The 286107-nt window shown below is 50.2% G+C and overlaps 5 protein-coding genes across 7 annotated transcripts; 1 reads left to right on the top strand and 4 right to left on the bottom strand.

Moving 5' to 3' along the window:
- Positions 1 to 11766: 11766 nt before the first annotated feature.
- On the bottom strand, positions 11767 to 57979 carry GATAD2B (GATA zinc finger domain containing 2B). 3 transcript variants are annotated; one of them, XM_056853908.1, is made up of 11 exons: positions 57729 to 57979; positions 37766 to 38095; positions 27062 to 27191; positions 25992 to 26123; positions 24629 to 24760; positions 21317 to 21487; positions 19409 to 19724; positions 18149 to 18351; positions 16508 to 16618; positions 14144 to 14261; positions 11767 to 12295 (listed from the first exon to the last, which is right to left on the bottom strand). In XM_056853908.1, the coding sequence occupies exons 2-11, from the start codon at positions 38092 to 38094 to the stop codon at positions 12162 to 12164; spliced, it is 1776 nt and encodes a 591-aa protein (XP_056709886.1). In that variant the 5' UTR covers position 38095; positions 57729 to 57979; the 3' UTR covers positions 11767 to 12161. The 3 variants fall into 3 exon arrangements, with proteins under 3 accessions (XP_056709886.1, XP_056709884.1, XP_056709887.1); XM_056853906.1 differs by having other exon boundaries at positions 27062 to 27194; positions 57729 to 57977; XM_056853909.1 differs by having other exon boundaries at positions 19409 to 19721; positions 27062 to 27194; positions 57729 to 57977.
- Positions 57980 to 111556: 53577 nt separating this feature from the next.
- Positions 111557 to 158790, bottom strand: DENND4B (DENN domain containing 4B). The gene is made up of 27 exons (XM_056853038.1): positions 158492 to 158790; positions 157548 to 157800; positions 156812 to 156881; positions 152459 to 152628; positions 149470 to 149711; positions 148330 to 148396; positions 146788 to 146846; positions 146498 to 146642; positions 144193 to 144368; positions 141572 to 141672; positions 140633 to 140848; positions 139401 to 139546; positions 137659 to 137798; positions 135493 to 135616; positions 133930 to 134136; positions 132425 to 132553; positions 130162 to 130315; positions 128419 to 128583; positions 123792 to 124222; positions 122327 to 122431; positions 121594 to 121769; positions 119117 to 119306; positions 116622 to 116867; positions 115650 to 115755; positions 114677 to 114842; positions 112409 to 112473; positions 111557 to 111707 (listed from the first exon to the last, which is right to left on the bottom strand). Exons 1-27 carry the CDS (start codon positions 158788 to 158790, stop codon positions 111562 to 111564), a joined length of 4494 nt encoding a protein of 1497 aa, XP_056709016.1. The 3' UTR covers positions 111557 to 111561.
- A 23744-nt stretch (positions 158791 to 182534) lies between these two features.
- CRTC2 (CREB regulated transcription coactivator 2) lies at positions 182535 to 234340 on the bottom strand. Its single transcript, XM_056853511.1, has 14 exons — positions 234128 to 234340; positions 214815 to 214916; positions 212651 to 212767; positions 212377 to 212438; positions 209027 to 209095; positions 205491 to 205594; positions 204086 to 204115; positions 203381 to 203463; positions 199920 to 199969; positions 198145 to 198389; positions 193558 to 194015; positions 188511 to 188777; positions 186346 to 186568; positions 182535 to 182740 (listed from the first exon to the last, which is right to left on the bottom strand). The coding sequence occupies exons 1-14, from the start codon at positions 234338 to 234340 to the stop codon at positions 182538 to 182540; spliced, it is 2226 nt and encodes a 741-aa protein (XP_056709489.1). The 3' UTR covers positions 182535 to 182537.
- A 10054-nt stretch (positions 234341 to 244394) lies between these two features.
- On the bottom strand, positions 244395 to 249783 carry SLC39A1 (solute carrier family 39 member 1). Its single transcript, XM_056853510.1, has 3 exons — positions 249309 to 249783; positions 247493 to 247623; positions 244395 to 245099 (listed from the first exon to the last, which is right to left on the bottom strand). Exons 1-3 carry the CDS (start codon positions 249781 to 249783, stop codon positions 244395 to 244397), a joined length of 1311 nt encoding a protein of 436 aa, XP_056709488.1.
- Positions 249784 to 269620: 19837 nt separating this feature from the next.
- Positions 269621 to 281463, top strand: CREB3L4 (cAMP responsive element binding protein 3 like 4). Its single transcript, XM_056853235.1, has 10 exons — positions 269621 to 269794; positions 270713 to 270965; positions 271579 to 271696; positions 272716 to 272732; positions 273356 to 273474; positions 274149 to 274255; positions 275050 to 275118; positions 277669 to 277753; positions 279805 to 279901; positions 281162 to 281463. The coding sequence occupies exons 1-10, from the start codon at positions 269621 to 269623 to the stop codon at positions 281461 to 281463; spliced, it is 1341 nt and encodes a 446-aa protein (XP_056709213.1).
- The last annotated feature ends 4644 nt before the right edge of the window (positions 281464 to 286107 follow it).

Genomic DNA, 286107 nt, shown 5'->3' with positions numbered 1-286107 from the left:
ATGCGAATGAAAGAATACTTGGTGGTCAATATGCACCCAGCAATTTCTGTTCCTAAATGCACATTTTGAAAATAAAACAGAGCTGTTGAGTATACTGGATTCCCATAAATAATGACATTCTACAAAAGAAATTTGCACAAATCAGCCTCCAAATTTACTTAACTTACACACATATATATCCTTCTCCAGAGACGGGTTTCGTGAGAGCCTTTTTTTTCTCTTTTCATCACAACTACATTTTTTTAAATCCAAAAATTCCTGCAATGAAACACACCTTTCCTGTGATGCAATCCGTTTTTCATGCACCTTTCCCATTTGCTGCATTTCTTCTTCTTGTTGTTTTTTGCCATCAAGTTGCAGCCGATTCATGGCGACCCCGTAGGGTATTTAAGGCAAGAGTCGCTCAGAGGTGGTTTGCGCCATCGTCTGTCTCTGCATAGCAACCCTGGACTTTCTTGGTGATCTCCCATCCAAATACTGACCCTGCTTAGCTTCCGAGAGCTGGCGAGATCAGGCTAGCCCAGGTCAGAGCTCTTAAAAACATTTCCGCTCCTGCTTTCAAAAACACTTTATTGCAGCTTTCCAAACAACTCACTGATTGAAAGAGTGGATCTGGTTCATTTTATTCCCCATGGTGCTGAAAACATCTTTCCCTCTTTCCTGTAGGATCTGGGGAACCACAGCAGAACAACACGTAATATATACCTATTTTATTTTACCTAGCACCGACCTAATAAAATAAGACCCATAAAAAACTAGCAGCTAGGGCAGTGGTTCTCAAACTTTTCGGGCCACTGTCCCCCTTGGTTCCACGAACTCAACCCCAGTGCCCCCTACCCTATCTGATAAAAAGCATTATTCAAAATAGGGGTTTGCATGACGCACTAAAGAAGATAATGACAATAAAATTTCAAAACAATAACAATTAATTGCACATCTATTCAAAATCAAATTAAAACTTTTTAGTTGAAATTTATTCAACAAAACTGATGAACTTGATCCAGTGGTACAAGCTCGTCAAAGTCTGGGGGAAAACTCTGAGAGTTTCCACACACACCCAGGTAATCCCACTGCCCCCCAGGGGGTGGCACTGCCCACTTTGGGAACCACTGAGCTAGGGTTTCCTGGCAACCTTTGGCCAGGAGGATCCAAAGAGTGTTTGGATAGGCTACGGCTTGAACACTTAATGTATCTCTAGCACACAGAGACACCCCCCCAGGCAAGATGTCTTCTGTTGGCTCCAACCCAGTAAAAAGCCCCACTGCTTTGATCGCCTCGTCCCCCTCCACAGTGTTCAGATACAGGGTGAAAGCAGGTGGCACTGACGAATGCTGCTTGGTGTCACTGCTGCCGTCCAGCAAGACGGTGGTGGAGGAAAGAAGCCGGCTAGTTCCAGCCAACTTATGGCGACACCGTAGGGTGTTCAAGGCAAGAGACGAACAGAGGTGGTTTGCCATTGCCTGCCTGCCTCCTGCTCGTAAACGAAGAGCTGTGTAATTAAATGGAGCCACAGAGTATATCCCCCCAGTTTTTGCTTCACTCCGGCCAATGAAGCCCCCTCCCAGTTGACTAAGCCAGCTGCACACACACCAGAGATTTCTATCCTAAAACAAGGGGAGCTGGTTCCCTGCTTGCCAGTCTTCTGCTGGGCAAGTACCTTTTCCTCCAAACCTGCTTTATTTAGATCAGCTGCCCAAGACACAAAAGTGATTTCTTGTCCCCTACCTGATTGTCTCTCTTATAAATTCTCTCCAAACCAGGGGTGTTAAACATAGGGCCCGGGGGCTGGATCCAGCCCCTTGAGATCTCTTATCCGGCCCGCGGGCCAGCCGAGGCAGCCACCCCCTCCCCAGTCACGACCTGGGCTGGAGAGGTATGGCCTGGCCTACTGACATTTACGTCATATCCGGCCCTCGTAGCAAATGAGTTCGACAACCTTGCTCCAAATTGTGAGAAGCTGGAATTAAGATGGCAGTATCTTTCAATCCCCACTTGTTGCTGTAGACCCCGATGCCTGCCAAGGGCACGCTCGAACCCCCGTGGCTGCAGTCCAGTCATCCCTGACCTTGAACAACTGAACATGCCCTTAGACCCTCTCTCTGTCTGCAACCACCAGTGCATCCAGCGCCGCCCCTGGGTCGTCTGCCCAACGTCCATTTTTCAAACCCTGGCCTCCGCTCCCGGCGAACCACTGTGAATAGCGCTATCGGTTGAGAAAAAGGCTAGAACCAATGAGACAAGGAAATGCTTTCGAACCGAAATTTGTTTTAAAACTGTGTTTTTGTGTAACGAAGCGACCGAAACAAAGCTTTAAGATGCCGCGGCCAGGGTCCTTCCAGAAGATTAATTATTGGAGAGCGGAGGACCCTGCTGGGAAAAGCTAACCTCCTATTCAAGAGAGACAGTACTGCCTAAGGGTGATGGAAAAGAGGGGCTGGGGCCCAGTGGGAAATGGGGAACCCGTAGGAACAAACATTTGGGGGGGAGTTGCAGTAGGAGGAATTAGCCCCCAACCAAGACCCTGGGGGACCCTTCCAACTCTGTGATTCTAAGAATGGGCATCAAACTTCTCCATCACTCTTTACTGTACTGACTGGCGCAAAACAATGGAAAATCACTCATGGTTTTGAAACTCTACAATGGCTGCATTTTCCCCCAAGAAAAGGGTAGTGGAGGAATTAAATGGCTGATCCGAACAGATCAGCGGAAGGAAACCATAGTCGACGAGGCAAATTTTAAAGGGGGGGGGGGAGTTTTCACCGGCATCTCAGGTAGTTCAACCAATTTCAGAGCATGCGCTCTGCAGCTGAAATAGTTTCTGGTATTTTGTGTTTGTTTTGTTCTTATGTTCCAGTTATGGATCCAAATAGACTTATTTTAGGGAGGAAATGGTTTTAAAAAATTGAATTAGACGAAGTGGAACTTTTCACAATTGCCTTAAAATTCCTCAGTACTCTAAAGGTAAACTGCGAGGAGGTTTTGCCCTTCCAAATTACACATTTACGTGGATTTCGTTGCAGCTTTGTGCTATTAAAAGGACCCATGAAAGTCAGATTCTTCCCTCACTTCTCCCCAAGACACCCCTGTCTGTTCTTCGTCACACACACCCTCCAAAGCAGCCGCTTGTAAGTTCCACAACCGTGAGGGTGCCATGTGATGTCCAGGAATCTTTCTTGTCTGTGTTAAAAATTAAAAACAAAATGGAAAATGCTTCTTGGTTGTGTCCCTTTCTTGGGGGTGGGGTGGAGGTTGGAAAGCGGGAGGGAACTGAAATCTGTCACCATTAACAAGATGGGAAGGCATGGCTGAGAGCTGCATCTCCTACGGACATGCCGCCCCTAAGCTTGGCCCTTGACGGGGACCGACAGACCGCAGCACCAAATCCAACCGTTGCTCCTCATTTATCCGGCTCTCAGCACAAACCAGTTTCCAGAGCGTTTCTCTACCATTCCTCCCAACCATTTCCCAGTCGACCTTCTCCTCTTGAAAGTTTGGGGGGTATGACTTCCAAATACATCCTGGAGCTCAGAGCAGGGTGTATGGTTCTCCCTCCGCCCCCATTTATATTTGTGATGTAGGACTAGGATGAGCATTTGGAAGAGGAGAGTGGACACGTTAATGGAGGAGAGGGCTATCCATGGCTGCTAGTCAAAATGGACACTAGTCATGATGCATCCCTATTCTCTCCAGGATCAGAGGAGCAGGCCTATTATACTAGGCACTGTGGAGCACAGGCAGGATAAACGCTGCAGTCTGGCTTGTGGGCTTCCTAGAGGCACGTGGTTGGCCACTGTGTGAACCGACGGCTGGACTTGATGGGCCTTGGCCTGACCCAGCATGGCTTTTATGTTCTTATGTTAGGAGCCTAGAAACGCTCTGCATGCCATGTATGGCATGGAAGAATCCAGGGCAGTACGTATCTAGTACAGTTTTAGCCTACCTGTCGTCCAATATGCAGTATACACCATGCCCCAGAAGGGCGGACTAGAACCAACGGGTTGAAATTAAATCAAAAGGGTTTTCAGCTAAACATTAGGAAGAACTGCCTGCCGGAGCAGTTCCTCAGTGGGACAGGCTTACTCGGGAGGTGGAGGGCTCTCCTTATTTTTTTTAAGCAGAGGTTAGACCGCCAACTGACAGCAGTGCTGATTCTGTGAATTTAGGCAGATCGTGAGAGAGGGAGGGCAGGAAGGGATGAGCCAGTTATCAGCTCTTGAGTCCCTTTCTTAAATGGCCAGCACAATGCTGATCGCCACGTTGGGGTCAGGAAGGAATTTTCCTCCAGGCCAGATTGGCCCAGGGAACTTGAAGGGTTTTTGGCTTCCTCTGGGCATAGAGGAGGAGGAGGAGGAGAAGAGTTGGTTTTTATATGCTGACTTTCTCTACCACTTAAGGGAGAATCAAACCGGCTTACAATCACCTTCTTCCCCTCCCCACAACAGACACCCCGTGAGGTAGGTGGGGCTGAGAGAGCTCTAAGAGAGCTGTGACTATGCCAGAGTCATCCAGCTGGCCTTATGCATAGGAGTGGGGGAAACCAACCTGGTTCACCAGATTAGCCTCTGCCGCTCATGTGGAGGAGTGGCGAATCAAACCCAGTTCTCCAGATTAGAGTCCACCGCTCTACCACTCTACCACTGAGCTACGGCCCCTCCCCATACATGAACACATGAAGCTGCCTTATACTGAACCAGACCCTTGGTCCATCAAAGTCAGTATTGTCTACTCAGACTGGCAGCGGCTCTCCAGGGTCTCAGGCGGAGGTCTTTCACATCACCTACCTGCCTGGTCCTTTTAACTGGAGATGCCAGGGATTGAACCTGGGACCTTCTGCATGCCAAGCAGATGCTCTACCACTGAGCCACAGCCCCTCCCCAAGTCACCCAGCAAGGTGGGGATTTGAACACGGCCTTCCAGATAAAACTCTGAACTAGTGCTCAATAGATCCATTTTGTTGTACTGCTGCCTACATAAGGTTGCCAACCAGCAGGTGGGGAAAGGGGCCGGCCTGTTTCTGTTACTTTAACAACAAATACTTATGCAGGAATTACCCTCTGAAATGATCCTTACGCCAGATACAGCACTGATACCGAGATGAATGTCATTTTACCTGGAAACTGCTGAAGATCAGCAAGGCTGAAAGTCTCAGCTCAAGGGGCGCTGGCAACACTCACATGAAATTAGTTGTCAGTAACAAATGAAATGAAGTCAAAAAGGGCAAGAGTCCAGTAGCACCTTAAAGACTAACAAAAATATTTTCTGGCAGGGTATGAGCTTTCGTGAGCCACAGCTCACTTCTTCAGATACAGCTAGAATGTGAATCCATCGGTCACATTCTAGCTGTATCTGAAGAAGTGAGCTGTGGCTCACGAAAGCTCATACCCTGCCAGAAAATATTTTTGTTAGTCTTTAAGGTGCTACTGGACTCTTGCCCTTTTTGACTATTGCAAACAGACTAACACGGCTACCCACTGTAAATGAAATGAAAAGAGCCCCGTGGTGCAGAGTGGTAAGCTGCAGTACTGCAATCAGAAGCTCTGCTCACGATCTGAGTTCGATCCCGGCAGAAGTCGGTTTCAGGCAGCCGGCTCGAGGTTGACTCAGCCTTCCATCCTTCCGAGGTAGGTAAAATGAGCACCCAGCTTGCTGGGGGTAAAGTGTAGATGACTGGGGAGGGCAAAGGCAAACCACATAGTCTGCCTAGCAAACGTCAGGATGTGACGTCGCCCCATGAGTCAGAAATGACCCAGTGCTTGCACAGCGGACTACCTTTACCTTTACCTAACAAATGAAATAGAACCAAAAATGCCTTTGAGAATAGATTTAGCACCCTATCCTTTCCAGTGCGGAACCACAATCAGGCTCCCAAACCACTGAAATTTGGGAAAGAAGCTTATTGTCGGAAGAACTGGACATGAAGGAGGACAGAACTCCCCCCTCCACTTGTCATTTTGTTAATGTAAGTGTAATGTTTATGATCTCTTGCATACACCAAAACACACCGTCCCAGTCGCAAGAGCAAAATACAATGCACCAGCCACATCAAAAGTTATAAACCATTCCTTTCTTTATTAAACATAGCTTGCAAGTGATAAATATTACAAAGTTTTTTTTAATCCTTTCTCCAAAAATTAGCTTATTATTTTTTTTTAATCAGGTCACTGCATAATCAATTGGCAATATTTAAACAGCTTTCCCCTCCCCTCCTTTTAAACCATGTTCAAAAACACAATGCAAAAAAGAAAAGAAAAAAGCCCCCTTAAAATTGTGCAAAAGGACTGGTTTCCCGCCTGGGCCTCTCCTTCTTTTCCGATACTTCCCGCTACAAAACCAGCTTCCCTCCCTCCCCTCACCCTGCTGCGGACTGCAAATTGGGATTTAATTTGACAGATTTCGGTTAGAACACACACACATCCCTTTTCGACAACAAAAAAAGAGACCTTAATGCTTTCAGCTGCTCGGCAATATTAAAGACTGGCAGAGGATGCAGCAGAATTGACGGGAGAGGAACCGAGGACTCGCTGAGCGCGGTCTGTCATATCCACAGATAAGGTCACCATGGTACCTCTAAAGGGCTGGGGGGGGGGGAAACAACATCACTGACCCTTGAGGAAGGTTCACCCTACCCCTATAACGTAAGGTCACCGCACTGTCCTGAGAAGTCCCCCGTTCTCTCTCTCAAACCAACATCAAGATCACCGCATTCCCTTATGAGTTTCCATAACTTACTTGTCAAGAATTTCAGCCACAATGGCATTGATCCTTAGATGGGTCAAGGGTAGGCGGGGTTAATTTGACTGAAACCCTCGAGATTTTGTTGTTGTAGGGTTTAAAAACTTGAGAGGCTACACAACTCCTGCCACAACAGAGGGAGGGGTAGAGAACCAGGAAAAGAGGGTTACCTTCACCTTGTTAAATGCCTTGGGTTTGGAAAGCACGCCCCCCCCCCCACAGTAGCATAGGTCACTTGTGAAGACTGATGTCCGTGCAAACATCCTGGGTGCCGGAAAAGCTTTGGGATGGGGAGGAGGGAACTTTAGGAAGTGTCTCAGGACGGCAATGCGAAAACCAAAGATGGTATCTGCGAGCGTGTTATGGCTTTTGTTGACTTTGTCTCATGTTAGTCAGGGCAAACATGCAAGCCTCAGAACCCACCGCTGGCTGACTTATAAACCGAGGTTCTTCCCCTGATGTTCCAAGCCATAACAATGCATTCTTCAAATCAAGACATTTGGTATGCTTATGTGTTTATTTTTCTCCTAACCTCAATACTGGAAGGTTGGGGGAAGGGCTGAAGGTCATGCCAACTGGGTAGGGGGGAGAAAGATACAATATGTGAAGGGAAAGTTGGAATACATGAGAAACACACTAATAACTATGCAGGTCAATAAAAAACCTCCGCACCTGAAGCACCTGGAGCCCTTTTGCATCGATAAACATCATGAAGACTAGAAACCTGGCTTCTGTTATTAAAGAAAGTATTAGGAAACAAAAAAAAAACTTCAAAAGATGCACTGAAGAAAACAACCATGGAAGAAAGCAGAAAGGAAAGGAAGGCAGAGACCCTTGGGGGAAGAAATACACCACAAAAACAACCCTCAGAAAGAATAGACACCCCAAATTTTCTCGGACAGAAAATTCGGGATATCATGCAAGTAACGATTTAAGAGGCTGCCTGAAGCAGAACCAGCAACCTTGGCTTAGAATCGCCAACTCCCCGTCATGCTACTAACACATGATGGTGGTTTTCATTCAAAATGAAACCTGCGGCCTCCTGCCGTACTGTTGGGCTCTGAGCCTGTTTTATTTATTGCTGGCATCTTCCTGTGAAGTACAGAGTATCCCATATTCCCAAATCTAACGAGAAAGGACACAGTAACGGAGGCTGGCGAAGAGGATCTCCTGTGCAAAAGGTAATCCACATGAATGTTGGGTTCTTCTGCACGTGCTTCTTGTAAATTTAGTCATAATGTTTTAGGTTCTGAAAGCTGAGGTTGTTAGGAACCAAAATCTCGAGAAATCAGGATACCCGAGAAATCTCGAGATATCAGGAGCAAATCAAAGCAAAACCAGCTCCTAGCTGGGGCCTTTGGGCTGTTTCCAGTTGTCACAGGAAGTACGTAAACCTCTGCACCAGAAGCGGACGTTTGAGTCAGGAAGCGAGGGAGGAAGAAGAGTGCGAGAGAAGGAGGGAAGCTTCAGCTGAGGCACCGGCAATGGAAAGGGGCAGGCGGGTTTTCCATTGACAGAAGGGATCAGCAAAAGCAGGTGGGGATTGCCCCTTCCTGAAAATCCCCCATCCTGCCCCTCAAAACTCCCAGGGTAAAAAAAAAACCCTTTATCTGGGAAGTCTTGTGCCACATGCAGATCAAAACGTAAGCTGTCCAGAAGTTAAAGCGATTGTTAAAAACAGTGCAAATTCATTGGCAGTTTATTAAAGAATAATCATATCACGACAAAAATTAATACTTGCCTCGCTTTCCTGCTTGCCAAAAAAAAAAAGGAAAAGGAAACGCAAGGAGAATTACCTCCATCAGATTCCGGCGAGGGGATAAGGAGGCGAGGAAGAGAAGGAACCTTTGGCCTCCCTCCGCCAGGGCTGTGTGTGTGCTGGTAGTACATAGGACTCCTTGCTTCTGACACAAGAGGAGGAAAGGCACCGTTTGGGGAACACAGCGGCTACCACCAAGTCTGCTCCAGCTTTTGGAGACGGGGCAGGGGGTGCGGTGTGTGGTGTGAGCTGCACAGGCCCCCCTGAAAAAAAAAGCATGGCCCCCTCTCCCCCAATTTCCAGGAAACCGCCTTTTGCACATTTTAATATACACAAAAAAGTTCACACTACAAAAGGACGTTAACAACTTTCACAATATTCATGGCTAAGCTGTCTCTTTTTTGTTGTTTTGTTTTCTACACAATGTACAATTTCCATTTTTTTCTGGTTTTATTTTTAAATGTGTCAAGAAATAGCTTATATACAACAAACGAGTCCTTGTTATAACATTTCGGCAGCAAATATCGTTAAGCTAAGAAGATCTGGTCGGGGTAAAAAGAACAAAGGAGAAAAAAGGGGGGAGAACAGAGGCCAAGGGGGGTGGGGCAAGTTATGCCTTATTTTTTTTTCTGAGGAAACACAGAGTGGAAAAAACCCCAATAAAGCATCAACCACAAAGCGTCTACAATTAAGCCGAAAAAGGAACGCGAATGGAAGCCAGGAAAAGGTAAGCCATATGTACCTTAAAGAAAATAAGGATGATTCTCTACACCACATCCAAAAAATAAGCAGAGAGAGCGAGAGAGAGAGAGAGATAATTTATCCCTTGGGGGTCTGGGGAAAACTGGGAGGGAGGCGTCTGTTGAGAAAGGTAAAATAAAAGGACAAAGGTCCAAAGCTTGTATCCCCCACGTGGGGTGAAGGGAGAAGGGGAACACCAACGGCAGGCCCACCTCCCCCTACCCCGTCTCTTCTAAGAAGTCCCACTGACCTCGGCCCACTGGGCCCCAGGACAGCATGTTCCTAGGTGAGGCAGCAGCGCGGGAATAGCAAAACCGCCCCAATCCCCCGGACTACCAAACTATTGTTCGAATCTGCTCTTTTCCACCCGCCCCATTAAAAAAAAGGGTGGGGCAAGGGAATAGAAGAAGTTCTGACTGCTTCCTGGGTCAGCCCCACCCCACCCCTCAGTATCGACATGTCCACTTCCAAGGCAGAAACCCATCCAGTCCCGGATACTTCGGTCAGAACCTCGCTTTTGACGAGGACCATCTCAAGAACATGAGGAACTTTGATGTTGGGGTGGAGGACCTAATCTGGCAACCTGCAGCGCTTTGCCAATTCTTTTTTTGGCCAGCTGCTCAATTCCTTGGAAGGCAAGACGGTTCAGGGGGCAGGAGGCAAGAGAGTGTCCTCGCCTCTTGAGCTAAAACAGCAGGAACCACACTGACTGATCCCAAAAAATTCCTTCTGGGGACTCCTTCCCTACTACCAAAACTACACACCAGTCAGAAGGGAAGGGGAGGGCTGTGCCTGGCCTATCCCCTCCCCGAAAACTGTCTGGTTTGCTACCATTCAATATTCACTGTCAAAGCCCCTGTCCGAGGCTCTGGGGAAGAGGCCAAAAAAAGGGGAGGGGTCAGTATTGCACATTTCTTATGTCGTCACCATAATGTTTAAAACAAAAACACACTACATCCCACCCAATACAGGTGGGTTGTGTCGGAACTCTTGGCGATGCCTGATTTTAAGGGACCAGGGTGGGGAAAGGGGGTGGGGAGACAACGGCACTTGGGTTTTCAGTGACCACGAATCACATCCAAGTGAGGGCGTCAAGGTGTCCGAGAGAGGAAGGTGGGCACGGGGCAGGGGGAAGAGGATTTTGCAGAGAAAATCGTAAAGGAAAAGGAAGCCACCACAATTATCAGCACAGTTGCAGGGGGTGGGGGAGTTGGAAACCCCGAGTGGGGAATAAAGTCTATCTCAACACGGACCTCTGAACGTGTGCATGTATTATAACTAACCTTCTGCTAGCTTGTATAGAGTATCCTGGACCTTGAGGGAAGGGGACACCCCCCCAGCCCCCCACACAAGCAGGCCTCAACCCAACTCCTTTTTTTTTTAAGTAAGTGCTCAGAGATTGGAGAGGGAAGAGAACGTGCAGGTGTGGAGGGCCCCCTGGGGAACAGCACAAGTTCAGTAGGGAACCCAAGCTCAGGTCTGCTGGGGGGCTTCTGAGGCCACCGTGGTGTCTGGAAGAGGAGGGTCAGAGGGGAAAAAAAGGGAACGGGGGAAGTAACCCTGGAAGACCCCCCCTTCCCACCAGGGAAAGTCTCCTGTGGCTGATGGGCCAAGGAAGGAGCACAGAAAACCAAAGTGGGAAAAGAAAGGGGAACCTGGAAAACTAAACATCGCCCAGCCTGGAACTCAGTGGAACGATGCCCTCTCGGTTGGCGGATTCCGTTGCCCAGAAACGGCCTACAGTCCCCGCCTTAAGATGCTCCTTCTCCTTTCCCACAGCAGGCCTAAGAACACAGATTGGTCTCGCCCCCTTCTCCGCCTAGCCTCTCAAGCTTCCCCCCGCCTCGCTTTACTCACAGCCAGCTGGCGGGCGACATCACCCGGTTTGCATTCCGGAAGGCTGAGGCAGGGCGAGGACCAGCGGAGCTTGGAGCTGTTCTGGCAGACGGCAGCACCCTCTGCTGGCACGGAAGGGAGAGCGAAGAGAAACGTATGCCCCCCTTGGGTAGGTTTCAGTCCGGTGACGGTGAAACGCTTTGGGGGCACTGGTACAATACTGCATGGCTTCTTTGGACAACGGGACGGAGACCGAGGCAGGGGTGTGTGGGGGAAATCACAGCTGCAGAGAGGCAAAGGGAGGGAAGGACATTCCAAAGAGGCAGTTCATCTTCCACTGGGTTGGTTCCACGGCATGGCCAGCAACCCTCTCGGGGGTACCCCCACACACTCGACTACAAAACCACCCTATCCTTTTCTCAAACCTCCCTGGTTCCGGCTCACTCTACCTATTCCCATCAGGAAAACGCTGGAGGAGGGGTCAACCTTCTGGGGCACCATCTGCAGTAGGGGGCCATCGCCTTGAAAAGCTCAGCCACACCCATGGGGGTGGCTTCCTCCCTGCCCCCGGAGTGCCTCTAACACCCTGCCCAAGCGAGGAGAAGTTCGAAGTGGGGGCGCCTTTTGCAGTCTCTAAAAAGATCTCTTTTTTTTCTTACGACAACAACAAAAAAAGTTTTTCTTAAAAACCGTCCGTTTAAGCAAAAGGGGAGAAAAAAAGTTATTAAAAATAAGAACACAACCATTAAAAATTCTATGCATTGTCATTACAAAAAGAAAAAAAAAAGGAAAGAAAAGAAAAAGGAGCATAAAACAAGCATTAATTAACACATGTATAGTGCAGGATCCAAGCAGTCACGGTTCTGACCTCGGGCAGGGGAACGGGGCCTCTCCCCGCGAACAAAATGCAAAGGCGAGGAGAGACGAGGGAAGGTCTCTGAAGACTGGAAATGTTCTCTTCTCTTTTTTTTGTCTTTTTTTTCCGTTTTCCTCCACGTTTAATAGGCACCAATACAGGCACTGCATGCGACGGACGAGGGGGAGGGCGAGGGGGAGGGCCACGGGGCGGGGCAGGGGAAGCGGGCAGCTGGTGTTATTTCTGCCCACTGATGGACTGCGATATAGAACGCGGTGGGATCATATCTAAAAGGTATTCCCTCTGCCGGTCCGCCAGGCTCGATGCTTTGTGGCCCCCGATCCCGGCGTTCAGGTAGGCGATGTTGACACCTGGGAAGAACACAAGGAGGTCAGAACTGAGCCCGGACGGATCAAACCAAAGGCCCCACATCTGGGGTCGGATCCTGCCGATCCGTTCCGAAAAGGGTGGTGTGAGGATCCTTCCCGTCATGGGAGAGGCTCTTTACCTGAAGCCAGTGCCACCAATTGTGGGCATCTGCCCAGCCCAACCATCTGTTACCAACCATTCAGAAGAAGAAGAAGTCGGTTTTTATATGCCGATTTTCTTTACCTTTCACGGAGATTCAAACCGGTTTACAATCACCTTCCCTTCCCCTCCCCACAACAGACACCTTGTGAGGCAGGTGGGGGGCTGAGAGAGCTTTAAGAGAACTGTGACTAGCCCAAGGCCACCCAGCTGGCTTCATGTGGAGGAGTGGGGAAACGAACCCAGTTCTCTAGATTAGAGTCCACCGCTCATGTGAAGGAGTGGGGAATCAAGCCCGGTTCTCCAGATTAGAGTCTGCCGCTCATTTGGAGGAGTGGGGAAATGAACCTGGTTCACCAGATTAGAGTCCGCTGCTGACGCGAAGGAGTGGGGAATCAAACCTGGTTCTCAAGAAGTCCACCGCTCTTAACACTACACCATGATGGCTCTCTGCGTCTGGGAGCCTGGGGTGGGGCCATGCAGAGGAAACGGCAGGGCCATGCAGTGGGTGATGAGCTCCATTCTCAGAAACTCAACCCTTTGAGTTCTACAGGACCAAAAATGAGACCCACTGGATTCTCTCCTGCCCCCGGGACCATACAAAGGTCACCGGGAGGCCAGGCCAAAATATTGTCTTGAGGTCCTCCTCCTATGCGGTCCCCAGTGCCACCACTGGATAACATGTCATATTTATATGCGCGAGGCAGAGATATAAATGTATTACAGAGTCCAGCGTGCAAGATTTAATAATGACATCTGTTCATAAACCACACATGCCGGTTCGCGAGACAGGCCGACAGGCTTCCTAGTTGACTCTGTCAGCTGCCTCCCCGACAGTCGAGCATCAGATGGCCACAACCCCGTCTGTCCACTATCCTTCGGCAATATCAACCAATACATTGTGAGCATTCACGGCCCTGTAGGACTGCTTGTCCCCCCAGAACCCCACCTGCTTATCTCTGCCACGTGGCTTGTCCTTAATACTCTTATTGGTTCTCCCCTGCCCCCCACGCTGTGTTGCGTTTGTGCGTCTATATGCTTTTATTATATTGTGAAATATTTTACATATACAATTCAAATGTGGTTTTAACGTTTTAAGTGTTCTAATTCCTTGACGTTTGATGCCTCGGGGGACCCTATTTGGTCGGAAAGGCCGTGCACGAAACTTTTAAATAAATAAAATAAAGGCCTCGCCCATGTTGCCCAAACGTCGGTCAAACGACAAAGAACTGCAACTGAGATGTTCTCAGTGTGTCAAGGCTAAACCATACGAAGATGTGCAAGATCTACTTGGGAACAGGCCCAAAGGTGGCTCTCACTTCAGCAAAATGAGAAGACGAAGAAGAAGAGGAGGAGAAGAGTTGGTTTTTATATGCCGACTTTCTCTACCACTTTAGGAAGCATCAAACCAGCTTTCAATCACCTTCCTTTCCCCTCCCCACAACAGACACCCTGCGAGGTGGGTGGGGCTGAGAGAATGTGACTTGCCCAAGGTCACCCAGCCGGCTTCGTGTAGAGGAGTGGGGAAACCAACCTGGTTCACGAGATTAGAATCCGCTGATTATGTGGAGGAGTGGGGGAATCAAATCCGGTTCTCCAGATTAGAGTCCACCGCTCCAAACCACCTCTCTTAACCAGTACACCACGCTGGCACTTCCGGGAGCGCCACCCCCCCAAACCTGGCACATTACCTGGCATGCCGAGGAGGCCACCTGCGACGGAGAGCTGCGGGGCCTGGGCAAAGTTGGACAGCATGGACCGGGCCGAGGTGGGGATTCCGCGCTGCATAGTGCTCTGGGGTTGCGGCGCCTGTGGGAGGAAGCAGACAGGGGAGCAGAGAATTGAGCGGCGAGCGGGCACTGCATATTTCTTGCGGTGGCAAAGACCACCGCTGATTGCTGTTCAAGGGTCCGGAGCCCTGATTCTCTGCCAGCAGGAGCCTCTGGAGAGGATCCCTGGCCTTCCATGGCCAATGTCTGTCCTAGAATACCCATCTCCCTAGCCCACATTTTTTTAGCATGTTCACAAAATAATACTGCACGAAATAAATATATCACTCCCTGGATGAATCAGCGACAGGCACTTTCTGAGAAGCGGATACTGCGTTATCTGCTGTCAAGTAGATTGGTCCATTGAATGAGAGATGCGGCAACTTTTCCCTTTGTAGTGTCAAGGAAAAATTATATTTCATTTCCCCCTTTTTGAAAGCAATAAATGGTTGATGGATAGCCAATGGCTATTAAATCTAGGCAAAGGAATCCCCTTCCACACACCCACTGGGAGCTCCGTCCCCAAGTGGCATGGTGCAGAGAACCGCTTGCAACTCAAATCCAGAGAGAAGAGGCTCTCCAGACCTAGTGGCAAACCGTAACGGCTAAAGAAGTTCACCCAAACTTCCTGCTTTTTTTGTTTGTTTGCAGTCAAGTCGCAGCCTATTCATTCATTCATTCATTCATTCATTCATTCATTCATTCATAGATTTCTAGCCCGCCCTCCCTGGCAAAGCCCAGGCTCGGGGCGGGTTACAACACTTAAAAATTTACACCAATAATATTAAAACTTAAATGGTAAAACCCAATTAAAATTCAGCAAAGTCCCAAGATGGCACTTTTAATATTATATCACATCGGCCAAGCAAAACAGGCAGGCACCACCCCCCAGATAGAACCGGCAAAACACATAAGGTGGGGGGGTAGGGAGGCCAACAATTATAATATCTGCGGCTGCCCTCAACGATAGGCCTGGCGGAAAAGCTCTGTCTTGCAGGCCCTGCGAAACTCCTTAAGGTCGCACGAACACATGAAGCTGCCTTCTACTGGTTCAGACCCTTGGTCCATCAAAGTCAGTATTGTCTACTCAGACCGGCAGCGGCTCTCCAGGGTCTCAGGCAGGGGTCTTTCACATTACCTGCTTGCCTAGACCAGTTAACTGGAGATGCCAGGGATTGAGCCTGGGACCTTCTGCGTGCCAAGCAGATGCTCTACCACCGAGCCACAGCCCCTCCCTGCAGGGCCCTGATGTTATCAGGCAGAGCATTCCACCGGGCCAAAGATGAGCAGAGGCGGTTTGCCGTTGCCCGCCTCTGCACAGCGACCCTGGACTTCCTTGGTGGTCTCCCATCCAAGTGCTAACTAGGGCTAACCCTGCTTCCGAGATCTGATAAGACTGGGCTAGCCCGGGGCATGGAGTTGAGTACAATAGTCATGTATTTAGACTAAGGAGATTTATCACCTTGGATCAGAGATGAGCTGTATTATTGTAATGGTGATATCCAATAATTTTAATATGGCTGGAACGACGTCAACTGTTGCTGGTCTTTGACCGTAAATAAACCTGATTTGATTTGAGAAAAGCCCTGCTGGATCAGACCCAGGCCCATCAAGTCCAGCAGTCTGTCCACACAGTGGCCAACCAGGTAAATTGGGCTCCAGCTGACATAGCTGCATTTTCACAGAAGGACGGAACGTGGCCTCGGGCACAAATGTCCACTGACTTTTCTAACAGAGCGGTTCCTCAGTGGAGCAGGCTTCCTCGGGAGGTGGTAAGTGCTCCTTCCCTGGAGGTTTTTAAGCAGAGGCTAGATGGCAATTCTGATTCTATGACCGTAGCCAGTTCATGAGAGGGAGGGCATCTTGGCCATCTAGGCAGGGACCCCTGCAGGGGGTTGGACTAGATGACTCTGGTGGTCCCTTCCAATTCTATGATTCTATGACTGAGAGCCACCAGGTTTCTAGACCTTGTGGCCAGGGAGATGCAGAAGCATGCAGAAAAAGTCAAAAGGCTGGCCGAGTAAGATTGCCCACTGACTGTCAGACGGCTCGGTGCCACGCACATCTCTCAGCCTCTGCCCAGGACTAGCAAAACCATCATTATACCAACTACTAAAAAGTATGGAGTATGCAAATACCCTCAAATGTACATAATATGCAAAATTCCGATTGCCCGGGTGCAGAATTTTGGCCTCGCTGGGCGTGAGGCTGTAGGAGGGGGTCGGGGCCAAGCGCGGGCAGCCGAGAGGGGTGGTGGTGCACAGTTTTTTGGGGGGGGCTGCCTACCTGGCGGAGCGTGTGGTGTCGCATGATACTCTCCTGTTTGCTGACGCTGGACACGGTAGGAGCAGCGGAGGGCGACAGGGCCGCCTGCTGCTGTAACCGCTGCTCTATCTCCTGTAAAAGGAAAAGGAAAAATCAAACCGGCTTACAATCACCTTCCCTTCCCCTCCCCACCACAGACACCCTGTGAGATTGGTGGGGCTGAGAGAGCTCTGAGAGAGCCGTGACTAGCCCAAGATCACCCAGTTGGCTTCACGTGGAGGAGTGGGGAAACCAACCTGGTTCACCAGATTAGCATCCGCTGCCATGTGGAGGAGTGGGGAATCAACCCTGGTTTTCCAGATTAGAGTCCACTGCTCCAAACCACCGCTCTTACCCACTGCACCAGCGGGTCCCGAGTTAGACGGCACAGCCGCACAGGCCCGCACACAAAACAAGCACCTGGCAGAGTCCGCCCGCCCACAGCTCTAAAGGCTCTTTTACCACCTCGCGGCCAGCCCTGAACCGTCGCCCGCAAAGCCTGGCTGTTTTTGCCCCGTTTCCTCCTCAGCTGGTGGTCTGAAGGCTGTCGACAATGAATTCTCTAGCCGACCCCCACAAAACTACAACTTCCAGGGTTCTTTGTTGGGAAGGGAAGGAAGCACTGTGGAAGGTCCACAACTGGTTCAGCGCAGATGCATCACAGGAAACAGAAGAGGGACCTGGGTGTAGGACTTCGGGGAGGTGGGACTTCCCTGTCCAAGCTCAGTTCAACCACCCGCCTCCCTCCCTAGGGTTGCCAGGTGCCTGCTGGAAGTGGGGGCTCCTCCCTCCCCCAGTAAGCCCCTTCCTTCCACCACTCTGCTGGGTGGTGGGAGAAAAATAAAGGGAGCAACACGCCACCTCCCGATGTGCGAATGACTGGATATGACCTCAGTGTGCCACTGGGGATGCTCTACCATTCAGGCAAAACTCTATGGTTAAACCCGGCAACGTGCTGACATCATAAGAACATAAGAAAGGCCATGCTGGATCAGACTAAGGCCCATCAAGTCCAGCAGTCTGTTCACACACCAGCCAACCAGGTGCCTCTAGGAAGCCCACAAACAAGACGACTGCAGCAGCATTGTCCTGCCTGTGTTCCACAGCACCTAATATATTAGGCCTGCTCCTCTTATACTAGAATAGGTACGCATCATGATTAGTATCCATTTGTACTAGTAGCCATGGATAGCCCTCTCCTCCATGAACATGCCCACTCCCCTCTTAAAGCCTCCCAAGTTGGCAGCCATCACCACATCCTGGGGCAGGGAGTTCCACAATTTAACTATGTGTCGTGTGAAGAAATACTTCTTTGTATCTGTTTTGAATCTCCCACCCTTCAGCTTCAGCAGTTGACCCTGCGTTCTGGTATTGAGAGGGGGAAAAGCTTCTCCCTGTCCACTTCTCTCCCCACCAAGCATAATTTTATAGACCTCTATCATGTCTCCCCTTCGCCACCTTCTTTCCAAGCTAAACAGCCCTAAACATCATTTCCAGTCGCTCCGGAAGTGACATCAGCGTATCGCTGGCGAGTTCCTGCCCCCTCTTCAGTTTCCCACCCATTGCCAGTTTCGTGCCAGCAACCCTACTCCCTCCGCCTCCAGCCCCAGGCGGGAAACTCGCCTGCTCCTGCTGCAGCGCTTTGACGAAGGCGTTCTTCAGCCGGTTGGTGTGCTCGGCCTTGAGCGCCTTCTTCTGATTGGAGGTCATGCACTGTTCGCATAGGATCTTGCCGTTCTTCTCCTGCTTCCAGTGCGGGGTGAAGTCCGTGCGGCACTGGGCGCAGACAAAGGGCTCCACTCGCAGGAGGGAGGCGCAGCCTTTGCCTGGAGGGGGCGTCCCAGAAAAAGAGCAGGGAAGGAGGGGAGGGAAAGAGAGTCATCAGAAAGGTCGTCTCGCAGTCGTCTTGGAGGAGTGGGAATGAGATACTTGGTAGATGGGGGGAGGAACTCCATTGCGCTGTCCCCTTTCCATGGTTAGATTAGACAGCTTTAAGGGACCTGCAGGGTCATCTAGTCCAACCCCCCTGCACAATGCAGGAAGTTAACAACTGCCTCCCTGCCACACCCTCAGTGACCCCCTGCTCCCTGCCCAGAAGATGGTAAAATATCCCTCCGGGATCCCTGGTCAATCTGGCCTGGAGGGAAATGGCTTCCTGACCCCAAAGTGGAGATAGGCATTTCCCTGGGCATGTAAGGAAGGGACACGAGAGCCAACCCTGACACAGTTGTAAGAATCAGAGAAAGAAGAATCGAATCAGAAGAATCAGAAGAATAAGAGATGGTTTTTATATGCTGACTTTTTCTAACACTTAAGGAAGAATCAAACCGTTTTACAATCACCTTCCCTTCCCCTCCCAACAGTCACCTTGTGAGGCAAGTGGGACTGAGAGAGCTCTAAGAGAGCTGTGACTAGCCCAAGGTCACCCAGCTGGCTTCATGTGGAGGAGTGGAGAAACCATCCCAGTTCACCAGATTAAGTGTCCGTCGCTCATGTGGAGGAGGGGGGAATCAAACCCAGTTCACCAGATTAGCCTCCGCCACTCATGTGGAGGAGTGGGGAATCAAACCCAGTTCTCCAGATCAGAGTCCACCGCTCCAAACCACCGCTCTTAACCACTACATCTAGAAATGGGACATGAAATTTGTCATAATGACTTGAGAATTTAATGCTACTGGACATGATTCGTCCAGTAAATAAAATTAATAATTTCTTTGGATTCTGCAAACAGAATGAATATATCATCAATATAATGTTTATAGAATGAAACCTTTGTGACCCCCCCCGACTCTCCTGCTCCCCCCATTTCTCGCTCGCTTGCCTCCGCCCCGCCCAGCCCAACCGCGCCGCCTGCGCCCAGCTGCCCACGGGGGGGAGCTTCACCTTGGCTGTCGATGACGCTCTGCACCACCTCCTCCAGCCCCACCATGTAGATGAACTCGCTGTTGGCCGCGCTGGGCAGGAAGTGGAGCAGAGGGGCGGGCGGCTTCGGGGGCGGGATCTCCAGGAGGGTCTTCTCCAGCTGCTTGCGCAGGGCGAGCTTGGCGGCGGCCTGGGAGTTGGCGGCATCGTTGAGGGCGCTGGGGCTGGGCAGAGGCGACGAGACCCGGTTCACTGTGCCTGGCTGGATGTGGGAGGCGAGGTTCATGTAGATGGCCGAGGATGTGGTGCGCTGGCAGGGGACGGCCGAGCTGGACTGCTGAGGGGGGAGATGGGGCGAAAATCGAGGGTGAGTTACGGGGTGTCCTGATCAAGGTGGCTTCTCCCACACCGCTCCCAACACGGAATAGCACCTGCTACCCAAAGGCTCTGTGTATACCTTACCCAGGGCGCCTTACCCTGCCCGTCCTTCTGTGTGTGGGGGGGGGAAGCTGGCTCAGTGGTAGAGCATCTGCCTGGCAGGCAGAAGGTCCCAGGTTCAATCCCCGGCATCTCCAGTTAAAGGGACTAGGCAAGTAGGTGATATGAAAGACCCTGCCTGAGAGCCATGGAGAGGGGCTGTGACTCAGTGGTAGATAATCTGCTTGGCAGGCAGAAGGTCCCAGGTTCAATCCCCGGCATCTCCAGTTAAACGGACTAGGCAGCTAGGTGATGTGAAAGACCTCTGCCTGAGACCCTGGAGAGCCGCTGGGTAGACAATACTGACTTTGATGGACCAAGGGTCTGATACTGTAGAAGGCAGCTTCATGTGTTCACAAGCAAAGGTGGCCCCCAGCCAAAGATACTACAGGTCAGATCTTGCACGCCATGTCTGGGGAGCCGGGAACAAGCTGCTCCTTCCGCTGGGAAGAGGGCAAGGATGGTTCTTTCTGAGCCCAGTCCATGGGGTGAGGAGTGGAGTCGCACAGCAGCGAGCGGGGGTGTGGGGGTGTGTGCGCTGGGGGCTGGGCCAGCCATCAGCTGGGTAGTTCCCAGATGACCGTCGGGTTCCAACAACCTCCAGGGCAGCACCGAGTCTGATGCAGTGGTGCTGACCCAGAAGAGTTCCTCAAGCCCCACCCCACCACCCACAGAAGGATCTCCTGACGGGGCCACGCTTCGGCTTAGAACCTCGCACTTTTTTGGCCCTCTGATAGAAGAAGGGTTGGTTTTTATATGCTGACTTTCGCTAGCTTTTAAGGAGAATCAAACTGGCCTACAATCTTCTTCCCTTCCCCTCCCCGCAACAGACACCCTGTGAGGTAGGTGAGGCTGAGAGAGTTCGGAGAGAACTGCGTCTAGCCCAAGGTCACGCAGTTGGCTTCATGTGTAGGAGTGGGGAAACCAACCCGGTTCACCAGATTAGCCTCCGCCGCTCATGTAGAAGAGTGGGGAATCAAACCTGGTTCTCCAGATTAGCGTCCACCCCTCATGCTGAGGAGTGGGGAATCAAACCCGGTTCTCCAGATTATTAGCCACCCCTCATGCGGAGGGGTAGGGAATCAAACCCGGTTCGCCAGATGAGAGTCCACCGCTCCAATCCACCACTCTTAACCACCACACTACGCTGGAGAACGATGTCAGCCGCTTTGGTTCCCCAACAGGCAGAAAGGTATGTTGTAAATGAAGCAAATGAAATGAAATGAAGTTTCGATAACTTCTTCGATCTGGCACCGGGTGGAGCTTTGTCAGGAGCTGCCTTCCCTCTCTCCCCCACCCCCACTGGACAAAGACCACCCAACGTCTTGTCACAAAACGAAAGCTCCAAGAGCCACCTGTGTAAGGACGAGGAGGGTCATCATTCCGCTCCCAGAGGGGCCGAGCCACTCCTTGCCGCCCAACGCGCAACCTTCCCCGGGTCCCGCCACTCACCGGCTGGTAGCTGATGGCTGGACTCATGCTCGGAGTGGTGGTGCGGATAAGGCCTGGTTTCGGGGGGACACGCTGCCCTTGGAGCTGGGCGGGGTTCGGAGCAATGACACGCTGAGACATAAGCATGTGGGGGAGGGCCGTGTTGGCGGCCGACCGGATGACGCTGTGACCCTGCCCGAGGAGAGAGAGAAGGGGGAAAGGGGATGCGCGTTTTAGGTGGGAGCATTCAGCTAAGGAACGTGAACCCTCCCCACCTTCAAAGCGTAACAACAAATTAGACAAAGACACAATCAGCCCTGACCTGGATGGCTAGCCTGATCTCATCACGGTCATTTATGCATGGATATTTGGACTCACGTTCACCCCGTCTGACTCAGTTGATCCTTGGAGTTCTGCACGAGTTTTCCATCCATTAGAGATGACCTCGCTGCCAGCCCTCGCAAAGTCCAGGTCTTCCCGTTCCTCTGTTAATCTGACTCTCCCCCTTCCCTGAGCTCAACCTGGCTGAAATCTCCGGGCAGAACGCAAAGCAGGGAAAACAGAAGCTGGCTTTCTCTCACAGCCAATCACAAAGCAGCGTGTAAAGAGGAGGGGATTCAAATGCTTCATGCCCTTAATGCCCTGCTTGTGGGCTTCCTGGTAGTATCTGGCTGGCCGCTGTGGGAAACAGGAAGCTGGACTAGATGGACCTCTGGTCTGGTCCAGACGGCCTCTTCTGACACTATTCCAAAAGCCAAACACAGGTAGAACATTAGACCGTGAAACAAAATGGTGTGACTGAGAAGACTGAGAGGTGATACGATAACCATCTTCAAGTATTTGAAGAGCTGTCATATAGAGGAGGGTGCCAAGTTGTTTTCTGTTGCCCCAGAAAGTTGGACCAGAACCAATGGGTTGAAATTAAATCAAAAGAGTTTCTGTCTGGACATTAGGAAGAATTTTCTAACAGTTAGAGTGGTTCCTCAGTGGAACAGGCTTCCTCGGGAGGTGGTGAGCTCTCCTTCCAGGGAGGTTTTTAAGCAGAGGCTAGATGGCCATCTGTCAGCAATGCTGATTCTATGATCTTAGGCAGATGATGAGAGGGAGGGCATCTTGGCCATCTTCTGGGCATGGAGTAGGGGGTCACTAGGGGTGTGGGGGGGAGGTAGTTGTGAATTTCCTGCATTGTGCAGGGAACTGGACTAGATGACCCTGGTGGTCCCTTCCAACTCTATGATTCTATGACTGTGTTAGAGCTGCCCTGAACTGCTTCAGGCCACACCCTGCCAGTGGTCCACCCGCCTGCCAAACCCCCGAGTTACGCCAAGTCCATGCGCAAAATCCATAACGGCCTTCCCAAAAGGAAGTTATCCTGGGCTCTCGTTTCCCAGCTTCTGGATCCTGCCTCGCAATGGCAGCCGAGCCTGCCGAACAGCCAGCCATGCAAACCTGAAGGCGTGTCTTCGTCATAAGGACTGAGGCTCCCATCAAAGGCTCTCGGCTGCCAAGATGTCTCCTGGCACGGATCCAGACCCGGGGTAGCCGCACCCTCCCATCCCCCGACAGGGAGCCTGCGCGTCGTAAAAAAGGTCAATGCGATGCTAATGCATTTTCTGGGAACCGGTGCGACGATGCTGAGAAAAAGGAGGGGGGGGGTTCTTGGAAAGAGCTGGCCAGCCCTATGAGGGGAAAACGCACCCGCCCATTCTCGAGCACAACGGAAAGGTCTCCGTGTGGCAGGAACAGAAGAGGGCTTCCTCCATTCGTTCGAAGTTATTTCCCGCGACAGACCACGCACTGAAGAGGACCAGGGAGACGCAAAGGGTCTCCAGATGCTGCCCCTTCCAGCATCGGCAAGATGCCGACACAGGGGCCATGCGGGGCTCTAGCCTACTATACTGTCTACTAAAGAATGTAATCTTAACTGCTTCTGTTTTCCTGGCTTATCGCTGCCAACTTAAATGAAAATAAAGAAACCCATAATTAGTCGCAGACAAGTCCGAACAGGCTTGCTATGGAGACAACCCTGGAATGATTTATTTTTGAATGGCTCTCCTGTCCTTTGTGAGTGTGCGCATGCTGGCCACGCACAGAGTGAACCCTGCCTTGTCCGCAAAGTGAAAGCGAAGAACCAATCGATGCAAGGGAAATAATATAATAAGTTCTGTAAACCTAACGCGTTTTGCGTAAGCTTCTTCAGGGTGATCTTTTTCTACTTCTGCTTGCATGGGATGCTGAAATAGAAAAAGGTCCCCCTGAAGGGGCTGTTTAGCCTGGAAAGAAGGCGGTTAAGGGGAGACATGACAGAGGTCTATAAAATTATGCATGGTGTGGAGAGAGTGGACAGGGAAAAGCTTTTCTCCCTCTCTCGTAATACTAGAACGCGGGGTTATCTGCTGAAGCTGGAGGGTGAGAGATTCAAAACAGATAAAAGGAAGTATTTCTTCACACAACACATAGTTAAATTGTGGAACTCCCTGCTCCAGGATGTGGGGATGGCTGCCAACTTGGAAGGCTTTCAGAGGGGAGTGGACATGTTCCTGGAGGAGAGGGCTATTTGTGGCTACTAGTACAAATGGATACCAGTCATGATGCATACCAATTCTCGCTAGTATCAGAGGAGCATGCCTAATATATTAGGTGCTGTAGAACACAGGCAGGACAATGCTGCTGCAGTCATCTTGCTTGTGGGCTTCCTAGAGGCCCCTGGTTGGCCACTGTGTGAACAGACTGCTGGACTTGATGGGCCTTGGTCTGACCCAGCAGGGCTGTTCTTATGTTCTTATCCCCCTGAAGAAGCTTACGCGAAATGCGTTGGGGGTTACAGAACTTATTAAAACGTCATTTCCCTTGCACCAATTGGTTCTTCGCTTTCGTTTTGTTTTTGTTTGCTTCCTTGTCTGCAAAGGACACATATGCACACAAGGAGAAAGTAAGTGAAAGTCAAATTAATGAAGGGCACCACAGCATAATTCTGTTTTAAGGCAGGCCAATTACGTTTTGGTGGGAGAATATGAAACCCAGACAAGACGAAAGCGAGATAATCCAATTCCTTCAGCCACATGAGATGAGGCAAATATGACCCTGGGCAAAATTTTAGAACCTTGCAAAAAGATCGTCTGCTTCTGGAACACGCAGAAGGTGACCTTGCGAGACACCAAACGTTCAACTCAGAAAGAGGAATGGCAGATTTGAACTCCTGTGACCGGGGACTCAGCACTGCTACAGTTAAGCGGCAGACATCTCCCAAGAGACTCCCGATCATCATACTACAGATCCCAGAAAGGAACAGTTCAGGAAGCGAAGCAAAGAACCAACCGTAGTATTCCTTACCTGTAATGTGCGGAGGTTTTGGGGCTCAACCCCCTGAGCTCCAGGCCGGGAGGGAAGTTTGGACAGAGCCTGCTGTCCGACATGGGCAGGAGATGGCTGGACGATAGACGCTGCATTTTGAACGACCGGAGTCTAGCAGAGAACACAGACAGCGAGAAGAGAGAGCAAAGCTGGCGTCATTTTTAATGGGGAGCTTCAGCTTCCCGCACTTTCGATACCGGCGGTACCATTTCTCCCTGGGTCAAAATTGGAGATAAGCGCCCCGTGGCGCAGAGGGGTAAGCTGCAGTACTGCAGTCAAAAATTCTGCTCATGATCTGAGTTCGATCCCGACGGAAGTCGGCTTCAGGCAGCCGGCTCAAGGTTGACTCAGCCTTCCGTCCTTCCGAGTTCGGTCAAATGGGTACCCGGCTTGCTGGGGGTAAAGAGTAGATGACTGGGGAAGGCAAAGGCAAACCACCCCGTAAACATCGTCTGCCTGGTAAATGTTGGGATATGACGTCACCCGATGGATCAGGAATGACCCGGTGCTTTATCTTTACCAAAATTGGAGACTGGCTTCCCTCTGCATTCAAAATGACACACGGGTTCTTTCTCAATGGACCCCCAGAATAACACGAAAGTTACTATACTTAGCAAATGTGGAACAGCCCAGCTAAAATTGGCTCGGTTCAGATGTGGCACCAAGCAGTGGTTGAGAAGAAGAAGAAGAGTTGGTTTTTATATGCCGACTTTCTCTACCACTTAAGGAAGAATCAAACTGGCTCACAATCATCTTCCCTTCCTCTCCCGAAAAAAAGACACCCTGTAAGGTAGGTGGGGCTGAGAGAGTTCTCAGATAACTGTGACTAGCCCAAGGTCACCCAGCCGGCTTCACGTGTAGGAGTGGGGAACAAACCCGGTTCACCAGATTAGTGTCCGCCGCTCATGTGGAGGAGTGGGGAATCGAACCCAGTTCTCCAGATCAGAGTCCACCGCTCCAAACCACCACTCTTAACCACTACACCATGCTGGCACCACGCTGGTTGGGGTGGCGCCAGAATGAAGTTACTGCATCCTGGTGTTCTGCCCTGGCTTAAGTCCGGGCTCAGGGAGGGGGCCGTGTTTGGTGACTGGTGGTGACCTTTTGTGTAGATGGGGACAAATCAGGGAATCCTAGCGGACCCTCCAGGGGGTGATGCCGCAGCTGAGATGTGGGAAGGGGAGATGCGGGTAGGGGAACCAGTGCCGCATGGGGTCTCCCTGTTCCAACACATCTGACAGGAGGGCTCAGATTTGCAGCGCCTCTCATGGCGTAGTCTGGGGATTGTCGAGAGTCGGGAGACCGGCCCACCACTCCGAGGGACCCCTGCGCAACACCTCACCTTCTGTACCACATTCTCCTTCTGCAGCTGGCTCTGCCGCAGCTTCTTGAGCAGCACCAGCCGGGCCTCCTCCAGCCGCAACTCGTCCCGGAGCTGCTTGATCAGCTGCTGCCTCTCCTCGACACCTTTGCCCTGGGAAGAGGAGGATGCAGGTTGAGGCGAGAGGCGCCCGTCAGCCGCGGGAGCAGAAGGATGGTGGGCATGGGCAGGATCTCCTGTCTTCTCTGGTCCCTGGCCAGAATGGCCTAGGATGCCAAAACGGCTCAGGGTGCAAGCCGCGACCGCATTTTGCAAAACCATTAATAAGCTTTGGCGCTCCTGTCGGGATCTCACGTGTTATCCGAGTGGCACAGTTTCCACTTTCCCACAGCTGCATGCCCCGGGGAAACATCCAAAGGGCAAAGCTACCCTGTAATCAGTGTTCTAGAGGCACCTGGTTGGCCACTGTGTGAACAGATTGCTGGACTTGATGGGCCTCGGTCTGATCCAGCAGGGCTTTTCTTATGTTCTTATGTCCTTATGTCTAGCAAGCAAGGAATTAGGGGCCTCGATAAAAGCATGTTAAATAGCACCCATCCCCCAAGAATTACAAGTTCCAAGACTCCTTAGAGAAGCCACAACCCTGCGGGCTGCATGTCCAAGTGGAAGAAGAAGAGTTGGCTTTTATATGCCGACTTTCTCTACCACTTAAGGAAGAATCAAACCGGCTTACAATCACCTTCCCTTCCCCTCCCCACAACAGACACCCTGTGAGGTAGGTGGGGCTGAGAGAGCTCTAACAGAGCTGTGACTAGCCCAAGGTCACCCAGCCGGCTTCATGCGGAGGAGTCGGGAAACCAACCCGGTTCACCGGATTAGCATCCGCCGCTCATATGGAGGAGTGGGGAATCGAACCCGGTTCTCCAGATCTGAGTCCACTGCTCCAAACCACCGCTCTTAACCACTAAGCCACGCTGGAGAAACAACTACCTTGCATTCCACCAGAAGAAGCACGCACTTTGAGCTTGCGACGTGCTCTTGCTGCTTGATGGTTCTACGTTCTCAGGCACCAGGGCAGAGAAGCCACTCACCTTGAACATTTCCAGGTTGGCGGCCTTGAGCCTCTCCTCCATCCGGGAACTGGAGCGGGGACTGGAAGCCTCATTATCGGAAAGGACAATGATATCCGGTGAGGGGGTTAGCCGCCCCCTGTCCTGGTCACTGCTGGGGAGGGGGGACAGGGGGGAGGGAGATGGGGAGACAGAAGAAGAAGAGTTGGTTTTTATATTCCGACTTTCTCTACCACTTAAGAGAGAATCAAACCAGCTTACAATCACCTTCCCTTCCCCTCCCCGCAACACACACTCTGCGAGGTAGGTGAGGCTGAGAGTATGACTAGCCCAAGGTCACCCAGCTGGCTTTGCATGTAGAAGTGGCGAAACCAACCCAGTTCACCAGATAAGCCTCCGCTGCTCATGTGGAGGAGCGGGGAATCGAACCCGGATTTTCCAGATCAGAGTCCACCACTCCAAACCACCGTTCTTAACCACTGGCTCCCAAGCAGAGTTTGGCAGCTCTCGTGCACCAAAAAGCGGAGAGAGGCGAAAACACCCCTGTGTGGAAATCCAAGCGAGGCTCAACCTCACCCTAAGCCAGGGTGGTGTTAAGAGTATCAAACTAGGAGCTGGGAGACCTGGGTTCACATTCTCACTCTGCCACGAGGCTTGCTGGACCAGTTACCGTCTCTGAGCCGAATCTACCTCACAGGGTTGTTGTACAGATAAAAGGAAGGAAGGTGGCATACATGAATACATGAAGCTTCCTTATACTGAATCAGACCCTCGGTCCATCAAAGTCAGTATTGTCTACTCAGACCGGCAGCGGCTCTCCGGGGTCTCAGGCAGGGGTCTTTCACATCACCTACTTGCCTGGTCCCTTTAACTGGAGTTGCCGGGGATTGAACCTGAGACCTTCTGCATGCCAAGCAGATGCTCTAGCTCTGAGCCACAGCCCCTCCCCTTAAACAACGTATACTACCCATAGGAAGGGTGGGATAAAAACAGTGTGATTGATAGATAGAAACTATGGACCCCAGGGCTTCCCATGTGAACTCGCCGGTCCAGATCTTCACTGGAGACCCTGTTCTGACTGCCCTCTCCCCACTATCCATAGTTAAGTGGGTAGTGATTGAGAGCAGGGCCTTTTCGGTGGAAGCCCCTCTCTGGAGAGATCTGCCCGTTATCCTGCTGATGTAATGTAAGGGCACAATCCGAGGGCCAGGTGGAGATGAAAACAACAGTGAGCCGGCGAGCCCTGCCCCTGAGTCTCAGCCTCTCTCCTATGAGCCACATCGAACAAAAAAACCCCAGGCAAGCGAACAGCAGAACGACCAAAAGCAGCCCCAATTTCAGCTGAGCCCTCGGGTTCTCAGTGTTGGAAAGAAAGCAAAGCGCGGAAACAACGGCTGGCTTGGTCACCCTGGGTGAGGAAGCGTCACCTCCAGGTGACCGGGCTTCACAAAGGCAGAGCCTTCAATTTAGGTCACAAATGACTAGCCAGTACCAGTGGGCTAGTAATACAGTTGTGTGGGCTACTGACTTTGATAGGTTTGTTTGCCAGGCTGGGAAAGCAACGCTAAGGATCTGATTTACAAAGAACCATGCAGAAACCGTCCTGATCTGGGTGGCCCAGGCTAGCTCAATCTCGACAGATTTTGGAAGCCAAGCAGGGTTGGCCCTGGTTGGCGCTTGGATGGGAGACCATTGAGGAAGTCCAGGGTTGCTATGCAGAGGCAGGCGATGGCAAACTGCCTCTGAACGTCTCTTGCTTTGGCCTGGATGGCCCAGGCTAGCCTGATTTCGACATATCTTGGAAGCTAAGCAGGGTCAGCCCTGGTTAGTAGTTGGATGGAAGAACTCCGAGGAAGTCCAGGGTTGCTACACAGAGGCAGGCAATGGCAAACCACCTCTGAATGTCTCTTGCCTTGAAAACCCTAGGGAGGGTTGCCATAAGTTGGCTGCAGGTTGAGGGCATTTTACACTAACACATGCAGAATTTGCACCAAAGTCTCAGAGGAAAACTCTGCAAGTTTCCTTGAGAACTGAGCTCTCTCTAACCAGTAGTCACAGAAGGCAAAGGCACTTTGAGTTCACGTGGCATCTCTTAAAGTTGGGATGCCTGTCTAAATATGAGTGCGAAGTCCCTCGGGAGAGTGCTCTTGCCTCACCAGGATCATGTTTAAAACCAGGCCTCAGTTTCACTTGGAAATACACATTTTGCATTATTATGGAATGCAAACTAGAAGGAAAAGGCACTTTTTAGAAATTCTGTTTTATCAAATTTGGTACAGAGAAGGAGGAGGAGGAAAGAGGAAGAAGGAAGAGGAAGAAGGAAGAGGAAGAAGAAGAAGAGGAAGTAGTAGAGGAAGGAAGGAAGGAAGGAAGGAAGGAAGGAAGGAAGGAAGGAAGGAAGGAAGGAAGGAAGGAAGGAAGGAAGGAAGGAAGGAAGGAAGGAAGGAAGGAAGGAAGGAAGGAAGGAAGGAAGGAAGGAAGGAAGGAAGGAGAGTTGGTTTTTATATGCCGAATTCTCTACCACTTAAGGGAGAATCAAACTGGCTTACAATCACCTTCCCTTCCCCTCCCCACAACAGACACCCTGGGAGGTAGGTGGGGCTGAGAGAGCTCTAAGAGAGCTGTGACTAGCCCAAGGTCACCCAGCTGGCTTCATGTGGAGGAGTGGGGAAACAGACCTGGTTCTCCAGATCAGAAATTCACCACTACACCCCCCACACTCCTAGTGACCTCTGCTCCACACCCAGAAGATGGCCAAAAAACAAAACAAAAAAACCCTCCAGGATTCCTGGCCAATCTGGAGGAAAATTGCTTTCTGACCCCAAAGTGGCGATCGGCATTTCCCTGGGCATTCGGTTGACAGATTTTGTTCAAACTCCGAGCCCTAGGAATTAAATAGACAGACTAACCAGGCACCTAGGGATAATTCCAGGCCCTGCTTAAGGAGCAGTGGCATCCATTGCACATGGAGAAACAAAGGCCACCGCTAAGGAATGTGGCAAAAGGTTTCTCACGAGGCAAGGGATGGCAGAAAGCTCATCAAATCGGAGACCAAAGAGATGTTTTTTTAAAGACAAAATTTTGAGGCAGGCGGGCGGGTACCTGAAGTACACACTCATTGCAACCTCAGGAAGCGTCTCCACTAGAGTACGAGGGAGCTCGAGCACGGACTGAACCACCCAGGAGCGACCTGGAAGTGATCCCTGGACGCCAGAAGCGGCCGCCGCTTCCTGTCACTCGGAGACGGGTGACGTCACCCCCCAGCGGTCTCCGAGCACCACTGCGGGCACTGTGACGTCACACAGAGGGAGGTGGCGACGCAACCAGGGCTTCTTGTGGCAACCGCCCCCGAAACGGCCAAACTCAGCGGTGGCAGGAGAAGAGCTGCGGCCCTCGGATTACAGTCAGCCCATCGAGGGCCAAGCCACATGCAAAGATGAAGTTCTTTGATGGGAACTCCCAACGTACCTTTGGGCCCTGAAATGCAACTGGAGGCGTGGCTTAGGGGAGGGGCCTGGGGCTCAGTGGTAGAGCATCTCCTTGGCCTGCAGAAGGTGCCCGGTTCAATCCCCGGCATCTCCAGTCGAAAGGACCAGGCTGTAGGTGACGTGAAAGACCTCCGCCTGAGACCCTGGAGAGCTGCTGCCCGCCTGAGTAGACAATTCCCCCTCCATCTGAACCCCCAATATGCTCTGATGGTTATCATTTTTTTTAGACATCACTTTCCAACTACACAGGGTCTCAAGGAGAAGAACAACAAAACAAATTAGGAGGGCTAGTCCAAACAACACTTAAGGAATTTGAAACTGCCCACGTGAAAAGTCCACACAGAGGACTACACTTACTTCAGAGGACAGTGATCCTGGAGGGGATTTTTTTGTGTGTGTGTGTGGCCATCATCAGGGCATGGAGTAGGGGTCACTGGGGGTTTGGGGGGGGAAGTAGCTGTGAATTTCTTGCATTGTGCAGGGGGTTGGACTAGATGACCCTGGTGGTCCCTTCAGACTCTATGATTCTATGACAGGAGGATGGTATCACTTTACTCTGTTCTGGTTAGACCTCACCTAGAGTAATGTGTTCAGTTTCGAGCACCGTAGTTTAAGAAGGATGTAGACAAGATGGAACGTGTCCAGAGGAGGGCAGCAAAGATGGTGGGGGGTCTGGAGACCAAGTCCTATGAGGAAAGGTTGAAGGAGCTGGGTATGTTTAGCCTGGAGAGGAGAAGACTGAGAGGGGATATGATCACCATCTTCAAGTACTTGAAGGGCTGTCATATAGAGGATGGCCCTTTCTTGCAGGTCCAGATTGGCCAGGGATCCTGGAGGGTTTTTATTTTTTGCCATCTTCTGGGCGTGGGTCACTGGGTGTGTGTGGGGGAGAGGTAGTTGTGAATTTCCTGCATTGCGCATTGGGTTGGACTAGATGACCCTGGTGGTCCCTTCCAACTCTATGATTCTATGACAGGAGGACGACGTGCAAAAAAACGAGGGATTGTGTTTGTGCGTAATCCTCTTTCTCTGTTCCCTTTCTGCCACAAAGCACTTCAGCATTTCCTAAAACTCTGGCCTGGCTCCCCCACCCCCTGACTTCAGCCATCTTTTCTGCCTAAGCTTACAAGTCCGCCTGATCATGACAGAGCATCCAGAGACGCTTCTAGCAGCCGACGGAGGAACAGCCCCCATAAAACGAGGCTGACTCTTCCTCCTATGCGCTCTCCTTTGACAAGGAGCACAGATTTGTCAGGGTGTGCCTGCATGCGGCTGTCATCTGCTCTCCTCGCCGCAGATGGCTTTTGTTAGTTTGGGGTCCAGGAGGGGGAGGTTTAATGCTAAGCTCGATCACCTTGGAAGGAAATATCATTCCGAAAGGAGCTCCAAAAACGCGGCACTCGTTTGCAGAATCCCTTCGTTCTTTGCCCTCTTTAAACCCCTTGCCCTCCACGTCAGATCAGCCCTACTGGATCAGATCAGCTGTCCATCTAGTCCAGCATCCCATCTCACACACTGGCCAACCAGTTACACTGGAGGTGCAACAACAGGGCACAGAGGCCGAGGCCTTCCAAAGAACATTAAAAAGCCCTGCTGGATCAGACCAGTGGTCCACCTTGTCCAACAACCTGTCTCATGCAGTGGCCAACCAGTTCCTCTGGAGGTCCAACAACAGGGATATAGAGGACGAGGCCTTCATAAGAGGAGCCCTGCTGGATCAGACCAGTGGTCCATCTCATCCAGCATTCTGTCTCACACAGCGGCCAACCAGTTCCTCTGGAGGTCCAACAACAGGGCACAAAGGCCGAAGCCTTCATAAGAACATCAGAAGAGCCCTGCTGGATCAGACCAGTGCTCCATCTAGTTCAGCGTCCTGTCTCACACAGTGTCCAGCCAGTTACGCTGGAGGTCCAGCAACAGGATGCAGAGGCCAAGGCCTTCATTAGAACATTAGAAGAGCCCTGCTGGATTAGACCAGCATCCTATCTAGTCCAGCGTCCTGTCTGACACAGCGGTCAACCAGTTCCTTTGGAGGTCCCAGAAAGTCCCAGGTTCAATCCCCGGCATATCCAGCTAAAAGGATAAAAGGTTATGGGTGATGTGAAAGACCCCTACATGAGACCCCGCAGAGCTGCTACCAGTCTGAGCAGGGGTTATGGCAGAGCGGCAGAGCATCCACTTGGCATGCAGAAGGTCCCAGGTTCAATCCTCGCCATCTCTAGTTAAAAGGATCAGGTTGTAAGTGATGTGAAAGACCTCAGCCTGAGACCCTGGACAGCCGCTGCCAGCGTGAGTTGACAATACTGTCACAGAATCATAGAATCGTAGAGTTGGAAGGGGCCACCAGGGTCATCTAGTCCAACCCCCTACACAATGCAGGAAATTCACAACTACCTCCCCACCCCACATACCGAGTGACACCTATTCCATGCCCAGGAGATGGCAAAAAACAAAACAAAACCCTCCAGGATCCCTGACCAATCTGGCCTGGAGGAAAATTGCTTCCTGGCCCTAAAGTGGTGATCGGCATTACTCTGGGAATGTAAGAAAGGGCCACGAGAGCCGAACACTGACTACCTCCCTTCCTGCCCTCCCTGTCATAATCTGCCTAAGGTCATAGAATCACCACTGTTGACAGATGCCGTAGAGCCTCTGCTTAAAGGCATCCAAAAAAGGTCCACCACCTCCAGAGTAAGCCTGTTCCATTGAGGAACCGCTCCAATTGTCAGAAACTTCTTCCTAATGTTTAGCCGGAAACTCTTTCGATTTAACTTCAACCCGTTGGTTCTGGTCCGACCTTCTGGGGCAACAGAACACACTGGACCAGCATGATGGGATGGACCAGCGCTCTGAGTCGGCGTAAGGCAGCTTAGCATATGTGAGCCACGTTAAGAGGTCAGCCATTTTGCTTGGGGTATGACCAGTTACTGGGCTGCAAAGTGATCCTGCCCACCGACGCTGGCCCTTTGTTCCCTCTGACCAGGAAGAATGACAAGGGCTTTGCTTGGGGAATGGGAGCATTCACTGCGCATGACCCCTGCAAGGTTCCCGAGCGTTGCTTGCTGGTTCTGACACATCAATGTGACTCCCACCATCCAAAGAATGAACGGTAAAGCTGCCTTATACTGACTCAGACCCTTGGTCCATCAAAGTCGGTATTGTCTACTCAGACAGGCAGCGGCTCTCCAGGGTCTCAGGCAGAGGTTTTTCACATCACCTACTTGCCTAGTCCCTTTCACTGGAGATGCCGGGGATTGAACCAGGGACCTTCTGCATGCCAAGCAGAGGCTCTACCACTCAGCCACGGCCCCTCCCCATGGCTCTCCAGGGTCTCAGGCAGGGGTCTTTCACATCACCTACTTGCCTAGTCCCTTTAACTGGCGATGCGAGGGACTGAACCTGGGATCTTCCGCATGCCAAGCAGATGCTCTACCACTGAGCCACAGCCCCTCCCCATGGCTCTCCAGGGTCTCAGGCAGGGGTCTTTCACATCACCTCCTTGCCTAGTCCCTTTAACTGGAGATGCCGGGGACTGAACCTGGGATCTTCTGCATGCCAAGTAGATGCTCTACCACCAAGCCACAGCCACTGTAAGATTCTTCTGTTCCAGCAGGAGGGAACGGAGGCTGACCGGAGGCGGCGGGGCAGATGGCCCCACCAGCCAAAGGGAGTGCCGGCCAAGACGGTTCTGCATTAGAGAGGCTGCTCTCCCGCCCACGGTCGGCATCTTGTCTCCCTGCCACCCATGACTGCACCAGTGAGTCAGGGTTTTGCCGCTCGAGCCAGCACCCGCGTCGACTGCTGGGCGCTGGTTGACACCCGCTTGTGCCTACGCACTGCCAACACGCCACCTGAACAATAGGGCTGCACATACTCCCTGGCCCCACGGTGGTCTTCCAGTGCCAACTGGCAAAGGGCTGAGAACACAAAGAGCCCTTCCCCACCTCTACGCCCAACCATCAGCTGAGCCAACAAGACTATTTATTCTACGGCTGAACCGTATCTTCAACCTTTTGGGTTTTCCAGGACAAAAAAATCACGAAATCACACAAGGTTGGAAGAGATCACAAGGGCCATCCAGTCAAACCCCCTGCCATGCAGGATCCCACAATCAAAGCGCTCCTGACAGTTGGACATCCAACCTCTGCTTAAAGACCTCCAAAGATGGGGACTCCACACACACACCCAAGGCAGTGCATTCCACCATCGAACCGCCCTCACCGTCAGAAAGTCCTTCCTAATGTTTAGGTGGAATCGCTTTTCTCTTAGTTTAAATCCATTACTCCGTGTCCTAGTTTCTGGAGCAACATAGAACAAGCTAGTTCCCTCATCAACAAGACATCCCTTCAAATATTTAAACATGGCTATCATGTCACCCCTTAACCTTCTCTTCTCCAGACTAAACAAACACAACTCCTTAAGTCTCTCCTCATAGGGCATGGATTCCAGACCTTTGACCATTCTGGTCACTCTCCTCTGGACACGCTCCAACTTGTCAACATCCTTCTTAAATTGTGGAGCCCAAAACTGGACACAGTATTCCAAGTGAGGTCTGACCAAATGTAGAGCTTTTAGAAGAAGAGGGAGGGGTTGTGGCACAGTGGTAGAGCATCTGCTTGGCATGCAGAAGGTCCAGGTTGAAGAAGACTTTCTTTACCACTTAAGGAAGAATCGAACCAGCTTAAAATCACCTTCCTTTCTCCTCCCCACAACAGATACCCTGTGAGGTAGATGGGGCTGAGAGAGCTGTGACTAGCCCAAGGTCACCCAGCTGGCTTCATGTGGAGGAGTGGGGAAACCAACCAGGTTCACCAGAATTATCATCCGCCGCTCATTTGGAGGAGTGGGGAATTGAACCCGGTTCTCGAGATTAGAGTCTGTCGCTCTTAACCACTACACCATGCTGGCTCTCAATCCCCGGTATCTCCAGTTAAAGGAACTAGGCAAGCAGGTGATGTGAAACACCTCTGCCTGAGACCCTGGAGAGCTGCTGCCAGTTTGAGTAGACAATACTGACTTTGATGGACCAAGGGTCTGATTCAGTATAAGGCAGCTTCATGTGTTCATGTGTTCAAGAGATGGTTGTTATACCCCACTTTTCTCTACCATAAAGAGTCTTTGGTATACATGTAATTTTACCATTTACTGTTGCCAAATTTTTCGCAACCCCCACATTTGGTTTAAGAAGCTTTGCTTTAAAGTACCGTATGCCGCTGAGAACGCTGCAAATGCACTGCGGAATACCCCCTGGAAAGGAACACACATAGGAGGGCCTATACACTGGCTAGATGTGCAGCCCTACCATCTGCCATATTATAAGGGAGACTTAAGAAGATCTCCAGGGTGGAGAGACTTTGCCCGTGTGACACAGGGGAGCAGGAAACCATTGTGCATGTATTTTTTAGATGTCCCCTCTACGAGCCAGCCTGCTACAATATTATTGACCCTTTGATTAGGGAAATGGGCTCTGGTGATGAGGGTGAATGGACCAAAAGGTTTCTGCTGGGAGACAGCTCACCAATCACCAGCCAGGTCGCAAAATACTGTGCAGTAGCAATGAAGCTACGTCGCCTTAATGTACTCCCTTGATCTGTGGAAACGTAAAATTGGGCGATTCCAAATTTTGTTGGCCTTAGTTGTAAACATCTACTCTGTATGGTCAGTTTCTGTTTTACCTGTTTTATCTGGAATACTGGCTGCAAATAAAATTTATTTATTTGCACCACGAAAGCATTTCAAACAGACAAATAAAAATTGTACCCCGAAAATTTTGTCGGTCTCCAAGTTGCTAACTGGACTCAAACCTGGTTGTTCCGCCGCAGACCGACATGGCTACCCTCTGAGACGATGAAACTGTTATGCGGCTGTGTTTGATCTTCCACGATCGACCACTACTGAGTCTCCTCTGGGGGAAGGGACCCCCGCCTACACCTCAGGAGCAGAAATGTACGGTTTGTGACACCTGTCCAGCACTGCAGTCCCGCCAAAGTCTACACCCGAGCAGCTTTTGGAAACACATGCGCACTTGTCTGGTCACGGCCCAAGGGTTAAACTGGGGAAAAGCCTAGAACGGGTGTCATAAGGCCCGCAGACTGGATCCGGCCCCTTGAGAGCTCTTATTCGGCCCGCAAGGCAGCCGAGGCAGCCACCCACCCCCCACACACCCTATATCTGGGCTGGCAAGGCATGGCCCGGCCCAACTAAGTGAGATTTATATCATATCCCGCCCTCGTAACAATTGAGTTTGACACCCCTGGCCTAGCACTTTAGGTTAATCTGATGATGTACTGTGTGTAAAGTGCCTTCGCAGCCGACTTATGGCGACCCCTTTTGGGGTTTTACTCTCTTGTTATCTGACGAAGGGAACTCTGACTATTGAAAGTTCATACCCCACAAAATCTTGTTGGTCTCTAAGATGCTACCAAGAAGAAGAAGAAGAGTTGGTTTTTATATGCAAACTTTCTCTGCCACTTAAGGAAGAACCAAACCGGCTTCCCTTCCCCTCTCCACAACAGACACCCTGTGAGGTAGGTGGAACTGAGAGAGCTCTATGAGAGCTGTGACTAGCCCAAGGTCACCCAGCAGGCTTCGAAAGGAGGAGTGGGGAGACCAACCCGGTTCACCAGATCAGCCTCTGCCGCTCATGTGGAGGAGTGGGAAATCAAACCCGGTTTTCAAGATCAGAGTCCACTGCTCCAAACCACCGCTCTTAACCACTACACCACACTAGTTCTTCAAAGTCCCTTTTTCCCAACCCCCAGGTCTGTTATTATATCATAATCCTGGTTCTACAACTCTTCTGGGGAGGGGAGAAATGACAGGGCATGGACATGAAGATTCTGTAACAGGATTCTGTAAGATTTTGTAATAGGATAGCTGCCTATGATGGGGGGGCAAGGACTCTGGGAGCCCCATCATGGGATGTTAGAAGAAGAGGAGTTGGTTTTTATATGCCAACTTTCTCTACCAATTAGGGAAGAATCAAACCGGCTTACAATCACCTTCCCTTCTCCTCCCCACAACAGACACCCTGAGAAGTAGGGGGGGCTGAGAGAGCTGTGACTAGCCCAAGGTCATTCAGTTGGCTTCGTGGGGAAACCAACCACCGCTCTGAACCACTACACCAAGCAAGGCAGGGATTTGTTTTGAATTCAGTCATCAGGACAGGGAGGTCAGCTCCGCCCCAAGATGGACACCTTTCCTTCCCAAGTTAAAAAGGAAAAGGGAGGCCCCTTACCTCCTCTTTGCACTCATGTCCACCGGTTCGTCGTTGATGTTCTCCTTCCCCGGCCGGCCCGAAGTCCGGCTGTCCGCATGGGGCCGCAGGTTCCCGTTCACCTTCTCCTCGTAGACCTTCAGGCCGTCCTGCTTCACGGGCAGCTCGTGAGGCACCTCGATGCCCGCCAGGTCCTTCCTCTTGAGGAGCGCCAGCATCTTGAGGCGCTCCATGGCCTCGTGTCCTTCCATCTTCAGCCGCTTGGCCAGGACGTCATCCCGCTCGTCGGCTTGGTCCAGGCTCCTCTTCAAGAGGTTCAGGCGCAGGGCGTCCTCGGTCATTCGGTCCATCCTGCAGGGGAAAAAGGGAAGGCAAGGAGAGCAGGGTGAATGCAAGGAAGGATGAGGCCCGTGGCAAGGAGCCCTCTCTTTCACAGGAGCATCGGGGGGGGGGAAGAGTCATTCTGCAACTTATTGGAAGGAGAGGGCAGGAAAAGAAAGCCTCCTCAGGCCAGGGGGCTAGAGAAACTGTCCTATGAGGAGCGGTGAAAACGCTTAGGGCTGTTTAATGTAGAAAGAAGGTGGATAGAAGTGATAGAGGGGCATAAAATTATGCATGGAATGGAGAGAGTGGACAGGGAGAAGCTTTTCTCCCTCTCTCATGATACTAGAATGCGGGGTCATCTGCTGAAGCTGGAGGGTGAGAGATTCAAAACTGATAAAAGGAAGTATTTCTTCACGCAACGCAGAGTTAAATTGTGGAAGTCCCTGCCCCAGGATGTGGTGACGGCAGCCAACTTGGAAGGCTTTAAGAGGGGAGTGGACATGTGCATGGAGGAGAGGGGCGTCCATGGCTACTAGTCAGAATAGATACTAGTCATGATGCATTCCTATTCTCTCCAGGATCAGAAGAGCATGCCTATTATATGAAGGGCTGTGGGACACAGGCAGGATAATGCTGCTGCAGTTGTCTTGTTTGTGGGCTTCCTAGAGGCACCTGGTTGGCCACTGTGTGAACAGACTGCTGGACTTATAGAATCACAGAGTTGGAAGGGACCACCAGGGTCATCTAGTCCAACCCCATGAACAATGCAGGAAATTCCGATCTACTTCCCCCCCCCACACCCCCATTGACCCCTACTTCATGCCCAGAAGATGGCCACGGTGCCCTCCCTCTCATAATCTGCCTAAGGTCATAGACGTAATGGGCCTTGGTCTGATCCAGCAGGGCTTTTCTTGTGTTCTTATGACCAATTTGTATTTTCTCTTTCTTTCGCTAGGTGTCTTCGAGTTTTTGTGTTTAAAAAAGGAGAAGGAGAGAGAAATGTAACAAATAAGGCAGCTCCACTCCTCACCATATCTTGTCAAAGTCAGTTCCCACGTACACAGTGTATGAAGAAGAGTTGGTTTTTATACCCCACTTTTTTGCTAGCTTTAAAGAACATAAGAACATAAGAAAAGCCCTGCTGGATCAGACCAAGGCCCATCAAGTCCAGCAGTCTGCTCACACAGTGGCCAACCAGGTGCCTCTAGGAAGCCCAAAACAAGATGACTGCAGCAGCACTGTCCTGCCTGTGTTCCAAAGCACCTAAGATAATAGGCACGCTCCTCTGATACTGGAGAGAATAGGGATGCATCATGACTAGTATCCATTTTGACTAGTAGCCATGGATAGCCCTCTCCTCCGTGAACATGTCCACCCCCCTCTTCAAGCCCTCCAAGTTGGCAGCCATCACCACATTTTGGGGCAGGGAGTTCCACAATTTAACTATGCGTTGTGTGAAAAAATACTTCCTTTTATCGGTTTTGAATCTCTCCTCCTCCAGCTTCAGCAGATGACTCCACGTACTAGTATTATGGGAGAGGGAGAAAAACAGTTTAAGAAGTCTCAAACTGGTTTACTATTGCCTTCCCTTCCCCTCTCCACAACTGACACCCTGTGAGGTAGGTGGGGCTGAGAGAGCTGTGACTAGCCCAAGATCACCCAGCAGGCTTCATGTGGAGGAGTGGGGAATCAAACCTGGTTCTCCAGATTGGAGTCCGCTGCTCTTAACCGCTACACCACACTGGTTCTCTGAACATATGAAGCTGCCTTATACTGAATGAGACCATCAAGGTCAGTACTGTAAGCCACTCTGAGACTCCTTAAACATACAGAAAAGTGGGGTGATTAAAAACCAACTCTTCTTCTTTAAAACAAGTAATACGGGCAGTGGGGAGGGAAGCCAGTGCAGTTAAAGTGTTGGCCTAGGACCTGGAAGACGACCTAGGTTCTAATCCCCACTCGGCTGTGAAAACAGCTAAATGACTTCGGGCCAGTCGCACGCTCTCAACCTAACCTACTTCACAGGGTTGTTGAGAGGATAAACGGGAGGAGGCAGACGCTCTAGGTATGCCGTCTGCCTGCTCAGACCAGCAGCGGCTCTCCAGGGTCTCAGGCGGAGATCTCTCACATCGCCTACTTGCCTAGTCCTTTTAACTGGAGGTGCCGGGGATTGAACCTGGGACCTTCTGCCTGCCAAGCAGATGCTCTGCCACTAAGCCACGGCCCCTCAAGGCCCAGCAGTTCTGCATCAGTAAAGTCTCTCTTCCAGTGATCTCCACTGACTCATTTACACATTTGTTAGCTGCCCTGCGCTTTTCTCAAGGCCAGATATTAAACATAATAAAATTTTAAAATCTGTCTGTGCCCATTGATTTCCTAGCCATTTCCTCGTAGATCGAGGGAGTTCACAAATATATTTGAAGCGGCCTTGAAAACGTCCTCTAAAGTTACTAGTCTTCATGACTGCTTGCCCGCACACGTTTAATGCTTGGCACTTGTTATTTTGAAGGGAACATGTATGTTTGGGGGGGGGGAGAAGTTTTGCTTAACCATCTCTGCCTGATCACCCGGGGGGAATTCTTACACAAACAGTAGGGTGACTGGTTCTTGTAGGTTATCCGGGCTGTGTAACCGTGGTCTTGGAATTTTCTTTCCTGACGTTTCGCCAGCAACTGTGGCAGGCATCTTCAGAGTAGTAACACTGAAGGACAGTGTCTCTCAGTGTCAAGGGTGTAGAAAGAGTAATATATAGTCAGAAAGGGGTTGGGTTTGAGCTGAGTATTGTCCTGCAAAAGTATTGTCCTGTAAGTATCAAGATAATGTGCTAATGAGGATATGGTATGTTAATATGGAACCATTGTATCCTGAAGTGATCTGTTAATGTGTGTAATCCAAAACTAATCTGTATGGCTATTGTTGAATGTTGTCTTTGTCTGGAGGTTTTTCAGGGCAGGAAGCCAAGCCTTATTCATTCTTAAACTCTCCTCTTTTCTGTTAAAGTTGTGCTGATGTTTGTGAATTTCAATGGCTTCTCTGTGCAATCTGACAAAATAGTTGGTAGAACTGTCCAGTCTTTCAGTGTCTTGGAATAAGACCCTGTGTCCTGTTTGTGTCAGTCCATGTTCAGCCACTGCTGATTTCTCAGGTTGGCCAAGTCTGCAGTATCTTTCATGTTCTTTTATCCTTGTTTGTATGCTGCGTTTTGTGGTCCCGATGTAAACTTCTCCACAGCTGCAAGGTATACGATATACTCCTGCAGAGGTGAGGGGGTCTCTTTTGTCTTTTGCTGATCGTAGCATTTGTTGTATTTTCTTGGTGGGTTTAAACACTGTTTGTAGGTTATGTTTTTTCAAAAGTTTCTCCATCCTATCAGTGACTCCTTTAATAAATGGCAAGAATACCTTTCCTATGGGAGACTGTTTTTCTTGAGTTTTCTGATTTTTGTTTGGTTCAATGGCCCTTCTGATTTCATTCTTGGAGTAGCCGTTTGCTAGCAGTGCGTGATTTAGATGGTTAGTTTCTTCCTTGAGAAACTGTGGTTCACAGATCCGTCTTGCACGGTCCATTAATGTTTTGATTATTCCTCTTTTCTGTCGGGGGTGGTGGTTGGAGTTTTTGTGTAAGTAGCGATCTGTGTGAGTTGGTTTCCGGTAGACCTTGTGACCTAACTGAAGGTTTGATTTACGGATGACAAGGGTATCAAGAAATGGGAGTTTACCCTCAATTTCCTTTTCCATGGTAAACTGAATGTTTGGATGGATACGGCTACTCCAAGAATGAAATCAGAAGGGCCATTGAACCAAACAAAAATCAGAAAACTCAAGAAAAACAGTCTCCCATAGGAAAGGTATTCTTGCCATTTATTAAAGGAGTCACTGATAGGATGGAGAAACTTTTGAAAAAACATAACCTACAAACAGTGTTTAAACCCACCAAGAAAATACAACAAATGCTACGATCAGCAAAAGACAAAAGAGACCCCCTCACCTCTGCAGGAGTATATCGTATACCTTGCAGCTGTGGAGAAGTTTACATCGGGACCACAAAACGCAGCATACAAACAAGGATAAAAGAACATGAAAGATACTGCAGACTTGGCCAACCTGAGAAATCAGCAGTGGCTGAACATGGACTGACACAAACAGGACACAGGGTCTTATTCCAAGACACTGAAAGACTGGACAGTTCTACCAACTATTTTGTCAGATTGCACAGAGAAGCCATTGAAATTCACAAACATCAGCACAACTTTAACAGAAAAGAGGAGAGTTTAAGAATGAATAAGGCTTGGCTTCCTGCCCTGAAAAACCTCCAGACAAAGACAACATTCAACAATAGCCATACAGATTAGTTTTGGATTACACACATTAACAGATCACTTCAGGATACAATGGTTCCATATTAACATACCATATCCTCATTAGCACATTATCTTGATACTTACAGGACAATACTTTTGCAGGACAATACTCAGCTCAAACCCAACCCCTTTCTGACTATATATTACTCTTTCTACACCCTTGACACTGAGAGACACTGTCCTTCAGTGTTACTACTCTGAAGATGCCTGCCACAGTTGCTGGCGAAACGTCAGGAAAGAAAATTCCAAGACCACGGTTACACAGCCCGGATAACCTACAAGAACCAATGAACTCTGACCGTGAAAGCCTTCGACAGTAGGGTGACTGTCAATTAACAAGCCTGCATTTAAAGCCTTGAAATGAAGCAAACACTAGAATTAAATGACAAACCTGAATAATATCTAAAAATTGAACAATATCTAAAACTAAGCTGCTTTTTTTGTGGCTGCCATTTTATATTATAGGGCAGCACATTTATTTAAAAAAGAAAAAGATGTTATTTGAATTTTGCGAGACTAAGCCATAGATGAAAAATCACAAAAAAACAGCATCAACAAACTGACCTGGCAAAAGGATATTTAGAAGTATGCTATATAAATCGCCCTAAAAAGAGAGACACGACAATCCATTACTCTCCAGGAAAGTTACTCCAGAGCCGTGGGGTTAGAGCAAAAAGACCTTGCTCCATGGGGAAGGGCTGTGGCTCAGTGGTAGAGCATCTGCTTGGCATGCCAAAGGTCCCAGGTTCAATCCCCAGCTTCTCCAGTTAAAGGGACTAGGCAAGTAGGTGATATGAAAGACTGCGACCTGAGACCCTGGAGAGCTGCTGCCGGTCTGAGTAGACAATACTGACTTTGATGGACCAAGGGTCTGATTCCGTATAAGGCAGCGTCATGTGTTCATGTGTCCCAAAATTTTCCCAGGAGAGAATAAGGAAAGCCCTGCTGATCCGACCAAGATTCCATCAAAAATGGCTTCCCCTTACCCACAGCCGCCAACCCCACTACTCTACAGCAACTTGTATTCCAAGGTACACTGTGACTGTGCACGGAAGCTCTATCTCCCCGGCACAGCTAACAGCCCTTGACAGACCATTCCTCTTCCAGGAACGTGCCTGGTCCTCTTTTAAAGCCATCTCAGCCCATACCCATCAACTTCTCTTGTGGCAGTCAGTTCTGTAAGTTAACATGAACATAAGAAAGGCCCAAGGCTCATCAAGTCCAGCAGTCTGTTCACACAGTTGCCAACCAGGTGCCTCAAGGAAGCCCACAAGCAAGACGACTGCAGCAGCATTATCCTGCCTGTGCTCCACAGCGCCTAAATATAAGAGGCATGCTCCTCTGATCCCGGAGAGAATAGGTGTGCATCGTAACTAGTACCCATTTTTACTAGTAGCCATGAATAGCCCTCTCCTCCATGAACATGTCCACCCCCCTCTTGAACACATGAACACATGAAGCTGCCTTCTACTGAATCAGACCCTTGGTCCATCAAAGTCAGTATTGTCTACTCAGACTAGCAGCAGCTCTCCAGGATCTCAGGCAGAGGTCTTTCCCATCACCTACTCGCCCAGTCCCTTTAACTGGAGATGCCGAGGATTGAACCTGGGACCTTCTGCATGCCAAGCAGATGCTCTACCACTGAGCCATGGCCCCTCTTAAAGCCTTCCAAGTTGCATGATGGTGTGTTTTGTCTGTTCTGATTTGGGAGAAGCTGGGGCAACATGGTAGAGCCTCTGCTTAGCATGCAGAAGGTCCCAGGTTCAATCCCCGCTGCCTCTAGTTAAGGATCAGGTCATAGGTGATGTGAAAGACCCCTGCCTGAGATCCTGGAAAAACCATGTGAGTAGACAATACTGACCTTGATGGACCAAGGGTCTGATTCAGTATAAGGTAGCTTCATGTGTACTGCCCCTCAACTTGAGAGCCCCCTATTCCTACACCCAAGCAAAGCTCCAAAGTACGTGCCCCCTCACTCATTCCTGCAGGCCCCAGAACATAGCTTCATAAATTACTGCTGCTTCAGCTTGTCATGGGAGGGGTACAAAAATACATGCAAACACACATCCACGGTCTTCTCCGTCTATGTTCACGTCCTCCCTCCCTCTGCCCAGAGCCAAAAATAGTTAGGCAAGTAGAGGCATGCTTCAAGGGGTGGCAAGGGGGGGAAGAGGTGCGCAAACCATGCATTCGAAGCACGCACATCTCAAAAAAACAGGACGATCCGGGGGCTGTCGGCTGGCAATTATCCACCTCCGTTCTAACCGATCCGTTGATCTATTCAATAAAATTGTGCCCTTTCCGGAGACAGCTATGGAAGTGACACGTTAACTTGCGAGTCAATAATTAAGTTGTTGCCCCCCCTTCAATTTCAGAATGAACAGCTACCTCTCTTTTTGTTCCCTTACCCCAGAACAAAAACAACCTCGAAATCTGACGTGTGAGTCACAGCCCTAAGCATTAACGTTTCTCCTCCATCAAACTCCGCTTTTGCTGGCAACAAAGAGGAGAAGGAGAAGGAGGAGAAGAGGAGGAGGAGAAGAAGAAGAAGAAGAGTTGGTTTTTATATGCCGACTTTCTCTACAATTTAAGGGAGACTCAAACCTGCTTACAATCACCTTCCCTTCCCCTCCTCACAACAGACACCCTGGGAGGTAGGTGGGGCTGAGAGAGCTGTGACTAGTCCAAGGTCACCCAGCTGGCTTCATGTGGAGGAGCGGGAAAACAAATCCAGATTAGTGTCTGCCGCTCACGTGGAGAAGTGGGAAATCAAACCCAGTTCTTCAGATCAGAGTCCACCACTCCAAACCACTACACCACTGCTGGCTCTCTACACCACGCTGGCTCTCCTTAAAGCACGCAACCGACCTACAAGTGTAAAGTGATATGTTGTGTGAAGGCGGCATGGGGGTGTCGGGGTTTCCTGGACACTGAACAGCAATCCTGTGTCTGCCAACGAGTAACGTCAAAAGCTGCCTTCGGTTTCTACTTCGAGAAGAATTCTCAGATCAAAGTCTTGCCTATTCTGTTCAAATCAAGGTGCGACATTTGGTCTCTCGGCAGTGGCAATAATAATTATTCATAATTTTTAGGGATTTTATTACACTAACAACAGGTCTGGTGTGTAGACCTGTAGTGCAGAAATATGTCAACTCCCAACGTTTCCTTTCTTTGGATCATGATCAGGGGACTGGAGACCAAGGCCTACGAGGAAAGGCTGAGGGACCTGGGAATGTTCACTCTGGAGAAGACGAGGTTGAGGGGGGACAGGATTGCTCCCTTTATGTATTTGAAGGGCTGTCACTTAGAGGAGGGCAGGGAGCTGTTCCTGTTGGCAGCAGAGGATAGGACTCGCAATAATGGGTTTAAATTGCAGGCGGAAAGGGACTGGCTGGATATTAGGGGATTTTTTTTTTTTACAGTAAGAGTTGTTCGACAATGGAATCGGCTACCTAGGGAGGTGGTGAGCTCCCCTTCATTGGTGTTCTTTAAGCAGAGGCTGGACAAGCACTTGTCAGGGATACTCTAGGCCCGTGTTGGCGAACCTATGGCACGCGTGCCAAGTCCGGCACGCCGAGCCCTCTCTGTGGGTACGCGCAGGGGCGGTGGGGGCTTTGAAGGGAGCACGGAGCTGTTCAAAGGCCCCCCCCTTCCCTGGACTCCATGCCGCCCAGGCTTTGAAGAGCTCCACGCTGCCTAGCCCTTCAAAGCCCCCCCCCTCCCTGGACTCCCTGCAGCCCCTTGCCAAGCTGGGAGGAAACCTCAGTATTCAGGTTAAATTGCCATGTTGGCACTTTGCGATAAATAAGTGGGTTTTGGGTTGCAGTTTGGGCACTCGGTCACTAAAAGGTTCGCCATCACTGCTCTAGGCTGATCCTGCATTGAGCAGGGGGTTGGACTAGATGGCCTCTATCGCCCCTACCAACTCTACGGTTCTATGAGAGGGAGGGCAGGAAGAGATGAGCCAGAGCTCGACTCTCGTGGCCCTTTCTTACATGCCCAGGTTAATGCCGATTGCCACTTTGGGGTCAGGAAGGAATTTTCCTGCAGGCCAGATTGGCTAGGCATCCCAGAGCGGTTTTTTTGGGGCCATCTTCTGAGCATGGGGTGGGGGTCACTGGGGTTGTGGGAGGAGGTATTTGTGAATTTCCTGCATTTTGCAGGGGGTGCCGCTCTGGGTGCCCTTTGGGGAGAAAAGTGGGGTGCAAATAAAGCAAATAAAATAAATAAATATTACATTTGCTACCATCTTCCAACCTAAGTTACCTGTCTAGCACATTTTTATCCTCTCCTTCCTGAGGAGTTCAGGGATTTCCTTTCCTCCATCTTACACTCACAACAACACTGTGAGGCTGGCCTGAGGCCTGCTAGTGAGCTTCCTGAGGATTTGAACCTGGGTCTCCTTGTTCCTAGTTTGACACTCTGACCACTACACTGCACTGTCTTGTTCCACTTCCTCTCTTGCGCCTCTTTTTCTTCGTGCTTCCCCAAATCGTCCTCCTTAGCCCTTTTTCATCCCAGAAATTATTGTATGCCCCCCACAGGGCATCTCCTGCCCACTGAAAGGTTTCTCTGGAGCACCCTGCCTCGATAGCCCCTTCCCTCTTGTAATACCAGAACGTGGGGTCATCTGCTGAAGCTGGAGGGTGAAAGATTCAAAACAGATAAAAGGAAGTATTTCTTCACACAAGGCATAGTTAAATGGTGGAACTCCCTGCCCCAGGATGTGGTGATGGCTGCCAACTTGGAAGGCTTTGAGAGGGGAGGGGACATGTTCATGGAGGAGAGGGCTATCCATGGCTACTAGTCAAAATAGATACTAGCCATGATGCATCCCTATTCTCTCCAGGATCAGAGGAGCGTGTCTGTTATATGAGGTGCTGTGGAGCACAAGCAGGAGAATGCTGCTGCAGTCGTCTTGCTTGTGGGCTTCCCAGAGGCACCTGTTTGGCCACTGTGTGAACAGACTGCTGGACTTGATGGACCTTCGTCTGATCCAGCATGACCTTTCTTATGTTCTTGTGTTCTTAATACACACACACACACACACACACACAAACACAAAGGTGCCTTCTTCAGAGTCAAAACATTTTTCTATCATGGTCGTGACTGTCCTATTCTAACAATGGCTCTCCAGGGTCTCAGGCAGAGGTCTTTCACATCACCCTTTTAGGTGGAGATGCTGGGGATGGAACCCGTGACCTTCTGCATGCAAGGCGAATGCTGTGTCACTGAGCCATGCGCCGCTACCCCCGCGCACACAAGAGGCCTCTGGGAGCTACGATCAGAGAGATCGCCCAAGTCAAATCTTGCCTGTGATACAAACTCACTAGGTGGCCTCGGGCTAGTCCCCCATCTAAAGTACGGGGGTTAGAGTGTCAGACGAGGATCTGGGAGACCCAGGTTCGAATCCCTGCTCTGCCATGGAGGCTCCCTGGGTGACCGTGGGCCAGTCACATACTCTCAGGCTCACCTACCTCACAGGGTTCATTGTGAGGATAAAATGGAGAAGGGAACAATGTGAGCCGCTTTGGGTCCCCGATTGGCAGAAAAGCGGAGCGTACGTGAACAAAAAACAAACAAGCAATTGGTGCCTGCCTCATGTGGAGGAGTGGGGGAATCGAACCTTATTCTCCAGATTAGAGTCTGCCACTTTTAACCACTACATTCTCCTGGAAGGCAGGTATCTCCGTACTCCCTTTCATCAACGACTATGCTCGTGCAAAACAGAGAAAGTGGAAACAATAGAACATGTTCTGCTGCAACGTCCCTTCTACAACGACATAAGATCGCAGTACATTCTCACCGTATTGTCATCCTTTCCTGGGAGATCAGAAGAAGCCAGTTTCCCTTCACTTAGCAGACTTCTCTAGGGAGATAACCACTCAGGTAGCCAAATTCTGCCTCCAGTCTAGTGGGATTCGTAAACGACTGATTGAAAACCTTTCCCCATAGATCTTTCCTCCTCTTCTTCAAATCATCCCTCCCAGAACCATCAACATTTATTATTTTAACCTAGCTTTGATTTTTATCCGGAGCTGACATTGTATCTAAATAAAGTTTGATTGATTGAACCACTACACCACGCTGTCATCTACCTGCCTTCAGCCTCTGTGAAAAAAGATGTGTAAATAAAGTAGATTTTTAAGAATCGACAAAAATAGATGCACAAGGCCTGCTTGAAAAGTGACCATTTTCCCACAAAGGCAGCACACGCAAAGCACACGCAGGCCGTCAAATGTTAGGTTGCAAAATTTGTCTATTTTGCTGCATGTACCCAGGGGTGGGTGACCAGCGCATGTGACCCTCTACTTCCTACATGGATAGGTCTGCCAAACTCCAGGCGGGGCCTGAGTATCTCCTGGAATTACAGCTGATCTCCAGACCACAGAGATCAGTTCCCCTGGAGAAAACAGACGCTTGGGGGGGGGGGACTCTATGACATCACATCCCTGCTGAGTTTCCTCCCCAACCCCTCCCTGCCTTAGTCCCAGATCTCCGGGAAATTCCCAACCCGGGGGGGGGGGCAACCCTATACGTGGAAGTGCTGTCCATGTTGAGAGTTGGTCAAATGAAGAAGATTGTGGAACTTCTGCCTCCGTGCTTCTCTGGTACGTCTCTTCGGGGGCATTTATAGATTCATAGAGTTGGAAGGGACCACCAGGGTCATCTAGTCCAACCCCCTGCACAATGCAGGAAATTCAGGTCCCAGGTTCAATCCCCGGCATTTCCAGGTAAGGGACTAGGCAAGCAGGTGATGCGAAAGACCTCTGCCTGAGACCCTGGAGAGCCACTGCCGGTCTGAGTAGACAATACGGATTTTGATGGACCAAGGGTCTGATTCAGTATAAGGCAGCTTTATGTGTTCATGAGTTCACAACTACCTCCCCCCCACACCCCCAGTGACCCCTACACCATGACCAGAAGATGGCCAAGATGCCCTCCCTCTCATAATCTGCCTAAGGTCATAGAATCAGCATTGCTGACAGATGGCCATCTAGCCTCTGCTTAAAAACCTCCAGGGAAGGAGAGCTCACTATCTCCCGAGGAAGCCTGTTCCACTGAGGAACCACTCTATCAGAGCATTCCTGAGCTTGAACGGCAAAAGCCCTTAGGAGGCCAGGAAGGTGCTGCGCAGGGAGTCGGGGCCCCCATTCCAGCATTTGGGCAACTTATGCCGGCATTTGAAGCCCCAACACCGGCGGGAAGGCCCGGACGCCAGTCGCCCATCAAGTCTAGCAGTTCACACAGTGGCCAACCAGGTGCCTCCACGAAGCCCACAAACAAGATGACTGCAGCAGCACCATCCTGCCTGTGTTCCACAGCACCTGATATGATAGGCATGCTCCTCTGATCCTGGAGAGAATAGGGGTGCATTGTTAGTTTCCATTTTGACTAGTAGCCATGGATAGCCCTCTCCTCCATGAACATGTCCACTCCTCTTCCAAATTGGCAGCCGTCACATCCTGGGGCAGGGAGTTCCACAATTTAAATATACCTTGTGTGAAGAAATACTTCCTTTGATCTGTTTTGAATCTCTCACCCTCCAGCTTCAGCAGATGACCCCGCGTTCTGGTATTATGAGAGAGGGAGAAAAGCTTCTCCCTGTCCACTCTCTCCATACCACGTGTAATTTTACAGACCTCTTTCATGTCTCCCCTTAACAGCCTTCTGTCCAATCTAAACAGCTCTAAGCGTTTTAACTGCTCCTCAATAGGGCCGTTGCTCTGTTCCCCTGATCATTTTGGTTGCTCTTTTCTGCTCTTTTCCCAGTTGAAGGGAGCCAACCGCCCCTCCCCAAAAAGCCATATCCCACGTGGATCCAGGGCCGCGACAATCGAGTCGGATTTATCAGTACAGATTTGCGGAGTGGAAGTCCCTGGGGACCACGGAAGAGCCTGTTCGGCTGACGCGGGTGAGGCTGTCCCTCGTCTGACTCAGAAGGTCTTAGACGGGACCTTCGCGGGAAAACACACACACGGCCATGCTTTGCGCTAGCAGTTCATCAGAAGTGCATCAGCCCCTGCCTGTCTGGGTCAGGCCGAAAGGTCAATCTAGTCCAGCCTCCCGTTTCCGAGCGAGGCCAGCCGGATGCTTCTGGGACGCCCCAGAGGAGCGGTCTGAGCCTTCAAATGCTCCACAGTCTGGGGGTACCGAAACGCCTCTTCTGAGAAGAGTTCGAAACACAAGGTGTTGCAGCTCCGCTGTACACCCCGTTGGTCAGGCCGCAGCTGGAGTACTGTATGCAGTTCTGGAGGCCTCACTTCAAAACGGATGCGGACAGAATGGAGCGGGGGCCAAGGAGAGCGATGAGGATGATCAGGGGGCCTGGAGACCAAGCCCTGCGAGGAAAGGCAGAGGGAGTTGGGAATATTTCGTCTGGAGAGGAGGTTGAGGGGGGACATGAACACATGAAGCTGCCTTATACTGAATCAGACCCCTGGTCCCTCAAAGTCAGTACTGTCTACTCAGACCGGCAGTGGCATTCCAGGGTCTTAGGCAGGGGTCTTTCACATCACCTACTTGCCTAGTCCCCTTTAACTGGAGATGCCGGGGATTGAACCTGGGAATTTCTGCATGCCAAGCAGATGCTCTGCCACTGAGCTACGGCCTTTTCCCTAATTGCTCTCTTGAAGTATTTGAAGGGCTGTTGCTTGGAGGAGGGCAGGGAGCTGTTCCTGTTGGCAGCAGAGGATAGGACTCACAGTAATGGGTTTAAATTAGGGAAGGTACCGGCTGGATATTAGGGGGGAAAGTTTTACGGTAAGAGTTGTTCAGCAGTGGAATCAGCTACCTGGGGAGGTGGTGAGCTCCCCCTCACTGGCAGTCTTCAAGCAGAGGCTGGACAAGCACTTGTCAGGGATGCTCTAGACTGATTCTGCATTAAACAGGGGGTTGGACTAGATGGCCTCTATGGCACCTTCCAACTCTATGATTCTATGAGTGAAGATGGTCTCCGAGAACTAATGGCAACAGCCACAAACCAGAGCGCCTGACTGCGATGTCCTTGCTTGCTAGACGGTGTCAACGTTACTGACTCTTGCAAGAGTGATGGATGCAAAAGACGCTTCTGTGCCAGGGACCGCCATCTGAATACCAAGACAGGGGAACCTTGGGAAATGGCAAAGGTCAGATAAGCACCAGGTCAGTTCTGCAGGAGACCCAGCTCTCATGAGGGAGGGCAGCAAAGTTACAACTGTGACCCCAACGGTTCACAGCCGCAACCCCCTTTGCATCCACACTTTCCACCCACCCTAAAGCCAGATTTAGAAGAAGAGTTTGTTTTTATATGCCGACTTTCTCTACCACTTAAGGGAGAATCAAATCGGATTTCAATAGCCTTCCCCTCCCCTCCCCACAACAGACACCCTGTGAGGTAGGTGAGGCTGAGAGAATGTGACTTGCCCAAGGTCACCCAGCTGGCTTCACGTGGAGGAGTGGGAAAACAAATCCGGTTCACCAGATTATCCTCCACCGCTCATGTGGAGGAGTTTGGAATCAAACCCGGTTCTCCAGATCAGAGTCCACCACTCCAAACTACCGCTCTTAACCACTACACCATGCTCCAAACCACCACTCTTTACCACTACACCATGCTGGCTCTCAATAAATTAGAGCTAGCCCTGGTTTTCATCACAACAAAAAGCTAACCGCAATCCTTCACCCAAATAAGCTTCCTACTTCCACTGGGAATCACCGAGAGGCACTTACAAGAAATGACATGAAAATACTAGGTACAACAATGAAATTTCTAGGCACCATGGTACCTTGGGAGCCTGGGATTTGTCAAGCCCATGCCTGAGCGATTGACGCATTCTGTATAGTCCAATGTCTCTGGGGAATTCTGTCCAATTCCTAAGTCATCTCTGCACTAGCCAACCAGCAATGTAAAGATTTATTCTTGTAATCTGCCTTGAGCTCCTTATTTTGCAGGAAGTACTAAAAGTATGCATAATTATAGGATGGAGGAAGACTTGTCTTAGCAGTAGTGTGTGCGAAAAGGATCCAGGGGTCTTAGTAGACCACACACTGAACATGAGTCAGCAGTGTGATGCGGTTGCTAAAAAGGCAAATGCGATCTTGGGGCCGTATCAACAGAAGTATAGTGTCCAGATCACGCAAAGTGATGGTATCGCTTTACTCTGCTCTGGTTAGACCTCACCTGGAGCACTTTGTTCAGTTTTGGGCACCAAAATTTAGGAAGGATGTAGATAAGCTGGAACGTGTCCAGAGGAGGGTGAGGGGTCTGGAGACCAAGTCCTATGAGGAAAGGTTGAAGGAGCTGGGTATGTTTAGCCTGGAGAGGAGATGACTGAGAGGGGATATGATAAACCATCTTCAAGTACTTGAAGGGCTGTCATAAAGAGGATGGCCCTTTCTTGCATGCCCAGGGTACTGCCGATCGCCACTTTGGGTTCCATAAGCAATTTTACTCCAGACCAGATTGGCTGGGGATCCTGGAGGATTCCCCCCCCCCATCTTCTGGAGAAGGGGTCACTGGGGGTGTGGGTGGTAGGTAGTTGTGAGTTTCCTGCATTGTGCAGGGGATTGGACTAGATGACCCTGGTGGTCCCTTCCAACTCTATGATTCTATTGTAATAAATAAAACTAAGAGGTAGATTTTAAGTTCCAATGCAGCATCCACACAACAGTAAATAATTGTGAAGCCTGAGTATCGAGTCCGCTATCCTGACCCTGGCTGGGCCCAGCAGACACCTCTGGAAGCTCCCAGTCAGGTAATAAACTGATGGGACAGATGTTGTGGATATGTTCCACCAGCATAGATACTTTCCTCTTGCGGAAGGAAGACTTCGTTCGTCGGCAGAAAGCAGCTCCGCTAGCAGAAATTACCCACAAGCTCCAATCCAAGCCAGTGTGGTGTAGTGGTTAAGAGCAGTAGTTTGGAACGGTGGAGTCTGATCTGGAAACTGGGTTTGATTCCCCACTCCTCCACATGAAGCCAGCTGGGTGACCTTGGGCTAGTCACAGCCCTCTTAGAGCTCTCTCAGCCCCACCTACCTCACAGGGTGTCTGTTGTGGGGAGGGGAAGGGAAGGGAATTGTAAGCCGGTTTGAGTCTCCCTTAAGTGGTAGAGAAAGTTGGCATATAAATACCAACAACTCCTCCTTCTTCATCATCAATACAAGGGTATTTATTCCACAGTATATCCACAGCAGCTGGCATTTCACTATATGCTGCTTCTGTACATGGAGGCTCATTTTGCTATCCTAGCTGGCAGTTGTCCACCATTACTGAACTGGCCTCCATCCCGCTTGTCTTCAGCTTGCCCTGCTTGTTCTGCCTCTAACAGTTTTTGGCATATCTGAACGCCAAGATCCTTGCTTTACATTTCCCCCCAAAAATAAAAAATCTGCCCCAGGCACAAGCTAAAACCTTGGCAGGGCGATTCCTCCAAGCCCACCCTGCAAGGTTAACCCTTTGGCTCACTATCAGTACTGCCAGCCACCCTGCCGCTGGCCGTGAGACCTCAGCTCCTCCGCCTGTGGCAAACGCAAAGCAACGTTGCCGTCACACAGATGCATTTCAAGACAGAACGCACAAAATGGCTGGCTCCCAAGACAAACCGTTCTCCACACAATGCTATCAAAAGGACAAACGCCTAAAAAGGAAATTGGGACTACGACGGCCAGGCAGACCAGAGAGGGGGAGAAAAGAGGGAGACGGATGCAAGCAGATCCGCACCGGTACTGCCACCGCTGCCAACGCACCCCTCTGCCACCCTGCCTTGAACCCCGACACTTCCTTCAGACCATAAGGGGTCACAAGACATTCGCTCACATTCTCGTTCCACGAGCATCTCGCCAAGAGACGTACTACACCACAGCTGCGCCTGTGTTTGGGGGAGGGGATCGCGACACCCAGGGAATGAAGGAAGAGAAAGCTGGCTTACAAGCAAAACGGGTCTTCCGTCCAAGGGGCACGGGGTCCAATTTCCATCTCGATCCATTGCGCACACACACACAGAAAGGATCTCAACGATCTGCGCATGAATCCTCAAGGCATCGTGGAGAAGAAGCGACAGAAAACAGCTCCGGACAGAACGGGCTCTGTTCCCAAAGGCACCAGAGAGCTGTCGCGAGCGGCTGCCGACACTGTCTCCTCGCGAGCCATTTTGGCGTCAGCTCGCCGAGATGGCTCCGCTTCTCTCTCTCCCTTGCGGCTCGTCCAAAGTGAACGGAACCGAGCAGACGGGGAAGGAGAGGAAGCGCTGGCATCGTAACTGCTCTAGACAGAAAAGCAGTCTCCTTTCTCCAGCATAAAGTCAGGGGCGGAGGAGAGGAGGCGGAGGAGAGTGGAGAGCTTCGGCTCCGGGAAGAGGAAAATGCAGAACTGGAACGCCCGTGGTCGATTCCTGCCAGCAAAGATAAGAACTCTGGGCAGTCGGCTAAAGGCAACGGCATTCAACGCTGTTGCAAGCAGATCCAGCGACCACGATTCCCAAAGGCCTGCAGTTCAGGCGACGGCCATGCCGACAGACTTAATAGTAATCCTTAGCATTTCAACCTGTCAGACCAGTGACCCGTCTGGCCCAGTTATCATCACTTTCGACCGGCTGTGGCTCTGCGGGATCTCAGTCAGACAACGTCTTTTGAAACACCTGATGACTTTGAACTAGAGTGTCTGGGGTCCGAGCCAGGACCGAACCAGGGACCGTCAGCACGCAAAGCTGGTGCTCTGCCTTCCTCTGCATTCATAAAGTGCTTGTACACTACCTAATTTCTGCGACAGCCCAGCAAGGTTGGCCAGAATGATTAGATCCTGTCTTGCAGATGATGATGATGAAGAAGAATTGGTTTTTATATGCCGACTTTCTCTACCACTTAAGGAAGAAACAAGCTGGCTTACAATCACCTTCCCTTCCCCTCCCCACAACACACACCCTGTGAGGTAGGTGGGGCTGGGAGAGCTCTAAGAGAGCTGTGACGAGCCCAAGGTCACCCGGCTGGCTTCATGTGTAGGAGTGGGGAAACCAACCTGGTTCACCAATTAGCCTCCACCACTCATGTGAAGGAGTAGGGAATCAAACCCAGTTCTCCAGTTCAGAGTCCACTGCTCCAAACCACCGCTCTTAACCACTACACCATGCAGACTGGAAGGACAGCAGCTTGCTTAAAGTAAGCCAGAAGCAAGATCTGAACTAGGAACAGCTCACTTTCCCAGCTCCTACACCACACCAACTCTGACATCAGCTCCCGTTGGATGACTAGGAGTCAAGCAAAAAACTTCAGGATGACTCTCGGTTATAACCATCACCCCTCATTGACGCATGCGACAGAGTGGGGCAGAAAGGGGGTGGCAATAGGGACCCAAACTGCAAGTCCGGAGTGCCATTTCGAATGATCCCATGCACTGAAAAGCTTCCTCCAAATCGAGAACTTAAGACATCCACTGGAAAGATTTTAGCTCAGTCCACTTCTTGCTATGTAACTTTCTCTACGTGGACCTCAGCAAAACGCTCCACCTCACAGCCTGAAGCCCCTTGATTCTTTTTCCCTCCTCAATATTACCACCGCGTTCTAACGCGCACAAAGACCTGGCTTCTGGGTCACACCAGGTAAGAGGCAGAAGAGAAGATAGTAGAGGAAATAGATACACGCCTGGACCCAATTGCTTCCCAAAGAATTCGTATTTTCAATGGGGGGAGGTCCCCCAGGAAGGATCATGGCACTGACGGAAAGCTCTGCCACCAGCAGAACAGATTCCTAGGATCCAACGTACCCTCAGGAAAAGCAATGCATTGCAAGGGCATTTACGCTTTCCCTGAATGTCCCGCCACTTTTTCATTTGAACGTCCCGACAGCCTGCAAAAAGTCCCAGGCCCACAGGAGTATCCAACCACCCCACATTAGAGACCTGTGACTGGGGCCAAATCTGCCTCGACCCCTACTCGAGGCAGGTGGCCCTCAGCGAATCACTCTCACGCTCTTCGCTCCCTCTGGGGGGGGCTAGGCCTCTGTTTCGGCCGAGGCTCGCTGAGGTTTCGCCTCCGAACATTCGTCTCTGAACTTTCGCACTGGAGCCGAACCCCTTGGGACGACTGAAGGCATAAGAGCTTCACACTGGGCACGTATGGAATGCCCTTCTCCCACTACCAATGAACCAGAGCTTGGTGTCACGGGTCTGCATTATCAGACTTCCAGAGCAGAGGATGATGGAAATCGGGAAAAGGGATTGTTGTGAGGGCAACCAAGGCTATGAGGCATGTGAACAGAAGCGTTCTCCTTTTCTTTAAAGCATTTTCACCAAATTTTTGCTCAGTCACAATAAAATGAAACCTCTTACAGAAGGAATCGTTGATTAGGGGCGGGGGGGGGGGGAGACCCTCATGGATTCCAGGACCCGAGAAAGGTTTCGACATGTCATTTCTTTAACGCTTGGAGATGAGTGAGGGGGAGGTGGTCCTCCACCCAACACCAACAGCTAACCCCATTCCTTAACCGCATGGCTTTCTTTGGGGGGTGGCAGGAGGGAGACGTTGGGAGAACTAAGGACGCTGGCATCAGCTCAACGATTCGCCAGGCCATTTTAATACAATAAAAGGGAGGGGAAGCAGAGTGTGGCTTCAAGACCTGTCTCTTCCCCTTCCTCTCCTCCCTCCGCTGCCCCCCCATCCACCCTGGTGACGCAGACTCCCTTATATAATAGCCTGCGATTTCCTAGACTGCAAGGAAGGCCTCCGCCGCCTCCTCCCGCCCCCCCTCCCGTCGCTTTGTGCTCAGCATACACTCCACACACGCGCAAAAGCGTCTCCAGCCCTTGGCACGGTGCCAGGCTTCTCCCCGTCAGCTGGCTGCCTCCATTCACAGAGCAGGGTTGTAGCTGACATGAAAAGAAGAGAGGCGGGGTGGAGGACGAAAGGGGGGGAGGGAGGGAGAAAGAGAGAGAGGGAGAGAGAGAGAGAGAGAGAAGGTTCGGGGTATTCTATCAAACTATCAGCACGCCAGAGAGACAATAGAATTTCTTTGCCATATTCCCCAAATAATCCCCCTTTCCCCCTCCCTCCTCTCCTCCGTCCCCGATCCTCTTCCTCAGCAGCTTTAAGACCAGCAGCCGCATGAATGGGGTGGGAGGGCAATTTAAAAAAATTATACTGCCCAGATTTCCCCCCTCCCAAATGTTGAAAAAAAAAAACCAAACATTCGAGAGCTTGTGGCTATAAAAGAAACCTTTAAAAAAAATCTTGGCTATTCCCTGAAGACCCTTTTTGTTAAATATTTATATATACATATATCGATATTTTTTTTAAAAAAAAATAAGACGGTCCGATAGACTACTTACAGGTAGCGTGTTCTCCCTCGCTCCTCTACTTGTCAAGAGGAGGGGAGAGACAGACAGACGGAGGGGAAGACAGATTGCGAGCACGCGAGGGCAGGGGGGAGAGCCAGGGTTTTTTTCACGAGAAGCCCCCTCGTTGGAACATGGGCGGCCGCGGCGTGCCATCCCCCTCCAGGGACCTGCCGGAGCCCAGTTGCGGAACGGGCACGTCCCTGCCAATCATCTGTGGTGCCGTTATATTAAACAAAAGAAAAGGGGGGATGCTTACTTTTACCCATGATGCCTAGCGGGGGCAGGGGAGGAAAAAAAATAAAACCAGTTGCAGCCGGTTTGTAACCTCAGGACATGGAATTATCGCTTAATTTTTTTTTTAAGTTGGTCGTGGCATAACAGCCAGTTAACTGCTTCGCGCCCCCCCTTCCCCACGACTTCCATCATCGGCTGTGCCGCGCTGCCTCTCTTGCCCCCACTCCTTAAAGCATATGCTGGCACCTTGCCAAACTTTGCCTTTCATTCATGAGTGTGGGCTTCTCCTCCAAGGGTCTTTTAACCGCTTAGCTGCCGAAAATACAGAATATCATCGTTGGGTGTTGATGGGTTTGTTTTTTTTAAGCGCAATTCAAATCGAGTAACATCTTCGGCAGCGGGCAGGGGGGAGCGTCCCTGCAGGGAAACCGAAAATTAAGCCAAAGGACTGTAACCTCTCGCTCGGCCCGCTTCGAGAGGCATGTGGCCGAGTTGCGAACGATGCGAAATGGTGATCGGGAAGAGCCCTAAATCTTCCCACCCAATACGACAGAGATAGAAATGTTAGCCCCCACTGGGGCTAATAGAATCATAGAGTTGGAAGGAACCACCAGGGTCATCTAGTCCAACCCCCTGCACAATGCAGGAAATTCCCAACTACCTCCCCCACACTCCCCAGTGACCCCTACTCCATGCCCAGAAAATGGCCAAGATGCCCTCCCTCTTATGAACTGCCTAAGGTCATAGAATCAGCATTGCTGACAGATGGCCATCTAGCCTCTGCTTAAAAACCGCCAGGGAAGGAGAGCTCACCACCTCCCGAGAAAGCCTGTTCCACTGAGGAACAGCTCTAACCGTTAGAAAAGCAGTCTTAATGCCTAGATGGAAACTCTTTTGATTTAATTTCAACCTGAAATTAAATCAGCTATGTTGCAAGTACTTGGTTGGGCCTTTCCAGTCCAAAAGGCACCTCTGGTCTCAGAACCCCACCTTCGCAAAGTAGACTTACCCATTGTGAACCATCTCCCCATCCAAGGAAGACTTCACCATAGAAACCCAAATCCTAAGGGTTTGGGACAGTTTGTAAAGCTGCCTTCATACAGAAGTCAGGGCCTGGGTCCACCTACGTCCATCTGCGAGGCTCCAAGGCAGTCCTATCCACTACCAATATTGTTAGAACTATGGTTTAACACAAGAGGGACTGTGGCTCAGTGGTAGAGCATCTGCTTGGCATGCAGAAGGTCCCAGGTTCAATCCCCAGCATCTCCAGTTAAAGGGAGACCCTGGAGAGCCACTGCCGGTCTGAGAAGACAATACTGACTTTGATGGATCAAGGGTCTGGTTCAGTATTGGGCAGCTTCAGGTGTTCATGTGTTCAAGTGAAAAGCCATGCTGGATCAGACCAAGGCCCATCAAGACAGCAGTCTGTTCACACAGTGGGCAACCAGGTGTCTCTATAAAGCCCACAAGCAAAACAACTGCAGCAGCATTCTCCTGCCTGTGTTCCACAGCACCTAATATAATAGGCATGCTCCTCTGATCCTAAAGGAAATAGGTATGCATCATGACTAGTATCCATTTTGACTAGTAGCCATGGATAGCCCTCTCCTCCAGGAACATGTCCACTGCCCTCTTAAAGCCTTCCAAGTTGGTGGCCATCATCACATCTTGGAGCAGGGAGTTCCACAATTTAACTATATGTTGTGTGAAGAAATGGTTCCTTTTGCCTGTTTTGAATCTCTCGCCCTCCAGCTTCAGCAGATGACCCTGCGTTCTGGTATGATGAGAGAGGAAGAAAAGCTTCTCCCTGTCCACTCTCTCCATACCACGGATAATTTTATAGAACTCTATCTCCCCTTCTTTCTAAACTAAACAGCCCTAAGCGTTTCAACGCCATGCTTTTTGCGCATCCACAAGCAGTTGCGGCTGACGACGGCTTTCCGAAACGACCAAGAGTTCAAGGTGCGAGTCACTCTAGTTGCCTCCGTACCTCTATGTATGGGAGAGCAAGTCCACGGTTACGTCTTTCAAGGGTCAATGCTAAATACGTCTCACCTAAGCCACATTCCAAGGCAGCGCATCTGCAAGTCCCCGACTCCCATCCTTGAATTTCAAATTTGGCAAATGAAACGCCTGGCAATTTTAGTTATTTTATGACTGAAAGGCCCATCGAGATGGGCAAGGACGGATTAAGTCAGATTTTTTAACAGAGTGGTTCCTCGGTGGAACAGGCTTCCTCGGGAGGTGGTGAGCTCTCCTTCCCTGGAGGTTTTTAAGACGAGGCTAGATGGCCATCTGTCAGCAGTGCTGATTCTATGAACTTAGGCAGTTCATGAGAGGGAGGGCATCTTGACCATCTTCTGGGCACTGGGTATGTGTGGGGGAGGTGGTTGTGAGTTTCCTGCATTGTGCAGGGGGTTGGACTAGATGGCCCTGGTGGTCCCTTCCAACTCTTATGATTCTATGATTCTATTCTAAGAGAGGAGCTTTATAGTGGAAACCGGGAGGATATGAAGTGTCCCTTAGGCTGCTCTGCCCCATGGAGAATCTAACACCTGAGTCCCTTCCCTCACAAACAGAAACAGCATAACAGCTAGATTAGAGTCCAGCAGCCTCTTAAAGATCAACAGGATTTCCAGGGTACCAGCTTTCAAAAGTCAAATTTCCCTCTGTCAAACAGAAACAGCATGAATGAAGAATGATTGCTTGTTTCTGCTAGGGCGGCTTTCCTCAAGCCGGAAACGATCATCTATCCCAAGGATAGCTAATGCTATCTTGGGGTGCATCAACAGAGGCATGACATCCAAATCACAAAATGTCAAGAGTTCCGCTACACACCGCATTGGTCAGGCCGCACCTGGAGTATCGTGTGCCATTCTGGAGGCCTCACTTCAAAAAGGATGTGGACAGAATCAAGCAGGCACAGAGGAGAGCGACTAGGATGATCAGGGACCTGGAGACCAAGCCCTACAAGGAAAGATGGAGGGACTTAGGAATGTTTAGTCTGGAGAAAAGGAAATTGAGGGGGACAGGATTGCTCTCTTGAAGTATTTGAAGGGCTGTCACTTAGAGGAGGGCAGGGAGCTGTTCCTGTTGGCAGCAGAGGATAGGACTCGCAATAATGGGTTCAAATTGCAGGCGGAAAGGGACTTGCTGGATATTAGGGGGGGGGAAATTACAGTAAGAGTTGTTCGACAGTGGAATCAGCTGTCTAGGGAGGTGGTGAGCTCCCCTTCACTGGCATTCTTAAAGCAGAGGCTGGACAAGCACTTGTCAGGGATGCTCTTGTCTGTCCCTGCATTGAGCAGGGGGTTGGACTAGATGGCCTCTATGGACTCTTCCGATTCTATGATAAAGCTGTTGCGATGGCTAAGGGAGAACTGGACGGTTGTGACCCCACCCCCCACAAAGTCGTCCCCCACTGCAGGATTTACTCATCCCCACCACAATAGACGGCAGCCATAACCCTACAGGGGACGCAGAAACAAGGGTACTTGGGGACACCAACGGAACGGAAAGTTGTATTCGCCCGCCGGCAGCCGCAAAATCCAGGACAACTTCCCCACGACCAACTAAATGGAGAAAATGGAGGAACAGGCAGAACAACGCAAGATGTTTTGGGTCCCCAAATAAATGAAGGGAATATTTTTTTTAAAATGCAATCAGCAGCCTATTAAGCAGCAGCAGCAGTTGGTTTTTATATGTCGACTTCCTCTACCACTTAAGGGAGACACAAACCGGCTTACAATCGCCTTCCCTTCCCCTCCCCACAACAGGCACCCTGTGAGGTAGGTGGGGCTGAGAGAGCTGTGACTAGCCCATGGTCACCCAGCTCACTTAATGTGGAGGAGTGGAGAAACAAATCCAGTTCACCAGATTAGCCTCTGCCGCTCACGTGGAGGAGTGGGGGAATCAAACCCGGTTCTCCAGATCAGAGTCCACCGCTCCAAACCACCGCTCTTAACCACTACGCCACGCTCAGTGGGAGTTACTGAGAACTGCGCCGGATCCTACCCACACAGCCCCCCCTTCCAATCTGTGCAGCCTGACGCAGAGCTCCTTTCCTCGGTCATGCTACGGCATGACAGACCTGTTAGTTGGTTTAGACAGATAGATAGTGAGCTTGAGTGACAGCCTTTGGAATCGAGTAGGAAAGCCGCACGGGGAAGGAGATGAGCGCAGTGCAAACGGGGGCAGGAGAGAACGTGACCGAGGTGCAGGCGGCTCCGTCTTTCCAAGACAGGGGTCCAGCTCAGATTGTGGAACAAGGTGGAAAAAGGCTGAGCCGGCCTAACTGTGCTCTGACAGGCTTGCATGGGGGTGGGGTTAAGTAATGCAAGGGAGAGAAGCAGAGGCAGAGAGAGAGTGAGAATATATACCGGGATGGAGGCCGTGAATCAAGCAGAAAGCATTCTAGGAGGCAGATCCTTCTCTGTCTTCCCTTAGGTGAAGCCCCCTAAGATCACTGGAAAAAACAGTGATCTGGGGGTGAGGCGGAGGGCCTGCTGGTTAAAATGGCACGAGGCAGGGGAGAGGCAGTGAGGTCAGATCGTCCCAAGTCCTTCTTCCACCAATGGAAAGCTTGCTTAGCCAACACAGGGAGCTGGGAGGGCTCTGAGAGCCAGCGCGGTATAGCGGTTAAGAACGGTGGACTGTAATCGGGAGAACTGGGTTTGATTCCCCACTCCTCCACGAGTGGTGGACTCTAATCGGAAAAACCGGGTTTGATTCCCCACTCCTCCACATGAGCGGTGGACTCTAATCTGGTGAGCCGGGTTGGTTTCCCCACTCCTCCACATGAAGCCAGCTGGGTGACCTTGGGCTAGTCACAACTCTCTCAGAACTCTCTCAGTCCCACCTACAGCACAGGGTGTCTGTTGTGCGGTGAGGAAGGGAAGGAGATTGTAAGCCGGTTTGATTGTCCTCAAAAGATAGAGAAAAGTGGGGTATAAAAACCAACTCTTCTTCTTCTTCTTGATGTTGCCCGATTTCCCCTCCTCACTGTGGCATCCTGTGCTTCATGGCATTTTGTCCATGATACCCCCCCCAATCCCCCCCAGCACCAGCTTTCTGGAGGTCTCAGGGAGATGCTGGAGAAAAACCGACGTCCGAGAGCACTTTGCATTTGAACAGTTAGAGTCAAGTCCAGTGACCTACAAGTAGGTCATTGGTGACCTACAAGAGTTTCAGGCTATGAGCTTTTGAGTGTTAAAGCCCCCTTCGTCAGACATGTCTCTTTGGCTCTTGGAAGCTCATACCCAGATCTTGTTGGTCTCTAAGATGCTACTGGTAAAAGGTAAAGGTCCCCTGTGCAAGCACCGGGTCATTCCTGACCCATGGGGTGACATCACATCCCGAAGTTTACTAGGCAGACTTTGTTTTTACAGGGTGGTTTGTCAGTGCCTTCCCCAGTCATCTTCCCTTTACCTCCAGCAAGCTTGGTACTCATTTTACCGACCTCGGAAGGATGGAAGGCTGAGTCAACCTCGAGCCGGCTACCTGAAACCGACTTCCGTTGGGATCGAAGGTTGTGAGCACAGCTTGGGCTGCAGTAACCCTCTGAAACCACCGTCCATTTGTGGTTCATGGGAGCCAACCCGCCGTCAAGAGCACAGAGGCGGTGAGTTTTATATCCTGGTTGGCCCTCCACCAACTGGGCGAGCCGGGGGAGGGACAGCCTCCAGCCTTCCTGGACCTGGGGACAACTGCCTCCTCTTGGTCCCTACAGCAAGTATTTATTTTTATTCATTTTCACAATTTATATCCCGCCTTTCTGCCCTCGTGAGGGCACCGAAAGGCAGCTAACAAATTTTAAAATACACAATTTAAAAAATCACATTTTAAAACCGTTAGCCACCAAACATTACCCCATCAGCAAAACAAAATCACTGAATCAATTTCTCTGCCGACTCAGCAAGGTGCACTGTCTACTTCGGAGCCGGCTGCCTGAACAACCCCATGGGGGAAGAAGAAGAGGATTTGGTTTTTATATGCCAACTTTCTCTACCACTTAAGGAAGAATCAAACCGGCTTACAATCCCTTCCCCACAACAGACACCTTGTGAGGTAGGTGAGGCTGAGAGAGTTCAGAGAGAACTGTGACTAGCCCAAGGTCACCCAACTGGCTTTGTGTGGAGGAGTGGGGAATTGAACCCGGTTCTCCAGATTAGAGTCCACCACTCATGTGGGGGAGTGGGGAATCAAACCCGGTTCTCCATTTCAACATGTAGCTCAACGTGTAGTTTAGGGTTGCCAGGTCCTTCTTTGCTACCAGCGGGAGGTTTTAGGGGTGGAGCCTGAGGGCGGGGTTTGGGGAGGGGAGGGACTTCAATGCCATAGAGTCCAACTGCCAAAGTGGCCATTTTCTCCAGGTGAACTGATCTCTATGGGCTGGAGATCAGTTGTAATAGCAGTAGATCTCCAGCTACTACGTGGAAGTTGGCAACCCTAGTGTAGCTCCTCCCCTCTGGGACTGGAAGTGGCACAGCCCAAGAAAAGCGACTCCCCCCTAATTCCCCATAATGTAGCGACTGGCCCCATTCGCCACTCAAAACCTCGCATGCCCGTCGCGCACTAATTCAGATTTGTGTGTGTGTGTGTGTGTGTGTGTCCCCCCCCGGCCAGAGAACTTTTCCAGACCGGGCCCGCTTAGCTTCAGCAAGAAGCCGCCTTATCTTGCTCGCAATTTGTTCAGTATTTATTGTAAGCCGCTCAGAGAGCCATGTTGCTCAGCAGCCTCTGTAAACCTAATTAATTAGAGCAGCTCGACTCAAGTCCAGCAGCACCCTTAGAGGACAACAGGGTTTTCGGGGATGAGCTTTCGAGAGAAAGCTCGAAAGGCGTCTGGCGAAGGGCACTGTGACTCACGAAAGCTCACACCCCGAAAACCCTTCCCCTCCCCACAACAGACCCCCTGTGAGGCAGGTGGGGCTGAGAGAGCTGTGACTAGCCCAAGGTCACCCAGCCGGCTTCGTGTGTAGGAGTGGGGAAACAAATCCAGCCCACCAGATTAGACTCCGCCGCTCATGTGGCCGAGTGGGGAATCCAACCCGGTTCTCCAGATCAGACTCCAACGCTCCTAACCACAGCTCTTAACCACTACACCATGCTGGCTCTCGGGTTCACTGGGAAAAGTGACACCAATCCATAATTATGAAGATCCCCCACTGCATTCTGGAGATGCTAGGGACATGTTTTCAAACCAAAAGGTACTTTCCTGAGTTAAAATACCGGGGTGGGCCCCGTGGATCCGTGCTACTAACGGCAGCACCTTCCTTCAGCGCAAGAAGACCTTCCCATTGGGGAAGACTCCTCTCGTTGGTGGGACGTGTTGGCATTAGCAAAATGGATCCCTTAATGGGCATTCGCTAATGCGTGGCCTGCTGTCATGTCCTCGTGTAACCTATGCAAACCAGGGCGGGCAGTCACAGAAAGGTTCATCAAATAATCATATAAGCTTTCATCAATTAATCAGTTCTATTAACTGATTAAATCTGCATACATCAGAATATCAATAAACCCCACAGCTCTGAAAAGAAGACAGCTTTCTTTGGGAGTTTAGATTAGAAGAAGAAAGAGTTGGTTTTTATGTGCCGATTTTCTCTCCCTGTTAAGGGGAATCAAACCGGCTTACAATCTCCTTCCCTTCCTCTCCCCGCAACAGACACCTTGTGAGGTAGGTGGGGCTGAGAGAGTTCAGAGAGAGTTGTGACTAGCCCAAGGTCACCTGGCTGGCTTCATGTGGAGGAGTGGGGAAACCAACCCCGTTCTACAGATTAGAGTCCGACGCTCATGTGAAGGAGTGGGGAATCAAACCCAGTTCTCCAGAGCAGAGTCCACCACTCCTAACCACTACACCACACTCTCTCTTTCCCTCCAGTGGCAGTGGGGATCACTTTAGAAGAAATATTCCCTCCTGTGTGTCAGGAAAGAAGAGGGAACACATCTGCTAGGACTGGAAGCCATTCCGTCTGTGTGAGGAAAAGCGGGAATGCTTCTTCTTAGAAGATCTTCACCTCTCCAATTTTTGTAAAGGCTTGTAGTAACAGTAATAATTCAGCTTTAAAAAAAAAAATCTGCTGCTACACTAATTGGGGCAGTTTCCAGTCGAGAGGTTTGCCGTGCGATGCTAGGAACATCTCCCTGGGAATAAGGCCCGTTGAACAGACCCACGTAGGATTCCGAGTAGATCTGCTTAAGTTTGCTCTCTCAATCAATCCCACCAAACTAATTCATCAGCCACCCATCACGGCACAAATTCAAAATTATAATTATCCCAGAATTTCCAGGCGGGCTTCAAGTGAGTTTAACGCATTAAGAAACGGGGCACAATCTGACCCTAGATGGGAGTGAGAAAGGGTAATTAATATGGAATTATATACCGGGAGGGTGGGGGGCAGGGCATGCTGCAAACATAATCCAAATTCTCTATTCAAAATCATGCAAAGCAAGGCAATTATATTTAATTCATGTAATTTTCTGTGCTTTCAAAGTTTTAGGTTTATGAAGGAACGTGGCTTTGCTGGAGATCAGCAGGCGAAGAGAAAGGGGATGGACAACGGGACAAGTGTGGAAACAGGAGACAAAAGGGAAAAGAGGATTGCCTTCGAACTTGCTAAGGGAATGACCTGTTCTTAGACTAGGGGCCAGGGACCCCGGGGGTCTGCAAGGGGACTCTGAGGCAAGTCCACCCTCAAGCCCACCTGGAACGTGTGAAAACGGAGCCCACTTCGTTTTCCAGGAATGGCAGCAGGGTCTCTCCACCGGACAGGAAGGGGATGGCTTCGGCTTAGAATCATAGAATCATAGAGCTGGAAGGGGCCATTCAGGCCATCCAACCCCCTACTCAATGCAGGATCACCCTAGAGCATCCCTGACAAGTGCTTCTTGGCAGTGTGCTGTAGTGGTTAAGAGCGGTGGTAAGAAGAAGAAGAAGATTGCCAGGGATCTGGCTGTATGGGAATCACAACAGGAGCCAGTCTCCAGCACCAAAAAGGTTATTAGAAAACTATTAGGCCTTAGGTAGAAATGCGCCCTCATCAATCTCCCAGTTCACTTAACCCAGGCTTGCAAATGCCCCAGTTATTTGCTCAGCTATGATGAGCAATCATGGCCTCCAGGAGAGCAAGCAGGGAATGATTTAAAACCAGTCCTTTCCTCTTACAGGCTACAAACACTTCAAGGGCTTGAAGGGCTGTCATAGAGAGGAGGGTGCCGAGTTGTTTCCTGTTGCCCCAGAAGGTCAGACCAGAACCAACGGGTGGAAATTAAATCAAAAAAGCTTCCGTCTAGACATTAGGAAGAATTTTCCAACAGAGCAGTTTCTCAGTGGAACAGGCTTCCTTGGGAGGTGGTAAGTGCTCCTTCCCTGGAGGTTTTAAGCAAGAGGCTAGATGGCCATCTGTCAGCAATGTTGATTCTATTACCTTAGGCAGATCATGAGAGGGAGGGCATCTTGGCCATCTTCTGGGCATGGAATAGGGGTCACTGTGTGTGGGGGGGGGGAGGTAGTTGTGAATGTCCTGCATTGTGCAGGGGGTTGGAATAGATGACCCCAGTGGTCCCTTCCAACTCTACGATTCTATGATTCTATGAAATAGGCTACAAATAGGTGTCAAGAGATGGAAATCATTTGTAAGCTCCCCTTCTTCTTTGTAAAGGAGGGAGGGTCACCCAATGAAGCTGACAGGAAACAGATGCAGAACAGATTAAAAAATACACACACGCATATATATAATGCATGATTAAGGCATGGAACTTAGTAACACAAAATGTAGCAACGGCTAGGGGCTTAAATGTGTTTAGAAATGGATTAGAAAAATTCCTGGAGGCTGGTAAGTCTATCAATGGAAACTCCAGGTCCAGGTGCAGTGTACCCCAGAATACTAGTTGCTAGGGGTCAAATAATAGGGGAGAGCTGCTGCCCTCCAGGCCCGCTTCTGAGCTTCCTGAAGGTGCACTGGCCTGGTCACCGTTGAAAAGAAAATAACGGCATCAAATGGAGCCTTCCTCTGCCCCGGGAAGCTCTTACTACACTCTTCCTGAAAAGGGTTTCCAGACCGGTGCTCAAAGGAAGTTTCTGAGATGACATCAGTGTAGCCCACAAAATATCAAGCGCATGTTTATAACCACAAGAAGAAGAGTTGGTCTTTATATGCCGACTTTCTCTACCGCTTAAGGAAGAATCAAACCGTCTGACAATCGCCTTCCCTTCCCCTCCCCACAAGACACCCTGTGAGGTAGGTAAGGCAAAGAGAGTGTGACTAGCCCAAGGTCACCCAGCTGGCTTCATATGTAGGAGTGGGGGAACAAATCCAGTTCATCAGATTATTTATTTATTTGGTTTGATTTATACCCCGCCCTTTCCCGGCAAAGCCAGGCTCAGGGCCACTAACAACATATAATGCACACACATATAATACAAAGTTAAAATATACAAATAAAAACGTATAGTGTAAAGTTAAAATAATAAAAGATTCGTGTCCGTCGCTCATGTGGAGGAGTGGGGAATCAAACCCGGTTCTCCAGATCAGAGTCCACCGCTCCAAACCACCGCTCTTAACCGCTACACCACGCTTGCTACAACCTCCCCTTCCCTCCCCCCCAAAAAAACCCAATAACATTCTATGGCAGGGGTGTCAAACTCAATTGTTACGAAGGCCGGATATGACATAAATGTCACTTGGTCAGGCTGGGCTATGCCTTGCCAGCCCAGATCAAGAGTGGGGGGGGGGCTGCCTCGTGGGCCAGATAAGAGCTCTCAAGGGGCCGGATCTGGCCTGCGGGCCTTATGTTTGACACTCCTGTTCTATGGCTTTTCTACGTTCCCCTAGGACTGAGAGGTACCTACAGCCTTGCCACTCTGGCGACTATTTTAATATCGTGGGTTTGGGAGGTGGAGCGTGGAGGGGGGGGAGAGATACCAGGTGTCTAAGAATCTGAGTCCAATGCTTAGTAATGTGCATTATTCCTCCCCCCACCCCCGATTCTGCTAAGCGCCCATTTGAATGTCCAGAATCCCCCACGCTGCTCGTTTGCCCACAATGGCTGAGAAAACCCAAACAATGCGCTATTGAAACATCAAGGCGATAAAGAATTTTATGCCATCAAGGCCGCGACACCTCCCCCCGCCCCAGATTAAATTAGGAGACTCAAATGAGTTAGGGAATGATTCACCGGGCAGGGGGAGACCCAACCGATCCGGCCTTGTTCAGCAGCCGAGGGGGCCATTCCTAGGCAACCATTTTTAACACCCGCATCCGGCAAACGGATTTCCTTCGGAGAACAAAAAAAAATAAAAAAATAAAATTGGGAGAGCAACTCTCTCCGTCTCGCTCCAAAGGCACACCCAGCGTTTGCTTGCAGCAAATCCATCCAGAACCTTCCCAAAGTCTTTGTTTTTAGCAAAGAGACGTGGCAGTTTTCCAAAGATGCAAGCAGGAGCCATCTTTTTACCTGCATCTCACGTAAATACAGTCGGAATAATGTTTAATGAATGGTACTGGCCACCTCGCAATCTCTCCATAGCGAAACCAGGTAATTTCGAGCCCAGTGGGGCCTCAGAGACCAACAAAAGTTTCAGGGCAAAAGCTTTCGAGAGTCAAAGCTATCAGACGCAAAGGGAGCTTTGACTCTTTAAAGCTTATATCAGAGAGCCAGTGTGGTGTAGTGCTTAAGAGCGGTGGTTTGGAGCAGCGGACTCTAATTCGGAGAACCAGGTTCAATTCCCCACACCTCCACATGGCAGGGGACGCTAATCTGGGGAACCGGGTTGGTTTCCCCACTACAACACATGAAGCCTGCTGGGTGACCTTGGGCTAGTCACAGCTCTCTTAGAGCTCTCTCAGCCTTGCCTACCTCACAGGGTGTCTGCTGTGGGGAGGGGAAGGTGATTATAAGCCGGTTTGATTCTCCCTTAAGTGGTAGATAAAGTCGGCATATAAAACCAACTCTTCTTCTTATACCTTGAAACTCCTTTTTTAAATACTATTTTATAATTTTTTTACATAAAATCAAATTGCACACATTCTCATACATACGGCATATTCAAACTTCCAAGGGCATCGGTGTATATAATGCCTTCTAATACAATCTATTTGTGTTTTACAAAAGAATTATTTAATTAATAAGCTATTCTAAGTCACAATCATAGAATCATAGAGTTAGAAGGGACCACCAGGGTTATCTAGTCCAAGCCCCTGCACAATGCAGGAAATTCACAACTGCCTCCCCCCACACAACCCCAGTGACCCCCTACTCCATGCCCAGAAGATGGCCAAGATGCCCTCCCTCTCATCATCTGCCCAAATCCATTGCTAATATTTCCCCTGTAGACTGACAGAACCAAATTTATATTTACCATTACCTCAATTTGTGAAAAACAATCACTACATTTTATTGTCTATACTTATCTTTCAGGTTATCTATAGTTTATTCTATATCTCCTCTAACTATTCCAAACTAGTCTGCTTATTATATTCATTTAATCCTGAAACTCTTGTTGGCCTCTAAAGGTGCGACTGGACTCGAATCTACCTGGTTTTACTGGAGACCAACACGGCTCCTCCCTGAAACTATCTCCACAGGAAAAGTCAGCCATGTGCACATGTGCAATTTTTCAGAGCCTTCTGAATCACCAAGCTTTGGTGCACAAATCGTCACACGAACACATGAAGCTGCCTCATACTGAATCAGACCATCGATCCATCAAAGGCAGCAGCTCTTCAGGGTCTCAGGCTGAGGTCTTTCCCATCACCTACTGCCTGATCCTTTGAACTGGAGACGCCGGGGATTGAACCTGAGACCTTCTGCATGCAAAGTGCATGCTCTAACACTGAGCCAGAGCCCCCTTTCATGGTTTCAAATGGTGGTCTTTCACATCACCTACTGCCTGGTCCTTTGAACTGGAGATGCTGGGGACTGAACCTGAGACGTTCTGCATGCAAAGCGCATGCTCTAACACTGAGCCACAGCCCCTCCCCTCACCATACCCAGTTTCCTAACCATGGTTAGCAGAGCGGGAATGCCCATGGGCTTGCACACGCCTCCCATTCCCTCTCTCCTCGAGCACAAATTCTTTTCCCTTCCCTTTTCAGAGCTAACCTGCTTCCATCTTAACGCTAACCAGAGTCTGCAACGGCGATTTTCTAAGCGTGGCTGCAAATTCTTGGTTTGTGTCTTACCATGGTTGATTTTGAAAAGGAAAGAGAGAGGAGAGGGAAGAAGCAGGCAAGCTTTTGGGGACTGCTCCCTAACTCCTAACCATGGTTAGGAAATGGGGCAACCGTGTCCATACCAGTCCCAAACTGGGTTAACATTGCTAGTTACACAAACAACTTGTTACCTAGAAGACTGCAGCACCCAGCCTCCCCAGAAGTTTAAACAGTTCCATGCCAGATCACACCTCCTTCCCTGGAGGTTTGTAAACAGAGGCTAGATGGCCATCTGTCAGCAATACTGATTCTAGGACCTTAAGCAGATGATGAGAGGGAGGGCATCCTGGCCATCTTCTGGGCGTGGAGTAGGGGTCACTAGGAGGGTGGGGGGGTAGTTGTGAACAGGGAGGGGAGAAGGAGGAAGCTTTCCAAAGAGACTAGATGACCCTGGTGGTCCCTTCCAGCTCTATGATTCTATGTGTGTTGTGTATTTTGTTATGTGTAGTGTTGAAAATAAAAAGAATAAGACCCACACACTCCAAAAAAAGAAACACATATAATAAAGTGTTCTGAGGGAAGTAGTAAGGTATGGGGCCAGGCACATATACACTGCGTTATACTGAATCAGACCCTTGATCCATCAAACACATGAAGCTGCGTTATACTGAATCAGACCCTTGATCCATCAAAGTCAGTACCGTGTCTACTCAGACCGGCAATGGCTCTCCAGGGTCTCAGGCAGAGGTCTTTCACATCACCAACTTGCCTGGTCCCTTTAACTGGAGATTCCGGGGATTGAACCTGGGACCTTCTGCATGCCAAGCAGAGGCTCTACCAATGAGCCACAAGCAGGATGAAGTGTCACCTGGCTGCTTCCTCTTCTTTCCCTCTGGCCTCGGGAACGGGACTAGGAGTGCCCCGCCAGGTGGAATTTAATCAAGTGGTGCTCGTGGGGGACCTCGGTAAAAATGGCCACGGGATAGTGACCTTCGCAGGGTTAATTTGCAAGGTCAACTGGCCGACGCCTGATTGACCACTGTTTGAGAGTCCTAGCAGTCAAGCCATTACTGCCCTGTTGGGCCCATAAGCCACTCACGCTGGCACAGTGGCCTCTGCCAGGGCTCCTTAGAAGGCCCCGCCCCTCTGGCAATGGCATCACCCACTCTTACACCATGACCTCAGCGCTGGGCAGTCTGCCCCAGCCCAGCCACTCCAAGGCTCGCGACCCCGGCTTCCAGTGTGATGTAGTGGTTAAGAATGGTGGTTTGGAGCGGTGGACTCTGATCTGGAGAACCACATTTGATTCCCCACTCCTCCACATGAAGCCAGCTGGGTGACCTGAGGCTAGTCACAGCTCTCTTTGAGCTCTCTCAGCCTCACCTACCTTACAGGGTGTCTGTTGTGGGGAGGGGAAGGTGATTGTAAGACCGTTTGATTCTGCCTTAAGTGGTAGAGAAAGTTGGCATATAAAAACCAACTCTTTTTCTTCTTCTTATGCCATGCGCTGGGTAGTCTGCCCCAGCCGGGACACTCCAAGGCTCGCGACCCCGGCTTCCTTAGCCAATCAGGAGGCCAGGTTTCTCCAAATCTGACCAAGGCCCCGCCCTGGTTCCCCTCCTCCTTCTCCCCAGGGGTGTCCTCTAATCCAGGTTCCAGCGAGCCACTGTGTCTCGCACACCCACGAACCAACGGGGAAGCCGCAACCTTGGGAACAAGTCGAGTGAGATCTAAGTTAATTTTATTCTACTCCGACAGTAAATCTGCAGCGGCAGGAGTGGGGAGTGGGGGGAAAAATGAAGACCCACTGCAGCGAAACAAGTTTTATAATTCATTAAAGTGAATTATCTTGTTCCTCACACAAACAAGTATCAGGCAGTCAAGGGAAAGGGGGGGAGAGAATCCGACAAGCAACCCGTTGAAAGCTAAAGCCAGTCAGCAGTAAAACTCTTGTCTCCCGAACCATTTCCCAGTTATCCATCTCACTTAATGTCGCCTGCGCTCCTCAGAAGCTGGATGCAATACCACCGCCGACATATTTGCAGGCTAAGCCGCCCCAAGTACTGGGTTGATGGGTGGCAGGGAGCAACGTAATGAGGCTAACAAAGGAACAGACGGGGCAGGGAAGGCAGGGGAGAAATGCCCTGCTCTGTGTAGTCATTCATAGAATCATAGAGTTGGAAGGGACCACTAGGGTCATCTAGTCCAACCCCTTGCACAATGCAGGGAATTCACAACTACCTCGCCCACTACACACACCCAGTGACCCCTACTCCATGCCCAGAAGATGGCCAAGATGCCCCCCCTCTCATCATCTGCCCAAGGTAATAGAATCAGCATTGATGACAGATGGCCATCTGTGTGTGTAAAGTGCCGTCAAGTCGCAGCCGACTTATGGCGACCCCTTTTTGGGGTTTTCATGGCAAGAGACTATCAGAGGTGGTTTGCCAGTGCCTTCCTCTGCACAGCAACCCTGGTATTCATTGGTGGTCTCCCATCCAAATACTAACCAGGGCTGACCCTGCTTAGCTTCTGAGATCTGACGAGATCAGGCTAGCCTGGGCCATCCAGGTCAGGGCGATGGCCATCTAGCCTCTACTTAAAAACCTCCAGGGAAGGAGAGCTTACCATCTCCCGAGGAAGCCTGTTCCACTGAGGAACCGCTCTAACTGTTAGAAAGTTCTTCCTAATGTCTAGACGGAAACTCTTTTGATTTAATTTCAACCCGTTGGTTCTAGTCCGGCCTTTTTGATTTAATTTCAACCCGTTGGTTCTAGTCCGGCCTTATGGGGCTACAGAAAACAACTCGGCGCCATCCTCTATATCAGGGGTGGGGAACATCAGGCCCAGGGGCCATTTAAGGCCTGCGAAATCATTTGGTCTGGCCCTTTGTGCATCCTGGCAGATCTCTAGCTCAGAAGGATCTAAGACTGGCGATCTGCCCCCTCCTGCAGACAGGAATAGCCTCAATTCAAGGTGGATGTGAGTTTGTTTTGCTGAGAAAAGGAAAAAAAACCCTTGCAGAAGAGTCATTAGCTATGGAGCTGCTAGGACCGCCCAAGAAACTGGGGCCGGGTCCTGGAGAAATGTACTCCCTCTGTACTACAAGAGGGCTCGGGCGGAAGTGGCGACAATAGAGGCATTAAAGGGGGCAGGGCCAGAATCCGTGGGAGGGTGAGTTCTTAGCCAGTGTGTCCTCATTTCATCCCTGCTGGCGGAGGTAGCAGGAGCCGGCTGTAGAATCTGGCCCCAACCATGCAGAGCAGGAGCAACTCCAGGGTCGCTAGACGGCTACGCCCAGCTGGTGCAACAGACCATCCTGTGCCACCAGGTAGACAAGTACACCACTGGTTGGATGCCTACCTGCTTGCCCGTGCCGGGGGGGGAGGGTCATATGGGACAGCTGCCTGCTTGGGGCTTGGTTGGCTAATTTTTAAGTTGATAATTTTGTATGGCCCACGAATGATGTTATAAATTTCCAAATGGCCCTTGGCAGAAAAAAGGTCCCCCATCCCTGCTCTATATGACAGCCCTTCAAGTACTTGGTTATCATTTCACCACTCGGCCTTCTCCTCAGGCTAAACATACCCTTAATTCCCAAACTCTGGGCCAGGGATCACTCCAAGAGACAAGAAAAATAAATTAATTAAATAGCTTTCTAAGAACGTCAAGCATTCCCAATGGAGGAGGCTGCCCACCCGTGCCTCTGTATGAGACACTGTTCTGCCCCTGCCTCTTCCTAGCCAGCCTTTTTGCTGGGGGCAGGGGCAATTCTTTCTCATCTATGCATCAGGTCTGACTGGTTCACTCAGTCACTCCTGGTTCAGATGCAGCAGAACTATTTGCCTTCTGAGTAGGCTGACTACACATACCACTATTCTTCTGTTCGACTTTTGCTGAAGATGGATGATTCTACCGGGCCCCTGCATCAGATGCAGATGGTTTACTCCACCTCTTCTTCTTTTATTTTAAACTCACAACATCAGTGTGTGTGTGTGTGTGTTTGTGTGTGTGTGTGTGTAAAGTGCCGTCAAGTCACAGCAGACTTATGGCGACCCCTTTTGAGGGTTTTCACGGCAAGAGACTAACAGGTGGTTTGCCAGTGCCTTCCTCTTACATCATCAATACAAACATCAAAACAAACACAATACGTACAATACACAAAATACACACGCCACACAAAATCACTTATACTCGACCTAACACATCAAGCGTTACGCTACCATTCACATGCCTTACTCTGGTCTGGGTATAACATATATTATTTCTACCATCTATCCCGCAATTATATTCTAATTAAACAATTCAGATAGCCCATATTCTGTTTATATTTCTCTAGAACACCATAATCTTAATTTCCCAATCATTCTTCTATCTAGCTTCTAGTAGACTTTATAATATGTCATTCTTAACTGTCATAAACATCATTATACTTCTATTACTCACTTTCCCCTTAAAAATGTTTTTTTTTCCAAATCAAATCAAATTTCATTTCAATACAATATCAGTTCTGAATAAAAATCAAAGTTAGGTTGAAATAATAAAATTATAAAAGTTGACGGTTCTGTGAGGGATGATTTGAAGAAGAGGACCTTAAAATTATTAAACTTATATCGTAACTTGTTATAGCTATATTTTAAGAAAAACAAAGCATATTAAACGTATTTGTGCTCTCTTTAGAATATTACACATGATTTACTCAAAGCATAATCCTAACCTCTTTATCAACTCAATCGCTTCTTGACGCAGGTGCAGCAGAACTGGTAGCCATCACAGGAGGCTGCCTGATGAGGCCCTGCATGAGTCTTACCTCCATCTCATCAGAAGGGACGCTCCAAATCAGTAATTCACACAGAAACAACGTGGGCAGGCTTCTCTACAGGCGGGTGCTTCTTCCCCTTACACACTCTCTAAAACAGGGGCGGTCGAACTCATTTGTTGCGAGGGCCGGATAGGACATAAACGTCACTTGGTTGGGCCGGGCCATGCCCCGCCAGCCCAGATTGAGAGTGTGTGGTGGGGGAGGGGCTGCCTTGGCAGCAGGCTCGCCAACCCAGACTGGGGCTGGGGGAGGGAGCCCACATAGAGAGTGGGAAGGTGGCTAGGGCTCGCCAGCCCAGATTGAGACGGGGAGGAGCGTGGCTTGCTGGTGAGGCTGCAGCAGGCTCATCAGCCCAAATCGGGACTGGGGGTGGTAGCTGCCTTGCGGGCGGGATTAGAGCTCTCAAGGGGCCAGATCCGGCCCCCGAGCCTTATGTCTGACACCCCTGCTCTAAAAAAAAGCCATCTTGGTTATAAGAGAGATGTATTTATTTATTTATTTATTTTGCGACTGGTAGCCCTCCCACCCCGGCCAAAGCGAGGCTCTGAGCAGGTAACATGATTTCCTGAAGATACGTCCCAGGCCGTGTAAGGCTATAAAGGTCAAAACCAGCACCTATACTATAACATGAATATCAAATTATGAAAATTTATCAAGTGGTAAAGGGGATATACGAAGTAAGCAAAGACATGTAATTGAATTGAAATAACGTATGAGACATGTCTAACAGTAGCTTCTTGTTATAGTTAGGTATAAATACAGATGCTGAAAGGCACAATTGTTTAAAAAAATAACAACATGATATTGTATCTAAAGTTTAAACTAATACAGTAACTGGTACAAAATGGTGGAATTTATATTTTTGTTTAGTAGTAAAAATAGCAGGGATTCCAATAATAATGCTTCAGGAGGTTGTTTCACCTTGCTTATGTTCATGATTTTTTCTTTTCGCTCTTCCCTCCCAATATCCTTTAATTTTTGTATCCCACATTTTTAAAAATCAATAAAAAAAATTATTTTAAAAAAACCAACAACCAGCACCTTGAACCTGATCTGATACTCCAGCTGGAGCCAGTGCAGCTGGCCGAGCGCTGGCTTTATATGCTCTCGGGGCGAGACTCCTGCGAGGAGTCTCGCTGCCTCGTTCTGAACCGGCTGGAGCCGCCGGATCAAGGGCAGCCCTACCGCCAAATTTAATGCTCAGGGGGGTTCGGAAGAAACGTGCGTGCGAGAACGCTGGCCCGACCTCTAAATCTACAGGAACGATGATCTGCGGTCATGACTCACCTAGAGTATTGTGTTTGGGCACCGCAATTTAAGAAGGATGTAGACAAGCTGGAACGTATCCAGAGGAGGGCAACAAAGAGGGTGAGGGGTCTGGAGACCAAGTCCTATGAGGAAAGGTTGAAGGAGCTGGGTATGTTCAGCCTGGAGAGGAGAAGACTGAGAGGGGATATGAGAACCACCTTCAAGTACTTGAAGGGCTGTCATAGAGAGGAGGGTGCCGAATTGTTTTCTGTTGCCCCAGAAGGTTGGACCAGAACCAACGGGTTGAAATTAAATCAAAAGAGTTTCCGTCTAGACATTAGGAAGAATTTTCTAACAGTTAGAGTGGCTCCTCAGTGGAACAGGCTTCCTCGGGAGGTGGCGAGCTCTCCTTCCCTGGAGGTTTTTAAGCAGAGGCTAGATGGCCATCTGAGAGCAATGCTGATTCTAAGACCTTAAGTCAGATCATGTGAGGGAGGGCATCTTGGCCATCTTCTGGGCATGGAGTGGGGGTCACTGGGGGTGCGGGGGGGAGGTACTTTGGAATTTCCTGCATTGTGCAGGGGGTTGGACTAGATGACGATTCAAAATAAAAGCCAAGCCAAGGGGAGGAGCATCAACCCATCCTTTTGTAACTAGCAAAACACCCACAGTTCAGGTAGACGGGATGGGCGTTTGAGGAACAGACGGACAGACGCATGCCAATGCACGCACCTTGACAGTGGAGGCCCAATGAGTTTTGCCTCAAATGCTACAGCCTCTCCAAGAGCCCCTGAATTTCTTCAGTTCATATGAGTGAAGAAAAAGGCCCTCCTCCGCAACGCCACTGAGGTAGGAATAAAGCCAGCTCCCCCACCCCTCAGCCGAGGGGTTTGGAAATCATGTTCCATAAGGAAAGGCTGGAGGGAATCTCTGCGCGGAAGAAGAGTTGGTTTTTATACCCCGCTTTTCTCTACCATTAAGGAGTCTCAAAGCAGCTTACAATCACCTCCCTTCCCCTGCCCACAAAAGACACACTTGTGAGGTAGGTGAAGCTGAGAGAGCTCTAAGAGAACTGTGACTAGCCCAGGGTCACCCAGCAGGCTTTATGTGGAGGAGTGGGGAGTCAAACCCGGTTCTCCAGATCAGAGTCTGCTGCTCCTGTGGAGGAGCAGGTAATCAAACCTGGTTGTCCAGATTAGAGTCTGCCGCTCTTAACCACTACCCCATGCTGGTTTGCGAGGGTTGCCATGTGAAGGATGGGGCGGGTATGATCGCAGATGCATCAGTTGACAGGACTTGGAGGGGCTGTGGCTCAGTGGTAGAGCATCTGCTTGGCATGAAGAAGGTCCCAGGTTCAATCCCCGGCATCTCCAGTTAAAGGTACTAGGCAAGTAGGTGAAGTGAAAGACCTCTGCCTGGGACCCTGGAGAGCCGCTGCCGATCTGAGCAGACAATACTGACTTTGATGGACCAAGGGGCTGATTCAGTAGAAGGCAGCTTCATGTGTTCATGTGACTAATGGGATATAAACTTACAGCAAAGGCGGTTTCGATTAAACGTGAGGAATAGTTTCCTGACAGTGACGCATGTTCAACGCTGGAACAGCCTCCTTCGTGAGGTGGTAGATTCTTCATCACTGGAGGTTTTCAACTATCAACTGGATACCTATTTGTCAGGATTATTATAGTTGTTGTTCCTGTAGGCTCTCCTTCTTTGGAGGTTTTTAAGCAGAGGCTAGATGGCCACCCTACAGCAAGGCTGACTTTGTGAACTTAGGCAGATCGTGAGAGGGAGGGCAGGAAGGGGTGAGCCAGTGGGCTGTGGCTCAGTCTGTACAGCATCTGCTTGGCATGCAGAAGGACCCCGGTTCAATCCCCGGCATCTCCAGTTAAAGGGACTAGGCAAGGAGGTGATGCGAAGGACCTCTGCCTGAGACCCTGGAGAGCCGCTGCTGGTCTGAGTAGACAATACTGACTTTGATGGACCAAGAGGCTGATTCAGTATAAAGCAGCTTCATGTGTTCAGTGCTTGGCTCTCATGGCCCTTTCTTACATGCCCAGGGTAATGCCGATCGGAGTCCAGAAGGAATTTCCCTCCAAGCTAGACTGGCCAAGATCTTGGAGGTTTTGTATCTTCCTCTGGGCATAGAGTTGGGGCCACTGGGGTGGGGGAGGTAGTTGTGAATTTCCTGCACTGTGCAGCGGGTTGGACTGGATGACCCTTGAGGCCCCTTCCAGCTCTGAGACTGAACAAATAAACTGTATCCAGTGCGTGCCCCGACCTGGGTGGCCCAGGCTATCCCAATCTTGTCAAAACTCAGAAGCTAAGCAAGGTCGGGCCTGGTTAGTACTGGGATGAGAGACTACCAAGAAAGTCCAGGGTCACTAAACAAAGGCAGACAATGGCAAACCACCTCTGAAAGTCTCTTCTTTAAACACCCTGGGGGGGGGGGGATTGCCGTAAGTTGCCTCCGACTTGACAGCATTTTCCTCCACCATCACCCAAAGCACAGCTTCACACACTCTGCCTCAGAGAGCAACTGGCTGATAGAGCCACCGTCACTGGGCAGAACAGGGCATGTTGCCACCCTACCGGTAGGTCACGGTGGGAATCTGCAAAAAAATTAGGCGGAGGTTGGGGGGAAAAGAATGCTGAGTTGGGGGTATCCTGACTGCACCAGGAACTGCCCGGCTCTCTCCCTGGAGGTCCGCCCACCCCCAATCTACAGTCAAGCTTTTCTGAATTTTGGATTGGCTCACCGTTGCGTCACATGGGAGAGGAACCTGAAAGGCCGGCTGCAGAGCATTTGGGCCTCCTGGCCATATCTCCACGCTCGGTGCTTTCCCGCCTCGGGCGATTCCACACGGAGGCGGCCGACGCCCTCCCGGTGCCAAGTAAACCAGTTCAAGGCACCTTCCCGGTGAGGCAAGAGCTTAAATTGCGGCGGGAGCTCGCAGTGGCGGCCAGAGGCAAACATGCAGGGAAACTGAGGCAACAGGCTCTTGCCCCACACCTCTGCCATCTGCATTCCCACTGCTTAGAAGTGTGTGGGGGGGGGGTCAAAAAAGCTGCTGCTGGAATAAAACCGTGTTCATATTTCAAGGGCCCGCAATACTCCTGGTTCTATTTCCTGCTGCAGAAAAACATGGCTTCCCCTTTTAAGTTTTGGTTGTATCGACCCTCTATGTTTAGACTGACATAGCGTTCCCTCCCCAGAAGAGTGGTGGGAACCGCAGTTTTAGGGGAAAACAGCTGGGGATCTCTGAAAGAACTTTTTTTTAAATTGTACCACACTACAGTTCCTAAGATCCTTTGGCAGGAAAAGCCGCAGCCAGTTAAAGTGGCAGTGAAATCCACGCAAATTCGCAAGGCAGAGGATTGTGACAATTGGATGGTCCAACTGGGAGGAGCGAAGACCTGCAAAGCAGGAAAAGTTGTAAACTATTATACAGCTGTTATTACATTTTTTTAGTCTACAGTAAAAGGGAAGATGACTAAGCGCCATAGAGAGACCCTCCTGGAAAGCCAGAGTGGTGTAGTGGTTAAGAGCGGTGGTTTGGGGTGGTGGACTCTAATCTGTTGAACTGGATTGGTTTCCCCACTCCTACACATGAAGCCAGCTGGGTGACCTTGGGCTAGTCACAGCTCTCTTGGCCTCACCTACCTCACAGGGTGTCTGATCCTCAGTGGAACAGGCTTCCTCGGGAGGGGGTAAGTGCTCCATCCCTGGAGGTTTTTAAGCAGAGACTAGATGGCCATCTGTCAGCAATGCTGATTCTATGAACTTAGGCAGTTCATGAGAGGGAGGGCATCTTGGCCATCTTCTAGGCATGGAGTAGGGGTCACTGGGTGTGTGTGGGGGAGGTAGTTATGAAATTCCTGCATTGTGCAGGGGGTTGGACTAGATGACCCTGGTGGCCCCTTCCAACTCTATGATTCTATGTTGTGAGGAAGGGAAGGGAAGGTGACTGTAAGCTGGTTTGATTGTCCCTTAAATGGTAGAGAAAGTCGGCATGTAAAAACCAATTCTTCTTCCTTCCTAGGGGTTACCAGGGGCTTCCTGTGTTAACCCAGCATGGTGTAGTGGATAGGAGGAGTGGACTCTAATCTGGATAACCGGGTTTGATTCCCCACTCCTCCACATGAAGCCTGCTGGCTAACCTTAGGCTAGTCACAGTTCTCTTCGAACTCAGCCCCACCTACCTCAAAAGGTGTAGGGAGAGGAAGGGAAGGAGATTGTAAGCCGCTTTGAGACTCCTTAAAGGCAGAGAAAAGAGGGATATAAAAACCAACTCTTCTTCTTCTAAAGGGAATGAAATGGCTCTGCAAGCTGGTTTGCTTCATTTATACCTTGTCTTTCTCCCCTGTAGGGCCACAAGGTGATTCACATCGTTCTCCACTCCTCTATTTTATCCTCACAACAACCCCATGTGATAGATGAGGCTGAGTGTCCCATGGTTACTCCATGGGGGATTTGAACCTCGGTGTCCTGAAACCTAGTCGGGCACTCTAACAACTACACCATAAGAACATAAGAAAAGACCTGCTGGATCAGACCAAGGCGCGTCAAGTCCAGCAGTCTGTTCATACAGTGGCCAACCAGGGGCCTCTAGGAAGCCTACAAACAAGACGACTGCAGCAGCATTTATCCTGCCTGTGTTCCACAGCACCTAATATAATAGGCATGCTCCTCTGATCCTGGAGAGAATAGGTGTGCATCATGACTAGTATCCATTTTGACTAGTAGCCATGGATAGCCCTCTCCTCCATGAGTCAATCAGGACCTCCTGCAGAATTATTCTGTGGCCTTGTACCAAAGACTCTCTCCCAGTTTTTCAGCTCAGGCAGGTGGCTGCTCGATTTCTTTCACCTCCTGGATCCTCCCACTCAACACCAAGTCTCTGCAGGGACCCTCCCAGGATGCTCCCGAGTTTCCCAACGCCTCAGATAAAAAGCTGAGCTCACTGGGAGAGAAGTCAGTGGATGGGAGCGCGGAGGCGCGTGGGCAGCAGCACGGTGGTAGAGCATCTGCTCGGCATGCAGAAAGCAGGTCCCCCCTCGGTCCAACCCCGGCACCTCCGGCGAAAAGGACCGGGCAGCAGATGATGTGAAAGAGCTCCTGGAGCGCAACTGCCAGTCAGAGCAGGCAATGCCATACACTGACAGCACGGCTTGGTATGAGGCAGCTGAACATGCGCTTTTGTCCAAATATCCAGCGGCGAGAGTCCCGGCTTCTAAAACTCTGCCCACGAGAGAATAAAAGCTGCTGCTGTTTCCAGGGAATTTCCACAAGTGCCGTCACGAGCAGCTACTGCGTGGAGCTGTGGAAAGCGGCTGCCAAACCCAGCAGAGGACGCTGGGTTATATGGACCGTAGTCTGAACTTGCCCTGACCTGGACGGCCCAGGCTAGCCTGACCTTGACTCAGAAGCTATGCAGGGTCAGCCTTCGTTAAGTACTAGGATGGGAGACAGCCAAGGAAACCCGGGGTCGCTACGTAGAGGTAGGCAACGGCAAACCACCTCTGATCATGTCTTGCCTTGGAAACCCCACAAAGCGTCGCCAAGAGTCAGGTGCGGCTTGACAGCGCTTTCCACCGCCTCCAGTCCGAACTCAAAATAAGGGGCGCCTTTTTTAATGTTCTGAGCTCCCCAAACGGGGTGAGGAAGACGGAGCAGTGGGAACTGATCGATCCGCAAAGCTAATGAGATTAGCGAGGGCTCTTTCTATTCAAACTACCCCATTTTTGACTGGAAATAGGGGGGAAGAGTTCTAGAATCATAGAGTTGGAAGGGACCACCAGGGTCATCTAGTCCAACCCCCTGCACAAGGCAGGAAATTCACAACTACCTCCCCCCAACACACACACACAGTGACCCCCACTCCATGCCCATAAGATGGCCAAGATGCCCTCCCTCTCATCATCTGCCTAAGGTCATCGAATCAGCATTGCTGACAGATGGCCATCTAGCCTCTGCTTAAAAACCTCCAGGGAAGGAGAGCTCACCACAACCCGAGGAAGTCTGTTCCACCGAGGAATCGCTCTGTTAGAAAATTCTTCCTAACATCTAGATGGAAACTCTTTTGATTTAATTTCAATCCGTTGGTTCTGGTTCAATCTTCTGGGGCAACAGAAAACAACTTGGCACCCTCCTCTATATGACAGCCCTTCAAGTACTTGAAGATGGTTATCATATCCCCTCTCCGTCTTCTCCTCTTCAGGCTAAGCATACCCAGCTCCTTCAACCTTTCCTGATAGGACTTGGTCTCCAGACCCCCTCACCCTCTTTGTTGCCCTCCTCTGGACATGTTCCAGCTTGTCTACATCCTTCTTAAACTACGGTGCTCAAAACTAAACACAGTACTCTAGGTGAGGTCTAACCAGAGCAAAGTTCTACACTGTGTATACACACAAATATCCCTCCTGCTCCTCTATGAGAGACTGTGACAATACCAAGCAGCAGGCATTTCCCTAAGGCCTAATTCTTAATGGCCCACTCAGGATGGAGAGGAAGTGTTTTGAACTCACAGCCCCCCCCCCCCGTCAGACAAACATAGACCACCAAAGGCCCCTGACAACAGCACAACGATGGGGGGGGGGGTGCTAACCAGCCACATGGAAGGAGTGACAGCTCCCAGAGATTTTCTGAAAGCAGGTTTCTAAACCGAGTGACTCCAAAGCAACTCCACTTCGTACAATGGCCTAGATCGTGCGACAGGGGACTGTAAACTTTTATGGGCTTTCCCAGTTTACACCTCCAATGGGGAACTTCCCTCCCTCCCTCCTCCGTGTGGGACCTTCCCACAAGGGCTGGGGGCCAAGGAGTGCCAGAGCCCAATGCGCAGGGACCCACCTCTGTGCCCGACAGGGCAGCTGAGAAATTGGGCAACTTGGCGCTCTCCTCGTTCTCCCTGTGGGCTAGGGTGGGGCTCTGGCATGCCAGCTTAAAAACCGCCAACGTTCGCTGAAGCCAAGCTTCTGGTCTGGGCAGTCGAATCCCCATCCCCCACCCCATGCATCCGAGAGGGATTTGTTTGGATGAAGGATTCTTCCAGGGGAGGCAGATCTGTCACCACCACCACCCAGCATGCAGAAAGCAAGATGCTCCCCCTTCCAAAACGATTCTGTTTCCTTCTGTCCCCCCTGCTGAAGAATGATTGTGTTTCGCAAATGGTTGCTTGTAAGAACAGTGCCCCCTTCCCCTCCCTGCCTGCCACCGATGCCAGAAGAGGCCCCCTCCGCCCTGGTGCCCAATCAAACACCACCACCTGCCCCCCCTCCAGCTTTGCCCAGCTCGCTCCTATCAGGCCCAGGAGCTCTCTGGAGGAGGGCACCGCGATGACAGTCAGGTGGAGGCGATCGATACTGCCAGCATCCATGCGCCGCCTCCCCGCCCTCCCGCCCCCACGTCGATTTCCACCATCTCTGGTCTCTCAGCCTCCGAAAGCATCCACCCTCTGCTCCGGCAGAGCAACAGAAAGCCACACTTCCAAATAAAATGTCCTCTCGGAGAGGGAGGAGGGGACAAGGAGCCCGAAGTACCACCCCCTCTCCTTCTCCTCGACGCTTGCCGGCATGTGCCTGGGATTAGAAGCCTTCTCCAGGCACACCACGGCTCCCTTCCCCCCCCCCCGGCTGGTTAGGAAGGATGTGCCCAGGGCGAGAGAACAGTGCGTCGTCCTCCAGCCTCACCCCCCCCAAAAAACCTTATAAAAAAACCCCAGAAAGCAGTAACAAGCCTATTCTTGCCACCCACATGGGAGGTGGCGGCAGTGCCGAGGTGGCGGCGGGGTGGGTGGAGAGAGCACAGTCATGAAACAGTTCACTCCAGGCTCTGAGAAGCACCAGCGGTGAAGGCTGGCATGGGAAGAGGGGTGCCCATGCCTGCCAGGGCCCTTGCCTTCTCTCCCCACCCCTCTTCAATTTCTGAAGCTAACAGCTTGCGAAAGGCAAAAAAGCAGCCAATTTGGGGAGGGGGGAGACAATGTGAAGCCGAGGTGAAGCAACGCTGTCACCCCCTCCCAAGGAGTTATCCCTTTAACCCCCCCAGGGAATCCACCCTACCCCCCCCTCCTCATGCACGCACCTCCCATAGGGTGAAGCAGATGCCCAGAGAGGCTGCGCCCCCAGCTTGCAGGAACGGCTCGCCTTCACCCACGTGTCCCCGCCTGGAGAAGGAAGAACACCGAGCGTGGAAAATCCAGGGGGTGCCAGGGTCAATCCCCCGCCCCAATGCACCCCTAATATGATCTGGGTCGAGATCCAGTTTCCTTACATGTGTGTGTGTGTGGGGTGTGTGGACAGCTCCCCCTCCTTCTAAAGGCAGCCTCTGATGATTCCTGCACCTCGATGAATGCATTCCCCAGGATAGCTACCGGCCTCTACTCCCTCTCTGGCCTTTTGCTTCCATAGCGCTGGCTCCCACCCCCCACCCCACCCCTGGCAGGGCAAATTCATTTGACCCTGGGGTTTTTTTTGCGTCCCCCCCCCCAATTTGTATTTTCAAACACCGGCACCCCAAAACCTGGCTCCAGCATCTCAACATGCTCCAATCAAGAAACTGCCAAGCAGGCCGGCCCTACCCATGGCAAAGGGGCATGCCCCTCATCCGATGCCCTTAGTTTTCTGGCATCAGCCAGGCCAGTCACACACACCCTTCCTGACACCCCATTCAGCAGAGAACACCCCAAGTGCCTTTCTGCTATTCCTTCCCCCCACTAAAATAGCCCCTAAAGATTCACCTGCCCACTGGATTCTTATCATCCTCATCAACAGGGGCCCCAATAAAACCCGCAAAGGTTCATCGAACCATTTAAATTGCCCCCCACAAAATCTCCTTTGTGCTAATCATGCCCCTCCCCAAGTTCCCTTTCCCAAGCTTTAACAACTTTGCATTTAGAAAATATTCTGTCCCCAAATCTCCAATGACGCAGAACCCCCCACCCTAAAATCAGAGCCCCTTCCCTCTTTTGACCCACACCTACCCCTGCACAAAATCTGCTAGAACACCCCCCAAGTTTCCATTTCAGCCAGACAACCCCATATATTCCCCTACTTCTGAACCCCAATATTCGGGATCATCCCTGCATACACCCATACGTTGGTTTATTTAAATTTAAAGTATATCGAAGCACAACTATCGCCTGTCACAGCTGAGACCCAAGAATTTTTGCAAGCCCCCCCCGACCCACCCCAAAGCGCCCCAGCTTCACAGCCACTTGGAGTGTACCCCCACAACTTACAACCAGCATGCCCTATACATTCCCACCGTGGCAAGACGCTCAGCGTTCAGGATGCGCCCTCCCCAGGCTAGACGCACCCCTCATCCGACCCACACACAGCTGCCCCCACTGGACGCTCCCATCACTATAAATGCGCCCCAGAGATGGCGATCAAAAAGGAACGAAAGGCTTTTGAACCCTAACATCCTAATCCCTCTATGGGGGGGGGGAATCTACATCCACCCTTCATTTGATTTCCCCCTCCCCGCCCCACGCAAGCCAATCTCACAACATCCTCTAAAATGGCACCTTCCCATAGCGTGCCCTGCCCCACAGGCTTCCCTTTCTGCACCCCAACACTTGGCACGCCCTTTTTTTAAAAAAAGGCTGTCCCCCGCCCCACACTTATCCCCAACCTCCAAGACCCTTAAAATGCCCCCCATGGCAATGCACAGTCCCCCATAAGCATGACCTGATATACAGGAAGCTATACCCCCCCCAAAAAAAATAGGTGCCCCCCCCTCTGAATGACCCTCGTTTAAGACCCCCTCCCCAAAAAAAACCCTCTGGCTGCCCCCATGCAATACCCACCCCGCACCCCCAACCTTCAAAGGAGTACCCCAAAACGTGGCTGCCCCTCCCTTCGAGAAACTCTCAGACCCCCCCCCTCCCCAATCCCACGGAATGCCCCCATGCAATCAACAGGCCCCATAAGTGCCCCCCCACACTTTCTGGAACCCCCAAATTGAGAGCAAACCCCCCCCAAAATTAACTGCCCCCCATCATCTCAGCCCTATAAAGTTCCCCTCGAAAGCCCCCACCCCCAAATATACATGACCTATAGACGCCCCCGCTGAACCCCAATACCCAAAACGGAGCCTAACCCCCCCCACGGACTCTAGGCGGCACCCCCCCATCTGACCCACACACCCCTCCCCCCCTTAGGCCCCACCCACACAGTTCCCATCCTGGCCCCCCCGCAGGACCCCCCATTGGGCACGCCCCCGTCAATCACCGCCTCGGGCCCGCCCCCTCCTCGGCCCCCACCCTTTTTACCTGGCGGGGGGGTGCAGCCGGGGGTCCCTCGGGCCGGGCGGGGGGGGGGAGGCGGCGGACAGCAGACGCGGCGCCACCGACACCAGCAGCCGCCGCCGGAGCCGGCACCCACCACAAACAATGATCCTGATTGGGCAGCGGGCCCGCCGGGCATGCTCCGCCTCCCGACGCCAGTTTACGACGCCCATTGGGCCGCCGGGCGGAGCGACTTGGGCGCGCACCAACAGGCGGCGGGAGAAGGCGCGGGGGCGCCCGCCCCGCGGCTCCTATTGGGCGGCGCGGGGCTTTGAGTGACGTCGAGCGAGGCCAACCAGCGGCGGCGGAGTTCCCCGCGGGGCGCCTTTTTAATGGGTCCCCTTTAGCCGCCACATCCGGGTAACCGGTGGCCTCATGGATGTGTCGGCGGGCTAAAAGAAAAGCGGGGGGGGGGGAGGAGGAGCGGAATTGCCCACTGGTTTCCCTGCGGCCCCTACGGGCCACCGTAGTAGCCCTTGTTGTTCCCCCCTCCCGTCTCATAAAGTGTGCCATTTAAACATAAGTTTATTCCCCCCCCCTCCAATAAAAGTCTCAAGAAACACAGTAGTGATTGGGCCTCTGGCCTGGCCGTGGGGACGTGCTAAACCCAATGGCTGGATTGCCCATTAGAAACAATGGGAGAGGCTGGACAGCCCATTGAAGAGAATGGGAGCCAGGACTGCCCATTGACTTGCATGGGCTCCATTGGAATGGCATTAAAGCACCAAAAGAGCGGCAAAGAAGATGTGGGATGGGTTTTCCGTCAAGGTCTCTGGGCCCGGAGAGGTTACTCTGGGACTGGAGTGACAGCCCCCAGAGCGGAAGGACAGCCCCCGGAAATAGAATATGTTATCTGGGTCTGGAATGACACCCCCCCCCCCAGTATGGAATGACAGCCCCTGAGACTAGTGGAAGTGTTCTGGGACAGGAGTGACAGCCCCCAGAGTGGAATGGCGGCCTCTGGGACTAGCAGAAGTGCTCTGGGACTGGAATGACAGCCCCCAGAGCGGAAGGACAGCCCCCGGAAATAGAATATGTTACCTGGGTCTGGAATGACACCCCCCCAGTGTGGAATGACAGCCCCTAGAGTGGAATGACAGCCCCTGGGACTAGTGGAAGTGTTCTGGGACAGGAGTGACAGGCCCCAGAGTGGAATGACAGCCTCTGGGACTAGCAGAAGTGTTCTCAAACTGGAATGACAGCCCCTAGAGTGGAATGACAGCCCCTGGGACTAGTGGAAGTGTTCTGGGACAGGAGTGACAGCCCCCAGAGTGGAATGGCGGCCTCTGGGACTAGCAGAAGTGCTCTGGGACTGGAATGACAGCCCCCAGAGCGGAAGGACAGCCCCCGGAAATAGAATATGTTACCTGGGTCTGGAATGACACCCCCCCAGTGTGGAATGACAGCCCCTAGAGTGGAATGACAGCCCCTGGGACTAGTGGAAGTGTTCTGGGACAGGAGTGACAGGCCCCAGAGTGGAATGACAGCCTCTGGGACTAGCAGAAGTGTTCTCAAACTGGAATGACAGCCCCTAGAGTGGAATGACAGCCCCTGGGACTAGTGGAAGTGTTCTGGGACAGGAGTGACAGGCCCCAGAGTGGAATGACAGCCTCTGGGACTAGCAGAAGTGTTCTCAAACTGGAATGACAGCCCCTAGAGTGGAATGACAGCCCCTGGGACTAGCAGAAGTGCTCTGGGACTGGAATGACAGCCCCCAGAGCGGAAGGACAGCCCCTGGAAATAGAATATGTTATCTGGGTCTGGAATGACACCCCCCAGTGTGGAATGACAGCCCCTGAGACTAGAAGTGTTCTGGGACAGGAGTGACAGCCCCCAGAGTGGAATGACGGCCTCTGGGACTAGCAGAAGTGTTCTCAAACTGGAATGACAGCCCCTAGAGTGGAATGACATCCCCTGGGACTAGCAGAAGTGTTCTGGGACTGGAATGACAACCCCCAGAGCGGAAGGACAGCCTCTGGAAATAGAATATGTTATCTGGGTCTGGAATGACACCCCCCAGTGTGGAATGACAGCCCCTGAGACTAGTGGAAGTGTTCTCAAACTGGAGTGACAGCCCCTAGAGTGGAATGACAGCCCCTGGGACTAGCAGAAGTGTTCTGGGACTGGAATGACAACCCCCAGAGCGGAAGGACAGCCTCTGGAAATAGAATATGTTATCTGGGTCTGGAATGACACCCCCCAGTGTGGAATGACAGCCCCTGAGACTAGTGGAAGTGTTCTCAAACTGGAATGACAGCCCCTAGAGTGGAATGACAGCCCCTGAGACTAGTGGAAGTGTTCTCAAACTGGAATGACAGCCCCTAGAGTGGAATGACAGCCCCTGGGACTAGCAGAAGTGTTCTGGAACAGAAGGGACAGCCCCCAGAGTGGAATGACAGCCCCTGAGACTAGTGGAAGTGTTCTCAAACTGGAATGACTGCCCCTAGAGTGGAATGACAGCCCCTGGGACTAGCAGAAGTGTTCTGGAACAGGAGGGACAGCCCCCAGAGTGGAATGACAGCCCCTGGGACTAGCAGAAGTGTTCTCAAACTGGAATGACAGCGCCTAGAGTGAAATGACAGCCCCTGGGACTAGCGGAAGTGTTCTGGGACTGGAATGACAGCCCCAAGAGTGGAATGAGGGCCCTTGGGATTAGCAGAAGTGTTTTGAGACTGGAATGACAGACCCTGGGATTAGCAGAGGGGTTGTGGGAGTGGAATGACAGCCCCTGGGGGTGGAATAACAGCCCCTGGGACTAGCAGAAGTGCTCTGGGACTGGAATGACAGCCTGACCTGGTCATCTGCCTGAACTAGGCCAAAACCCCTTTGGCGTGAGTCAGGCTGGCAGCAGTGGCAGAGAGAGGAGCCAAAGGCACTCCCGCCAACCAGACTAAAGTCAGGGAGGCTTCGACCTAGTCGAGGAAATTAAATAATTAAGTGGCGAAAATGAACTGTGAATACGCTGATGTACATGTAGACATACGGTGGTAGTGGATAGCTCAATGAAGATGTCAACCCAGTGTGCGGCTGAGGTAAAAAAGGCAAATTCCATGCTGGCCATAATTAGACGAGGAATAGAGAATAATACTGCTGATATCATACTGCCCTTGTACAAATCTATGGTGAGACCACACCTGGAATACTGTGTACAGTTCTGGTCACCATACCTAAAAAAGGATATTGCAGAGCATGAGAAGGTGCAGAAAAGAGCAACCAAAATGATTAGGGGACTAGAGCAACTGTCCTATGGGGAGCGGTTAAGACGCTTAGGGCTGTTTAGCTTGGAAAGAAGGCGGCTGAGGGGAGACATGATAGAGGTCTATAAAACTACCGTATGCATGGTTTGGAGACAGTGGACAGGGAGAGGTTTTTCTCCCTCTCCCATAATACTAGAACGCGGTGTCATCCGCTGAAGCTGGAGGGTGAGAGATTCAGAAATGATAAAAGGAAGTATTTTTTCACACAACGCAGAGTTAAATTGTGGAACTCCCTGCCCCAGGATGTGGTGATGGCTGCCAGCTTGGAGGGCTTTAAGAGGGGAGTGGACATATTCATGGAGGAAAGGGGTATGCATGGCTATTAGTTAGAATGGATACTAGTCATGCTGCAGACCTATTCTCTCTAGTATCAGAGAAGCATGCCTATTATATTGGGTGCTGTGGAACACAGGCAGGGTGATGCTGCTGCAGTCGTCTTGTCTGCGGGCTTCCTAGAGGCCCCTGGTTGGCCACTGTGTGAACAGACAGCTGGACTTGATGGGCCTGGGTCTGATCCAGCAGGGCCTTTCTTATGGTCTTACGGTGGGAAGAGCAACGGGGCAGGTGGGACTCCCCACCTAGCTGTCAACTAGCACAGCATAACTAGGGTTGCCAACCTCCAACTAGGGTGGCAGGAGAGCTCCTGCTATTATAACTGATTTCCAGCCGATACAGATCAGTTTACCTGGAGAAAATGGTTGCTGTGGCAATTGGACTCTATGGCATTGAAGTCCCTCCAATGTCCAAACCCCACCCTCCCCAGCCTCCGCCCCCAAAATCTCCAGGTATTTCTCTGCCTGTACCAGCCAACCCTAAGCATAGGGTTGCTAGGTCCCTCTTTGCCACCGGCAGGAGGATTTTGGGGTGGAGCCTGGGGAGGGTGGAATTTGGGGAGGGGAGGGGCTTCAATGGCACAGAGTCCAATTGCCAAAGTGGCCATTTCCTCCAGGTTAACTGTTCTCTATCAGCTGGAGATCAATTGTAATAGCAGGAGATCTCCAGCTAGTACCTGGTGGTTGGCAACCCTACCTAAGAATAACTGGTGAATGGTTGCTGTGCTTTTCATAACTAAGTCTGAATTTCATATAACTATGCTTCACCATTAGGATTGCCAAACCAGGCTTTTAGCTGAGAGAGACCTTAAGGGCAATGCCTTCCCCAAGATATATGGCTTGCCCAACTCTGAATCCCCAGCATCTGGCCCTTTTTGTTGAGGAGATATAATAGGTAATGTGCAAATCAATTTTGTCTGGATTAGCTGGGAAGGAATGAGGGAGGGGCAGCTGTTATTATTATTATTAGTAGTATTTATTTACTTCATCGATAGCCCACCTTTCTCAATAACGGGGACCCAAAGTGGTTTATGTCATTCTCTTCTCCTCCACTTTATTCTCACAACAACCTTGTCAGGTAGGTTAGCCTGAGTGTGCAAAACCGGCCCAACATTGGCCCACCAAACTTCCACAGCAGAGTGAAGATTCAAACCTGGATCTCCCCGATCCTAGCCCAACACTTTAGCCATTACACTAGAGGTGGACGGACAGTTGTCAGGGATGCTCTAGGCTGATCCTGCATTAAGCAGGGGGTTGGACTAGATGGCCTGTATGGCCCCTTCCCACTGTGATTCTATGGTTCTAGGTCCCTACCCTCTTGGAGCCTGTGAGCACCTATGGAAATACGATACAGAGTGATGGGTGCAACCATCAAATAGCCACTGCAGGAGGCAGAGCCAACCACCAAACGGCTTCCACAGGAGGAAGAGCCACATACATAGAAGAAGCCCAAGTGCAGGGGGGAATTGGGGGAATTTTAAAAGCACACTAGGAAAGAAGGGTGAGGTTGAATAAAGCAAACGCTATGGTGGCAGCGGCCACTGAGACAATGTTATTTCAATCTGCATAGGAGGGGAGGGGCGGTGGCTCTGTGTCAGAGCATCTACTTGACATGCAGAAGGTCCCAGGTTCAATCCCCGGCATCTCCAGTTAAAGGGACTAAGCAGGTCGGTGATGTGAAAGACCTCTGCCTGAGACCCTGAAAAGCCATGGGGAGAGGCTGTGGCTCAGCGGCAGAGCATCTGCTTGGCATGCAGAAGGCCCCAGGCTCAATCCCCAGCATCTCCAGTTAAAGGGACTAGAAGAAGAGTTGGTTTTTATATGCCGACTTTCTCTACCAATTAAGGAAGAATCGAACCGGATTCCTCCGCCGCTCATGTGGAGGAGTGGGGAATCAAATCCGGTTCTCCAGATCAGAGTCCACCACTCCAAACTACTGCTCTTAACCACTACACCATGCTGGCTCTACTAGGCAGGTATGTGACATGAAAGACCCCCTGCCTGAGTCCCTGGAGAGCCACTGCCGGTCTGAGTAGACAGTACGGACTTTGATGGACCAAGGGTCTGATTCAGTATAAGGCAACTTCATGTGTTCATAGATGATCATAACTTCAGTGGCCAATCAGACGCCATGCTAGGCAAGGGCTACACCTACTTTCTAAAAAACTTGGTGGGCACCAAAGCAAGGTGTCAGTAGATACGATGGTGCTCATAAGCACCATGTTGGGGGTGCCTGCTCTACACAGCCTCTTCTGTTTCTGTTCCATTACCTTTTCTCCCAGGGCCCTTTGCTTAGTGTTTGTTTCTCTCCTCTTAATGCTCATACACATGAAGCTGCCTTACATTGAATGAGACCCTTGGTCCATCAAGTTCAGTAGTGTCTACTAGGACAGGGACATAAGATTCCTTGTCCATAAAAACCCATGGGAAGAATTTCGAGAGAACTGAAAATTATATTATGAATATGTGTCCAATTAAATAGTGTCAAATAAACCTACCCAACAAGAGATGGATTTACTCAATAAAGGAAGCCACAGCCTTCAGTTTGCAAGATCTGAGCAAGCCTGTCAAAGATAGGACATTTTGGAGGACTTTCATTCATAGGGTCGCCATGAGTCGGAAGTGACTTGACGGCACTTAACACACACACACACACACACACACACAAATAAACCTACAGAAGGGAAGCTCTTGATAGTATACAAGAATATTAAGTACTCTATTAATTGTGGTTCATCAACAATGTAAAGCAGTTATATGTTTTTTTTCTGATTGCAGAATACTATACTATATATTGTTAATTATTTGTTAGAATTTATAAGAAGAGTTTATTTTTATATGCCGACTTTCTCTACCACTTAAGGGCGACTCAAACCGGCTTACAATCACTTTCCCTTCCCCTCCCCACAACAGACACCCTGTGAGGTAGGCGGGACTGAGAGAGTGTGACTAGCCCAAGGTCACCCAGCTGGCTTCATGTGTAGGAGTGTGGAAACCAACTCAGTTCACCAGGTTAGCCTCCGCCGCTCATGTGGAGGAACCAGGAATCAAACCCGGTTCTCCGGATGAGAGTCCACCGCTCCAAACCACCACTCTTAACCACTACACCACGCTGGCAGTTGATATAGTAGCTAACACAATTCAAAGTATTGAAAATGAAAAGTTACATGGATAATTTTGTACGTGAGGGGAGATAATATTACAGAACATAGTACTTTTGCTTATAGGGATGCAAAGGAAGATCTTGTTTTAGTTAGGTCTGGGGTAATGTACCACACATACGTTTATGATGTGTATAGTACAAAGTTTTGTGTATGTGTTGTTATGTTTGAAATAATACAAAAAAATAATTAAAAAAAAGATTCGGGCAGTTTTAACCAGGTCTTTAGGAAGATCTAATGAAACTGAGCCAAGAACAATCCTTTCTCTGATTGTAGCGACTGCAAGGCCTCTGCACATGTACAGAGTTCAGTTCAGTTTCAGCCACCTTTATTGGCATGATAATAATAACAACAAGAGGGCATAAATGCAGAAGAAGAAGAAGTGTTGGTTTTTATATGCCGACTTTCTCTACCACTTAAGGGAGACTCGAACTGGCTTACAATTGAAGTGCCTGGTTGTCTTATAGAGTCCAATAAAGACAACAAGGAGGAGGTTAAAAGCAACAGTTCTTTATTTAGCTAAACACAGACCTGGGGTGAAATAACCCACAGATAAGATGGAGAGTTACTCACCAGAGAACAAAGGAAGCTCAGTATCATTTATGCATTCGGATGGGGCAGGCCCATAGCTGCTGACAAGCAGACTGATACACAAAAGCACCAATAGACGTTAGGTGTCTACTCCACATTAATTAGCATAGCCTACAGATATTGCCCGAAGGCGCCTCTAGTTGTCTTCATTGGACTCTATGAGACGACTGGGCATTTCACTAGGTCTTGTGATCTTAGTCACTAGAAACCACATTCCTAAGGATGAAGGTAATTCAAAGACACTGTTTTCTCTACTGGTGAAAGGCTGTACCAGGCAAGCAATGTAATCTGTTGGCCTCTTATAGTTGTGGATGCCAACGTTCCCAAAGCTTCCATGTATGTGCGTATGAATACATCGTGTTCTATACCAGCCCTTATATCTGGGCATTACACAATCACCTTCCCTTCCCCTCCCCACAACACACCCTGTGAGGTAGGTGGGGCTGAGAGAGTGTGACTAGCCCAAGGTCACCCAGCTGGCTTGATGTGTGGGAGTTGGGAAACCAACCCGGTTCACCAGATTAGCCTCCGCCGCTCATGTGGAAGAGTGGGGGAATCGAACCCGGTTCTCCAGATCCGAGTCCACCGCTCCAAACCACTACACCACGCTGGCTCCCATGTACTCCATCTCTCTCAGAAGGGTCTCACATACAACGGTATAACTAAAAACATGACTATCAAATTAAAACTCTTCAGTTTTAAACGCTGCAATTATACATTATTCCGGACAACAGATAAGGACCACAGCTAACACCAACTAACACCAGCACCCTTTTATTTATTGATATCCCAATATCTATAAGTTGACTCGGTTGGTTTTATTTATTTATTTCCTTGCCCCCCCTCACTACCCCGTAACCTCAGACATCTACATGCCTGGTAGCAGGAGATAGTTTTTAGGTTGGAGGAAGTGATTTTGCAGGCAGGCGCGACTCAGGATTCTCCCATTTTAGCAATGAAAGCACCCACTGCCAACTCTCCCACCCAACCCCAACTTCCCCAACACAGTTAATGTAAATTGGAGAGTGGAGGCAATAATTGGCACTAAAAAAGCTCAACTGCGTTTTCCATTTAGCACCGAGTTAATTTCCATTTTGTTTTTTGTTTTTTTAATTCCTTCGTCTGGTAAACAGCCCATCTTTTCCAAGGCGCATGGAGGCGACGCATGCTTTGGGCCGTGCGGAAAGCACGACCATGGATTCAAGTAATTGTTGCTGGGCCCCACCTAGGGTTGCCAGGTCCCTCTTTGCCACCGGCGGGAGGTTTTTGGGGCGGCACCTGAGGAGGGCGGGGTTTGGGCAAGGGAGGGGCTTCAATGCCATAGAGTCCAATGGCCCAAGCGGCCATTTTCTCCAGGTGCACGGATCTCTATTGGCTGGAGATCAGCTGTAATAGCAAATCTCCAGCTAGTACCTGGAGGTTGGCAACCCTAGCCCCCGCCTATGACATCATAAGGCTCCGCCCAATGACTCTCAGTGGGGAGTTGGCAATTTAATCCCCCCTCCCCTGTTTACCGATGTCTTCTCCCTATAAAACGGCTGTCTGTTGATGGGCCCGCGGGGAGACATTTGCTGCACTGCGTCGATTCCATCAGCGGAATTAGGCTGCACAAAAACAACCCCGGGGGTGGCGGGGAGAGCATCCTTGCTCTGAATCAGCCTACCCCCCACCATTTTCTTCGTCGCACACTAGTAGGGTTGCCAACCTCCAGGAAACGTCTTACTTTTGCCGTCCAAAGACACAGGAAAGGTACACTCCTTTAAGCGTTGAATGGATTTTGCTCGGAAAGACTGAAGACTTGAGAAAGTTCACACGAAAGGGAACTATACCGGATTTCCATTGTACCACGTCTTGTTTCCGTTGCCATGTGATGCAATATTTATGAACTCTATTTACAACTAATATGATATGAACTGAGCCTTGCGCCGGTATATTCTTCTATTTTGTGTTTATTTGGGGATCATTTTTGACCCATTGCTACACATTTGTTGCTCTAGAAGTGTAATTGTATCCTATTTGTTCTCAATATATTCTTCTAATAGCAAGTATTGCATTGTTATTTTCCTATTTTGGAAATATTTGTCTTGTGCCATATTTTGATTTCAACCTCCAGGAAATGGCCGCTTTGGCCATTGGACTGTATGGCATTGAAGTCCCTCCCCTCCCCAAACCCCACCCTCCTTAGGCTCTGCCCCCAAAATATCCTGCTGGTGGCAAAGAGGCAACCCTGAGACATGTATTCAGGGTAGGGTTGCCAACCTCCAGGTACTGGGAAAGAAACAGCAACAGCACAAATTATCAATGCAGTTATATATATTGGGTGCAAAAAATAAATAGTCACTGTATATATATTTTTTGCACCCAATATATATAACTGCATTGATAATTTGTGCTGTTGCTGTTTCTTTCCCATATTATACAGCACAAGAGCCTTTTTTCTTCAGGTCCAACCTCCAGGTACTAGCTGGAGATCTCCTGCTATTACAACTGATGTCCAGCTGATAAAAGATCAGTTCACCTGGAGACAATGGCCGCTTTAGACTCTATGGCATTGAAGTCCCTCCCCTCCCCAAAACTCGCCCTCCTCAGACTCCTCTCCCAAAATCTCCAGGTATTTCCCAACCCGGAGGTGGCAACTCTACCGTGAGTCCACACAGGGGGGGGGAGGGGTCTAAAAAGCTGGGGTATTATTCCACATACATGGGGGGGGAGTCCCATTCTTCCCCTATTGACTGGAGGACCTGACCCAGGTAGGGTTTCCAGCTCCAGGTTGGGAAATACCTGGAGATTTTGGGGGCGGAGCCTGAGGAGGGCAGGGTTTGGAGAGGGGAGGGACTTCACTGCCATAGAGTCCAATGGCCAAAGCGGCCATTTTCTCCCGGTGAACTGACCTCTATCTCCTGGAGATCAGTTGTAATAGCAGATCTCCACCTACGGTAGTACCTGGAGGTTAGCAAGCATAAAAAAACAGCAACAATTGCAAATAGTTTAAATATCACAGTATTATAATAGCATATACACTGATGTCAATAGAAATTATATATATATCTCTGGTTCACTTTTCACACCAAGATATGATAAACCAAAAACAAAAACAAATCGTCAGGTCGCGGGTACAAAGTCCTATTTGACTATATTGAGTCCCGTGGTTTCAAGAGGTTCAAGAGGTATGGTTGATAATCTTTTCCATTTAAACAGAAGTCCGGTAGCCTTTCTGTTTCGGCTTGTAAAAAGCCTTCCTCAGCGACCACTACATGAAGCAAGAATAAATACATAGCAAAACAGCATAAACAATAGAATCAACAAAGTAAGACATAAAGTTACAAGGTAGTAAAGTTACACAGTACTTACACGCGAGCTGTCTTGAACCTCTTGAAACCACGGGACTCAATATAGTAAAATAGGACTTTGTACCCGTGACCTGACGATTTGGTTTTTCTTTAGTTTATCATATCTTGGTGTGAAAAGTGAACCAGATATATATATAATTTCCATTGACATCAGTGTATATGCTATTATAACAACACTGTGATATTTAAACTATTAGCAATTGTTGCTGGGTTTTTTTATGCTTGCTAAACTACTGTACAGCACGCTAACTTTAGTTTGCTAAGTACCTGGAGGTTGGCAACCCTAGCCCCAAGGCAGCACAGAGCTGTAAGTCTATGGCTCCTATTATGTGCGAATGATTGTTTTGCATGTTATGTCTCACGTGGGGGAGGCAGGGAGAACAAGTCTGAAGTTGGGCCAGGGGAACGCCCTCCGTTCTTTTAACTGGGAAACAAATCTTTCTTTGGTTCTCGTGGGCTATCCGGGCTGTGTGACCGTGGTCTTGGTATTTTCTTTCCTGACATTTCGCCCGCAGCTGTGGCCGGCATCTTCAGAGGAGTCACACTGAAGGACGGCGTCTCTCAGTGCCAAGTGTGTAGGAAATCTTTCTTTTTGACCATCATAATGTTGGTGAGCTACTGCCTGCACCCAGCCGCCAGCTTTCCGGCTAGCTAGCAGCTGTGCCCGCAAGGTGGACAACGTGTAGAGCGGGCCATGGTTCCCCTGTACATCAGATCACACCAGGCAGTGACAGATCACTCACAAAATTCTGATTGAAAAACTCGGTGGATCTGTTCGGCCAGGTTCATTTACAGTTACGGCGAGTCTCCAACTCACCTGATTTCCCAGAAGCCTCTGAGCCTCGCATGCAGATTACGACGCTCTGAGTGGCCGGTTCCGCCTGGCTCCCCCACGTGTCATAAAAGGGGAGGCAGGCGGGAGCTCAACCGGCGCTCCGCTAGCTGCACTGGCTCCAGATTGAGTCTCGGATCAGATTGGAGATTTTGGTATTGACCTTTAAGGCCCTAGAGCAGTGATGGCGAACCTTTTAGAGACCGAGTGCCCAAACTGCAACCCAAAACCCACTTATTTAACGCAAAGTGCCAACACGGCAATTTAACCTGAATACTGAGGTTTCCTCCCAGCTTGGCAAGGGGGGGGGGCGGCGGGGAGTCCAGGGAGGGGGGGCTTTGAGCGGCTCCACGCTCCCTTCAAAGCCCCCACGCGTGCCCACAGAGAGGGCTTGGCGTGCCGGACTTGGCACACGTGCCATAGGTTCGCCAACACGGCCCTAGAGTGTAGCTGGATGCTTCTCCTCTTCCTGCACCAAAGGCCAACCCTTGGCCGCGATGAAAAAAGGATGCTGGAGAGTGTGCCCGCCCTAGGGTTGCCAGGTCCCTCTTCACCACCAGCAGGATATTTTTGGGGCGGAGCCTAAGGAGGGTGGGGTTTGGGGAGGGGAGGGACTTCAATGCCATAGAGTCCAATTGCCAAAGCGGCCATTTTCTCCAGGTGAACTGATCCCTATCGGCTGGAGATCACTTGTAATAGCAGGAGATCTCCTACTAGTACCTAGAGGTTGGCAACCCTATCCTAATTTGACTCCCCAACCACTACGCTAGTGCAGTATGGGAAGCCTGTCTGGCCCATCTTGAGCTCCAAGCAGGGTTTCCAACATCCAGGTGTGGCCTGGAGATCTCACGGAATTACAGCTGATCTCCAGACTACAGAGATCAGTTTCCCTGGAGAAAATGGCTGATTTGGAAAGGGGGACTGTATGGCATTTTACCCCACTGAGGAACCTCCCCTCCCAAAACCCCACCCTCCCCAGGGTTCAACCCCCGAATCTCCAGGAATGTTCCAACTTGGAGTTGGCAGTTGTAGAGCATGAAAGAAAGAAGAGTTAGTTTTATATGCTGACTTTCTCTACAACTTAAGGAAGAATCAAACCTGCTTACAATCACCTTCCCTTCCCCTCCCCACTAGAGACACCCTGTGAGGTAGGTGAGGCTGAGAGAGCTCTAAGAGAGCTGTGACTAGCCCAAGGTCACCCAGCTGGCTCCATGTGGAGGAGTGGGGAAACCAACCCGGTTCTCCAGATTAGAGTCCACCGCTCCAAACCACCGCTCTTAACCACTACACCATGCTGGCAAGCTGCAGCCAAGGTGCAGCTCCGAAACAAACGATTAAATTAAATTAAAACACAGAGGGGATGTCTCCTTGAGCCATGCTATGCCCGCCCCGCCCCCCTCCACACACATTGATTTGGCAGCGGAAAAAGCCTGATCAAAGATTTCATTGCATTTTATCTCCAAGCAATCAGCCATGGGCCAGAATGGGCCCCAGCTATGAATTTCAGGGAAGGGGGAATAATCAATTCAAAATATGCAATTCACTCCCCTTTGGGATTTTTCCAAATTTGCAAATGGTAACTCTAAACACAAGGCAAGCCATGAGACATAAAGGGCTCCCCTTCCTGATATTCACTGGGGGGGGATCAGAAGTTGGGCGGCGGGGGGAGAGATGGGAAGAAAATCGACAGATTTTTTCGGTTCAGATAGCAGACTCATTACCGCAGCCATCTGGATTTCAATTCACACCTTGGCGCTTTTTGTCACAACCTGGAGATAATCTGATGAAAAGCTGCAAATCTCTCATGCGGGCGGCTGCAGGCGGTGGGAGGTTTGAGAAACAGGCAGGATCACGAGATTGACAGAAATATCATTAGAGCTGCCAAGTCGTAGCGCTGGTAAAGGGTGGCGGGAAGGGGGGGGAGGGAGGAACACAAAACCAGCCCTTAACAGAACATAAACCTTGTAGAGCAGAAATCTCTGATCAGCGCTGGGTTGCACTAAAGAAATCAATTAAATAATGAAAGCGCATATCCATACGAGCTAATGGACACCGCCTCTCTGAGTGCTTCAGTGTCCTAGCTGTCATCTTCCCATGGGGAGGGGGGTACACTCACACAAACACATGAAGCTGCCTAATACTGAATCACACCCTTGGTCCATCAAAGTCAGTATTGTCTACTCTAACAGGCAGCGGCTCTCCAGGGTCTCAGGCTGAGGTCTTTCACATCACCTACTTGCCTAGTCCCTTTAACTGGAGATGCCTGGGATTGAACCTGGGACTTTCTGCATGCCAAGCAGAGACTCTACCACTGAGCCACAGCCCCTCCCCATGGCTCTCCAGGGTCTCAGGCTGAGGTCTTTCACATCACCTACATGCCTGATCCTTTTAACAGGAGATGCCAGGGATTGAACCTGGGACCTCCTGCATGCCAAGCAGATGCTGTACCACTGAGCCACAGCCCCTGTCCATGGCTCTCCAGGGTCTCAGGCAGAGGTCTTTCACATCACCAGATGCCTGGTCCCTTTAACTAGAGATGCCAGGGATTGAACCTGGGACCTCCTGCATGCCAAGCAGAGGCTCTACCACTGAGCCACAGCCCCTCTCCATGGCTCTCCAGGGTCTCAGGCAAAGGTCTTTCACATCACCTACATGCCTGGTCCCTTTAACTAGAGATGCCAGGGATTGAACCTGGGACCTCCTGCATGCCAAGCAGATGCTGTACCACTGAGCCACAGCCCCTCTCCATGGCTCTCCAGGGTCTCAGGCAGAGGTCTTTCACATCACCTACATGCCTGGTCCCTTTAACTAGAGATGCCAGGGATTGAACCTGGGACCTCCTGCATGCCAAGCAGAGGCTCTACCACTGAGCCACAGCCCCTCTCCATGGCTCTCCAGGGTCTCAGGCAAAGGTCTTTCACATCACCTACATGCCTGGTCCCTTTAACTAGAGATGCCAGGGATTGAACCTGGGACCTCCTGCATGCCAAGCAGATGCTGTACCACTGAGCCACAGCCCCTCTCCATGGCTCTCCAGGGTCTCAGGCAGAGGTCTTTCACATCACCTACATGCCTGGTCCCTTTAACTAGAGATGCCAGGGATTGAACCTGGGACCTCCTGCATGCCAAGCAGATGCTGTACCACTGAGCTACAGCCCTTCCCCACCACGTGAGATGTGTGTTTTATTTACTTATAGGTCTAATATCCCGCCCTCCCCTCCCCAGCAATTCAATCAGGAATACAGAAAACTCGCCTACTCTCAGGGGAGGGTACCTGCTGTGTCTCTGGATGAATCTCTGCTCTGGGCTTGCCTCCTCCCAGCACAGAAGTCAATGGCTGGAAGACTGACTCACACCCGAAACGCAAGGAACAGAATCCTGCGAGGGCGAGTGATTCTTCCTCTTTCCCACGTCACCATCAAATCTTTTGAGGAAGGAAGAGCGAAAGCATTTCTCCCATTTTAATTCAGAAAAAGAGGTGTCTAACAGCTATCAGAAGGGGAGAAATCATCGCTATGACCATCTTAGCATTTCTAAGTGCTGTATTTATTTAGCAATTTTTTTTAAATAATGCTTTGCTGTTAATAATGCTCCCGATGGCTTGCAAAAATGAAACCACTTAGAATGAAATATTACTTAAAAACCAACAAGAAGATGACAGAGGAAAAAATAGCAACAAATCCCAGGCATGGATATCCATTTTTTACTAGCTTAGGGCTAACCACAGCTCTTTGGTGGAGGGACTTACGCAGGGGTAGCCTGGGATGATAGAACATAAGAAAGGCCCTGCTGGATCAGACCATCAAGTCCAGCAGTCTCTTCACACAGCGGCCAACCAGGTGCCTGTAGGAAGCCCACAAACAAGACGACCGCAGCAGCATCCTCCTGCCTGTGATCCACAGCATCTGATGTAATAGGCATGCTCATCCGATCCTGGAGAGAATAAGTATGCATCATGATTAGCATCCATTTTTACTAGTAGCCATGAATAACCCACTCCTCCATGAACATGTCCACTCCTCTCTTACCGTAAATCCTTCTAAGTTGGCAGCCATCACCACATCCTGGGGCAGGGAGTTCCTCTGCGTTGTGTGAAGAAATACTTCCTTTTATCTGTTTGGAATCTCTCACCCTCCAGCTTCAGCAGATGACGTCGCAATCTGGTATTATGAGAGAGGGAGAAAAGCTTCTCCCTGTCCACTCTCCCCATATCAGGGCTGCTGCTCATAAGAACGTAAGATAAGCCATGCTGGATCAGACCAAGGCCCATCAAGTCCAGCAGTCTGTTCACACAGTGGCCAACCAGGGGCCTCCAGGAAGCCCACAAGCAAGACCACTGCTGCAGCATCCTTCCTGTGTTCCACAGCACCTAATATAATAGGCCTGCTCCTCTGATCCCGGAGAGAATAGGTACGCATCATGACTAGTGTCCATTTTGACTAGTAGCCATGGATAGCCCTCTCCTCCATGAACATGTCCACTCCGCTCATAAAGCCTTCCAAGTTGTCAGCCATCATCACAACCTGGGGCAGGGAGTTCCCCAATTTAATTATGCCCAGAAGCAAGCTGAACCATGCCATCCCTGCAGTGCCGGGCCCTGGAGCAACACCTTTAGGGGCAACAAGTTGTCTACCCCCGGGTCTTAGGGTCACCAGCCTCCAGGTGAGGGCTGGAGTTCTCCCAGAATTCATTGATCTCCAGATGGCAGAGATCAGTTCTCCTGGGAGAAATGGCAGCTTCGGAGGGCAGACTGTATGGTGTACTATAGAGTCTAGGAGAAATGGAAGTCCCTCTCCAGGTACGCAGAAGCCTGCGTTGTGAAGAAGATCTGAATAAGGAACTGGAATGGCTGCATGCCTCCTGCACCCCAAAATAAAGTATGGACCACCACAAATCATACACCTCCATATTTGGGGGGTTCCGCCCTCCAAGGGGACATACGATGTTTCCTGGTCCAAAGTCCAGTTCTTGGGCCAACTGCTCCAAATTGGGGTACCCCCAGCACCAACACACATTAAATGCTGCTGCGTTACGGTTGCCAACTTCCTCCAGGTGGGGCCTAGAGATCTCCCGGAATTACAACTGATCTCCAGCCTTACTTCAAAAAGGATGTGGACAGAATCGAGCGGGTGCAGAGGAGAGCGACGAGGATAAGGGGCCTGGATACCAGGCCCTACAAGGAAAGGCTGAGGGAGTTGGGAATTTTCAGGCTGGAAAAGATTGAGGGGGGACATGATTGCTCTCTTTAAGTGTTTGAAGGGCTGTCCCTTAGAGGAGGTCAGGGAGCTGTTCCTGTTGGCTGCAGAGGATAGGACTCGCAATAATGGGTTTAAATTGCGGGCAGAAAGGTACCGGATGGATATTAGGATTTATTTATTTTTACAGTAAGAGTTGTTTGACAGTGGAATCAGCTACCTCGGGGGGGGGGGGTGAGCTCCCCCTCACTGGTGGTCTTCAAGCAGCGGCTGGACGAACGTTTGTCAGGGATGCTCTAGGCCAGTGATGGCGAACCTTTTAGAGACCAAGTGCCCAAACTGCAACCAAAAACCCACTTATTTATCGCCGAGTGCCAATGCGGCAATTTAACCTGAATGCCACCCCCAGAGGGGGCCCAGAGGGAGAGGCTAGGGTTGCCAAGTTCCTCTTCACCATGAGTGGGAGGTTTTTGGGGTGGCGCCTGAGGAGGGTGGGGTTTGGGGAAGGACTTCAGTGCCATAGAGTCCAATTGCCAAAGTGGCAATTTTTTCCAGGGGAACTGATCTCTATTGGTTGGAGATCACCTGTAATAGCAGATCTCCAGCTAGTACCTGGAGATTGGCAACTAGTTCCTTAGTGTTTTCTCTTTACATATTAAGACAAATAGAAAGGTGTTTGGAGGACAGCTTGTGGGCACTTCAAAGGTGGAATAGGACTGCACGCCCCTCCGCCCGCACAGACCCAGAGGGTGCCAGAGAAGCTGCTGGAGGGAAAGAAGGAAGGAAGGAAGGAAAGAAGGGAAGGGAGGGGGAAAGGGAAGGAAGGGAGGGAGAGAAAGAAAGAAAAAGAGAGAGAAAGGGAGCAAGAAATGGAGCAAGGGAGAGAAAGAAAAGGACAGAGGGAGACAGAAAAAGAAAGAGGCCATTTATGCATGGGAGGTTTTGCCTTGGATTTGCCACTCGGTGGGGCGCGGCGGCAGGCTTGTGAGAGGCGAGCAGGGTGGGGCAGAGGGCGCCTCCTTCGCACCCACCGACCAGCCATGCCCCTCCGCCCGCACAGGCCCAGAGGGCGCCGGAGAAGCTGCCGGCCATGCCGAGTGTGAGCGCTCGGCTTCTGTTCCCCGCTCTCCCACCCGCCTGGCTGGCAGCGCACGCTCCAGCAGCAGCAATGGTGGCAGCTTCTGTGGGAGAGTCCGGGGGCCACCGCCAATGATGTCGGAGGTTCCCCACCCCTGGGCTACAGCCTCCCCCATCCGGGGTGGGGCAGAGCCGGAAAGGCCAGCGGCTTGGAGGAACCGTGCGTGCCAGCAGAAAGGGCTACGCGTGCCGGAAGTGGCACCCGTGCCATAGGTTCGCCAACACAGCTCTAGGCTGATCCTGCATTGAGCAGGGGGTTGGACAAGATGGCCTGAATGGCCCCTTCCAACTCTTAGATTCTATGATTCCCTGGAGAAAAGGTCTGCTTTGGAGGGTGGTCTCTATGGCATGGTACCCTGCTGAAGTCCCTTCCCTCCCTCCCTAGGGACTACCCTCAAATCTCCAGGAATTTACCAAACCAGAGTTGGCATCCCTGGGTAGAATGCAGTTGGTCCAAGCTAGAGCAGAAATCTGGAACCCAGTTCGGTCCTGCTCAGAACCAATAATTTAATCTGGTGGTTCAGCCAGGACTTCTGGTGAAGTGGTTAAGAGCGGTGGTTTGGAGCAGTGGACTCTGATCCGGAGAACTGGGTTCGATTCCCCACTCCTCCACATGAGCGGCGGATGCTACTCTGGTGAACTGGATTCATTTCCCCACTCTTCCTGCACATGAAGCCAGCTGGGTGACCTTGGGCCAGTCACAGCTCTCTCAGCCCCACCTATCGCACAGGGTGTTTGCTGTGGGGAGGGGAAGGGAAGGTGATTGTAAGGAGGTTTGATTTTCCCTTAAGCGGTAGAGAAAGTCGGCGTATAAAAAACCAACTCTTCTTCTTCTATTACTACTAGTTCTACTACTAATTGGGCATGATCAGAGTTTGCTCTTTATTTGCTCACTCCAAAGCAAAGAGCCAGAGCGCTGGCAGCAGCTATCTGTGCAGTAGAAAGGTACCCATCCCCATTCGAACCCAAAGTGGCATATGACAATCTCCCCTTCCCCCATTTTATCCTCACAGCAACCCTGCAAGGTAGGTTAGGCTGAGAGTGTGTGGCTGGCCCAAGGTTACCCAGCATGGTGTAATAGTTAAGAGCAGTGGACTCTAAGCTAGAGAACCGGGTTGGTTTCCCCGCTCCTCCACACGAAGCCTGCTGGGTGACCTTGGGCTAGTCACAGTTCTCCTCGAGCTCTCTCAGCCCCACCTACCTCCCAGGGTGTCTGTTGCGGGGAGGGGAAGGGAAGGTGGTAGTAAGCCGGTTTGATTCTCCCTTAAGTGGTCGGGAAAGTTGGCGTATTAAAACCAACTCTTCTTCTCCTTTCCACTTGAAGGGCCTTCCTTAAAAGCTAAAAGCAAAGCATCTTGCAAAGAATGTGTGTGTGTGTATGTGGTGGTGGTGGGGGGTGTCTTGGGGGGAACTGCACATCAGTTCCCGAAATCCATTCCTGCCCTGGCCAGAGATTGCTGCCAGTTTACAAAAGGCAGTTTTGGCCCCCATCCAGTTTGGCCTCAGGCCTGGCCCTCTGGTTCATCTCCACTTCTCCGGCCCGTATTGGCTGCCAGCGGGCGACGGACCGGCCTGCCGACGTGACACCCTCCGCTCCTATATTCCGGGTCCCTCCCGGGGCTGTGAAATGACCGAGCGGACCAGCCAATGAGCAGGTGGGGCCAAAAAACAAAAACCCTCCAAAAGGATGTATTGATTTCCTCCCCGGGCTATTTCTGGCGTGGTTCGGGCGCAAAATGCCTGGCAGGGTCATCCCAGGAGACCGGTGATTCAGGGAGGGACCGCTGGGGTGGAAAAACAAAACCCTGCGAGTGGATTACGTGATTTTCCTGGCCGACCACCGAGAGAATAAAGGCTAAGTTTCCTCGCAGGAGAAGCCGAGGATGGCGGGCTCTGTCCACCTAGAACATTTTTATCGCCGATTCGTTCAAGGAGCTAAGCTTGCCAACCTCCAGGTGGGCTGGATTCAAAGCCCGAGCACAAGCAAAAATAAGCCCACAATAAGGCTACTCGAATACAATATTGCTGTTTTAGAGAAAGACATTACGAGGTGAAACCTCACATACACAACCGCAGTTGAGAAAAAGCAAGAAATTTAGAGACTGGTCAAATATAGACCCGATATAATAGCGCACTAGGCGTTACAAAAATGTAAACATAGGCGTGAAACGCTCAATTCATATCAAGTCCATAAAGTGCAACAATCAAGCAACGGAATCAAGACTGTGCAATGGGCTTCCGGGATAATTCCCATTTCATGTAAAATTTTCTCAAGCTTCTAGTCCTTCCGTATGCCAAAGGTTCATTCATAAGATAAAAGAGTGTACCTTCCCTGTATGCATGGACGGCTAGATGAGACTCCTTTATCTTATGAATGAACCTTTGGCATACGGAAAGACTAGAAGCTTGAGAAAATGTTACATGAAATGGGAATTATACCGGAAGCCCATTGCACAGTGTCTTGATTCCTTGCTTGATTGTTGCACTTTATATGTATGGACTTGATATGAATTGAGGGTTCCCGCCTATGTTTACAGTTTTGTAACTCCTAGTGTGCTATTATATTGGGTCTATATTTGACCAGTCTGTAAATTTCTTGCTTTTTCTCAACTGTGGTTGTGTATGTGAGGTTTCACCTTGTAATATATTTTTCTAAAACAGCAATATTGTATTCGAGTAGCCTTATTGGGGGCTTATTTTTGCTTGTGCTCGGGCTTTGAATCCAGAACTCCTGTTTAGCACTTGTAGCTGTTTTTTGACTACAACCTCCAGGTGGGAGCTGGAGTCCTCCCGGGATTGCAACGCATCTCCAGATGACAGAGATCAGTTCCCCTATCGAGAATGGCAGCATTAGAGGGCAGGCTATGGTACAGAGCAGGGGTCCCCAGCCTTTTTGACAGCCGGCGTGGTGCAGTGGTTGGGAGCGGTGGTCTGGAATGGTGGACTCTGATCTGGAGAACCAGGTTTGATTCCCCACTCCTCCTCATGAAGCCAGATGGTGCCGAGTTGCCTTCTGTTGCTCCAGAAGGTCCGACCAGAACCAACGGGTTGAAATTAAATCAAAAGAGTTTCCATCTAGACGTCAGGAAGAATTTTCTAATGGTCAGAGCGGTTCCTCAGTGGAACAGGCTTCCTCGGGAGGTGGTGGGATCTCCTTCCCTGGAGGTTTTTAAGCAGAGGCTAGATGGCCATCTGTCAGCAATGCTGATTCGATGACCTTAGTCAGATCATGAGAGGGAGGGCATCTTGGCCATCTTCTGGGCATGGACTAGGGATCGCTGGGGGTGTGGAGGGGGAGATAGTTGTGAATTCCTTGCATTGTGCAGGGGGTTGGACTAGATGACCCTGGTGGTCCCTTCCAACTCTATGATTCTATGACCTTGGGCTAGTCACAGCGCTCTTTGAGCTCTCTCAGCCCCACCTACCTCCCAGGGTGTCTGTTGTGGGGAGGGGAAGGGAAGGTTTGAGTCTCCCTTAAGCAGTAGAGAAACCAACTCTTCTTCTTTTTGAGCCTGCGGGCACCGTTGGGATTCTGACCCAGCTTGGTGTGCGCAGCCACAAAATGGATGCCACTGGAGGCGGAGCCAGCCACAAAATGGCTGCTGCAGCTTAGCTTGAGTCACACAGGGAAGATCCTTGTGCCGTGGTGCCAGCTGCTGCCAAAGCAGCATTTTAAAAACGCTGCCAAGCCAATCAGATCTCCGGTAGCCAATCGGAATCCTTGCTGGGCAAAAGCCCCATCTGGCCTCACCCACTTTCTAAACTTTTGGTGGGCACCTGAAAAGGTGTCGGCGGGTGCACCCTGTTGGGGACCCCTGGTATAGAGTCTTGGAGATGTGGAAGTCCCTTCCCAGGAATTCCCCCTGAACCTCTAGGAGTTTCCCAAGGAAGAGTGGGCAACCCTACGAGGGAACTCGGATAGGATTGCCAAGCCAGAGCAGAACAGAAGAAGCTGGATTTTATATGCTGACTTTCTCTACCACTTGAGGGAGAATCAAACTGGCTCAATGCGCTGCCCACACCATAAGCCAGCGTGGGGTAGTGGTTAAGAGCGGTGGTTTGGAGCAGTGGACTCTGATCTGGAGAACCGGGTTTGATTCCCCACTCCTCCACATGAGCTACGGAGGCTAATCTGGTGAACTGGATTTGTTTCCCCACTCCTACACACGAAGCCAGCGGGGTGACCCTGGGCTAGTCACACTCTCAGCCCCACCTATCTCCCAGGGTGCCCGCTGTGGGGAAGGGAAGATGATTGTAAAATGGTTTGATTCTTCCTTAAGTGGTAGAGAAAGTTGGCATATAAAAACCAACTCTTCTTCTAACATCAGCGCTCAATAGTTGCCAACCTCCAGGTGTGGCCTGGAGATCTCCTGGAATTACAACTGATCTCCAGACAACAGAGATCAGTTCCCCTGGAGAAAAAGGCTGCTTTGGAGGGTGGACTCTGCGGCATCGCAGCCTCCCCTCCCAAAACTACCCCTTTCCACAAGCTCCATCCTCAAATCTCCAGGAATTTCCCATGCTGGAGTTGGCAATGCTAGCACTCAAAAAGCAGTTTAAGGAGGCATGTTGGTCTTCAGTGGAAGAGCTGGATTCGAGGCCAGTGGCACCTTAGATATCTACAAGATTTTCAGGGTATAAGCTTTCAAGAGTTCAAAGCTCCCTTCACCAGATAAGAGAGCTTTGACTCTCAAAAGCTTATACCCTGAAAATCTTGTTGGGTCTCTAAGGTGAACACATGAAGCTGCCTTGTACCGAATCAGACCCGCGGTCCATCGAAGTCAGTATTGTCTACTCAGACCGGCAGCAGCTCTCCAGGGCCTCAGGCAGAGGGTCTTTCACATCACCTACTTGCCCAGTTCCTTTAACTGGAGATGCCGGAGATTGAACTTGGGACCTTCTGCATATCAAAGCAGATGCTCTGCCACTGAGCCACAGCCCCTGCCCGCTCGAATGGACTCGAATCCAGCTCTCAAAAAACAGGGTTAGAACCGGCATTAGGGACCTAAGCACTGCCTTGACAAGGCTCTCCGCCTTTACATCTGGGATCCTCTCCTCCCCCCCACAAGCCAAAAAAGAACGCAGGTGACAGTCAGGCAGAGAAAAATACATAAGCATCTTTATTTACAGAACCAAGAACATCAAAACAAAATGAACAAAGGAACGCAACCACGGGGAGGGGGGGAATCGGATGGAGATCTGACTCCATATTGCACAATCTGAGCCCTGGCAAAAAAAAGGGGGCAGGGGGGGCCCTGGGCAACCGACGTGCCCCCCGTCGGGTCCGACTCGCTTCCCTGCCATGCTCTTTCCTCCCAAACAGCCCAGAGCACCAGAAGAAAAATGTCTCTACGACAGGCTGTCCCCCGCCCCAAGGGGGGGGGAGCTGAGTATGGACGGAAGAGCAAGACGAAGACACCGGTGTGTCCCGTCCCCCCCGTTATCACTTATAGGGCTGGCCATCTTTAGGATTTCAGCACAAGCAACACAGGTGGTGAACGGACACGCATGAAAAAGGGTTCGATAATAAATAAATTATAAAATAGCTTTTCTTTTTTTGTTAAACGCTGACTGGTAAAAAAATAAACTGACTTCAGGGGGGGCGGGGGGGCACCCGCTCCCAAATTAACTTGGGTGTGATTGGGGAGGGGTGGCGGCGGCTATCGACAGATGGCCGGCAGACCACCTTCCGGAAATAACACTGCACGAAGACGGACAACTCTCGGGAGTGACGTGGGTTGGGGAGCGGGGCGGGGCAAGGGGGCGTGGCATGCACGTGCAGAGTGCAGTGCTGGGCAGTGGAGGGCGGGGCCATGGAAGCCACACCCACCCCAACCCCAATATACACGTGGTCCCCAAGATCCACCCCCCCATCCCACCACGGCGGCCAAAAGCCGCACCGTCAAAAAGACCTGAAATTCCCACCCATCCGCCATTGAGGGTGAGGGCCAAACGGGGTCTGCAGAGAACCGCTGGCCCTAGGAGGGCTTGCCTGGCCCCATTTCATACCCCCCTAGAGATGCGGAGGCTTTGGGCACCCACCCCCCACGGAGGGGACGACTTCCACAGGCTGCCGGCCACGGGAGGGCAATGCTGCCCCTCTTGCAACCCCCTTCCCTTGCAATTTGGTATCATTTCCAGTTCCATCCTGGGTTATTCCTATGTGGCAGGACTCGTGGCAGGCCGGTGTGGGCGGGAAGCACGCAGAGAGGGCAGTGCCCGCTAGCACTCCAGGTTGGCTCCGAAGCTCTTGCGGCAGTCGATGGCTTTGGAGGTGAGGGGCTGCGCCCGCTGCTGCTTCAAGGTCTCTTTGCCCAGGCTGCTGGCAAGTTTGGAGAAGGCTGACTTGTACTTCTTATCGAAGTCCGCTGAGAGGGAAGGGAGAGAGAAAGGCAGGTGTCGGGGGAGACAGCCGTTTCGTAGTGCCACGCAAAAGAATCATAGAATCAAAGAGTTGGGAGGCACCACCAGGATCATCCAGTCCAACCCCCTCCACAATGCAGGAAATTCATAACTACCTTCCCCCACACACACACCCAGTGACCCCTACTCCATGCCCAGAAGATGGCCAAGGTGCCCTCCCTCTCATCATCTGCTTAAGGTCATAGCATTGCTGACACATGGCCATCTAGCCTCTGCTTAAAAACCTCCAGGGAAGGAGAGCTCACCACCTCCCGAGGAAGCCTGTTCCACTGAGGAACCGGTCTAACTGTTAGAAAATTCTTCCTAATGTCTAGATGGAAACTCTTTTGATTTAATTTCAATCCGTTGGTTCTGGTCCGACCTTCTGGGGCAACAGAAAACAACTCGGCACCCTCCTCTCTATGACAGCCCTTCAAGTACTTGGAAGATGGTTATCCTATCCTCTCTCAGTCTTCTGCTCTTCAGGCTAAACATACCCAGCTCTTTCAACCCTTCCTCATAGGACTAGATCTCCAGACCCCTCGCCATCTTTGTTGCCCTCCTCTAGGGCCCTCAGACACCTCTAGGATGGAAGGAACCAAAGTCAGCCTGCATCCTGCACTCGCACCCCTGGGGGAGAGCGATCCCTGCCCCCTTCGCCCCTTACCAATGTCCACGTGGTCTCTGCCAAACGCCGCCATCTTGAGGAAGAGGATCTCCCGGTAGACGCTTCTGGACAGACACAGAAGAGGGATAAGCCATATGAGAACTTGTAATCGAAGAAGGATGTATTGAGTCAGAGCCTTATTTACACAGCCCACCGCTATCTGCTCCTACTGGTGGCTGCTCACGGGCCTCCCTGGTCCTTCCCCCAACATCTCCTAACTGAGATCCTTTCACTGGAAATGCCAGGGGTTGAATCTGGACCCTCCTATATACAGCATCTGCTTACGTCAACAAATGTCCTTAAGCTTATCGAGACAGCAATGCAGAAAGCCATAAATTTCTCAGGCTTCAAAGCTGCAAACAAAGGATTACGTAATTCTAGCAGGTGTGCAAATGCCTTATACTGGGGGATAAGATCATTGCTACTGCGACAAGAGGACCCTTCCCAATATAATATTTATTTATTTATTTGTTTTTCAAATTTCTAACCCGCCCTCCCTGGCTGCAGCCAGCTCAGGGCGGGTAACAACATCTAAAACCATGCAGTAATTCATAATAACGTCAATAACAATCACTATAAACATACATGAACACAAGAAGCTGCCTTATACTGAATCAGACCCTCAGTCCATCAAGGTCAGTGTTGTCTACTCTGACTGGCAGTGGCTCTCCAGGGTCTAAGGCAGAGGTCTTTCACATCACCTACTTGCCTGATCCCTTTAACTGGAGATGCCAGGGATTAAACCTGGGACCTTCTGGATGCCAGGCAGATGCTCTGCCTCTGAGCCATGGCCCCTCCTCACAGAAAACCTACAGCATAAAATCATTAAAGTTGACAACCAAAAATAAAGATGGCGTACGGTTCTCATGGTGCTGGCTGAAATAACAGGCAACCGAAGAGAAAGGGGAACAAAGAAACTCAAACCTAAAAATCGGGGGAAACCAAAGGGGTTGAGCTAAACGCTATTGGATATAACAACCAATAAATCTATTTTTATTATTATATATTGTGCACAATTGTATTTTAAAACTCAGGGCCTAAATTAGAGGCTTCCTAAAAAAGCACAAACATAGTTACAAATATTCGCAATGCATAACACTTGACGTTAGTACATAAAATGACCAAAATTTGACCAGACGCGTTTCGGCCTTTTAGAGGCCTTCCTCAGTAGTCATACACACATGATTTCACAATATTCATCCCTGCCTTATACTGAATCAGACCCTCGGACCATCAAAGTCAGCATTGTCTACTCAGACCGGCAGCGGCTCTCCAGGGTCTCAGGCAGAGGTCTTTCACATCACCTACCTGCCTAGTCCCTTTAACTGGAGATGCCGAGGATTGAACCTGGGACCTTCGGCATGCCAAGCAGAGGCTCTACCACTGAGCCACAGCCCCTCTCAAACATGGCTCACGGCTTACCCCTTGTATATGGTGTCCAGCATTTCAGGATGTGTATAACATCAACAAATGTGAAGGCAGGCTGTATTTTAGGCCCTGTGTTTTTAAATACAACTGTGCACAATACATAGTAATATATATTGTTATATTAGATTCAGATAACAGACAGCCGTCCCTCCAAACCCATACCAGTTTAGCATATGGGAAAGGGAAATGTAGGGAGACCAGTAAAGATGATACCCGCAGCTGCCCTCAACTACAGGTCTGGCAGGAAAGCTCTGGCGTACAACAAGCGCACACAAACATGCTTTATGCTAAGCACCACCATTGGCCCATCTGCTTCAGTAATGCGCTCTGAGCACAGGTATGTATGCGCTTCTGACCCAGTACGGGGAGGATCCTCCTTGGTCAAGGTATATACATATTTGTGCCATTGGGTAACCACTGATCTCCCCAGGACGTTTCCCAGTTCTCGTTCCAGAGATGAACCCGGAGAAGGAACCAGTGGTGACCGTCTGCACGCAAAGCTGATCTAAAGGACAGCTGCTTTCAGACGAATACGAAATTCCATGCATACCCAAAGTGCCGCTCATAATTAGCGTTGCCAACCTCCCGGCACGAGCTGGAGATCTGCTATTACAACTGAACTCCAACCGACAGAGATCAGCTCCCCTGGAGAAAAACGGCTGCTTTGGCCATTGGACTCTATGGCACTGAAGTCCCTCCCCAAACCCCGCCCCCAAACCTCCAGCCAGTGGCAAAGAGGGACTTGGCAACCCTACTCGTAATCCATTTGCATGGGGGTGGAGGATGCCTCAGGGCCGGTATCTTCCCCACAAGTAAGGGAACGGAGGAGAGAAGCCATACCTATGCACGTAGACAGGGTTGGGCTGTCCCGCCACGGTCTCCAAGAAGAGGGCGATCGCCTTGTGCACCTCACCCACCCCGACGGAGGTCAGCATGGCCTCCAGGAAGGACAGTGAGAAGGGGTGGTTGTGTCGCCGGCAGGACTGCAGCCGAGTTGGGATGTTCCCTGGAAGAGGAGAGTCATGCGGAAGATCAGAGGAGTTATAAACTCAGGGAGTAACAGTGACCCTTGGGGGGGGATCCCCATCATATGACGTCTCATCCACATCATAGAATATTATCATAGAATCAGAGTTGGAAGGGACCACCAGGGTCATCTAGGGTCATCCAACCCCCTGCACAATGGAGGGAATTCACAACTACCTCCCCCACACACACCCAGCGACCCCTACTCCATGCCCAGAAGATGGCCAAGATGCCCTCCCTCTCATCATCAGCCTAAGGTCATAGAATCAGCATTGCTGACAGATGGCCATCTAGCCTCTGCTTTAAAATCTTCAGGGAAGGAGAGCTCACCACCTCCTGAGGAAGCCTGTTCCACTGAAGAACCACTCTAACTGTTAGAAAATTCTTCCTAACGTTTAGATAGAAACTCTTTTGATCTAATTTCAACCCGTTGGTTCTGGTCCAACCTTCTGGGGCAACAGAAAACAACTCGGCACCATCCTCTCTATGGCAGCCCTTCAAGTACTTGAAGATGGTGATCATATCACCTCTCAGTCTTCTCCTCTCCAGGCTAAACATACCCAGCTCCTTCAACCTTTCCTCATAGGACTTGGTCTCCAGACCCCTCCCCACCTTCGTTGCCCTCCTCTGGACACGTTCCAGCTTGTCTACATCCTTCTTAAATTGCGGTGCCCAAAACTGAACACAGTACTCTAGGTGAGCAAGATTGTAAGCGATACCCCACCCCTTCCCAACCAAACCTGGCCAAATTATAAAGCACCCCCGATACACACACACGCACACTTACTGTGGAACCTCCAGAGGACGTAGAGCGGGGGGAAGCTGTCGGGATCCAGCGTCAGGACGTCCCACAGCAAACGCACGTTTACCAAAGGTCCCTCTGGGCCTGAGCCCTGCAAAAAGGAAAGCAAGAACGGAGAGAGCAAGCTTGCAAGATTGAGGCCTCTACGTGACAAAGAAGCAGCCCTTTACAGGAACCGTTCCCAGAAAACCCTCTTGGAGAGGAGGTCACTTTGGCTGCAGCTGGAAGGGGAAGGGCCAGTGGCTCAGTGGCAGAGCATCTGCTTGGCATGCCGAAGGTCTTGGGTTCAACTTCCAGCATCTCCAGTTAAAAATATCTGGTAAAAGGTGATGGGAAAGACCTTGGCTTCAGATCTTGGTAGAGCCGCTGCCAGTCTAAATGGGGGCTGTGGCTCAGTGGAAGAGTCTCTGCTTTGCATGCAGAAGGTCCTTGGTTCAATCCCCGGCATCTCCAGTTAAAAAGATCAGGCAAAAGGTGATGTGAAAGACCCCTGCCTGAGACCCTGGAGAGCCGCTGCCAGTCTGAATGGGGGCTGTGGCTCAGTTTGTAGAGCATCTGCTTGGCATGCAGAGGGTCCCAGGATCAATCCCTGGCATCTCCAGTTAAAGGGACCAGGCAGGTAGATGATGTGAAAGACCCCTGCCTGGAGAGCTGCTGCCAGTCCGAGTAGACAAAACTGACCTTGATGGACCAACCATCTGTTTCAGTAGAAGGCAGCTTCATGTATGTTGTTCAACCAGGAAGGTGGTACTGAAAAGGTGGGGTTTGGAGGGCCTGGGACAGAATAAGACAGGGGTCCCATTCCATCCTTCCCATCCCCCAAAGCTTGCTGAAAAGCTGGCTGGAGGAAGGGCAGCCATTTACGCAAACATTTTAAAAGATCCAGAACCCCCACCCACCCACCCAAAGAATCCTACATTAAGACAGCGATGCTGATTCTATGAAAGGACGCAATACCTGAGGTGCCGCTTGGACATGCTTGGAAGCCAATAGCAGCTGCGGCAGGCTGCTGGGGAGAGCCAGGCGCTCGAAGTACCACACCAGGTTCCAGTAGATGATGGGGTGGTTGTCCACCAGCTCCGGCTGAGACAGGAAGTCCCCCCCTTCGTTCTCCAGCAGGGTCTCCAGCTCCTTGCGCAGCACCAGGGGGCTCAGATAGGCGAAGGTCATGTGCTCCACGTGCGGGGCGGGGCCTCGAGGGGCCTGGAGGGAACAAGGGGCGACCGAGAGAGAGAGAGGCGTCACATAAGAACATAGGAAAGGCCCTGCTGGATCAGACCAAGGCCCATCAAGTCCAGCAGTTTGTTCACACAGTGGCCAACCAGGGGCCTCTAGGAAGCCCCCAAATAAGACGACTGCAGCAGCACCGTCCTGCCTGTGTTCCACAGCACCTAATATCATAGGCACGCTCCTCTGATGCTGGAGAGAATAGGGATGCATTATGAGTCATGACTAGTATCCATTTTTACTAGTAGCCATGGATTGCCCTCTCCTCCATGAGCATGTCCACTCATAAGAACATAAGAAAAGCCCTGCTGGGTCAGACCAAGGACCATCAAGTCCACCAGTCTGTTCACACAGCGGCCAACCAGGGGCCTCTAGGAAGCCCACAAACAACTGCAGCAGCCCCATCCTGCCTGTGTTCCACAGCGCCCAATATAATAGGCATGCTCCTCTGATCCTGGAGAGAATAGGAACACATCATGACTAGTACTCATTTTTACTAGTAGTCATCACGCCCACCCATCTCCCTGCTGACCACTCAGAGGGCTGCCTGGCTTCCCTCCCAACCACTGACCACTGGGACAGGACCCAAAGGGGACTTGGAAAGCTCAAAAGAGGAGGGGTCCCCCAAGGTGATAAATCGGCTCCCCCAAGGTGATAAATCTGCAAAACTTTAAATTGCAGAGGGTGGGGCGCTCAGAAAATAAGGCTTCCCCCTGTAAAAGAAAAACATCCCCCTATTGTAGAAATCCAGAATTTCAGGAAGGACACCAGGCATGAAAATTTCTTCCTGATGAGACAGTTTTCTGTTTGCGGGGATATTGTTTTTTAAGTCTGAAGGAGTATCACCCCTCCTCCTCTTCCCCAGTTTCTAGCCATCAGTGCCAGTTGGGGGATATAAATTAAGGCTCACGCCTGTCTGACCCTTAGCCCTAGATGTGTGCAGAGCTGGCTGGGTTTTCCCTGATCCAGGACTGTATATACCCTGTACTATAAATTCTGTATCTGCGTGACTGTGCACCAAGCAAAAACTCATCCCAGATACATTCTAAAAACAGAATAAAATTTGCAAAATGGATCTGATTTTGTATAATCGATCCTGTTCAGGAGACATGGAGAGAATCCAGGCAGAGAGACAAAGCATCGGCCTATGGTAGACATCTCATCTTTTTAGCACATTTTAATCCCACCCTTTCTCAGAAGCGGCACAGTGGTGTATGTGATTCTCTGCTCCATCATTTCACCCTAACAACAACCCTGTGAGGGCGGGAGAGAGGGGTGGGCTCCAGGCTACCTAGTGAACTTCATGAGCAGAGGTGAGGATTTGAATGCAGGTCTCTATGCTCGGACCTCTACGTCTTGTGCACCCTGATAAGCATTCGAGCTCATCTGTGCAATCCTAAGACCAAGAAACTTGCTTGCGTGAATGAATAAATAAAAAGCCAGCTTTCTCAAGAAGCTGGATTCTGGGCCGAAAAGGGAACTTTCTCTGTCTTTTTCCGTCCTGTTCTCACAGAACCGTTGTGAAAAAGGGAGGCCTGGAAAATATCCAGGCAGGTTTTACACCTTGGGTATTCCAGAAGTGAGCAGTGGCATTTTAAAAGCTAGATTCGAGTCCAGCAGCACCTTAAGAGACTGGCGAGATTTGGGGGGGCGGGTATGAGCTTTCGAGAGTCAAAGCTCCCTTCGTCAGATACAAGTGGAATGGAGATCCCTGAGTTCTTATATTCCAGTCAAAAGATGGGAGGGGTGCTGTAAAGAAGGGAGTCAGGATGCAGAGGCACAACGCAAAATGCAATCAGGTTTACTGGAGCAGGAGAGAAATGCTTAGGGGCAGAAAATTCGCATCAGTAGTAAGGTAAGAATCCGATGTCCCTATTCAGCCGCGGGTGGTTCATTGTTCTGAATTTGTGAATGAACTCAAGTCCAGCAATCTAACGTTGTAATCTCCCCTTGAAGCTTGTCTTTGAGGACTGCCACTCTTAGGTCAGCAGTGGTAGCAACTTACTAAGTCCTGGAAGAGGTTCTCCTACTGGTTTTGGAGTGTTGTGATTTTTGATGTCAGATTCATGCCCATTTATTCTTTTGGAATTTTAGTATCACAGAACGGGTCAAAACCAAACCCTGGCTAGCCGGCGCTGCAAGTTCCCCCGCCCTTTACTCTCTTCCCTATCAGTTTCCCTCCCACACATTGGAAAGGATCCCATCAGTCAAAGAGGGCAACATACCGGGGTCTCAGCAAAGCCGTTGCATAGTGAGCCAGCCCTGGACTCCTTCTCAGGTTCCGGCTCGGTCTCATCCAGGGACAGGCAGTGGTACCGGTCGCTGAGCACGGGGCCCTGCCCTCCCGGGGCTGGCGCTTCGCTGTCTCGTGGCCAGTCGGAGGAGACGGAACTGGTGTCAGAGCTGTCCATGATGCTGGGGGGTGGGAGGACGAAAGGGAGAAGTTGTTACCGTCTGTCCCTGGCCCCAAACTCGCCAAGCTGATCCTTTTGCAAACACGAGGGCTAGAAACTTGCTTAAAATAATAAATCCATGCACCGACAATGACCCCCCCACCCCCAAGGGTATGAACTAGCTGTTATTCAACTAGCTTTTCTATGCAGGCAAGAGGGTTGCATTGTACTAAATGTAGTGCTTAAGAGCGGTGGTTTGGAGCGGTGGAGTCTGATCTGGAGAACTGGGTTTGATTCCCCCACTCCTCCACATGAGCGGCGGAGGCTAATCTGGTGAACTGGATTTGTTTCCCCACTCCTCCACATGAAGCCAGCTGGTGACCTTGGGCTAGTCACTGTTCTCTTAGAGCTCTCTCAGCCCCACCTACCTCACAGAGTGTCTGTTGTGGGGAGGAGAAGGGAAGGCGATTGTAAGCCGGTTTGATTCTTCCGTAAGTGGTAGAGAAAGTCGGCATATAAAAACCAACTCTTCTTCTTTTAAATGATTCACAAAATTACTAGGATAAATTATTAGGGAATGGGGTCTATACTACTGTATCAAGTTTGCTGAAACTAGGATCCTACTATGTAACTTCGGCATCAGTTAAAGTGACATGTTAATACTTATGCTTTGCTTCAGTTCTGCTTGTAGATTTCTGACTGGTTCTACAACCCTAATCCTACTGTATTGTTTACGGAATGTCATAATCTGTCAATCATATTAACTCACACTGGCCATTTTTGCATGGTAATTAGCAGTGTGTTCCAGGCTAAAGTGCCCCGCATATTTTTTTGAATTTTGCACGCTGAACGTCATCCGAGAAGTGTCTGTGAAGCCGGTCCATACCTGCTTCGCATTTAAAAAGAGCCGTCCTACTGTATTGTTTACGGAACATCATAATCTGTCAATCATATTAACTCACACTGGCCATTTTTGCATGGTAATTAGCAGTGTGTTCCAGGCTGAAGTGCCCCGCATATTTTTTTGAATTTTGCACGCTGAACGTCATTCCAGAAGTGACTGCGAAGCCGGTCCATACCTGCTTCGCATTGCAAAAAGAGCCCATTTAATGCGACCTTTGGAATTTGCCGTGAAGGATCTCCCTCAAGGAACAATGCAAAACAACAGAGGCGCGTTAGCTACGCGCTTGCTAATGGCTATGCAAGCAGGAACAAAGGAGCAGGCGAGTGGGGGGGGAGTGGAACTTCTCCTTTTGCCCCGGGACCGTGAAAAGGCATTTTTAAAGTCGCATTTTAAACAAGAGCTTTGAGCGAGCATCAAAACTGACCATGCAAAAACGGCCACTGTGTAATCCACCTTGAGTCCAACTGAGAAAGGCGGACTATAAATCATGTCAATAAATAAACACAAATAAATGTCCTATCTTTTGTCATTCCACATAGGCTTGCAATGCAAAATACCAAGCCCTGATCCTGGGGTCTCCAGCCTTTTTGAGTCTGTGGGCACATTGGAATTCTGACACAGCACGGTGGGCTCAGCAATGAAACGGCTGCCACAAAATGGCCGCTGCAGGAGGAGGAGCCAGCCACAAAATGGCTGCCACAGCTTAACTTCAGTAAGCCAGTGTCGATCCTTGTGCTGTGGTGGCAGCTGCTGCCAAAGCAACATTTTTAAAAATCTGCATGGCCAATCAAATCTCCAATAGTCAGTCAGAAGGCTTCCTGGGCAAAAGCCCTACCAGGCACAGCCCACTCCCTAAAAACACTTGGCGGGCGCAGGAAAAGGTGTTAGTGCCCACAGGTACCATGTTGGGAACCCTTGTCCTGATCAGTGCTGAGGGTCAAAGACAATGCACACAGCAACTGTGACTGCAGAGAATAACAATTTATTTTATAGCTTTTTGTCAGTGCAGAAAGAAAAAGAAGAGTTGGCTTTTATACCCCACTTTTCTCTACCTTTAAGGAGTCTCAGAGTGGCTTCCCTCCCCCCCAACATCCACCTTGTGAGGTAGGTGAGGCTGAGAGAGTTCGGAGAGAACTGTGACTGGCCCAAGGTCACCCAGCTGGCTTCATTCGGAGGAGTGGGGAATGGAACCCAGTTCTCCAGATTAGATTCCGCCGCTCATGTGGAGTGGGGAAACAAACCCGGTTCTCCAGATTAGAGTCCTCCGCTCATGTGGAGGAGTGGGGGATCGATCCCAGTTCTACAGATTAGAGTCCTCCGCTCCTAACCACTACACCACGCCGGCTCTTCCCCAACAGCAATTCTAGTGCTTGACGTGGAAAGGCAGAGCCTTTGGGGTCCTAACCTGAGCAGGGCCTGGAAGTCCTGGATCCCGATGTTCAGGAAGGGCACGAAGGAGCGGGCGCAGAAGGGGCAGGTGGTGTTGAGGTTGGAGTCGTCTGAGCTCCACCCGGCCATCACTTCTTCGTCATACACCAACGAACTGCAGGCCTGGCACCGCGAACAGCTGGAAAGCAGCACCTGGATGAGAGAAAGAGGAGATCAGAAAAGCCACTGCTGGGAGAGCGAGACTGCAGAAGGTCCGTCGGCAACTTTGGCTTCTTTGGCCTTTGTGTTGAGGATGGACAGGCAGCACTGTCTTCTTTATTTATTTAGAAGAAGCAGCAGCAGTGTTGGTTTTTCTATGTCGACAACTTTCTCTACCACTTAAGAATCAAACCGGCTCACAATCACCTTCCCTTCTCCTCCCAACAGACACCCTGTGGGGTAGGTGGGGCTGAGAGAGCTCTAACAGAGCTGTGACTAGCCCAAGGTCACCCCGCTGGCTTCACTTGTAGGAGTGGGGAAACCAACCCAGTTCACCTGATTAGCCTCCGCCGCTCATGTGGAGGAGTGGGGAATCAAACCCGGTTCTCCAGAGCAGAGTCCACCGCTCCAAACCACTGCTCTTAACCATTGGCTCTCAAAAAAAGCAAGGGATCCCTGCTTTAGACTGTCGTCGCATTCATGGCCATACAAACAACTACTTTACAGGGAACAGAGGCAAAACACGAAGGCCTGAGGTAGCCAGGACATACCTCAACGGCTGGGGACTCTGACAGCCGGTCGCTGGATTTGCGGAGGTTGAAACTGCACACAGATGTGTCCGAGAGATCATATTCACTGCCCAGGGATACGGAGCTCTGTCAGGGGAGAAAAGCCACGGGAGGTGAGCTGCCCCCGTTGAGAACTGGATGAAAGATCCTCATACCACCCCCCAAGACTACTCAATTAAATCAAAAGAGTTCCTGTCTAAACATTAGGAAGAACTTACTATTTTATATATATATATATATATATATAAATTTTATTAGTTTTTTAATATAATAGGGATACAAAAGGAAAAAAGGAAATGGGTAAGATAAAGGGAATCTGTCTTGCCATTAAGAAAAAAAATAACAGGCATAAACATCTTAGAGACTAATCAAGCGGACGGCATTATTATTTTTTCTTTCTACTATTCAGGCTAAATTATACATATGTTCAAAAAATAGACACCCTCAACGTCTAGCCTGTTATATTGGGCATAGCAATTTCCCACTCTAAGCTTAAAATTACGTTGTTATTTTATAATATCAGGTTTCTATTGGCATTAAGCCTCAACGTATATGTAGAATAATTTCCATTTTTCATTAAACTGTTCTTGCGTCTCATCATTGGTTGTGTTTGCCATGTAGGTCATTTTAGACAAGGTGGCAGAGTCCATTAATTTGTCCTTCCATTCTTCTAAGTCTGGTAGCTATGGCTGTTTCCATTTCCTTGCTATAATGACTGGCAGCAGGAGTGGAGTACTTAAACAAGTCTTTATATTGCGAAGGCAGTTCTGACGGCATTATACCTAACAACATGTTCTTGGGGTCAAGTATAAATTTGTGTTGAAGCATCTTTTGTAACTCCTGATGAATGGCTTTCTGGTAAGATTGCAGCTAGGAAGAACTTCCTGACAGTGAGAGCGGTTCCTCAGAGGAACAGGCTTCCTCGGGAAGTGGTAAGCTCTCCTTCCCTGGACTATATGACCCTGGTGGTCCCTTCCAATTCTATGATTCACTACACAGAGCAGGGCATTTCTCCCACTCCTTCCCTGCACAGTCTGTTCCTTTGTTAGCCTCATTACATTGCTCCCTGCCACCCGTCAACCCAGCACTTCGGGTGGCTTAGCCTGCAATATTTCGGGAGGTGGTATTGCACCTGCTTCTGAGGAGCGTGGGATGGATAACTGGGAAATGGTTCGGGAGATCATGAGAGGGAGTACATCTTGGCCATCTTCTGGGCATGGAGAAGGGGTCACTGGAGGTGTGGGGGGGAAGGTAGTTGTGAATTCCTTGCATTGTGCAGGGGGTTGGATTAGATGACCCCTGGTGGTGCAGGGGGTTGGACTAGATGACCCCTGGTGGTGCAGGGGGTTGGACTAGATGACCCCTGGTGGTGCAGGGGGTTGGACTAGATGACCCCTGGTGGTACCTTCCAACTCTATATGATTCTATTATTCTACCACAAGTTTACCTCGGACGCAGTGGAGCCCGGCCGTTCACGGGGAAGCAGCAAATGGCCCTCCAAGGGACTGCGGCGGGGCGGGGGCTCGCGCTGCTCCGACCCGCGGCGCCCGTGCGAGCGCTCCAAGCTGGCCGCATGTCTGAGGGAAGGCCGCTTGATGGGGGACAGCAGCTGCTGCAGTTTGGCGGCCAGACTCCTGCGGGGTGTGCCGCTCCCGTGGCTCTCAGACCCCTGGCCCAGCCCCGTCTTGGCCCCGTCGGACTGGGCGTCCACGCTGCTCAGGGTCAACCGGTCGCTCTCATCCGTCAGCGAGCTGTTGACGTCCGACAGGCTGCCGTCCTCGGAGCTCCCGGGCCCGTCCCGCATGCCCCGCAACCAGGGGGGCACAGCGGGGAGCGTGTCACTGCTGCGGTCCAGGCTCCGGTCCAGTGCCTTGGTCACTGTAAGAAGAAGAGTTGCCTTTTATATGCTGACTTTCTCTACCAGTTAAGGGAGACTCAAACCGGCTTACAATCTCCTTCCCTTCCCCTCCCCACAACAGACACCCTGTGAGGTAGGTGGGGCTGAGAGAGCTGTGACTAGCCCAAGGTCACCCAGCTGGCTTTTTAAAAATTATATATATATATATATATATATATATATATATATATATATATATATATATATATATATATAAATTTTCAAAATATTATACTGTAAGGAAATACTTTTCAACAACGTATACATTTTATGAATAGGTAGTATAAGGAAAATTTTAACAATATTGTCGAAAAGCTCTTTCATCATTAAGAAAATATAATATTATAAAAGGACTTCCCCTTCATCTTCCTTCGTCTTGCTATAAATTTATACACTCTTTTGTATTTAAAGTTCTAACCCTACTAAGATATTCCAAACTGTATTATCAATTCTATTTTCTATCACTATAATAAACAGTTACATATTATCTTTTAACTTAAAATAATAGTAAAAAAGTTATTTTCAAAAATTATCATTAAAGTAAAAGGATTAGATCAATAATAACTAGAATTTTTTGGTTATTATTAGATTCCATAGTAAGCTCTCCGAGTCTCTCTTTCACCCATAGGTTGTACAATGTCTTTTGGATTTGTTCTTGCCATGAATTTTAGTTTTTCCACCACTTCTAGAGTTTCTTATATCTGTTCCTTTTTGTCCAAGTTTCAAAGATGGAGCTTCTTTCCCTACTTCTTGTTCTTGCTTCTGCTCTGGAATAATATTTGTGAGATTTTATTCATAACATTTCAAAAAAATTTCAGTGTCTTCCAGTGAAATGATGGTAGTTCTGACTCCTTTGTAGGTAAGAATAAGTCCCTGTGGAAATATCCAGGAAAACCTTATTCCATTCCTCTTCAGTATCACAGTGAACTCTTTATACATGTTTCTCTTCATCATCAAATGTTGAGGGATATCCTTGAGTATTATCAGTGGGTTTCCCTTCATTGACAAAGGATTGTCATAGAAGATTTGCATAATCATGTCTTTCATCCTATTGTCACAGAAGGAGATCTTAACATCTCTGGTCTTTGATTTTTCCAATCTGGATGGTAAAGGGATTCTATATATTCTATTTATTGCGTAGTTCAAATCTTGTTCCACTTATCTGAGTTAGATCAGCCAATGATTTTATAATTGATTCTCTGGTATCACCTAGTTCTTCCGGCAAATTGCGAAGGCGAATATTAGATTCTCTTACTTTCATCTCCATCATAGCAAGTTGATCTTTAATAATCTCTTCTTGGGAATGCACAGCTTTAATTTGTTGATCTTGAATTTCCATTTTTTTCTTTATTTCTTTCTGTTCTTCAACTGTCTTTTTTATTGATAAATCCATTTGTCCCATATCCGTTTTCATTACAGTCACTTGTGATTTTATATTTTTCATGTCACTTGTCAAAATGTCCAGTTTTTGGTTAATAGATTGGTTGGAGTTGGTTAACATGGTTAACATGCCAGTTAATTGAGTCAATTGATGTGACATTTTTTCCTTGTTGTTTACTTATCAGATCCTGTTGTTTTGCTAGCATTCCCTGTATTTTTTCCCATCTCATCCTTATTTGTTTTTTTAAAAAGGATTCCAGAAATTTTGATATTACAAGAGAAGCGATGCTTAAAAATCCAGTCTTTAACAAAGTCAAAATTTATATCCTTAACATTTGTCTTTCAAATGAAATGGCAGGGCCTAGTTCTGTTTACTTTGTATTTCCGCCAACTTTAATCAGTTTAAATTGTTCCAGTTATAATGAGAATGAAAGTTTCAACAAACCATCAAGTTTTAGTGACGCTCTAGCTCGGCAATGGAGTAGGAAGTAGACAGGATGTTGTTGGTTCGCGGACCTTCCGTCGTCTCCTCTCTATGGTCCTGGTTCGTAGAAGATATTTTGTAGTTGCACGAGGGAAACTCACTTCCGGTCCAACGATTTAGTCTGTCCTCTCCGATCTCGGTGGTGCTGGGTCTTAGTTATAGGGTATGTTGAAAAGCAGCGAGTATATTTCCTTGCAGTCTTCTGGTGCTCCGAGATAGATCATTCCAGTGAAAACGTGGCTGGAGGACCTTCTCAAGCCGGAAAGACCCCAAAGGTATTTTTCTTGTTTACTCCCACCCCTTTCGACGTCTCAGGAACTGATTGGTAGCTGTAATGTCTTTCAAAAGTCCCGTTTGTTGTGTCTAAGTGCCAATCAAATAGATAGGGCTCCTGCTAGTTTATCTAGTATCTTTTTAATTCCAAAGTCACTTATTTTTTGGGCGGAGAAGCGCGGATTGCTTAGGTGATTTTCCCGGTCTTTCAAAACTTCAAATTCAAGGTAAAAAACAAGAGAGTTCTTGTAACTTACTCAGATTTCGGAAGATGCGGTTTCCGTTCCAAAAAGATTATTATTTAAGTGTTGATAGATAGAGGAGGTCGAAGCTTGAAGCCAAAGCGATGTTCATGGCGATGAAATTTCCCTCAGTTGCCAGCGGGACAGCATCCACTCCTCCGAGAGGCTTGAGACTCTCTCAGAGAATATGGGAGTCAAACCGCTCTTCACGGCATGCAGGGGTGATCCTGCATCCCAGTCCGCTATTTAGGACTGGGGTGGGGTGCCTTATTGCACCCCAATTTGAATGTTTCTTGGATTCTCTCGGGGAGATCCCCGAGAGACATGGTGCTTGGGCCAGCGCTCTACCGGAAGTCCGTCACCCAGCTGGCTTCATGTGTGGGAGTGGAAGAAGAAGGTTTTTGTATGCTGACTTTCTCTACCACTTAAGGGAGTCTCAAACTGGCTTACAATCACCTTCCCTTCCCCTCCCCACAACAGACCCCCTGTGAGGCAGGTGGGGCTGAGAGAGCTGTGACTAGCCCAAGGTCACCCAGCCGGCTTTGTGTGTAGGAGTGGGGAAACAAATCCAGCTCACCAGATTAGACTCCGCCGCTCATGTGGAGGAGTGGGGAATCAAACCCGGTTCTCCAGATAAGACTCCCCTGCTCCAAACCACCGCTCTTAACCACTACACCACGCTGGCCCTCCCTCTCCCCATAACAAACACCCTGTGAGGTAGGTGGGGCTGAGAGAGCTGTGACTAGCCCAAGGTCACCCAGCTGGCTTTATGAGGAGTGGGGGGTGGAATCAAACCCGGTTTATCAGATTAGCCTCCGCCGCTCATGTGGAGGAGTAGGTGGAGTAAGGTGGAGAGGACAGCAGGTAAAGAAAGAGGTCCCCCATAAAGTCCCAATGACTTCACAGTGGAAATTCTCCCCCCGTTATCTTCTCTCAAAATGGGAGTTGGTAGTGTCTGTGCCTCATATGTCTTCTACTGGCCCTCCAGAAGTAGAAGGAGGGTTGTTTTTTTACATGCTGACTTTCTCTACCTTTTAAGGAGAATCAAACCTGCTTACAATCACCTTCCCTTCCTCTCCCCACAACAGACACCTTGTGAGGGAGTTGGGGCTGAGAGAGTTCGGAGAGAACCGTGACTGGCCCAAGGTCACCCAGTTGGCTTCATGTGGAGGAGTGGGGAAACCAACCCGGTTCACCAGGTTAGAATCCACCGCTTATATGGAGGAACAGGGAATCGAAACCCGGTCCTCCATTTAGAGTCCACCGCTCCTAACCATGACACCGAGCTGGCTCTCTCTTCTTCACCCCCTCCCAAAACTCACTGTGGGCCTTGCTGGCTTCCTCATGTTGAGGGAAGCTTAGGCTTATATGGAGAAACAGGGAATCGAACCCAGTCCTCCATATTAGAGTCCACTGCTCTTAACCACTACACCATGCTGGATTGTCAGGCACGACAATGAATCCCCTCCTTGGGGAAGGTGTGAACACAAGATCCATAGACTGTGAGATCTCTTGGTGGCTGTCAACTGCTTACAATCTCCTTCCCTTCCTCTCCCCACAACAGACACCTTGTGAGGGAGGTGGGGCTGAGAGAGTTCGGAGAGAACCGTGACTGACCCAAGATCACCCAGCAGTCTTCATGTGGAGGAGCGGGGAAACCAACCCGGCTCACCAGGTCAGAATCCGCCGCTCATGTGGAGGAACGGGGAATCGAAACCCGCTCCTCCATTTAGAGTCCACCGCTCCTAACCATGACACCGCGCTGGCTCTCTCATCTTCACCCCCTCCCAAAACTCACTGTGGGCCTTGCCGGCTTCCTCATGTTGAGGGAAGCTTAGGCTGCCGCTCTTCACCAGAGACGTCGAGGGCAAGCTGTCGTGCAAGCTGCACCCGGACCACGTGGTCTGCCGCTGCAGGTTGGATCTGGACCGGGAGGTCAGAGCCCTCGCTCCTCTGCCACCCTCTGCCAAGAGAAATGGAAGTTTTTTTGGAGACCAGAGCTTGGATCCAGACCATTAAGTTCTGGTTACGTCTGCACTTTCTAACTGAATACCCTGGCTATATTCCTGCATTGCTGGGAGATTCTTACATAAGCCAGTGGTCGAAAATAATTATCAGGAAAATCAAGTCTGTCGGTATCCCATTTGATTCTTTTTTGATGCTTGGGAAAGAGCAAGCATTTAGGTTGATACTAGATATAGAAATGCAGACCCTAACCTCCCTAACTAATAGACACTGTTCCCCCATGTTTCATGGTATTACTCAGGCTTATGGAGCTGCAGTTTCCTACTTGTCTTATTTGGAGTCACTGGACATTCGCAGAGCTTTCATGCTTGATAGACTTAACATTCTTCCCTCAGCTATCCTACAAGGAAGATACAAAGGAATCCCTTTTATTGATAGGTATTGTCCATGTAAGACTGGGGACCCTGAACACTTAACCCACATGCTGTTGTACTGCCAGCTTTACATGAGGCCGAGGAATACTTATATTAAACCCCTACTGCCTAGTGATCAGTCTTTCAGATCAGCAGTCGGTGATGTACCTTTAAACTGATAGAAACCCTACCATTACCCAACAAGTAGTTAGTTTTCTCCTGTCTGCACAAAGGATTCACGAGCAGTTTGTATGTACTTCTAAGTAATGTCCTTTTAATGTAATCTGTTTTAACCAATTTCGTAATTCTGTTTGCTGTATACTGATGTAAATGCCTAATAAAGGTGATGATGATGATGATGAGAAATGGAAGCGCATAGTTTTTAACCACCCCACCTTTGAGGGGCCACGTTACCGCGGACCATCAGCCAACGTGGTAACGCGCTACCATCCCTCTTTCCGCCATTTTGTCAACAACCACAGCGACTGCTCAGTGACATCTCAAGAACAGGCTTCCTTGGGAGGTGGTGGGCTGTCTTTCTTTGAAGGTGTTTAAGCAGAGGCTAGATGGCCATCTGACAGCAAGGCTGATTCTGTGAACTTAGGCAGATCGTGAGAGGGAGGGCAGGAAGGGTCGCGTCAGTGCTTGGCTCTCGTGGCCCTTTCTTACGTGCCCAGGGTAATACCAGTCACCACTTTGGGGCCAGGAAGGAATTGTCCCAGGTTCAAACCCCGGCATCTCGTTAAAGGGACTAGGCAAGTTAGTGATGTGAAAGACCTCTGCCTGAGACCCTGGAGAGCCGTTGCCGGTCTGAGTAGACAAAACTGACTTTGATGGACCAAGGGTCTGATTCAGTATAAGGCAGCTTCATGTGTTCATGTGTCACTGGGGGAGGTAGTTGTGAATTTCCTGCATTGTGCAGGGGGTTGGACTAGGTGACCCTGGTGGTCCCTTCCAGCTCTATGATTCTATGATCTTTCCAACAGGGGCTGAAGGGATCATTCATCACATACGTCACACTTCTTAGAAGTTCTGAAAAACAACCCCTTGCCCATCACTGACCCATTTCCCAGTCTACATTTTGGCCCACCCAACTTGGATGCATGAAATAACGTCTAGATAGCACCAGGTAAACGGGTTAGAAGGAGGCCCTCCTCACGTACCTGACTGGGCGCTGATGCTCTGAAGCTCTGCATCTCGTTGGCGGAGCCGCAGCGGCTGCCGGAACTGGGCAGCCCCCAGCACAACGTTCCGTAGTTTGGCCCAGCGAAGGCGGCCCCCCTGGGTACTCGAGGGCCACTTGCTCTCCAAAATGGCCTGAAGCGGGGTGAGGGGGTGGTGGTGAGAAAGAAGCCGGCAAGATTAGAACTTCTATGCGAACACACAAAACACAGCTATGACAATAAAAGGGAGGCTATTTAAATACTGTTATTTCCCAAGGGAAACGTCTGTCTGGGTGTGAGAAGTGAAAAGTTGACTGTTGTGCCGTGGGGCGGGGAATGACAGTAAGTACTGAGGAGATTTCTTTGGGTTCGAAGGGATGGGTACCTTTTTATGGCACAGATGGCTGCTGCCAGCGGTCTGGCTCTTTGCTTTGGAGTGCGCAGATAAAGCGCAAGCTCTGATCATGCCCAATCAGTAGTCGTAGTAGAAGAAGTAGAAGAAGAATAAGTAGAAGTAGTAGTAGAAGAAGATGTAGTAGAAGAATAAGAAATAGAAGTAGTAGTAGAAGAAGAAAAAGAAGTAGTAGTAGAAGTAGTAGAAAAATAAGAAGTAGAAGTAGTAGAAGAAAAAGAAGTAGTAGAAGAATAGGAGTAGTAGTAGTAGAAGAAGTAAAAGTAGTAGTAGAAGAAGTAGAAGAAAAAGTAGTAGAAGTAATAGTAGTAGTAGAAGATGAAGAAGTAGTAGTAGTAGAAAAATAAGTTGAAGTAGTAGTAGAAGTAGAAGAAGTAGAAGTAGTAGTAGAAGATGTAGTAGAATAAGAAATAGAAGAAGCAGTAGTAGAAGAAAAAGAAGTAGTAGTAGAAGTAGTAGAAAAATAAGTAGTAGAAGTAGAAGAAAAAGAAGTAGTAGAAGAATAGGAGGAGTAGTAGTAGAAGAAGAAGTAGAAGAAGTAGAAAAAGCAAAGTAGTAGAAGAACAGTTGGTTTTTATACCCTGATTTTCTCTACCTTTTTAAGGAGACCCAAACCGGCTTACTAATTGCCTTCCCTTCTAGAGTCCACTGCTCTTAGCCACTACACCACACTGGCTATTTATAATTATTTGCCTATTTTATTTAAAACATTTTTAAGTCACTTTTCCACCCGATCAGGGTCAACACAACAGCGAACGTGAAAACACCCGAACAACATTTAAAACGATAAAATAAACGCATTCAACAATTAAAAAACAACATTTAAAATGATAAAATAATTCAATTGAAACACATAAACGTACAACACCCGAACCAGGGAGAAGGGCCAATAACTGAAACAAAACGGTCTTCACCTGCCAGCAGAAGAGACCGATAGAGGGAGACGGATGAACTTCCCTGGGGAGGAGTTCCAAAGTTTTGGTGCCATGACCAAGAAAGCCCTGTCTCAGGTTGCCACCCATCTAGCCTCAGATGGTGAGGGCAACCAAAGCAGGGCCTCTGAAGATGAACGGGTAGAGAACAGTTCATACACTGGTAAGGTCAGGGTAGGGGGTGGTAGAGGTAGAACACTGCGCCACTGCAGGGGGAGAGAGTGATGAAGCGATTTGGTCGGATCCTGCTGATCCGTTCCACTACCACCAGTGCTTTCTCCCAATGGAGGGAGGGGAGGGGCTGTGACTCAGTGGTAGAGCCTCTGCTTGGCATGCAGAAGGTCCCAGGTTCAATCCTCGGCATCTCCAGTTAAAGGGACTAGGCAAGGAGGTGATGTGAAAGATCCCTGCCTGAGACCCTGGAGAGCCATGGAGAGAGGCCGTGGGTCAGTGGTAGAGCCTCTGCTTGGCATGCAAAAGGTCCCAGGTTCAATCCCCGGCATCTCCAGTTAATGGGGCTAGGCAAGTAGGTGACATGAAAGACCTCTGCCTGAGACCCTGGAGAGCCATGGGGAGGGGCTGTGGCTCAGTGGTAGAGCCTCTGCTTGGCATGCAGAAGGTCCCAGGTTCAATCCTCGGCATCTCCAGTTAAAGGGACTAGGCAAGTAGGTGACGTGAAAGACCTCTGCCTTAGACCCCAGAGAGCCACTGCCAGCCTGAGTAGACAATAATGACTTTGATGGACCGAGGGCCTGATTCAGTATAAGGCAGCTTCATGTGTTGTTGTTCACGTGTTATTTCTCTGAAGTAGGAGCCCCTTGTGTCCAGAAAGGCTCGAGGACCAGGGGAGAAACAGTGGCAGCGTTCCGCAGGAATCCAGCCCCGCTCCCTTCCAAGCAAATGCCAAGCGCCGATTTACTTTGTTGTAGTAGCCGTAGGTGATGGTGTTGGGCACGATGCCGGCTCGTTTCATCTCCAGCAAGACCCGCACGGAGAGGACGGGCTCGCCGTACTGCCCGCACAGTTGCATCAGGATCCGGTAACAAACCTGGAGGTGGGGCAGGGGGAGAATGAAGGGGTCAGTGAAGGTCTAGTCCAGTTGTTCCCAACGTGGGCAGTACCACCCCCTGGGGGGCGGTGGGATTACCTAGGGAGGCACTAAGAGGCAAGAGGGCAAGAGGAGGCGCTAGAGGTGGGGCCCTTCAACTGTGTTGTTCACTAATTTACAATAGATCAAGCTATGGCACCATGCTGGCAAATTTGGTGGAAACTATCAGAACTTTTTTCCAGACTCTGAAGGGCTGGTACCACTGGATCAGGTTCATCAGTTTTGCTGAATAAATTTCAACTAAATTTTTTAAATTTGATTTTGTATAGATGAGCAATTATCTGTTACTGTTTTGAAATTTTATTGTTATCTTCTTTAGTGAGTCATGCAAACGCCTATTTGAATAATGCTTTTTATAGGGTAGGGGGTACTGGGGTTGAGTTTGTGGAACCAATGGGGGGGGGGTCTAGTCTATCAAAGCCAGGAAGCCAATTAAAACCTCCATACCAGGAACCCTGGGTATTGTGGTTTCATGAGGGTCACAGAATCTGACGGAACCCAACAAGGCCGTTTAACCTGGGATTCACTTCTAAACTTACTAAACTTACTACAGGGCGCTTCACACACGATGCAGAGGCAAGCTCCAGCTCACCCAGCCTCCCAGAGCATCTTTCCCCCATTCTGTTTCTCCTCCTCCCCACTCCCGGCCTCGTGACCCACCCGAGAAGGAGCCATGCCCCACTTTCGGAACTCGTCCGACAGTTTCAGAGCTACCGCTTTAGGAAGAAGAAGAAAAGTTGGTTTTTATATGCCGGCTTTCTCTACCACTGAAGGGAGAATCAAACCGGCTTACAATCACCTTCACCTTCCCCCAACAGACACCCTGTGAGGTAGGTGAGGCTGAGAGCGCTGTGACTAGCCCAAGGTCACCCAGCTGGCTTCGTGTGGAGGAGTGGGGAAACCAACCCGGTTCACCAGATTAACCTCCGCCGCTCATGTGGAAGAGTGGGGAATCAAACCCGGTTCTCAAGATCAAAGTCCACCGCTCCAAACCACTACACCATGCTGGCTCTCCATGCTCTTAACCACTACACCACACTGGAAGAACAGCAGTCCTCCCTGTTACAGAGGAAAGATGCATTTGCTTCTTTCTTTTTTTTATCCAGCTTTTCTCCCCACAGTCAGGCTCCAAAGTGGCTTCAAACGTGGTTCTCCCCTCCTCCACCTAGCAAGTAAAAGTGGGGATTCGAGCCCAGGTCACCCAGCGTCACAGTCCGCCACTCAACCCACTACACCACACTGCCTCTCAAGAGACAGGGAGGATTAATGAGCAGGGTCAGGAGTGGAGAAACGAGGTTGCGTTGTGTGCCGATTACCTCGTCTGGGAGCACCACCTTCTTGGTCTCCATTTGCTTGAGCACCTCGTATGCCGTCTGCAGGGCCCGCACCTTCGAGGGCGCAGCACGCACGTAGGTGGGCAGAGCGATGAACCACAGGCCGTAGCAGTGCCCCAGAAGGCATTTGGCCCACATGTCTGGCACGGACGAGTACTTCTGGGCCACCCGCTGAGCTACCTTCATTTCCTGAAGAGGACAAGGTAGAGAGGGCGTGTGATCTCTGTATGGCCCCTTCCAACTCTATGATTCTATGAACTCATTCTTCTTGGACTGAAATGATTCCCTTCCCTGGAAGATCATGGCAGAATAGCTCTCACCCCAGCCAGTTACCTTCGACATATGACTCGAGTAAGGTTGCCAACCTCCAGGTACTAGCTGGAGATCTCCTGCTGTTACAACTGATCTCCAGCCAATAGAGATCAGATAGCCTGGAGAAAATGGTTGCTTTGGCCATTAGACTCTATGGCATTGAAGTCCCTCCCCTCCACAAACCCCGCCCTCCTCAGGCTCCTCCCCAAAAACCTCCCGCCGGTGGCGAACAGGGACCTGGCAACCCTAGACACGAGCGAGGAAGAAAGGATTTAGCCACAGCAGTCCATGCATTAGTTACTTCTAGACTACTGCAATGTGCTCTACTTGGGGATACCCTTGAAGAGTGTTCAGAAGGTACAGCTAGTGCAGAATGCTGCATCTAGACTGCTGGTTAGGAACAATTACTGGGATCTTGTGACCCCCCCAATCCTACAGCAATCACACTGGCTACTGATCCATTCCCGGGCCCAATTCAAGGCATTGGTTTTGTGCTTTGAAGCCCTACACAGCTTGGGACCGGGAGTATCTGAGGGACCGTCTTCTCCCATACATTCTTGCCTATGAACTAAGATCGCAGGGAGAGCCCCTCAGGACTGTCCCATCAACCAAAGAAGCTCGTCTGGCAGGTACGCAAGAGAGGGCCTTTTCAGTGGCGGCCCCACGATTATGGAACAACCTCCGTAGGGAAGCACGCCTGGCCCCCTCACTTGTGATTTTTAGGAGGCAGCTGAAGACAGTTCTAAATCGTTGATTTTAACTCACATTTTAAATGTATTTTATTATTATTTACATCGTAAGCTGCCTTGAGTTTCTATAAGGTAGAAAGGCAGCTAATAAGTTTTTTAAATCAGGGGTGTCAACTCGTTTGTTATGAGGGCTGGATATGACAGAAATGTCACTTGGTGGGACCAGCCCATTTGTACCATAAAATTTAAAGCCTTCCAAGTTGGCTGCCATCACCACATCCTGGGGCAGGGAGTTCCACGATTTAACTATGCGTTGTGTGAAGAAATACTTCCTTTTATCTGTTTTCAATCCCTCACCCTCCAGCTTCAGCAGATGACCCCCTATTGTGGTATTATGAGAGAGGGAGAAAAGCTTCTCTCCACACCATGCATAATTTTATAGACTTCTATCATGTCTCCCCTTATACCAACTGAAGAGCCCCCGACAGGTTCTCCCACCCGGCAACGATGCCCCCCTCCCATGCTCCCACTCCAGCGCTTTTACCTGTTTGGTCCTGCGTGGTGCCGGGCTGCTGGGGGCACTGCTCCGAGCTTGGCAGAGTGAGGGCATCAGCTGGTCCTGGGGGCGCTCAAAGAGCTTGGCCTGAAGCACGGGGAAACCGTCATACCTGGGGGAGAGAAGACAGGGAGGGCTTGCATCGCACTAGTACCTGGAGGGGCTCACAGGGTCAGGACAAGGCGAGAGGGGCCATGGCTCAGTGGCAAAGCATCTGCTTGGCATGCAGAAGATCCCAGGTTCAATCCCCGGAATCTCCAGTTAAAGGGACTAGGCAGGTAGGAGACGTGAAAGACCTCAGCCTGAGACCCTGGAGAGCCGCTGCCAGTCTGAGTAGACAATACTGACCTGGATGGACCAAGGGTCTGATTCAGTATAAGGCAGCTTCGTGTGTTCCTTTAAAAGAGGGAATTCTTCTTTACTCAATGAGTGATTAAAATCGCAGCATTCACTGCCAGGAGACACAACGATGGCCACTAACTAGGATAGCTTTCAAACAGTATAGATGGGTTCCCAAAAGAGCAAGATTCCATACTAACATACAAAGCCCTTCCACCTCTCTCCCTATGCTCCGCCGTGCCAGCTCACCGGAGCAGGGTTGTTCTGCAGGTGTGTCTGTAAAGTGCTGTTGAGTTCAGCCAACTTACAGCGACCCAGTAGGGTTTTCAAGGCAGGAGACTAACAGAGGTGGTTTCCCATTGCCTGCCTCTGCGCAGCGACCCTGGTATTCCTTGGTGGCCTCACATCCAAGTAGTAACTAGGGCCAAAACTGCTTAGCTTCTGAGATCTGATGCCCCAGGATGTGGTGATGGCTGCCAACTTGGAAGGCTTTAAGAGGGGACATGTTCATGGAGGAAAGGGCTATTCACCGCTACTAGTCAAAATGGATACGAGTCATGACACATCCCTATTCTCTCCAGGATCAGAGGAGCAGGCCTATTATACTAGGTGCTGTGGAACACAGGCAGGATAAATGCTGCTGCAGTCGTCTTGTTTGTGGGCTTGCTAGAGGTGCCCCGTTGGCCACTGTGAGAACAGGCTGCTGGACTTGATGGACCTTGGTCTGATCCAGCACAGCCTTTCTTATGTTTTTTGTGCACTCTTACTGTAAATTTTTCCCCCCTAATATCCAGCTGGTACCTTTCCGACCATCATTTAAACCCATTATTATGAGTCCTATCCTCTGCTGCCAACAGGAACAGCTCCATGCCCTCCTCTAAGTTATAGCCCTTCAAATGCTTAAAGAGACCACCAAGGAATACCGGAGTCACTATGCAGAGAAAGGCATTGGTAAACCACCACTGAGCCAGCGTGGTGTAGTTGTTAAGAGCAGTGGACTCCAGTCTGGAGAACTGGATTTGATTCCCTGCTCCTCCACATGAGCGGCAGACTCTAATCTGGTGAACCGGGTTGGTTTCCCTACTCCTCTATATGCAGCCTGCAAGGGAAGGGCCATGGCTCAGTGGTAGAGCATCTGCTTGGCATGCAGAAGGTCCCAGGTTCAATCCTCGGCATCTCCAGTTAAAGGGACTAGGCAAGTAGGTGATGCGAAATACCTTTACCTGAGACCCTGGAGAGCCGCCGCCGGTCAGAGTAGACAATACTGACTTTGATGGACCAAGGGTCTGATTCAGTATAAGGCAGCTTCATGTGTTCATGTGGGTGACCCTGGGCCAGTCACAGTTCTCTCCGAACTCTCTCAGCCCCACCTGCCTCACAAGGTGATAGTTGTAGGGGGAGGAAGGAAAGGAGTTTGTAAGCCATTTTGAGACTCCTTCATTAAAGGCTGAGAAAAGCAGGGTATAAAAACCAACTCTGTTAGTCTCTTGCCTTGAAATCCCAACAGGCTCGCCGTAAGTTGACTGCGACTTGACGGCACTTTACACACGCATTACTGATACAGGATTCTCCTCAAGAAGACAGCAGAGTTCCATAGCTGCCTGATGGTTGTACATGACAGCACAAGCAAGGAAATCACAGGGGGTATCGGTCACATTGGGTTTCAGGGAAATCTGCCCACCATTACGGATCTGCTAACAAAGATTTGGTGCCCATTTAACAGGAACCTGAAAACCACAGTTGGAGAGCCGCTGGCCTGAGGAGAAGACAGTTGCAGAGAGGCGGCAGATGGAGCGCGACAGAGACAGAACTCACTTATAACGTGGGGGTAACTCGGACCCATCAGGCGCCATCGGCTCCTCAGGGGGCATGATAAACACCGTGTGTTCACTGCCGTGGGTGTCGTCCAGTTCCATCAGGGGAGACTCTTCCGGCTTCTCCAGATCCACCTGTACCTGGGGGGGAGAATATGAAGATTCCACACAGAGATTGAGGGAGAAGGACCAGGGAACTGCACCGCCCACTGGACATTTAGCTTGGCAGGAGGAAGAATCATAGAATCGTAGAGTTGGAAGGGACCACCAGGGTCATCTAGTCCAACCCCCTGCACAATGCAGGAAATTCCAAACTACCTCCCCCCCCCACACTCCCAATGACCCATACTCCATGCCCAGAAGATGGCCAAGATGCCCTCCCTTTCATTATCTGCCTAAGATCATAGAATCAGCACTGCTGACAGACAGCCATCTAGAAGAGTTGATTTTTATATGACGACTTTCTCTACCACTTAAGGAAGAATCAGCCCGGCTTACAATCACCTTCCCTTCCCCTCCACACAACAGACACCCTGTGAGGTAAGTGGGGCTGAGACAGCTGTGACTAGCCCAAGGTCACCCAGCTGGCTTCGTGTAGGAGTGGGGAAACCAACCCACTTCACCAGATTAGCGTCCACCGCTCATGTGGAGGAGTGGGGAATCGAACCCGGTTCTCCAGATCAGAGTCCACCGCTCCAAATTACCGCTCTTAACCACTACACCAAACAGCCGCAAAACAGGCTGGTCTGCAGAGGGTGACAGAAGCAGCAGCCGAGGATTCTGGTTATTACTGTAGTTGCAATTTTTGCTTGCAGAGAAATAACGTTTTTTGTAACATTTAATGAATATGCCGAATAGCACACTTTGATATGCTAACTAAGCTATAATGCATTTTATGAAATAAGTTCCGGTTTGATAAATATTGCTTGTGTTTTAACTTTTTCCTGAGGAAAATATTTTATTTTACTTTTATTTTATTCAATTTCTACCCTGCCCATTCCCCATCTAAGCGAGGCTCAGGGCAGCTTACAACAATCAAATATACAAAACACATTTCTTTCAGGAAACGATACATATTGGGGTAGGGGACATTGGTAACTTCCTCCTTCCAATTGCACACGTAACAGCTTTGCAAATCCCCCTCATTCCCAGTTGCCAGCTCTATCTCCAGACCCACACAGCTCGCTTCCCAAGGCCCTTTCCCTGTTCATAGAATCATAGAGCCAGAAGGGTCCATAGAGGCCATCTAGTCCAACCCCCTGTTCAATACAGGATCAACCTAGAGCATCCCTGACAAGTGCTTGTCCAGCCTCTGCTTGAAGACTGTCAGTGAGGGGGAGCTCACCACCTCCCTAGGTAGCTGATTCCACTGTCCAACAACTCTTACTGTAAAAAATGTTTTCCTAATATCCGGTCGGTACCTTTCTGCCCACAATTTAAACCTATTATTGCGAGACCTATCCTCTGCTGCCAGCAGGAACAGCTCCCTGCCCTCCTCTAAGTGACAGCCCTTCAAATACTTCAGGAGAGCCATCCTGTCCCCCCTCAGCCTCCTCTTCTCCAGACTAAATATTCCCAACTCCCTCAGTCTGTCCTCACAGGGGTGGGTCTCCAGGCCCCAGATCATCCTCGTCGCTCTCCTCTGCACCCACCCGATTCTGTCCACATCCTTTTTGACGTGAGGCCTCCAGAGCTGCACACAATACTCCAGGTGCGGCCCGACCAAATGAAGCGTACAGTTACCTTCTCAACACACGAGTCGAAGAACTCCAGGAAGGTATGCCGGTCGCTGACGAACGAGCATTCCTCGATGAACTGCGTAAAGAGCTGGGTGCGCAAGAGCTGCCCGTAGAACTTGTGGTAGGCCCGGTCTCTCGATTTCAGGAAGCCTGTACAGGGCACGGGGAAAAACCGTGAAAGGGGTCTCCAGCGATGTCCAGATCAGGGAACGCTGGACATGAGAACCCTCTGATTTATAAGCTGCATCCCTGGCGATGTGGAATTCCATTTGGAGGTGTGGGCCATTGTCGAGAAACTGGCTTCAAAATCATAGAATTGGAACTCTATGATAGAATCACAGAGTCACATCCTTGACAAGCGTTCGTCCAGCCGCTGCTTGAAGACTGCCAGAGAGGGGGAGCTCACCACCTCCCTGGGCAGCCATTTCCACTGCTGAACTACTCTTACTGTAAAAAAATGTTTCCTAATATCCAGCCAGTACCTTTCTGTCCATATTTTAAACCCATTATTGAGAGTCCTCTCTTCTACACCCTGAACAGCTCCCCGCCCTCTTTTAAGTGACAGCCCTTCAGATACTTCAAGAGAGCAATCGTGTACCCCCTCAGCCTCTTCTCCAGACTGAACATTCCCAAGTCCCTCCGCCTTTCCTGGTAGGGCTTGGTCTCCAGGCCCCTGATCATCCTCGTCGCCTAGCGGTTTCTTGGCTTTTCAGAAATGGTGGTTCAGGCTTTGGGCCTAGTAAAAATCATAGAAGGCCTCTCTCTCTGGGAACTTAATGATTTTGCAGTTTCAGAGAGAGAAAGAGAAGAAGAGTTGGCTATTATATACCGATTTTCTCTACCTTTTAAGGAGAATCAAACCGGCTTACAATCTCCTTCCCTCCCCCTCCCCACAACAGACACCCCGTGAGGTAGGTGGGGCTGAGAGAGCTCTAAGAGAACTGCGACTAGCGCAAGGTCACCCAGCTGGCTTCATGTGTAGGAGAGGGAAAACCAACCTGGTTCACCAGATTAGTCTCCGCTGCTCATGTGGAGGAGTGGGGAATCAAACCTGGTTCTCCAGATCAGAGTCCACCACTCCAAACCATGACACCACGCTTAACTACACTACACCACAGGGAAATTCATGACTGCCCCCCAAGGGTGGACAACAGCACCCTCCCGCTTGCGAGGAGAAAAGTGCCCCCACCCGAGCCCGCCACCATTCCCCTCAGCTAGAAGAGCAGCTCGTCGTACCCTGGAGGTAGAAGAGGTTGCTGGAGTCGCGGGTCTTCTCGGAGGGTGCCTGGGTGATGGGCCGGAGGTAGGTGCGGTAGCCCTTCAGGAGGCAGGCCATGAACCGCAGGAAGGCAGCCTGGATGTCCAGTTCCAGCTGCTTGCGCCGCCCGTAGATGACGTCGTAGTCGGTCAGTAGAAATTCCAGAGATGCTTCTTCTACTGGTCGATTGTACACTTGAAGAGAGACAGAGGGAAGGGGCGATTTAGACAGCGACACCCCAAAACGGCCAGTTATTGTGTCCAGCATCCCGTCTCACACAGTGGCCAACCAGTTCCTCTGGAGGTCCAACAACAGGGCATAGAGGCCGAGGCCTTCCCATGATGTTGCCTCCTCGCACAGGCATTCACAGGTTGACTGCCTCTGAAGGTGGAGGATCCTTTTAGTCACCATGGCCGGTTGCCACTGATAGACCTCTCCTCCAAGAATCTGTCTAACCCCCTTTTAAATCCGCCTGTGCCTGTGGCCATCTCTACATCCTCTGGCAGCGAATTCCACATTTTAATCACTTGCATAAAGATATAGTCCCTTTTGTCCGTCCTGAATCTACCGTCCCTCAGCTTTGCCGGTTGCCCTCGGCTTCTAGCATTTTGCGCGAGGGAGAAAAAAGTTCTCTTTGTCCATTCTCTCCACCACGTGCACCATTTTAAAGATCGCGATCATGTCCCCTCTCTTTTCTAAACTGAGAAGTCCCAGATGCTTCAGCCTTTCCTCATCGGGAAGGCGTTCCAACCCCTAATCGTTTTGGTGGCCCTCGTCTGTACTTTTTCCAGCTCTGCGATGTCCTTTTTGAGATACGATGACCCAGAGAGTCTGAATTCCACAGCCTGTAAATTCTGCAGCTCTAAAACCCTCCCCCTCCCCCCCATTTCAAGTTCTCCCCCACCCCTTTTACTCACTTTCGTCTAGCTGCTGGTACTGGGAGTGCAGCGATGCCAGCAGCACCTTGCAGGGTTTCCGGGGCAGGGACCTTGGCGACAGCAGCTTCCGCTCCTCACTCCTGTGCGCAAAGGAAAGCTGCCCGTACGGTTAGTGCCTCCTGCCAAAGCACCCGGCCAACGTGCCTCACCTGCCCCCCCTCCCCATTTGCAAAGGCACTCCGCAAATCCTCTAAACTCAATATGGAGGGCAAGTCCTGCTAGATATCATAGAATCATAGAGTTGGAAGGGACCACCAGGGTAATCTAGTCCAACCCCCTGCACAATTAAGGGAAATTCCAATCTACCTCCCTCCCACCCCCCAGTGACCCCCTACTCCATGCCCAGAAGATGGCCAAGATGCCCTCCCTCTTATGATCTGCCTGAGTTCATAGCATCAGCATTGCTGACAGATGGCCATCTAGCTTCTGCTTAAAAACCTCCAGGGAAGGAGAGCTCACCGCCTCCCAAGGAAGCCTGTTCCATTGAGGAACAGCTCTAACGATTAGAAAATTCTTCCTAATGTCTAGATGGAAACACTTCTGATTTAATTTCAACCCATTGGTTCTGGTCCGACCTTTTGGAGCAACAGATATATTATTAAGCCAGATATATTATTAAGCCAGTTTCACCAGGCGTTCTGCTGAGGACGGTTTTCTACCACTTATTAGCAGTGCCAATTGTTTTTTATAGCAGTCTGGGATGTTGGCTGTCGGGTGCCAAAGGATCACGTTTTTATTTTGATTCCTGAGGTAGGATATTATTTTACGGATTGCACTTTTAAGATTTTTTAAACTATATCTTATATCTATTGATAGTTTGTTCGTTGAATGCTGTGAGCCTCCCCAGAAGTAAACCTGTAACGTGCTTCTATGGGCTGATTCAGTATAAAGCAGCTTCATCTGTGACCACAGGTCTCTGCTTAACCAGTACCCAGAGTGGCAGCGTAGCAGTGTTAGGCACATATAGCCTTAAAAATATATAAATTCTTGCAATGTATGTTAATTAAGCTTAATCTCCTGCCGGGAGACTGGCATGTATGATAATACTATGCTTTAGCAGTTAGACGAAAGCATAATGATTCTAGGCGCTCAGCCAAAGCAACCTTCGCTAAATATAAACATTAGATTACAACGAAAAATTGTTCGCCTCTTTGAATTCTGGAGTGGGGGTCATCTGAATTCATAGGGATGCCTTATTCTATGAATATTAGCATCCTTTTTGTGACTTTCTCACCATATTATAATCAATTAGCTTAACACTGAAAATCGGATTATCTATCTACGTATATCTATATCAGTCAACCTTGCTAAGAGCCTTGCTAAGAACCTTGCTAGACTTGAAGGATAAATTTTGTTTCAGGATAGTTTCAGACCCTTAAAGAGATGTAATGTATAGATTGTGACGCATAACCACAGATTAAGATTCCCATGGAGAAAAGGTATATAAGGGGCTGAAAATGGTAAAACGTTGGAGGCCTTTATCAGACTTCCCGGACGGTGTGTTGGTATGTATAGAAAAATTGTTCTGTGAATATTATATGTGAACTCTGTGCAAACTGTGTAAACTAGCCTGTTGTGGCTTTGCCTATATTCTGTTATATTCTGTTATACTCTTATGCTTTGAGACTCACTACTTATATTTCTGAAGTGAGCAATAAAAAGAATCGAGCTGATTCAATAAGATTGCCTCATTGCTTTGGGTAACTAGTTCTACTAAGGAAACATACCTTCCAGCGGGGTATACATCCTATAGATTTAGTTGTGTCCTGGGACGGGCCCCTCTGCGGCCCGCCCGGGCCTCGGCCCCACCCAACAAGGCTTCTCCGCGATGGCAACACTCATCGCAGCAGAGGCAGGAGGGGGTCGAGTGAAGCAGCCCCTCCTGGGGCGGGAAAGAAGGGGCCACACCTTCTCCTTCTCTCCTTCCAGGCACCCAGCGAGGAAGGGAGAGAGCCGGCCCGCCAAGCGCTGCCGCACCCAGGAAGCCGGGCGCTGACGAGCCCCGCCCCGCTCAACAGCTGATTGTCAGGAAAGCACGGGCGGGGCTGGGAAGAGCCCAGAGGCTGGTAGCAACGTGTTCCACCGGGGAATCAGCCTGCCAGGCCTTTTATGGACTTCTGGGGGTGGGACAGGGGCGGAGAGAGGGTGGGACCTCTCTGGCCTGAAGGGGATATAAGGCCAGAAAGGAGCCACGGCAGGGGAGGAAGCAGCAGTAGGTTGGAGAGGCTAAGAGCTGAACTCTCATCAATCTGGCTGCATCCGAGGGAGAGGACAGTTCTGACTCTCCCTCGGATTGGTCTGAGGCTGAGGAGGCTCCTCCGGCCAGAACCTCCTCCAGGGCAGAGACCCCGCCGGGGCCAGGGACGCAGGCACGGCGTGACAAGTTACTAATAACAGCAACTGAGCGTCTTCAGCAGCAGCTCTCCAGGGAGAGATGCCAGCTACTGAACCTTAAGCACACAACACGTGGGACTATTTGGAGTTACAGCCCATCCTGAGGATGGCAAGGAGTGGGCAAGGAACGGGGCACCCAAGCAGAAAAGTGGGAGACAGGGGGCTAAACGCCGCCCTCCCCCCGCTCGCCTGCAGGGGAGACTCACTGGAAGATGGTGTTGGTGTCCAGGTCGACACAGATGATGTCGTGAGGAGGGTCGTAGAGGTCGAAGTAGCTGGAGTGGAGGCCCACGATGAAGGGGACCGGGGCGCTCAGCACGTCAGCCAGGGTGAGCGGGCACAGCGGGATATATGGGCACTGCCAACGCAGGGGGAAAATTATCTGCAAAAGCACACAAAGAAGGGGATTCAGGGGTGGCATTCAGCCAGGGAAGGAAGATACTGTGCCAGAAAACTGGGCCGGATCCCTACACCATGAGCTGCTATTTCTTCGTTCCAAAAGGCACATGAAATAAATTATCAGGAGGAGGAATCATAGAGTTGGAAGGGACCTCCAGGGTCATCTAGTCCAACCCCCTGCACAATGCAGGAATTTCACAACTACCTCCCCCACACCCCCTGTGACCCCCTACTCCATGCCCAGAAGATGGCCAAGATGCCATCCCTCTCATGAACTGCCTACGGTCAGAATCAGCAGTGCTGACAGATGGCCATCTAGCCTCTGCTTAAAAACCTCCAAGGAAGGAGAGCTCACCACCTCCCGAGGAAGCCTGTTCCACTGAGGATCCGCTCTATCTGGTAGAAAATTCTTTCTGATGTCTAGACGGAAACTCTTCTGATTTAATTTCAACCCGTTGGTTCTGGTCCGACCTTCCGGGGCAACAGAAAACAACTCGGCACCCTCCTCTATATGACAGCCCTTCAAGTACTTGAAGATGGTTCTCATATCCCCTCTCAGTGTTCTCCTCTTCAGGCTAAACATACCCAGCTCCTTCAGAGTTGGTTTTCATATGGCAACTTTGTGTTATGCCAAACATGTGTTAGAGTGGATCTGGGTAGCCATGAATTTTATTAGAAGAAGAAAATGAAGAATTGGCTTTTATATGCCAACTTTCTCTATCACTTAAGGAAGAATCAAACTGGCTTACAATAACTTTCCCTTCCCCTCCCCACAACACCCTGTAAGGGAGGTGAGGCTGAGAGTTTGGAGAGAACTGTGACTAGCCCAAGGTCACCCAGCTGGCTTCGTGTGTAGGAGTGGGGAATCAAATCCAGTTCACCAGATTAGTGACCGCCGCTCATGTGGGGAGGAGTGGGGAATCAAACCCGGTTCTCCAGATCAGACTCCTCTGCTCCAAACCACCACTCTTAACCCCTACACCACGCTCTTAACCACTACACACATAGAAGGGAATTCAGGGCTGACATTCAGCCAGGGAAGGAAGATATTATGCCACAATACCAGGCTGGATCCTTACACCATGAACTGCTATTTCTTAGTTCCAAAAGGCACATGAAATAAAATCTCCCTGCATGTAGAGAACCAGCTCATCAGGGATTGAACCCTAGCTTTCTCCCTAACATGCTGGGTCCCCCCCCCCCCCACCCGCCCAAGAGAGTTTTCTTTCTGGAAGAGCCCTCCTGCATTCAACCATAATGCCTGCACCTTTAAAGGTGAAGTCCAGGAAAAGCTTTACTGCTATTTATTCATACTAGCCTTCTTCTGAGCAGTTCAGGCAGCATACGTGGCTCCCTCTTCTCTCTTTTACCCCAACACCAATCCTGCAAGGTAGGCGAAGACTGGAAGTGAACCGCTGACCCAAGATCACGCCAAGGAGTTTTGTGGCTAAAACCAGGTTCCAATACTCTACTACCATCCCAATCCTAGCAAGTTCACTGATGGTGTAAATGAAAAACATCGCCTTTTCCCCAGCTCTCCCCAAATCCTCTATTGTAGAATCATTCTGGGCAGGGTCTCCTGGCACAGTTCTAAGACCCCCCTCCACCCCATTCTTCTCTGCGTATCCAAGACATCAATTTAAGTCATGTGATAACCTCGACTACCGTCTGCATTACAAGCCTGTTGTTGTCTCCGGCAGGAGTAGAATCACAGAGTTGGAAGGGGCCATAGAGACCATCTAGTCCAACCTCCTGCACACTGCAGGAAATGCACAAATACCTCCTCCCACACCCCCAGTGACTCCCCACCCCATGCCCAGGAGATGGCCACAAAAAAAACCCCTCCGGGATCCCTGGCCAATCTGTCCAGGAGAAAATTGCTTCCTGGCCCCAAAGTGGCAATCGGCATTACCCTGGGTATGTAAGAAAGGGCCACAAGAACCAAGCACTGACATAACCCTTCCTGCCCTCCTTCTCATGATCTACCTAAGTTCACAGAATCAGCATTGCTGTCAGATGGCCATCTAGCATTTAAAGTACCGTTAAATATCAGAAGCGCAGCGAGCTATGGGGTTGGCGAGCAGAGCCCCCTAGTAAATAAACAACCCTCACCGAGACCAGGGCTTCCCCTACGCTGGTCAAGACGTCCGGCCGCAGAGAATGGATGAGTAACTTCTGCTCGGTGAGGATCGCCACGAGCAGGGCGATGGCGTTTTCGGGGCCCAGCGTCTGCAGCAGGGTCAGGAAGCTGGCTCCGCTGCAGGGGAAAGACGGAGGGAGGCTGGCTTTAGTCTTCATCCCCGTTACAGCAGGATGCTACCAAACGGATGCATCCGAGGACCCCTCCGACGATGCCCACTGGCACAAATGCTGACCCTCCTGCCCCCTGCTGTTCTTCCTACCTTAGTGGCAGTGGTGAAGAAACAGGCTGGCATAAGAGCATATTGTCATAGGAAGACATCTGATGGGAGAGAGAGAGAACACCAATCAGCCTTGAATTTGTGGATTGGAGACCCAGCAAAAGGCTCTGTAAGAGCAGCCGAGCCGGCAAAGGGCTCCATAAGGGCTCTGATGGGATAGACACACAATCAACCTTGATTTTTTGGCTTAGAGGCCCGGCAAAGAGCTCTGCAAGAGCAGCCGAGCCGGCAAAGGGCTCCGTAAGAGCAGCAGAGCCGGCAAAGGGCTCCAGAAGAGCTCTGATGGGATAGAGAAAACACAATCAACCTTGACTTTGTGGCTTAGAGGCCCGGCAAAGAGCTCTGCAAGAGCTGCAGAGCCGACAAAGGGCTCCGTAAGAGCAGCCGAGCCGGCAAAGGGCTCCGTAAGGGCTCTGATGGGATAGACACACAATCAACCTTGACTTTGTGGCTTAGAGGCCCGGCAAAGGGCTCTGCAAGAGCAGCAGAGCTGACAAAGGGCTCCGTTAAGAGGAGCCGAGCCGGCAAAGGGCTCCGTAAGGGCTCTGATGGGACAGACAGAGAACACAATCAACCTTGACTTTGTGGATTAGAGACCCAGCAAAGGGCTCCGAGCACCAACTGAGAGGCAAGACTGGGGAACACAGAACGCTCATACTGATGCAAACCCAACCCTCGGTGGTTCCTATCTGGCCCACAGCAGTCTCTGATGCCCAGGGCCACTTCCACCAACACAATCAGCGCACCTCCACCACATTTCCCCAAACTGAGACCTCAGCAAAGGCCTCTTTAATGCCTCACGCTTTTCCTGCCAAGCGAGGCTTTGGCTGAGCCTTCCTCTTGCTATGCAACCATAGTTCTTCGCTGTCACATGAACACGTGAAGCTGCCTTATACTGAATCAGACCCTCAGTCGATCAAAGTCAGTATTGTCTACTCTGACCGGCAGCGGCTCTCCAGGGTCTCAGGCAGGGGTCTTTCACATCACCTACTTGCCTGGTCCCTTTAACTGGAGATGCCGGGGATTGAACCTGGGACCTTCTGCATGCCAAGCAGAGGCTCTACCACTGAGCCACGGCCCCTCCCCAAGTACAAATAAATGAGCTATGACCCCTCCCAAAGTACAGAGAAATGGTAACGCAGAAGGGATCTCCCAAAGGCCTCGTTGCCATTCGCAACGGACAAGAAGGGGTTAAAAAGCCCTACGCCTTCAGCTCAGCTGACGCAGAAATGGGTGGAACCAATGGCACAGGCACGGCCAATGCTCCGTTCGAAAGACAGGCCCCAGTGGAAAGGATTCTCTGACCACAGGCATATATTGGCCAGTGTCCATTCCGACACACACCTGATAGCTATATCCTACACTCAAAGCTATTTAAGCCATTACAAGGCAAATGTTCTCTGCGTTGGGAGGGGATGGGAATATTTGTGGTTGCTTGCACAGGTAAGCCACCCAGAAGAACATACCACCCCATTCCAGCCTATCAGAGCCAGCCAACAGTCGGGGTCACCTCTTTGTGCTTACCTGAACCAGAATCCGGGGCCTCTGAGGAGATGGGAAGGGGACGTGATGCATGAAGTGGGAGATGTGTCTAAAAAGCAAACAGCGTAAAAGTCACCAGGAAGAAACACATCCAGGCAAAGCAACAAAGAGCAAAAATCCTAACTACCGCCTCACAATCCTGCCTTTAGTAACTACGTTTGAGTGGCAAGAAGGAGCCAGAAGTTCCGTTACATGCTCTGCCAAAACGAGTAGGTGAGATTCCCAAAGGGGTTGTTTGAAAAGTCAGCGACACACAATTACGACCGTTTATTATGGATTTTTTAAACACCACTTTTCAACATACAAAATCTTCCATCTACAGTCTGGTTCATAAGAACATAAGAAAAGCCATGCAGGATCAGACCAAGGTCCATCAAGTCCAGCAGTCTGTTCACTCAGTTGCCAACCAGGGGCCCCTAGGAAGCTACAAACAAGACGACTGCAGCAGCACCTTCCTGCCTGTGTCCCACAGCACCTAATATAATAGGCCTGCTCCTCTGATCCTGGAGACAACAGGTATGCATCAAGACTAATATCCATTTTGACAAGTAGCCATGAATAGCCCTCTCCTCCATGAACATGTCTACTCCCGTCTTAAAGCCTTAATGTAAGAAACATAAGAAAAGCCCTGCTGGATCAGATCCAGGCCCATCAAGTCCAGCAGTCTGTTCACACAGTGGCCAATGAGGTGTCTCTAGGAAGCCCACAAGCAAGACGACTGCACCAGCATTATCCTGCCTGGGTCCCACAGCACCTAATATAATAGGCCTGCTCCTCTGATCCTGCAGACAATAGGGATGCATCATGACTAGTATCCATTTTGACTAGTAGCCATGGATAGCCCTCTCCTACAAGAACATGTCCACTCCCCTCTTAAAGCCGTCCAAGTTGGCAGCCGTCACCACCTCCTGGGGTAGGGAGTTCCATGGTTTAACTATGCGTTGTGTGAAGAAAGACTTCCTTTTATCTGTTTTGAATCTCTCACCCTCTGATCCCCTCTCCCAACTCCTTCCCACCTTGTTCTACTGCCAGGGTAGCCCAGGCGTAGGCGGATGCAAGCGTAAGGGGGGGGAGATCAGGGAAGGATTGGGAGGCCGCCTTCTCGCCCCCGCGGCAACTTACGCCTCAATCGGAAGCACGTGGGGGCCTGAGATGCTGTAGCGGTAGAGGAAAGTGAGGAACTTGCAGAAGACATCGAAGAAGGGCCAGTGCGACAAGACGCAGATGCTCTTGCGGGTCTGCACCGACTTGCTGGTGATGGGGCGCCGGTCGACCACGGTGAGCAGGTTCAGCCACAGGCACTGCCGTTCCGAGAGGCGCTCCCGCGGGTAGGACTCATAGAACTGGATCGCGGCGCCGTACACCTGGGGACAAGAGGGTAGGGGTCAGCAGGTTGTCCACCTAGGGACAAGCAGGTAGGGGTCGTACACCTAGGGACAAGCTTGTAGGGGTCAGTAGGTCGTACACCTAGGGTCAAGAAAGTAAGGGTCAGCATGCTGTATACCTAGGGACAAATGGGTAGGGGTCAGCAGGTCGTACATCTTGGGACAAGAGAGTAGGGGTCAGTGTGCTGTACACCTAAGGACAAGCAGGTAGGGGTCAGAATGCCATACACCTAGGGACAAGAGAGTAGGGGTCAGCATGCTGTACACTTAGGGACAAATGGGTTGAGGTCAGCAGATTGCACACCTAGGGACAACAGAGTTGGGGTCAGCACGCCGTACACCTAGGGACAAGAAAGTAAGGGTCAGCATGCTGTATACCTAGTGACAAATGGGTAGGGGTCAGCAGGTCGTACACCTCGGTACAAGAGAGTAGGGGTCAGTGTGCTGTACACCTAGGGAAAAGCAGGTAGGGGTCAGCTGGTCGTACACCTAGGAACAAGGGAGAAGGGGTCAGCCTGCCATACACCTAGGGACAAGCAGGCAGAGATCAGTGGGTTGTACACCAGGGGACAAGAGAATAGGGGACAGCACACTGTACACCTCGGGACCAAGACGGTAGGGGTCAGCACACTACACCAGGCAAGGAAAATACCTAGTTGCCTATGGTACTCATAAAGGGATTGAACCAGGGACCTTCTGCATGCCGAGCAGATCCTCCGCCTCTGAGCCACAGCCCCAACACATATGAAGCTGCCTTATACCGATTCAGCCCATTGGCCTATCAAGTCAGTCTTGTCCCTTCTGAAAGAAGATGGCTTTCCAAAGTCTCTGGTGGAGGCTGTTCACATCACCCACTGCTTGGTCTTTTCAATTGAAGATGCTGGGGATTGAACCTGGCACCTTCTGCCGAGAAGGCAAATTCGACGCTGGCCATAATTAGACGAGCAATAGAGAACAAAACTGCTGATATCATACAGCCCTTGTACAAATCTATGGTGATACCACACTTGGAATATTGTGTACAGTTCTGGTCACCACACCTAAGAAAGGATATTGCGGACCTTGAGAAGGTGCAGAAAGGAGCAACCAAAACGATCTGGGGACTAGAGCAATGGCTCTATGAGGAGTGGTTAAAACACTCAGTGCTGTTTAGCTTGGAAAGAAGGCGGTTAAGGGGAGGCATGATAGAGGTCTATAAAATTATGCATAGTATGGAGAGAGGAAACAGGGAGAAGCATTTCTCCCTTTCTGGTAATACCAGTACGTGGGGTCATCTGCTGAAGCTGGAGGGTGAGAGATTCAAAACAGATAAAAGGAAGTATTTCTTCACACAACAGAGAGTTAAATTGTGGAACTCCCTGCCCCAGGATGTGGTGATGGCTGCCAACCTGGAGGGCATTAAGAGGGGAGTGGACATGTTCATGGAGGAGAGGGCCATTCATGGCTACTAGTCAAAATGGATACTAGTCATGACGCATACCTATTCTTTCCAGGATCAGAGGAGCACGCCTATGATATTAGGTGCTGTGGAACACAGGCAGGATGGTGCTGCTGCAGTCGTCTTGTCTGTGGGCTTCCTAGAGGCCCCTGGTTGGCCACTGTGTGAACAGACTGCTGGACTTGATGGTCTTGGTCTGATCCACCAAGGCCTTATGTTCTTACGCATACAAAGCAGATGATCTATCACTGAGCCACGGGCCCCCAAGTGTTATAAGGCAATAAGGAAGCACTCAGTTATTATTACACTTGTCCGTCTGGTTGCCCATCTGCCATCCCCATCCAGAGTGCCAGGTAAACATCCTGTCAAGATAGGACCACGCCCCTGCCTTTCATTCCGCTCCGAGAGGTAATGCTGCCAGAACCCAGGCTTATTTTATTTACTTCACAGACACACAAACACCCCATTCTCACACGACGGTCATTTCACCACCTCTTTATTCATCTCATTTATACACATTTCTCCCCTGTGGTTTTCTCGTCCAGCCAGCGTGGTATAGTGGTTAAGAGCGGTGGAGTCCGATCTGGAGAACTGGGTTTGATTCCCCACTCCTCCACATAAGCAGCGGATGCTAATCTGGTGCACTGGGTTGGTTTCCCCAGTCCTCCACATGAAGCCAGCTGGGTGACCTTCGGCTAGTCACAGCTCTCTTCGAGCTCTCTGAGCCCCACCTACCTCTCAGGGTGTCTGTTGTGGGGAGGGGAAGGGAAGGTAAACACATGAAGCTGCCTTATACTGAATCAGACCCTTGGTCCATCAAAGTCAGTATTGTCTACTCAGACTGGCAGCAGCTCTCCGGGGTCTCAGGCTGAGGTCTTTCACATCACCTACTCGCCTGATCCCTTTAACTGGAGATGCCGGAGATTGAACCTGGGACCTTCTGCATGCCAAGAACTGAGCCATAGCCTCTCCTCTCCACTGAGGAACAACTCTAACGGTCAGAAAAACAGATGATTGTAAGCTGCTTTGAGACTCCTTAAAGGTAGAGAAAAGCAGGGTATAAGAACCAATTCTTTTTCTTCTTCCATTTTATCCTCACAAGAACCCTATGAGGTAGGTTAGACTGAGGGTGTGTGACTGGGCCCAAGGTCACCCAGCTTTCACAGCAGAGCAGGGATTCGAACCTGGTTTTCCCAGAACCTAGACCGGCACTCTGACTACTACACCACACTGGCTCCTCATGGCAGCCCGCCTTTTCCAGATCCGCCTCCCACCCGTTTCTTGCTACCTTGTCCCCCGAGGCCCCGGTCAGCACGAAGGTAGAGAAGACGGGAAGTTGGTACTTGGTGTCCACTGGCCAGCTCTCAATGGTGGCGCCCATGGGCAGGCAAAAGACAGGCACGGATTCAGGCAGCGGAAAGCTCTCGGCGTCCTCCTTGGGGTAGCGGCTAAGGAGACCTGGGGAGGGAGGAGAAAACAGCCCCGAGTCACATCAAAACAGGCTCCATGGTTATCTATACCTTTAATCCCAACCCTTCTTCTACGGCAGAGGTCCCCAGCCTTTTTGTGCCTGCGGGCATCTTTGGAATTCCGACATGGCGTGGTGGGAACAGCCATAAAATGGCTGCCACAGGAGACTAAGCCAGCCACAAAATGGCAGCCGCAGCTGACCTTCAATCACAGTGGAGATTCTTGTGTGGTGGTGACAGCTGCCGTCGAAACAACATTATAGAAAATCTGCACAGCCAATCAAATCATAGAATCGTAGAGTTGGAAGGGACCACCAGGGTAATCTAGTCCAACCAAACCCCTGCACAATGCAGGAAATTCACAACTACCTCCCCTCACACACACCCAGTGACCCCTGCTCCATGCCTAGAAGATGCCTCCCCAAAAAAAACCCTCCAGGATCCCTGGCCAAATTGCTTCCTGACCACAAAGTGGCGATTGGCATTACCCTGGGCATGCAAGAAAGGGCCACAAGAGCCAAATACTGACGCAACCCTTCCTGCCCTCCCTCTCACCATCAGCCTAAGGTCATAGAATCAGCATTGCTGACAGACGGCCATCTAGCCTCTGCTTAAAAACTCCAGGGAAGGAGAGCTCACCACCTCCCGAGGAAGCCTGTTCCACTGAGGAACCGCTCTGACTGTTAGAAAATTCTTAATGTTTAGGCAAAAACTCTTTGGATTTAATTTCAACCTGTTGGTTCAGAAAACAACTCGGCACCATCCTCTATATGACAGCCCTTCGAGTACTTGAAGATGGTTATCAAATCTCTAATGGCAAATCAGAATGTTTGCTAGGCAAAAGCCCCACGGCCTGGCCCAATTTCTTAGAAAACACTTGGCAGATGCCAGGAAAGGTGTTAAAATCATAGAGTTGGAAGGGACCACCAGGGTCATCTAGTCCAACCCCCTGCACAATGCAGGAAATTCACAACTACCTGCCCCGCACACCCCCAGTGACCCCTACTCCATGCCCAGAAGATGGCCAAGATGCACCACGTTGGGGACCCCTGATCTAAGGGGGTTAAGGATGGAGTAACAGCTTCTCCCGTCCCCCAATTCATCCTCACAAAACTCTGGGATGGATCCAACGGGCCCCTCTCTGCTAATGGATCATTTTCCTCTGACAGAAGACGCCTTCCACTAAAGCAAGAGGCTCAAACCAAGGGGGAAGCCCTGTTGTTCGCAGAGCAGATCCGTGCGATCCAAACCCAGTCTGAGGTAAGCAAAACCGAGAGACCAACTGCCCAAGGTCACTCAGTGAGCTTGATGAATGAGGGTGGGATTTGAACCCGGGTCTCCCCAATGGCAGCTCAACACTGTAACCGTCAAACCACTATATGTGATAATGCTTTTTCTTCTGTTACTTCAAAAAGAGATGGGTAACTGATTTTTATGAGCTGTAAGACCTTTTTTAAAGCTACTTGATGTGATGCAGGGCTTTACAAAAACAAGAATGAGGTCGTCACTCTATTAAAATAAATCTTGACCCGTTAATTATATCAGGTTCCATCAACTTTTTCCGCTGTCTTCCGCCAACAGGTATCTTCATTCCCTCTGGCGTTCCTTAAATGACTCCCTCCTTCCGGCCTTATGTTTTAAATTGCCGTCTCTGTTCTTTACATATGTATTTTAGCTTAGGTTTAAATCGGTTTTATGATGTATTTTAAAATGCCTTTTTCCCTGTTTGCCACCTCGGCCGGTCACGTGTTCAGCCTCCCCTACCTCACAGGGTTGCTGTGAAGATAAAATGGAGGATGGGAGAAGGGTGAAAACCGTCTTGGATCCCCATTAGGCAGAAAGGCAGGTTATAAATTTTGTAAATAAGCAAGTAAATAAATGTTCTCATTTCATTTATATGAGAAAAATACTGTTCTTTTCTTTTTCTTTTAGCATATTTGTGAGGTACCTCTCTGTGACAGCCAGCTTCTTCTTCGAAGAGGCATTCGGCTTCTTCCACACATACAGGAGGGAATGTGTCATTAATACCATTTGAGAAGAGGCATCATTTATTTCTCTACCCACACAGGTGAGAATGCGTTGCCAATTCTGAAAAGGCATTCAACCTCTACTCCATACATATGGAGGAATGGCTGCTTTAAATACTGTTTTAAAGCACAAACAGATGTGGGATTCATGCGCTACCTATTAAGGGACAGGGATGAGCATATAGCCCTGATGACAGCAAGATTCCTGGAAACCTCCCTAGGAGCGCTGCGTCAAGCTCCTCCACAGAGCTAAGCACTATTGAAAATGCACAGCACTAAGAATTACAGATTTTAACTATTTATAGATATTTTATCATTTATATATTGCATTTTAATGACTGTGTTGATGTACTTAAAAGTTTTAGGCCAATAAAGGTTTGAATGAATGAATGAATGAATGAATGAATACTGTTTTAAAAGAGGTACTTCCTCTTCAGTCTCAAGCGCCCAAGGGAAAATGTCTCATCCAACTTCATTATTATTAATTTAGTCAATTTATACATCACCTTTCCCCCAACGAGGACTAAAAATTGTTTACATCCTGTCAGCGTCCTCCATTTAATCCTCACAACAACCCCGTGAGGTACGTTAGGCTGAGAGAGCGTGACTGGCCCGAGGTCACCCAGCCAGCTTCCGTGGCAAAGCGGGGATTCGAATCAGTCTCCCAGATCCTAGCCCAGCAATGTAACCACTAAGCCACGCTGGCTCCTGACAGCCATTTTCTCCTCAACTCTTCTCGTACCACAACACTCGCCGCCTAGTGTTTCACATGCATAGAATCATAGAGTTGGAAGGGACCACCAGGGTCATCTAGTCCAACCCCCTGCACAAGGCAGGGAATTCACAAGTACCTCACCCACACACACACCCAGTGACCCCTACTCCATGCCCAGAAGATGGCCAAGATGCCCTCCCTCTCACGATCTGCCCAAGGTCATAGAATCAGCATTGCTGACAGATGGCCATCTAGCCTCTGCTTCAAAACCTGCAGGGAAGGAGAGCTCACCACCTCCCAGGGAAGCCTGTTCCACTGAAGAACCGCTCTTAACTGTTAGAAAATTCTTCCTAATGTCTAGACGGAAACTCTTTTGATTTAATTTCAACCCGTTGGTTCTGGTCCGGCCTTCTGGGGCAAAAGACGACAACTCGGCACCCTCCTCTCTATGGCAGCCCTTCAAGTACTTGAAGATGGTTCTCATATCCCCTCTCAGTCTTCTCCTCTTCACATGTATTCGAAACAGTTTCAGAGAGTAGCCATGTTGGTTTGTAGAAGAAAAGGTAGTTTCTAATCTGGTAGAACCTTAGAGACCAAAGAATTTTTCGGGGTGTAAGATTTCGAGAATCAATGCTCCCTTTTGATCCTCAAAAGCTTACACCCCGAAAATTTAATTGATCTCTAAGGTGCTACCTGATTTGGACAGACAACGAAAAAAGGGGGAAACAAACTCAACCATAAAAATACAGGGAGCCTCAAAGGTTGAGCTGGAAACTACAACTTCTTATAAAATAATTATATTTGTTAAGTGCACACAACAGATATGGTAAAAACACAGGCTACATACAAAACCACCAGTATAAACTGATAAAGAAATATTCAATGCAGTTGATGAAAACACGTAATATAAATGACCTGTAAACCTAAATGGTCTCTTGGTTATATATATTATGTGTTTTGAACACATGAAGCTGCCTTCTACTCAACCAGAACTGGGTCCATCAAGATCAGTATTGTCTACTCAGACTGGCAGCAGCTCTCCAGGGTCTCAGGCAGAGGTCTTTCCCATCACCTACCTGCCTAGTCTCTTTAACTGGAGATGACGGGGACCTTCTGTATGCCAAGCAGATGCTCTATCACTGAACCACAGCCCCTCCCCTCCATTTTCTTCAATTGTGTTGAATATCTCTGTAATGGTTTATACTGGTTTATACTGGTAGTTTTGTATACTACCTGATTTGAATCTCGATGTATTAAAAACAGCTAAAAATATGCTGACGGATGAACCAGCAGCATCTTTCAATTTATCGAAATGGTTTCCGGTCTCAACAACTAAGCCAGGTAAGTATCGCAGCCCGAAGAAACAACGTTCCTGTGGTGGTCGAGGTCTCCACGGGCTACCCACTCATCTTCCGTGAGTGGCCACCTACCTGCTTCGTACACCAGGGTGTTGCCTTTGGCCAGCGCCTTCTTGTAGCAGAGAAAGAGAGCCGGGCCCCACTGTGGGGAAGAAGAAGAGTTGGTTTTTATATGCCAACTTTCTCTACCACTTAAGGAAGAATCAAAACAGCTTACAGTCTCCTTCCCTTCCCCTCCCCACAACAGATACCCTATGAGGCAGGTGGGGCTGAGAGAGCTCTGACCTGTGACTAGCCCAAAGGTCCCCAGTAAAGTCCCAATGACCGCATAATGGAAATTATCTCCCCCTTATCTTCTCCCAAAATGGGAGTTGGCACTGTCTGTCCCTCAGCTGTTTTTTACTGGCCCTCCAGAAGAAGAAAAAGAGTTGGTTTTTATACCTTTTAAGGAGAATCAAAGCGGCTTACAATCGCTTCCCCTTCCCCTCCTCACAACAGACACCTTGTGAGGCAGGTGGGGCTGAGAGAGCTCTAAGAGAACTGTGAGTAGCCCAAGGTCACCCAGCTGGCTTCATGGGGAGGAGTGGGGAAACAAACCCGGTTCACCAGATTAGCCTCCACTGCTGCTGTGGTGGAGGAAGGGGGAATCAAACCCAGTTCTCCAGGCCAGAGTCCCTTGCTCCAAACTACCGCTCTTAACCACTACACCACACTGGCTCTCGAGCACGGTAAGGTGAGAAGGAAACTGGTAGGCCCAAGCCGCTCATGAGGGTCCCCCTGGCCCCCTCCCATCTTTCCCACTACCCACCATGCCAGCATTGAGGTTCCGGTCCACGCGGCAGAATGTATGGGGCGTGCTCTCCCCTTTGCTTGGCATGATGAGACAGATATCGGTGACGCCCAGGGTGCTGTAGGCCTGGCCCTCGCCGGCTCGCCGGTAGGTCAGGAAGGTACGCTGGTGCCCGGGGCCTCCGGATGTCAGGTTGGCAGAGCGGCTGTAGGGAGTCGTGTCAACAATTTTGTAGCCCGGTTTGGGGCGGTCCTTCCCGTCATAGTGGACCCTAGAGAACGGTAACCAGAGCAAACATATTTGGGCACTGCAGTTTAAGAAGGATGTAGACAAGCTGGAACGTGTCCAGAGGAGGGCAACAAAGAGGGTGAGGGGTCTGGAGACCAAGTCCTACGAGGAAAGGTTGAAGGAGCTGGGTATGTTTAGCCTGGAGAGGAGACGACTGAGGGGCGATATGATAACCATCTTCAAGTACTTGAAGGGCTGTTATAGAGAGGATGGTGCCAAGTTGTTTTCTGTTGCCCCAGAAGGTCGGACCAGAACCAACAGGTTGAAATTAAATCAAAAGAGTTTCCGTCTAGACATCAGGAAGAATTTTCTAACAGTTAAGAGTGGTTCCTCGGTGGAACAGGCTTCCTCGGGAGGTGGTGAGCGCTCCTTCCCTGGAGGTTTTTAAGCAGAGGCTAGATGGCCACCTGTCAGCAGTACCCAAGGTCACCCAGCAGGCTTCATGCAGAGGAATCAAACATGGTTCTCCAGATTAGAGTCCACCGCTCCTAACCACTACACCACGCTGGCTCACTATTTTGGGGTGGTGCTCAACGCCCCGTTTAAAACTTCCAAAGGGGCCTGAAGGCTCAGAAAGGTCGGGGACCCCTGTCCTAATGTATCACATGGTGATTCAGAGAAACACCCACCAGGACAAACGCCAGCCCGGCCCACCCCTCTGCTCGGGCACTTACCCCAACTCGACGATAGGGGGCTTGTCCCGCCCCCGTTTGTAGCAGATGTACATCTGGGGGTTGTTGAGCAGTCCGGCGTTGAGATCCACGGGGTTCCCTGTCGCCGTGCGCTCAATGCACGTGAAGCCATGGGGCACCTCCTCGCCTTGAGAGCGGATGATGACAGCCACATCGGTGATGGGCTCGCTGGGCCGGGCTGGTCGCGGGGGCTGGCTCTCGTCCTCAAGCGGCTTGGACTTGTCCGCCAAGCCGGCCACCACGAAGTAGTCCACCAGCTGCGGCACCCGCTCCTCCGTCATGGCGGCAGCTCACGGCATCTGCGGAAATGGAGGAGGGAGACAAGGGGTCACGAGAGACGCAGACGGACCAGGAGGCCACTATTGGAGGCCCTGCTCTTTCCGCGGATCACAAACCCAAGGTCCCAAGACAAGGACACCCGTGGGAACTCTGGGCAGAATGTTCGCCGTGGCGAGCACAACACGTCGTCATAGAGACGGAGCTCGCCGTGGCCAATGGCGCCTGCTCATAGCGACAGGTATCCCTTCAGGCCAGGTGGTTACACAGGGAACTGCGGAGGAGGAGGAGGAGGAGAAGGAGGAGGAGGAAGAGGAGGAGAAGAAGGAGGAGGAGAAGGAAAAGAAGGAGGAGGAGGGGGAGGAGAAGGAGGAGGAAAAGGAGGAGGAGGGGGGAGAAGGAAAAGGAGGAGGAGAAGAATTAGGAGGAGGAGGAGGAGAAAAAGAAGGAGGGGGAGAAGGTGGTGGTGGTGGAGGAGGGGCCGTGGCTTAGTGGCAGAGCATCTGCTTGGCATGCAGAAGGTCCCAGATTCAATCCCTGGCATCTCCAGTTAAAGGGACCAGGCAAGCAGGTGATGGGAAAGACCTCTGCCTGAGACCCTGGAGAGCCACTGCTGCCAGTCTGAGTAGACAAGAATGACCTCGATGGACCAAGGTCTGATGTCCAGGAATAACCAGCTTAGTATACTCCCAGGCAGAACATATCCAGAACACGGGCAGTAAGGTAGCACTATACAAAATGATTCACCAGGCTGCTTGGACAAATCATTAGGTACTGTAGTCTATAATACTAATATAGTTAGCTGTAATCTGGATCCTCCTAGGTAATTTTGCATCGTTTCGTGTGTCATGGTAATACTTATGCTTTGCTTCAGTTCTGTTTTCTAGACTTCTGGTTGGTTCTACGGCTCGAATCCCATTTCATTGTTTACTGAATGTCTCATCCTGTCGATTCTATTGAAGAAGAAGTAGTTGGTTTTTATATGCTGACTTTCTCTACCACTTAAGGGAGACTCAAACCGGATTACAATCATTTTCCCTTCCCCTCCCCACCACAGACACCCTGTGAGATAGGTGGGGCTGAGAGAGCTCTGAGAACAGTGATTAGCCCAAGGTCACCCACTGGCTTCATGTGGAAGAGTGGGGAAACCAACTCTGTTCACCAGATTAGCCTCCGCCACTCATGTGGAGGAGCGGGGAATCAAACCCGGTTGTCCAGATCAGCGTTCACCACTCCAAACCACCGCTCTTAACCACTACACCACGCTGGCTCTCAATCTGCCTCGAGTCCCAGTGAGAAAGGCGGACCATAAATAACGTCAATTTATAAGTAAGTAAATCCGTAAGTTAAAAACAAAAGGCAATCGTTTTGGGGGCTAACTTGGCTTTATGGCCGGCTACTCGCCTAGGGTGAATAATTTGTTCCGGCTCGCCCACCCCACCACCTGCCCTGAGCTGGCTAAGCAAACACAGGTAGGCACGCCAGTAGAACGTTTTGCCAGCGGGCGAAGTGTGACGTACCTCCACCAAGCGCCGGCGCTTTTGAATCACGACGCAACACAGAGCTGGTTGGGACACCGGCCCTTCTCAACCCCTTCAGAGCAAAGGTGGTTCGATTCTTGGCAAGGAAAGATCTAACTGCAAGGGACTGTCAGGGCTCTGGACCGAAAAGGGGAAGGAAGCGTCAGCCAGGGCAGGAATCACGTTCCTGCTGATATTGCAGAACCCACGGAAAATGTCCTTTGCAGAGGGTGGGAAGGGGAAGCGGCGAAGCGAACGACTTGGAATTTTTTAAAAACGAGAAAAATGGCCCCGGCCGACGCTTGCCCCGAAATACCTTCCTCGAGACGCCCCCAGCACTAATCCTCAAAGGGGGTGGCGGCAAACAAACGGACCCCCCCTCCACTGCTCAGAGGCACACTCGTCACGACCGCGGAACGCCTGAGCCTCAGAACAGGAAGGCGGGTTTCGAACCCGAGACGTGGCTTAAAATAAGGCCAAGAAGGGAGGGACCTCAGGACTTCCTGGGGCAGCAACGTCCACAAGCGGCGGTAACGAGGCCGCCTTCTGAAATGTTACGTCGCTGCTTTTCCCGGGGTTGCTGGCCCAGCCCGGATGGCAACCTGAAATAATAAAGTCCGTGTGCCCCGCCCTCCGTTTTGGCTCTCTAGGGTGGCTCCTTCCCTTCCTGTAGCTTCCCCTGGCTGCAGGTTGCAAGATGCCAACAGGGCCAGCCAGCGCCACTCACATGAGGAAGGGAAGGAGACGCCAGGGCAGATGACATACTTTGTACGGGGAAGATCCCAAGTTCCGTCCCCGGCATTGCCCGGGATGTTTGCCTTTCTTCCAGGGCACTCTGGGCAGCACGGGTGGTTCTCTGTTCCTCGGTTTATGCTCACAACAACCCTGTGAGGTAGACTAGACAGAGAAGAGAGAGAGCGAAAGCGGCCCTAGGCCACTCGGTGAATTTCAGGGCAAAGCAGGGGTTTGAACCCAGGTTTTCCAGATCCTAGTCCAACACACATGGTTGGAGGGGGGCAGGGGATTCGAACCTGGATCTCCAAGATCCTAGTCCGGCACTCTAACCACACGAGAAGGCACCGCCCAGCCTAGAGCATCGCAAGGGTGTGTTTGTGCTATTTACTACTGCATCACCAGAGAGGAAGAGGTTATAGAAGATCCAAACCTGGCTGTGAGGTTGCTATGGTTACATAGCTAATGAGACAGGGATAGAGGGATGGAGAGAATGACAGGTGTGTTTGGGGAGGGGGCTTAAAAACAAAAAACTCCCTGCAAATGGAAAATTAGCACAGCAGAGAGGAAGGGAATGAATATTATTCGAAGGGGATTTTTAATATAAGGCACCCCAAGGAAGCAAGTTTCACAAGCCGAGAAATCCTTCCTTCTTGCTGTCCGTCTGACCGCAGGGAGAGGATTCCAGCTCTATGTTCCTTCCCATGAAAAAACCCTCCCTGCAACTAGAAAATTAGCACAGCAGAGAGGAAGGGAATGAATATTATTCGAAGGGGATTTTTAATATAAGGCACCCCAAGGAAGCAAGTTCCACAAGCCGGGAAATACTTCCTTCTTTCCGTCCCCCTGACCGCAGGGAGAGGATTCCAGCTCTGAATGTTCCTTCACGTTAAAAAAATTATCCTCCCTGCAACTAGAAAATTAGTACAGTAGAGAGGAAGGGAATGAATATTATTCGTAGGGGATTTTTAATATAAGGAACCCCAAGGAAGCAAGTTCCACAAGCCAGGAAATACTTCCTTCTTTCCATCCCTCTGACCGCAGGGAGCGGATTCCATCTCTACATGTTCCTTCCCATGAAAAAACCCTCCCTGCAACTAGAAAATTAGCACAGCAGAGAGAAAGGGAATGAATATTATTTGAAGAGGATTTCTAATACAAGGCACATTTCCCAAATAGCAATCCTCCCCCTCCGTAGTCCGAACTGGGGCAGTTTACACCATGGCCGTTCCCCACACGTGGGAAGCCAGCCAAAGGCGCTGAATTGGTCAATGCTCTCTGCAAAGCCCATCTTTTTGATATGCTGAATGCTGGCCCAGGGAGAGCGGGGAGGTTGCTGGACAGGTCCCGACCCCCCACCTGAAATAAAGGTTTACCTATTTGTAACTACACTTCGTTGTCTGTCCACCCCTCTCCGGTTCTCCTTTCTCTGTTGTAATTTCTGGAGATATGATAACCATCTTCAAGTACTTGAAGGGCTGTCATATAGAGGAGGGTGCCAAGTTGTTTTCTGTTGCCCTAGAAGGTCGGTTGAAATTAAATCAGAAGACTTTCCGTCTAGACATTAGGAAGAATTTTCTAATAGAGAGGCTCCTCAGTGGAACAGGCTTCCTCGGGAGGTGGTAAGCTCTCCTTCCTTGGAGGTTTTGAAGCAGAGGCTAGATGGCCATCTGTCAGCAATGCTGATTCTGTGACCTTAGGCAGATGATGAGAGGGAGGGCATCTTGGGCATCTTCTGGGCATGGAGTAGGGGTCACTGGAGGTGTGGGGGGAAAACAGTTGTGAATTTCCCGCATTGTGCAGGAGGTTGGACTAGATGACCATGGGGGTCCCTTCCAACTCTATGATTCTATGATCTTTACTGTTTGTCAAAACGAAGAGCCACAAAACCCTGTGTCCGTTGGAACGGGGTGGAGAATAGGAATTTACACGATTAACCTTGTGACATTTTTATCCCACGCAGCTCTCCCCTGCTCCCAATTCCACGCTCACAACAGCCCTGCAAGGTAGGCTGGGCGAGGCAATCACATTCATTCGATGTTCTAAGGGGCCTTTTATTTCCCATATTGTAATTTTATTGTATTTATTCCATTTTACCGTACTGAATGTTGTACTGCAACCCGCCCTGATCCCGGCCTTGGCTGGGGAGTGAGGGCAGGACAGAAATCGAAATAAATAAACAAACTGGCTCAGGATCACCCAGTGAGCTTCGTGGCTCTGGAGGGAATCTGAACCCGGCACATGAACACAAACACACCAAGTCTCCAGTTCTCCAGACCATTCCAACTCTCCAGACCGTTCGCCCGCAGGCTCCACCAACGGCCGGCTGCTATGAGCCTTTGTGTCCTTCCGCGTGCCCTCGAACGCGGGCACCGGCGGCCTGTCCTCTTCCCACCCTGCTGTCAGCTGCTGTTCTATTTTAAGCCCACAACCCACATGACTCCCACCTCTCGCTGGCACCTCTCTGCCGCAGGAATAAGCAAGCGCCTCGATTTAAATTCCAGGCCCAGAAATTGCCAGGTAATGCCCTTGGCAGGTAGCTGGAGCCTCCACCACCCACGAAAGGGGCAACGTGGATGCGCTGGGAGGGAGCTGTTTGCACAAGAAGGAACCCTGATGGAGGTTATCATGAGCCGGACATCACGCAGGGTAGCGGCGGGCCCGGGATCCTCTGCCCGTGCTCATCCTGGTACCTCCGACCCTGGCGCCGCTCCAAAACGGCAGGGAGGGGAACCCCATGCACAAAAGCGTTTTTCTTTGCACAGAGCGAAGCGCAACGACGCGCACAAAAGAGCCCTTAATTTCTGATGCTAAAACCGAAACCAAATTTCGAGACCCAGACTGGAAATTCCCTTTGCAGCGGCCAAGTGCAGAAAAGGCCGTTGGCCGGGCACCGTAAATAAGTACACCAAAGTTTATATGTGCGTTTCGCACAATGAGAGGTAAGTGTCCAGGGAGAGCAGCTGTCTGCCCTTCTCCCCAGCCCCATAATGTCACTTCCTGTTTTCTCGCCAGCCCTCCTGGAAAAGGGGATTTGAACACACCAGGCAGGGAGTGTTTGCACCGCAAAGAAGCACAGTTAGAGTCCTCCTTGGAGTGTACCCCTTCAAAACACGTGGGGGGTGAAGTCATCTTTTTGAACACGGGGACAACAGTCCCCGAATGCAGAAGGCGAGCACCTCAGCGAAGCAGCTGGGCGGATCCTGAGCTGCGCTCAATGCCACCCTCTCTGCTAGAAAAGGGGAAGCATGGGGCAGCCGGTTTGCCCTCTGAAAAAAAACCTTTAGCTTTAAACAACACCTGGTAGTGCCGGGAAACGAAAGAACCGCTACTGCCCAACACACGAGATAGTTCACTTTCTTCGCACTATGGCTCAGAGCCCACCTGACCTGTGAAAACTCTGGTCTTAACCCCAACTGAAACAGAGCAACTGTGAACTACAATGGAAAAGGAAACCTCCATGTTCAGAGGCAATCTATCTTTGAATATTAACTGCTGTGGGGGGAAGGAGAAGGGAGAGGGAGGGCTGCTTGCCTTCTTGCCCTTGGGTTGGATCCCGCAAATCTGGCCTGCTAACAGTAGTGCTGACCCCCTCCCCAGGTGCAAGAGACGGAGAGCTCCCTGCAAAGTGGGGGGGGAGGAAAAGCACCTTGATTTTCAGAACAGATTTGCAGGATTAAACCCCTTGCTTCCTGGAGACACCTGGCTGACCACTGTTGGAGGCAGGATACTGGACTAAAGGGATTTTTAGGGTGACCCTGCTGGACCTCTCTTCTGATCTGAAACTTGGTTGCTTGCAATGGCTTTTCCACATCCTTCCATTGCCCGGCTTTACCTCCCCCAGCCCCACCATATTCTTCCCTTTTGTCTGAACTGTAAGTGTTTTGGGGCAGAGACCTTGCTTCTTGTTTATGGCATGCTCTGAACCGTCACGGACTGATGTCACTACATAAATGAAAACAACAAGGATGATAAATGTGACCCAATTCCTACACAGGAAGTATCTGGCATGTAAGAAGGAGCCGACTGTTGACCTGCTTGCCACAGCATGCCGTACAGCATACCACAAACACATACAGGATATGTACACATAACAGCCACAGGCCTGCAGCTACGGATACGGAAGAACACACATGGACACAACGGTCACGAGCCCCACGCAACTGCCTGCTACTTCCTACCCAAAAACGAGAGATCCCCCGGCAAGGCTCTGCAAAGCATCGCAAAGATCCTCGCTCGACGCAGGAAAGTTCTCAAATTACAAAGCAATATTTCTCCCTCTCTTAACAAAAATACTAGAACCCCGTGAAGTTCATGAACGGAAGAGTCAGGACAGAAGGTTACTATCACATAATTAACGTGCGGAACTCACCGCCACAGGGTGGCTGCCAGCGCAAAGGGCTTTAAAAAGGGACACATTCATGGAGGATAAGCTTGTTATGCGTGATGGCCCAACAGAACCTCCATGTTCCGAGGCAGTATATCTCAGAATGCCGTTTTTGTTGGGGGATAGACCCAACTGATGCATGTGACTGGCCGCAGTGGACTAGATGAACGCTGATCCAGCCTGGCTTTTATGTCCTTTCAGAAGCAACCCCGTAGTTCGGCTCAGTCTGGATACGAACTTACTTCTCTCCTGGTCATCAGCAGTGGCTAAATGTGAAATCGCTCAGACGCTTCAGGTCTGCGGAGGGGACAGGCAAGGCTCTATGCTGCCAGTACCCGGACTGGGCACCGTCACAAACAAGAGGTTTCCTCCCAGGCGGAGAAAGGAACACGCACGTTTCCAGTTCCTCTCCGGTGCCAAGAATGGCCCGAGAGAAAGGCCGCAGAGAAAGCGAGAACGAGCCTAGCAAGGGAAGTATCCTTTGCGCCCCTCCCCACACACTTTCTGGAAGGGGAGAGAAAAGCGATTAAACATTAGCTATCTAAAAGTGAAAATTACATGGCAATTCAGAGCTGGGTGGGATGGATATCTCTATTAGGGGGAAAGAAATAGGAAGAGGGGCAGGGTTTTGTAAGAAAGGGATGAACACATGAACACACATGAAGCTGCCTTCTACTGAATCAGACCCTTGGTCCATCAAAGTCAGTATTGTCTACTCAGACTGGCAGCGGCTCTCCAGGGTCTCAGGCAGAGGGGTCTTTCACATCACCTACTTGCCTAGTCCCTTTAACTGGAGATGCTGGGATTTGAACCTGGGACCTTCTGCATGCCGGACAGATGCTCTACTGCTGAGCCACAGCCCCTCACATGAACACATGAAGCTGCCTGATACTAAATCAGACCCCAGGTCCATCAATGCCAGTTTTGTCTACTCAGACAGGCAGCAGCTCTCCAGGGTCTCAAGCAGAGGTCTTTCACACCACCTACTTGCCTAGTCCCTTTAACTGGAGATGCCTGGGATTGAACCTGCGACCTTCTGCATGCCAAGCAGATGCTCTACCACTGAGCCACGGCCCCTCCCCTATATACCAGTCCCAAAGACAGAGAGGAAGTCCCTCGGGTTCAGGAGTTCCCCATTCAGAACCTCGGAGGGCATCAGGAAGTGAAGGGGCGTGCAAACGAACTGCCAAGCGATTAAAAAAAGGAAGGGGGAGGGGAGAAACTGGAACAAGGCCGTCACGGCCGCATATCGGATGCTCACCCACACCCCAAAACCAGCCAGGAGGCGGTTACACCCATACGCCCACATCCGCACACCTGGCCCGTCTGGTCTCTCCAGCCCCGCCACCCCCGTTTTCCCCGCTTCCCCAGAAGCGCTTAAAACGCTTAAGGCTCTTTAGCGTGGAAAGAAGGTGGTTAAGGGGAGACATGACAGAGGTCTATAAAATTACGCATGGTATGGAGAGAGGGGACAGGGAGAAGCTTTTCTCCCTCTCAGGATACTGGAATACGGGGGTCATCTGCCGAAGCTGGAGGGTGAGAGATTCAAAACTGATAAAAGGAAGTATTTCTTCACACAACAGAGAGTTAAACTGTGGAACTCCCTGCCCCAGGATGTGGGGATGGCTGCCAACTTGGAAGGCTTGAAGAGGGGAGTGGACATGTTCATGGAGGGCTATCCATGGCTTCTAGTCAAAATGGATACTAGTCATGATGCATCCCTATTCTCTCCAGGATCAGAGGAGCATGCCGATTATATTAGGTGCTGTGGAGCACAGGCAGGACGGTGCTGCTGCATTCCTCTTGTCTGTGGGCTTCCTAGAGGCACCTGGTCGGCCACTGTGTGAACAGACTGCTGGACTTGATGGGCCTGGGTCTCATCCAGCAGGGCTTTTCTTATGTTCTAACAGCTGTGAGCGATCCGGGGCCCAGGATTCGGGTCAGAGCCTCGGCCTGTGTGTAAGCATCAAAAAACACCACACGAGAGACCCAACGGGACAGCCCAACGAGCCACCGATCCAGCCCAGCATCCGATTTGCTGGCCGAACATCTCCAGCACAAGCCCATAACAAAGGCCGAAAGGCAAACAGGTGCCCTTTTGCACACTGCCGATTATCCGGCGGCTCAGAGGTAGACTGCAGCTGGGTATGGAGGCTCTATCTAGCAGCCCATCGTAACTAAGAAGCTGTGCTGGATCAGACCGAGGGTACGTCTAGTCTAGCATCCTGGGACCGATCAGATGCCGCAGGGACGCCCGCAAGCGGAAGCCCCTGACCATAGCCTTCACACAGCGATTTACTCCCCGGCATCAGACGATCGCAGGCATTCTGCCCCAACCCCAGAGGTCCCATTTAGCAGCCATGGCTAGTAGCCACTGACTGACATCCCGCAAATATGTCCAATTCACCTTTTAAATCCATCTAAGCCCTGGATAGCCCCGGGCAGCCCAATTCTATCAGATCTTGGTAGGTAGGCAGGGGTCGGCCTGGAGAACGGACCATATTTTTATAGAATCACAAAAGTTGGAAGGGGCCATAGAGGCCATCTAGTCCAACCCCCTGCTCAATGAAGGAGCAGCCTAGAGCATCCCTTACAAGTGTTTGTCCAGCCTCTGCTTAAAGACTGCCAGTGAGGGGGCGCTCACCACCTCCCAAGGCAGCCGATTCCACGGTCTTACTGTAAAAACCTTTTTCCTAATATACAGCTGGTACTTCTCTACCCACAATTTAAACCCACTGCTGCGAGTCCTATCCTCCGCTGCCAACAAGAACAGCTCCCTACCCTCCAACCTAATAGCCTTGACTTGGATGGCCCTGGCTAGCCCGATCTGGTCATATCTTGGAAGCTAAGCAAGGTCGGCCGTGGTTAGTATTGGGATGGGAGACCACCAAGGAAGTCCAGGGTCGCTACGCGGAGGCAGGGAATGGCAAACCGCCTCTGCACGTCTCTTGCCTTGAAAACCCTACGGGGCCGCCATAAGTCAACTGCGATTTGCCGGCACCTTCTACCACCACCAAGCCCTTGTGGCAGTGAGTTCCGCAAGCCAAATACCCCAAACCCACCTTTCGTCAGTGTTTTAAACGACCTGGAATAACCACTCGCTTCCCCACACCTCAGTACTCAAGAGCCGCCAGAATGGCTGGAGCGACCGGGTTTTGCACACACCAAAACAATCTGCAATCCAGGGGAAATTAATTGGGGGTGTGTGTGAAAAGGCAAAGCTTTGTTGACAGGGGACGCTTTCCAAAGAGGGACCAGATAAGAAATGTATGAAAGATTAGGTGTGGGGGGGGGCGTTGGTAAAGGAACTGGGGAGAAACAGAATGCAGAGATAGTACCTTGGGCCAGATGTTCTTGAACACATGAACCCATGAAGCTGCCTCATACTGAACCAGACCCCGGGTCCATCCAAGTCAGTATTGCCTACTCAGACCGGCAGCGGCTCTCCAGGGTCTCAGGCAGGGACCTTTCACATCCCCTACTTGCCAAGTCCCTTTAACTGGAGATGCTGGGGATTGAACCTGGGACTTCTGCATGCCAAGCAGATGCTCTAACAATGAGCCACGGCCCCTCCCTATCCTTGAAAGTATCCTTGCAGGTGACAGGAAATACCTTTGCCAGAAATTTGGGGGGGGGGGAAGAGAACAGGATGAAGAAGTTGTCCCTTGATACGTGCAAGCAAGGACAGCAGGAGAAGGGTACCTGCCATGTCCCAATAAAAAAAAAGAGACAGAACTATAAGGGGAACTGGGATGGGGGGGGAGTTCAAGAGGAAACAGGTGGCATTAAGGGTGAAGGGTATCCAATGGGGTGAAGGCCCAGCCAAAGCCCCTATCAGAAAGGGAAGTGATGGACAGAGAGAAAGGGGTCGCCCTATATCTGCCCAATAACTACGACGCCCCTAGGAACAACAGGTAGGAGGAAGGGAAAGGGGTGGGGAGTCAATATTCCTTTCAGAATGACGTTTAGGGGATGGGCGAAGTAATCCAGATTTTTATGGGGAGAAGGAGAAGAAAGGAGGGGATACCTGTGGGTCTAGCTCAGAGGAATGGAGGAGCGGAGGAAATGTAAGCGGGGGGGGGGGGGGTACCAGGCACTCAAGATGGAATTAAATATTCCTTTCCAAGAGCACATCGGGAAGAGCCCATGAAGCAATCCAGACAAGAGGGGCAGGAAAGAGCGTCCAGTCCCCAAAATAAAACTTGGGGGAGGGCGTGGAGAAGACTTAAGGAAAACCAGGAGAAGGAAAGGCACGGGGTGGGGTGGGGGCTATAAGGGTCTTTCCAAAACTGCAGGGGCGTCAGTGGAATAGTGGGGCAGGGGTGTGTGTTAATGTCCCTATCCAAAGCACTGGAGAAGATGCCTACCCCCCCCCCAACTGATATGGGGAGGGGAGAGACATGTCACGCGCAGGGTCCCTTTCGCAAGGACCTGGGATGGGAGGGAAGGGGGGAGGGGTGGGAAGCAATGAAATCAACTCAGCTGGGGGGGGGGGAAGAAGAGGATGGGGGGTAGCAAAGAGAAGGAGGCAGCAGAACTGGGAGGGGGGGAAATGAGCATGGGGGGTTGAAAGGTATTCCTATGCCGGGAAAGAGAACTTGGGGAGAGGAAATTACCATTAGGGGGTTGAAAGATATTACTATGCTGGCAAAGGGAACTGGGGGGGGGAAGAGAAATGAGCATTTGGGGGGTTGAAAGATATTCCTATTCTAGGAAAGAGAACTGGGGGGGAATTAGCATTGGGGGGGGTTGAAAGATATTACTATGCTGGCAAAGAGAACTGGGGGGAGAAAAATGAGCATTTGGGGTTTTTTTTGAAAGATATTCTTATTCTAGGAAAGAGAACTGGGGGGGATTAGCATGGGGGGTTGAAAGATATTACTATGCTGGCAAAGAGAACTGGGGGGGAAAGAGGAATGAGCATTGGGGGGGGTTTGAAAGATATTCCTATTCTAGGAAAGAGAACTGGGGGGGGATTAGCATTGGGGGGTTTGAAAGATATTACTATGCTGGCAAAGAGAACTGGGGGGGGGGAAGAAATGAGCACTGGGGGGGTTGAAAGATATTCCTATTCTGGGAAAGAGAATTGGGGGGGAATTAGCATTGGGGGGTTTGAAAGATATCCCCATGCTGGCAAAGAGAACTGGGGGAAAGAGAAATGAGCATTGGGGGGGGGGTGTTGAAAGATATTCCTATTCTAGGAAAGAAAACTGGGGGGGGAATTAGCATGGGGGGGTTGAAAGATATTACTATGCTGGCAAAGAGAACTGGGGGGGAAGAGAAATTAGCATTTGGGGGGGTTGAAAAATATTCTTATTCTGGGAAAGAGAACTGGGGGGGGAATTAGCATTGGGGGGGTTTAAAGATATTCCCATGCTGGCAAAGAGAACTGGGGGGAAGAGAAATGAGCATTTGGGGGGGGGTTGAAAGATATTCCTATTCTAGGAAAGAGAACTGGGGGGGGGAATTAGCATGGGGGGGTTGAAAGATATTACTATGCTGGCAAAGAGAACTGGGGGGGGGAAAGAGGAATGAGCATTTGGGAGGGGGGCTGAAAGATATTCCTATTCTAGGAAAGAGAACTGGGGGGGGGATTAGCATTGGGGGGGGGTTTTGAAAGATATTCCCATGCTGGCAAAGAGAACTGGGGGGGGAATTAGCATGGGGGGTTGAAAGTTATTCCCATGCTGGCAAAGACAACTGGGGGGAAGAGAAATGAGCATTTGGGGGGGGGTTGAAAGATATTCCTATTCTAGGAAAGAGAACTGGGGGGGGAATTAGCATGGGGGGGTTGAAAGATATTCCCATGCTGGCAAAGAGAACTGGGGGGGAAAGAGAAATGAGCATTTGGGGGGGGCTGAAAGATATTCCTATTCTAGGAAAAAGAACTGGGGGGGGAGAGAGAAATTACCACTGGGGGGGTTGAAAGATATCCCCATGCTGGGGAAGAGAGGGGGGGGTCCAGCACCATTGCAAGAAGGTGGGAGGAGATGTCTTAATGCCCAGGTTAGTGCGGGGAGGGGCTGTTTAGGGAAACTGGGGAGGGGGGGGATTAGCGTCCCAGCTAGAGAGTGGGGTGGGATGGAAGCGAGGCCAGCCCCCCCACCTCCCCCCCCAGACGCCCCCCCCCCAGACGCCCCCCCCCCGGGTACCTGTGCAGCCTGCAGGGCTGGTTTTTTGGCCCGGCGGGCTCCCCTGCGCGCGCTCCCGCTAGCCGCCAGCCCACGCCACAGCCTGGGCCGGTCTGGCTCAGCTGCTCCGCTCCCAGCCCTCCTCCCCGCCCCCCCCCCGAGAGGCTCCTCCGGCGCCCCCTGCTGGACGGGAGGCCCCGCCGCGCCTGGAACCGCCCCCTCGGCCGAGCCGCCCCAGGGCGAACGGAGCAAGCTTCCGAGCGCCACCGGACGCTTCTGCGTTGCAAAGGAAAGGGTTGCGTTTCTCTCCCGCACACACACACACACCATTTTATTATTATTATTATTATTATTATTATTATTTTTTGCAAAATTAAAAATGGTTGCAATGCTCCCAGGGATGGGGGGATTGATGGAGATTTGGGGGTGGAGTGGGGTTGCCAACCTCCAGGTGGTCTATCAAGAATGAAACAAAGTTGCCCTTTGCACCTGTAACGGAGGTTCATCGAGTGTCTTCTGTGCAGGCACACATTGGTTGCAATGGTTCCCAGGGATGGGGGAATGGCTGGAGATTTGGGGTGGAGTGGGGTTGCCAACCTCCAGGTGGTCTATCAAGAATGAAACAAAGTTGCACTTTGCACCTGTAACAGATGTTCATCGAGTGTCTTCTGTGCAGTCCCACATTGGTTGCAATGGTTCCCAGGGATGGGGGAATTGCTGGAGATCTGGGGGTGGAGTGGGGTTGCCAACCTCCAGGTGGTCTATCAAGAATGAAACAAAGTTGCCCTTTGCACCTGTAACGGAGGTTCATCGAGTGTCTTCTGTGCAGGCACACATTGGTTGCAATGGTTCCCAGGGATGGGGGAATGGCTGGAGATTTGGGGGTGGAGTGGGGTTGCCAACCTCCAGGTGGTCTATCAAGAATGAAACAAAGTTGCCCTTTGCACCTGTAACGGAGGTTCATCGAGTGTCTTCTGTGCAGGCACACATTGGTTGCAATGGTTCCCAGGGATGGGGGAATGGCTGGAGATTTGGGGGTGGAGTGGGGTTGCCAACCTCCAGGTGGTCTATCAAGAATGAAACAAAGTTGCCCTTTGCACCTGTAACGGAGGTTCATCGAGTGTCTTCTGTGCAGGCACACATTGGTTGCAATGGTTCCCAGGGATGGGGGAATGGCTGGAGATTTGGGGGTGGAGTGGGGTTGCCAACCTCCAGGTGGTCTATCAAGAATGAAACAAAGTTGCACTTTGCACCTGTAACAGATGTTCATCGAGTGTCTTCTGTGCAGTCCCACATTGGTTGCAATGGTTCCCAGGGATGGGGGAATTGCTGGAGATCTGGGGGTGGAGTGGGGTTGCCAACCTCCAGGTGGTCTATCAAGAATGAAACAAAGTTGCCCTTTGCACCTGTAACGGAGGTTCATCGAGTGTCTTCTGTGCAGGCACACATTGGTTGCAATGGTTCCCAGGGATGGGGGAATGGCTGGAGATTTGGGGGTGGAGTGGGGTTGCCAACCTCCAGGTGGTCTATCAAGAATGAAACAAAGTTGCCCTTTGCACCTGTAACGGAGGTTCATCGAGTGTCTTCTGTGCAGGCACACATTGGTTGCAATGGTTCCCAGGGATGGGGGAATGGCTGGAGATTTGGGGGTGGAGTGGGGTTGCCAACCTCCAGGTGGTCTATCAAGAATGAAACAAAGTTGCACTTTGCACCTGTAACAGATGTTCATCGAGTGTCTTCTGTGCAGTCCCACATTGGTTGCAATGGTTCCCAGGGATGGGGGAATTGCTGGAGATCTGGGGGTGGAGTGGGGTTGCCAACCTCCAGGTGGTCTATCAAGAATGAAACAAAGTTGCCCTTTGCACCTGTAACGGAGGTTCATCAAGTGTCTTCTGTGCAGGCACACATTGGTTGCAATGGTTCCCAGGCATTGGGGAATTGCTGGAGATTTGGGGGTGGAGTGGGGTTGCCAACCTCCAGGTGGTCTATCAAGAATGAAACAAAGTTGCCCTTTGCACCTGTAACGGAGGTTCATCGAGTGTCTTCTGTGCAGTCCCACGTTGGTTGCAATGGTTCCCTGGGATTGGGGAATTGCTGGAGATTTGGGGGTGGAGTGGGGTTGCCAACCTCCAGGTGGTCTATCAAGAATAAAACAAAGTTGCACTTTGCACCTGTAACTGAGGTTCATCGAGTGTCTCCTGTGCAGTCCCACATTGGGGACTGCGCTCGTGCACGAGCGCAGTCCCCAATGTGGGACTGCACAGAAGAACGAAGATGAACATGCTATATAAGTGCTGGAAACGATATTTACACTATTATACAGCACTCCTGCTCAATGGAAACTTATTCCTTTGAACTCAAATAGCCTGTATATGGCCAGAAAAAAATATATATTAATCAACAAAGCTACTATAGGACTATTTTAATGTGTTAAATTCACATTTTAATGGTGGCTGGAGATCTCCTGCTATTACAACTGATCTCCAGGCGATAGAGATTAGTTCCCCTTGAGAAAATGGCCGCTTTGGCCGTTGGACTCTATGGCAGTGAAGTCCCTCCCCTCCCCAAACCCCGCCCTTCTCAGGCTCCGCCCCAAAAAACTCCCGCCAGTGGCAAAGAGGGACCTGGCAACCCTAGAGTGGAACTTGGCAGGGCTGTTTTAACAGCATTATAGGCCCCCGGGCAAGCAGTGAACACATGAGGCTGCCTTCTACTGAATCAGACCCTTGGTCCATCAAAGTCAGTATTGTCTACTCAGACCGGCAGCGGCTCTCCAGGGTCTCAGGCAGAGGTCTTTCACATCAACTACTTGCCTAGTCCCTTTAACTGGAGATGCCGGGGATTGAACCTGGGATCTTCTGCACAAGCAGATGATCTACCCCTGAGCCACAGCTCCTGGGGGTCCCTACCTACACAACCACAGGAATAAAAATGTAAATGGTCGATTAAATTAAATATATATTTACTCGCGCTTCCATAATGAACAAGTCCTTTCTTACATCATACTTCAGTGTTTATTCTTAATCCAAACCCAAATCAATGTTAATATTGTTCATTATCTTTAGTAAAACACCTGCTAAATGTGCATTTTCCAATAACAAATATTTATAGTTCAGTATGGCATTTATTTATTTATTGACAGCAAGTCACAACATACACAGATTAGCATGGGGCCCCTATTCTCGTAGCCCCCCCCCCAACTGCCCAGCGTGCCCATGCATTGAGACGGGCTGAGGGAGGGGCCTGAATGGGGTACAGTGTAAGGTTGCTAATCTCCAGGTGGTAGTAGCTGGAGATCTCCTGGGATTACAACTAGGGTTACCGGGTCCGCACTAGCCACCAGTTGTGGATGGGGAGGGGGTGTAGGGTTGCCAGATCCAAGTTGGAAAACTCCTTGAAATTTTGGGGATAGAGCCTAGAGAGGGCAGGGACTTCAGTGGGGTACAACTTGGGTTGCCAGCTCTGGATTGGGAAATACCTGGAGATTTGGGGGTGGAGTGGGGTTGCCAACCTCCAGGTGGTCTATCAAGAATGAAACAAAGTTGCCCGTTGCACCTGTAACGGAGGTTCATCGAGTGTCTTCTGTGCAGTCCCACGTTGGTTGCAATGGTTCCCAGGGATTGGGGAATTGCTGGAGATTTGGGGGTGGAGTGGGGTTGCCAACCTCCAGGTGGTCTATCAAGAATAAAACAAAGTTGCCCGTTGCACCTGTAACGGAGGTTCATCGAGTGTCTTCTGTGCAGTCCCACGTTGGTTGCAATGATTCCCAGGGATTGGGGAATTGCTGGAGATTTGGGGGTGGAGTGGGGTTGCCAACCTCCAGGTGGTCTATCAAGAATGAAACAAAGTTGCCCGTTGCACCTGTAACGGAGGTTCATCGAGTGTCTTCTGTGCAGTCCCACGTTGGTTGCAATGATTCCCAGGGATTGGGGAATTGCTGGAGATTTGGGGGTGGAGTGGGGTTGCCAACCTCCGGGTGGTCTATCAAGAATAAAACAAAGTTGCCCTTTGCACCTGTAACAGATGTTCATCAAGTGTCTTCTGTGCAGGCACACATTGGTTGCAATGGTTCCCAGGGATTGGGGAATTGCTGGAGATTTGGGGGTGGAGTGGGGTTGCCAACCTCCAGGTGGTCTATCAAGAATGAAACAAAGTTGCCCTTTGCACCTGTAACGGAGGTTCATCGAGTGTCTTCTGTGCAGGCACACATTGGGTGCAATGGTTCCCAGGGATGGGGGAATTGCTGGAGATTTGGGGGTGGAGTGGGGTTGCCAACCTCCAGGTGGTCTATCAAGAATGAAACAAAGTTGCCCTTTGCACCTGTAACGGAGGTTCATCGAGTGTCTTCTGTGCAGGCACACATTGGGTGCAATGGTTCCCAGGGATGGGGGAATTGCTGGAGATTTGGGGGTGGATTGGGGTTGCCAACCTCCAGGTGGTCTATCAAGAATGAAACAAAGTTGCCCTTTGCACCTGTAACGCCATGCCGATCTATTGGGGGGTGGGATTGAAAACCAACATCACATTATTGTGAGCAAGCTTTTGAGTTTCACAGAAGTCTTCAGGCTGTTAAGGGAGGGTTGTAAAAGTGGGGAAGGGAAGAGAAAAAAAATGTATTATTGAGCTTTCTTTGTTCTGTCATTTCCTGCCTTTTTTATTTAAAATAATTCTTTCAAAAGTGCCCTGAAAAGGCAGCTTCCTAGTACATTGTTGAAGAGGAGTCTTGTGAACTTTGGAAGTTTATTACTCCTTTGTGATAAGGGGAGTGTTGTCAGCAGCTGTGTGTGTTAGGTGCCAACTAAATTAACTGATACTTCCTGTGTGCCTAAAGGGCATTCCACAGAGGAGTCTGCCCTGCTGTGTCTCTGCATGAATCTGTGTTCTGGCATTGCCTCCTGATCAGCCACTGGGAAAAATGAGCAGCAACACTGTGCAAAAGGAAACTGGGGTTGCTTGTTTTAAAAAGAGACTAGCTGGTGTGTATGTGTTTGAGTTCTTACTCTGGCTCTTCTCATCACCCACTGCAAAAATGGCGGGGGGAACAATCCTGCCGCCTCTCTGCATTGAACGGCATTGGCTCCTTCAGTCACACCCACTTCAGAAGTACCAAAAGTACTTCCCTTCAAAGGAGATCACCTGTTGCAGCTCTACGTGAACCCCTGCTCCACATTTGTCTCTTCCCAATTGGAAGGCATGCCCAGAACTGTGGCTCATACAGAAGCACTGAAGGCAAACTCCTCTGAGGGGCAGTAGCTCTTACCCTAATTCCGATCCTTCAGAGGGGAAAAGAACGGCTTTCCATTTCAATTTAGAACAAAAATTTAGAACAAAAGTCTCTTTTTTTTTTAAATAAATTTTTATTAAGTTTTAACAAAACATACAATATATATAAAAAAAGAATATTACAAACAAAGAAACATCTCTTTGATGTTGGAGAGGCTCAAGAACTACGTTATCCCTCGACTAAAAAGCAAAGTCATCCATGGTGTGTCTCACCATCCTGTGCACTTACAGCAGTGGTTCCCAACCTTTTTTTGACCAGGGACCACTAGGACTTTTTTGTTCAGTGCAGGGACCCCAAGGTTCAAAATAAAAATTCAGAGAATTTGAAAATAAACTTTAATCATAACTGTTAAACATTAAACTTAGACTAAGTTTTGAATATATATTTTTATAATAGAGAACTTATAATTGAAAATATTAATTTATTATGGGTTTATAACTTTGTTTCACGGACCTTAATTTAGTTCTCGTGGACCCCTGGGGGTCCACGGACCCCTGGTTGGGAACCAGTGACTTACAGTGTGCAATCCTGAGCTGACCCCAGTCTTGGCAATGTTTGCCCTTGATGTATTCCCCCTCCTCCTCAACCCACCTCTCCAAAGTGGAAAGCTAATTGCTGACCATGTCATAGTGACGATGAAGAAGAGTTGGTTTTTACATGCCGACATTCTCTACCATTTAAGGAAGCATTAAACTGGCTTACAATCACCTTCCCTTCCCCTCCCAACAACAGACACCCTGTGAGGTAGGTGGGGCTGAAAAAGCTGTAAGAGAGCTGTGACTAGCCCAAGCTCACCCAGCTGGCTTCATGTGGAGTAGCGGGGAAACCAATCTTGTTCACCAGGTTAGCGTCCGCCACTCATGTAGAAGAGTGGCGAATCAAACCCGGTTCTCCAGATTAGATTCCACCGCTCCAAACCACCACTCTTAAGCACTAAACCACGATGTAATTAATATTTGCTGTACCTGGAGAAATGGGTTTGATTCCCCACTCCTCCACATGAGTGGAGGAGGCTAATCTGGTGAACTGGATTTGTTTCCCCAGTCCTCCACATGAAGCCAGCTGGGTGACCTTGGGCTAGTCACAGCTCTCTTTGAGCTCTCTCAGCCCCACCTACCTCACAGGGTGTCTGTTGTGGGGAGGGGACGGGAAGGTGATTGTAAGCCGGTTTGGTCCTTCCTTAAGTGGTAGAGAAAGTTGGCATATAAAAACCAACTTCTCTTCTTCGTCGTCGTCTTCTTCTTCACTGGCGCCTCTTATCCTCGGATCAGTAACCTCTAAACGGAGGAAGAACCTTATGCTGCTGACTAGGAGCCAAGAAACCCAGAATGACTTCCTACCTTTCCAGACTCCGTTGGAAATGCCAATAATTACCTTTCCGTCAAAACAACTTAGCCCTTGAGTCTGCAGAGTGGCACACTGCCACGTTCCCCCCCCCCCATACACACACACTGGTCCTTTGAAAGTAGACAAGGGGGCATTTCTTTGTGCAGCCTCCTCTGCTGAAACAAGAGGGAGGGTTGGCAGGGCCTTCTTGCCGGCGGCACCTTTCAGGCGGCAAGACCAGACTTGGGAAATCAGCCAAGAGAGCTCACCAATTTCCTTCTTCTCACTTTCGGCATGCTAGCTTCAGCATTCTTGCCTCTCACGGTTTGGCATACCCCCGCTGTATATATTGTAATTAAAACGGTTACAGGAAGTCCACTTTAGTGGATTGGCGCCTATCTAGGGTTGCCAGCTTTTGAAGTGGCCCCTGTAGCCCTGCTGTCAATAGCAGTTTGACGTAGATGCTTCAGCAGGTGATGTTTTTCTCTAGCCCTGAAAAACTCCCCATCTGCTGATTCCTGCACAGCAGCAGCCTAGGCCATTTTTATATAGTTAGTTGGCAACCTTCTGTCATGCAGTGGCTAGTTCCAGAGACTCCTCTGCTTTCACCCTTAGACCCTACAAGCCAAACCCCTCACTTTGTTCCATTTGAAAGGTGAGTTTCATGAAAAACATTTCCTCACTTGGATCTAGAGTTGCCAGCCTCCGGGTGGTGGCTGGAGATCTCCCGCTATTACAACTGACCCCCAGGCGACAAAGATCAGCTCCCCTGGAGAAAATGGCGGCTTTGGCAATTGGACTCTATGGCGTTATACCCCACTGAAGTCCCTCCCCTTCTCAAACCTCGCTCTCCTCGGGCTCAACCCCAAAATCTCCAGGTATTTCCTAACCCGGAGTTGGCAACCCTAACTTGGATCTGGGTTTATCTTGATATGAATGTTCCCTTGTTAAGTAGCTCATTCAGAGCCGTTGCCAGTCCGAGTAGACAATACCGACCTTGATGGACTGATGGTCTGATTCAGCATAAGGCAGCTCCATGCGTGTGTCCTCTTTGAGGAGGGGCTTTGGCTCAGTGGAAGAGCCTCTCCTTGGCATACAGGAGGTTCCAGGTTCGATTCCTGGCATCTCCAGTTACAGGACCAGGCAGTAGATGATCTTTGAAACCTCCACCTGAGATCCTGGAGAGCCTTGATGGATTGATGGTCTGATTCACCCAAAGCAGCTTCCTGGGTTTTTATGAATCATTAAAAGTACAGAGAGAAGGAACCCTATATGAACCCACCCCTTATGTACAGAGGCCCTAGAATTGTGCATCTGCTTGTGACAATCAAGGCGCACCAAGGGACGGATCCCACGGGTTTGTTCGGCTAACAGCGGGGTCTTCCCCTGATGTAAGAGACCTGTGTGGAGAAAAGGCATAGCCATGAGCTGAACAACCCCGGTTCCAAGTGTTCCCCCCCCCCCCGAGGAAACCTTTGACTCAGATCAAAGAAGGTATGGATGAACAGAGAGGTGCATTAGGAAACCTGCGGAACGCAATGCCACAAGGTGTCACGATGGCCGCTATCTTGTGTAAGTGTTAAGTGCCGTCAAGTCGCTTCCGACTCAGGGCGACACTATGAATCAGTGTCCTCCAAAATGTCAGATTATTAACAGCCTTGCTCGGGTTCTGCAAACTGAGGGCCGTGGCTTACTTTATAGAGTCAATCTATCTCTTGTTGGGTCTTCCTCTTTTCCTGCTGCCTTCCGCTTTTCCTAGCGTGATTGTCTTTTCCAGTGACTCTTGTCTTCTCATAATGTGACCAAAGTATGGTAGCCTCAGTTTAGGTCATGTTAGCTTCTAGTTCAGGTTGCTCTCTTAAAAGACATAAGAACATGAGAAAGGCCCTGCTGGATCAGACCCTGGCCCATCAAGTCCAGCAGTCTGTTCACACAGTGGCCAACCAGGTGCCTCTAGGAAGCCCCCAAACAAGACGGCTGCAGCAGCATTTATCCTGCATGTGTTCCACCGCACCCAAAATAATAGGCATGCTCCGATACTAGAGAGAATAGGTCTGCAGCATGACTAGTATCTATTCTAACTAATAGCCATGCATACCCCTTTCCTCCATGAATATGTCCACTCCCCTCTTAAAGCCCTCCAAGCTGGCAGCCATCGCCACATCCTGAGGCAGGGAGTTCCACAATTTAACTATGCGTTGTGTGAAAAAATACTTCCTTTTATCTGTTTTGAATCTCTCACCCTCCAGCTTTAGCAGATGACCCCGTGTTTTAATATAACACTCTCTCCAAACCATGCATAATTTTATAGACCTCTATCATATCTCCCCTCAGCCGCCTTCTTTCCAAGCTAAACAGCCCTAAGCATCTTAACCGCTCCCCATAGGACAGTTGCTCTTGTCCCCTAATCATTTTGGTTGCTCTTTTCTGCACCTTCTCAAGCTCTGTAAAATCCTTTTTTAGGTGTGGTGACCAGAACTATACACAGTATTCCAAGTGTGGTCTCACCATAGATTTGTACAAGGGCAGTATGATATCAGCAGTTTTATTCTCTATTCCTCGTCTTATTATAGCCAGCATGGAATTTGCCTTTTTTAAAGCAGCCGCACGCTGGGTTGACATTTTCATTGAGCTATCCACTACCACCCCAAGATCCCTTTCTTGGTCTGTCGCTGCCAGCACAGATCCCATCAGTGTATATGTGAAGTTGGGATTTTTTGCCCCAATATGCATCACTTTACACTTACTCACATTGAATCTCATTTGCCATTTTAATGCCCATTCTTCCAGTATGTAGAGATCCTTCTGGAGCTCTTCACAGTCCGATTTTGTTTTAACCACCCTAAATAATTTGGTGTCATCTTTAAAAGACTTTAAAAGCTGATTGGGAAAAGAACAAAGTTGGGTCTTTTGAAGGTTGTTCAAGGAACTTCCATGTTCAGAAGCAATCTACTTCTGAGGAGTAGCCAGCTAAGGGAGAGCCGGTGCCTTCCTCCCGTGGTATAGTGGTTAAGAGCGGTGGTTTGGAGCGGTGGACTCTGATCTGGAGAACCAGGTTTGATCCCCCACTCCTCCATGTGAGCGGCGGAGGCTAATCTGGTGAACTGGATTTGATTCCCCGCTCCTATACATGAAACCAGCTGGGTGACCTTGGGCTAGTCACAGTTCTCTTTGAACTCTCTCAGCCCCACCTACCTCACAGGGTGTCTGCTGTGGAGAGGGGAAGGCAAGGGGATTGGAAGCCGGTTTGATTCTCCCTGAAGTGGTAGAGAAAGTGGGCATATAAAAATCAAGTCTTCTTCATCTTCTTCGACCCCTGGCCTACCACTGGAAACCGAATGGTGGACTAGCTCGACCTTTGACCTGACCCCCCAACGGTTAGACGGAATCCCACCACCCCATTCCAATGAAGCACACACACAGGCAGAAACTTCTTATAATTAACATATATATTTAAAAAATAATAATAAAATCACTCTGGTATTTCTCATTCGTAGCGGGGGGAGAGGAGGAGGGCGCGGGGGGCAAGTGCCACACCCCCACAGCCCCCACCCTCCCCTGGCCCCCCCTCAACTCAAGTACAGACATCAGACAATAAGAATGCAAAGTTACAAGTGCTTTACAAGACGTGTCCCCCCCTCTCCCTCCCCCGTACATGGCAGCTGAAGTTGGGGGGGGGGGGAGAGGCGAGACAGACGGAAGAGTTATGTACAGGATTTAAAAAACATGATTTTGCAAAAGGATTCCCCCCCCCAAAGACTGCCACCCCACCCCTCGACACATGACAAAAGGTTGTTAGCTGGTTGTGTAGGTGTACATACACACACGCTCACACAGGGGCAAAGAAATGGCTGGAACTGGTTGAGGATTGGGGGCGGACACTGGCCTCAGATTCACACACGCACAAACATTCCTTGGCGCATGGGGGGGACGACAAGATTGCTACTCTTCGACCCAGTCCATCCCCCACCCCACCCCAAAATGCACAATTTGGAGGGTTTTGACTCCCAGAATTTCTCCCTTGCTCAGGACTACGAGACCGCGGTTTGCAACATTCACCTTTCCCAGAAGCCCGGATGCCTTTTCCCTACCCTTGGGCTCCGGGACTGATTCCCCCCAAACCCTCTCAGGTCTTCTGCAACAGATCTCTCTGCAAAATCCGATTCTGGAGCACGCTGTGAGCTAGAAGCAACGGATATCTCTATGGAAGGGCGCTTCGATGAGAGGAGGCACGCACGATCTCTGTTCCCCCCCCCCCCCAATGTCCTGCTCGACCAACGTCCGGAGTTTCGGGAATGGGAACCGGCCTTTTGTTTCTCTGCGGCTCGTGAGGGTCCACCCTTGCCGGGTTGTTCTCGGGGTACCCCCCCCACTAAAGCCGGTCAGTGCGGAAGGAGTCCTCGACCGCCGGGTCGGTCAGAAGGGTATAGGGGTCGTTCAGCATATTGAGTCCGTCCAGCGTGAGCGGCTCAATCTTCAGGTCCTCATCCAAGCCCAGGGAGGAGTCCACTTCAAAACCAGGCATGCCGGCTAAGACGTTGGCGATCTCCTTGGAGATTCCTGGCGGGGAATCCTCTGGAGTGGACAGAGAAAGAGAAGGAGGGGAGGAGGAGAGACCGTCAATCTTGCTTGAACTCTTTGCCCTCCCCTATCAAGTGGCAGAGAGTTCCACAGTATTGAAAATGGCAGAACTCTGCCAGTGGACACAGCAATGACCACAAGCACAGATGGCTTTGAAGGGGAGTAGTAGAAGAAGAAAAGTTGTTTTTTACATGCTGACTTTCTCTACCACTTAAGGAAGAATCGAACCGGCTTACAATCGCTTTCCCTTCCCCTCTCCACAACAGAACATAAGAAAAGCCCCGCTGGATCAGACCAAGGCCCATCAAGTCCAGCAGTCTGTTCACACAGTGGCCAACCAGGTGCCCCTAGGAAGCCCCCAGGCACCCTGTGAGGTAGGTGAGGCTGAGAGAGCTCTAAGAGAGCTGTGACTAGCCCGAGGTCACCCAGCTGGCTTCAAGTGTAGGACTGGGGAAACAAATCCAGTTTACCAGACTAGCCTCCGCCACTCATGTGGAGGAGTTGGGAATTGAACCCGGCTGTCCAGATCAGAGTCCACCGCTCCAAACCACTGCTCTTAACCACTACACCACGCTGTGACGGATTCACAGAGGGGAGGTCCATCATGGCGAGTAAAGGGACCCTCCGCGTCCAGCTGCAGCAGACAGCTGAATGGCAGTGCCAGGGGGCAACGTCGGGGAAGGCCCTGGCCTCTGTGCCCTATTTGTTGGCCCCGGAGAAAATAAAAGGGACGCACCGGTCACCACGAGAGAAAAATAAGGCTGATGGTGCAAAGTAAAGAAAAAAATATATATTTTACTAAACAGCTAAAAATTCTCTGTGCGTTTCACCAACAGGCTTCTTCAGGGGAATTTGTTGGGTCTTTCTCTAACAGATTCCCCTGAAGAAGCCTGTTGGCAAAACACATAGGGAATTTTTAGCTGAGTAATAAAATACTTTTTTTTTTTGTTTTGCTTTCCTTGCACCATTGGCCTTGGCCTTCTTTCTCTCTGTTGGCCCTCCAGGGCGACCAGTTGGCCACTGGACTAAACAGAACGCTAGCCGGATCCAGCAGGACTCTTCTTATACCCCTGAAGTGTGCTGTGGCTCTTTTTAACTCCCAGTTTTCAAAATGGAGGCAGCGTCTGGTACATGGTGAGGAGCCCCGTGGCGCAGAGTGGTAAGCTGCAGTGCTGCAGTCCAAGCTCTGCTCACAACCTGAGTTCGATCCCGACGGAAGCTGGTTTCAGGTAGCCGGCTCAAGGTTGACTCGGCGTTCCATTCTTCCGAGGTTGGTAAAGTGAGGACCCAGCTTGCTGGGGGTAAAGGGAAGACGACTGGGGAAGGCACGGGCAAACCACCCTGTAAACAAAGTCTGCCTAGTAAACGTCGGGATGTGACGTCACCCCATGGATCAGGAATGACCCGGTGCTTGCACAGGGGACCTTTACCTTTTTATTCTTAGGCTCCTGGGGTCTCCCTGCCTTTCCCTTCGTGAGCAAGGGAAGTCTTCATCTGACCACTACTTTCCCCAAAAGCTCAATGTGAGTGCTTTAACAAAACAGGGTTCTAAACCAGGATTAAACTGGGTTTTGAGAGGTTTACAGAGAAAGAAGCTAGCACGATTCTCACAGAAGAAGAAAAGGTGGTTTTTAAATGCTGACTTTATCACTTAAGGGAGAATCAAACCGGCTTACAATCCCCTTCCCTCCCCCTCCTCACAACAGACACCCAGTGAGGTAGGTGGGGCTGAGAGTGTGAGACTAGCCCAAGGTCACCCAGATGGCTTTGTGTGTACGAGTGGGGAAACAAATCCAGTTAACCAGATTAGCCTCTGCCGCTCATGTGGAGGAGTGGGGAATCAAACCCGATTCTCCAGATCAGAGTCCACCGCTCCAAACCACCGCTCTTAACCACTATACCCCGCTGGCTCAGGGGAGACCAGAAGGGAGATAAATGGGTTCGAGCTGCTGCTCTCTCCCGGAAACTTGCTGAGAGCCAGCGTGGCGCAGTGATTAAGAGCAGCGGACTCTAATCTGCTGGGTGACGTTGGACTAGTCACAGTTCTCTCCGAACTCTCTCAGCCCACCAACCTCACAAAGTGCCTGTTGTGGGGAAAGGAAGGGAAGGCGACTGTAAGCTGTTTTGAGACTCCTTAAAGGTAGAGAAAATCGGGATGTAAAAACCTTCTGTACTTGCTGGGAGACCTTGGGCCAGGTACACACTTTCAGCCTAACCTACCCCACAGGATTATTGTACGGGGTTGGCCGGAGAGAACAATGTGGGCTGCTTTTGGTTCCCACTGGAGAGAGGGGAAGGGCACGAATGAAGTAAGTAAATAAAAGTCAGGAGAGTTTTGTGTGTGGGTGCGAGTAAATGAACACTAAGGAATATGGGGAGAGATGGAAGAGTCAGAGACAGGTGGGGGCAGGGGAGAGAATAAGGGGGGGGAAGCCAAGGGGCTACTTCCAAGGAAATACTTATCCTTGCAACCACCCTGTGAGGTAAGCTAGGCTGAGAGAGCATGACTGGCTGAAGGCCGCTCAGGGAGTTGCGTGGCAAGTGGCGGGAATTCGAACCCGGGCCTCCCCAATCTTTCAGGATGACACTAACCGTGACCAGCCAAGAGGACCTACTCCTGTGCCTCCAGCCTGTGGCACTTCTGAGGCCTGACAGGACCATCTCCACCCATACGTCCCTGTGCGCCAACTATGGTCGCTTAGGCAGCCATCTATTGGCTGCCCCACAGCTTTGGGTGACCCGTCTGGCATTGACCAGAACCAGGGCCTTTTCCATCGTGGCTCCAGCTCTGTAGAAGGGGCTCCCTGAAGAGGTGAGGGGGGGTCCCCTCCTCGGGAGGCCCTGCAAGGGCTGCCTGTTCACCTGGGCTTTTAGAACAATAGAATCATAGAGTTGGAAGGGACCACCAGGGTCATCTAGTCCAACTCCCTGAACAAGGCAGGAAATTCACAACTACCTCCCCCACACACAACCCCCAGTGACCCCCTCTCCATGCCCATAAGATGGCCAAGATGCCCTCCCTCTCATCATCTGCCTAAGGTCATCGAATCAGCATTGCTGACAGATGGCCATCTAGCCTCTGCTTAGAAACCTCCAGGGAAGGAGAGCTCACCGCCTCCCGAGGAAGCCTGTTCCACTGAGGAACCGCTCAGAAACTGTTAGAAAATTCTTCCTCATGTCTGGACCAGTGGTTCTCAACCTTTTTTACTCCATTCCCCCCTTTCACCATTGTTCAGAATATAATTCCCCCCTTCCCAAGATAGTCTAACTCAAAAAAACAAACTACAATTTTACAGATTGTACATAATCTATAGCGGTCCCAATTCCCCTAATTGGAACCCTAAAATTCCCCCCTTGTTGAAAACCCCTTGTCTAGACAGAAACTCTTTTGAGGGGGTATGAATTGGCAGGCGTCTTTCAAGGAGAGGGGAGATTTGGCAGTTTGCTATTTGATTTTTGGTTTTAACAAATAAATGAATAAGTAAAGCTGCTTGAGAGAAAAAAATCCCTGGCCATTCAATGCTTGACCCCCCACCCCCAAATTGTCTCCCCCCTCTCCCCGCAGGAGCACAGCTCCTTCGACCCCCAGCCCCAAGTACCTGTGAAGATGATGTTGGGAATGGGGCCGTGGCGGCCGTAGTGGCTCAGGTTCTGGCGGTTGAGCAGATGGGGGTCGTATGTGCTGCCGCTGCCACCGCCACCCCCCGACAGGCCCATGTTGTCCCCCGCAGGGTAGTTTAAGGCACCCAGGTCTTCCGGGAAGGAGCTGTTGTTGAATCCAAAGCCTCCCGGCATGTTCTCAACCATGCCGTACTGATCGAACTGTGGGGGGAAGGACAGAAAGATTGAGTGTGAGGAGGTTGCTTTTAACCCTCAAGGTAACATTTATTTCTCCCTCTCCCTTGGTTGCTCCGCCAGGGTGCCTACACAAACACGCACAAACCTGTACTGCTTGCACCCCACGGTCCTTTGGCATTCGGATGCCAGAAGCGCAAGGGAAATCTCGCCAGCGGAGGGGGGTGTCTTGCAACTGAGACTAGTATTCCCCTAAGGAGCTTATCGAGCAGAAGTAACGGGACAGCTTGAATGATCTAGAACAGGGGTGGGGAATGTCAGGCCCAGGGGCTGTTTAAGGCCCGCAAAATCATTTGGTCTGGCCCTTTGTGGGTCCTGGCAGATCTCTAGCTCAGAAGGATCTAAGACTGGCCATCCGCCCCCTCCTGCGGACAGGAATAGCTTCTATACAAGGCAGATGTGAGTTTGTTTTGCCGGGAAAAGGAACCTTTTCCCCCCTGGCAGAGGAGTTGGTAGCTATGGAGCTGCTAGGACCGCCCAAGTAACTGTGTAAGCCCTTTCCCACCTGGGCTGTCGAGAAACGTATTCCCTCTGTACTACAAAAGGGCTGGGAATGGAAGTGGCGACAATGGAGGGGTTAAAGGGGGCAGCGCCAGAATGCGCGGGGGAGGGGGGACCACAAGTTCTTAGCCAGTGTGTCCTCATTTCACCCCTGCAGGCGGAGGTAGCAAGAGCCAGCTGTAGAATTCGGCCCCGACCATGCGGAGCAGGAGCAACTCTGGTGTGCGGCTGGATGGCTAAACCTGGCTTGTGCAACAGACCACCCTGTGCCACCAGGTGGGCGAGTGCACCACCGGTTGGATGCCTGCCTGCTTGCCCGCGCCGGGTGTGTGTGTCACCTGGGGCAGCTGCCTGCTTGGGGCTTGGTCGGCTAGTTTTTAAGTTGATAATTTTGTACGGCCATCGAGTGATGTTATAAATATCCAAATGGCCCTTGGCAGGAAAAAGGTTCCCCACCCCTGATCCAGAAGGACAGTGATCAAGGCTCTTCTATCTGACCCTCCACAGCTGCTCATGCCCACGGCTACCAAAGATCCCACAATCTCCCCCACAATGCATACTTCCTTAGAGATTCACAAGGGGCCGTTGAGCCGCCTGCTGGCCTCTGTCAAATGGCCCTGAAAACCTGCTCTCCTCCATTGCCTCACCTAGTACCCATCCTCCTTCTCGTCCAGCTTGGGACCGTATTTGGACTTCTGCTTACCTTGGTTGCAACATAGTCGAAACCCACCAATGGGAAGCTGCATCATGTGCTTTCAGTCCATGGCCAGCATGGGCCCTAGCTCTGCACTCTACCTGGCCAATGGAGGGGCTCCCCCACTGGACCCCGGGTAAATCCTGGTGCTTAAGACAAGCACCTCCTGTCCTTCGTTTTTGTAGCTGGTCCCAGGGTTCAATCCCCGGCATCTCCAGTTAAAGGGACTAGGCGAGTAGGTGATGTGAAAGACCCCTGCCTGAGACCCTGGAGAGCCATGGGGAGGGGCTGTGGCTCAGTGGTAGAGCATCTGCTTGGCATGCAGAAGGTCCCAGGTTCAATCCCTGGCATCTCCAGTTAAAGGGACCAGGAAAGTAGGTGATGTGAAAGACCTCTGCCTGAGACCCTGGAGAGCCATGGGGAGGGACTGTGGCTCAGTGGTAGAGCATCTGCTTGGCATGCAGAAGGTCCCAAGTCAGGCCCCAGCATCTCCAGTTAAAGGGACTAGGCAGGTATGTGATGTGAAAGACCCCTGCCTGAGACCCTGGAGAGCTGCTTCTGGTCAGAGTAGACAGTACTAACTTTGATGGACCAAGGGTCTGATTCAGTATAAGGCAGCTTCATGTGTTCATGTGTCTTCCACATCACCCACCGCCTTGCCCTTCCCTGCTAGAGGCGCTGATGATGGAGCGGGCCCTGAGGAGCAAAACTTACGCTGCCCAGGCCGAAGTCACCCAGCGGCTGGTTGAGCTGGTGCTGGAGCGCAGAGTTGGGCTGGTAATGCGAGGGGTACGGGCACTGCGACTGCGCAGGTGGAGGCGGGGGCAGCTGCCGCCCGGGGGGTTGGGAGGCCGCCCCGCCTTGCGCCTGCTGGTGATGGAAGGGCTTCTGGCTCTGCTGGGGAAGGAAGCCGGGTGGGCTGTACGGGTACGGAGGGAGCCTCTGGTCGGCGGGCAGCTTGCTGGTGTCCAGCGGCACCCCCTGGGGGAGAGAACACGTCCGGTTAGAAAGGATGCAGCACGGGGCAGGGGGAGACCTGCTCACAACCTCCCTCCCTCCAAACTCCTGCTGGCGCTAAGAAGTAGGGCAGAAGAAGAAGAAGGAAGAAGAGAGAAGAAAGAAGGAGAAGAAAGAAGAGAAGAAAAAAGAAAGAGGAAAAGAGAGAAGAAAGAGAAGAAGAAAAAAGAAAGAAGGAAGGAAGAAGAGCTGGTTTTTACATGTCGACTTTCTCTACCACTTAAGGAAGAATCAAACCAGCTTACAATCACCTTCCCTTAACCCCTTTCCACAACAGACACCCTGTGAGGTAGGTGGGGCTGAGTGTGACTAGCCCAAGGTCACCCAGCTGGCTTCGTGTGGAGGAGTGGGGGAACAAACCCAGTTCACCAGATCAGAGTCCACCACACCAAACCACGGCACTTAACCACTACACCACGCTGGATCTCAGAGAGGCCCAAAGCACCATCTAGTGGACACTGCTGGGACACAAAATATTTTCCCCTTGGCTGGTTTATCGTCCCTGAGACAGAGGCCTGGCAAGGGGGAAGAGGAGAGGGGGCTGCATGTGATTCCCATGCAGCCCTAGCGTTAATTGGGATCTGCTGTGGGTTATCCAAGAAGACCAGGGTCAAAAATGAAGGGGTGCCATTTTGGGAGAAGGGGAGAATTGGCATAGTCAGGCCAAATGATCCAGATGAAGAAGAAAAAGAGGGTTTTTTTATATGCCGACTTTCTTTACCACTTAAGGGAGAATCAAACCAGCATTCACCTTCCCTTCTCCCCCCCACACTCCGTGTAAAGTAGGTGAGGCAGAAAGAGTCCAGAGAGAACTGCGACTAGCCCAAGGTCACCCAGCTGGCTTCATGTGTAGGAGTGGAGAAACCAACCCGGTTCACCAGAGTAGCATCCGCCGGTCATGTGGAGGAGTGGGGAATCGAACCCGGTTGTCCAGATCAGAGTCCACCGCTCCAAACCACTGCTCTTAACCACTACCCCATGCTGGCTCTCTTCCACGCTGGCTTTCTGGTCCCTCCCTACTCCAAACTCACTCTGGAATTTACAGGTTTACACACCGCGGCCTATCTCAAGAGGGCCTTCGGTCTCCCTTTGCCTGCAAAAATGCCCACTATGAACAGAAATAATTTCATCATTCCTGTTGTACAGGTTAAATGATCTACGTTGGCATTCAGGTCCAGTTCCGGTCCGGCCATGCCAATCCTCAAAACTGTTGCTTGAAGTCTGGGAACATGCTAGTGTCTCCCCTCCTTGCCCTGCCCCCACCCCCCGCCCCATGGTTTCACTTTGATTAAAAACCCAGATGTGAAACCAGGACCGGAAGTGACCCCACGGTTTGGAAGCTGATCACAGACTGACAAATTCAGATGTGGCAACAATAGGTGTTGCCAGGTCCCTCTTCGCCACTGGTGGGAGGTTTTTGGGGTGGAGCCTGAAGAGGGGTTTGGGGAGGGAATGCTATAGAATCCAATTGCCAAAGCAGCCATTTTCTCCAGGTGAACTGATCTCTATTGGCTGGAAATCAGTTGTAATAGCAGGAGATCTCCAGCTAGTACCTGGAGGTTCAACCCAAATGACACAGAAAATCAATTATATAAATAAGCCACTTCTATATTCCATAATCCAAAATATAATTCTTCCATATAGTCAACATACAGTAACTGGAAAATACATTCATATCCAAAATTCCTTGATAAATCAACAAATGTCAGGTTGAAGAGGAAGACGGCCGTTTCTTATGTCTTCATCAGTTCCTCTTCAGATACATATGGTCATTTCAAGTATATCCTACTAGGTATCCAGACCAGGAATCAGTATGCTGTAGAGATTATACACCTAGCCCATTTAGGCAGAAGGACTAGCACCTACCCTATGGGAGATTGTAGCAACTAAAATGCTGCATGGCATAGATGATATACTTGAAATGACCATATGTATCTGAAGGGGAACTGATGAAGACATAAGAACATAATTTTCCTCTTCAACCTGACATTTGTTGATTGATCAAGAAATTTTGTTCCTGTAAGAAGACAAGATTGCATTATTAGAAAGTTGGATGGAACTTATATGGACTTACTTCTATGTACACTCACCTTTGTTAACATATTTTTGCAGGATACTCTAGGATATGAATGTATTTTCCAGTGAATGTATGTTGACTATATGGAAGAATTGTTTTTTGGATTATGGAATATAGAAGTGGCTTATTTATATAATTGATTTTCTGTGTCATTTGGGTTGAACTGTAAGGTACACAGAAGTGTCTATTTTGATAGTACCTGGAGGTTGGCAACCCTAGTTGCCAGGTCCCTCTTTGCCACTGGTGGGAGGTTTTTGGGGCAGAGCCTGAGGAGGGCAAGGTTTGGGGAGGGACTTCAATGCCATAGAGTCCAACTGCCTAAGCGGCCATTTTCTCCAAGTGAACTAAACTAAACCAGGTGCTGTAAATAAAAAGCCAAACGCAGTCTTGGGCTGCATCAACAGAAGTATAGTGTCCAGATCACGCAAAGTGATGGTATCGCTTTACTCTGCTCTGGTTAGACCTCAACTAGAGTACTGTGTTCAGTTTTGGGCACCACAATTTAAGAAAGATGTAGACAAGCTGGAACGTGCCCAGAGAAGGGCAACGAAGATGGTGAGGGGTCTGGAGACCAAGTCCTATGAGGAAAGGTTGAAGGAGCTGGGTATGTTTAGCCTGAAGAGGAGAAGACTGAGAGGGGATATGATAACCATGTTCAAGTACTTGAAGGGCTGTCATATAGAGGAGGGTGCCAAGTTGTTTTCTGTTGCTCAAGAAGGTTGGACCAGAACCAACGGGTTGAAATTAAGTCAAAAGAGTTTCTGTCTAGACATTAGGAAGAATTTTCTAACAGTTAGAGCGGTTCCTCAGTGGAACAGGCTTCCTTGGGGGGTGGTAAGCTCTCCTTCCCTGGAGGTTTTTAAGAAGAGGTTAGATGGCCATCTGTCAGCAATGCTGATTCTGTGACCGTAGGCAGATGATGAGAGGGAGGGCATCTTGACCATCTTCTGGTCACTAGGGGTGTGGAGGGGGGAGGTAGTTGTGAATTTCCTGCATTATGCAGGGGGTTGGACTTGATGGCCCTGGTGGTCCCTTCCAACTCTATGATTCTAACTGATCTCTATCCGCTGGAGATCAGTTATAATAGCAGGAGATCTCCAGCTAGTACCTGGAGGTTTGCCACCCGAGGTGACAAACCGTAGTCCAAAAACCAGAAAGTGGAGGAGGAAACAGGCAACTATGCTGTGGAAGAAATAAGAAGGCCAGGGTTTGGAGGATCAGGTGCCTCAGACTGGGGTTGGGAAGCTCTTCCCACCGTGTGGATCAACAGGAGTCTCCTGCTGGTTATTCAGAATCCCGGGGAAATCAGCAGGCCAGGAAAAGATTCAGGATGTGGATGGTGTTCCCTCTCCTAGAGAAAGGAGCCCCGAATCAGCCTATTTCCCCCCTCAGCAGCCGGTTCCTCATTCTCTCTGGCAGCAACTGATTGTGCCTGACCAGGCAAAGCGAGCCACTGCTGGAATGGCAGGAATGGTTTTATTAAAAAGGATAGTCTAGGTCAGTGGTTCCCAAACACTGCTCCACGAAGCACTGGGTGCTCTGCAAAACATCTCCTAGTGCTCCGTGAAGAGATTGGAAAGAAAAATAATACTGTCATTCGGTTTAGCATATAGGTGCTAGGTGAAAATTAGCGCCTCGTGACGAATTTCTCTCCTGAAAAGTGCTCCATGACTCAAAAAGTGTGGAAATTGCTGGTCTAGGTTATGGGCTGATGCTGGCCAAAGGCTCCTCCCACTCCCTTCCGACATAACAGGTTGGATTCGATGGAACCATTTTGCTAACAGTGGGAGCTGCCCCTGCGCAAAGACCCTTCCCCTCATTTTGAGTCTCTTGCATGAAGGAGCCTTGCACCAGGGAAAGGCACTACTGCTAGCAGAATGGATCCACCCGATAGGCTTGAGGGTTCCTGAAGGCTCTCGTTCTGCTCCTACAGGCTGCTCCCCCGCCACCTGGCACACTGTCGATGAACCCTTCAGGGGCTATTAAGCTAGCATTAGTGAACAGCTCTAAGGTGCGCTGAAATGCATGACAGTGACCCTTCAACTATCCACCAGGTGGCCACACCGCTCCGCTGCAATTCAGGCTGCTGAAAGAGAGAATAAGAACACAAGAAAGGCCATGCTGGATCAGACCAAGGTCCATCAAGTCCAGCAGTCTGTTCACACAGTGGCCAACCAGGGGCCTCTACAAAGCCCACAAACAAGACAACTGCAGCAGCACCATCCTGCCTGTGTTCCACAGCCCCTAAGATAATAGACATGCTCCTGGAGAGAATAGGTATGCATCACGACTAGCATCCATTTTGACTAGTAGCCGTGGATCGCCCTCTCCTCCATGAACATGTCCACTCCCCGCTCAGAGCCTTCCAAATTGGCAGCCATGACCACATCCTGTGGCAGGGAGTTCCACAATTTAACAATCAGAACAAGCTTCAGATATAGCCTAAAATAAAAGGGGACCCTTGCAAAATCTGTTTACTGGTTCCACCTCTACTCCAAAGAAACACGACAACCAGGTGGAGAGGGGGTGCTTTCCCCCTCAGAAGTGGAGATGAGATGGCAGCAAGACACAACGGAAAAAGAAAGCAAAGAAAGAAAACACAAAGAGACAGCAGCAGAAGGGTGCCCAAGGGGGGCGCCCGGGCGCCTGTCCACGGCTCGTGCGTACCTGTGTGATGGAGGACAATGTGGGTGGCATAGTTGGCGAAAACTGTTTTGGGTGCTGCCTTCTCGCGTCTCCACCCATCGGGAGGGTGAGGGGGCTGAGTGGGACCCTGCGCCGGGGCGAGGCGTTCAGGGAGGCGTAGGGGGCGGGGGCAGCGGGAGAGGAAGCAGAGGAGGAGGGGCCGCTGAAGCCGGGCTGCTGGACGGCGGGGTTGCTGGGGGCGGGCGGCCCCGCCTGGCTGCCCAGAGAGGTGGGGAGAGAGGGGTTGCTGAGGGAGGAGGAGAGCGAGGGGGTGCTGAGGGAGGAGGGGAGGGACTGGTTGCTCATGGAGGACGGGACGGAGGAACTGCTGGGGGAAGAGCGCAGCGAGGGGTTACTGAGGGAGCCCTGCAGGCAGGGGTTGCTGAGCGCGGACTGGATGCAGGGGTTACTGAGGGAGCTCTGCATAGGTGAGCACAGCCCTGTGGGGACAAAAAAGAAAACAAAAGGTGAAAAACGACACGCGCGTGTGCGCTCACACACGCCACAATTACCCATGGACATACAGCGCTCCTTCCCCCAGTGCCGCCTTTCCCCCGCCTGGGGAAAACGGCGGAGGGGCTCGAGCGTGTCGATGGAGGTGGGAACGTAAAACATGGAATGGAACATCCACCTGACTGCGGGGCCTAGGGTTGTGCAAAATAAAAAATCGGTAAATTTTGGGTTTGGGTTTATTGGGCCTGATTTTTTTCGGTAAACCAGTAAATATGGGTATTCGGCTTATTTCCAGGTTTACCAAAAAAAATTCGGGCCCATTTAAGGGGATTTTTTTAGCTCCTGTGGGGGCATTTTTCAAGGCAGAGCCCCCATATTCACAGCGTAGCTTGAAGGGACTCCTCTTGCACGACCCCTGACGTTTAGTGAAGATTGGATCAGGGGGTCTGATTTTATGGGGTCTGGAAGGGGTCACCCCCCCTCCATAGAGAAACATTGCGAAGTTTACGTTTCTCTATGGAGGGGGGCGACCCCTTCCGGACCCCATAAAATCGGACCCCCTGACCCAATCTTCACCAAACTTTGTGGGTCTTGAAAGGAGAGTCCCTTCAAGCGATGCTGCGAATTTGGGGGCTCTACCTCCAAAAATGCCTTCCCCAGCCAAACCCAAAATACCAAATTATTTTTTATTTGGAAAAGCCAAATAATTTGGCTGTTCGGCTGGGGAAGGCATTTTTGGAGGTAGAGTCCCCAAATTCGCAGCATAGCTTGAAGGGACTCTCCTTGCACGACCCCCGAAGTTTAGTGAAGATTGGGTCAGGCTTTTTCAGGAATCGCCTATTCAGCTCGGCTAATTCCCGCAGTATTTTTTTCCCGGTAAACCTGAACGCCGAAATTAGCCAAAATAGCGATTTCCGGGTTTATTTTCGGCTTGGGTTTACCAATATGCACAAGCCTAGTGGGGCCGTGGCGGGTGGTGGTGGTGGTAGGAAAGATGCCTCTCCAAGTGACCCCAGAAGCAGCTGGGGGAAGAGGGGTCACCAGAAAAAAAAAACCTGAGAAACCACGAGAAAAGGGACGAGGAACCCCCAATTATTTCATTTTAATTCGGCCTTCTTGGATAAGAAGGGGTCTTCAAAGACAGGTGTTTTTAGAAATGTGGCTGGCAGCAACCTGGACGGAAAGTTGGATACTAGGGACCCGTTCACCCGTGGTGGCGCTTTGGCAGTCTAGATCCACAGGAACTAACCCAGGGCTTTCTTAGTGGTGATGCCCCACCTGCGGAACAGTCTCTCCCAAAGTATTGTCTTGGCACCCAGGCCGTATTTTTCTGCCAGGCGGAGAACTATTTTATTTGGACCTTGGCCAGCCACACTGAGTTCTCGTCCTGTTTGGGCTGTGTTTTGCTTTGAGAATCATAGACCATTACAAATTTCATCTTTTTTACCTTGTTTCGGACCAATGGTATGCCACCTCAAGTGTGCTGTGGGATAAAAATGATTTAAGTCATGGCTATTTCGACATATAAAACCTCGTTCACACAAAACCTTCTCAATTTTGTTCTAAAAAAAGAGACATCTTTGTGAAACGAGAAACGCTTAAATTCGTATCTATTTCACTAGAACCAGGGTTATCATCAGATCCCCCTACCCCCCCCCCCAAAAATCAGTTTTAAAGCAATCCACAATTTTGAACGATACAGGGCCAGCAGGCAGTGTACTGCAAAAGACATTCCCTGAGAGAGAAAAGAGACAGGGCGGAAGGAGACATTTCAACTAGGATGCTGTTAGAACAGGGATAGGCTACCTTACTGGCACAACAGTGCAACAAAACCTACAACATTTGCCTCCGAGGATACTGATGCACTGGCAAACAGAAGAAGAGTTTTTTATATGCCGTTTTTTCCTACTGTTTTAGGAGAATCAAAGTGGCTCACATCTCCTTCCTCTCCCCACAACAGATACCTCAGGAGGTAGGTGAGATTGAGAGAGTTTGGAGAGAACCGTGATTGGCCCAAGGTCACCAGGCTGGCTTCAAGTGGAGGAGTAGGGAATCAAACCTGGTTCTCCAGATTAGAGTCCACCGCTCATATGGATGAGTGGGGAATCAAACCCGGTACTCCAGATTAGAGTCCGCCACTCCCAACCACTACACCACACTGGCTACACTAGGAGCAGATTGAGTATCGTCCTCAGTCAGACGCACTGGTAAAAAGCTAGCTCCTCCGGGGTCATTACAGTCCCCTAGGTGGCCCAGCATGCCCCCTATATCATGTGTGCCCAGAGGTACCATAGCTTCCTCCTTTAGAAGAGGAATTCTCTTCTGTGTCACAGAAGGGGCAAAGCCCCTCTTTTCAGGTGCCCTGCTTTCGCCCTGCGGGATTCAAAAATTTTTTTTTAAATTCAAAGACCGCTTCCTAATCAGGGTCATGTTTTCAGTTTTAAAAAATTATAATCTAAACAGCTCACCAACTAAATCCTGCAAACCTAGCTAGATGCCGGAGATGCGCACAGTTTTTCAGCGGGGACAAAAAAGAACAACAGTGGAGAACAAGACTGTATTCTCTCTTGTTTGGGAGGATTTGGGAAATATATCTCCTGACGTGCCCTGACCTGGATGGCCCAGGTTAGCCCAATCTCATCAGATCTAAGCAGGGTCAGTCCTGGTTAGCACTTGGATGGGAGACTGCCAGGGAAGTCCAGGGTTGCTACTCAGAGGCAGGCAATGGCAAACCACCTCTGTTCATCTCTTGCCTTGCAAACCCTACGGGAGTCACTGTAACCCGACGGCACTTTCCACCACTATCTTCTAGCATGGCCTTTGGCCTCTATCACTGCACATGAACACACATGAAGCTGCCTTATACTGATTCAGACCCACAGTCCATCAAAGTGGGTATTGTCTACTCAGACCGGCAGCGGCTCTCCAGGGTCTCAGGCAGAGGTCTTTCACATCACCTATCTGCCTGGTTCCTTTAACGGGAGATGCCAGGGATTGAACCTGGGCCCTTCTGCATGCCAAGCAGATGCTCTTCCACTGAGCCACAGCCCCTCCTCATGGCTCTCCAGGGTCCCAGGCACAGGCCTTTCATATCACCTACTTGCCTAGTCCCTTTAACTGGAGATGCCGGGGATTGAACCTGGGACCTTCTGCATGCCAAGAAGATGCTTTACCACTGAGCCATGGCCCCTCCCCCCAAAAAAAACACCCTCCTGCCCTCACGGCATGCATTTATCTGATAGAGGAACAGATTTTCATAACCCGTTGTTGCTTTTTTGTCATTGCTGGGCTGCTCTTTTCTCATGGTTTCTGGAGCAAGGGCATGACAAGAACTCCATTTATGGAGAAAGGAAACTTTGGGCCAAGGCAGCTTCTTACACCCCAAATGGGACTTCTTAAATATTCTCCATCTGGGAACCCAAGACTACCCTAAAAAATACGCATGGACAAGGCACCGGAATCGAGCACCCAACTCGCTACCCGTAAGGCTCAGGCATCAACTGGCTGATTAGGGTTGCCAGGTCCATCTTGGCCACCGGCAGGAGGTTTTAGGGGCAGAGCATGAGGAGGGCAGGGTTCAAGCAGGAGAAGGACTTTATGGCATTGACAAAGAGGCCATTTTCTCCAGGTGAACTGATCTCTATCGGCTGGAGATCAGTTGTAACAGCAGGAGATCTCCAGCTGGTACCTGGAGGTTACACACATATACATAAAGTACCACTGATGCGAAACAAGGATAAGATTCTCGAAACCTTGTAAACTTGCATAGATTGTTGCAACTTGTATAAATTGTTTTGTTGCATAACTGGAATCATTTGTTGGAAATCACGTTTTTGTAACCACATAAACCATTATATTCCGTGCATCAGTGGTACTTTATGTATATGTGTGTTCCAGGTACTACTCACCTTTTGGTATTGTACACTTAGTGCCTATGGCCAATCCCTGGCATCCCCTCCCCCCAGATCCTTGCACCAATCAGACAAGGGTTCTACTTCCTAGAGGGCGGGCCTTGCCATTTTGCTGTTCTATGCAACAATGCCCCCCTAGCCCCACACCAAGTCCCGGGCCTTCCCTGGGCCGAGACGAAAACTGCCCCCCTAGACGAGAGCTCACCGGAAGAGTCGTAGGCGGGCCCGAGCCCCATGCCACTGCTGATGCCCAGGTGCGTCATGGTGCTGGCCAGGTTGCCGGTGCTGCTCCCACCGCTCAGGCTGGGGTACGCCGACTCATCCATGTCCAGGGGCGTGGGCAGCGGGGACGGAAAGTGCAGGTTGGTGAGGTCCGGGAGGGAGCCCCCCGTGTTATGGGCCGTAGGGATCAGAGGCATATTGGCAGGTTGGTCCGGGGACGGGAAGATACTGCAAAGACAGAGAGGCGTCTCAGCAGAAGGTCGGGGCGCCCCGCCCCACTTTTGGGGCAGCAGAACAGTTCGGCCTGGCCTGCGGGCATACAAAAATGAGACGGTCTGGATCCAATGCTAGAGAATGAGCAATACCACACCAGACTGCAAGGATGTAGTACCCAAGAACATACGAAAAGCCCTGCTGGATCAGACCCAGGCCCATCAAGTCCAGCAGTCTGTTCACAAAGTGGCCAACCAGGGGCCTCTAGAAAGCCCATAAACAAGACAACTGCAGCAGCGTTGTCCAGCCTGTGCTCCACAGCACCTCATATGATAGGCACGCTCCTCTGATCCTGGAGAGAATAGGTATGCATCATGACTAGTATCCATTTTGACGAGTAGCCGTGGATAGCCCTCTCCTCAATGAACAACTCCACTCCCCTCTTAAAGCCTTCCAAGTTAGCTAGCCTGACCTTGTCAGATGTCAGAAGCTAAGCAGGGTCAGCCCTGGTTAGTCCTTGGATGGGAGACCACCGAGGAAGTAAAGGGTTGTTCTGCAGAGGAAGGCAATGGCAACCCGCCTCTGAACGTCTCTTGCCCTGAAAACCCTACGGGGTTGCGTAAGCTGGCTAAAACTTGAGGACCCTTTACACACACAGAAGGGAAGGGCTGGGGTAGAACTTCTCCCTCTGGTGGACTTATTTTTTTATCTATAGGGAGATTTTTTTCAAGGGAGGGGGCATTTTAGACATATGTGGGAAACGAAGCTCCAACTAAATTAATACCCCCAAACTCATGAAGTCGCTGGTCTACCTAGATCAGTCTTGTCTACCCTGACCAGCAGAGGCTCTCTGGGGTCTCTCAGGCCGAGGTCTTTCACCTCCTACTTGCCAAGCAGATGCTCTGCCACTGAGCTATAGCCCCTCCCCATGGCTCTCCAGGGTCTCAGGCAGAGGTCTTTCACATCACCTACTTGCCTGGTCCCTTTAACTGAAAATGCCGGGGATTGAACCTGGGACCTCCTGCATGCCAAGCAGATGCTCTACCACTGAGCCACAGCCCCTCCCCTATATACCAGTCCCAAAGACACAGAGGAAGTCCCTCGGGTTCAGGAGATGCCAGGGATTGAACCTGGGACCTTCTGCACACCAAGCAGATGCTCTGCCACTGACCCACAGGCCCCTCCCAAATACAACTGGACTGCCATTTATCCACCCAAAGCTACGCTGCCACCCCACCCCTCCTCCAAACAACCTAGGGCGGTGCGCACTCTTTTCTCTCCCTTCAATTGTTGCGTTCTCTACAACAACCCTGCGAGAGGCAGGTCAGGCTAAGACAGAAAAGGCTGACTCGAAGTAATCCAACAAGCTTCATGGTCAAATGAGGATTTGAATCCAGGTTTCCTCTGCCCCCCCAGCCCCAACCAGTACACATCACTGGCTATGTGAGAAGAGAAAGTCACATTTTGCATGCAGAGCTGAACTACTGGAGGAGGGGGGAAGTAGCATGCCTGCCCCACGAAATGGATACTCGGCTCTGAACTTACTGGATCCCAGGAACCTCACAGGATCTTGGACGGGCGGACGATGAGGAGAGCTGAGGAAGAGAGAAAGGGGGAGCCATTACAAGCAGGTGCTGAGGAGCTGAGCCACGAAGTCCGGCTCTCAGTGCCTGCAGTCGCTGGCAAGGGTAGAAAGCGCAGCCAGCAGTGAACTGAGGGTTGTCCGGTGGCTACAGGACTCAATAAGCAAGCCTCACTTACTAGGGTTGTGCAAAAAAAAGTAAATTCAGTAAATTTCGGGTTCATTGGGCCCGATTTTTTTTCCAGTAAACCCGAACTAAGCTGAATACCCATACCGGTAAATATGGTATTCGGCTTTATTTCCGGCTATCCTGGAAAAAAAATGGGTCCATTATAGTCTATGGAAATTGTTTCCTGAAGCTCCCGTAGGGGCATTTTTGGAGATAGAGTTCCCAAATTTTCAGGGTAGCTTCAAGAGTCTCTCCTTGCATGAACCCTGAAGTCTGGTAAAGATTGGGTCAGGGGGTCCAATTTTAATGGGGTGCTGAAGGGGTTCTCTATGGAGGAGGGGGGCGACCCCTTCGGGGCACCATAAAATTGGATCCCCTGACCCAATCTTCACCAAACTTCGAGGTTCATGCCAGGACAGTCCCTCGAAGCTACCCTGAAAATTTGGGAACTCTACCTCCAAAAATGCCTCCCCCAGAGCTCATTAAAAAAATTCCCATAAGGAAAAGACTGGGGAAAGCCAAAGCCGGAAAAAGCCGAATAATTATTAATTGTAATATATTAAAGATAATGATTCGGCTTTTTCGGGAATCACCTAGTTGGCTTCGGGAAGATTCCCAGGTTTTGGTATATGGTCTACCCGAAACTCGAATATTGCCAAAACAGCTAATTTTGGATTTATTTTCCGTTCAGGTATATTGATATGCACAACCCTAGCTCACTACATTTCTCTGGCTGCTGCTGCCAGGGAATGGCACAAGAAGCAGCCCGGGGTGGATGGGCTTATAAGCCCAAAACTGAAAAAAAGGAAGAAAAACTTCAACCCAGAAAGACCAGGCAACCAAGATGGTTGACAAAAAGCCTAATACCAGAATGAACAAAACTTAAATACATTACAAATGGTTTTTTAAATTCCCATTAAAACCAATTGCATTTTGGCCCATAGGCCTTCTTCCCCAGTTGTACAAACTGTTAAAATACACACCGTAAAGTAAAACTGTTCAAAATCCAAAATGTGGCATTTCTGACCTAGCTCGAAAACACACACAAGGAGGGCCAGTTTATTCACTAGATAATCCCCCTTTCTCAATGTAACAGATTCGGATCTTCAAGAATCATTTTTCAGACTGTTGTTATAGCTGGTCCAAATGTCTCCATGAGCAAGGTCAGAGGGAATTGTAGCTTTGTGGTGTATATGTCCACATTCAGGAAGCAAAAACAATTCTACAATGACTCTGCGGGGTAGGCCAGGACCGGCTTACATCCAGTTGGTACAATGCCCCCTCAGTGTATATTGGATCAGACCTCTGCTTTATGGAATCTGCCTCAGACCGGTTTTATGCTGCACGCTGGGGGGTGGGATCATGCAGAACCATCCCTCCTTAGGAGCCTGATACAAGGTGTGAGACATTAGCCATGCTCTAATATATATGGCATAAATATTTTTACGAGAAGCCACATTTTTAAAAATCCACCTTTTTTCACCATGTATTATGCGACTGAATATGTTAGGATGTGGACTATATTATAATTTTATGCATGACCACTGAGGAAGGCCTATGTGAGGCTGGAACGCGTCTGGTCCTAGTTTGGTCATTGTATGGATATACAGCAACTGTGTATGTGTTATATGGATTTATCTATTGGGAATAGTTAGCCTACATTATAGGCTACGGTGCACCATAGTAAAACTTATATATCTGTTGTTATTTTAGCGTTGTTCAGCTCAACCCTTTTGTTTTGATTCAACTTTTAGGTTGAGTTTACTCCCCCCACCCCCGCTCTTTTTTTTTTTTTTAATTAGATGACACGGATCCATTGAGCGGAAGGTTCCTCAGGCTTGGAACAAGAGTCTTCATTACTCGGATGGATCGGTGAGATCCAGCCCTGCTTTTTCATCTAAGAAAGAAAACATTTCATTCATAAGCAACTGCATCTCATTCGTAACTCACGGGACGCGTCCCTTAAACATATATTTTGGGCATGTCCAATCATTTGGTTTTTCTGGGAGGAAGTTCACTCAAATCAATTTTGTATTAGAACAGCCATTGATTTTTTGAGGGTGCTTACGTACTTTTAAACTAGCTGCCCGACTCTTGGAGGGTAACTGGCAGTCAACGGAAACAGACCCTCTTTGCCCTTACTACAGCTAAAAGACTTCTATTTCAACATTCCAGAGATAAATGCCTACCTCCTGGAAGTCAATAGACTGAGGACCTTACAAGTTTATCAATATCTGAACGCGTGGCATGTAGACGTCAACTGCGTATGGGCTTATTTGTAGATATCTGGAAATCTGTTAAAGAAACCTACGTGTAGATCTGCCAACACAGTTGTTATATTTTTGTTTCTACTTTACATATACACACTTGGATGCAGAGAAAATTGTATTTCTGTTATCTGATACTGATGCTTATGCATCATATAGTCTCTTTGTTCGCTCTTGCAGCAAAGAAAATAAGATCTATTGTGGTATCGGAATAAGCAGCTATTTTCTTGTAAATGGAAATGTTTTCGTATATCCCATTATCTATTTAATAATGAAGAAAGACAATGAAGAAAGCCGACAGGAAGAAAACTGATTCCTTCAAAATGTGGTGTTGGAGGAGAGTGTAACAGATACTGTGGACTGCCAAACAAACAAACAAACCAGTGGGTTATAGATCAAATCAAGCCTGAACTGACCCTAGAAGCTAAAATGACCCTAGAAGGTAAACTGAGACTATTGTACTTTGGTCACATTATGAGAAGACTGGAAAAGACAACCATGCTAGGAAAAGTGGAAGGCAGCAGGAAAAGAGGAAGACCCGCCAAGAGATGGATGGACTCTATAAAGGAAGCCACGGCTCTCAATTCGCAAGACCTGAGCAAGGTTGTTATAGATAACGACTTGCACTTAACACACACACATTTAACATTTTACTTGCAAATCTGTTGAGTTTGTATTTATTTGTTTCAGCAAATTGTGATGGCCAACGGCTATAAACAATAAAAAGTTTCATTCATTCATATACATTTTCCCCTTTTTTACTATTTACTGGGTTTTGAGTTTTTGCCCCCTTCTCCCCTCCCCCGGTTTTTGAAATAAATTAAAAAAAATTATATAAGCAACTGCAACTCTCGTTTCTCAGACTAGCCCTTTTTCCTTACTGAAGGCAGTGGGAAACGCATGACTCCCCCAGGAACCGCCGCCTTTCAGCGATAGTTTCCCTGACTCCGAGGAGTCCCCCCCTTTTTTGACGTGAGCCGGTACCTACCTTTTTGGTGTCCCAGGGCTTCAACAACTGCTTGCCGTCATCCGGGAGACTCTCCTCAATGGAAGGCACTTGGAAAAGAAACACTGGGAACCGGGAGACAAGGCAAGGAAAACCACACAAAGTGAGCCGCACGTAGGGTGGAAACTACATTTCCCAGCATGCTCTAGTCTCCCCCCCAAAAAATGCTAGAGGAGCAAAAAGAGAAAAAAGGGCATTGTGGAACCTGTAGTTCCCTACCAGTCCCTTCTACTAACACAAGGCTGAGAGACTGTGTTGAGGGGCTGTGGCTCAGTGGTAGAGCATCTGCTTGGCATGCAGAAGGTCCCAGGTTCAATCCCCGGCCTCTCCAGGTAAAGGGACTAGGCAGGTAGATGATGTGAAAGGCCTCTGGCTGAGACCCTGGAGAACCGCTGCCGGTCTGAGTAGACACTACTGACTTTGATGGACCGAGGGTTTGATTCAGTATAAGGCAGCTTCAGGTGTTCATGTGTACCACCAAACTGTAGTCTGTGGGGCCTGAGGCTGACAGTCGGAAGCTAGTGAGATTCCCACCCATAGCTTCCTCACTCTCTCCTCGACCCTTAAACTAGGCCTGCCTTCAGCGCTACAAACTGAATATTGAAAAGCAAGCCAAGCTGGCTCCAAAAAGGAAGGCAAAGGGCTCTTAAAGGCAAGCCAGAAGGGAGCGAAGAAGTGAAGGGTTACCTTTGCTATCGACGTCCCCATCCAGGTAACCTGAAAACAGGGATGAAAAAATGTTGTCAGGGGGCAGGGACTAAATATTGTCAGGGGCTTTTATTAAGTGTTCTCTGCCCCCTTCAGACAAGCTTTATATCTTTGCCCTGAGGAAATCAAGGTGGTCTACACAGTTCTTCTCCACCGTCTCATCCTTACAACGACCCTTTGAGGTAAGTAGGTTTAAGCTCTGAGCAACTGGGCTAAGGTGAGCATCACGCCTGGGTGGGGATTTGAACACGAGACCCTCCGGTCATAGCCCCCCCCCTCTAATCACTGCACACCCACCCACCAGGACAACTAAAGTTTCCCAGAAAGAGTGAATTATTACAGGAGTCTAAGTCAGTAGGGTAGATACGCTCAATAAGCGATTAAAATATTGAGCACAGAAACCTGACGCATCTCTCAGGTATCAACAAAAACCTCAAAGTAATTGGGATACCAGCCTCCAGGTGGGACTGGGGGATCCCCCAGAATTACAGCTCATCTCCAGACTACAGAGATCAGTTCCCCTGGAGAAAATGGCTGCTTTAGAGGGTGGAATCTATGGCATTGTACCCCACTGAGGTCCCTATCCTCCGCAGGATCCATTCCCAAATCTCCAGGAATTTCCCAACCTGGATCCGGCAACCCGACCCTGCCCCCCATCCCCACTGGTGGCCAGGAGGGAACCTGGCAACCCTACAAGGTGGGGAGGGGTGGCCAGCTCTAGGTTGGGAAATACCTGGAGATTTTTGGGGGGGCAGAGCCTGAGGAGGGCGGGGTTTGGGGAGGGGAGGGACTTCAATGCCATAGAGTCCAATGGCCAAAGCAGCCACTTTCTCCAGGGGAACTGATCTCTATCGGCTGGAGATTGGTTATAATAGCAGGAGATGTCCAGCTAATACCTGGAGATTAATAGCTAAACCAAAATCCAACAAAGACTGGCAAAAACCAGTTTAAAGTAACTCTATTAAATCACTGTTCAGTCTCACATACTGTTCAGTCTCATGTGTAGAAATTCTACCATATCCATAAAGTACACTCTATCATAGTAATTTTGGTTTAGCTATTCACTACACAGAATTGCCATTATTCTATTCAGCAACAGAGGTTGGCAACCCTATAGGGAGGTAGAAGCGGGAAGAAAAAGGTAAATTGACTTTGACGGGCGATCATTTTTCAACATTCGAAGTCTCGGGAGCGAGAAGACCCATCTGATGCATTCATTCTTCACATGCGAAGGAAGAGGGAGATCTGGGCGCCCATTCCGGAATCCCTGCCCAAAACTCTTCTAACTTCCTCCCTCCCAAGTCCTCCCCCCCCCCCATTGCTTTCTCCCCTCCTTCCCCAGGGGAACCCAGGAGAAAGAGGCCAAAAAGGGGAGACCGCTCACCAGTCTTGCGATTCGGAGGGGGAACGCCCTGGGAGGGGCCCAGGTACGCGTCTTGAGGGTTGGGGTTCATAACGCTCGTATGCAGGGCGGAGTCGGAATTTGTTCTGGCGGCAAAGAAAACTCATCATTACCAAAATTGCTATTTTTAAACCCACGGCCAAGTAGAATCCACAGGCCTGACATGAGCTGTACGCGGCCGAGTAGCCATGGCGATGAGGAGGCGGCTGTGGAACTCCCAACGCCAGGGCACGACACCGAAAACCTCCCGCCCGGCAAGCGCGGCTGCATTCACTAGTTCCACAACTATTTCGTTCCCCCTCCCGACAGAGGCCAAAGCCCTGGTTTCCAAAAAGGGCAGCGTTTGTCCATCCTCCACACACCTGCGCCGAGTTTTAGTTCTGTTATCTTCTAGCTTTCGGGAGGGGGGGGGGCGTTTGTCTGCAGGCTTTGGTAAGGGTCAAGGACAGCTAAGGGAAAAACGGAACCTTCCTGTGTATCTCACCCCTACCAAAAGAAATAGGATACACCTGCTAGGTTTGCTAAGCCTCGTACGTTTAATCTTTAACAAAAATAAAGACTGATTTTCCAAGAACCCAACCCAAATTTGCAAGGCTAACCAGGAATACAGGGCTTGTCCTGTGGAACTCTGGGAACTATAGTTTTGCTGAAGGGTGGGAATTTCTACCACCTGAAGCATTAACTTCCCAAGAATCAAACCAGCTTACAATCACCTCCCCCTCCCCACAACAGACACCCTGCGATGTAGGTGGGGCAGAGAGAGTGTGACTAGCCCAAGGTCACCCAGCTTGCTTCATGTGTAGGAGTGGGGAAACAAATCCGTTTCACCAGATTGGCGTCCGCTGCTCACGCAGACGAGTGGGGAATCAAACCCGGTTCTCCAGCTAATATTCCACCACTCCAAACCACCACTCTTAACCACTACACCACGCTGGCAATGGATGTAGTGATGGTCCCTATACCCATATCGGCATCCTGCTCTCCCATTCTTGCATCCATGGAGCCCAGCCAATTCACAATCACATTGGACGGACCTCCTAACGCACTCTAACCCATTCTCCCTCTACTGCTGTATGGGATGGGTGGAGAGAATCCACCTTTGCAAGGGTCCGATTCTTAGTGAGTGGGTACAGCACAGTCCGTAGTGATGGTTCCTCCACCCCATCTCATCCTCTCCCCACTCCAGGCTCTGAGCCTTCCAAGTTCCCAATCAGAGACGAGGGAGGATGCAGGAGAGAGGAAGTGTGGGGGGAGAGAAGCAGTGCCAAATTAACAAAAAAGCCAGAGACAAGGAAAAGACTGTTCCGCTGGCTGGGGCGTGGGTAACACAAACGCTTGCTTCTGACACCCTGCCTCTTCAGACTCCCCCCCCCCCAACGCCTTTGGGGACCCGGGCAGAAGGATGAAAGGCAAGGGGACTCGCAGGCCCACATTCCCTGGGGAGTAACAAGGAGGTCATTGTTGAAGGATCCCAGCGGCGTTGCGTGCCGTCTTCGCCCACGACAAACTAAAGAGCGAGCTTTCATTGCCCTCGTCCGTTGAAGCAAGAGCAGAATTGGGGAAGGGGGGGAGGGAGGCAGCAGCTGCCCAGAAACAGGGTCTCACTTGCAAACGGGTCGGGAGGGCAAGAGAAAACCAAGCTATGCCAAGGGGAAAAGGGGGGCGCTGAGGCAGAGAACTCCGTGCTTCAACTATTGTCTGTCTCAGAATTCGAGGATGGGAATTGATTTGGGATGTCTAGGCCATCCTGAGCTTTCAATTGCAGGTGGAACCAGGGTGGGCTGAGGGAGGGAGATTGCCGCTTTCCTCTCTCCCTTGGAGGCAGAGGGATAAGCCAGCTGCATGTCTACGCTTTGATCCTGCAAATGCACAAATGCACGCACACACACACAAAAATGCCTGGACAGCTTTAAAAGGGGATTAGACAACGTTCATGAAGTAGAACAGATCAATCAGGGATGGCACGCCACGATAGCTAAACAGAACCTGAGTGTCCAGGGGCAGTCTACCTCTGGACACCACATGCTGGGGAGAGGCTCACTTTCAATGCCTGCTTTTGGGCTTCCTGGAAGCATCTGCCTGGCCACTGTGGGAAATGGGCAGCTGGATTAAATTGTGGAACTCCCTGCCCCGGGATCTGGTGAAGGCTGCCAACTTGGAAGGCTTTAGGAGGGGAGCAGACATGATCAGGGAGGAGAGGGCTATCCATGACTACTAGTCAAAATGGATACTAGTCATGATGCATACCTCTCCTCTCCAGGATCAGAGGAGCATGCCTATTATCTTAGGTGCTGTGGAACACAGGCAGGACAATGCTGCTGCAGTAGCCTTGCTTGTGGTTTTCCTAGAGGCACCTGACTGGCCAGTGTATGAACAGACTGCTGGACTTGATGGGCCTTGGCTCTCCACAAATAACAGGTGGTCCCTGGCCCCAAAAGTGTCCGGCTGTCCTCAGCCAGGGCCTTTTTTGCCCTGGTTCCTGCCTGGCGGAACTCTCCATCTAGTGAGACTTGAGTCAGTTCTGCAGGGCCCGTTAAGACTGAGATGTTCTGCCGAGCCTATGGTTGAGGGCAGCAATGGTTTCCATCAAAGCTGGCCTCCCTTCCCCGCCTTCTTCCTTTGATTGAATTGATTGATTGGGGGCCCTGATCATTCCCCTCTGGGCTGGCTACCCCCCTGTGCGTTGCAAATTATGCGCCAATTGGATCTTAGAATTATAATTTAGATTCTAGTTGTAAATAATTTTTGCATTTTGTATTAACCCACAGATGTTTGTATCATTGTAAGCTGCTCTAGGCCTGGCCTTCGCCAAGGTCAGGTTAGAAATTCAATCAATCAATACATAGGAGAGCCACTGCCAGTCTGAGTAGGCAATATTGACCTTCACACACCAATAGTCTCATTCAGCATAAGGCAGCTTCCTATGTTCCTAAGGGAAGGGCTGTGGCTCAATGGAAGAACCCCCGCTTTGCATTCAGAATGTCCCAGGTTCAATCCCCGGCATCCCCAGTTAAGGATTGAGTGGTAGGTGATGTGAAAGACCTCTGCCCGAGTCCCCGGAGAGCCACTTGCCAGTCTGAGTAGGCAATCCGGTCCTTGACGGACCTAGGGTCTGATTCGGTATAAGGTAAGCTTCCTATGTTCCTAAGGGAAGGGCCATGACTCAGTGGAAGAACCCCTGCTTTGATTGCAGAAGGTCCCAGGTTCAATCCCTGGCATCCCCAGTTAAGGATCGAGTGGTAGGTGATGTGAAAGACCTCTGCCCGAGTCCCCGGAGAGCCGCTGGCCAGTCTGAGTAGGCAATACGGACTTTGACAGACCAAGGGTCTGATTCGGTATGAGGCAGCTTCATACGTTCACCCTTTAAGCTCGGCACTACCCCCTCCCCTCCAACCCACAGAGACAGCGTCTTCTCCTAGGCAACAGGACATCCAAAGGTCTGATTATCAACAGGTTGGAATGGTTGAGAGAGAGAGAGATGAGAGGGAGGAGAAATATGGAATCAAAAAATGGTTCACCTGTTGAGTACCGTCGGCAGCCTAAACAGGTGTCCTTTCTCCGTGGGAAATTTACCCCAGGGCATGTTCCTTTACAACAAAAAACAGTAGGGTTACTTGGTGGGGGCGGGAGGCGGAGCGAAGACCACCACCCCCGCTAGGGGATTAATAGTTTGGCAGCACAGAGAGAACGGCGGCGGGACAAAAAGGCCGCCGCGGCAGAAGGAAAAGTTGAATGAGTGGGGTGGGAGGAAAGCTAGGAGGAGGAGGGAGAAAAATAAGGAGACTTGGAGGGTCGCGGAAGGATGTGGGTAGCGAAGCCGGAGTCATCTCGTGCCCACAGCCCAGGGCCACATCCTGTGAGGGGACAAAGCCCCAGAGACTACAGACCTTGATGAGGGGGTACAGAAGTCCCATTCCCATCCAGCCCCCTCGCCAGGTAAGTTAATTTCTTCTGAAGGGGGCACACGCTTATGGTTTCCTGCGGCAGGATAGCTTGTTCTGCTCCAGAACATAGAGCAGGGGTGTCGAACTCATTTGCCACGAGGGCCGGATACGATATAAATGTCACTTGGTCGGGCCGGGCCACGCCTCGCCAGCCCAGGTTGAGACTGGAAGGGGTGGCTGTCTCGGCTGGCCCGCGGGCCGACAAGAGCTCTCAAGGGGCCTGATCTGGCCCGCGGGCCTTATGTTTGACACCCCTGCCCTAGAGTGTTCTCGGGTTTCTCCCCCCCCCCGCCTTCCTGTAGTTCCCTCCCTCCCCTGCTTCCACATCCACACCGCCCCCCTCAGCATGCGAATGTGTCCGCTGAGTCCTCTCTCCACAGGGATGCGCAGGCCAAAAGCTGCAAGCTTTTTTGCGGGGGGGGGGTGGAGGGGGGAAGGGGAGTGGCACACACAAACCAAGAATCTCTCTCCCGCCCCCACCCAAAGCGTGAAAGAAGTCTGGAAGCAGCAGAGGAAACGAGAAAGAGGAACGAATGAGTGAACGCAACACAAAATACCTGCAGGACATAAAGCGGGTTTTTTAACTTCATGTCGATTCGTTCAGCCCACCCATCCCGATGAACCAGAAGGCCCCCCCAAAGGAAGAGCAGGCCAAGGATTACCCCTGGGCATTAGTAGAGGGATGCCCATCCCATCAAGGTATTTCTCCCTCTCACTGGCAGTTTTTAAGCAGCAGCTGGACGAACACTTGTCAGGGTTGCTCTAGGCTGATCCTGCATTGAGCAGGGGGTTGGACTAGATGGCTTATGACCCCTTCCGACTCTATCATTCTATCACTGCCTGCTCAAGGGGTTAAGGCCCCACTCACTCTCCAACCTTTGAGAACAGAATGGGTCATCCAGGTGTGGGACAGACTTCCGCCTGGAAAAGACATGTGCACATATCTTGAATGTACCACGAATGGTGATTTGGGGGGGGGGGGAGAAGAAGAGTTGTTTTTTATTTGCCGACTTTCTCTACCACATAAGGAAGAATCAAACCAGCTTACAATCGTCTTCCCTTCCCCTCCCCGAAAAAACACCCTGTGAGGTAGGTGGGGCTGAGAGAGCTCTAAGAGAGCTGCGACTAGCCCAGCTGGCTTCATGTGGAGGAGTGGGAAAACCAACCCAGTTCACCAGATTAGCATCTGCCGCTCATGTGGAGGAGTGGGGAATCAGACCCTGTTCTCCAGGTCAGACTCCACCACTCCAAACCACCACTCTTAACCACTACACCACGCTGGCTCTCAATAATTCTGTAAATAATTACAGAATGCATCACTGGCTATAGAATTCTGCTTCTTAGGGATATTGAACATCTTCATCTTTTTTAAATGCAAGTCTCTAGTCCTTTTGGCCTTAGAAATACAGGCTGAGTGTCCCTTATCCAACAGCCAATATCTGAACTGATCTGAAAACCGGACCTTTTGAGCTGATTGTAAGCCGGGTTTGATTCTTCCATAGGTGGTAGAGAAAGTCGGCATATAAAAACCAACTCTTCTTCTTCTTCAAAGAGAGACATATAAGGGGCTCTCCTCCCCACAGCTAACGAAAATGGTTTCCAAGATGGCAGCCGCAACACCTAAGCTCTCGCGGCCCACGCTGTTGCGATGGCGGCTTGTGGGAGCTTGCTTCTGGCTTTCTCTCCCAGTTCAGGGGAACCGACAGCCCCAGCTGGGAGGAGAAACTGGATCAAGATGGGAGCGAAAAGGGCAAGAGGTCTTCCCTGTAGGACTGCCAGGTTTCTGGAACCAGCCTCTGACCTGGAGATACAGGAGGCGGGGCCTAGGAGGACAAGGGCAGGTGCCTGACCAATCAGAGGCAGAGATGGTGGAATTGGGTGGAGCCAGGTGGTACCCAATGGGGAAAATGCCAGGCTGGAACCCTATTGATACGGGAGGCAGGTTCAACAGCAAACCCAAGAAAAAAAATATATTATGCCCCTTTGATCCTGGCCCTCCAACTCTTCAGAAGCCCACAAACCTCAAGCCAAGCCCCGAGATCAGGCAACCCTAATCCGAAGCAGAGGGTACCCACAGCCAAGGGGCAACGAGACCCCTCACACCAGCCCAGCCTGTGCGACTCGGGTTCACAAAAGCCGGCTTGGTTCAAGGAACCACGTTGCCCCCAGCCAGGGACACCGCTTGCCCACCTTCTGCGCCATGGCTAGCCAAGCTCCAAGCCGGGCTCGGCTACCGCCCGGCTGGCCACAACACAGGAGGAAACACCTGTCCCATCCCCCCCCAGTAGCTGGGCCCCAGCCACCTCCTTGGGATGTACCAGCCCCCTCCACAATGAGCCACCCCGAAGAGGCAAAGGAACGGCTTGGCCCGAAAACCGGTCCTGCCTCCGGAGCGGGCGGAACAAGGGCTCTGCCGTCAGATGACCCCCCAGATATGGCCATTTCAGAAGCCAGGAGGTTCTTCTAGTTGTTGTTGGTGGTGGTGAAGGAAAGTGCCTTCAAGTCGCAGCCAACTTATGACAACCCCACCTGGGGTTTTCAAGGCAAGAGAGGTGGTTTACCATCGCATGCCTCTGCACAGCAACCCTGGGCTTCCTTGGTGGTCTCCCATCCAAGTACTAACCAGGGCCGACCCTGCTTAGCTTCTGAGATCTGACAAGGTCGGGCTAGCCTGGCCCATCCATGTCAGACCAGCACCAAATGGCAAAGGGGAATGCTGAAGTCATGGTTCAAAAACAAGCTCGTTTCTGTTTACCGCCAACCTTAAACCTGGAATTCGGAGAGCTTAAACCCGGAATTCGGAGAGCTTAAACCCAAACCTGATGGGAGAACAGGGGCACAGTTCCTGCTCCCCGCTCTTGCCAACACAGGCGCTGGAATCGAAACAGAGTTGAACCCTCAAACAAAGACAGAGCAAACTTTACCTCCTCCAGCTGGGCTCGGCGGGAGGCGACAGGTACGCTGGGCTGTAGGGGGAGCTGTCCACGTGAGGAGGGGGGCGTTAAGGAAGATGTAGGCTCAGAGACGGGGTGGGAGAGGGGAGGAGGAGGAAGGGCTGCCCAGTGCGAGAAACCAGATGGCCCGGAGCAGGGAGTTTCCCACTACTGCTCTTTAATCCCCAGAGCTGGGATGAGACACCATCCCTGCCAGGGAAGCAAGCGGAAGGGAAGGAGAAGCACTATGCGACCCAAAGGATATCTGACGCATGTAGCGGGAGACGGGAGATACCATGCGCCGGGGGTCCCGCTGCACCCTTTCCACCAAGCCGTGGTGCCGCGTGCCCCGAGCCGAATCCAGAGGCGAATGGAGAGGGCCCTGCAAGGACAGACAGGAAGGAAGGCAGAGTTAGGAAGGGGGTCCGGCCAACCGTCCCAAGCAGGAGAGGAAAACAGAATGGAGTGGCCCTACTCTTCGAAACCCAGACCAGGCATTTTAAGACATTGCGTTTGTTTGGTTTTTTATTTAAAGGGAGAAAAGTTCCCGCTCTAGCTAGCTCGCACCGGAGTGTGACCAAGGAAGAAAACTAGGATAGGGCCGTGGCTCAGTGGTAGAGCCTCTGCTTGGTGTGCAGAAGGTCCCAGGTTCAATCCTGGCATCTCCAGTTAAAGGGACTAGGCAAGTAGGTGATGTGAAAGACCCCTGCCTGAGACCCTGGAGAGCCGCTGCCAGTCTGAGTAGACAATACTGACTTCAATGGACCAAGGGTCTGATTCAGGATAAAGCAGCTTCATGTGTTTAGGGTGTGCTTATTTCTCAGTGGCTGGGCTCATTGAGAGTGGGAGGGATGTCTAGGCCCCCTACCAATAGTGACCCTTGATAGCACTCCCTCATCTAGAGTGATAGAAAGTGCCGTCAAGCGGCAGCCGGCTTATGGCAACCCTGTAGGGTTTTCAAGGCAAGAGACTAACAGAGGTGGTTTGCCCATTGTCTGCCTCTGCCTAGCGACCCTGGACTTCCTCGGTGGTCTCCCATCCAAGTACTGAGCAGGGCCGACCCTGCTTAGCTTCCAAGATCCGACGAGATCGGGCTAGCCTGGGCCATTTGCTCCAGGACTGCCTCTCGCGTAGGATGGGAGAAAAGGCAGAAGCACATGGAAGATTCAGGGCAGGGACCCCCCTTCCTGCAAGCACCCTTCCTCAGATGCAAAAAAGGCTTACTAGCCCTCATGTCGAGGAAGACGCCTTACGCTGGGAAAGTCTTTGCAGATTGGATCTGGAGGATCCAGCCCACTTGCCCCACCGAGGGGGAAAGGGGCCCTTTACTCCTGACCCCACTCTCACCACACTCACGGTGGGGGGGGGGACTGCCCCACATATTTATTATTCCCTAAACACAGATGGCATTAAAAAAATGTAACAATAACTCCAAGAAATCTGAAATATGTTTTCCAAGTCCCGCTCCAAATTGAGTGAGCACAGGGAAGGATTGGCCCCCACCTGCAGTAATTTAATGGCTCCTCGGCTATTTGATCCTCGTGCCCCCTCCCTCCCCCCGTTTCCTCACCCCACTGGAAGTCAGACCAACCATCTCCCACTTTTTTTCTTGGGAGGTGGCCTTTGGCACAATTCTGCCTAGCACAGAGCCACATAGAATGGCTAAATCATTACACAGCCAAGTACCAAACACATCTCTTCATGTATTATTCTCACATCATGTGCAATACATTTCGACAGCTGCGCACCAAAATTAAATGCAACAAATATGCATAGGCTGATTGTAATATAGTCCATAGACTATACCGTAGCTCCAAAGCCCCGATGATGCTCCGCCAGTAGGAATACGGTCTTCTAGAATAGCTCCGTTTCAGTGTCCTTCTTCAGCTCCACAGCTCTATGAGTCCCCTCAATTCTCTCATCTCATACATTTACATCAAAAGCTTTCAACCCATCGTTTCACAAGTTCCTCAATGGATGCTGGTATGTAGCGGCAGACACAAATCTCCCCTCCCCTTTCCCTCCCTTAAATGGGAATAACATAAATTGAAGGGTTGCCATCTGTATGGAGCCTACAGTTTACTTAGAATTTGTGTTAGGGTTTTACAGTTTTATTGTTTGGTTTTATTAAGGATTATATATATTGATTGTTTGTGTTTTTAAATGATGCTACCCACCCTGAGCCAGCTTGCTGGGGAGGGCAGGTTATAAGTTATAAGTTAATCAATCAATCAATCAATCCTTCCTGCTTGATCTCTCGTTTGTTTTTATGATCTTGTACATATTTTCTCTCGGGTTTTAAGGAGGTGTTTCTTGCTGTCGGTTTTAATGGTTCCTAAGAAGCGCATTTATGATGCAAGTTGTGATTCAGTCACCTTGGTGGCAGGAAGGTGCGGTATACAATTTTTTAAAAATGAAGAATAGAAGACCTGAAACTCAGAGGTGCCGCTTCCGATCTGGTTGACGTTGGGCAGCGAGCCGCCGTAGTAAGGCCCGCGTCGGTGTGCCAAGCGCAGCTTCTGGGCCTGCAACTGAACCAAAAAACAAGAGGGCGGTCAGCAACCGAGTACCCACACCCCACTGCCTGCTGTAAGGGGCACCCTCAACTCAGAGCGGCCTGCGGTACTGGTTTCCTCCCTCGGTACTGCTTGCGCGCACAGTTCACTCTGTTGGCCTTGGCGCATGGGAGCATGGCTCCCGCAGAGGGCCAGACTACTCGGTCACCAAACCTGCTGAAAAAGAATTCAACACACGCACGCTCGGGGAACAGTGAGGACTTTCTAAAAGGGGAACGGAGTCTGTTTGTCAGAGAAATGATGACTTGTCTGGGATTGGCCTTTCGCTTTCTGGCTGCGACCTGCAAGTTGGCTGTGCAGGGAGGAAGGAAGCCAGGGCCACGATTCAACAGGGGATAAGAAGTACAGGATCACCTTTCTTTTTCTGTCCCCCCAAAGGAAACTAAGAACATAAGAAAAGCCATGCTGGATCAGACCAAGGCCCATCCAGTCCAGCAGTCTGTTCACACAGTGGCCAACCAGGTGCCTCTAGGATAGAGATGGGGAAGGTCAGGCCCGGGGGCCGTTTAAGGCCCGCGAAGTCATTTGGTCTGGCCCTTTGTGGGTCCTGGCAGATCTCTAGCTCAGAAGGATCGAAGACTGGCGATCCACGCCCTCCCGCGGACAGGAATAGCCTCTATTCAAGGCGGATGTGAGTTTGTTTTGCCGAAACAAGGAACCTTTTCCCCCCTTGCAGAAGAGTCGTTAGCTATGGAGCTGCTAGGACCGCCCCAGAAACTGTATTAAACCTTTCCTACCCAGGCCATGGAGAAATGTATTCCCTCTGTCCTACAAAAGGGCTGGGAGCGGAAGTGCTGACAATGGAGGGGTTAAAGGGGTCAGGGCCAGAATGCACGGGCGGGGGGAGTTCTTAGCCAGTGTGTCCTCATTTCACCCCTGCAGGTGGAGGTAGCAGGAGCCGGCTGTCGAATCTGGCCCCGATCATGTGGAGCAGGAGCAACTCCGGCGTGTGGCTGGACGGCTACACTCGGCTCCTGTGCGACCAGGTGGGCGAGTGCGCCACCGGTTGGATGCCTGCCCACTTGCCCGCACGGTGGGGGGGGGGTCATCTGGAGCAGCTGCCTGCTTGGGGCTTGGTTGGCTAATTTTTAAGTTGATAATTTTGTATGGCCCGCGAATGATGTTATAAATATAGAAATGGACCTTGGTGGAAAAAAGGTTCCCCACCCCTGCTCTAGGAGGACCACAAAACAAGACGGCTGCAGCAGCATTGTCCTGCCTGTGTTCCAAAGCTCCTAATATAACAGACGTGCTCCTCTGATCCTGGAGAGAATAGGTAGGCATCATGACTAGCATCTACTTTGCCTAGTAGCCATGGATAGCCCTGTCTTCCATGAACAGCTGGAATATTGGATCAGATTTAAGGAGCTGGTTATGGCCTTTAAAGCTTTATAAGATCAGGGAACTTTGTATCTGCAGGACAGTCTCTCCTAGTACGCTCCCCAGAGAACATTACAATCTTCAAATACAAATATGCTGGTGGTCCCTGGCCCAAAGAGTGTCCGGCTTGCCTCGACCACGATTTTCTCTGCCCTGGCCACTGTCTCGTGGAATAGCCTCTCAAATGAGACCAGGGCCCTGTGGGACCTTAAGGATTTTTGCAGGGCCTGCGAGACGGAGCTATTCCACCAGGCCTATGGTTGAGGCCAGCTATGGTCTTTCTTCCAGGAAGAAAGTGTGGTGCAGTGGTTAAGAGCGGTAGTGCGGAGCGGTGGAGTCTGATCTGGAGAACCGGGTTTGATTCCCCACCCCTCCACGTGAGCATACAAAGCCAGCTGGGAGACCGTGCGCAAGTCACAGTTCTATTAAGAGCTCTCTCAGCCTCACCTACCTCACAGGGTGTCTGTTGTGGGGAAGGGAAGGCGATTGTAAGCCGGTTTGATTCTCCCTTAAGTGGTAGAGAAAGTCAGAGTATAAAAACCAACTCCTCTTCTTCTTCTTCCATCAACACTGGCTTCCCTACTCTGCACACCACCTCCACACCCCCAACCCATTCTATCCTTGGGGATGTGGCACATACCAGGCTTTGCTGTGGCCTATATATCTCACCAGTTGCGCCTTGTTGGATAATATATTATTGTTTACTGATGTACGGGCTGGTTTTAATCATTGTTTTAACTGTTTTGTGTTTTATGATAATTGTATCTATGTGAGTTGCCCTGAGCCCGGCCTTGGCTGAGGAGGGCGGATTATCAATTTAATAATAATAAGAAAAAGAAGAGTTGTTTTTTATATGCCGACTTTCTCTACCACTTAAGGGAGAATCAAACCGGCTGTGAGGTAGGTGAGGCTGAGAGTGCATGACTAGCCCAAGGTCACCCAGCTGGCTTAATGTGGAGGAGTGGAAAAACACATCCAGTTCACCAGATTAGCTCATGTGAAGGAGTGGAGAATAAAACCCGGTTCTTCAGATCAGAGTCCACCAATCCAAACCACCGCTCTTAACCATTACACCACGCTGGCTCTCTAACTAATAAACAAGTCCACTCCTCTCTTAAAGCCTTTCAAGTTGGCAGCCATCACCACATCCTGGGGCAGGGAGTTCCACGGTGTAACTAAGGATCTCCTTTCTCTTCCTGTCCCCCTAAAGGAAATGGGAGGATGGCTCTGGAGTTCTCCTGTGCGGACATAAAGCTCTGCCAACCATCTGAGACTCTGGGACAAGATGATAACGAGGTTCATTCCCTGCAAGGGGCTCAGACCGCACACAGAATTCCTACAGGATGCCAACCGATCATGAAGTCCTTGCTTCTCAAAAAGGGAAAGGAGGATCAGAGGTCTAGCAGTAGCAGAGTTATGCCACTCAGGGCGGCTTGAAGGATTTATTAGAATAATAGAATCGGAAGGGACCACCAGGGTCATCTAGTCCAACCCCCTACACAATGCAGGAAGTTCACAACTACCTCCCCCCACACACATCCGGTGACCCCCTACTCCACGCCCAGAAGATAGCAAAAAAACACAAAACCCTCCAGGATCCCTAGCCAATCTGGCCTGGAGGCTTCCTGACCCCAAAGTGGCAATCGACACTACCCTGGGCATAAATAAAGGGCCACAAGAGCCAAGCACTGAAACAACCCTTCCTGCCCTCCCTCTCATGACCTGCCAAAGGTCACAGAATCAGCATTGCTGTCAGGGGGCCGTCTAGCCTCTGCTTAAAAACCTCCAGGGAAGGAGAGTCCACCACCTCCTGAGGAAGCCTGATCCACTGAGGAATCGCTCTGTCAGAAAGTTCTTCCTAATATTTATTCCAGTAACGTAATTCATATTTTTGTGGCACTCCGTTCTGGAATGGTTTCAGCATCAAGTGCACATGCATACCTGATAGAGCAGTATTACCTTGGAAATTATTCCTACGGAAGGATGTGCCCGTTAGAATGCAGGTGGGTTACAGAGCGAAGATGTAAGGACATGTTACAGGCTACAAAGCGGTCCAGCCACCTAGGGCGAGTCAAGAATTGGCTCCAGGTGGCCAAGCAAGGAAACTTTACAAAAACTGGCAATCTGGGTGCGATCGGGTGTCCCAAACAAACCACAAGTTGGTCACGAGGTGAAGGAGCCTGAAATTGTCAAGCATGTTCCTTTATTTGCTCCCCCTTTCAGCTTCTGTGCAGCAACTGAAGACTTCCTAAACCAGGAAGTCCTCGATCTAATCATCCATTGGTGTCCTCCCTTCAAATTCAGGGGCTTTAAACATAGAAACAGAGCTGGAAGGGACTTCAAGGGTCATCTAAGTCCAGCCCCTTGCACAATGCTGTAAATTCACAACTACCTCCCCCTGTAACCCCTACTCCATGCCCAGAAGATGGCCCCCAAATCCTCTAGGATCCCTGGCCAACCTGGCCTGGAGGAAAATTGCTTCCTGACCCCAAAGTGGCAAGCAGCATTATTACCCTGGGCATGTAAGAAAGGGCCACTACAGCCAAACACTGATAAAACCATTCCTGCCACCCCAAATCTGACTTGACGGCAAAAAAAAAAAAAAAAAAAGGTTTTCAAGGCATGACCTGCCTCTGGGTCACCACCATAGACTTCCTCTGTGGTCTTCCATCCAGGTATTAATCAGGGTTGACCCTACTTAGCTTCCGAGACATGAAGACATTGGGCTAGCCTGGGCTAACCAGTTCAGGGCAACGTTCGCTTACATTTATCGAAATCAATGCCCCCCTCCAATTTTTCTTCTTCCATACACTGGCCCAAAATTGCCAAAAAGAACACTAAAAATAGTGTATCAGAACTGTTACTTATGCGCCATCAAGGACAAATCTTCCAAAGATTCTTCCAGTCGTGAAGATTCTTTCCCTCGTAAGGATGGAAAGATGATCTTTGCTGGACACACGGCTTCTATGCATTGTGACAGTTTTGGTCAAATTTCATGCGATTTGCCAGGTGTGAGGAACTAATGAATGAATCCATAAGAACATAAGAAAAGCCCTGCTGGATCAGACCAAGGTCCAGCAGTCTGTTCACACAGTGGCCAACCAAGGGCCTCTAGGAAGCCCACAAACAACACAGCTGCAGCAGCACCATCCTGCCTGCATTCCAAACCAACTAATATAATGGGCATGCTCTTCTGATCCTGGTGAGAAAAGTTATGCATCATGACTATTATCCATTTTTACTAGTAGCCATGGATAGCCCTCTCCTCCATGAACATGTCCACTCCCCTCTTAAAGCCTTCCAAGTTGGCAGCCGTCACCACATCCTGGGGCAGGGAGTTCCACAATTTAACTATGCATGTAGTTAAATATGCATTCAACTAATCCATGTTTATTTGTCCCTAGGACTGCTGAGGACTGATTGGGAACACACTTCAATGTGTGCATTGTTTTCAATGCATTTGGGTAGAGTTCTACTATGAAGATTCAAGTGTGTGGCACGTTTCCCAACCCCTGGCATCTCAAGTATAAAAAGAGACAGAAGAACATAAGAAAAGCCCTGCTGGATCAGCCCAAGGCCCGTCAAGTCCAGCAGCCTGTTCACACAGTGGCCATCCAGGTGCCTCTAGGATGCTCACAAACAAGATGCTCACAAACAGCAATGCTGATTCTGTGACCTTAGGCAGATGATGAGAGGGAGGGCATCTTGGCCATCTTCTGGCCACTAGGGGTGTGGAGGGGGGAGGTAGTTGTGAATTTCCTGCATTGTGCAGGGGGTTGGACTTGATGGCCCTGGTGGTCCCTTCCGACTCTATGATTCTAAGACAGCTGCAGCAGCATTATCCTGCCTGTGTTCCACAGCACCTAACAGGCCTGCTCCTCTGATCCTGGAGAGAATAGGTATGCATCATGACTAGTATCCATTTTTACTAGTAGCCATGAATAGCCCTCTCCTCCATGATTACGTCCACTCCCCTCTTAAAGCTTTCCAAGTTGGCAGCCATCACCACATGCTGGGGCAGGGAGTTCCACAATTTAACTATGCCTTGTGTTAAGAAATACTTCCTTTGTTTTGAATCTCTCCCCCTCCAGGTGATGACCCCACCTTCTGGTATTATGAGAGAGAGAGAGAGAAAAGCTTCTCCCTGTCCCCTCTCTCCATACCATGCATAACTTTATAGACCGCTATCATGTCTCCCCTTAATCGCCTTATTTCCAAGCTAAACAGCCCTAAGACAGAAGGCTGCTCTCTGCCCTGAGTCCCTGAAAAGGCCAGTCAGGAGAAAGACCCCCAATCTAAGTGTGCTTGTGGTCTGAAGTGACAGAAGGCAGCCAAAAAATGGCATTTCGGGGAACGGGCTAGGGCTCAGATGCTTGCAGGTTCACTGCCAGGCACGGACGCTGCAGGACCTCAGTCATCAGGAAAGGCCCAGGAGAGCTGCTGCCGGCCTGTGTAGACGATGCTGAACTAGATGGACCAGCTTGACTCAAGGCAGTTTCATAATATCGATGTTTCAGTGTTCACAGGGCACCACATACTTAGTGCCAACGTTATTCCGATTTTGCAGATGGAGAACAGAGGCTACCTAATGAGTTTATGCCGAGATTCAAGCTAGGATCTGCCTGATTTTTAACTCCTAAACCAGCTTTAACACAGGTACCTCACATGATGAACACACTTATCCGGTCCATCTAGGTCAGTACTGTCTATTCTGCCCGGGAGAGGCTCTCCAGGGTCTTCCACATCATAATCGCCTACAGCCTTTCCTACCACCTGCTCCTAGATCTTTTAACTGGAGATATTGGGGATTGAAGCTGGGACCTGCCGCATGCCAAGCAGATGCTCTGCCACTGAGCCACAGCTACCCAGGCAGCCAACTGCCTTGCGGGCGAGAAACTCTGTGGACAAGTTTACATCGGAACAACAAAATGCAGCATACAAACAAGGATAAAAGAACATGAAACATACTGCAGACTTGGCCAACCTGAGAAATCAGCAGTGGCTGAACATGGACTGACACAAACAGGACACAGGGTCTTATTCCAAGACACTGAAAGACTGGACAATTCTACCAACTATTTTGTCAGATTGCACAGAGAAGCCATTGAAATTCATAAACATCAGCACAACTTTAACAGAAAAGACGAGAGTTTAAGAATGAATAAGGCTTGGCTTCCTGTCCTGAAAACCTCCGGACTAACAAAGACTACAGTCAACAATAGCCATGCAGATTAGCTTTGGATTTCACACATTAACCGATCACTTCAGGATACAATGGTTCCATATTAACATACCACACCCTCATTAGCACATTATCTTGATACTTACGGGACAATGATTAGCACATTACCTTTGATACTTTTTGCAGGACAATGATTCAGCTCAACCCATCCCCTTTCTGACTATATATTACTCTTCCTACACACTTGACATTGAGAGACACTGTCCTTCAGTGTTACTCCTCTGAAGATGCCTGCCACAGCTGCTGGCAAAACGTCAGGAAAGAAAATACCAAGACCACGGTTACACAGCCCGGATAACCTACAAGAACCAATCTGTTGGACTTATATGCAAGGCTGACCTATTAGGTTCTGCAGTGCACTTGGAGCCATCGGGATTCATCCATCCATACACATTTTCAAGGGGAAGGGCCGTGGCTCAGTAGTAGAGCATCTGCTTGGCATACAGAAGGTCCCAGGTTCAATCCCTGGCATCTCCAGTTAAAAGGACTAGGAAAGTAGGTGATGTGATCCCCTGAGACCCTGGAGAGCTGCTGCCAGTCTGAGTAGGCAAAACTGACTTTGATGGGGCAAGGGTCTGATTCAGTATAAGGCAGCTTCATGTGTTCATGCATTCAAGGCATCTCCGGGGAAGTCACATGAACACATGAAGCTGCCTTATACTGAATCAGACCCTCGGTCCATCAAAGTCAGTATTGTCTACTCAGACCGGCAGTGGCTCTCAGGCAGAGGTTTTTCACATCACCTGCTTGCCTAGTCCCTTTAACTGGAGATGGCGGGGATTGAACCTGGGACCTTTTGCATGCCAAGCAGATGCTCTACCACTGAGCCATGGCCCTTCCCCATGGCTCTCAAGAGTCTCAGGCAGGGGTCTTTCACATCACCTACCTGCCTAGTCCCTTTAACTGGAGATGACCGGGATTGCACCTGGGACCTTCTGCCTGCCAAGCAGATGCTCTACCATTGAGCAACGCCTCCTTCCCAAAGCATTACTCCGGAGAGACAAAAGGTAACCTTGGAGTCGGACACAATTCCACAAAAGACCAACTCCTAAGCTCTCTCGGAACAGCTGAAATGAAAGGCTGGGAATGAAAGCTTCTGATGACAGGATTGGGGGGAGGCAGCAGAGAGCTGTTCAACCCTGCTGTGGCACGCAAGGCCCTATCTTATAGCACGTATGCACAAATCAGAACCAAAACTTCCGAGGAAGTCATAACAATACTTTGCAATGGGCAATGAGTCCATCAACATTAGTAACCCACACACACGAGAAAGGTTATCGGCCTGCCCACACACAAGGTTGAGTCATTCATAGTACAACTATTACCGTGGGGGGGGGAGAGAAATATGAAGCCGCTTTATGAAAGAGCCTGATCTCCCAGGGATGATGGGTACAAGGTACAGGCGAGTGGCAGTAAAAACAGCCCTGTAAGGTAGGCCTGCCCTGATCTGGATGGTCCAGGCTAGCCTGATCTCGTCAGATCTCGGAAGCTAAGCAGAGTCAGCCCTGGTTAGCACTTGGATGGGAGACCACTGAGGAAGTCCAAGGTCGCTACGCAGAGGAGAAGGAGAAGAGTTGGTTTTTATATGCTGACTTTCTCTACCACTTAAGGGAGAATCAAACTGGCTTACAATCGCCTTCCCTTCCCCTCCCCACAACAGATACCCTGTGAGGTTGGTGGGGCTGAGAGAGCTCTAAGAGAACTGTGACTAGCCCAAGGTCACCCAGCTGGCTTCATGTGGAGGGGGAAACCAACCAGGTTCACCAGATTAGCCTCCGCCACTCATGTGGAGGAGTGGGGAATCAAACCAGGTTCTCCAGATCAGTCCACCGCTCCAAACCATTGCTCTTAACCACTACACCATGCTGGCTGTCAATGGCAAACCACTTCCCACCTTCTTCGCTTGCGGTGAAAACCCTACGGAGTCGCCATAAGCTGGCTGTGACTCGACGGCGCTTCCCACCCCCAACAAGGTAGGTCTGCGTGATCGCCACCGTAACCGAAGCTGGGTGAGGGGCATTTGAGAAAGGAGCAGCTGGCCCAAGAAACTCCTGGGAAGAGGCGAGATTCGAACCAGGGCACGGAAGAAGAAAAATCACAAGCTCGGGCCACTGCAGCGAGTCCGTGACACGCACGGCTCCGTGGGACCTGAGCAGTTGGGAGAGGCAAGGGTGAATGTAAGAGAGGCTGTGACAAAGCCCTGGTGATTGATAAAAAGCGATCGAGCGCTCTGAGGTTCTCTCTCGCGCCTCACCCCAGGCGCCCTGCCCTGCCCTTATCATGCTGGGCATCTAACTGGCTCTCTGACCACCATCCCGGTCTACACTCCCCTTCCCTTCCCAGATTTCGCCACTGCAGTGTGGGTCAAGAGAATTCCAAGCCCCCCAGCAGCAGAAGAAACTATGCAAAGCCAGGAACCACATGCAAATGTGTTTTATTTGCATAATTTAAAGCATGCGGCTTTAGGGGAGAGAGAAGGTGCCAGAAAATGTGGCCTTCTCTTCCAGGAAACTGCAACTTAAGTTTTCAGGGTCAAAAAGAAACAGCCATAGGATGCCTGGGCGTAGGGTTGCCAACCTCCAGGTACTAGCTGGAGATCTGCTATTACAACTGACCTCCAGCTGATGGAGACCAGTTCACCTGGAGAAAGGGGCCGCTTTGGACATTGGACTCTATGGCATTGAAGTCCCTCCCCAAACCCCACCCTCCTCAGGCTCCGCCCCAAAAACCTCCCGCTGGTGGCGAAGAGGGACCTGGCAACCCTAAACAAGATGGTTTCATTTTTAGAATAATAACTTTCCAGATTAGTTTTACAGTTATATCAAAAGTTATTGAATTGGTTTTACTATTAGAAATACATAGAAAATTATGAAATTATTGCGTGGTGAACTATCTCGTTTCATTTGGGCCACCAAGCCTTGAATTTCTTTGTTGCAGTGTTTGCATTTTGCAAGCATGCCTGCCTTACCAATAGGTAACTTCATTTAAATATTCCCAAACTGGTTCTCTTTTTGGCTGCTGGCATTGTAGATTCTGTCATCCAACGGACAGAATAATATGCTAAACCTCAGGCAGTACACACAAAGTACCTAAGACTTGTGGGGTATTCTGCTCAAAATGTTTCACCTTCCATTTTCGCTGCTTGCCCCTCCCTCCTCACACTTAGCTCCTTGTGCAGATCTAGTCCACTCCGAATAATCATGTTTTCATTGAACTTCTTGAAACTTAGCACTTAAGAGGTAAGGGGCTGATTCTCTGTACATAGATTTGCAAAGCCTGGCATCGGCTGGAGAGAGCAGGATAATAAATCTAAATAATAAATATAAATAAATAAAGCAACAATAGGATTAAGGACTTTTTCTCAACTCTAAGTTTATTTTATAACATTTGTAATGTGAGGAAGAGGCATGTTATCTCTGCAGACACAAGCTCACAGTTTTGAGAACTGCAAAAATGCACTAAATAATCTTACAGAAACCTTTGGAAGAGCATGATATTGTGAATGGACTAATGGAATTCATTTACTAAAAAAATTAAACATTGCATGAATATGCAGCCTCATGCTGCATAATTAAAAACTAATCCTTATTTCATGACGAATAAGCTTTGGACTATAACTGCATCTTGACTGGGGAAGGCAATGGCAAACTACTCCGTAAACATAGTCTGCCTAGGAAACGTTGGGATGTGACGTCACCCAATGGGTCAGGAATGACCCAGTTCTTGCACAGGGGACGACCTTTACCATTTAACCTTTGGACTATAATTGCATCTTAAATAGAAAACCATTGTTAGATAGCTTTTTCCTCAAAAAAGCATTTTATTTTTAAAAATTAGATTTAATTTTTTAAAAAATCCAATTTAAATTTTAAAAAATTAAAATCAAATATATATATATATATTAATCTACCCTGATCTGATGAGGTCAGGCAGGCCTGATCCGGGGCAATATGGGACAAACTCAGTGGGACAAATGTCACTTTCACCTATTACAGAACTGGCAAAGTTCAAACCCTAGGGCAGGGGTGTCGAACTCAATTGTTACGAGGGCCAGATATGACATAAATGCTACTTGGTCAGGCTGGGCCATGCCTCGCCAGCCCAGACTGAGAGTGTGTATGGGGTTGTTTGCCTCGGCTGGTTCGCGGGCCAGTTAAGAGCTCTCAAAGGGCCGGATCTGGCCCACAGGCCTTATGTCTGAAACCCCTGTCCTAGAGAGAAGAACATTTGAGGCATACTGAAAACTGACAGGATATCGATGCTCCATGCAGTGATGGGAAAGAGGATAATGCTGTTAACACCACCCCAAACCCAGGGAAGATCATTCTCGTCAAGGAGTATATTTCACAAGGAGCATCGCATGCTCACCTGTCCAAAAGAGTTGGCACAGGGTAACCATCCTTCAGGCAAGCCTCATTTTCCATAGTCCGCCTTTCTCTCTGAGCCTCAAGGCAGATTAAAAAGGTAAAGGTCCCCTGTGCAAGCACCAGGTCATTCCTGACCCATGGGGTGACGTCACATCCCAACGTTTCCTAGGCAGACTTTTGTTTACGGGGTGGTTTGCCAGTGCCTTCCCCAGTCATCTTCCCTTTACCCTCAGCAAGCTGGGTACTCATTTCACCGACCTCAGAAGGATGGAAGGCTGAGTCAACCTTGAGCCGGCTACCTGAAACCAACTTTCGTTGGAATCAAACTCAGGTTGTGAGCAGAGCTTGGACTGCAGTACGGCAGCTTACCACTCTGCGCCATGGGGCTCTAACAAATTAGATTACAGATCAAGGCAGATTACAAAACATAAAAAACAATCCACTTAGCCTCTAGTGGTTAAGAGCGGTGGTTTGGAGCAGCGGACTCTTATCTGGAGAACTGGGTTCGATTCCCCACTCCTTCACATGAGCAACAGACGCTAATCTGGTGAACCGGATCGGTTTCCCCACTCCTACACATGAAGCCAGCTGGGTGACCTTGGGCTAGTCACAGTTCTCTCAGCTCCACCTACCTCACAGGGTGTCTGTTGTGGGAGGGGTAGGGAAGGTGATTGTAAGCCGGTTTTATTCTCCCTTAAGTAGTAGAGAACGTCGGCATATAAAAACCATCTCTTGTTGTTGTTCAACTGAGGCCAGAGCAGAGGTGTGATCTGGGCACGAGCTTTCTCTGCTGAATGCTCAGGGCTCTCAGAGCAGCCTTGAAAAGACAACCCCGCCAGAGTTAATTCTCATTCTCGCCCAGTTTCCTCTGCGGCTCCAGGCAGCTCTGAAAGCAGCCAGCGCTTTTACAGCCCGGAGGACTCATCTCTGCCTGCCGTTTATCTTGCCGGGGAATCTCGCATGCCACAAACTTTTCTGGAAGGACCGGTTGGGGCGAAGCACGGGCCCGTCCCCTCGGGGCACGGAATTAGACAGGCGAGAGCCCTAGAATCCGGCCGCCCCCCCTCCATGGGCTGAAAGTGAACCAGCGGTTTGCTGGGTAAACAGGGAGACCCAGGCAAGTTCCTTCGGACCTGCCCCCCCCCCCAATTTCTTTTAAATCCCATCGCAGCAGAGGGGACAAGCAAACACAGCAACATTCAGTTTGGGTGCCAAAAGGAAACCTTGAGCATTGTTTGAAAGTGAAGCAACCCTCTCTTGCAGTTGCACAAGACGGAGACGATACGACAACGGCAGGCCCAGAAAGGGATTTCAGATTTATTTATTTTCCTTGTTCCAAACGCACCCTCCCACCTTTCTCCCAATTGGGACAACCGAAGCGGCTTGCTTTGCAGATCTCCCCCCAGTACCCAAAGCTGATAACTCCCCAAGGGACAATCGGAGCAGCTGAGAGTGCGCGATTGGCCCAAGGTCACCCGCCAAGCTTTGACGGCAGAGCGGGGATTCAAGCCCGGGTCTCACAGATCCTAGTCTGAACACCCTAACCACTATACCAGTGGTTCCCAAACCTTTCGGGCCGCCCCCCCCTTGGTTCCACAAAGTCAACCCCATGCCCCGTACCCTATCCTATAAAAAGCATTATTCCAAATAGGGGTTTGCATGACTCACTAAAGATAATAACAATAAAATTTCAAAACAGTAACAAATCATTGCACATCTATTCAAAATCAAATTCAAACTTTTTAGTCTAAATTTATTCAACAAAACTGATTAACTTGATCCAGTGGTACCAGCTCTACAAAGTCGGGGGGGGGGATTCTGATAGTTTCCACCAAATTTGCGAGCATGATGCCATAGCTTCATCTATTGTGAAGCAGTGAACAACACAGTTGAAGGGGCCCACCTCTAGCGCCCCCCTGCTGCCCCCTTGCCTCCCACCATCCTCCGGGGGTAGTACTGCCCACTTTGGGAACCAGTGTGCTACACCACACCAGTCCCAGTCACCCGCACCCCTTTTGGGGGAAGGCATACCATTTTTAGGCGCAATGCGCAGGCCCTGAATAAACAGCAGACTGATTTTTGTGAACTTCCGCTAGTAGCCTCTGTAAAAAGTCCCAGTGATCACAATAGGCTGCGAGTAGCCCTTGGCTGATAGCTTGCGGAAACCGAACAGAGTGCGGAGTTTAAGTTGTCACAGGGTAAGAGAACCACAGAGTGGGAAGGGGCCATACAGGCCATGTAGTCCAACCTTCTGCTCAAAGCAGGATCTGCCTAGAGCATCCCTGACAAGAAGAAGAGTTGTTTTTTATATGCTGACTTTCTCTACCGCTTAAGGCAGAATCAAACCAGCTTACAATCACCTTCCCTTCCCCACAACAGACACCCTGCGAGGTAGGTGGGGCTGAGAGAGCTGTGACTAGCCCAAGGTCACCCACCTGCCTTCATGTGTAGGAGCGGGGAAACAAATCCTGTTCACCAGATCAGCCTGCGCCACTCATGTGTAGGAGTGGGGAATCTCCAGATCAGAGTCCATTGCTCCAAACCACCGCTCTTAACCACTACACTACACTGGCTCTTGTCCAGCCTCTGCTTAAAGACTGCCAGTTGAGTGGGAGCTCATCACCTCCCCAGGTAGCCGATTCCACTGTAAAACAACTCTTACTGTAAAAAACCTTTTCCTAATATCCACCTTTCCGCCTGCAATTTAAACCCATTATTGTGGGTCCTCTCCTCTGCTGTCAACAGGAACAGCTCCCTGCCCTCGTCTTGGGCCGGCTTGCCTGCAAACCTCACTCTGGAGGCTGGAGTTTGTATCCCACAGGGCCTCCTTCAGCCTGCCTTCACTGATCGTCCCACCCAACAATCTTCATTGACACTCTGGTTCCTCTTCTGGCAGCCCCAAAATCTCAAGCCATCTAAGACTCTTTTTACTAACCTTAGACTCAAACTGGCTTACAATCACCTTCCCTTCCTCTCCCCACAACAGACACCCTGTGAGGTAGGTGGAGCTGAATTCTAAGAGAGCTGTGACTAGCCCAAGGTCACCCAGCTGGCTTCATGTGTAGGAGTGGGGAATCAAACCCGGTTCACCAGATTAGCCTTCACTGGGAATCAAACCTGGTTCTCCAGATCAGACTCCACCGCTCCAAACCACCACTCTTAACCACTACACCATACTGGCAAATTTCTGTCTCTCGCCTGAACGTGAAAACGTGTGGGTTGCTCGTCATGCAAACAGGCTTGAGACGAGGAGAGTTGGTGTCACGGTTTGCTGATGTCCACCAAACCACAGATGGATTCCCTAACTGGAGGAAAAATGACGTCCCACTGGCTCTGGAAGAAATAGACGGGACGGCTCTCTTGTCAGATGTCAGATTGCAGGTTTCCCCCACACACACACAGTCTACCACCTCCCCCTCCTGTTTAGCTTCCAGCAATATACGTCCCACACATACCACCAAAGATCAATGAGATACAGCCAGGGCTGCATGCATGTGGGATGTTACAGAAGAATAATTTGTGGCTTTATAGCAAGACTGGGGTGGGGAAAGCCAGTAGTTACCTGAGTATTTAAAAACATGATGCCGGTCCTTAAGATTTTTGTTTTTACTTCCTTCCCTCTCCTCTAAACTGAGTCAGGGTTGGCAGAATGTGAGAACTGGGTCTCGATGCGGCCCTTGTGGTAAACCCCAGACTGCTCTCACCCACAGGTCCCAGAGCCCCCCTCCAAGCACACAAGGGAGCAGGCAAGTGTATCATTAGCCCATGATTTGAAGGCAGTATGAAGCCTCTGGATTGGACAGGCCTGGTAGCAGGAGAAGGAGGAAGAGGAGGAAGTAGAGGAAGGAGAGGAAGAGGAGGGAGTTGGTTTTTATATGCTGACATTCTTCACCACTTAAGGAAGAATCAAACCAGCTTACAACCGCCTTCCCTTCCCCTACCCACAACAGACACCCTGTGAGGCAGGTGGGGCTGAGAGAACTGTGACTAGCCCAAGGTCACCCAGCAGGCTTCATGTGTAGGATTGAGGAAACCAACCCCGGTTCACCAGATTAGCGTCCGCCACTCATGTGGAGGAGTGGGGAATCAAACCCGGTTCTCCAGATCAGACTCCACTGCTCAAAACCACCGCTCTTAACCACTACACCTGGCCCCTTGCCCTCATTGGGTCAACAGGCCAGTACCTTCTGCTTGGCATGTCAGAGGCTTCAGCCCTCTTTCAATGCCCCAGAGGTCCAGGTAACGTACAGTCCGGGTCTGGTTCCTGGAATTTTCACACACCAGCAACCTCAGCCTGAGCCAACCCCATCAGGCAAAACCTATTCCACTCCCCGGAATAAACGGCACCTCCTCTCGATCCTCTCTGACCAGGAAAGGCTTCTGGTGGACATTTTCCCATACTCTGCCCAGTCTAATTTTAACCCATCTCCGAGGAACGAGTTTTCCCTCGCTTCCCATGGGAGAATGTTCCGACAGCATCCAGATCAGCCAGGGGAGGGGGGGGTATGCCCTACATTTTATGACCCAAGAGAATCTCTGCAAGAAGAGCGTATTTAATCTGTGTGTCCCCGGAATCTTTCAAAACAGGCTTTGAGGTGGAGGTGGGTGAAGGAGGCATAACCGCCAAAGTAATATTTCCTCCTCCATTACTCCTTCTCATAAGTCTGCAGCTTTTCAGAGCCCTGGAACACGGCGGTTGCTCCCAACCAAAGATTGGGAGAGCCAGCATGGTGTAGTGGTTAAGAGCGGTGGTTTGGAGCAGTGGACTCTGATCTGGAGAACCGGGTTTGATTCCCCATGCCTCCACATGAGCGGCGGAGGCTAATCTGGTGAACTGGGTTGGTTTCCCCACTCCTACACATTAAGCCAGCTGGGTGACCTTGGGCTAGTCACAGCTCTCTTAGAGCTCTCTCAGCCCCACCTGCCTCACAGGGAGTCTGTTGTGGGGAAGGGAAGGTGGTTGAGTGTCCCTTAAGTGGTACAGAAAGTCGGCATATAAAAACCAACTCTTCCTCTTCTTCTATTTTATCTTTTGTTCTCCATCCCCAGGGGCTCCGCTCAGCCTCACTCCACCCAAAAAACTATCCCTGACCCTCCATAATCCTCATATTCTCTCAATGCCTCCTCCAAATCTCTCTTCTAAACAGGACCCACAATTAGCTCACTGAACCTTCATACAAAAAAATAAAAATATAGCCCTCTTAGGATATTCCCACCTCAAATAATGTATCACTTAATTCATTCACACCCAAGTTTTCTTCCCGATGGAGACCCGAAGTGGCCTAGGTCATTCTCCTTACCTCCATTTAACGCACAGTTAAATTGTAAAACTTCCTGCCCCAGGATATGGTGATGGCTGCCAACTGGGAAGGCTTTAAGAGGGGAGTGGACATGTTCATAGAGGAGAAGGGTATTCATGGCTACTAGTCAAAATGGCTACTAGTCATTAGGCATACCTATTCTCTCCAGGATCTGAGGAGCAGGCCTATTATATTAGATGCTGTGGAACACAGGCAGGATGGTGCTGCTGCAGTCGTCTTGTTTATGGGCTTCCTGGAGGCCCCTGGTTGGCCACTGTGTGAACAGACTGCTGGAATTGATAGACCTTGGGCTGATCCAGCAGGGCCTTTCTTATGTTCTTATGTCCATTTTACCCTCACAACAATCCTATGAGGTACATAAGGCCGAGAGAGCGCGGCTGGCCCATGATTACCCAGTGACCTTCCATGGCAGAGCAGGGATTTGAACCTGGTTCTCCCAGATCCTAGTTCGACATTCTAACCACTGCACCACACTGCCTCTCTATAATTATAAGCGTACTCCGGTTACATCATCAGGCTTAAGTCCCACTCAGTTCTTCCCTGTTAACCTCAAATTAATTCTCTAGGTCTAACACACCCAGCCTGAATCTAATTACACCACCAGATTCAACCCCCGCACTCAATCTGCCCCCACCTAATGTGTCCCACCCACCTCCACCAGCTCATCAGATCCTTCCCCATGCTCTGAGAACACTCCTACAACACCCTCCTCACCTTTGTAGAATCCTGCCCATTATCATATTAGAGGGGCAGTGGCTCAGAAATAAAAAAAAATCCTGCTTGCATGCAGGAGATCCCAGGTTCAATCCCCAGCATCTCCAGTTAAAAAACAGAACATGATACGGAAGACCTCTATCTGAAACCCCACTCAGGGTACACAGTAGACAGACCAGGGCACAACGTAACAGAATGTTCTGTTTCTGTCAGGCCTTACCTATTTATACCTGCCGCACACAATGTATCCTGCCAGAAATTTGGTTAGTCTTTAAGGTGCTACTGGACTCTTGCTCTTTCCCCCCACAGTAATACTCCGCTTCTGGAAACAACTCCCTGCCGATTACCTGATCAAGTGCCATGCCCAGGACCCTCCCCATATCATGCCTAAACTCCCCAAGGCCCAATAGCTTAAACCCCCATCCCTCCCCTTCCCTCTCAAGAGAGACCCTCTGCTATTCATCTGAAAGCCTCCCCGATACTTCCACATCGCTGTCATTCCCCTAAGAGAACACCTCCCCCAATTATTTCAGGAAGCACAAATGAACAGAAGTAAATCAAAGGGACCCATCCCAAGGGGTTCTCCTATATCTCTTCCCCAATTGCATCATCATCTACCCATCTCCAAATCGGGGACGCTGGCCTTCAGGTAGAACCTGCGGATCCCCTGGAATTACAGATCATTTCCAGACTACAGAGATCAGTTCCCCTAGAGATAATGGATGCTTAGGAGGGTGGACTCTATGGCATTGTACCCCACTAAGGTCCCTGTCCACCCTAGGCTCCATCCCCAAATCTCCAGGAGTTTCCCAACCTGGATCCATCAATCCCTACCCTATATTGTTGAAGGCTTTCACGGTCAGAGTTCATCGGTTCTTGTAGGTTATCAGGGCTGTGTGACCGTGGTCTGGGTATTTTCTTTCCTGACGTTTCGCCAGCCTGCCACAGCTGCTGGCAAAATGTCAGGAGAGAAAATATCAAGACCACGGTCACACAGCCCGGATAACCTACAAGAACCGATGAATCCCTACCCTGCTGGTGGCCAGGGGTGGGGGGGACAGGACCTGGCAACCTTACCCCCAAATACCTTTTCAATAACTACATCTAGCCTCCACCCACTCCAAGACCACCCCCATTTCCTCTCAAAGGAGACCCTCTTCCATTCAACTCACCCCCCCCAATAACCCCATACTATTTTTTCCCTTAAGGGACCCCCAATTGCTTCAAAATCCGACATAAAGCAATATCCAAGGATCCCTCCTGCACCCCCTCCCCTAAAGAATTAACTAACTATATCACCCCCAAAATTCAGCCCCACAACGGCTCCCGTCCCACGGCTTCCCTTCTCTTTTGACTCCTCAATTGGCATTACTTCAGCCTACAGAGATCAGTTCCCCCCTGGAGAAAAGGGATGCTTGGAAGGGTGGACATTATACCTCGCCGGGGTCCCTGTGCTCCCCAGGCTCCATCCCCAAATCTCCAGGAGTTTCCCAACCTGGATCTGGCAACCCCTACGCCCCCATACCCTGATGATGGCGGGGTGGGGGACACACCTGGCAGCCTTGCCCCAAATACCTTTTCAAGAACCACGTCCAGCCCCCAACTTCTGCAGCCCCACTCCTCCAAGACTCCCCCTTCCATTCAACTCACCCCCCCCAATAACCCCATACTATTTTTTTCCCTTAAGGGACCCCCCAATTGCTTCACAATCCGACATAAAGCAACCTCCCAGGATCCCTCCTGCACCCCCTCCCCTATTGAATTAACTAACCGTACCACACCCCCAAATACAGCCCCTTTCCCACAGCCTAGTCAATGCCATAGAGACCAATTGTTGATAGAGACCATAGGGACTTCAATGCCATAGAGACCAATTGTTGATTTTCATCTTTTGACTCCCCAATTGGCATCACTTCCCCTCCTGCAAGGGGCTCGAGCAGCCCAGCCAATCACCAGCCGCCCCCCAATAAAGGCTGCCTCCCATTGGCTCCTCCACCGCTTCCCCGCTCCGTTCCATCGCCCTCCCCGCGCCTCGGCCGGATGTTGTTGCCCCCTCAACCGTCCCCCCACCGGATGTTGCCCCCCAACGGGCGCCCCCCCTTAAAGGTTCCCCCCCCAGCCCGGCTCCCCCCGCCGTCTTACCCGCGTCGTGCCCAGCTCCATCATCACCTCCTCGAAGGCCGCCGTCTCCTCGGCCTGCCGCTGCTTCTGCAGGGCGATCTTCTCGCTGAACTTGCGCGGGTTGGAGGCGGCCGCGGCGACGGCGGAGGACCCCCCGGCTGCGCCGCCGCCCGCGGACGACGACGAGGAGCTCGGCCCGGCTCCCGCCGCGGCCCCCGAGCCAGACGCCGCCATCTTGGTCCGCCGCCTCCGCCTCACACCCGCCCTGTTCCGTCCCCCGCCCCCGACCGGGTCGCGGCCTTCGCCTCGCTCGCTCGCTCTCCACACAGCACAGCGCCGGGCGCGGAGCACCACGGGAAAGCGAGTTTGTTTACCTCCAGGCCGCACGGGCCGCCCAGCGGCGGAAACCAACCCGCGGGGACTACCGCTCCCGGCGTGCCTCGCGCCCCAGAGGCGGCGGAGGAGAAAGGGACGCCGGGAAATGCAGTGCTCGCCCAGCGCAGGAGCGCCTTCGGAGGCGGTCTGGGGGACTACCGCTCCCGCCGTGCACCGCGCGCCGGGCCCTGCCTGCCTCTGGCCCCAGCCAGGCCCGGGCTGGGGAGTTTCCCTGCTGCAAAGTGGCGCATGCTTCAATTTGCAGGGGAGCCGCCAGGAAGGCGAGGCGGGAGCCCGAGGATATGGGAAGCGTAGGCAGGCAGCCAGCCAGCCGGAGCCTCGGCAGCAAAGAACAGAGCTGGGCCCGGGACCATGTGGGATACAATTAGGGTTGCCAACCTCCAGGTCATGGAAGGAATCCAGACAGCACTCACACAATATATATTAAAGTACTAATTTATAAAGGTGAAGGAAGGTGCAAAAGTGAACAATGTATACAACAAGGTAATAACCAGATACACATATAGATATCAATAGCAGTCCAGCAGTAAAAAAGTTCAATGTATAAATATCCTGGGAGTCAGGTAAGTCAATGTCAATTCCTGAGTGTCCTGAGTAACGGGTAAGGAAATTTTTATACTCAAATATAGACTTCTTTAGGTGTTGTAAATTGCTGGAAAGCGGAGTCCCAGGCAGGAGCCACGGAGGGAAGCTGTTAGGACGTGTTGTCTAGATCCAAATCACGTTTCGCTCATGGCTTCATCAGCTATCTGTATCAATAAAGTGCAAGGAAAAAACACAGTCTCACAGGACCAGAAGAAATTCATGTAGGTCTCAAAGTGGACAAGTGCATAGCTGGGGATCTCCCGGTATTACAACTGATCTCCAGCCGATAGAAATCAGTTCACCCGGAGAAAATGCCTCGCTTTGGCCATTGGACTCTATGGCATTGAAGCCCCTCCCTAAACCCCGCCCTCCTCAGGCTCAGCCCCAAAAACCTCCCGCTGGTGGCAAAGAGGGACCTGGCAACCGTGGATGCAGTTAGTATTAATAATGCTGAAACGATTAGGCTGCATTTCTACTAGGGTTGCCAGATCCCTCTTCGCCACCAGCGGGAGGTTTGGGGGGCGGAGCCTGAGGAGGGCGGGGTTTGGGGAGGACTTCAATGCCAGAGACCAATTGTTGATTTTCATCAGTTCAGCTGTTAAGATATGTTGCTTTTGCCTATAATAGTTTGTTTTTTGTATTTGTAGTAGTGTGTGATTCTATATTCCATACGATTGTCCTAGAATACAGCATTGTTCTTTGCTAAGTTAAGAGCCTGTGCTGTTCTTTTTTATTGACGTGTCATTTATACAGTGCAAATAGTTTTTGTACTTGCACATTACCTGGAGGTTGGCAAACCTGCTATTGATGCATTCATGAGGTGTGTAGGGCAAGCATCTCTCTGCCCGTGTGCAGGGAGCCTCTCCCATGGGCAGCCCTTGGTAGTAATTTTACATGGTGGGGATAGGGAAATTATTAATAGTGCATAGCTAAGTTATTACATCAAATTATTAATTTCCAGCCATGGAGAGGGGCTCTGGCTCAGTGGTAGAGCATCTGCTGGGCATGCAGAAAGTCCCAGATTCAATCCCCAGCATCTCCAGTTAAAGGGACTAAGCAAGCAGGTGATGTGAAAGACCCCTGCCCGAGACCCTGGAGAGCCGCTGCCAGTCTGAGTAGACAATACTGGCTTTAATGGACCAAGGGTCTGATTCAGTATAAGGCAGCTTCATGTGTTCAGCGCTCGGCTCTCATGGCTCTTTCTTGCACGCCCAGGGTAATGCCCATCGCCACTTTGGGGTCAGGAAGCAATTTTCCTCCGAGCCAGATAGGCCAGGGATCCTGGACGTTTTTGGCTTTCCTGTGGACATAGAGCAGGGGTCACTGGGAGTGTGGGCGGAAGGTTGTTGTGAATTTCCTGCATTGTTCAGGGGGATGAACTAGGTGACCCTTGAGGTCCTTTCCGATTCTATGTTTCTTAAACACCTGGCTGGGCATTCACACAACGCATAGTTAAAGTGTGGAACTCCCTGCCCTAGGATGTGGCGATGGCTGCCAACTTGGAAGGCTTCAAGAGGGGAGCGTACATGTTCCTGGAGGAGGGGGCTATTTATGGCTGCTAGTCAAAATGGATACTAGTCCAGGATCAGAGGAGCATGCCTGTTATCTGAGGTGCTGTGGAACACAGGCAGGACAATGCTGCAGCAGTCATCTTGTTTGGGGGCTCCCTAGAGGCCCCTGGTTGGCCACTGTGTGAACAGGCTGCTGGACTTGATGGGCCTTGGTCTGATCCAGCAGAGCCTTTCTTATGTTCATGTTCTTATATGGAGAACGGATTGGGGCCTTTAAGCCAACAATGTTCTTGAATGACTATAGGAGGCAGCCTCCAGCTCACTTTGTAAGGAAGTGTTACCAAAATGCCATATTACGAATTATATGGGGGAATTAGCATTCAATAACCGGCACTGGACATAACTTAAGCAGGATGCAACCTCTGTCTACCAGAGTCCATACCATGACCAGAAAATGAGGCAGAAGCAATGGAATTAGGTTTAAAAGCATTTTACACAAATTATATGCTCGCACACTCATACAAAATTACACATACACATCACACAGTCAGAGCCTAGGAATTAAAGGTAGTAGCATAGAGACGTTTGCCCATGTGGCTGGTTTCCCTTTGACGAGGGGAAATACTTCACCTGATCCAGAAGCAGACTTCCAAGGTTCCATGCGGCTAAAGAAGGGGGTAGGGGGTACGGGGGACTCCCGGTGGCTTAACCAATGAGGCTGGAGAGCTGGGATATCTGGTATTGCTACCCAGACTGACAGAGTAACAGCAAGTATGCAAGGGGAAGACCTAAGGTAGCGTATGGACTAAGGAGACCCCAGTTATACTCTCTCAGGGGGTGGGGCTGATTGGATTACCCAGGTGGTTCCCTGTGTGAGCAAAGGGGATAATGACCCTAATGGTCGGCTGCCGGGGTGGGGCATGGGGTGATTTAGCAATGACTATTGACAAGGTACGACAAGAGTCACTGGAAAAGACTAGGAAAAGTTGAGGGCAGCAGGAAAAGAGGAAGACCCAACAAGAGATGGATTGACTCAATAAAGGAAGCCACAGCCTTCAGTTTGCAAGATCTGAGCAAGGCTGTCAAAGATAGGACATTTTGGAGGACTTTCATTCATAGGGTCGCCATGAGTCGGAAGCGACTTGACGGCACTTAACACATACACACATTGACAAGGCACATTCCAGGAGAAGCGGGAGGACGGCAGACAAAGGAATGCAGAAGTCGTCCAGCTGCTTCATTCAGGCTCTGGAGGTGCAATCGCTGTTATCGGGACGATTCTCCAAGGGGTCATTAATTAAATGGAAAGCGGGTGAGGGGCGCTGTCTACGTGCCGGCTTGCTTTTTATGACCTGGCAGCGATGGAGTCTTTCTCTGGCCCAGGAAAATGGATTCTCTCTGGCTGTGTTAGAAAGGTTTCCCTACCCGAGGTTTCCCCATGACTACTGCTTAAATGCGGTGCCTTTCCCAATGGCGTGTGGATTGGGCACTGAGTCCAAGGTGGCTGCAGCACATGTCCTGGTGTGGTTGCCAGGCTCCAGGTGGGAGAAAGCAAGCCGCCTCATAACAGAAGGGGCTATCAAAGAAAGGAAAAAGATTACAATATCCAGCCTGACTGAGGTGGTAGGTCCGAAGGCTCATGTAAAGAAACTGCATTACAAAGGCCAGGAGAGAGCGGAGGGGGACAGCGTGAGAAATGTGATCCAGATGCAAGCGATCCACTTTGGGAGACAAGACCTTCCTTCCTTCCTTGGAGCCCCTGCCTTCTTGACTTCCAACTCTGCTCTTCTGGGATATCCATGCATCAGGCAAACACTAGAGACACACCATCAGGTTCCCGTGCGCTTGCTTTCTCTCCTCTAAAGGAAACCAGTTCAAGTAATGTTGCCGCTGGACTCTCTTTCTCTGGGCGTGGAGTAGGGGAGCCGTGCCAGAATATTTTTGTAGCCCTGAGGGCTAGAAACTTACTCTTTGTTTTAAATGAAAGCAGAGCTTTCCCCCTAGACACTGGATTCCACATCCAATTCCCGGCCTGCCCTGGAATTGCTGCATATGACCTGGCTACACTGCTAAAAACTGAAATGGCTGCTTGGAAAACAGGGCCTAAAGTTGTGATCTTTGTGGCTGGCATGGAGGGGGTAAATCGGGTTTAATAGACATGATTGAAAACCTCTCCTGTAGAAATGTTATAATATGGCCAGGCTGCTGCATATCCTTCTGGGGAGAAGTTGCGCCTCTAAGCTACACTAGATCTTGTTTTTCTATGTGGTGACATGGCCCTCGATGTTGTGCCTTATACTGAATCAGACCCTCTGTCCTTCAAAGTCAGTACTATCTACTCAGACTGACAGCAGCTCTCCAGGGTCTCAGGTAGAGGTCTTTCACATCACCTACTTGCCTAGTCCCTTCAACTGGGGATGCCGGGGATTGAACCTGGGACCTTCTGCATGCCAAGCAGAGACTCTACCACTGAGCCACAGCCCCTCCCCAAACTGTCTGCCAAACTTAAAAAGGTGGGGAGACATCCTCAGCCACTTTAGCAAGGTGGAACGGGGTGCACAGATTTTTCTGCTGGAAAAGATCAGTGTCCTGCTTGTGCCAGACCTAAGGAAGCCAGGACATTCCTTGCCAAGCCTCCTTGGCTGCTTCCACTGCCCGGGCGGCACTTCAAAAGAAAAACGAGAAATGGCTTCGAAGATGAGGTTTTGCAAAACGGGATTAAGGGATTAAAAGAGGGAGATTTGAGCAAGGGAAGCTGGAAAACGGAGGATTGCAGACTTGAAGGGGATAACGCATCGAAATGCCCCAGAGCTAGGAACAGTGAGAGGAGGACATCTGCCCTGAGGCCGGGATGTGCCAAGAGCGCACGAGGGACAAACGATGAGGCACGATGCACGTAGCTGACTCTACAACAGCACACTCAGAAAAGGCTCCAGGGGCCATGAGGGAAGAACGGTGAAGCTGGGAGTGCCGAGATCCGAGTTCAAATCTCTGTTCAGAGAAAGATTTTGTGTCAGATGATCTCTGAGGCTAACCTGCCTCACAGGGTTGATAGGATAAAAAATGGGGGGGGGAGAGCCCCCTGCAAAGCCAAGTCATAGCAGCTTGGACCCACAAGCAGCACTGTGAGAGGGAGCACCCATGAAATTCAGTTCCCTTCAAGTTACATTAAGGGCTTGTGATTTATTTTGCACCTATTTATTCCACTAAACCAGAGGTCCCCAACGTGGTGCCTGTGGGTGCCCGCTGCTGCCTCTCCTGGTGCCCGTCAAGCACTTTTAGGAAGTGGTCTGTGGTGCGAAAGACAACCTGTCAAATGGAAGTTATTGCTCCCTGATATTTGGTGGTTGGCTCCATCCTGAGGCAGCCATGTTGTGACTGTGCCCAATGCCACGTGTCAGAACGCCAAAGGTGCCCTCGGCTCAAGAAGGTTGGGGACCCCCAGCACTAACCCACATTTGGATCCTGACCAACAGGTTAGGAAACACTAAAACCCCAGAGAGAACAAGTACATTTTAGCAGAGCCCGGGGACAACGACGACACAGGCTTAGAAGCTCGATCACTACATCGGTTCTCGTAGGTCAGTGATGGCGAACCTTTTAGAGACCGAGTGCCCAAACTGCAACCCAAAACCCACTTATTTATCGCCAAGTGCCAATACGGCAATTTAACCTGAATACTGAGGTTTTAGTTTAGAAAAAACAACTCATACATTCACATATTTTGATTGATATTCCCTTGTTGGGGAATTTGCATAAATAAGAGGCTTAAAGCTGGGCTGGCTAAGGGCAAGGAAGACTCCTCTATAATCATAGAGTTGGAAATTTCTTCTAGAAATGAGGCTTGGGGGAAGCTAGGTAGGCAGACAGAGATACATCCTGGCATGACAGGAGGGTCAAAGATATGGCCCACGTCTGAGAACAAAGCCACTGTAGTACCAGCCACATGGGACACCTGAAGCTTCATGGACCTTTGTCTATCAAGGTCAGTACTGTCTACTCACTGCAAAGCTGGTGTTCTACCGTTGAACCATGTCCCCCACCCCCAGCTCCTCAAGTACTTCTGAATTCCATAGATTTCAAGGGGAGAAAAGTATTTTCTTCTATTTAGCTCTCAGACTGAAACCAAGAGGACTAAAGGCCAAACCACACATTAGGTTGAAGATCCATTACTAGATCTCCACATGTTTTTTTTCACCCTAAAATGCAGCCATAGGGACAGACCACACTGGCCTGGGAGGATATTAACTTTCTTCATTTTCCCAATTAAAAATGTCCTCCCCAACTGGGTGGCTATTGTTCCTGGTAGACAAATCTTTTTCTGTGTTCTTTCCTTGCTAGGAGATAATTGTACCTGGTGTGGAGGGGAGGGTTCAGCTGAGAAGTTAGTACCTTGTTGTCTCTGTAAAGGGCCTTTTTAAAACAGCTGCACCCTGGGACCAAGTTCGGAATTAGATATATAGGTGAGTCAGCACGGCTCTTAACATTCTGTAAGGGGGGAAAAAACAATGTTGATGTTTGAAAAGGCAGTTGGTATGGGGTGAAGAGAGTCAGCTGGATGGTAAGGGCGGTGAAACGTCAGGAAAGAAAATACCAAGACCACGGTCACACAGCCCGGATAACCTACAAGAACCGATGAACTCTGGCCGTGAAAGCCTTCGACAATATTTCGATCACTACAATTTCCAAAGCAGAACTTTTTCTAATGGGATGGGAGCAGACGCTGTGCTGACGTCACAGGCCCAGAGAAGTTACGCTCGAACGCTGGAAGACCATTCTTTGATGATTCACTGTTTAAAAGGCTAAAGTTTATTTAATAACAACCAACACTAACAAAAAATACATTAATGCCATTTCTGGATAAGAAAAAGAGTTGGTTTTTTATTTGCTGACTTTCTCTACCACTTAAGGAAGAATCAAGCCGGCTTACTATCACCTGCCCTTCCCCTCCCCACAACAGACACCCAGTGAGGTAGGTGAGGCTGAGAGAATGTGACTAGCCCAAGGTCACCCAGCTGACTTCGTGTGGAGGAGTTGGGAATCAAACCCGGTTCTCCAGATCAGAGTCCACCGCTCCAAACCACTACACCACGCTGGCTCTCCCGATGGGGGAGTGCTGAATGTGTTTTTCCCTCAATCCTCATAAAGAGACTTTTCCAAGGAATGCAAATATGAAAATCATAAGAATATAAAAATCACTTGTGCATCAAACGCCAACCGCAACACACACACACCCCCAAGAGAGAGCCAGCATGGTGTAGTGGTTAAGAGCGGTGGACTCTGGTCTGGAGAACCGAGTTTGATTCCCCACTCCTCCACATGAGCAGCGGGCGCTAATCTGACGAACCGGGTTGGTTTCCCCACTCCTCCGCATGAAGCCGGCTGGGTGACCTTGGGCTAGTCACTGCTCTCTTAGAGCTCTCTCAGCCCCACCTACCTCACAGAGTGTCTGTTGTGGGGAGGGGAAGGGAATTGTAAGCTGGTTTGAGGCTCCTTTAAGTGGTAGAGAAAGTCAGCATATAAAAACCAACTCTTCTCAAAAAGCAAACAAACCACGAAACAGGTTACAGAAATAAATGCAGGCACACCCGGATTCAAACAACCCAAACGGCATGAAAAATGCCCAGCATGAGAAATGGGGTGATCTGTTTTCAGTGATAAAATAAATCCCTGTACCTTAGGCCTAGCAGAATCTATCCCTTATCTGCCTTTACATCAATCTATAGCAACTTTTTCGAGAGCTAACTATCCATAGCCAGGGTAACTTGGATGCTTGGGAAACTGCATAAGTCTGTAAACTATCCACTGCTGAAATCTAGGCAAGAAAATTCAGACACCCCCCAGAAGCTGCTGGTTAACACCATTCATCATGAAGGCTGGAAGCGCTAAAGGTTGGAGACAGCATATCGGCAGCTTAACCTACCCCCACAGGGCTGTCGTAACAATAAAATGGAGCAAGAAATGGTTTACGCTGTTGGAGGAAGGGCGGGATTAAAATTATTATACTTTGCCCTGGGGTAAAGGCATTACACATGAATACTTGAACCATGGTTAAGGATCGGCTGCAAACTAGGATGTGAAACCGTGTTTTACTTTGCAATCCACGGTTTGCATTATTCACCATTCATGCATTACACCTGCACCCACCAAACCACGGTTAAGCCAACTACTCTTCCTCCTCTACCACGCTGCTTGCAAGAAAACAGGCAGGTCCACACACTCTCCAGCAGGAAGGATTCACGCAGTCACAATTATGGCATAGTTTTGAGGTCTTCACCAGGGTTAGCATGGCAAACCACGGTTAGTGCCAACCCAGGCTAAAGACAGCAAACAGTTCTGAAGTTGACCCAGGACTGTACCTCTTTCCAGCCAGAACGGCACACACTGCTGAAATCATAGCTTGATACGAAGGGTACTTGGAAGCTTAACATTTAACCGCGGTTTGCTGCATAGTTTGGGGAAGAGCCCAAACAAAATCATTGCTCAGAGCTCTGAGGAACTGTACAACTTCAAGCTAGAAAGGGTGTAGAGCTACATGTTGTCTAACCATGGTTAGTACCAACCACGGTTACAATTTTTTTTGTCTACAAAGGGCCTGTGAGATCAAGTTTCTAATTCCCCCCCCCAAAAGAACTGCTAAAGTTTTAAGAAACATCACTCTGTAACATACATAGCTCAGAATTACCTCTATTTGGAGTGACAGAGCTCCAAACTAACTAAAAATAAAAATCGCATTGTTTCTCCAGCACAAGTCCGTTGAATTAAGGAGTGGTTTTTCTCTGTGTTAGGCAAGTTAGTGACAGAATCCAGTTTTTTCACAAGCCAGGGCTATTACCAATTCACACTTGTGGATACATCGCCGAGCGTTGTGTGTAAAACCATCTCCGTTTCTGTGGCCCGTGTTCCGTTTGCATGGAAGCCGTCGCATGTTACAAGAGCGCACACGGTCTGTGAATTCCCCTTTCAGAACTTCACAGAAGCTCAAGTAAAGCCGAGGATCGGGGCCCAGAGAATGCTTTGGCACATAATACTGAAATTGTTAGAGGGCCCGCCCTGCATACACACAACCACCAAGCTGGTGAGGGAGAACCCTGATCCAGAAACACGTCTAACAAGAGCGTCTTTTAGAAAAGGGTTTCTCTCATCTCTCCCACAACGTAAGAAGGAGACAGATCTCTTTCAAAACAGAAAGCAGAGCTATTCAAGGCACCCAAGAGATTAAGGCAAGGAAGCGGAGCCGGGGCTGGGAACAGACCCAACATTTTGGCACCAGAAATCACACTTCAAAGCGGAAGAAAACCCTCTTACCTTCCCCTTGCACAAGAAAACCCTGGGGGGGGGGACCCACACTCACGTGTTCAGAATCTGAGCCCCAATTAATTCCTAAACCCAGCCGAGAGCAGGCAAGAAGTCTCCCATCCTGCCAGAATTTCTTTCCATCCCAAATATTACACGAACCAGTTATGCCCCTCGGCCACAACATAAACAAGATAAACCTGGGGATTGTGGGATCTTTTCGAATGAGGGAGTCATTGGCACCGCTTGAAGGTAGATCTAAAATGATCGAGTCAGGTCATTTCGAGAATAACAGTTTCCAGGGCAACTGCCAAGGGGGAGAGGGAAAGTTACCTCCAAGTTTTGCTTCCGGGTTTAGGAATTTTCGGGGGAAAGAAGGAAGAGATTAATCCTCCTCCAAAGAGGAAAAACTGGAACGGTGAGAGGTTTTGCGTTCCTTGTCCTTCTCCCTCCCGCTTCCCGGGCTGGTGAAACAAACCTCCCGCCCCTCCCCGGGGCCCTCAGATCTTAATAAACAGAATGCTGGTGACGAGTGCGAATCCGGCCAAGAGGACGATGACTTTGAGGATCCGCTGCTCAGAGGAGCTGAGCTCGTGGGGCAGGATCTCCAAGAAGGTGATGTAGACGAAGGTGCCGGCCGCCAGCCCTTCCAGGACGCTGCGGGAGAGGCCGTGGAGGATGGCCACGGGCGCCTCCGTCAGAGCTATGCCCAGCCCGATGCCCAGCGGGGTCATGACAGAGAAGAGGACCAGGCAGCCCGCCACAGCGCGGCTACGCAGCCGGCTCTGGAGCAGCTTGAAGCTGAGGCTGAAGGCGATGGCGCCCTTGTGGATCAGCAAAGCCAAGCAGATCTCCAGGGCCTGGGCGCTCCCCTCCTGCAGCCCCACGGCCAGCCCTTCGAAGATGGAGTGCAGGGAGAGGGCCAGCAGCAGCACGAAGCAGCGGATGACCGAGTGGGAGTTGAAATCCACGTGGAAGTGGGGGGGCTCCCGGAGGCGGCCCTCCCGAGGCAGCTGCCGGGGCAGGGGGCCGTCCGGCCAGTCCCGGTCCTGGATAGTGGCAGAGTTGTACGAGGCAGAGCCCAGCAGGGATTGTGTCTCCTCCAGGGAGCCCGAGGGGTCCTTGTAGGCCAGGACGATCTGCTCCATGACGAGGACCAGGAAGAAGCCCATGGCCAGGATGAACTCTTGGAGGGGGAAGAAGAGCTGCGGGAGGAAAGGAAGAGGCGTCTCAGCAGATGGGAACCTGGGAGCCCCTCCTCCCCCAACATTGCAAGTCACCATGGTTCGGAGCTGTAGACTCTGATCTGGAGAACCGGGTTTGATTCCCCCACTCCACATGAGCGGCGGAGGCTAATCTGGTGAACTGGGTTGATTTCCCCGATCCTCCACATGAAGCCAGCTGGGTGAACTTGGGCTAGTCACAGCTCGCATCAAGCTCTCTCAGCCCCACCTACCTCACAGGGTGTCTGTTGTGGGGAGGGGAAGGGAAGGTGATTGTAAGCCGGTTTGATTCTTCCTTATGTGGTAGAGAAAGTAGGCATATAAAATGCAACTCTTCTTCTTCTTTCTACCATCCCAATAAGACCAAGCCCTAAGAGGGACTCGGGAACGTTCAGTCTGGAGAAGAGGAGGTTGAGGGGGGACAGGATTGCTCTCTTGAAGTATTTGAAGAGCTGTCACTTAGAGGAGGGCGGGGAGATGTTCCTGTTGGCAGCAGAGGACTCACAATAATGGGTTTAAACTGAGGGCGGAAAGGTACTGGCTGGATATAGGAACAATTTTTCCCCCGTAGGAGTCAAAGGTGGAATTAGCTACCTAGGGAGGTGGTGAGTTCTCCCTCTCTGGCAGTCTTCAAGAAGCGGCTGGATGAACACTTGTCAGGGATGCTCTAGGCTGATTCTGCATTAGGCCAGGGGTTGGACTAGATGGCCCCTTCCCACTCTAGGATTACGATTTACCCGTTTTTTTGTTTGTTTTTTATTTACCCAGTTTGATGGTTAGTGGGAGCATCCCAGTACTTGGCCATGATCCCAATTTCTCCACTCATGTATCTCTCCCTGGTCAGACTCTGTTTTTATCATGATTGTAGGGAAACATTTTCAAGTGTGGATTCCACTGGAGCCAGGATGGCCAGTGTGGTGTAGTGATTAGTGGCAGACTAGGATCGGGGAGACCTGGGTTTGAATCCCTGCTCTGCCATGGAAGCTTGCTGGGTGACCTTGGGCCAGTCACACTCTCTCAGCCTCACCTGCCTCACGGGGTGGTTGTGAGGATAAAACAGAGGAGAGGATGCCTTAGGTCCTCACTGAGACCTCACCTACCTCACAGGGTTTTTGTGAGGGTAAAATGGAGGCAAAAATGGGACCTTGGTTACTTATTGAGAAGGTTCCTTCTACTCTGAGGTAAGGAGGGCGTCTTGGAGACAGATGGGTGATTCCTTTCCAGTGCTAAGGCAGGCAGGAACTAATTGAACTAACTGAACTGGAGAAATGGAGGGGAGAACTGGGTGTCCCTCGGCTGGTCTCCTCGGTGGTCACATGAACACATGAAGCTGCCTTAGACTGAATCAGACCCTTGGTCCATCAAAGTCAGTACTGTCTACTCAGACCGGCAGCAGCTCTCTAGGGTCTCAGGCAGAGGTCTTTCCCATCTCCTACTTGCCTAGTCCCTTTAACTAGAGATGCCGGGGATTGAACCTGGGACTTTCTGCATGCCAGACAGATGTTCTACCACTGAGCCACAGCCCCTCCCACAATTCAGAGGGTTCCTTCCCTCATGTAGGTATGGTTACTACAGAGCAACCTCTGCAGATGCCTAACCTTAGTGAGGCAGGGGACGATTCCAGGCAGGAAACAGGAAGTGGGGAAAGTTCAATTAGTTCCTGCCTGCCTTAGCACCGGAATCACCCATCTGTCTCCAAGATGCCCTCCGCCTCAGAGTGAGAACGTTTTGGGCTCTCACCTCCCTCACAGGGCAGTTGTGAGGACAGGGTTGCCAACTCTGGGTTGGGAAATACCTGGAGATTTGGGGGGTGGAGCCTGAGGAGGGTGGGGTTTGGGGAGGGGGAGGGACTTCTATGCCATAGAGGGCAAATGCCAAAGCGGCCCTTTTCTCCAGGGGAACTGATCTCTGTCGGCTGGAGATCAGTTGTAACAGCAGGAGATCGCCAGCTAGTACCTGGAGGTTGGCAACCCTATGTCAATGCCATAGAGTCCAATTCCCAAAGCAGCCATTTTCCCCAGGTGAACTGATCTCTATCGGCTGGAGATCAGTTGTAATAGCAGGAGATTTTCAGCCACCACTTGGAGATTGGCAACCCTATGTGAGGATAATATGGAGGAGAGAACATTTTGGGTCCTCACCTACTTTACAGGGTTGTAGTGAGGATAAAATGGAGGAGAGAACAACATTGTGGGTCCTCATTGGGGAGAAAAGCAGGACATAAAGGAAGTAAATAATAATAGATAACACTGCTAGTGTTGCATGTGTGGTTTTTGTCCCCCCACCCCTTGGTGAAACGGGGCAGTCTCCTGTGCAGAGGTTTTGGCGTGCGAGACCCTCCAAGGCCAGAAACGCCCCCCCCAACCCTTTCTCACCGTGACCCCCAAATCAGCCAGGGCCTTGCTGATGCTGCTGAGGTAATCGGGAATCAAATCCAGGAGACAAGTGCCCAGGAAGACGCCGCCGGCAAAACAGCTCACCAGGCTCAACGCTTTCTTGCGAGTACCTGTAAGAAGAGAAAGAAGGAGCTGTAACACAAGAAGTATGGGAATGGTGGTGAACCCTATCACTCCACTGAGCAAAGTTTATTTATTAAAATATCCCACCCTTCCTTTCGATTTAGGTACGAAGAAGAAGAATTGATTTTTATATGCCAACTTTATCACTTAAGGAAGAATCAAACCGGCTCACAATCACCTTCCCTTCCCCACAACAGACACCCTGTGAGGTAGGAGAGGCTGAGAAAGCTCTAAGAGAGCTGTGACTAGCCCAAGGTCACCCAGCTGGCTTCGTGGGGAGGAGCGGAAAATCAAACCCGGTTCTCCAGATTAGCACCCACTGCTCATGTGGAGGTGTGGGGAATCAAACCCAGTTCACCAGATTAGAGTCCACCGCTCTTAACTGCTACACAACGCTGGCAAAGGAGCTTTCCTCCAATTTAGCTGGCTGTTCCCTTGGAGACAGAGCCACTCAAGCCAGATAAAAGCTCAGTTAGCCTGGAGAGGTCTACTTGGAGGGTGGTTGGATCCGCCCCAGCTGGTTCACCCTGCCATGAAATTGGCTTGCTCTAGCTTTGCACCTGTAAATACCCACATCAATCAACCTTGCAATTTCTGCAATTACAGTTACAGTTAGTCAGTTAGTCTTTTACAGTTAGTCAGGGAACACTAATGTGCCCTGAAGCACATCTGAAGAATTATGTATTTGATTTTTTTGAAGGGCCGTCACTTAGAGGAGGGCAGGGAGTAGTTCCTGTTGGCAGCAGAGGAGAGGGCTCGCAATAAAGGGTTTAAATTGCAGGCAGAAGAAGAGTTGGTTTTTATATGCCAACTTTCTCTACCACTTAAGGGAGAATTAAACCAGTTTACAATCACCTTCCCTTCTCCTCCCCACCACAGACACCCTATGAGGTAGGTGAGGCTGAGAGAGCTCTAAGAGAGCTGTGACTAGCCCAAGGACACCCAGCTGGCTTCATGTGGAGGAGTGGGGAATCAAACCCGGTTCACCAGATTAGCCTCCACCGCTCATGTGGAGGAATCATAGAATAGAATCATAGAGTTGGAAGGGACCGCCAGGGTCATCTAGTCCAACCCCCTGCACAATGCAGGAAACTCACAACTACCTCCCACACACACACCCAGTGCCCAGAAGATGGCCAAGATGCCCCCCCTCCCATGATCTGCCCAAGTTCATAGAATCAGCACTGCTGACATATGGCCATCTAGCCTCTGCTTAAAAACCTCCTGGGAAGGAGAGCTCACCACCTCCCGAGGAAGCCTGTTCCACTGAGGAACCGCTATGTTAGAAAATTCTTCCTAATGTCTAGAAGGAAACTCTTTTGATTTAATTTCAACCCGTTGGTTCTGGTCCGACCTTCTTGGGCAACAGAAAACAACTCGGCACCCTCCTCTCTATGACAGCTCTTCAAGTACTCGAAGATGGTTATCATATCCCCTCTGTCTTCTCCTCTTCAGGCTAAACCTACCCAGCTCCTTCAACCTTTCCTTATAGGACTTGGTCTCCAGACCCCTCACCATCTTTGTTGCCCTCCTCTGGACACGTTCCAGCTTACCTACATCTTTCTTAAATTGAGTGGGGAACTGACCCCGTTCTCCAGATCAGTCCACTGGGAAAAGGAAGCGTATAAAACAAATAAACAAGTCACATTAAGGGGAGAGATGAGTGGCTTACCTGATAAGCTGGTTGCAGTCCCGGGACGATGGAAGACCCAGAGAGGCAAGAACCCACACAGAAGGGTAACCAGCAGCAGCAGCACCAGGGCACCCAGCTTCACCTCCAAACCCACCGGAGAGCGGAAGACCACTGCCCTGGAATACGGCTGCCACACCACCTGCTCCAGTTCGGCCTCAGGTCCCACCTGCTCAGCCATTGCTCCGGAGAGAGGTTTCGAACCCAGCTCCTCCATGAACCCAAGAGGCTTGCCCACGTCTTCTCTGCAGTACAGTCGACGGTAGGGCGCCTTCAAAGGGCGTACGCCATCGCCGTCAGCTCCGTCTCCCAATTTGTTTCGGCAAGCCAAGAAACGGGTCTGGCAGAAGTCGCCCTGGAGGAGGAAACGGGGAAAATAAGAGGGTAGGAACCGAAGTGTTAGGTGAGCGGTAGAAAGGAGGGAAGGCATTCTGAAGTCATGGATGGAGCCATGCATGGCGGTCATTTAGAGAGGAACTGTCCGAAGAAGTTGCACCACACTACCTCCCTAGGGTTGCCAACCTCCAGGTGGTGGCTGGAGACCTCCCGCTATTACAAGTGATCTCCAGCCGATAGAGATCAGTTCCCCTGGAGAAAATGGCCGCTTGGGCAATTGGACTCTATGGCATTGGAGTCCCTCCCCAAGCCCCGCCCTCCTCCGGCTCCACCCCAAAAATCGAAGCTGGGTACCCAAGGTTGGGTGGGATAAATAAAATATATAGAAAATGAAAATATAATTTATTTAAAGCGCTATGTCAAGATAAAAATTATTTTTAAAAAAATGTTAAAACAGCAGAATGGCATTTCCTAAGGTTGATATCTAGAACCACCTTCCAGACACGCTTCGGCCTGTTTGGCCTTCCTCAGTGGTCAATAGAAACCCATGCAAAACAGACCCACATTTAAAGATGTATACGGGCAATATATATTCGACCAGGCATGTGTATAGGTTGTATAATTTATGACCAATTATACAAACATCTGGTAAGATTCTCTCAAGGTGTTATGCTGGGCTGTTTGTGTCTCCCATATAAAATGTGTGCAATTCTCAACCTGGTAAAACAAAGAGGGTAGGAACCAAAGTGTTGGGTGAGCGGGGGCAAGGAGGGAAGGCATTCTGAGGTGCGCCGGAAGTCACGGATGGAGCCATGCATGGCGGTCATTTAGAGAGGAACTGTCCGAAGAAGTCGCACCACACTATATCCCTAGGGTTGCCAACCTCCAGGTACTAAGCACAGAATCAGGCTAGAAGAACTTGCAAACACTATATGGAACAAAGTGTATTAAAGTGAATAAGGGGACTATAAATAAATACATATATACAAATATAACTAAATATATAACTATAACTAAACATATACAAATATAACAAATATAACTAAACAGTCCAAGGTACAAGTATCAAAAGTTCATAGTAAGTAGAAACTGGAACGATGTATGAAGTCATCGTTCCAGTTTCTACTTACTATGAACTTTTGATACTTGTACCTTTTGGACTGTTTAGTTATATTTGTATATATGTATTTATAGTCACCTTATGCACTTTAATACACTTTGTTCCATATAGTGTTTGCAAGTTCTTCTAGCCCGATTCTGTGCTTATTTCCTAACCTGTGGTAACAGTACAGTGGTGTTTATTTTGGTTGCTCAACCTCCAGGTAGTAGCTGGACATCTCCCGCTATCACAACTGATCTCCAGCCGATAGAGATCTGTTCCCCTGGAGAAAAGGGCCGCTTGGGCAATTGGACTCTATGGCATTGAAGTCCCGCCCCTTCCCAAACCCCGCCCTTCTCAGGCTCTGCCCAAAAAAAAACTCCCGGTGGCAAAGAGGCACCTTGCAACCCTAACTCTATAGCAGTCAAAAAGGGCAAGAGTCCAGTAGCACCTTAAAGACTAACAAAAATATTTTCTGGTAGGGTAGGAGCTTTCGTGAGCCTGTGGCTCACGAAAGCTCATACCCTACCAGAAAATATTTTTGTTAGTCTTTAAGGTGCTACTGGACTCTTGCCCTTTTTGACTACTGCAAACAGACTAACACGGCTACCCACTGTGAACTAACTCTATAGCGTTGTACCCACGGAGATCCCTGTCCTCCCCAGGCTACATCCCCAAATCTCCCAGTTTCCCAGCCTGGATATGGCAACCATACCCACCCCAAACCCCGCCGGTATCCAGGGGGGAATCGGCAACCCTACTTTGGCCCAATCCGGCTATGTGCAATCTCTGCCAAAAAAAAAAGGTAAAGGTCCCCCGTGCAATCACCGGGTCATTCCTGACCCATGGGGTGACGTCACATCCCGACGTTTCCAAGGCAGACTTTGTTTGCGGGGTGGTTTGCCAGTGCCTCCCCCAGTCATCTTCCCTTTACCCCCAGCAAGCTGGGTCCTCATTTCACCGACCTCGGAAGGATGGAAGGCTGAGTCAACCTCGAGCCGGCGACCTGAAACCGACTCTCGTCAGGATCGAACTCAGGTCATGAGCAGAGCTTGGACTGCAGTACTGCAGCTTAACACTCTGCGCCACGGGGCTCCTAATCTCTGCCAAGGCTCTCTTTATTTAGAAATACCTTATCTTGCATTACCCTTCTCTTATCCTACCAGCTGCAGGAAAAACAGAGCATTCCAGGGGAAGAAGGAATCTGCTCCCCTCCCCAGTTTGCAAACCAAGGAGGCGGTGGTGATGGCGGCGGGGGAATCTATTCTTTCGGCCTCAACTTCCAGATCAGTGAATCCCGATCCAGATCCCGGGCACTTCCTGGACTATGTCACCAGCAAGTGAGTCACCAAACAGATTCCAGGAAGTCTTCCTCCCCCCTCCCCAATCCCACCCCCCCCCCGAGGAAAAACAACCGGGCAAAGTGACAAACACAAATCGTCCCCAGGCTGGACTGAAAGAACGGGTGTGAGCTTGCACGCTTTTCCTCGTGAGCAAGCCCCACTGACGTCAGCAGCACTTACTTCTGGGCAGCGATTATAGGGCAGCTGCCCTGGGTGTTGCCCCCAAGGGTGGCCCGCAAGGAGCAGCCGTAAAGAGGAAGAGGAAACGAGAAAGCCCTTAAAAAAAAGAAAGAAACCCCGGTCCGTAATTTCCAGGCAGCGCTCCATCACCCAACGCGCTGTTGTTACACCGCCCAGGGTCACAAGCCCAAGAAAGGGAGCAAGGTATAAATTTGCGCCAAGAATAACAAACCACACACATACGCACAGACCAACCCCACACCTGTTTACCGCCGCTCCATAATGAAGTTGCACTGCACCGTTCCACAAAACGCTCCCTGTGCACAGGTACAACCTTCCTTAAGTGCACCCTGTCAGTTTTTCTTTTCATAGAATCAGAGTGGGAAGGGGCCCTAGAGGCCATCTAGTCCAACCCCCTGCTCAATGCAGGATCAGCCTAGAGCATCCCTGACAAGTGTTCGTCCAGCCTCTGCTTAAAGACGGCCAGAGAGGGGGAGCTCACCACCTCCCTAGGCAGCCGATTCCACTGTCAAACAACTCCTACTGTAAAAAAAAAAAGTTTCCTAATATCCTTTCCGCCCGCAATTTAAACCCATTGTTGCAAGTCCTATCCTCTGTTGCCAACAGGAACAGCTCCCTGCCCTCCTCTAAGTGACAGCCCTTCAAATACTTCCGAGAGAGCAATCCTGTCCCCCCTCAACCTCCTCTTCTTCAGCCTGAACATTCCCAAGTCCCTCAGCCTTTCCTCGTAGGGCTTGATCTCCAGGGACCCTTTTGGGGACCTTTAAGTGTATACACAGGTCCAACTTTGGTACAATACTTCCAGAAGTGGAAGGAGGCAGAGGACGGTGAAACAATATAGTTTTACAGGAAAAAATTGAGTGTCTTTTTCTATTACATAGTTGAAAACTAACAATAAAATTGAATTAAAATAGAAGAAGAAATATTTAGCTAATACACGTTTTACAATAAATATTAGATATGAAGATATATTTACAATAGAGTAATCCAACTCAAAAGAAGTGAACTACTAAAACGTAAATTTAAAAAGCTCCACATAAATTTTAATAATATGATTGTTTATTTTAATGTTTATATGTTTGTTTGTGTTTCGAAATAAATCTTGTAAAAATTAAAACAACAATACAGTTTTTATTTAGGATAAAGGCCCGACCTAGACAGCCCAAGCTAGCCAGATCTCGGAAGCTAAATAGGGTTGGCCCCGGTCAGTACTTAGATGGAAGACTTCTAGGGAAGTCCAGGGTAGCTATGCAGAGGCAGGCAATGGCAAACCACCTCCAAATGACTGCTTGAAAAACCCTACGGGATTGCCATGAATCGGCTGTGACCACCACCGGTAGCCCAAGCTAGCCATATCTAATCAGAAGTTAAGCAGGTACTTGAACAGGAGACCATCAGAAGAAGCGTTGCTTTTTAATATGCTGACCTTCTCTGCCTTTTAAGGAGAATCAAACCAGCTTCCAATCTTCCTTCCCTTCCCCACAACAGACACCCTGTGAGGTTGGTGGGGCTGCGAGAACTGTGAGTAGCCCAAAGTCACCCAGCTGGCTTCATGTGGAGGAGTGGGGAAACCAACCCGGTTCCCCCAGATTTTAGAGTCCGCCACTCTTAACCATTACACCACACTGGCTGTCAAGCAAGGACAAGCTGCTCTTGGATTACACAGCTCATTCTACAACTCCACATTGTTATCTGACTCAACTCCTATCCATTCACACATGCTATATGACACAGGTCTGCATGAGAAGAAGAGCTGGTTTTTTATATGCCAACTTTCTCTACCACTTAAGGGCGACTCAAACCGGCTTACAGTTGCCTTTCCCTTCCCCTCCCCACCACAGACACCCTGTGAGGCAGGTGGGGCTGAGAGCTCTGAGAACAGTGACTAGCCCGAGGTCACCCAGCTGGCTTCATGTGTTAGGAGTGAGGAAACAAATCCAGTTCACCAGATTAGCCCCCGCCGCTCATGTGGAGGAGTGGGGAAATCAAACCCGGTTCTCCAGATCAGACTGATACTTGTGGTAAGAAGAGACGGCACACAGGAACCCTGACTGCGCAGACCAGATGCCAGTGACCAAAGGCAAGGGGAGGCTCCACACACACTCCAATGTGACCATAACAAACAGAATTAAGCTTTGCAGACAAAGGGTCGGTCAGAGCCAGAGAGACCGAAAAAGGCTTGTACCATCAGGGTCTCCAGGGAGCAGTTTTGAACACCCCCAAACGAAACCCATAACCTTCTCCCCTACAAAGCCAGCATTTGCCCCTAGTAAAACACTACGTTGAGGTGTCCCCGGCCCATTTTGCTCGAATTGGATTCCCCGGCTGCTTTTAAACCTTCCGCACTACCTCTTAAATCCCCTTTCCCAACGAGCAAGTCACTTGGGCAGCCTTCCTCCATGGGGCCGAGCGTGAAACCTGAGCCTAAGCTGCAACGACAGGACTGCGAGATAGGCTCGGTCAAGTCGCAACAAGAGCCCTGGGCACCTGTTGGCCCTGAAGAGGGTGGAAAGGTGGGGTATGAATTTTGTAAATAGTAAGGTTCTTAAGTGTAAGGATGTGTCACTGGCCACTAAGATCAAGTTAATTCATCCCATAGTATTCCCTATTACTATGTACGGGTGTGAAAGCTGGACACTGAAGAAAGCTGATAGGAAGAAAGTAGATTCCTTTGAAATGTGTTAGAGGAGAGTGTTACGGATACCCTGTGTGTGTGCTAAGTGCCGTCAAGTCGCTTCCGACTCATGGCCACCCTATGAATGAAAGTCCTCCAAAATGTCCTATCTTTGACAGCCTTGCTCAGATCTTGCAAATTGAAGGCTGTGGCTTCCTTTATTGAGTCCATCCATCTCTTGTTGTGTCTTCCTCTTTTCCTGCTGCCCTTGACTTTTCCTAGCATGACTGTCTTTTCCAGTGACTCTTGTCGTCTCATGATGTGACCAAAATACGACAGCCTCAGTTTAGTCATTTTAGCTTCTAGGGTCAGTTGAGGCTTGATTTGATCTATAACCCACTGATTTGTTTTTTTGGCGGTCCAGGGTATCCGTAACACTCTCCTCCAACACCACATTTCAAAGGAATCGATTTTCTTCCTGTCAGCTTTCTTCACTGGCCAGCTTTCCCACCCATACATAGTAATAGGAAATACGATGGCATGAATTAATCTAGTCTTGGTGGCCTGGATACCCTGGACCGCCAAAAAAACAAATCAGTGGGTTATAGATCAAATCAAGCCTGAACTGACCCTAGAAGCTAAAATAACTGAACTGAGGCTGTTGTACTTTGGTAGAGCCAGCGTGGTGTAGAGGTTAAGAGCGGTGGTTTGGAGCAGTGGACTCTGATCTGTAGAACCGGGTTTGATTCACCGTTCATCCACATGAGCGGTGGAGGCTAATCTGGTGAACTGGATTTGTTTCCCCACTCCTCCACAAGAAGCCAGCTGGGTGACCTTGGGCTAGTCACAGCTCTCTCAGCCCCATCTACCTCACAAGGTGCCTGTTGTGGGGAGGGGAAGGTGATTGTAAGCCAGTCTGATTCTTCCTTAAGTGGTAGAGATATATAAAACCATATAAAAACCAACTCTTCTTCTTCATCTGTTTGGAATGCAGAAGGTCCTAGGTTCAATCCCCGGCGTCTCCAGTTAAAGAGACCGAGCAAGTAGGTGATGTGAAAGACCTCTGCCTGAGACCCTGGAGAGCCGCTGCCAGTCTGAGTAGACAATACTGACTTTGATGGACCCAGGGTCTGATTCAGTGTTCATGGTTTCAGAGTGTAGCCGCATTGGTCTGTAACAGAATGAGTAGATTCGAGTCTGGTAGCACCTTAGAGACCAACAAGATTTTGGGGGGTATGAGCTTTCGTGAGCTAAAGCTCCCTTCGTCAGATACAAGTAGGAATGGCGATCTCTGAGCCCTTATATTCCAGTCAAAAGTTGGGAGCGGTGTGGTAAAGAATGCTTGCAAAGGATGCAGATCATTCCATTGCCGACCTAAGAATGGCAGTCCTCAAACAGAGAAGCTTCAAAGGGAGATTACAACCTGAGATTGCTGAGGCTGAGTTCACTCACAAGTTCAGAACAATGGACCCCTCCAGGGCTGAACAGGGACACAAGATTCTTATCTCACCACAGATGCTAATTTCCTGCCCCCAAGCACCCCCCCCCCTGCTCTGATCAAGCTGATTACAATATGCAGGGTAGCTTTGCATTCTTTACAGCACCCCTCCCTCCTTCTGACTCGGTCAATTCCTACTTGTGTCTTAGGAAGCGAGCTTTGATTCTTTAAAGTTCATATCCCCAAAGTCTTGTTGGTCTCTCAGGTACTCCTGGATCGAACATAACTGAGAATGAATTGGTTATTCTAACTAATAACGTGGTGAGAGCCAGCAAGTGTAGTGGTTAAGAGGGGTGCTTTGGAGCGGTGGACTCTGATCTGGAGAACCAGGTTTGATTCCCCACTCCTCCACATGAGCGGCAGAGGCTAATCTGGTGATCCGGGTTGGTTTGCCCACTCCTACACATGAAGCCAGCTGGGTGACCTTGGGCCAGTCACTGTTCTCTCCGAACTCTCTCAGCCCCACCTACCTCACAGGCTGTGGGAAAGGGAAGGAGATTGTAAACCGGTTCGATTCTCCCTTAAGGGGTAGAGAAAGTTGGCATATAAAAACCAACTCTTCTTCTAACCATACAGAAGCCCATTGTGAAACCCTTTTTGAAAGCTATCCCTTTACACTGTGGCAGTGAGTCCCGTAAGCTAAACTCTGCCTTGCGTGAAAGCAGAGTTTCCTTTAATCCATTCCAGATCTACCCCCAATTGATTTCATTGTTGTTCCAGGAAAATTCTGAGATCATAACAGCCGCCCAGGATCAGTCAGTCCCGCATCCTGTTTCGCACAGCGGCCGAGCAGACGCCCCCCATTCACCCACCGATACTCAGAGAGGTACACTGCTTCCGAACATGGAGGATCCAGACTGCCTACCAGACCTCCTCCTTCATGAACCCGGCCCCTTTAAAGCGCCACCTAAGTCACAAATTGACTCAATGTATTGACTCAATAAAGGAAGCCACAGCCTTCAATTTGCAAGATCTGAGCAAGGCTGTCAAAAATAGGACATTTTGGAGGACTTTCATTCATAGGGTCGCCATGAGTCGGAAGCGACTTGACGGCACTTAACACACACACAAGTCACAAACCAACGTCACATCTTGAGGCAGGGAATTCCGCAAGTTAACCGGGGAGGGGGGGTTCCCCCGAGCACTGGAAACCCTCCCCCAAACGTTTCAACCTTCGGGTCTCTGGGAAGATGCCCCAAAGCCTCGACCATCCCAAGGGATCTTTCTTTCCACCTTTCCCCGCCACTGGATCTCCCCCTTTTCTTGCCCAGGGGAAGGCCAAAAAGTCCACCCCCTCCCCCGGAAAGAAAAAAAAGGACAGCGGGGCAAGAATCCAGGAGCCACCCAGCAACCGGGGATTCCAGATCCCGATCCAGCCGTCCGGCCCTGGCGGATCCCGAAGGGACCCACGCAAAAAAAAAACTCACCTCCCACGCTGGCGGCTCCGTTCCCAACTCAACGCCGCCAGCTGGCGTCTGAACGTTCGAAAGGGAGGGACATGAAAGAGGGAGAGCGCACCCGCTCAGCCAATGGGAGCCGCCGCCTCGGCCGCCGGGCCTGCGAAAGTTCGAAAAGGCGGGGCCTCGAGGACAGGCGAAGCACGGCGCACGCGCTCGGCCAATGGGAGGCGCTAGCGCCGCTTCCTGGTCTCCGAGCGTTCGGAAGCGGGGGTGGGGAGGAGGCGAGCTCTTGGAGGAGAGAACCGCCCTCTCTTTCTCGACCAATGGGAACCTCGTGCTGGAAGGGGGCGGGCGGAAATGATGATTGGCAGCGGGCTTGGCCGATAAGGGGAACGCTGGGCTGCCCCGAGGCGCATAGAGTGTAAAGCCCAGTTAAAAGACCCGACACGCGGGTCTTTCTTTTCAGGCATCCTGTTTGTTCCAGTGACGCAGGGAAGCCCGTCAGCGGGGTTGTCAACAGAAGGGCTGCTCCTGCTGGTGATTCCTCGAGACAGACTGCTCCTGCACATGGAGGTTCTATGCGCTTTCATGGCCAACACAGCTCTCCTCGGTTCTTGTAGGTTATCCGGGCTGTGTAACCGTGGTCTTGGAGTTTTCTTTCCTGACGTTTCGCCAGCAACTGTGGCAGGCATCTTCAGAGGAGTAACACTGAAGGACAGTGTCTCTCAGTGTCAAGGGTGTAGGAAGAGTAATATATAGTCAGAAAGGGGTTGGGTTTGAGCTGAGTATTGTCCTGCAAAAATATTGTCCTGTAAGTATCAAGATAATGTGCTAATGAGGGTATGGTATGTTAATATGGAACCATTGTATCCTGAAGTGATCTGTTAATGTGTGTAATCCAAAGCTAATCTGTATGGCTATTGTTGAATGTTGTCTTTGTCTGGAGGTTTTTCAGGGCAGGAAGCCATACAGGAAGCCATACAATAGCCATACAGATTAGCTTTGGATTACACACATTAACAGATCACTTCAGGATACAATGGTTCCATATTAACATACCATACCCTCATTAGCACATTATCTTGATACTTACAGGACAATACTTTTGCAGGACAATACTCAGCTCAAACCCAACCCCTTTCTGACTATATATTACTCTTCCTACACCCTTGACACTGAGAGACACTGTCCTTCAGTGTTACTACTCTGAAGATGCCTGCCACAGTTGCTGGCGAAACGTCAGGAAAGAAAATTCCAAGACCACGGTTACACAGCCCGGATAACCTACAAGAACCAATGAACGCTGACCGTGAAAGCCTTCGACAGCTCTCCTCCTCCATTGATTTCTGTCTAATTCCATGTGCAAGCTCTCAAACCTGGTGGTGGCTAGTCCGTGGAGCGGTGGACATCAAAATAAAACAAGTCTTGGGCACCTTATTAAAAACCAACAGAAGTTGAATTGGTCAAGAGGAAGCTATCGTAAAGGGAGAGGGGCCGTAGGTTATCGCGCTCTTGCTTGTATGCGTTTTTACTGTGTCGTTTCTGCTTTCTGCAACCCGTTTTTGCATTCCTTATCCTGTTTTTATTGCACTGTGTTCTAACTTTTGTTTTCAGATGTCTGCATTCTACCTCATTGTTTATTGAATATCCCATGCTGGTGATTGTATTGACTTACGGTAGGCTGCGTAAATTGCCTTGAGGGAAAGATTTTTATCATCTCGCATGGCTACCTTTTTGGAATTTGTTCCTTAAGGAATGTCTCTGTCTTGAGAACACCCCCCCATCACCAACACACACAGCAGGGGGTCGGACTAGATGGCCTGTACTATGAACGCATAGGTTACACACAATGCCGGAAACAGAGTTCCAACAGCAACCACTTTATTCAGCCAACAGGAAAGAGAGAACTAACAACTGCAAAACACCCTAACTTATATACAGTTCCCAACCACCCGGAGCCACCCCCCAGTCCGTGGTTGGACATCCACAGTCCAATAGGAAAAAACAGACGACGGAGCCTGGATCAGAGGCTCAAGCTCAACACAGTTCAGCACAGCTGAGTTGGGGTGGTAGTGGATAGCTCAATGAAGATGTCCACCCAGTGTGCGGCTGCGGTAAAAAAGGCAAATTCCATGCTGGCCATAATTAGACGAGGAACAGAGAATAAAACTGCTGATATCATACTGCCCTTGTACAAATCTATGGTGAGACCACACCTGGAATACTGTGTACAGTTCTGGTCACCATACCTAAAAAAGGATATTACAGAGCTTGAGAAGGTGCAGAAAAGAGCAACCAAATGGATTAGGGGACTAGAACAACTGTCCTATGGGGAGCGGTTAAGACGCTTAGGGCTGTTTAGCTTGGAAAGAAGGCGGCTGAGGGGTGACATGATAGAGATCTATAAAATTATGCATGGTTTGGAGAGAGTGGACAGGGAGAGGTTTTTCTCCCTCTCCCATAATACTAGAATGCGAGGTCATCTGTTGAAGCTGGAGGGTGACAGATTCAAAACAGATAAAAGGAAGTATTTTTTCACACAACGCATAGTTAAATTGTGGAACTCCCTGCCCCAGGATGTGGTGATGGCTGCCAACTTGGAAGGCTTTAAGGACATATTAATGGAGGAAAGGGGTATTCATGGCTATTAGTTAAAATGAATACTAGTCAGGCTGCATACCTATTCTCTCTAGTATCAGAGGAGCAGGCCTATTACGTGCTTTGGAACGCAGGCAGGATGGTGCTGTTGTGGTCATCTTGTTTGTGGCTTCCTAGAGGCACCTGGTTGGCCACTGTGTGAACCGACGGCTGGACTTGATGGGCCTTGGCCTGATCCAGCATGGCTTTCCTTATGGAAAATAGGGCTATCCATGGCTACTAGTGAAAATGGATACTAAACATGATGCACACCTATTCTCTCCAGGATCAGAGGCGCATGCCTATGATATTAGGTGCCGTGGAGCATAGACAGGAGAATGCTGCTGCTGCAGTCGTCTTGTTTGGGGGCTTCCTAGAGGCACCTGGTTGGCCACAGTGTGAACAGACTGCTGGACTTGATGGACCTTGGTCTGATACAGCACAGCCTCTCTTATGTTCTTATGCAGAGTAAGTTTAGGAAAGAGCCAGAGTTGGAAAAAAACAACAATCTTTGTGGCACCCAAATTCTCCAACCTATAATCCTCGAGGGGGGGGGGTAGCTGTGTTAGCCTAGGGTTGCCAGTCTCCAGGTGGGGAGTAGGGATCTCCTGGATTTACAATGGATCTCCAGACAACAAGAGATGCTGTCGCCCGCTCTGAGCCCAGCTTGGCCAGGATAGAGCAGGATATAAATCCAATAAATAAAGATCTTGTCTTTTTATTTATTTGAAACGTTTATTAGCTGCCTTTCTACTCAGGGGAACCCAAGGTGGCTTACAATGTAAATGCAAACAATGGTTATGAAACACCTAAAAGACGACATTTTAACATGCTCAGTTAGGGCTGCCAATAAATAATAATCAAAATTAGTCAATGCAGTCCTAAATAAAAGGGTTTCTCCTTGGAGAAAACGGCAGCTTTGCAGGGTAGACTCTGTGACATCGTATACCTGCTGAGCTATCCCAAATCTCTACCCTCCACAACCTCCACCCCCAAATCTCCAGGTATTTCCCACGCTGAAGTTGGCATCTCGATTAACAGCCCGTTGCAGGGACAACAGACAGGCGTTTGTGACACCTTAGCAGATGACCAAATTTTTATTGCAGCAGGCTCATTAACTAGAAGGAGGGCATTCAGCCATGGAAAGATACCCTCTCTGAAATATTCTGGCATTTCTGCAAAGAAGCCATAGAGCTAGTCCACCGAAGCTTCTGCTGGAATCAAATCCAGTTAAGGTATCACAACGCCGCTGTATATTTCCTGCTGCCTGTCCCAGATGTTTTTTCTAGAGTTGGAAAAGTTGGAGTCTTGGAGGGAAGGTGGAGCCGGCCTGGCCCCACCTCTGCAAGGGTCAAGGTCCAGCCTCAAGCTGATTCAGAACTATTTAAAAGGGAAATGTCCTACGATGGGGAGGAGCTGGAAGCAGACTGTGTTCAGCTGGGGTTTAAACTCCTTGGTGTTTGGCAGCCTCGTAAGATCTGTCCTCCTTGGAATACAAAGCTCCACGCCGTACGGCACTTGAGAACATTATCTGGCAGCAGAATTAGACCCCTGGACTTAAAATCAGTAGAGACTCATAGAATCATAGAGTTAGGGGGGACCACCAGGGTCATCTAGTCCAACCCCTTGCACAATGCAGGGAATTCACAACTGCCTCCCCCCCCCACACACACACACAGTGACCCCTACTCCATGCTCAGAAGATGGCCAAGATGCCCTCCCTCTCATCATCTGCCTAAGGTCACAGAATCAGCATTGCTGACAGATGGCCATCTAGCCTCTGCTTAAAAACCTCCAGGGAAGGAGCACTTACCCCCTCCCGAGGAAGCCTGTTCCACTGAAGAACCGCTCTAACTCTTAACAACTCCCACTAGTTACGCAAACTGTTACTAACTTTTGCCTGTCCAATTATCCCCTCACTCCTTCTTTGGCAGAAGCGTTTTCTAAACTGAAGGAATTTTTCCACCATGAGTATTTGAGAACACAATTCCTTGGCATCTATGAAATGTTTTATTTTTTTTAAGCGTGAGCATGTGAGCACGTGCAGAGGGCTTTCCCTCAACACAATCTCCAGCATACAGGCTTCAGTCTCAAAGCATCCAGGACAAGGTGGTATGGCATCCTTGAGGCCCTGATCAAATATGATTTCCAAAAACAAGAGTGCTTCCGAGCATGAGCAGAGAGCGTCTCCCTCTTCACCAACCAAAGGCATCCTCCCAAATCTATGTCATGGGGAAAAAGCCCACGGTTAGGGTTTGTTATGTAGTAGGGTTGCCAACCTCCAGGTACTAGCTGGAGATCTGCTATTGCAACGGATCTCCAGCCAGTAGAGATCAGTTCCCCTGGAGAAAATGGCCTCTTTGGCAATTGGACTCTGTGGCATTGAAGTCCCTCCCCTCCCCAAACCCCCCTCCTCAGGCTCCACCCCAAAAACCTCCCACTAGTGGCAAAGGGACCTGACAACCCTAGTTATGTAGGATTGTCAACTCTGGGTTGGAAAATTCCTGGAGCTTTGGAGGTGGAATTGAGGGACGGGAGAGAACTCAATAGGTTATGACATTGGTTCCCAACCAGGGGTCCGTGGACCCCCAGGGGTCTGAAAGAACTAAATTAAGGTCCGCGAAACAAAGTTATAAACCCATAATAAATTAATATTTTCAATTAAAAGTTCTCTATTATAAAAATATATATTCAAATATTATTCTAAGTTTAATGTTTAACTAACAGTTATGATTAAAGTTTATTTTCAAATTCTCGGAATTTTTATTTTGAACCTTGGGGTCCCTGCACCGAACAAAAAAGTCCTAGTGGTCCCTGGTCAAAAAAAGGTTGGGAACCACTGGGTTATGATGCCACAAAGTCCACCTTCCATAGGGGTCATTTTATCCAAGGGAACTGATCCCTGTCCTCTGGAGATTTGTAATTCCAGGAGATCTCCTGATCCCACCTGGAGGTTGGCAACCCTAGCTTGTAGGCAGAGCGCCACCCCACCCACCAGCAAAGCCATTATTATTTTTTATATATATATTTTATAAATTTTTATTATTCAGCAAAGCCATTATTAAAGATGGTGGCCTTTGCAGGTGAGTATCCACATTATGTTTGGTACAAATGCAACACATTGCGGAATCTCCTCTTACTTTCTCATTTTCTTCCCTGGGCTTAATAACGACATTCATTTTCCATTGGAGAGCCTTGATTCAAATATTTGCTAAAGTGAATAATCCATCCCCCGCCCATGAAGGATCATATCTTTCCATTCTGTCCTCACCCCAGCATCCCACCCGGCCTTAACTATCTCCCTTCCCCTTTTAAACGCTTTTTTCCCCCGTGTCGATCTTTCTTAACAAACATGCGGAAGAAATCACAGTAATTTCCATTGTACAGAGTGGTGGCAGGAAAACTCAGTCTTGTCCAGTTGTACACAGTTCCCAAGAAGGGATTTCTTCTTTTCTTCTTTTATCTAACACATGAATATATCATCAAAAAAAAAATTCATCATCAAAAAAATTCTTGAGGCGCAGTGGAATCCAGGTCTCTCCAAGTCCAAGATTTTAGTCGAGGGTGGGGGGTATATTTCTTTGATCCCATGTCTTTGACACAGGAATAAATAAAAGGTAGCCAAAGACACCTCTAACAGTCCACACACTTGCAGCTCCCATTTATTATTTCCTTCTACATCTTAATCTTTCTTGAATTGTTATCCTTTATCTTTCCTTTATGTACACACTTCCTCCCACCAATCTGATATAGATCTCAAACCTGGGAATTCTTTTATCGTTCTCCTCCTCCTTCCTCAAAGAAGCTCAGGACAGCTAACATGGTCTCCCACCTCCTAATTTTTCTTCTCACAACTACCCTGGGAGGTAGGCTAGGCTGAGAGAGAATGAATGTCCCAAGGTCACCCAATGAGCTAAATGGCAGATCAGGGATTTGAATCCAAAGCTCCTTGGCCCTAGTCCAACATGACGAACACTTGTCAGGGATGCTCTAGGCCAGGGGTCTGCAAACTGCGGCTCCTGAGCCGCATGCGGCTCTTTGGCACGTTGAGTGCGGCTCTCCAAACTTGGTTCGGAGCCCCTGCTCTCGCGCCCGATCACGCCAGCAGCCGGGCTGCGGAGCCGGCACACCTGAGAGAGAGAGAGAGAAAGAGAGAGAGAGCAGGCAAGCAGGCGCGCTGTCTCTCCCCCCCCCCCCCCGCCGTGGAGAATGGCCGGGTCCCCCTTTCCCTTGCCCTCAATGGTTGGGAGGCTAAAGCCTCCTCTCCCCTCTAGCCGCGCGATTGCTGGGCGTGCGGCTCGGCGGTTCCTGCCCCCCCCCCGCCCGCCTATCAGCTGTTGGTCGGGGCAGGCTTCTTTTGGTAGACCTGGCCTCCGGCTGAGTCCCATTGGGAGGCCATGTCTACCCACTGGCTTTCTTGGTGGTAGACCTGGACTCCGAGGAGGGGAAAAAGTCCAGGTCTACCGCCAAGAAAGCCAGTGGGTAGACCTGGCCTCCCAATGGGACTCAGCCGGAGGCCAGGTCTACCAATAGGCTTTTATGGCAGTAGACCAGGCCTCCAGACAAGGACTCCGGACGGGGAGGGGGAAATGGCAGGGACTTACAATTTAATTTTTATCAATAAATAAGATCACTATTAAGTATGATATCAAGTTTTATTCAGTGTACCTATAGTTTAATTAAGACGTAAAACTTTAATTAAAGTTTATTAAGTTAATAAACAGTGTACCTACCTATATAGTCTAAGTTTAAGAAATTTGGCTCTCAAAAGAAATCTCAATCTGTTGATATTTGGCTCTTTTGACTAATGAGTTTGCCGACCCCTGCTCTAGGCTGATCCTGCATTGTGCAGGGGGTTGGACTGGATGACCTGTATGACCCCTTCCCGCTCTATGATTCTATGTATGGTTGCCAGCTCTGGGTTGGGAAATACCTGGAGATTTTGGGGGTGGAGCATGAGGAGGACGGAGTTTGGGGAGGGGAGGGACTTCAATGCCATAGAGCCCAATTGTCAAAATGGTCATTTTCTCCAGGGGAACTGATCTCTGTCGCCTGGAGATCACTTGTCATAGTGGGAGATCTCCAGCCACCACCTGGGGGTTGGCAACCCTAATTTTATGCTAGCCAGTATGCCATGCTGGCTAGAGAATAAAGACTAGATGAAACGGGGGGGGGGGGAAGACCCAAACTAAAAACAAAGTTGGGTAACCAAAAGGTTGGGTGAAACAAGACCTAAATAAAACAGTGAAATATATTTATTATAAGGCACTTATGCATAAATTGAAAACAAGTCCATGTGGCAACGCTGTATCTGTTACTATATGGGCTTGTTTTTAATATATGCATAAGCGCCTTATAATAAATATATTTCTCTCTTTTATTTAGGTCTTGTTTCACCTAGAAAATAAAGACAACAGGCTTCTGAGCATAAACAGTGTCAGAGTTTTCTGCTAGACATTAGGAAGAAATTCCTGGCACACAGAGCTGTTTTTCAGTGGAACAGGCTTCCTCGGGAGGTGGTAGGCTCTCCTTCTTTGGAGGTTTTTAAGCAGAGGCTAGATGGCCATCTGACAGCAAGGCTAATTCTGTGAACTTTGACAGATTGTAAGACAAAGGGCAGGAAGGGATAAGCCAGGGCTCGGCTCTCGTGGCCTTTCTTACATGCCCAGGGTAATGCCAATCTTGGGGTCAGGAAGGAATTTTCTTCCAGGCGAGATTGGCCAGGGATCCAGAGGTCTTTTGCCTTCCTCTGGTCATAGACCAGGGGTCACTGGGGGAATGAATGGAGGGGGAAGATAGATGTGAATTTCCTGCATTGTGTAGGGGGTTGGACTAGATGACCCTGGAGACCCCTTCCAGCTCTATGTTTCCCCCTGACCCAGTGTTGGGCAACTTCATTGCATTATCGTAATTCTGCAATTTGGCATCTCAAAGACTGCAGTAGAAATCTGAGACTAATGAGAGCCAGCGTGTTGTATTGGTTAAGAGCGGTGGTTTGGAGCAGTGGACTCTGATCGGGAGAACCAGGTTTGATTCCCCACTCCTCCACATGAGCGGCGGAGGCTAATCTGGTGAACTGGGTTGGTCTCCCCACTCCTCCACATGAAGCCAGCTGGGTGACCTTGGGCTAGTCACAGCTCGCTCAGCCCCACCTACCTCACAGGGTGTCTGTTGTGGGGAGGGGAAGGGAAGGTGATTGTAAGCCGGTTTGATTCTGCCTTAAGAGGCAGAGAAAGTCAGCATATAAAAACCAGCTCTTCTTCTTTTGAGACATCACTGGCTTTGGGCTTAATTTCTGACAAATGCGTAAACCCAACAAAAAACACCCAACATGGAAACAGGACATGTTCCCACCACCCTTTCCCCATACATGTGCTCCCTGCTTCAGCAGTCTCTCTCACATATAGATGGGAGGGAAAAAATTAGGAAACCAGGTTTCTTGCAGTCCGATCTTTGGCCTATTTATTCAGAAATAAGATCCACCGGATTTAGAGGAATTTACCCCCCAAGTAAACATGCACAGTTAAAAAATATTTGTTGGGGAAGGAAAAGGAAACAGACTGGCTAGAATTGTCCTTATCCAGTCTGGCTCCACCTGGGCAGGTAAGTGTTTACCTGCCCTCCTCCGGCCCTTTTAATTGGTTGAAGGCCCAGGGGTTGGTCTTGGCTGGGCATTCCAGGATGCCAAGATCCTGTACGGAAGCACCCAATGTTTCCTTCTCAAGTGCAGCTTAAGTTCAACACCGGGCCTTAGCAAGAAGAACCCCGTTTCCATTTCAGGGGTTCGAAATATCCAAGGGGAAAAGGTAAGAGCGCGGGAGAGAGGCTTTTTGTATGGGAGATCTGTCTTGTCACCAGGAAATCCATATTATGCACACCTGTCTAGGTTAAGTCTGTTGCCGCCAAACGGAACAAAATATCCTGTGCCATCTTCACTATGGGGGGAAAAAAAGAACAACTTTGGCATGGATTTCTGCAGGGTGAACCCCACAGGGGCTTGGAGCAGACATGATTCTATGGGTGCGATTCAGGCATTTGTTTCGGTGCGCATCTCTGGAGGGCCTGGAGCGACCTATGAATTTTGTGCACGTCTGCCTAACACAGGGCAATGGCCTCTGCCTCTCGCTTGCCTCGACAGCCCCTTGCCGGGGTCGCCATGAGTCGATTGTGACCGGAGGGCGCTCGCCTTACGCATGCCTAACACGGCATGCAGGCAGTCATGCGCGAGGGCTCGACTGCAAATGGGACACCCCCCCTCCTGTCACACAGATGGTACAGCCATCTAGCACAAGCCATGTGCAAAGGAGTGAATGGACGCACGTTGGAACAGCTGACGCATCCAGCCACACATGGTTTTATGAACTCCCCCCCACACACACACACACAGGAAAGTACCAAGTCTGTAAGGAAATGTCATGTTTGAAAGTTGTGTCTTTTGCACCTCACCAGCTCAACTCCCTCCCCTAAGCAGAATTACAGAACTGGTGGATCAAACCATAGCTTTGGGTTGGATATAATGTCAGACTTTGGTTTGCCACAAAAGACAGGCATAAGGGGAGGAGAGCGCATGAGCCCCCAGGTTTCCCCAGCTTAGGGTTGCCAACTCCAAGGTGGGAGATTCCTGGAGATTTCAGCGGTGGAGACTGGGAAGGGCAGGGTTTGTGTAGGGAAGGGACCTCAGTGGGGTATAATGCCATGAAATCCGCCCTCCAAAGCTGCCATTTCCTCTAAGGGGAAAGATCCCTGTAGTTTGGAGAACAGTTGTAATCCTGGGAGATCCCACCTGGAGGTTGGTTCAGAGGGTCTGCAGTAGCAGAGCTGGATTCGAGTCCAGTAGCACCTTAGAGACAAGCAAGATTTACAGGTAGGGTTGCCAACCTCCAGGTACTAGCTGGAGATCTCCTGCTATGACAACTGATCTCCAGCCGATAGAGATCAGTTCACCTGGAGAAAATGGCCGCTACAGCAATTGGATTCTATGGCCATTTATGCAGGGTTGATTTTGATGCCTGCTCAAAGCTCCTTTTTTAAATCCGACCTTTAAAATGACTATTCGCGGTCCCGATGCAAGAGGAGAAAGTCAAACAAATTCCACCCCCACTCACCTGCTCCTTCGTTTGCATAGCCATTAGCAATCCTCATTTGCATAGCTAAGCCTCAGCTGTGATTCTTCATGCTTCCTTCAGTGAATGCTTGGAAGCGGGGACAGAGCAAATACAAAAGGTTGCATTAAAGGGGCTCTTAAGAAATGCGAAGCAGGTATGAGCCGGCTTCGCAGTGACATCTGGAGTGTCGGTTCAGTGTAAAGAAATAAAAAAATATATGCAGGGCACTTCAGCCTGGAACGCGCTGCTAATGACCAAGCATAAATGGCCTATGGCATTGAAGTCTGTCCCCTCCCCAAACTCCGCCCTCCACAGGCTCCACCCTCAAAAACATCCCACCTGTGGCGAAGAGGGTCCTGGCAACCCTATTTTCAGGGTATGGGCTTTTGAGAGTCAAAGCTTCTTTATGCTGATTCTGTGACCTTAGGCAGATGATGAGAGGGAAGGCATCTTGGCCATCTTCTGGTCACTGGGGTGTGTGTGTGTGGGAGGTAGTTGTGAAAGTCCTGCATTGTGCAGGGGGTTGGACTAGATGACCCTGGTGGTCCCTTCCAACTCTATGATTCTATGATAGTCAGATCCTGTATCAGACAAAAGGGAGCTGACTCTCGAAAGTTCATGCCCCCAAAATCTTGCTGGTCTCTAAGGTGCTGTGTGTGTGTGTAAAGTGCCTTCAAGTCGCAGCCGACTTATGGCGACCCCTTTTTGGGGTTTTCATGGCAAGAGACTAACAGAGGTGGGTTGCCAGTGCCTTCCTCTGCACAGCAACCCTGGTATTCCTTGGTGGTCTCCCATCCAAATACTAACCAGGGCTGACCCTGCTTAGCTTCTGAGATCTGATGAGATCGGGCTAGCCTGGGCCATCCAGGTCAGGGTCTAAGGTGCTACTTGACTCGAATCTAGCTGTTCACCTGGAGGTTGGCAACCCTACGGTGGCTTGTTCACTGCATGTCTGAAGCAGGCCTCTGAGAGAGTCCAAGGTCTGAACCAACGGCATGACTCAGCCGCGAACCCGCTAAGCTACACGTGTGCCCTAACCTGGCTTCTGGGTGTCTCCAGCAATGGAGCCTGGCAGCCCCGATCTCCTGGACGTTCTCTTCGAGCGACGGGAAGGACTCTTCCCCAGCAGCGCCTTCTCCGGATCGGACCCCAGACTCAGTTTCCCTCTCCAAGACCATGCTTACGGGTGCATCTCGGAGAAGACCTGCGAGATGTGGGTGCCCGGCATGGAACAGGTACGTTGAGGGATGAAGTTATGACATTTGGGGCCATCTGCCAAGGACCATGCTCAAGGTGATTTGCGCATGAAATCATAGGTAGTTTATGCATGGGAGTTTTACCTGAGGTTCGTTGCTCGCTGGACCCACACTTTCCTGTTGGGAATCTCTGCACCAGCAGCCTCCAAGCTCAAATCAAATTTGAATCCCCGCCCCTTGAAATGCTGCTTCGTAACTGGCTGCAGTGAGAGAAAAGTTCCCTCCCCCCTAACCCAATTGCTGCATAAAAAAGCATGGTGTAGTGGTTAAGATTGTTGGTTTGGAGCAGTGGGCTCTGGAGAACCGGGTTTGGTTCCCCACTCCTCCACATGAGCAGCGGAGGCTAATCTGGTGAACTGGATTTATTTCCCCACTCCTACACATGAAGCCAGCTGGGTGACCTTGGGCTAGTCACAGTTCTCTCTGAGCTCTCTCAGCCCCAACCTGCCTCACAAGGTGTCTGTTGTGGAGAGGGGAAGGGAAGGTGATTGTAAGCCGGGTTGATTCTTCCTTAAGTGGTAGAGAAAGTGGGCATATAAAAACCAATGCTTCTCTTCATCTTCTTCATTGTCTTTGTCTTCTTCGTCTTCTAGGTCCCAGATTCAATCCCTGGCATCTCCAGTTAAAGGGAATGTGGGAAAAGGGCATTATGTGCACATGTTCTGCCCAGCATGGTGTAGTGGTTAAGAGCTCACTGCTATTTTGATATTAGTTTGTTCTAGACTCCATTTTTCATTGCTAGGCCCATACTAAGATGTGCAAGTGTACAGGGATCAAAACGGGGGGGGGTCCCCTGTGAGGGGAAGTCCCTCAGACCAATGACCTCCACCTAGCCTGCTGCACACCCCCGTTTTACCGAGGCCAGGCGGCCCCACTCACGTTGTGTCTCTGCTCCAGGTCCAGAATGACAGCGACCCGGAAGACCTCTTGCAAATGTTCATCAACCCCAATGAGGTCTACAGTTCGAGGAGCCCCCTGGCCTCCCCGGAGAGCGACAGCGGGATCTCGGATGACCCCCGTGCGGACACCCCCTCGCAAAATGAGGCCATCCCCCCAGATTTGTCCCCCACGTCCATTTACGAGGTCATCTGCGATTCGGGGCTGACGGAAGGGGAGACTCTGCCTGGCAACGTCTTCTCCAGCCACCTAGGTAAACACGGGGCAGGGGAGGGGGCACCAAGCTGCCAGTACCTGTGGAGGTTGTTGGAGGTTGATTCATCCAGATCCTTCCCGTTTCATCCACTGGTTTTTGGCTTGGGGAGGGGAGGGACTTCAATGCCATCGAATCCAATTGCCAAACCAGCTATAAGAACATAAGAAAAGCCCTGCTGGATCAGACCAAGGTCCATCAAGGCCAGCAGTCTGTTCACACAGTGGCCAACCGGGTGCCTCTGGGAAGCCCACAAACAAGATGACTGCAGCAGCACCATCCTGCCCATGCTCCACAGCACCTAATATAATAAGCACGCTCATCCGATCCTGGAGAGTATAGGTATGCATCATGACAAGTATCCGTTTTAACTAGTAGCCATTTTCTCCAGGTGAACTGATCTCTCTTTCGGCTGGAGATCAGTTGCAATAGCAGGAGATCTCCAGCTACTACCTGGAGGTTGGCAACCCTAATCACCTCATACCACATCCCATTGAGCCTCTATGAAAGGGACAGAACTTCCCCCCCTCCAGTCAACTGGCAACCCTACCCATGTCCATCTTAGAGGCCTTTCCCCTTCACAACTGAAACCACATGTCTTTGGTTTCCCCAGAAAACTGGATTCCCCCGGTAATGTTTCCTGAGGCCTGCATTACCAGCGAAATTTCACCCAGCCTCTTTGAGAACATGGCGAAACCCAACATGGCAGAGATCTCCAGGAACCAGGTAAGGTCCTGGGACCCCAAATAGCATAGAGGGGGACTTGAAGCCCAGCCTGTCAAACCAAGATCCTGCCACCTGACTTCCTCTGACCTATTGCTGTTAAGAGCCTTTCCCATTGGTCAGGCTGATTTAGCTGTACTACCCTCCTTTGCCAGGAGTTGGCGCTAGCGCATAGGCTGATATCCCTCCAGTTCAATACCAGCTACAGGCTGGAAGAATCCTAACCCTAAGAGGGACATGAGGATTGTCTGAGATGTCTCTGTGGAAAGGGCACTCTGTACATACTCAGAGGTGCTCTTCCTGCTATGCTGAAAGGAGGGGGGAAAGGTCTGAATAAATGGCACAACGGGGGAGAGTGCTCCAGTTCTAGAGACTGACGGGTCCCAAATCAAGCTTCGAAGCCCTGAAGCTGGCGAGGTGCAGTAAAATTGAGCATGATTGGGAAGAACAAACATAAGATCATAAGAGAAATGCTGCAGGGATCCCCTCAAACAGGACACCCCAGGCAACAGCGCTTCCCCATTGGCTGCATCCCAGACCCTGAGAATTTGTGCCATTCTTCCTCTGAAACCTGGGGGTGTCATCCAACTACCATGGCAAACAGCCAGCAATCACCTTTTCCGATTCACCCCGCCCTATTTTATAGAATCATAGAATCATAGAGCCGGAAGGGGCCATGGAGGCCATCTAGTCCAACCCCTCCTGCTTAATGCAGGATCCGCCCAGAGCATTCCTGACAAGTGCTTGTCCAGCCTCTGCTTGAAGACTGCCAGTGAGGGGCAGCTCACCACCTCCCTAGGCAGCCACTGTCGAACAACTCTTACTGTAAAAAACCTTTTTCCTAATATCCAGCCGATATCTTTCTGCCTGCAATTTAAACCCATCATTGCGAGTCCTGTCCTCTGCTGCCAACAGGAACAGCTCCCTGCCCTCCTCTAAGTGACAGCCCTTCAAATTCTTAAAGGGAGCCATCACGTCCCCCCCTCAACCTCCTCTTCTCCAGACTGAACATTCCCAACTCCCTCAGCCTTTCTTCGCAGGGCTTGGTCTCCAGGCCCCGATCCTCTTTGTCGCTCTGCTCTGCACCAAACGAAGGGCTGCAGCTTTCCTTATCAAAGTTCTTTTGGTCACTAAGTTCCTCAAAGGAAAGCTGCAGCCCTTCGTTTGGCGCCTTAGAACCTCAATCATACAGGCTGAAGAAGCATTATATGCGAAAAACGTTCCTAAGAATTCCGGATGGCGTTTCCCATCTTCACCTACCTCTAACAAGGAATCAAGAATTGATCTTTAGAAAATTTAGCATCAAGATACATGCAAGTTCTAATGGACTATAAATGAGATTTTTACATCTTCTAGAAGTCATTTGGATTCAATTGATGAACTTTATGTTTCATGTTTGTTTTTTTCTGTTTAGGTTGTTCATAAGCTTTTGTTTGCACTCCACTTTATATCCACTGTATTGTAATACACTTTTGATATTTTTGCATCTAGAGTTGAATACTGTTTCCTTTCCAACTGATTACCGTACAGTACAGGTGATTTTTTGTATTAGACCGCCTGCAGGTTGGCAACCCTACATATAAAGTAGTAGAGGGTGGCAACAGATGCCCTTCCGCGAAGGAGGCATCTGTGCCTCGGCTAACACTGTCTGCCTCTGGGGGGGCGGGGGGCGGGACAGGGCTCGTTCCTGCAGCAACATCTCCCGGGCTTCTTCTTGACGGATGAGGAAAGGCGGCTGCTGAACCAGGAGGGCGTGTCATTGCAAGGCCACCTGCCTCTCACCAAGGTACGTGGGCAAGGTGGACGAGAAGGCCCCGGCGGCGGCACAAGGGATGCACAAGGATGTGGAGCCGGAAAAGGGAGGGGCTTTGGCTCAGCGGGAGAGCATCTCCTCTCCACGCAGGAATATTTTAATCAATGAAAAACATGGGGTATAGATTGCAGTGCCGTGACCTGCATGGCCCAGGCTAGCTCGATCTTGTCAGCTCTGGGAAGCTAAGCAGGGTTGGTCCTGGTTAGTAATTGGATGGGAGAGCACTGAGGAAGTCCAGGGTTGCTATGCAGAGGCAGGCACTGGCAAACCACTTCTGAACGTCTCTTGCCTTGACCTAGATGGCCCAGGCTAGCCCGATCTCATCAGCTCTCAGGAGCTAAGCAGGATTAGTCCTTACCTGGGAGACCAACAAGGAACACCAGGGTTGCTATGCAGAGGCAGGCACTGGCAAACCACCTCTATTCGTCCGTTGCCTTAAAACCCCATGAGGGGTTGCCAAAAGTCGGCTGTCACTTGACGGCACGTTCCGGCGCCACTGCCGATTGCTGTACGTGTGTGCAGGTGGACAGCCAAGTGCGCAGCCAGCGAGTGGCGTGTTAGTGAGGGTTGGGAGAGCATAGACGAGGACGCTTGTGCATGGGACTGATGGATGACAGCCCCCCCTCCTCTTCCACCCAAACACACAGGCCGAGGAGCGAGTCCTGAAGAAAGTGCGGCGGAAAATTCGGAACAAGCAGTCGGCTCAGGACAGCCGCCGACGGAAGAAGGAGTACGTTGACGGGTTGGAGAGCCGGTGAGAGCAGAGCTGGGAAGCTGTTTTGTTTAATGTAACAATATTGTAAGGGAGCTAGCGTGGTGTCGCTAACTAGTTATGCGACCCCCGAGCGTATATAGATTTGTGTGTTGTATGTCATTCACGGCACTTAATACACCTTGTTTTTGTAAACTTGTGATTGATTGATTGATTGATTGAATATCATCAGCCTTTCCTGTACTTAGTTCCTTACCTGTGGTAGTAGTACAGAGGTGTTTATTTTGGTTGCTTAACTTCCAGGTACCAGCAGAAGATCTTCTGCTATTACAACTGATCTCCAGCCGATAAAGATCAGTTCCCCTGGAGAAAATGGCCGCTTTGGCAATTGGACTCTATGGCATTGAAGTCCCTCCCTTCCCCGAACTCCACCCTCCTCCGGCTCTGCCCAAAAAACCTCCCGCCGGTTGTGAAGAGGGACCTGGCAGCCCTACCGGGAGAAAATGGCCACTTTGGAAGGTGGACCCAATGGCTTTATAGCTCATTGAGGTCCCTCCCCTCCCCAAATCCCACCCTCCTCAGGCTCCACCCCCAACATCTCCAGGTATTTCCCGACCTAGAGCTGGCAACCCTACTCTTAACTGTTATTTTTAGCATCTAGCAGATTGATGCACCAGGCAAATTGAAGGATGAATGTAAAGCTTCCAAGAGCCAAAGGTGGGCCCTGGGGGGGGGCATAATTTGCCCACCTCTGAACTTGATGCTCACCCACTTGAGGGTCCCTGTTGGCCCAGCAAACCCTAACCGTCAGTTTTCCTTTTCTTGTTTCTTGGCAGGGTTGCCGCGTATTCAGCCCAGAACCAGGAACTGCAGAAGAAATTGCAGGAACTAGAGACACACAATGTGTGAGTTTGTCTTTGCCCTTATCCTCGGAGAGGATCTAACACATGAATCTTGCCTTATACTGAATCAGACCCTCGTTCCATCAAAGTCAGTATTACCTACTCAGATCAGCAGTGCTCTCAGGCAGAGGTTTTTCACATCACCTGCTTGCCTAGTCCCTTTAACTGGAGATGGCGGGGACTGAACCTGAGACCTTATGCATGCCAAGCGGATGCTCTACCACTAAGCCATGGCCCTTCCCCATGGCTCTCCAGGGTCTCAGGCAGAGGTCCTTCACATCACCTACTTACCTGGTCCTTTTAACTGGAGATGCTGGGGATTGAACCTGGGACCTTCTGCATGCCAAGCAGAGGCTCTACCCCTGGGCCCATGCCATACAGCAAGGACCCACGACACGGTGCCCATAGGCACCGTGGCACCCACCAACTCCTCTTCTGGTGCCCGTCAGGTGTTTTTAGAAAGTGGGTGGGGCCAGGTGGGGCTTTTGCCCAGCAAGGCTTCTGATTGGCCATTGGAGATTTGATTGGCTGTACAGGTTTTTTTTTTAAAGTTGCTTTGGCATCAGAGTCTACCGCAGCACAGGGATCTTCACTGCCTGACTGAAGGTAAGATGGGGCAGCCATTGTGTGGCTGCTTCTGTCTCTTGTGGCAGCCATAGGGCAGCAGTGGGGTTGCCAGGTCCCTCTTCGCCACCGGCGAAAGGATTTTGGGGCGGAGCCTCAGGAGGGCAAGGTTTGGGGAGGGGCTTCAGTGCCATAGAATCCAATGGCCAAAGCAGCCATTTTCTCCAGGGGAACTGATTTCTATCGGCTGGAGATCAGTTGTAATAGCAGGAGATCTCCAGCTAGTACCTGGAGGTTGGCAACCCTATGCAGCAGCCCTTTGGTGGCTGCGTCCACCACAGTGTTTTAGAACTCCAAAGGTGCCGACAGGATCAAAAATGATGGGCACCCCCATTCTGCAGTAAATCTGTAATAAGAAGAGAACTGTTAAATGAAAGCAAAAGTCCTTCTAATCTGGCATTCGTTGTTCATGGCTCAGCTGCCCTTGACAGGCTCAAAAAAAAAAGCACAAAGAAGACTTCCCCTGTGCCCAACATCTGAGATTCCAAGGTAGACTGCCTCAGAACATGAAGGTTCTGTTTAGCTATCATGGCTCATACAAAGCTATTCAGAGACTAAACCTTCTCCACGAGTCATCTAAAACAGCGTACATGCTGGCTCCAGCCTGCTAAATCATTTTCCTCTGACCTTAGGTAGCCCTTAGCAAATATTAATCAAGATGTGATTTTTTTTTAAAGTTCCCCCTAGTTTCCCTTTTAAAGAAAAACAGAAGTGAAACCTTGTAGGGGAGTTCCACATTTTGCTGCTACATTTCTTGTTGGGCTGTTTCGTACGTCATCCCCTGGCCCTGCCTAAGACCATACGCTCTATGAGTATGAAGCTTTTACTGGCCTTTTATGCGGGGCTTCCACCCCCACCCACCCCCCGTGGTCACTCCCACCGACTGCTTCTGGGCTTCCTTTTGATTATGCATGCCTCTTCTGCATGTCAGAGGTCGCCTCACTCTCCCTGTGTGTTTTGTTCGCATTTTCCAGATTCTGGCTAAAACACCACCCTCGCCTGGAGGAAAATTCCTTCCTGACCCCAAAGTGGCGATCGGCATTTCCCTGGGCATGCAAGAAAGGGCCACGAGAGCCAAACACTGACGCAACCCTTCCTGCCCTCCCTCTCATTAACTACCTCTCATGGACTGCTTAAGGTCATAGAATCAGCATTGCTGACAGATGGCCATCTAGCCTCTGCTTAAAAACCTCCAGGGAAGGAGAGCTCACCACCTCCCAAGGAAGGCTGTTCCACTGAGGAACCGCTCTGACTGTTAGAAAATTCTTCCTAATGTCTAGATGGAAACTCTTCTGATTTCATTTCAACCCGTTGGTTCTGGTCCGACCTTCTGGGGCAACAGAAAACAACTCTGCACCATCCTCTATATGACAGCCCTTCAAGTACTTGAAGATGGTTATCGTATCATTGGGGAGGGGCTGTGGCTCAGTGGTAGAGCATCTGCTTGGTGTGCACAAGGTCCCAGGTTCAATCCCTGGCATCTTCAGTTAAAGGGACTAGGCAAGCAGGTGATGGGAAAGACCTTTCTCTGCCTGAGACCCTGGAGAGCTGCTGCCAGTCTGAGTAGACAAAACAGACTTTGATGGACCAAGGGTCTGATTCAGTAGAAGGCACATGTGTTCATGTGTTCACCTCTCAGTCGTCTCCTCTCCAGGCTAAACATGTGTGTGTGTGTGTGTGTGTGTGAAGTGCCGTCAAGTCGTCTCCGACTCATGGCGACCCTATGAATCAATGTCCTCCAAAGTGTCCTATCCTTAACAGCCCTGCTCAGATCCTGCAAATTGAGGGCCGTGGCTTCCTTTATAGAGTCAATCCATCTCTTGTTGGGTCTTCCTCTTTTCCTGGCTAAACATGCCAAGCTCCTTCGACCTTTCCACATAGGACTTGGTCTCCAGACCCCTCAACCTCTGATACTTTTTCTCCCCACAGATCCCTGATCAGCCAGCTCCAGAAACTCCAGGGCCTCATCAAGTGGACTTCCACCAAGGCTGCCCAGACCAGCACTTGCCTCGTGGTACGTGGGAGAGCAGGGGACCGCGTGGGGAGGCTGTACGTTTGCACAATCCGATTTGGAAGAACTGCAGTGGGCACACACCTAGGTGGTGATCAGGATAGGAAGGGGCTGTGGCTCAGTGGCAGAGCCTCTGCTTGGCATGGAAAATGTTCTAGGTTCAACCCTCAGCATCTCCAGCTAAAAGGACCAGGCAATAGGTGATGCGAAAGACCTCTGCCTGACACCCTGGAGAGCTGCTGCCAGTCTGAGCAGGTGTCCGGCTCAGTGATAAAGCCTCTGGTTTGCATTCAAAAAGGTCCTCGGTTCAATCTTCGGCATCTCCAGCTTAAAGGACCAGGTAATAGGTGATGTGAAAGACTCCCACATGAGACCTTGGTGAGCTGCTGCTAGTCTGAGTAGGGGCTGTGGGTCAGTGGTAGAGCATCTTCTTGGCATGCAGAAGGTCCCCAGTTCAATCCCCAGCATCTCCAGCTAAAAGGACCAGGCAATAGGTGATGTGAAAGACCTCTGCCTGATTGATTTGATTTATTGGATTTATATGCCGCCCTTTCCTGGTCAAGCCAAGCTCAGCATGACTAACAACCTTATTAAAACAATTTAAAAACAATCCAGAGGTGTGTGTGTTAAGTGCCGTCAAGTCGCTTCCGACTCATGGCGACCCTATGAATGAAAGTCCAGAGGTACACAACAATAAATACAGTTATGAAGAGCATGAAACACCAGGTGCCCTGAGACCCTGGAGCACTGCTGCCAGTCTCAGTAGGGGCTGTAGCTCAGTGGTAGAGCATCCGCTTGGCATGCAGAAGGTCCTGGGTTCAATCCCCGGCATCTCCAGCTAAAAGGTTCAGGTCACAGCTGATGTGAAAATCCCTGGAGAGCTGCTGCCTGTCTGAGTGGACAAGTCTGACCTCGAAGGTCTGATTTGGTATAAGGCAGTTTTATGGGTTCCTGGATGTGGGCAGGAGGTTGCTATTGGTGGCTTCCATGTATGGGGTGCTACCGGAGGCATCCTTTATGGGGTGGAAGGAGGGGCCATTATCCACCCAGTCAGATCTCATTCATCAGGAGCTCCCACGGGCCAGTTCTCCACCCAGGGGAAATTATTATAATCTACAAAGTGAAAGTGTATGCTTAACTACACAATGCATTTTTCCTGCATACATCCCCCAGCTGGGTCAGCGCATGTGTTCAGGGAATCTTTGTCTCCCAGGCACATGTGGGTCCGATTTGGATCAGGACCACAGCATGCAGGGAAGAGGGGGCTTAAGCCACCACCTGGGAGGCTCAGATTCCCAGACCCCATCTGCTGACTTGACCTGGGGACGTACTTGGAAAAACCATGATCATGTAGTTAAGCTCTTAAACAGGCATATCAAAAGCGCAAATCGTTTTGCTTGCAAAACACACATTTTTACTTCTGTTTTGAACGCTGCACTCCAGCCAGCGTGGTGTAGTGGTTAAGAGTGGTGGTTTGGAGCGGTGGGCTCTAATCTGGAGAACCGGGTTTGATTCCCCACTCCTCCACATGAGCGGCAGAGGCTAATCAGGTGAACCGGGTTGGTTTCCCCACTCCTCCTCATGAAGCCAGCTGGGTAACCTTGGGCTAGTCACTGCTCTCTTAGAGCTCTCTCAGCCCCACCTACCTCACAGGCTGTCTGTTGTGGGGAGGGGAAGGGAAGGTGATTGTAAGCTGGTTTGATTCTTCCTTAAGTGGTAGAGAAAGCCGGCATATAAAAACCAACCCTTCTGAGGTTTTCAAAAGCAACCATGATGGATGGTTTTAAAAAATACATTTGGCAGGGGAACAAATTTATTCTCCAATAAATGCAATACTTAAATCAAACCAGCGCCTTTGTTTGTCTAACGTCTTGGTCTCTTCTGACTCCGTTGTATTTCACCGGGGAGGCATATTATGCTTCCGTGGACTTTCGCCTATGAAAGCTAATGCTCCAATAAATTAGTCTTAAAGGTGCCACAAGACTCTTCGTTTTGATTTTGTAATTCTATTATGTCTCAGGGTTTTTAAAAGCAACCTTTCCTCCCATCTACAGATCCTCATCTTCTCCCTCGGACTTCTCATCCTACCGAGCTACAGTTCCTTGATGAGGGGGACCCAAATAAGCGAGGAGGGGTACCAACCTTCTGGAGGTAATTTGTGGAGGAGACATGAGGTCAGCGAGAAAGAGGGGGAGAGGCGTCAGATTCTCGCTCAGCTAGATAGAACCTCCATGTGCAGGAGCAGTATACCTCTGGATGCCGGGTGCAGGGAACGAACAGCAGCCATCACCAGACAGCCCTGACTGAGAGTTTCCAGGGCACCTCTGAAGCAGAATTCGAGACCAGGTGAAGGACCAAATTGTATTGCAATGGAAACCGGAGCCAGGAATAATTCTGCTGGAACTATGCCCCTGTTGATAACCTTGTTCCTCCATCTAGTCCACTTGTATACATCTTTCCTCCAAGGAGATCAGGGCAGTATACATAGTATTCCCTTCTCTGACTAGCTAGATTCTCGTCCCGTAGCACTTGAGAGGTCAACAAGATTGGGGTGGGTGGGAATGAGCCTTTGATAGTCAAAGCCCTCTTGGTCAGATTGTGTCCCTTCCCTGACTGTCTCCTCAAAACGACCTCATTTATCTATTTATCCTGGAGGCGGTTTTTTTGCCATCTTCTGGGTGTGGAGTAGGGGTCACTGGGGGTGTTGGGAGGAGGCAGTTGTGAATTTCCTGCATCGTGCAGGGGGTTGGACTAGATGGCCCCAGTGTTCCCTTCCAACTCTGTGATTCTACGATACTTACTTAATTTCTTCACAATGGGGACCCAAAACAGCTTACCTTGTTCTCCTCTCCTCCCCTTTATCCTCACAACAACCTTGTGAGGGAGGTGTGGCTGAGATTACGTTTTTTAATTTTTTTTATATAAATGTTTTATTTCCTTCAAAAAAACCAAAACCACAACCCAGAAAAAGAAGGAAAGCTTTTGAAAAAAAGATACGTCTGGCTGAGATGGCACGATTATCCTAGCAATCTTCCATAGAATCATAGAACCATGGAATCATAGAGTTGGAAGGGACCACCAGGACCAGGGTCATCTAGTCCAACCCCCTACACAATGCAGGAAATTCACAACTACCTCCCCGCCACACCCCCAGTGACCCCTACTCCATGCCCAGAAGATGGCCAAGATGTTCTCCCTCTCATCATCTGCCTAAGGTCATAGAATCAGCATTGCTGACAGATGGCCATCTAGCCTCTGCTTAAAAACCTCCAGGGAAGGAGGATAGAGGGAAGGAGGGATAGAAGTGGGGATTTGAATCCAGGTCTCCCAGATCCTAAGCCAAAAGTCTAACCTCTACACCTAACTCTACGCCATGCTGGCTCTCCTTACGCTCCTTTCCTTCTCCCGCAGTGATCTCCAGAACGATCCTGACCGAGGGAGGGCTCTCTGATCCGGAGGAACCCCCCGGTGCTGACGAACCAGAACCCCTTCCTCTGGAAACTGAACCGCCCCAGAAAGGCTTGCTGGGCCTAGATGCCGGCGGGGGAGAGAAAGGGGCCAAAGACAACGTCGGGGAGAGATTGGGGAACGTATCCGCTCCGGGCCCCTTCGGGAACTCCCAGATGGAGCCAAAGGAAGGTCTGTTGGTCAAAGCGGAGAAGCCCATGCCTGAAAGAGACCCAGCCAAGCAAATACATGCGGACGAGATGTAGCAGCTAGAGAGGTTCTGTGGAAAGAAGTTGTGGATTTAAAGCGGCTGATCTGGGACTCTCTGGCATAATTTCTACAACCTGAGGCCCTTCTAGGCTGATGTGATCAGCTGCGCATCTCTGTCTGGCAAGCCGGTAAAGCAAGAAGACTCCCTGCTTATGGTTTTTAAGGATGCTGAGGCAGCTCCCAGGTAGCCTCTCCAAACTGGACCACACGCACTCCACCTCTTCCCTATTTATTAGGGACCATCCTAATTTTCCGGCCTCTCTCCCCAATTAATCACGGTCCCAATTTTTTGCCTGTCAGCAACAACTTGCTAAAATGGTGTTCCTCGATGTGCCACTCTTCCGGTTTCTGCTCCCAGAAGTTTAAGTTCCAATTGTGGTGGGTGCATCTCGTCTCTAATGCACGCCATACATGGAAATGTGCACACATGAACATTCAGGCTGGATGTAATGCCCTGTAATGGTAATGAAGCTGATCACCACAGGACAATAGCGTTTCCCCCAGCATTGCTTTAAGCACAGGAATGAACTCCTTCTTGGTTTTGCAAACAGTGTGGGTCAGGCTGTCATGGAATGAATGAATCTCACAGAGCTGAGCTGTCAGCAGTGTGCAGTTGGGAGCAGGGAAGGGGACCGAGGGAGGCAGAGAACCTTGATTTGAGCCTTACAAGCATGTCAAATCCTTGATTTGGGACTTACAAGCAGTGGAATCAGCTACCTAGGGAGGTGGTGAGCTCCCCCTTACTGGCAGTCTTTAAGCAGAGGCTGGACAAGCACTTGTCAAGGATGCTCTAGACCAGTGGCTCCAACCTTTTTTTGACCAGGGACCACTAGGACTTTTTTGTTCGGTGCAGGGACCCCAAGGTTCAAAATAAAAATTCAGAGAATTTGAAAATAAACTTTAATCATAGCTGTTAGTTAAACATTAAACTTAGAATAATATTTGAATATATTTTTTATAATAGAGAACTTTTAATTGAAAATGTTAATTTATTATGGGTTTATAACTTTGTTTTGCGGACCTTAATTTAGTTCTCGCGGACCCCTGGGGGTCCGTGGACCCCCGGTTGGGAACTAGTGCTCTAGACTGATCCTGAATGGAGCAGGGGGTTGGGCTAGATGGCCTTCTATGGCCCCTTCCGACTCTGTGATTTGATGATTCCATGTCTCTGTTTTCCTCCGTGATATGCAATTACTGCGTGAGCCCTGAAATGTGTGAACAAATAATAAAGAGCACTCCTGAGTACGTGCGAAGTATATTTTCCCTTCACTGCCAGGTCACGGCACAGAGCAGAAATCTGGAATTAGGGAACTGGACTGTGCAGTCTGGTGTTTCCAAGCACTCGTGAGCCCCAGCGCTAGGGTTGCCAACCTCCAGGAATTAGCTAGAGATCTCCCACTGTTACAACTGATCTCCAGCCGATAGAGATCAGTCCAGCTGGAGAAACTGGCCGCTTTGGCAATTGGACTCTATGGCACTGAAGTCCCTCCCCTCCCCAAACCGCACCCTTCTGAGGCTCCGCCCCAAAAGCCTCCCACTGGTGGTGAAGAGGGACCTGGCAACCCTACCCAGCGCACACATCCACATACCCCCCCACACACACAACTGTTGGGAAATTTGGAGGTTGCAGTTATAGGTAAGCAGCATTGGAGACCGTGAAGTCAAGTACAGGGGAGGGAATGCAGAAATATGATAGCATACGGGCCTGCCTAAAACTCCTGGACTGGACCTGGCAAGCCGCTATGCAGGCACATGACTACTTTCCAGCCGCGCGCCCGCTCCAAACGCTACTGGGCGGTCGCTGCGCGGTCTGTTTGAAACTGGCACGGCTGCTCTTGCAAGCCCCGTGCAGCCAGCAGCTAGGAAGCAGATGCAAGGGCAGCCTCCAGCGAACCTGAGAGAAGCCATGTTCCTGTACAACTACTGTTCCAGCCGCAGCCATGTCAGGAGAAGCAGAATGTCATATAGTCAGTGCCAAGCACCCCCCCCTTGCAACATCCACTGCTTAATGGGCCGTCAGCAGCCATCCAGATATCAAGATGAGCCGTTCCTCCTACGTTTACACAGATCGCACTTATTGTTCCAGTGGGTTAATCTCATCAGCAGAGAATTTCCAGTTCCTCAGGGGTTGCAAAAGCCATTGGAATCAGAATAGATTTCCAAATTCTCCTCACCCCACCCAGGTAGCAGACCATTAAGGTCTTTTGTCACCCTTTTGTCACCTGGGAACCTAGCAGGGTTAATCCAATCATCCCGCCCCCAGAGAAACAGTATAACTGGAGTAGCCCACACTCATAACCTTACCTTAGGGCTTCCCATTTCATACAGCCTCCCACTCTGCCGGGGTGAGCAGCCATGCTAGAGTACGCAGGGGGCTACCCCTGCCCTCTATTTATTCCCCATGCCCCCCCCCATATATTCATCTTGATCCTATGGAACTCTGGACTACAGGAAGGTATCGTATATTCCCGTAAAAATATTCCTACCTGCCTTATGGCACATGTCTCTGTACTCCTCTCTCTTATTTCTTAGATTTCTCTGTATGTTTGTGTGCATCACTGAATGCTTGAATACATAAACACTATTAATTTGGTATCCATTTGCCTCTGTCTTCATTCCAAGGTCACAGAATATGGACTCTGGTAGAGTTGGCTGCGATCTCGCTATATAAATACATAGTTACCGATTGCTCAGCTAATTTCCCCAATTAAAGAGCAATTCGGGTAACAAATAGATTGAGAATCATCTATGGCCTGGCAGGACTTGGACATTATTAACAACTGAGTGGCAGACCAAAATTCAACGAGGGCAGCTTTTCCTTTTCCGTACTTGGAGGAAGGGAAGAAGGGATGAAGTTTTTGTCTGCTTCCTGCACAGCTGCAAATGGCGCACCACACCTTCCCAGGAACGCACACCCGCTCAGATCATACGAACATAAGAACATAAGCTCGCAAGTTGTCATAGTTCTGCTGCACGCCGCATTGGTCAGGCCGCACCTGGACTATCATGTGCAGTTCTGGAGGCCTCCCTTCAAAAAGGATGTGGACAGGATGTGAACAGAATGGAGCGGGTGCAGAGGAGAGCGACGAGGAGGATCAGGGGCCTGGAGACCAAGCCCTGTGAGGAAAGGCTGAGGGATTTGGGAATGTTTAGTTTGGAGAAGGGGAGGTTGAGGGGGGACAGGATGGCTCTCTTGAAGTATCTGAAGGGCTGTCACTTACAGGAAGGCAGGGAGCTGTTCCTGTTGACAGCAGAGGAGAGGACCTGCAATAATGGGTTTCAATTGCGGGAGGAAAGGTACCGGCTGGATATTAGGAATTTTTTTTACAGTAAGAATTGTTCGACAGTGGAATCAGCTACCTCGGGAGGTGGTGAGCTCCTCCTCACTGGCATCCTTCAAGCAGAGGCTGGATGAACACTTGTCAGGGATGCTCTAGGCTGATCCTGCACTGGGCATGGGGTTGGACTAGATGGCCTCTACGGCCCCTGCCAACTCTAGGACTCTATGAGACGCAGCAGTCTGCGCATGCTCTGAGTCTCGTCTTCTTTTTGTGGAGCAGATCCTTTGCTCTGATTGAGCTCTGCACTTTGGTTTTCCCCCGCAGGATCAGAGCCGGTTGCATTAGGTTTCTCTTTTCTGGCAGTGACGCATCGAGAGGAAAAGATATTTTAATTGTGCAAAATCAGTGTTGATTACTGGGGAGGGGGGGCGAGGGGGCGAGGGAAAGGGCAGCCGGCAGAGCCAGCCACAAAGATGAAGTCATCTCCCCGGAGAAGGGGCTGAAAGACAGAGTGGAGCGAGCCGAAGAGACAACAACCGCTATCTAGCACATGGTTATTCCACCCTTCCTCCAACGAGCTCAGTGCAGCAGGCACAATCTTCCCTTCCCCATTTCACCCTCACAACAACCCTGTGTGGTAGGCCAGATGGTAAAAAAGCAACAGGCCCAAAGAGATGAAAAGGTGGACTTTGCTGCCAGATAGGGTTGCCAACCTCCGGGTGGTGGCTGGAGACCTCCCGCTATTACAACTGATCTCCAGCTAGGGTTGCCAGGTCCCTCTTCGCTACTGGTGAAGGAGGGCAGGGTTTGGGGAGGGGAGGGACTTCAATGCCATAGAGTCCGATTGCCAGAGCGGCCATTTTCTCCAGGGGAACGGATTTCTGTCGCCTGGAGATCAGTTGTAATAGCAGGAGATCTCCAGCCAGTACCTGGAGGTTAGATAAATATGTTAGCCTGCTGTATAATAAGTTAGCAAACAAGGAACAGCAGGAAATAACAATGCTTTACATGCTAAATTGAATAAGATTACTATAGCATTTAAACTTTAAAGCATTGCTGTTTGTTTTTTCTGCAGTACCTGGAGGTTGGCAACCCTACACGTAGACCTTTTAGTTCTTTGAAGAGCTGTCATTGGGCTTGGATTTCAAGAGCTCTCCCTCCCCACACAAGGGCAAATCACTCTCTTGGCGGGGATGACAAACAGGCGCCGGGGCTGCTGCCGTCCCACCAAGCAAGCCTCAGACAACCCGGGAAAAGGGCGTCAGAGGAGGCCTCATTAGCTGCCAGCTACAAAGAGCTTTGCGCGCTCGCAAGAAGAAATCAATCAGGCCCCGAGTAGGATGAATCGATCCTTAGATC

The sequence above is a fragment of the Euleptes europaea genome, chromosome 7 (assembly GCF_029931775.1).
Source record: "Euleptes europaea isolate rEulEur1 chromosome 7, rEulEur1.hap1, whole genome shotgun sequence".
NCBI lineage: Eukaryota > Metazoa > Chordata > Lepidosauria > Squamata > Sphaerodactylidae > Euleptes > Euleptes europaea.
Note: the sequence above shows the minus strand (reverse complement) of the source record. Positions and strands in the feature narration are given on the sequence as shown.

Excerpts from the sequence above, each read along its gene's own strand:
- GATAD2B (XM_056853906.1), bottom strand. The coding sequence starts at position 38,094 with ATGGACCGAATGACCGAGGACGCCCTGCGCCTGAACCTCTTGAAGAGG. Across the intron at positions 27,195-37,765 it reads GACATGAGTGCAAAGAGGAG|CAGTGACCAGGACAGGGGGC; the intron begins GTAAGGGGCCTC and ends CCCCCTCCCCAG. Across the intron at positions 16,619-18,148 it reads AAGCGCTGCAGCAGGAGCAG|GAGATAGAGCAGCGGTTACA; the intron begins GCGAGTTTCCCG and ends TTCCTTTTACAG.
- DENND4B (XM_056853038.1), bottom strand. The coding sequence starts at position 158,790 with ATGACGGAGGAGCGGGTGCCGCAGCTGGTGGACTACTTCGTGGTGGCC. Across the intron at positions 149,712-152,458 it reads CCGGGGCCTCGGGGGACAAG|GTGTACGGCGCCGCGATCCA; the intron begins GTAGCAAGAAAC and ends TCTTGTCCCCAG. Across the intron at positions 128,584-130,161 it reads GAGCATCAGCGCCCAGTCAG|AGGGTGGCAGAGGAGCGAGG; the intron begins GTACGTGAGGAG and ends TTCTCTTGGCAG.
- CRTC2 (XM_056853511.1), bottom strand. The coding sequence starts at position 234,340 with ATGGCGGCGTCTGGCTCGGGGGCCGCGGCGGGAGCCGGGCCGAGCTCC. Across the intron at positions 209,096-212,376 it reads GCCGAGCCCAGCTGGAGGAG|GAACATGCCCTGGGGTAAAT; the intron begins GTAAAGTTTGCT and ends TTTGTTGTAAAG. Across the intron at positions 205,595-209,026 it reads CTGCCGACGGTACTCAACAG|AACAAATTCCGACTCCGCCC; the intron begins GTGAACCATTTT and ends CTTTGCCGCCAG.
- SLC39A1 (XM_056853510.1), bottom strand. The coding sequence starts at position 249,783 with ATGCATGGCTCCATCCATGACTTCAGAATGCCTTCCCTCCTTTCTACC. Across the intron at positions 247,624-249,308 it reads GACTGCAACCAGCTTATCAG|GTACTCGCAAGAAAGCGTTG; the intron begins GTAAGCCACTCA and ends CTCTTCTTACAG. Across the intron at positions 245,100-247,492 it reads TGGCTGATTTGGGGGTCACG|CTCTTCTTCCCCCTCCAAGA; the intron begins GTGAGAAAGGGT and ends TTCCTCCCGCAG.
- CREB3L4 (XM_056853235.1), top strand. The coding sequence starts at position 269,621 with ATGGAGCCTGGCAGCCCCGATCTCCTGGACGTTCTCTTCGAGCGACGG. Across the intron at positions 270,966-271,578 it reads CGTCTTCTCCAGCCACCTAG|AAAACTGGATTCCCCCGGTA; the intron begins GTAAACACGGGG and ends TGGTTTCCCCAG. Across the intron at positions 279,902-281,161 it reads GGGGTACCAACCTTCTGGAG|TGATCTCCAGAACGATCCTG; the intron begins GTAATTTGTGGA and ends CTTCTCCCGCAG.